The following is a 288,358-nucleotide window of genomic DNA, read 5'->3' on the forward strand; positions in this document are numbered from 1 at the left end:
TTTGCTTTTTTGACTGCTACAGCACACTGAGCTGACGATTTCAATGTATTATCCACTATGATGCCTAGATCTTTTTCCTGGGTGGTAACTCCTAATATGGAACCTAACAATATGTAACTACAGCAAGGGTTATTTTTCCCTATATGCATCATCTTGCACTTGTCCACACTAAATTTCATCTGCCATTTGGATGCCCAATCTTCCAGTCTTGCAAGATCCTCCAGCAATTTATCACAATCTGCTTGTGATTTGACTACTCTGAATAATTTTATATCATCTGCAAATTTGATTACCTCGCTCGTCATATTCCTTTCCAGATCATTTACATATATATTGAAAAGCACCGATCCAAGTACAGATCCCCGAGGCACTCCACTTTTATCCTTTTCCACTGAGAAAATTGACCATTTAATCCTACTCTGTATTTCCTGTCTTTTAACCAGTTTGTAATCCATGAAAAGACAACTTTATCTCATGACTTTTTAGTTTTCTTAGAAGCTTCTCATGAGGGACTTTGTCAAATACCTTCTAAAAATCCAAATACAGTACATCTACTGGTTTAACTTTATCCACATGTTTATTAACCCCTTCAAAAAAATGAAGCAGATTTGTGAGGCAAGACTTCACTTGGGTAAATCCTTGCTGTGTTCCATTAAACCATGTCTTTCTATATGCTCTGTGATTTTGATCTATAGAATAGTTTCCACTATTTTCCTGGCACTGAAGTCAGGCTCACTGGTCTATAGTTTCCTGGATCACTCCTGGAGCCCTTTTTAAATATTGGGGTTACATTAGCCACCCTCTACTTTTCAGATACAATGGATGATTTTAATGGCAGATTAAACATTTAACTAATAGATCTGAAATTTCATTTTTTAGTTCCTTCAGAACCCTGGGGTGCATACCATCTGGTCCAGGTGATTTGCTGTTTTTTAGTTTCTCAATCTAGCCTACTACATCTTCCAGGTTCACAGGGATTTGGTTCAGTTCATCTGACTCATCACCGTTGAAAACCATCTCCGGAACCGTTATCTCCCCAACATCCTCATTAGTAAACACAGAAGCAAAGAATTTAGTCTTTCTGCAATGGCCTTATCTTTCCTAAGAGCCCCTTTAACCTCTCGGTCATCTAATGGCCCAACCGACTCCCTCACAGGTTTCTTGCTTCGGATATATTTTAAAAGGTTTTTATTATAAGTTTTTGCCCCTGGGGCCAACTTCATTTCAAATTCTCTTAGTCTGTCTTATCAATGTTTTACACTTAACTTGACAATGTTTATGTGTTTTCTTATTTTCTTCAGTTGGATCCTTCCAAGTTTTGAAGGATGCTTTTTTTGGCTAAAATTCTTTCACCTCACCTTTTTATGCCGGTAATCATTTTGCCTTCCTTCCATCTTTCTTAATGCATAGAATACATCTGGACGTGCCTTACCTACCAACAGTACACAGTTTGGACTTGTTGTTTACTAGACATGCTATGAAAATCTGCTTATGTTAAATAGTACATGCAACCACTGACTTGCCCTATTTTCAGTCTGTCAGTTGCCCACAGCTCAGTCATGAGAATCCAAAACAGGTCCCCAATTTCTCTATTGCTCACCTTCCAGCCAAGGCTCATGATAGAAACAGCCATGGAACCCAGGATGAGATGATGGCTGCATCATTGGGCATCAGTCCAAGTGGGTGGAAGGAGGAAGCAGCAGCAGCAGTGGAGGCAAAAATTGGCCCACAGGGGCCAGAATGAAAGTAGCATGGGCACAGACAATGCAATGCTCTAAGGTAGGGGTGGGGATAGGGATGGGAGGGAGAGACAGAGAGATGCTGAAGAAAGGAGGAGGTAGGAGGAAGAGAAAGAGAGGCCTGAGGGAGGGGGTTAATGTGTGTGTCAGAGAAAGAAGCTGTGGGATTAAGAGAGGAGAAGATAGAGAAGCTGAGGGTAAGATATGGAGGCTGGGTGATAAGAATGAGGCTGAGAGTGGCAGGAGACAGAGAGGCTGGGTGTGGACACCATTTGTGATTTTTCTCTAAGGGGTTACTTAATTCTCTTCCTCCTCCTTCATGTAGCATTCCATTAAATATTAAATCCTGTCATTTTTGGTGGGCATTTTATCTAGCGAATTATAAATTCAGTGAAAATATGATACTATACAGTGTACAACTGGCATAATTAAACAATTAATATCCAGGAGGGGGGATGGAAGGGAATGATAAATGTCCCACATGCCCCAGCAGGCACTCATGCATTCACAAAGGGATCAACTCAGCCTTGTGCCTGCCATGTGGTATCTGAGCCTGACAAACATGAGGAACTTTTACGTAAATAATACCTTTGTGGCCCCTAAACAGCGTCTGAGATTCAGGGAGACAGCTTAGAATGTTTCCCCCTCGCTCAAGGGGCAATAGTTGTTATTAACCAAGTGGCTTTTACAGCTGCCCAGCACAGTTTAAATTTCAGGAACATTTTCCAATAAAGCAACTGTTTTAGCAGTTAGAAAAATGTTTGTGAAACACGAGCTCGTACATACAGTGAGAGGAGTCTAAACAAGGTAAATCATTTATTAAATGTTCTGCATACAAAAATTGGAAGGAAACTGCTAGTACACTACAGTTCAACTGATACATCTGGGCTGCAGACCAAATCAGGCTGGCATTCTTAACAGGGCAAAGAATATAGGTAAGAGTCACAGTTGGTAATAAATATTAACAGTCTATTTTTTCATCTCTGAATTCCAGTATTGTGGGCATGCAATTAAAGCAGATTTCTATCAGCACTTGGATTTAGAAAGATATATATTTATTATCTGTATACACATATGTAATAATATACCATAACATCCATCTTGTTCAGCTGATATAGCAGTATCGGTAGATAGGACAACCCATGGCTATGTTGATCCTGGCACATGTGTTTCATGCAGTTTGCATATTCATTTGTTCTTCTTGAACAGGAGCAGCATGTGGCCTCCCTTCCAGTGAATTCCTTATTAATCCTTGTAACCCCGGATCCTGTACATCACTGCACGTACCATTTGCTGTACGTATAGTTACGGACGCCTAGAAGAATGCCACAGGATACACTTGAGAGTTCCTTAAGAAATGCTCACTTTCCTATCTGTTAGCAAGCAAATGCAAAATTGCTTTAAAATGCTGTTGGAAGTAGCAAATTATTCCAGTTTTTCCCCCTCCGCGAAGTGAAACCTGACAGAGTCTATTTAAGTGGCATGTAAATCAAAGGAGAACTGGCATACATTTCTGCTGTTCAGCATACATGGAAATTTAAGAATTTGCAATGCAGATATAAAAATGGAGTCAGTGTTCAATGGGACTGAGCACCAAGCAGGATATGATTGGGAAGAACACTATCAGGTTAGCGGGCCAGGACACTAACAGGAACGGCATGTCAGAAATATTCACTGTAAATGAAGGAGGGAAATACAAATGGGTAAGGAGGAGAGACAGAGAGAGAAGGCAGAAGGGAGGCAAGAAGAGGAAAAATCGAAGGGGAAATAAAGTGGATAAAAGAGGAATATATAAGACAAGGTTAGGCAAAAGGAACGAGTTCTGGTTTTTGCATATAAACCAGTGGGCAAGTCCCAGCACAAACATCACAATGCAGATCCCGGCACAGGTTTTTGCCTTTTTTTTTTTTTCCAGGAACACTGAAAGGTTTTACGTGTAATCATGCTGTTGCTTCCAGTAACAGTGATGGCAGAGCGTGCAGTCATCCTGGCACCGACATGAATCGCTTTAGATGCTATTTCCCCCCTTCTACAGTCACCCTCCCCCCCACCATTTCATTTGTGGTTCTGTCTTATCCCAGCAGTCTCAGACATGAGGCCGATGCCACACGACAACTCATCATCCCGATCTGGCCCCTGTCCATGCCACTCGCCACCAGTTTTTGTTTTCTTCATCAGCGCTTCCAATTATTTATCCGCTCTTTTCCTTGATCTACCCTCGCTGTGCATTTTGTGCACCGGATGAACTGAATTAACTTGGGGAGCGATTTTGTCCATTCTGTTGCATGTCATTTGAAGCTAGCCTATAACTCATGCGGCTACAATTACAGTACGTACACATTTCACATTGTCGTAAGAGATCAAACAGTCTCCGTAAACACCGCACCCAGGATACGCTTCGTCTTTCTCTGAGAAAATCTAAATACCAACAACAATAACAAAAAAATCGGAAGAATTCACTTTTGTAATGTATAACAGTGCTAAGTCGAGGTATTATTGTTTTGTTCACACAATATTCCTGTTCGGTAAAATTCTGTTTCCCAGTTAGTTCTGTTGCATTTCCTTTTTCCTTTCTTAGTTTTGATAAGGAACTGTTTTCGGCCCGCAGGCACGTGTAAAACAAGTTGTACAGGCAAACACTGTTCAGCATGTTCTATTAAGACAGGATGCAGTGGTCCTAGTTTCTTCCAGTTAGACATAATTAAAACAAATCTCAAACAGCCATCAGCAGCAAGAGGAGATTTTTTTTTTTCTCACACATACTCTAGGTCGGTATATTGCCCAGTCTTGTCGGTTCTGCGCTAGCACCTGGTGGTGGTGTTGTTGTAACGCTGAGTGGGACGCCACCCACCTTCCGTCCCTCTTCATGTAAAGTACCGGCACTGTGTGGAGTCGATGTAACAGTAGGTCGTACACCGCAAATACCCATAGGACCTAAATCAGAGACAGAGAGAGCGTGTGTCAGAGGGGGAAGTGGGAGGCGCAAAGAGGGAAGGTTTAACAGCGCTCCGTGGAGGACCTTTCAAGGAATCCAAGGCTCCAGGCAGCCCCGTTGCTTCCGGGCGTGCTGCAGTATGAATTACACCTCCTACTCAATTACCAGCATTCAGACTTCATTAGTCTGACGAATTATCAGCATTATTCTCCGGGCAGTGTGAGGCTTCTACAGATAAGTCCCTTAAAGAGAGGTGATATAAGTATTTTCCATCTCTACTGGGGATAGAATAAGAAGTAATGGGCTTAAATAACAGCAGCAGGAGAAATTTAGGTTAGACTTTCCTTCAGCAATGGAACAAGTTATCTACAGAGGTGGTGGAACCCTCCATCCCTGAAGGTTTTGACACATATCTGTTTAGGTAGAGTGGATCCAGTCTGAAGGCCTGGAGAGGTCCCTTCTAGCCCCATTTTTCTTCTTCTTCTTCTTCTTTTTAACTTCTGCTTTTTTGAACTTCCAGCTCAATCGGAAACATGGCTGGGATCTTGGACCATGAGCCTTCATTCACAACTACCCAGGAGTTTTCCCCTAATTTATATTCTGTGCTCCTCCCCCCAATCTACCTTGTCTGGACATTGCAGCTACAGTTTTGGGCAAAGGGCCATGCACTAGGGCTCCTAGCAGAACCATTCAATCATGGGCCCTGAATCTGGCAACTAGGTATAATCTTTAAGTAATGACCATACCTCCCTCCCCTGGGACCTGTGAATACTGCCTCCACACAGTCCCCCATTCCCAACCCTAGCCCACCTGGAGAGCAGAAGGTCCAACTTGGGGATCAAACCTTCCGCAAGGCAGCCCATAGCACTGTCACTGTGCCACCTGACCAGCCATGGTGATGGCAGCTGTCTTCCTTCCCTGCCGAGGCCTAAGCACACAAATTCTGAGGTATGCTTGGACTAGACGAACCCTGATAGAAGGATGAGGGAGAGGGGAGAGTGGCAACTGAAGGGATGCACATGCACACCCTTCACATTCTATAGCCTGCGCCACTGGGACAGCTCCAGTGTTTCCTGGTTGTATTTGTTTTACAAAGCAAATAGGTGCTGCAAAAATATAACCAAAAAAAAAATCTATAATCGCCTACTCCATGTTTTTCATGTAGTCCACAAACAGTGACTAAACAATAAGATATCCAGTTGCAAATTATATTTTCTGAACCTAGACAAACTAATGTCTGTTTGCAACTAATATAACTTGGAGCCTGCCTCCTTTATGTGATCCCAAATTTTGAGGATGTGAAAGGTGCAGAGGAGGGGTTGGTCTTGTTGGATCTGACCCTTTTCTCGTGCAAACCTATCACATGCCAGGAAATGGCAAAAAAAAAAAAAAAGAAAAAAGATACTAAGCTCAATGTTTTTGAAATCAAAGGAAGAAGCCTATTTTTTCATTGTCAGCCAATGAGCAAAGTTTGTATAGGCCTTTTTCCTATGATGTATATTTTTTACAACCTTAGACCATAACTTTAAAACAAGTGTGTGTGTGTGTGTGTGTGTGTGTGTGTGTGTGCACCCATATACGCACAATTATGGGTGCGAGCACACATGCACTAGAATTTAAATCATTTGTGCACGTGCATGTGATTTTTATGTAAAATATGCCTAGGCGCGTATGTGTGCTCCTAATTTTAATCAGTTACATGAGAAAATGTAATTTGCATATTTTCCTTAAGGACTTGACTTTTAAACGTGCAAGTGAGCACATTTTATAACATGCATACGTGAAGGAAATTCCCAGTCTTACCAATTAGTCTACCAGTTTGCCCAGTCTATCTCTAGGTCACCCAGACCCCTCTGGATCTTCAGCCTGCACTCCCCCAGTTTACCCAGACCCCTAACCCAGTCAGTTTTTGGCTATAAAGAGCTTTATTCTCACTTACACCTGATAAAGAGCAGAAGTCAATATGTGCAGGTAACAACCCTATGTGCACTGCGTTTGCAGGTAATAAAAATGAGAAATTACTACTTACCTGATAATTTCCCTTTCTTTAGGACAGTCAGATGAATCCAGAACAAGTGGGTTATGCACCTCTACCAGCCTTTGGAGACGGAGCAAACTGACGTTATAGTATATATACTCCTGCAGCGATATCAGCCTGCCAGTATTTTCTTCAAAAGTAACTGTGGACAGACTAACAAAACGATTAAAGACAGATAACCATTTCAAAACTCGGCCAACAAGCAACACTGAACTTAGGCAAGCATGTATTAACACTAGTCTAGGGACTGGACTAACACTTACCAGTAATCCCTGTAACACATGGCCATGCAGGAGGACCACAATACAATCATTCGGTAGCCAAGGGAGGGAAGCTGGATTCATCTGACTGTCCTAAAGAAAAGGAAATTTTCAAGTAAGTAGTAATTTCTCATTTCTTAGCGTCTAATCAGATGACTCCAGAACAAGTGGGATGTACCAAAGCTACTCCCGAATAGGGCGGGAGGCTGCCCTCGGTCCAGTCAAAACCGCACGTGCAAAGGCTGCATCCTCCTGGGCCTGCACATCCAGACGATAATACCTGGAAAAAGTGTGTAAAGAGGACCATGTCGCAGCTCGGCAAATGTCAACGGGAGACAATTTCACTTCTGCCTATGACACTGCCTGAGCCCTAGTGGAATGAGCCCTGACCTGACTAGGTAACAGCTTCCCAGCATCAACGTATGCAGCCGTGACTACCTCCTTAATCCAGTGAGCTATTGTAGCCCGCGAGGCTGGCTCTCCCTGCCTAGTACCACCATGAAGGGCAAACAGGCGATCCGTCTTCCGTAAGGATACCTGACAATATGCCTCTTGACATCCAAGGGTCACAACAGACGAAAGTTCTCTACATCTCTCTCTCTATCCAGAGATAGCAGGGAGATGGACTGATTCAAGTGAAAGCCAGTGACTGTCTTCGGTAAAAAAGAAGGAACTGTACGCAGTTGTACTGTCCCTGGAGTCACCCGGAGGAATGGCTCCTGGCAAAACAAAGCCTGCAGCTCAGAAAATCTAAGCATAGAACAAATTGCCACAAGAAATACTGCTTTCAAGGTCAGCAACCACAAGGACAGGTTATACATCTGCCTAAACGTAGGGCCCGCTAAAAATTCCAACACCAAATTAAGAGTCCATAAGGGTACCAGAAACCGCAAAGGAGGACAAAGATATTTCACTCCTTTCAAGAAACAGGCCACATCAAGATGAGCCGACAAGGAACCACCATTCACTTGACCCCTGAAATAGGCAAGAACCGCTACTTGTATCTTTAAGGAATTGAGAGCCAAGCCTTTATTCAAGCCTTCCTACAAAAATTCCAAAATGAGCAGGATCTTAATTGAACAAGGAAGAGTACCTCGATCTTCACACCAGGCCTCAAACACTCACCAAACTCGCACATGGGCCAAGGAAGTGGAGAACTTTCTAGTTCTTAGCAAGGTGGAAATCACTGCCACCGAGTGTCCATGCTTCATCAAGCGAGCCCTTTCAAGGGCCATACTGTAAGACAAAATCGAGTCGGATGTTCGTGAAGAACAGGACCCTGCTGCAACAGATCCCTGTATGCTGGAAGTCGACCACGGTCTCCTGGGCCAAACTGGAGCAACCAAGAGCACCATTCCTCTGTGGTGCTCGATCCTTTGGACTATTCTGTCTAACACAGGCCGAGGAAAGGCATACAGTAACTTGTCTTCCGGCCACTCCTGCACCAAGATATCGATCCCCAAGGACTTTGGATCTCTCCTACGACTGAGAATTGCAGAACTTTCACATTGCAAGAAGTTGCCAGCAGATCTAGGAACAGGAGACCCCAGCGATCCAGAATCAGCTGAAATGCCTCATCAGACAATGCCCATTCTCCTGGGTCCAGACTCTCCCTGCTGAGAAAGTCTGTTCTTCCATTGTCTTTTCCTGCTATGTGCAAGGCTGAGATCATCTGGAGATGCCCTTCTGCCCATTCCATAAGTTGATCTATTTCCTGTGACACTTGCTGGATCTTGGTTCCCCCCTACCAATTGATATAAGCCACAGTAATTGCATTGTCTGACATTATCCGGACTGATCACTCCTGCAGCCTGTCGCTGAACCGCAAACATGCCACTCGGACTACCCTGGCTTCCAGTCGATTGATATTCCAGAGAAACTCTTCTGCATTCTAGGACCCTTGGACCGTCAGCTCCCGACAGTGAGCTCCCCAACCAAGGAGGCTCGCATCTGTTTTCAGTACTAGCCAGACCGGTGGTGCTAGGTAAACTCCCTTCTTTAGATAATTCATCTGCAGCCACCACTGCATTTGGGAGGAGACCTTCATCAGCAGGTGGAAGCCAAATTGAATAATCCTGAGACTGCGGGTTCCACTGAGACAGCAGGGTGCACTGAAGAGGACGCATATGTGCCTCGCCCGTGTATCACTTCCAGGGTTGCTGCCATTAAGCCAAGTACTTGCAGGTAGGACCATATGGTCGGGCACAAAGTGTTCATCAAGAGGCGGAACTGTGTCAGCAACTTCTGAATTTGAGCTTCCAGCAGGAAAATCTTGCCCTGCTTCATGTCAAATCGATCCTTGAGGTATTCCAAAGACTGAGCAGGCTGAAAGCTGCTCTTGGCCAGGTTCACCACCCAGCTGAGCTCCTGCAACAGGGAAATCACCTTGTGAGTCACCAGGTGGCTCTCTTCCAGCGATTTGGCTTGAAACAGCTAGTCATCCAAATACGCCCTAAGGTGGCACAAAGGTTTAAAAGCGCATCTTTAATCAGCTATCTCTGAGAGGTGAAGAAGCACCTGGTGGCTCATTGGACTAGGAATATGATTCTAACTTTGGGTGCAAGAGGTCCTGGATTCAAATCCCAGATAAGCCCTTCACTTTACATAGCTGCAGCCTCTGTGGTGGTGCCTCAAATCTCCACTGGGTGAAGAGAGTGGTAGATCAGGCACTAGTCAAGCTTTGCCTCACAAATCTCCTACATTTTTTTGAAGGGGTGAATAAACATGTGGACAAAGGTGAATCAGTAGATGTGGTATATTTGGATTTCCAGAAGGCATTCAACAAAGTCCCACATGAGAGGCTTCTAAGAAACTAAAAAGTCATGGGATGGGAGGCAATGTCCTTTTGTGGATTGCAAGTTGGTTAAAAGACAGGAAACAGACAGTAGGATTAATTGGTCAGTTTTCACAATGGAAAAAGGTAAACAGTGGAGTGCCTCAGGGATTTGTACTTGGACCGGTGCTTTATATATTTATAAATGATCTGGAAGGGGGTACAACGAGTGAGGTGATCAAATTTGCGGATGACACAAAATTATGCAGAATAGTTAATTCTCAAGTGGATTGTGAGGAATTGCAAGAGGACCTTGTGAGACTGGAAGATTGGGCTTCCAAATGGCAGATGAAGTTTAACGTGGACAAGTGCAAAGTGATGCATATAGGGAAAAATAACCCTTGCTTAGTTACACAATGTTAGGTTCTATCTTAGGAGTTACCACCCAGGAAAGAGATCTAGGCGTCATAGTGGATAATACATTGAAATCGTCGGCCCAGTGTGCTGAGGCGATCAAAAAAGCAAACAGAATATTAGGAATTATTAGGAAGGGAATGGAAAATAAAACGGAGGATGTCATAATGCCTCTGTATCGCTCCATGGTAAAACCACACCTTGGATAGTGTGTGCAGTTCTGGTCACCGCATCTCAAAAAGGATATAGCTACACTGGAGAAAGTGCAGAGAAGGGTGACCATAATGATTTGGGGCATGGAACGGCTGCCCTTTGAGGAAAGGCTAAAAAAGTTAGGACTGTTCATTTTGGTGAAGAGATGACTAAGGGGGGATATGATAAAAGTCTATAAAATCATGAAAGGACGTGAACAAGTTAATGTAAATCGGTTATTTACTCTCTCAGATAATAGAAGGACCAGGGGGCAATCCATGAAGTTAGCAAGTAGCTCATTTAAAACAAATCGAAGAAAATTCTTTTTCACTCAGCACATAGTTAAACTCTGGAATTCACTGCCAGGGGATGTGATTTCAGCAGTTAGTGTTACTGGGTTTAAAAAAGGTTTGGATAAATTCCTAGCGATTGAATCCAGAAACTGTTATTACAGTAATTAATAACCAATAGTAGCTTGTGATCTATCTAATGTTTGGGTACCAGTGCCTGCTTCTTCTGCGGGGAGGGCCGGGGAGACTCCATGAACACGTCCCTAGGAACACTGCGAAACTCCAGCACATATCCTTCTCGTATCACCTCCAAGACCCATTGATACGATGTGATCTCGACCCACCTCTGATAGAAGAGTGCCTCAGGGATCTGTACTTGGACCAGTGCTTTTCAATATATATATAAATGATCTGGAAAGAAATACAATGAGTGAGGTTATCAAATTTGCAGATGATACAAAATTATTCAGAGTAGTTAAATCACAAGCAGACTGTGATACATTGCAGGAGGACCTTGCAAGACTTGAAGATTGGGCATCCAAATGGCAGATGAAATTTAATGTGGACAAGTGCAAGGTGTTGCATATAGGGAAAAATAACCCTTGCTGTAGTTACACGTTGTTAGGTTCCATATTAGGAGCTACCACCCAGGAAAAAGATCTAGGCATCATAGTGGATAATACTTTAAAATCGTCAGCTCAGTGTGCTGCAGCAGTCAAAAAAGCAAACAGAATGTTAGGAATTATTAGGAAGGGAATGGTTAATAAAACGGAAAATGTCATAATGCCTCTATATCGCTCCATGGTGAGACCACACCTTGAATACTGTGTACAATTCTGGTCGCCGCATCTCAAAAAAGATATAGTTGTGATGGAGAAGGTACAGAGAAGGGCAACCAAAATGATAAAGGGGATGGAACAGCTTCCCTATGAGGAAAGGCTGAAAAGATTAGGGCTGTTCAGCTTGGAGAAGAGACGGCTGAGGGGGGATATGATAGAGGTCTTTAAGATCATGAGAGGTCTTGAACGAGTAGATGTGACTCGGTTATATACACTTTTGAATAATAGAAGGACTAGGGTGCATTCCATGAAGTTAGCAAGTAGCACATTTAAGACTAATTGGAGAAAATTCTTTTTCACTCAACGCACAATAAAGCTCTGGAATTTGTTGCCAGAGGATGTGGTTAGTGCAGTTAGTGTAGCTGGGCTCAAAAAAGGTTTGGATAAGTTCTTGGAGGAGAAGTCCATTAACTGCTATTAATCAAGTTTACTTAGGGAATAGCCACTGCTATTAATTGCATCAGTAGCATGGGATCTTCTTAGTGTTTGGGTAATTGCCAGGTTCTTGTGGCCTGGTTTGGTCTCTGTTGGAAACAGGATGCTGGGCTTGATGGACCCTTGGTCTGACCCAACATGGCAATTTCTTATGTTCTTATCTCCTGTTCCCAAGGATGGGTCGGCAAACCTTCATTGTGAAGAACTGGAGGTTCCACTACCCGATCCTGAGCCCCTTCTGAGTTGTTTGGGATGAAAAGACTGATACCTACCAAGGGGTCGAGTCCTCTGAAAGGTCGCGCCATTATAGGGTCGAAAACGTTTGGATCCTCTAGCACGACCTCTCATGTTAAAGGAGCGCGGCATCTTCTTCTTATCCTCTGGTAAACAAGGAACTCATTATTCGCCCCATTTACTGGCCAGTTTCTCCAACTCGCTCCCAAATAAAAGTGAGCCTTTAAAGTGCAATTTGGTGAGGTTAGTCTTGGAGGTCACATTGGACGACCAATTTCTCAGCCATAACTGATGCCTGGCCGCTACTATCAAAGCCACCCCTCTGGCCAAAGTGCGACCAAATCACAACCTGCATCTGCCTAGAAGGCAGCAGCTGGTTCTATATTTACCCTGGAGTTCACCACAGAATCATCGATGTCTTGGGAGAGAAGCAAACAAGAGTGAGCCACCAAGGAACAACAAGAAGCGATTTGCAAGGTCATTGACACTGCTTCAAATGCTTTCTTAAAGTTAGTCTGAATCCTTTTGTCATGACTATCCTTCAAGGCCGCTCCTCCTTCCACAGGAATAGTGGTCCGCTTGGAGACCGCATACACAAGTGCATCTACTTTTGGAAAACGTAAACTCTCTTACCATTGGATCCAGAGGGTACAGGCCTTTTAAACCTGAATCCCTTTGAAACTAGCCTCTGGGGTGTCTCACTCAAGATCAATCAATTCTTGAATGGCCGCTATCACAGGGAAAAAACAAGAGGCTTTACGCAAGGAAATCAAAATGGGATTTTTCTTTGGCTCAGACATGGAATCTGACCCAGGAATCCAAAGTATTTTCAAGGTCTGGGAAATCAGAGCTGGCAGTTCATCTCTATGAAAGAAGCATAACATAGTCTTAAATGGTTCTAGTCCAGGAGGAATTTCACCATCCTCAAAAGAGAAAAACTGTTGCACAATTGCAGCTATCTGGTTTAGGGGGACGTCATCATCTTTACCATCTGGATCTCTATTGAGCAGTTCTGTTGCCATTCTAGGAGTACTCCTGCACTTAACATCAGGTCCAGGCAAGGTTCCTACTTGTGACTCTGCCTTGGGCATATTGGACAGGGCTGAGGTCTGCATCTTATGAAAAGATTGCAATCTCTGGAAAAATTCTACCCATGAAAATGTAGAAGTATCCATACCAGGAGGTACCTGAGGCATACTCACTGAGCCATCATCCCCTGCTGATGAACCAGTTAGGGGAGTTCCAAAATCAGGTACCCCCTGATTCATCTCTATCCAGACCTACATCGGCTGGGATGAATCAGGCTTAGTGAAATCAGAGTAAGATAATTCTCGCTGAGCCTCCAAACAGCGCTGGCACAAGTTAGCAGGCACTCCTGGCTGAGATGCCTGAATATGACAGGCAGTGCAAAGAGAAAGATGCTTAGGTTTCTTAGGTATAAGAACATAAGAACATGCCATAATGGGTCAGACCAAGGGTCCATCAAGCCCAGCACCCTGTTTCCAACAGTGGCCAATCCAGGCCATAAGAACCTGGCAAGTACCCAAAAACTAAGTCTATTCCATGTTACCTTTGCTAGTAATAGCGGTGATTATTATCTAAGTCAACTTAATTAATAGCAGGCAATGGACTTCTCCTCCAAGAACTTATCCAATCCTTTTTTAAACACAGCTATACTAACTGCACTAACCACTAACCATAACAAATTCCAGAGTTTAATTGTGCGTTGAGTGAAAAAGAACTTTCTCCGATTAGTTTTAAATGTGCCACATGCTAACTTCATGGAGTGCCCCCTAGTTTTTCTATTATCCGAAAGATTAAATAACCGATTCACATCTACCCGTTCTAGACCTCTCATGATTTTAAACACCTCTATCATATCCCCCCTCAGCCATCTCTTCTCCAAGCTGAAAAGTCCTAACCTCTTTAGTCTTTCCTCATAGGGGAGCTGTTCCATTCCCTTTATCATTTTGGTCACCCTTCTCTGTACCTTCTACATCGCAATTATATCTTTTTTGAGATGCGGCGACCAGAATTGTACACAGTATTCAAGGTGCGGTCTCACCATGGAGCGATACAGAGGCATTATGACATTTTCCGTTTTATTCACCATTCCCTTTCCAATAATTCCCAACATTCTGTTTGCTTTTTTGACTGCCGCAGCACACTGAACCAATGATTTCAATGTGTTATCCACTATGATGCCTAGATCTCTTTCTTGGGTAATAGCACCTAATATGGAACCTAACATTGTGTAGCTATAGCATGGCTTATTTTTCCCTATATGCATCACCTCGCACTTGTCCACATTAAATTTCATCTGCCATTTTGATGCCCAATTTTCCAACCTCACAAGGTCTTCCTGCAATTTATCACAATCTGCTTGTGATTTAACTACTCTGAACAATTTTGTATCATCTGCAAATTTGATTACCTCACTTGTCGTATTTCTTTCCAAATCATTTATAAATATATTGAAAAGTAAGGGTCCCAATAAAGATACCTGAGGCACTCCACTACCCACTTCCTTACACTGAGAAAATTGTCCATTTAATCCTACTCTCTGCTTCCTGTCTTTTACCCAGTTTGTAATCCACGAAAGGACATCGCCACCTATCCCATGACTTTTCATTTTTCCTAGAAGCCTCTCATGAGGAACTTTGTCAAATGCCTTCTGAAAATCCAAGTACACTACATCTACAGGTTCACCTTTATCCACATGTTTATTAACTCCTTCAAAAAGGTGAAGCAGATTTGTGAGGCAAGACTTGCCTTGGGTAAAGCCATGCTGACTTTGTTCCATTAAACCATGTCTTTCTATATGTTCTGTGATTTTGATGTTTAGAATACTTTCCACTATTTTTCCTGGCACTGAAGTCAGGCTAACCGGTCTGTAGTTTCCCGGATCACCCCTGGAGCCCTTTTTAAATATGGGGGTTACATTAGCTATCCTCCAGTCTTCAGGTACAATGGATGATTTTAATGACAGGTTACAAATTTTTACTAATAGGTCTGAAATTTCATTTTTTAGTTCCTTCAGAACTCTGGGGTGTATACCATCCGATCCAGGTGATTTACTACTCTTAAGTTTGTCATTCAGGTCTACCACATTTTCTAGGTTCATCATGATTTGGTTCAGTCCATCTGAATCATTACCCATGAAAACCTTCTCCAGTATGGGTACCTCTCCAACATCCTCTTCAGTAAACACCGAAGAAAAGAAATCATTTAATATTTCCGCGATGGCCTTATCTTCTCTAAGTGCCCCTTTAACCCCTCGATCATCTAACGGTCCAACTGACTCCCTCACAGGCATTCTGCTTTGGATATATTTAAAAATGTTTTTACTGTGAGTTTTTGCCTCTACGGCCAACTTCTTTTCAAATTCTCTCTTAGTCTGTCTTATCAATATCTTACTTTTAACTTGCCAACATTTATGCATTATCCTATTTTCTTCTGTTGGATCCTTCTTCCAATTTTTGAATGAAGATCTTTTGGCTAAAATAGCTTCTTTCACATCCCCTTTTAACCATGCCGGTAATCGTTTTGCCTTTTTTCCACCTTTCTTAATGTGTGGAATACATCTAGATTGTGCTTCTAGGATGGTATTTTTTTAACAATGACCATGCCTCTTGCACACTTTTTACTTTTGTAGCTGCTCCTTTCAGTTATTTTCTAACTATTTTTCTCATTTTATCAAAGTTTCCCTTTTGAAAGTTTAGCATGAGAGCAGTGGATTTGCTTACTGTCCCCCTTCCAGTCATTAAATGAAATTTGATTATATTATGATCACTATTGCCAAGCGGCCCCACCACCGTTACCTCTCTCACCAAATCCTGTTCTCCACTGAGAATTAGATATAAAATTGTTCCCTCTCTCATCAGTTCCTGAACCAATTGCTCCATAAAGCTATCATTTATTCAATTCAGGAACTTTATCTCTCTAGCGTGTCCCGATGATACATTTACCCAGTCAATATTGGGGTAATTGAAGTCTCAAAGTACACTGGTGCAGGATAAATTGTATCACCACCAAATATTCCAAAAGAACTTTTATTGCAGTTCAAAGCAGAATCAGGTGAAACAATGTTGAAATGGCAACTCCATAAATTAAAGAACACATAGTTTAGAGCGATCCCCCGACACGGACCGTGTTTCGCTAGGCTGCATCGGGAGGGACCAGCATGTACATTAAAGTCTAGAATATAAACAAATTAATATACAGTCATTTCATAAGGTGGTGAAAAATGGCCAAACAATTTCCAAGAGCAAACATACATACCTTCTCAGATATACAATGGAGCGCAAGCGCCCTCAAAACTGACAGCCATTTAAAGCTAAGGAAAGGCGCGAAAGCTGACACTCTCGCTTGAAATTTGGCTGCAGCAATCAACTCTGACAGCTCTCGCGAGAGTGTCACCCTGCCAGATTCCCCACATCCCATAACCTACCACGGAGTGGGATGAATGTTGGAACGGCACAACGAGCAGGAGACAGAGGGGAAGGAGGAAGCCCTACACAAAAAATCCTCTTTCTTTGTCTCTGTATTTTCTTTTTTTTTTTATAAACTTACCTGAGCTCAGCCTTACCTGGCTGAGTACAAAGATGGTCTCTGGCTGTAGGGGGAAAGGGCATGTGCCTTCACCGCCTCACTCAGCTTCCTGCACCCAATGCCTTTTAGCTGTTTAAACAGCTAAGTCCAAGCCAGCTGAAAACCAGCTACCGGACAAAGGCACACGCCTGAGGGAACATGGAAATCCCCTCCGGAATTCTCAACTGGGGGAGAGACCATTTGGTATCCCTGCAGGAGAGCGGGGCAAATTCATTTTCCTTATTTCTCCTTTTCAAATTAAGCAATCCCCAGTGGGGAGATGCACATCCACCATCTGCTGGAGATGGAGAATACTGGCAGGCCAACATCACTGCAGGGGAATATATGTGTGAATTGAACTAAAGAAAAAACATAGCTCCAATTTAGACACTTTTTTTCCTGACTTCTCTCTTGGTTGCTGCTTAAAATTTGGGCTGGCTGGCTAGGTGGAAAATATATTTGCTAGCTATTATTTTAAAGTCCAAATCTGTGATTCACTGGGGTACCCAGAGTACTGGTTTCTCCTAGATAGCTGGGGGAGGGGTGAAACTGTTGCACAACTGGAATTGTCTGATTTGGGGGCAGACTTTCTAAGCACATGCTGACCTGGATGGGACACCGACCAGAGGCATTTTATCAGAGTTATTTATTTATTATTATTTATTTATTTCTGCAATGGATAAGCTTAAAAATACATAATAAGCTAATTTTCTTCTAATTTTTCCTATATAAATTGCTTTTTTCACTGTGGATAGAGATTGTTCTTGTGTGGCAGGTAGGGTTGCCAACTTTCCGGTTTTGAACTGAACAGTCCAGTTTTCTGTTCACCTATACAGTGTCCGGTCAGAAGTACCGACACTAAAAATCTGTCTCCTGCGGCAGGCAGCTCCTTTCCCTTACAGCTCTGCACCACTTCCTGTTTACAGTCGGAGGAGGGGACTAAGCCAGAATGAACAGCAGAATGGAGCTGCAGCCCTGCCCTCTCTCCTCTCCCCGTGCTGTGATTGGTTGCTGTAGGGAGTGGGGGTGGGACCTCATCTGAGCACACTCTCTTTAGCAATTGCTCTGCAGCTCTTCCCCCACCTCCTCTCTCTTCTGTGATTGGAAGCCGTGGGGAGAGGGGATGGGAACACAGCTCAATCTCTCCCTCCTCTCGGCTGCTCAGAGAGGCACAGAGGAGGCAACAAAGATGGGATGGAAGAGAAAAATAAGAGGATGCACGGAATGGAGAAGGGGGAGGTATAGGCTGGGGGGGGGGTAGGGAGGGAGTTGCACAGGCTGGATTAGAGAGTCAGAGGTGCCACATGAAAGGAAGGGGAGAGAGGGGGCACAGGGAATGAAGGAGGGAAAGAGACAGAGGAGGACACAGGGACTGGAGGGACAGATGCAGAGGATGGCACAGGGGATGGAGTAGGGAGAGAGTCATAGGGCACAGGAGAGGTTGGAGGAAGAGAGTAGGGGCACAGGAGCTAAGGATGAAAAGACAAGAGGGCACAGAAGATAAGGGGAGAGAGAGGGGGCATGGGCCTGGAGGAGACAGGAAAAGAGACAAGGAAGGGCACAGGAGACAGGAGTGAGTGAGACAAGGGGCAGTGGGAGGGGAAAGAGAGACAGTTGAGGTACAAGGAATGAGGGAAAAGAGAGAAGACAGGAGCAGGGGACAAATATATGCAAAGTTTTGATAATTTCGGAAAGGAATGGGGCACCCCCTCTTCCCAGTCCTCAAGAGTCCAGTCATGGTCTATACAAATGTTGGTAACCCTAGTGGCAGATTTGGTGTTTTTTCAGTAGAGGTTTTAGTTTTATGCTTTCTTGTAAGATGTATGTGTGAATTGAACTAAAGAAAAAAAATAGCTCCAATTTAGACACTTTTTTTCTGACTTCTTTCTTGGTTGCTGCTTACATTTTGGGCTGGCTGGCTAGGTGGAAAATATATTTGCTAGCTATTATTTTAAAGTCCAAATCTGTGATTCACTGGGGTATCTCCTAGATAGTTGGGGGAGGGGTGAAACTGTTGCACAACTGGAGCTGTCTGGTATGGGGGCAGACTTTCTAAGCACAAGCTGACCTGGATGGGACACTGACCAGAGCCATTTTACCAGAGTTCTTCAATGGATAAGCTTAAAAATACATAATCTTACTGTTTAGTAATCTCAACTGTTTAGTTCCCACCCACCCCTGGGTTTACTTTTCTTAGATAGTCTTCCTTCCACTCCTAGTTAAATAGCTTCAATTACATCTTCTTCCATTACAAAGTTGTTCCTTACAGCTCAGATAATAATAACTTAAACTTAAATTGCTTGTAAAATTGATTTCAAATTCTACCTGTTCTTTACTAGCTAACGGGAATACGTTTAGTTGTTACTTCAAATACCTAATAAAAATCCTTGCTAGAGCCTACATTTTTCCTTACATTATTCATTTGATTTAAGAAAATAGTGATAATTTAACAAAATGTCTTTCATTCAGTGCAACAATTGTGGAGCTTATGTCTCAAGGCCTATCATTTGGAGAAACAAAGGTTGTCCTTTTTGCCTTCAGCTGTCTGCAATTAAAATGGAGCTCATTCATCTAAGGGAGAAATTGTCTAGGTTCCAATTAAACTCCTCTTCCTTGAACCATTCAGTATCACACCCATCTTCCACAGAGGTTGCAGTAACCCAGGAAAAAATGGTTTACAGTGGGCTCCGGTAGAACAAGACATGTAACATACACCCACCTTCCCCAACTTTACAGCATCCTGTGCATCAACCCCTATTCTCACAGAGATGTCATACATCTAGGTCTCAAAAACTTAGGAATAACTGGATAAAAGCGGACTCTGGCGGAATAAGGCCTGTGATGAAAAGACACCCACTCTCCCCACTGTTACCCCTACATAATGCTTTTTCTCCATTGGAAAATGAAGAAACTCCAGCAATAGATACTGAAGTGATTTCTAAAAGTGAAGTCACCCAATGCACCCAGAAGCCCTGCAACAAATTCAAATGTCATAAAAGAAAGCTGCTTCTGCTGGGAGACTTGATCATTAGAGGAACCAATTTGGGAGCACTTTTTGATGATGACTCAAGAGTTAAATGCATTTTAGGATCCTCAGGTAGTAGAAATGCAAACCAGATAGTCCAAGTCATTGAAAAGAAAGTAGGAATTTTGATATCAGTGTTATTGTCCATCTGGTGACCAATGACCTCAATAGAAATGCTATCCAAGAAGTACAAAAAGATTTCCAAAATCTAGACAAGATGATAAGACACACTGCAAAGTCTATTGCCTTTTTGGAAGTATTACCTTTTCATCGAAAGGGAAATGAGTAGCTATGCCATATAAATAATTTCAATTCCTGGCTCAAAACTTGGGGGTAGATTTTCAGAGCCCTGCTCGCCTAAATCCGCCCAAAACCGGGCGGATTTAGGCGAGCAGGGCCCTGCGCGCCGGGAAGCCTATTTTACATAGGCCTCCCGGCGCGCGCAGAGCCCCGGGACTCGCGTACGTCCCGGGGTTTTCGGAGGGGGGCGTGTCGGGGGCGTGTCGGGGGGGGCGGGGCCCGGTCGACGCGGCGTTTCGGGGGCGTGTCGGCCGCGTTTTGGGGGCGGGTACGGGGCGTGGCTACGGCCCGGGGGCGTGGCCGCGCCCTCCGTACCCGCCCCCAGGTCGCGGCCCGGCGCGCAGCAGGCCCGCTGGCGCGCGGGGGATTTACGTCTCCCTCCGGGAGGCGTAAATCCCCCGACAACGGTAAGGGGGGGGTGTAGACAGGGCCGGGTGGGTGGGTTAGGTAGGGGAAGGGAGGGTAAGGTGAGGGGAGGGCAAAGGAAAGTTCCCTCCGAGGCCGCTCCGATTTCGGAGCGGCCTTGGAGGGAACGGGGGGAGGCAGCGCGGCTCGGCGCGCGCAGGCTATACAAAATCGATAGCCTTGCGCGCGCCGATCCCGGATTTTAGTGGATACGCGCGGCTCCGCGCGTATCTACTAAAATCCAGCGTACTTTTGCTTGAGTCTGATGCGCAAGCAAAAGTAGGCTGTTCGCGCGCCTCTTAAAATCTACCCCTTGGTGTACAGAAAGTGGTTTTGGATACATTGGAGGCTGGGGTCATGTGTAAAAGGCTATATGGTAAGGATGGCCTACATTTCTCTGTAGCAGGAAGGAAGATGCTAAGTGAGAAATTCAGATCATATATTATCAGACATTTAAACTAAAGAATGGAGGTGACAGGAGATGGCCAATGAAATTGACATGTCACCCCCAAGCAATACAGGACGTAGGAGGAGAAAATAAAATCAATCAGCACGAAAAAAGCAGAAAAGGTGACTACAAATGTTTATAGTTTGGGCAATAAAATCCCAGGCCTGCAGGCCCTAATGGTGGAGGCGGACTTGGACATTGTTGCTGTTACTGAGACATGGTTATTGGATTCTCGTGATTGGGATACAGTCATACCGGACTATAATTTGTTAAGAGAGGCCAGAAAAGGGGGAGGAGTAGCTCCCTATGTCAAAAACAATATCCAAGCAAATGAACTGTAAGGAAAGTGGGGTAGAGAAGAAGCATTATTGGCTGCCCTAAAAAAAAGATGATGGTGCATCCATTTTACTGGTGTGGTTTACAGGCCTCTGACTCAAATGGACGAACTGGACAGAGATCTAGTCGAAGACATCCAAAATGTGGGAAGGAAAGGAGAAGTGCTGATTTTTGGAGACTTTATAATGTGCCAGACGTAGACTGGAGAATCCCTTCTGCGGAATCTAACAGAAGTAGAGAGATAGTGGATGCCCTGCAAGGGGCTCTATTCAAAAAAATGATAATGGAACCCAGGAGGGAGGGTGTTATATTCAACCTAGTGCTCACTAACGGTGAGAATGTCTCTAATGTCCGAGAGGGTGCTCACCTCAGCACCAGTGATCATCAAACGGTATGTTTTGACATCTCAAATAAGACACGGAGAAGTCACACGAAGACCCAAGTTTTGCATTTCAAAACTACAGACTTTGTTGAAATGAGGATGTACCTGGAGGTAGAATTAGAAGACTGGGAGAAAATGGGAGAGGTGGAACAACAGTGGGCCAAACTAAAAGGGCAATTACAAAAGCAACAAATCAATATGTTAGAAAAGTAAACAAAAGTAAGAGAAATAAGAAACTGATCTGGTTCTCAAGGGAGGTGGCTGACATAATAAAAGTAAAAAGAACAGCGTTCAAGAAATATAAAGGATCCCAGAAAGTGGAACAAAGGGAAGAATATCTGGTGAAACTGAGGGAGGCAAAGAAAGTAATCAAGAAAACAAAAAGTCAGGTGGAAGAAAGGATTGCCAAAAAGGTAAAGCAAGGTGACAAACATTTTTCAGATACATCAGGGAAATGAGAAAGGTCTGAAGTGGTATAGTGAAATTTAAAGGTGACAAGGATCAAAGTATGGCACGAGACGAAGAAATAGCGGAAATATTAAACAAATACTTCAGTTCGGTGTTCACTAAAGAAGACCCAGGAGAAGGATCATTGCTAGTTAACAAGACTGTGGATGAGGGTGGAATAGATGAAAATCCATTTACAGAAGAAAATGTATGGGAAGAGCTGGGGAAACTGAAAGTGGACACAGTCATGGGGCCTGATGAGGTTCATCCCAGGATACTGAGGGAGCTCAGAGATGTGCTGGCGGGTTCGCTGTGTGACCTGTTCAATAGATCCCTGGAAACGGGAGTGGTGCCAAGTGATTGGAGAAGAGTGGTGTGATCCCGCTTCACAAGAGTGGGAGCAGAGAGGAGGCTGGAAACTACAGGCCAGTTAGACTCACCTCGGAGGTGGGAAAATTAATGGAGACTCTGCTGAAGGAAAGGATAGTGAACTATCTACAGGCAGCAGGATTGCTGGACCCAAGGCAGCATGGATTCACCAGGGGAAGGTCCTGTCAGACAAACCTGATTGATTTTTTTGATTGGGTGACTAAAGAATTGGATTAAGAAAGAGCACTTGATGTGATCTACTTGGATTTGAGCAAACCTTTTGATACGGTCCCGCATAGAAGGCTTGTGAATAAAATGAGAAGCTTGGGAATGAGCACAAAGGTGGTGACATAGATTACAAATTGGTTGATAGATAGAAGACAGCATGTGATAATGAATAGAATCTACTCTGAAGAGAGAATGGTGTTAAGCGGAGTGACATTGCAGAAGCGACTGAAGGTAAAGTTTATCTATTTGCGGATGATACTAAGATCTGCAACAGAGTGGACATGCCGGAAGGAGTAGAGAGAATGAAACACGATTTAAGGAGGCTTGAACAGTGGTTGAAGATATGGAGGCTGGGATTCAATGCCAAGAAATGCAGAGTCATGCATCTAGGGTGTGGTAATTCAAAAGAGTTGTACGTGATGGGGGATGAAGGCTGTTGTGCACGGAGCAAGAGAGGGACCTTGGGGTGATAGTGTCTAGCGATCTGAAGATGGCGAAGCAATGTGACAAGGCGATAGCTAAAGCCAGAAGAATGCTAGGCTGCATAGAGAGCGGAATAACCAGTAAGAAAAAGGAGGTCATAATCCCCTTGTACAGATCCTTGGTGAGGCCTCACCTGGGGTATTGTGTTCAGTTCTAGAGACCGTATCTCAAAAGGGGCAGAGACAAGATGGAGGCGGTCCAGACAAGGGCAACAAAAATGGTGGGGGGTCTCCATCAATTGACTTATGGGGAGAGATTGAAGATCTTAAATATGTATACCCTGGAAGACAGGAGGTGCGGGGGGATATGATACAGACCTTCAGATACCTGAAAGGTTTTAATGATGCACAATCGAAAAACCTTTTCTGTTGGAAAGAAATCAGTAGAACTAGGGGACATGTAATCAAACTCCAGGGAGGATGAATCAGAACCAACGTCAGGAAATATTTCTTCACAGTGGTGGATGCCTGGAATGCCCTTGCAGAGGAGGTGGTGAAGACTAAATCAGTGAAAGATTTCAAAGGGGCATTGGATAAACACTGTGGATCACTAAAGGCTGGAGGATGTGAATGAAGAAAAGAGTGCATGGGGGTAACTTGCTGGTGTGGCGCTTACTACCCTTAACCAATAAGCCTGATACTTCTGATGCAACTCCAACATTGCTCTCTGCTTCAATGGCAGGGAGGAAAGAGGAAAAGGGGAATTAGATAGACTATAGAAAAGAAGAAAAGAATACATGGGGGTAATTTGCTGGTATGATGGTTACTATCCTTAACCAATAAGCCTTCATACTGTTGATACAACTCCATCATTCTCCCTGCTTCAATGGCAAGAGTTGATGGGAATTGGACTCAAATAGCAACCAACAAGGCCCCTGGCTTGATGGTCTGGGAGGCTGGTAGGGGGTGAATTGTATGGCACGGCAGATGCTGCCATAAGCTTGTTGGGCATACTGGACGGACCATTTGGTCTTTTTCTGCCATCATATCTATGTTTCGATATACTATGATGCTAGTTTGTTCCGTCTCCATCTGCTGGTAGAGGTGCATAACCCACTTGTTCTGGATTCATCTGACTGGACACTAAGAAATCAGAATTTATACGCATAAATATTGGCCCTGCACTGGAATGCCCCTGACCCGCCCCTATTTCACCCCTTTTTTACTCGATCAAAGATATTCACACTTCAATACTTACGTGAGTATGTGCAAGCTTTATAAAATAGCCCTAGTGGGTGTGAGAACTATTTGCATGTGCATCTGTGACCCAAGCACCTTAATTGTCTTCCTCTCTATCTGGCTCTGTCTTCTGCCTGATCTTTCTTTTTCTCTATTTTTTTCTACTCTCATCCCCATCATGGACCCTTCTCTGTCCTTGCAGTTTAGCTCTTTATCTTCCTTTCTGATCTTTCCCTATCACTCCTTCCTCCTCCTATTCAACAGTATATACTGTTCCCCCTCCTAACGCTGTCCAGTCTACTTTAACCCCATCCACTGACCTCCCAAGCATGTCTTCTGTCTCCTCTTCAGAAACCATCCTATTCTCCTTCAGACTTCCTGTTCCTCCCTTCCATCCCCAAATCACTGCTTTTTCTTCCTTTCCTTTCCTTCTTTTTCACGTTATCTTCTATCTTATTTCATTCTCTAGTACCTCTCCCTGATCCCAGCTCCCCCATTCCCTCTCCCTTATAGGTTTAGTCCATTGCTTTGGCCCTTCCTGTTTGCATTTTTAGCCTGGATTCCCACAGGGAAACTGGCCTTCTAAGAACATTGGGGCGGATTTTAAAAGGGTTACGCGTGTATATTACACGCGTAACCCCGAAAACCCGCTCTTGCGCGCCGAGTCTATTTTGCATAGGCCCGGCGACATGCACAAGCCCCGGGACGCGTGTAAGTCCCGGGGCTTGAAAAAATGGGCAGGAAATGGCGGTACAGGGGTGGGGCATGGGCGTGGCCAGAGGCCTCTCCATTGCTGCTGGGCCCGGGGATCGCGCGCCGGCACTTGGCCAGCGTGCGCAACCTACGCCTGCCCAGAGGCAGGTGTAAATAAAAAAATTAAGTTAGGGGGGGATTTAGGTAGGGCTGGGGGGCGGGTTAGATAAGGGAAGGGAGGGGAAGGTGGGCGGGGCGGAAGGAAAGTTCCCTTCGAGGCCGCTCCGATTTCGGTGCGGCCTCAGAGGGAACGGGGAAAGCCATCGGGGGCTCCCCTAGGGCTTGGCATGCGCAAGGTGCACAAGTGTGCACCCCCTTGCGCGCGCTGACCCCAGATTTTATAACATGCGCGCGGCTGCGCGCACATGTTATAAAATCAGGCGTAGATTTGTGCACACCGGATTGAGCGCACAAATTTACGCCCGAGCGTATGTACGAATATCTGGCCCATTATGTCTGTGTGTCTCTCTCCTCTAAGTGTCTGTCTTTCCTCCATATTACTTTTTGAACCATTTATTCAATTTCATTCACATGTGTGTCACAGACAGTGAGCGCTCTGTGACCCAGTGATGACATCAAGCAGTTTAAAGCTGCCCTGCCATTGGTTAGTGCCTGTGGTCACCAGCTGACTCCATTTCTTGCCTAGTTTTCTATAGGGATAAGCCATTTCTAATATTTAATTATGTGTTTATTATGTAGAAATTCACGTTATTACTGTTTTGGTTGGCCTTCACTGGATCCCAGTTACATAGTGAGCGCAATTCAAATTATAAATAATTATTCATAAATTACTGTATTGCAGTACTTCATGTAGTTTGAAAAATGTGTTAAGGCCATATGTTCCTGTTAGGACATTCTTCTGGAATGCAAATGCTTGCCCAACCCCCCCCCCCCCCCCCCACTGTGTAGTTTTAGACTGAAAACTATACTTGTCAGGTTTTTCTCCTATATAGGCCTGAACCTGTGGAATGCACTCCCAGTTGAGCTGTGGGAGGAGCAGGATATGAAATGTGTTAGAAAGAAGGTCAAGGCTTTCTATTTTAATGAGGCTTATAAATGATTTATTTTATCTCGAATGTTTTTCATGTGTTTTATATTATATTGTATTTCTTTTATTGTAGTATTTATTACAAATGTGATTTGTGATCTGCCATGAACTATATTTTGAGGTTTGTGCGGAATATAAATTTTGTGTAAATAAATAAACATAACATCCATTGTCATAATGACATGTCTGGCATCACAGTTGGGGGGCGCTTTGCCTGAGGAGCTTCAGCTTCTGCTTGACTTGGCATGGAGGGAACCAGAGGCTTCACTCTGGGAGGAGGAACGGCTCTGACATTTCATAGATCTTCAAAGTTCCTCCATCTCCAGGCCCTGTGCCTCTGGGATCTTGGAGACTTCCAAACCATAGCCACAGCAGCTAACTGAATCATGGTTGGGACCGAGGCATCTGTAGCATATATTGTGGCTGTCGGTGATGGACATCTTGCAACTACAGATACAGTCCTTGAAGCCAGTGGAGGTGGCTTTCTTGGCGCAGGATATCTTTTGTTATTAGTACATATATATTTTTTTTTTTTGATCTGTAACCCACCACCCTGGGAATTACCAGCTAGAATAGGTTAGCAAATGGGGGGAGGATCCATTCAAATGTAGTCCCTCCTTTTGAGGGGCTTGGGAATGGCCATCCCTCTAGAAGGCTTTATAACAGCTCTCTCCTGAGAGTCTTGAGGCAGTTTGCTGCATAACTCTAATGATGGTGAATATATTCACAATAAGAAACCTTTTATATCTGTCAATCTTGTGTAGAAAGAAAGGAAATATCTCCAATTCCATACAGATCGATGGTTGTGAGCCTTCTACTGTTTACCGAGATTCATGAGAGTTCCCCTGATGCAGGCATGTTTTTTTCTGTGCCGAAACGCTGCAGTGTCAGGACTCAAAGCTGGGACCCACTATTTTCACTGATGCAATGGATTGAAACTGGGTTCTTCTAAAGCAGTTTTGGCCAGATCTGTGGGCTTGGGGCCACTCTTGGATTAATGGGATGTCTACTGCATTATCACTACGCAGGTCTCATGCATATTGACATTATTTATGATTGGATTGTTCCACTTTGTTCATAATTGGAGATATTTCCTTTCTTTCTATACAAGATTGACAGATATAAAAGGTTTCTTATTATGTATATTCGCCATCATAAGAGTTATGCAGCAGAGTTGATATCTTTGGACATCAAATTTTGACATCCTTGGACATCTGAAGTCTTATTACAGTGAGAACACCAACAACGTACAGCCACGTGGTGGGATTGTTATCCACAGAAGCCATAAGATCTTGAAGCAATTGGTTTCTGGATGGTCTTACTTTCATCAAAAACAATTTTTAGGATTGTGTTTTTGCCACATTGAACTGTTTCTTTTTAGGTTCAGAGACCCTAGGTGTTTCGGTCATACTGACATTTGGCTTAATTTTTATGTTTTTTGTGTGTTGGTCTTTGTGTTTTGTTTTTGTACAAGTTTGTTGTACATCAGAGGTTTGTTGCCTTTCAATGATAAGGTGTCATTCTGATAGGTTTAGAGGTGGTTTTGATATGATTAGGAGATGTTGAATTTTTAGTAGCTTTGATGATCAATAAATAATAGATTTTGATTGAAGTTGACATTAGTCGATAAAATAAAATGTTTTTGTAACTAACAAAATTGTTGACTGTTCTAAGAGTTTCTTCAGTTTTCCTTTCTTGATAGAACAGGTCTTGCGGCCTCTTTTGTATTAACATATTTATTGTGCCATCCGCAACTATTTAATTCAGTAAACTTAAGTTTGGACACTAATCCAGTGCTACCAGTGTATTCATTTGGCATGCAGCATTCACAGAGAAGAGAAGTGACCACTCTCCCAGGGATAAGTAGAAGGATGTCAGATACCTCTGGCACTAAGCCTTGGAAGGACACCTTTCCCCCACAACCAAAAGGAGCCACACCCTGGGGAAGGGGCAACACAGAAGAGCTAGTCAGTGTCCCTGCCCCAAAGAACTTACAAATAAGTTTATGATTCCACCCATGCAGGACATGCACACCGGGGTGAGGTTACAAATAAATCTAGAAAATGCTGTTTGAAGGGCTGCCGAGACAGCAAGGCGACTTGAAAAATGAGTTAGCTGAAGCAAGAACATCAGAAAATTGAAAAAAGGACAAAAGACGTAGAGAAAGAGGGTACACATCCGTGCGGAAGCTTGGACAAAAAAAACCCTGAAGGTTCACAGGCCAGCATGTGTGGGGGAACTTTCGTCCATGCTCAGTAGTAAATAACTTTACTGAACTAGATAGATGGGTCTGTTTGGCATTGGCGGATGACATCGCTTATGTGTCATGACGAATTCATCCCTGCTTTCAACATTTGTTTAAAGGTTTTTTTTGGTTTTCTTTTTTAAGAGTTTTGTCTTGAGTTCTTAAGTGTGAGTGAGACTTCTGCAGCTGCTGGCTCACTGGTTTTCAAAAGAGCCCTGATGCCATTTTGTTCATGGCAAGCTGGTGGGCACAGGGACCCAAATGTCAGGATGTCTATAGATTTTCTACTGGCATTACGAGTGCCAGCTTATAGGGTGGTTACATGCTTAATATTCATGAGATTTATTTGCATATTCTGACTCTGTGGTATGGTTAATTTACATATTTTACTTTTTCTGAACACCAGACTGGTTTGTGGCCCTTGAAGACAGGTGTTTGAGACCCTGGGCTTAAAGAAGGCATTTTAAATGTTAAAACTTGTTTTGCTGTTTTAAAGATTTGGTAAACCTAATTACAATGAGATTTCTCTAGTAGTAAGTAACAAATGGAGCTAAAATTTAGCACAGCTTCAATTGCTGGGCCATCAGGAGGATCACTGTCTGTCTAATTGTTCAGTGGATGGGCAGACAAGGTAGACTATGAAGTCTTTTTCTGCCTTCACATTTCTTTAGACAAGACGGCCACTGGTTCTTAGTCTTAGACACATTACCTTGTACATAATCACATTAAGCTCAGGTTTAGTTTTCAAGCAAAAGAAGTATACATACCCTGGAAGATAAGTTCTGCACGACTGAAATCCAAAATCACTTCCATCGCACTCTTCTACCCCTTCCTGCCGATAGCCGTCCCCACAGTAGGCATGTTTGCACTCTGAGAAGAGACAGGACACGGCAAACGTGATGCTTTTTCCCTTGTTACAGCAAAGGATGTGTCTTGTCCTCAAATCAAACTTTTTTTTTTTTTTTTACTATTTTTTTGTGCTGCAGGAATACAAAAGGCTTTGGCTAGAGACTGACTGATAACTGAAAGGAGCTACAGAGCGAATAACGTGCCAGGCTTGGGGCAAGTGCCCTTTTTCCTTTGACTGCCGACATTACTATTAAAATGAATCCATGCAAGTCTCTTCCCTCCACCACCCCCTCCCTCTTTCCTCACCAACCCACGCACGCAGAAGTGCAGCAAACGCATGGGATGCTTGCCAGCTTGTCACAGTCTGGGAAAGAAACAGCTCCCCACTGCCATTTCTCTTTTGCCTGTATCGTTGCTGTTGGGAGGTGGCTGAAATGTACGTACGAAGGCAAAACAATTTTTTGTACTTTGAAAATTTTAAGAAAATGAAAACAAGAAAAGGGGGAAAAGATGCTCACTTTAATTGTCTGTTAAAAAAAAATGAAGAGCCCCCCCCCTCTTTTTTTGTTGTTGTGATTTTGTATTTCATCTATGATGAACATTTCTCCAGTTGGGCATTACCACAAGTATCTAAATCAGGGTGTTGCTTCTGTGCGGATTCTGAACAAGACGTCAGACAGACGTCACATGACTACATGGAAAGCATGAATTCAGCATGAGCAGCTGAAAAAATAAAAAAAAACAAACCAAAAACAAAACAGGTACTGTGGCCATAGTAAAAGGTACCCGTCTTTTATGCCCTTAAATGGAACAATTTCCTTATGAAATCTACTGGTTTGGATGAGGGTTCAGGTCCCCTGTCTGCCATGTCTAGCTGGGGCAGGATTTGGAGGAGAGGTGGTATGCTTGGGCTTAGAGGAGGGAAAGAATGGGGGGGGGGGGCCTACAGCTACTGTTGGCCAAGGGGTGAGTGCCAAGAGTGCAGCTCGGAAGCTGCACCCCCTCCAGCCCTAAGGATGGCGAGAGTCCTCTGAGCTCACCCAGGCTTGCCATTCAAGGAAAGGAGACAGAGACCACTGAGTGAGAAAATGGGGAAAAAGACCAAAACAAAACAAAAAAAAAAAATCCCTCTACATTAGTTAAGAAAACCCATAAGACCTTTAGCTAAGCCCAAAGGAGGAAGCAACAGAGCCAAAAAGAGAGGAAAATAGACACTATCCTGAGAAAAGGGACATTGAGAACCTGATTTTCAAAAGCACTAACTCACATAAAACACGGCCTTTGAAAATTGCCAGGAGGGAGGAGTTACACATGTGTTTATATGCACTAGAAAGAAGACCTTCCTGGGGCAGAGCTAGGGGCAAGGAGAGCATTTACGTGCACGCTTCTGGTTTTCAAAAGCACGTGCATGCACATTTGCACTTACTCCCAGGGAGATGTGAATGTGCACTCGTGTGTCCCGCTGGCTCCTACATGTTCCTGCTAATTTTCAAAGTGGACTTACACAAGTGGACTTTGAAATATTTAGGATAAAGTCTATGGGAACGCAGACCTTAGCCCTCCAAAAGCTCTGGAATATTACCCTCTTAAATATTATTTGAATTATTTTCAAATGACTGTGGGGAGTTTTGTATAATCCTGGTCTTGTTTTGTTTTATCATATTGTGTGTACGGCACACGTTATACAGTACATATATCTTGGCATTCTCCCTTCTCCTGAGATCTTATCAGGGTGCAAACAAAGATGCCACATGAACATCCTGTGATTTGCACATGTTGCTGTCAAACTGCACCATCTTTTTCCAAAGTGTCAGAAAGAGTGTAATATGAAGATCACAGAATCATGGCTAAATCTCATTCAAACATATTGGCTTCAGCAAAACTAGGAGAACATGACTACTCTCTGAATAATTACGCACAGCATAACACAGCTTTGCCAGAAAATGAATAAGCACCAGCAGTCTGTGACAATAACAACAAAAAAACCTAAAAAATTAAAAAATCTGCACAATTACTCAGTTTGAAGATATTCTGAATCATTTGCCCAAGGACTAAAATTCCTGCAAAATAAAAACTATTTAAAAAAATTAAACTTACATATAAAGTACAGGGGAGTTTTACCCAGTCCTTGTACCTGAACCTCAGTTTGCTTCTCTACTCCCCTCTATGGATGAAGCTCTTGCTTTCTGCTGCCGGTGCTGCTGATGCCGGCTTCTCCGGGATCGCCTGAGATTGAATACAGACTCACACTTTACTGAAGTTAGGGTTTTGCAAAGAGCAGGATGTAAGGGGGTCACCCAAATGTCTCCTTACTTTTTGACTTCAGCTTCTCCACAGATACTGGTAGACGAGGAAAGAGAAGAGACAGGAGGAGTGGAGCAGTGCGTCTGACGCTCCCCAGTGGGAGGAGTCTTTCTGCTGCGAACGATTTAACAGAACTCATGAGCCCTTTGGTTCTGGGGTCTTCTTCGGGGAAGAGAAGCTCCTTCCTTCCTGCCTCCTGTCCTGAGAGGGTGGCTGGTGGGCAGGTACTTCTCATCTGTCTAACTAAAGATTTCTTCTGTGTCTTGGAGAGAGAGAGTATTCTGACTGTGGGGAGTCGGAGGGAAGACGGCCTTGCAAGGAGAAGGTCCTACATCGCTGGTGCTTAAAGAGAAGCGTCAGCACCAGGAATTTCTGAAACGTATCAGCAGGCATTTCAGGTCCTCCTTGGAAGGAGTACCATCCAGTTTGCAGGTGCCGCTGGGGAAGAAGGCTTTACAGGAAGCCTAAGGGCCTTGAAATCATTTCTCTCTTCCCTCCACCCCCCACCCTCGTCAGGAGAAGAGAACCCGGGAGCATGGGGGATCTGAATGTGAGCCTGAGCCTTGCTAGCTAGAGGGACAGGAGTTACAAGGAGGACTTGATGTAACTTGTTGGATCCCAACCTGCCTTCTGCCAGGATGACAAGGGTGAAGAAGACCTCGCTGGATTCTGGCCTTGGGAACATGTTTAATTCTTATCAGCTTCCTCGGTTTCAGGCACAGCAGGATCTTCCACTGAGGGCCAGAGTATGATTTATAGGCTCTCAAAACTGGGACTAACTAAAGCCTCAAGCTAGTTTGCATACAGGAAGCAGCAAATGTTGTATTATTCCTCTTGTGCTCAGTCAGGAGTCAGCCCTGCAAAAACTAACTTCACTTTGGATAAACACCAAAGGCTCCAGTCAGCATTTAGAGATTTTTTTGTTCACATAGCTCAGGATCCAGAAGAGATTCCCCCTTTCTAGAAGGATTCGGCCTTTGGGCTGTGGGAGTCATTGGTCTACATGCCAGCAAGCACAGTAGGTGCCTAGATGATCTTCAACATTAAGATCTGTGAAGCAGAGAGAGTCTCCAGCACGTGCCAGCTCCCAGATCCCACCTCAGTGACTCTAATTCCCTCTGGGTTTATGAGGCATCTGACAAGTTCATGTGTGCACTGTGTAGAACTTCAAAAGTACACTTGACAGAATAGTAGTACCCTGTATCACATATTTCTTTGCAGTTTGTGGTACCTATTATTGGACACACATACAAATATTCCAAAGATATGCCTTGCATCATTTACAAATGTTATTAAGTTTTTATTTTTTTTAAATTCATTAACTAGTCCCTTGTAATTCCCTTGAACCCCCTGGAAAGAAGCATGTTGGCAAAAAAAAAACTAGTAATGAGTTAATGACCTCCCACACTGAGTGGTCCCTATTAGCTAGGTCGCCAATAGCATCATACAGGGAAAAGAGGTGCATTCTGACATGATGAGAGACCTCATGAAGATGATGCATGAAAGGGAAGTTCTGTTTGTAGGTAGCTTCGGTGTACCAGATGTAGAGTAGACCCTACCTGCTGCAGCATCAGCTAGGAATGAAAAACATCTGGATACTCTGCAAGGGGCATTTCTCAGACAGCTGGAAGAGCTTGTTCGAGGAAAAGCTTACTTATACTGGGTCTGGAACTGAGGAGAGGAGACAGTGTCACTCTGACTTTATGTAGAAGACCATCTAGGGTCTAGTGATCACCGTACAGTTTGGCTCAATATTAAGATTCTGAACTGGACAAAATACTAGGACAATGGTTCCAGACTTCAGGAAGACTGACTTCAATTGCGTGGAAAAATCTTACTTGGGAATCCAGGACCTGAGAGGCACAGAGGAATGGACAATAATAGAGTACAGTGAAAGCAACACATTTCTGTACAAGGAAAGTTAGCAAGAGGAAGAAAATAAGAGACTTATATGATTCTCTAAGGAGGTATGATACAGCAAAAAGAGTAGCATTCAGAAAACATACAACACCCCCCCCCTCCAGAAATGATAAAACAAAGAGACTAGCATTCCGAAAATAAAAATAAAAAACCCCAAAAAAAACCACAGAAGGAGGAAGACAAGCAAAATTATAAAATCAAAGGCCCAAACAGAAGAGAAAATTGCTCAGTCAATAGAAGGAGAAAATACAATTTCTTTAGCTAGATAAGGGCGAGATAAAAATGTCTTTAGATATAGCAATGGGAGTTCACAATCCAAAGTGGGAAATGTATAGACAAAAGGAGACAATGGGGCTAGTGAGAAGGGGAACCAAAGGAAGACACAAATATTACAAGTTATTTTAGTCTGTATAACAGAAACGGGAATGGGATGAGCCTAGGGCTGAATACATAGACATAAATGATTATGAAATAGTCATAATCCTCTTTACAGAGGTGGATGTACAAATAAGAGGAGATTGTAAGGATTGACTGCCAAGTGCTCCTCTGGCCTGCAGGTGGCACTAGGAGCCACTTGAACTGTCTGTCTAGTCCTCCCAGCTATGTACTCCTCACTTTCCCCAGCAGCCGTCTTGTTTCCAGTATAGGACTGTCCTTTACTGAGGCAGTCTCAGCAGTTAGTTGCCAGAGGTTGGTTCTACCTTCCAATCCTCACATTCTGGCTCTGTTCCTGTATCCAGAAGACTGCATTAACTTCAGGGCTCCTATGTATTCCCCTACCTGGTCTCCTGAATTTCTGGTTCGTTCCTGTTCCTTACGTTGTTCCAGAACTTTTGTTCCCTGTTCATGCCAGGGTCTAACCCCGCTTTTCATGCCTTATTGGCCACCAGCACCAGAGGGCTCAACTCAAAGGGAAGGTGGCTGGCCTAGGCGGAAGTCTCTATCTGTGGTGGCCTGCTTTTGACTTCCCTGGCACTCAGCCGCTCGTTCCTGGGGCAACTCACAGACAACAACTGTAGCACAAGATAAGGCAATGGAATCTGATGGAGTAAACCCCAGAACACTCAAAGAGCTAAGGAAAATGCTCATTGCATCCTTTACAGCTCTGTTCAGTTTGTCCTTAAAGACCGGAGAGGTTCAAAGGTCTGCAGGAAAGATAACGTAATCCCAATCCATAAAAGTGGGAAGAAGGAGGATGCAAGTAATTATAGACCTGTCAGTCTAATATAAGCAGCGGGCAACGCTAGGAAACAGTACTAAAGAAAAGAAAAGTATACTATCTTAAAGTGAATAGATTATATGACTCTACACAACATTTGTTTACAAAGGGGAGAACTTGTCAAACTTGCTAACTGGGTAAGGAACTGATTGAAAAACTGAACTCGGAGAGCAGTAGTCAATGAAGCCCATGCTGGTGAAGATGAGGTAACCAGTGGGGCCCCATCCAGGCCCAGTGTAAGCAGATGACTGAAAACTGTAATGGGTTATACACACCTGAATGAGGTGTGAATAAAGAAAGGGACCCGAAGAATTTTGAATATTGTTCTCAAGCTTGGTAGCTGTGCTTCAGTGCCAAAACGGCACACAATTATGGATTCGGGAAGTAGAAATCAAGTAGCTACTTATCGGTTAGTCATGAACTGGAAACTGCCAAGCAGAGGAGAAGGACTTAGAAGTAATCATGATAACACAAATAATGACCAGTTGGCTCATCCAGTCTGCCCAGATATTCTGGCTTGCACCACTGAGGATATATCCCACTTGCTAACTATAGAATCTTGACCACTTGCAGGACGTTAGTCCTTATCAAGGTCAGTTTTTCTTCTCTTCCTCTTTGGGTGTCTACAATCCTGGAGAGATGTGCATACAAGTTACCCTGCTTCAGGGTATTGCTAGGTTCTTCAAAGATCCAGGGCACAGGCCCCTAGGCAGGGTGACCAACTTTTCCATGGACACTATCAGCACACTCCACCAAAGGCATTGCTAGGTACTTAAAACTCTCCACCCTCAGATTTTGATAATTAAGCCCCCCTTCCCCAAAAGGATCATATAAAAAAAGAGTGTAACAGTTCCTGATAGCCAACACACTACAAGAACCAAGGGACAAGGGGTAATCATTTATTTGTTTATTCCTTCTGGTTGACTCTATCAGTAATGTGTTGCCAATTTCAACTTGAGGGGCTCACCAGCTTTGTTCCATTTGGTGGTCTGCGCTTTTATTAGTTTCCACAAAATTATTTAACTTTCCACCATCTCTCTTCGGATAATAAAATAAATTGTGCATAGAACAATAAATAAAACTGAAAATTACATTCCAGTCATGGGATTCTGAAAACTTTTAAGAATTATCTAAAAATATAGTATAAAAGTTTTTGAAACTATATAGGCCCAAACACAGAACCTAATGTCTCAATAACTCAGGTACAATGTTTTTGGATACTATTTACATAGATCCAATAAAAGCTATCACAGCCTGCCAAGAATACAGTTTACCCCAGAAGCCAAATCTGCCATATCAAAATACTCTCAGGACTCAAACAGCAACAGCCGTATCTATGAAAAGTCAACACTGCAATTACACCAGACCCTAGAAGGCCAGTACACCTCCTATTGGAAACGGACAAGTCAGACTGCTCTAAAAGACTCCAACACAGAAACTACACACACTAGCAAAATCCCTAAGCTTGATTACACATGCAGAACGCAGACAACCCCTCACCATATACAAAATAAAGAACCACAAATTAGAAATGGAAACATTCACATAAAAACGAAACTGGAAATCCAAAGAAGCCAGACTCTGTAGTGCCACAGTAGAGAAACAAACATCTCTACTCCCCAACACTGTTGCCCCCTGCCCCTCCCCCTGTCATTTACAGATGCTGCAAATCCTAGGCCTGGACAGATGGGGCTGTGTGTGTAAAAATGTGCGAAAACCACACAATTTCAGTTTTATGCACGCTTTGGGGCAGTTATGCGCGTTTTCCCCACACAAAGGCCCACCTGCAAAAATATTTCGCAAGCTAGTAAGTACATTGGCTCCATTGATAGCATGGAAGCAGTTCAGGGAATGGCTACCAAACTGATACAGGGCCTGTAAAACAAATCCTACTCAGAGGTGCTTAAGGAACTCAAATTGCTCTCGCTGGAAGACAGACGAGAAAGAGGAGATACAACAGAAACATTAAAGTATCTAGTTGCCTTCAAAAAGTGGAAGGAGATTATTTCCATTAAAAAGGGGAATTTGTGAGGTCACACACTGAAGTTGAAAGAAATAAAGTTCTGAGAAAATACAGTACTTCTTTACTGAGAGGATGATAGATGTCTAGATTAAGCTAACGGGCCGATACAGTAAAAATCGCAGGAGAGCAGGCGAGCGCCCACTCTCCCGGCGTGCGCACAGGCCACTCTCCTGTGCGTGCGATACAGTAAGTTAATTTATTTAAATTAGGGCTGGCGGTAAAAAGAGGCGCTAGGGGCAACTAGCGCATCCCTAGCGCCTCTTTTCGGACAGGAGCGGCGGCTGTCAGAGGGTTTGACAGCCGATGCTCAATTTTGCCGGCGTCTGTTCTCAAACCCGCTGACAGCCACAAGTTCGGAAACCGGACGCCGGCAAAATTGAGCATCCGGTTTTCAACCCACGAGCCGCGGGCCTATTTCAAATTTTTTTTTACTTTTTTTTAACTTTCGGGACCTCCGACTTAATATCGCCATGCTTTTCTGTGCACTTTCCCGGAGTCGGCACTTTCTGAATCTCGTGGGAATACCTAATAGGGCCATCAACATGCATTTGCATGTTGCGGGCACTATTAGTTTTGGGGGGGTTGGATGCGCGTTTTGGACGCGCTATTACCCCTTACTTAATAAGGGCATCAGTGTGAGCAGTGTGTCAGCTCTATGCACATTGTGCACTTAGTGTTTAGCGTGCATCCCTGCGTGCACAATTATTTAGTGTGCGTGACAATGCTTTGTTCGGCCCATGTGTAGCGTGCCTTGTCAAGCTTGTTCCTTAGCACCTGTTTTTTTGTGTGCATAATTTTTTCTGTACAAGCTGCTTGCATGCACTTTTACTGTCACTGATGGCACCAGTAACCAAGAAGCCTAAGTGCCTTGCTCTTTCTGTTGCCTGTCATATTAGGGCTTCTTAGCCTGACCTGTCCTCCAACATGTATCAGCACTGTGCAGATGTTCAGGGACAGTTGTCTTCCTTGGATTTCGCTAAGCCTAGATCCTCCCATTTGGTGATGATCTGGTTCCGGTTTTGACTGGAAGTTCGCCAGATCTTGGTGCTTCCTTGACTGGCAACTCCGCAGGAGTTGACAGTTCTGTTGGGCCTTCTCCAGTGCCTTCTGGGCTTGACCTGGATCTGGCTGTGTTTTTCTTGGGTCGAGTTTTTTCAGGGTTTACTGGGCTTTGTTCAGACTCAGGCTTCAACTTTGCCCTCTACTGTCAGGTCGGATCCTCAGTTGGTAGCCCCTCCCTCTTCCACTCTTACTGTTAAGCGCTAAGGCACGTCTCATTTTGCCACAGGTTTCCCTGACAGGGACCTAGATGGCATGGATAATGAGGCCGATCCTGGTTCCTTGGAAGATGGGGAAATTCCTTCTGGTTAGGAGCCATATTGGAATATGTTATGGTTTTTTCATAAAGATGAGTTGCTGGCCCTGATTTCCCACACTTTGCAGATGCTGAGAGTGCCTGGGGCAGATCCTGTGTCAGAGCAGAAGAAGAATACCATTTTGGTTTTCTTGCGCAAAGCTTCTTGCTTTTTTCCTGCTATGGATGCTGTCCAGGAGCGATTGATCTTGCATGGGACGTCCTGGAAGCAAGTTTTAAAGGTGGCTGGGCATTGCAGGATTTTTACCTTCTGGTTCTAGTTGCAAGAGAGCGTTTGCATTTTCCCAAGGTGGATGCGCTGATTTGTGCCATCTCTAAGGGGTAGATTTTCAAAGGATTACGTGTGTAATCCCCGAAAACCTACCCCAACCCCCCCTGCGTGCGCCGAGCCTATCTTGCATAGGCTCGGCGGCGCGTGCAAGCTCCGGGATGCGCGTAAGTCCCGGAGCTTTCCTGAGAGGGGCGTGTCGGGGGCGTGTCGTGGCGGCACGTCATCCAGGGGCGTTCCGGGGGCTGTGGCCGCGGCCTCCGGACCAGCCCCTGGACCGGAACATGGCGCGCCGGCAGCCGGCCCATGTGCGAGCGAGTTACGCCTGCCTCGAGCAGGTGTAACTTCAGGAATAAAGGTGGGGAGGTTTAGATAGGGCTGGGGGGGTGGGTTAGGTAGGGGAAGGGAGGGAACGGAGGCTGGCTGCGCCGCTCGGTGTGCGCAGGCTGCCAATTTTGCTCAGCCTTATGCGCACCGATCCCGGATTTTAACAGATATGCGCGGCTATGCTCGTATCTATTGAAATCCCGCGTACTCTTGCTTGCGCCTGGTGCGCGAACAAAAGTACGCATGTGCGTAATTTTGTAAAATCTACCCCTAAGTGAATGACTATTCCCCTAGAGGGAGGAGTGGCCTTGAAGAATGTGCATTATAGACAGATTGAATCTATCCTTAAGCAGGCCTTTGATGCAGTGGCAATGAAATTACAGATTGCTTCCTTTTGCACTCTTGTGATCCTTTCTTGTCTACTTCTCTCTCAGGAGGTAGATGATTCTGGGATCAGTCCCAGAGCAGTTTTGGAACCTGCTTCTGCTTTTTTAGCAGATGCGAGTTGTGATTTGGTCTGTACTTCGGCCAGAGGAGTGACTTCGTTGGTGGCAGCCAGACATCAGCTGTGGTTGCGGAATTGGTCAGCTGACCCCACATCCATAGCTAATCTTACAAAGATGCCATTTAAAGGCTCGCTTTTGTTTGGGAGCGAGTCGGAAAACTTGGCCAGTAAGTGGGGCAAGTCTCCACTTCCCCAATTGCTGGTGGATAAGAAGAAGGTGCAATGCCCCTTTTCTCTGAGGGGTCATATCAGAGGTTCCCAGTGCTTTCGTCCCTACAGGAACTCCCTATTTCGGAGGTCTTGGCCTTTTGGTAGTTCTCAGTCCTTTTGCTCCCGGCACTCCAAGAGAGATGCGGGCTCAAGTTCAGGCACATCCTGTGTTTCCCAATGAAGATTTGCCAACCCACCTTTGGGGCAAGGGGATGGGGGCTGCCTATCTTTCTTTTATCAGAGATGGGTCAAGATCACATTGGATCAATGGGTCATGGACGTGATACAAGATGGTTATGTGCTTGAATTTCACAACACTCCTCAGGACATGTTCATGGTGCCTCCTTGCCACTCCCTGCAGAAGAAGCAGGCAGTGGAGTTTATGTTTCTACGGCTCCTCAGGCTGAGGGCTGTGGTTTCCATACCTGCGTCTCAGGAAAATACAGGGCATTATTCCATTTATTTTGTATTGCCCAAGAAGGCAGGTTCCTTTCGTCCCACCTTGGATCTCAAGGGTGTCAACCATCATCTGTGGGTGATTCATTGTCATATGGAAACCTTGCATTTTCTGATAATGACCGTGCAATCAGGACCCTGGATCTGTCCAAGGCCTACCTTCATATTCCCATCCAGTTGGAGCACCAACGTTTCCTGTGCTTTGCAGTGCTGGGTCGCCATTATCAGTTTCGGGCACTGCCCTTTGATCTGGCCACCACTCCCAGAATGTTTTCCAAGGTTATGGTAGTCATGGCAATGTTATTGCAAAAAGATGGACTCCTGATGCACCCATATCTGGACGACTGGCTGATTCGAGCCAAGTCATTGGAAGAAAGCATCTTGGTGACCAACAAAGTGATCTCCTTGCTGCAAGAGCTCAGTTGGGTGATAAACCTGGCCAAGGGCAGTTTCCATTCTTCTCAGTCATTGGAGTATCTGGGTGTACAGTTCGACACGAGACTGGGCAAGGTTTTTCTGCCAGACGCATGGATCCAGAAATTGATGTTCCTAGTGTGTCAGTTGATGAATGATACACCTGACTGTGTGGAGCTATCTTCAGGTGCTCGGTTTGATGGCAGCAACCATGGATGTAGTGCCAGGGGCAAGGGCACATATGTGTCCTCTTCAGTGCTCACTGCTTTCTCATTGGAAACCACAGTCTCAGGACTATTCGGTTTGCCTCCATTTGCCAATGAACAGCTGTTCTCGCCTCCAGCAGTGGTTGCAGGGGGCTCATATGAGAAGGGTGTGTCCTTATCTGCCCCGACCTCATTGGTTCTCACGACAGATATGAGTCTTCTGGGTTGGGGAACGCACTGTCAGGAACTGGCGGCACAGGGCTGTTGGATGGCCGAAGAGGCCCTCTGGAACATTAATTTCCTGGAAGCCCGGGCGGTCAGGTTGGTGTGCTTGTAGTTCAGCCACAGACTACAGGGTCAAGCGGTCCGAGTGATGTCAGACAATGCAATGATGGTAGCCTACATCAATCACCAGGGAGTCACCAGGAGCCAACAAGTGTTGTATGGAATGGGTGGAAGTACATCTACAGATGATTTTGGCCTCCCACATCGCAGGAAAGGATAACATACGATCAGACTTTCTCAGCAGGGAGTGACTGGACCTCAGAGAATGGGGATTGCCCACCGAGTAGTTTCAGCTGATAGTAGATTGCTGGGGCCTCCCATCCCTCGACCTACTGGTGACTTCTCGCAATGCAAAGGTGCCTTGCTTCTTCAGTCGCAGGAGAGAGCTGTGGTCCCTGGACATTGATGCTCTCGTTCAGTCCTTGCTGGAAGACAAGCTGCTCTATGCCTTTCCTCCGTGGCCCTTGGTGGGCAGGATCATTCGCAGGATCGAAGTCCACAGGAGGCTAGTACTCTTGGTGGTTCCAGATTGGTCCAGACGTCCGTGGTATGCGGATCTAAGGAGGCTTCTGACAGAAACCCCGCTTTGTCTTCTGCTGCACATGGATCTGTTGCAGCAGGGGCTGGTCCTTCACGAGAATCCGGCTCGAATCTGTCTTATGGTTTGGCCCTTGAGAGGGCTCGCCTGTTGAAACGTGGTTATTCTTCTGCAGTGATTGCCACCTTACTCCGTGCTTGGAAGTTCTCCACTTGTCTGACGTATGTGCAGGTTTGAAGAATGTTTAAGGCTTGGTGCGAGGAGCACAGTGTTCTTCCTCATTTGGTTAAGATCCCATTTCTTTTGGATTTTTTACAGGAGGGCTTAAATAAAAGATTGAATCTTATTTCCTTGAAAATTCAAGTAGTGGCTCTTACATGTTTCACAGGCACAGTGAATGGTGTCTTCTTGTCGTCCCTTCCTGATGTGGCCATGGTGTCTTCTTGTCGTCCCTTCCTGATGTGGCCATTTCTTGAAAGGGTAAAGCACCTTCGGCCTTTCTTGTGGTTGCCGGTTCCATGGTAGAGTCTTAACTTGGTGCTGGATTTTTTAGTGGGCCCTATGTTTCAACTGCTGCACAATCTTTCCTTCCGGTTATTGACCCTGAAGACAGTGTTCCTGGTAGCTATATGTTCTACACGTCGTGTTTTGGAGTTGCAGGCATTGTCTTGCCGGGAGCCGTTCCTTTGTGTGATTCCAGGGGCATTGCAGCTGCATACCATTCTGTCCTTCTTGCCTAAGGTGGTTTCAGAGTTTCATCTGAATCAGTCTATTTCTTTGCTGTCTCTGGATAAAGTCAGAGACGCGGAGGAGTTTCGCCTTTTGGTTCCTTGGATATCAAGAGACTTGTCATGCGGTATCTGGAGGTTTCTGAACCTTTTTGAAAGTCAGATCGCCTGTTTGTCCTTCATAGTGGAAGAAAGCATGGTGTACCTGCTTTGCGGGCTATCATAGCTCACTGGATTAAGGAGGTGGTCATGGCCACATATGTGGATGCTGAGAAGCCATTGTCTGCTCAGGTTAAGATTCATTCCACTAGGGCTCAGACAGTGTCATGGGCGGAGGTTCGTTTGTTGTCTCCTGTCAAGATCTGCCATGCTGCAATGTGGTCCTCCTTACATACTTTTTCCAGGTTTTATTGTCTGGATGTGCAGGCCTGGGAGGATGCAGCCTTTGCACGTGTGGTGTTGACTGGACCGCAGGCAGCCTCCTGCCCTGTTTGGGATTAGCTTGAGTATATCCCACTGGTCCTGAGACCATCTATCTACACACTAGGAAATGGAGAAATTACTTACCTGATAATTTTATTTTCTTTGGTGTAGACAGATGGACTCAGTTTCCCATCCTTGGCTGCCACTTGATTGTTCATAGTCCTTCTGTAGGGATACAGATCCCATGGGATTACTGATGAGTGTTCCTCCAGTCCCTAGATTAGGGTACGTATGTTTTTACTCAAGTTCAGTCTTTATTGTTGGTACAGTTATGGTTGACTGTTTTTAATCAAGTTTTTGCTAGTCTGTCCACAGCTGCTTTTTGAAGAGAATACTGACGGGCTGAAGTCACTGCAGGGCTATATATACTGTGAGTTCAGCTTGCTCTGTCTCCATCTGCTGGCAGGGGAGCATAACCCACTATCCTGAGTCCATCTGTCTACACTAAGGAAAACAAAATTATCAGGTGAATAATTCTCCAATACCCAGTGAAGCTGCTTTCGAGTATTATAGTGTTTTGCCTTATTGGTTTTGGGAAGCAGTTTTAGCCCACCCTTCCTGCCCAGGAGTGGGGAAAGAGGAGAATCCCCTGCAGTGCTGCTTTTGGGACTTTCAACCAGGAAGATCCAGTTAACATCTAAGGAGAAGTGCAAAGAATTTCATCTCAAAACCCCCACAGGAGTTTCTACACCTGGAACAGTAAGGACTTGGAGAATTGGAGATTTTTGAAGAACATCTTTTACATCAGGTAGATTTTTACCTTGGGAAGGGAGAACCATTGCCTGCTAGGGTACTCCATTTCCTCCTGGGAGCCCTGCATCTTTTACCTTGGAATGAAGCTTAACCTAGTGCTATCCACCCCTGTGGGACACGTTTTAAAAAATATTCTGCCATTCACAACTGGTCAGCCACTTTAAAGCAGATTATATTCAGGTGCCATAGGTATGTCCCTGTCTCCAGAGGGTTTACAATCTAAGGGCCCTATTTTGCTAAGCATTTTTCCCGAGGAAACACAGACGGTAACTTTCAAACCCGTGCGCAGGCGTCCATGTGCGTGCGGTTGGCAGTACGCGCACATGGATGTGAAGATTTTATAACATGCGCGCGCTGAAGCATGCATGTTATAAAATCCGCTATAAGCATGCATGTGCATGCACGATTTTATATCGGTGTGTGCACGAGTGCCCAATTGTGCGTGTAAGTTGGGGGGAATTTCAGTAGATGCGCGCAGCGATGCGATAGGCCCTATTCCCTGTTCTCACCCAGTCTGCTCCAGTAAAGGAGCGGACTGGGAGGGAACTTCTTAACCCCCCTACTTAACCTGCCTCCCTTTTCCCCTATTAGCCCTGACCCCTAAAACCCCGTTAACTACCCTTCTTTTTTTTTGTTTTACTAATTACCTGCTCTCCGGTGCAGTAGCAGGTTTCGTGGGGCGGTGGGATCCCGGCGTGCACTTCAGTGGGACATTGCCTAATGGTGTTGACCAGGCCCACCCATGTCCCACCCAGAACCTGCCCACAGCCTGCCCTTTTATCAGTCCTTCCAATGTGCATACTGGGAGATACACTTGTGGCTGTGGGCCAGCAAAAATCTGTGCAGCACGCACACATCCCAGCCACACACGTTGTCTCCCCAATTCTGCACGCACAGGGCTTTTAAAATTCAGCCTAAAGTGGGAGAAAAGCTTTACTAAATAGCATTCTAAGTTTGTACCTGAGGCAATGAGGATGAACTCACCTAAGGTCACAAGGAGCTGCCGTGGGATTTAGAACCATGGCTTTCCTGGTTCACAGGCTGCTGGCCTAACCACCAGGCTACTTCGTCACTCAGTACACCCTTATACAGAGAAGCAGACTGGAGATTTTGGGCTGTAACGGATGTAACTAAGAAGAAGTGTCTTTGGTGCCAGCTGATAACCATGGCAGATGTATCACAGTAAACTTTTATTTTGGAACACGCTACCCAAGTGTCCCACTTGGCTATTTGGAACTGGTATAAGTCCAAAGAGACAGAGTACCCCAGGTGAAGAGAGTTTCCCTCCATGCCTTGGGCCCTGGAGGTTAAATCCACCCCCCTTTTTGAGAATCCACACAATGGGGCTGTAGGAATGGTTTAAAGACTTATCTCTGCGACCAAGTGCGATGCCTGCCTTCCCAGTTAAATATCGGAAAAGGGGCAATATGTGTAAATGACCTTAATCTCTCCCACACTTAACCTCTATCCATAAAGAGCAATAGTCTCAATTTGTTCATGCAGGAGGAGTTGCATAAGGAAGTTTATGCCTTTAAGGCTTGATGATGTCACCAGTGACACATACGAGTTATAAAAGATGAGATTTGCAGTAAGTGTGGGCTCCTTTTTGTTTGTCTTTTGGGTTTTAGCTGTTTGCTGTTACCCTTGCTCATTGGTACTGAAGCCAGTGAAACAGAAGCCAGTTTTCCATGGTTGCGGTAAACCTTCTACTCTACTCCTAAGCTTAAGACTTAGCTTTCTTCTGAGGAGCCGATGGGAGGAACATGGGAAGTCAAGTAAAATGACTGGAGCTGGTGGATGTCTCATTATTTATTTCAGCTTCTGGACTAAGCAAATCATCTGCTGTTACAAATGACTTTACTGAATTTTTCCAGATGAACTGTTAACTCTCAGGAGACTTAATTGCTGCTGTATCTTTATTTTTGCTGCCTGTCTGTATACTTTGCTGTTTAACCTGTGGTTTGATTTATTTGGAAGTACCCAAACGTTTGCATTTAAACACATTTTGACAAGTTGGAACCAACAATTCATTTTAGACTGAGCTCTCTTTCCCAGGGTTTGGATTCACATGCGGCGAAGGCTGCCAGCCAGTTGGGTGTTTGTGAGCAGAAACCACACACTTGGGAGGGGGGGGGGGAGGAGGAGGAGGGGTGGTTTTAACTATTCATCCACAGATGGGAAAGCCTCTCTGTTCAGTAAAGAGATCGCCTTTGGAGCGCAGTCCACTACAACTATTCCGACAGCCAGAAAAGAAGTTTGGCAATACCTGGCTACATTTTATGTACCTCAGACTGGGGTTATAGATGGAACATTGGCGGGCCATAAAGGGAAGAAGACTAACCGATGTGGAAGAGCTATCATTGCATCAAGCTTCCAAGAAGTGGGAGGTAGAGATCAACCAACAAAGAGATAGTGGCAAGGCTCTGCTGTATATTCTTAGGCAGTGGAAACTGAGTGGGCCAAATGGCCTTTATCTGCTGATATCTACCTTGCTACCATATTACTTACTGCAGGAACAATTCTGATGCCATTTCACACAGGTAATTTGTGACACTGCTACAAGCATGGTTGCCCCCAGGGGCTCAAGGACGACGCTAAAATCATATTAAACAACCCCCCCCCCGGCTTACAATCACGTTTGTACGTGTTACAAGATGAATGTTACTACTTGCTGTGTGTATTTATGAAATATCAAGCTGTACACAGAAGTTATAACACCCCCCGCTCCTGTTTAAAGAACAATGGAAACACAGTTAGATTTTAATAGAGGTACATGAATGAGACTTACTTATACAGCTGTCAGTCACAATTTTATTGCCGTCGTCACACTCTTCCCCATCCTGGAGAAAGCCATCGCCACAAGTGATGCTACTGTCCTCTATGGGATAATTCATGGGAAGGAAAGGAGTAAGCTACCAACAAGACAAAAATTACCATGAGCGAATTAAACAGAATCATTCTAAGGCAACAGCTAATGATTTAAAAAGCTGGGCTGCACGTTGGGTCCAGGCATGAAGTTCAGCATGCGCTAGGGCAGTCTTTAGAACTAGGTCATTCTCTAATAGAGGCTAGCGTGGCAATGAAAAGCAGTTGCAAGGTCTTCCAAGTTGAAAACTGCTGTAAGGTGTAGGTGTCTCTATGACGCTACAATTCCAAAATGCGCTTGTATCCCGTTTAAGGCATGCAAGAAATTCAAATAAGTTTTGTTAATACAGAAACCTCTCAGAACACTTTTTTTTCATTTTTCTATGGATATATGTGTGGGAATATCTATCTACAGTATTTATCTATCTATCTATATATACAGCTGGATGTAGATATACATATTAGAAGAAACATTATTTCTGTTCCTTAATATTGTGGTCTGACAGATCTTTAAAAGTTATTACTGCACAGGTGGGTGCTGTTAGTGACATGGATGTCTCATATCTGATACATTAATTCATATGAATCCATAATGCAATTCTTTGACTAAATGTCTTTTGTCATCCTATAAGTACATCCTTGATCATCTGTGTTCCTCAAGCATGAGGAACAGGGCACTTCTTTCTAGCTACTATCGTCTGATTAATGCACTGGGCAATGCACAGGGCAGAGAGAGAGAGAGGAGAGGGGGATATGTAGAAACATTCAAATATTTAACAGACTTCAATAAAACACAAAATAGCATTTTGTGTAAAAAATAAATTAAAGGACAAGGGTCCATGCTATGAAACTGGAGGGAAGGAGAGAGCTTCAGAGGAAATATGAGGAAATGCATCTTTATTGAGAGGATGGTGGATGCTGGAATACTAGCAGTAATCAAAGCTGTGATACAATTTAAACAAACGAGGGAGAGATCCCAAAAACACTGGTAAGATCAGGTGAGGGAGTGGCTGGTAACAGAAAGGAGAAATCTGTGCTTTGGACTAGGTATGGAAACTCACATGGTCATCTACCAGGAATGGAACAGGGTCAAAAAGAGATGACAAAGCCACCTTAACAAAAAAGGCAGCTACACAACTATTTCAAACTCCCATGAAAAGGAGGTAAAATGTACACTCAGTGGCTTCAGCCCAAGGGTACGGTCCCAGATTATAACTGGGAGGAGGTGACAGGTTTTCCCACCAAGGGCGGCAGGCTGATTTGGTTAGACTGTACTTCCCAGCTGAAGGAAAATGGAGAAGGAACAATCTCCCGCAAATGGTCAAACTTGCAAGGATGACATATGACAACTTGGCGATGTTGTTAGCAAGGTAGGGGCAACTGGGCAGACAGGGTGGGCTGAGTTGTCCTTACTCGTCAACATCTTCTATGGTACTCCTTTCAGTAGTATTAAGTAGCAGAAGTGTTGCTTGGATAGTGCAGAGTAAAAGGACTCTTCAGCAGTAGTACTTTATTTTTTTAACCTCTATAAACCATATCTCATAGAAACTGTCAGAGTTATGATCCCTTAGGCTGTGGCATGGTTGATACAGTCTAGTAGGCAAACCTACTAGGCCCACACTGACAGCTGGCAGACACGCTCTTACAGGGTCTAGAGCAGGAGCTTCACATGTACCAGCTTCGTTCCCTGCAGGTTGAGCCCTTGGGTTCCAGGGGCCGGCAGGGTTTAAGCAAGAATCCTTTAAGGAGTAGTCGAGGAGAATCCAGATTCAGGCTGGCAGCAAGAAGACAGGGTCCAGGTACAGGCCGAGGTCGAGACAGGCAGTGAGTAAAGAAGAGTCAGGGTCCGTAGCAGAGGTCAGCACCAGGAGTCAGGCAGGATGCACAGGATAGGTGAGGACATAGAGGACCAAGATAAGGCAGGAAGGACAAGACAAGGCAATGGAGATGGAGATGAGGACGAGGCAGGAGCAAAACAAGGAGGCAAAAACCGGAGACAAGGCAGGGCACAAGGACCAGCAGGACAATAAGGCACAACAGAAAGCAACATGCACTGCAGTCTAGGCAGGAGGACCTGTTTCTGAGGCAAGAATTTGACACTGTGTTCCCATTTAAATAGCACGGCAGGGCCAACGTTATTAAAAGGCGCCATGCTGGAGTTCCTGCCACAGGGCCTTTATCTATGGCACAGAGGTGCGCTTGCACACCTAAGCAGCAGAGTCAAGGAGCAGCATGGATGGTGTTCTGGAAGCTTGGTGTCGGTGTCTGCAGCATTGGGTTGAGTGTGGCTGGTTGCAAGCATCCCTACAACCGGCCAAAATGTTACAGAAACATAGAAACATGACGGCAAAAAAATATCATATGGCCCATCTAGTCTCCCCATCTGCCCAATTAATTTAGCATTATAATTAGCATCACTTCCTCAGGGATCCCCTGTATTTATCAAATGCTTTGTTGAATTCAGATACTGTTTTTATCTCTACTACTGGGAGGCAGTTCCATGCATCCATCACACTCTCTGTGAAGAAAGATTTCCTAAGATTACCTCCTCTTCTCCCTCTCTTCCCATACTGAATGGTTAGGCCCAGATAACATCAGGGTCCCTACTTGGTCCCAAGGGCTGAAAGGAAGTTGCATTTGAGACGCTCCCTCAGCACTGCTCTTTATGGGCATCAGGGGCCATCACAGTAGCAGCAGTTGCCCTTCCAGATCAAGCGTGTCACCTCCTCAGCTTTTCCGACCCCCAGCTGAAGCTGATGACGGCAGATTCAAATCAATGTCTGCACTGCAGGGCACAGCTCCATGGCCTGATCCATGAAGCCAGCTCTAACAGCAGCAATATTAGTGAACTATAAATAATGTATTGGGGGAGGGGGCACAAGGAGGTCGCTTGCACATAGGTTTGGGTTGAGAGGTTTTGCCTGAAAACCTTCAGCTTGCTTAATGCTGTTTGCAGGATAATGGGCTTCCCTGACTCACTATGGATTACACCAGCCTGGATAGCACAGAGGCCTATGTACTAAGCTTCATAATTTTTTTGCGCAGAAGTCAAGATTTCCTACGCATAACTTTTCTATGGGACTCAAAAATCTTGGAGAGCAGTCAAGCAGGGTCTGGTAGCAGGTCAAGTTCAGGGCAGGCAGTGATCAAGCAGTGTTGGAGTCTGGGCAGAGGTCAGGGTAGGCAGCATTCAGGCAGTGTCAGATGACAGGCCAGGAGCAAGCACAAGAGATCAGTCCAAGAGGAAGCAAGGGTCAAGCAAGGAGAAGAGACAGGAAGGAGCATGGCAGGGCAGGAGCAGGGGGACACAGACGGAAGCAGGAACATAGGAGGCACACGCAGGATCAGGAACGAGGCACAAACAGGATCAGGAACAAGAGAGTAACAACACACACTACAGAGCAGGAAAACCTGTTACTGAGGCACTGGCTGGTTGCAAGGGACTTCCTTACATACTCATGCAGGATGTGATGTCATCAGCCAGCGCCACAGGATGTCCCAGCAGGAGGACCTATAAAAGAAGTCCATAGCTACAGAAAGTTCAGCCATGTTCTTTGGATGCAGCATGATGCTGGAGGCTATGTCAGAGGTGCTTCCGAATAGAAGTGAGGGGTATTACATTTAAATTCACTTTAAATCAATTTGAGCCAGATATCAAAACATTGGATAGCTGGGTAAGTAGGACTTGTCCAGCTGTCTAGCAGCCACTGAATATCCAGTTATGTTCAGTAACTGCTAGATAGCTGGATAAGTCACATATCTGGCTAGCCAGCTAACTTTGTGGTGGGCATCGTCCCAATCCACCATAGTGGGTGGATTGGGACGATGCTACTTAGTAGTGATTTTGAGACTTAGCCGGATAAGTTAACCAGCCAGGTCTAGACCTGTTATTGTACTCGTTTGTACATGGATATTTAGCAGCATAGCCATGCTGCTGAATATTCTAGTAATTTAGCCGGATAAGCTATATCTGGCTAAGTTACTTAGCTAGCTTGCCTTTAAATGTCTACCTCTTTGTGTCTATCATATGCATAAATAAACAGCTATGCCAAGTACTGCTTTTTATCATGATTTTGTATTTTAGGCTTTACAGATTTAAAAATCATTGACAGGCTTTCTGTCTACACCTCTAACAAAACCCTAAAGCCAGTAACTTTATTGGGAATTCTGCACAGTTTCCAGGGCTTAGGGAGTGAGGTTAAGTTTCCCCTGGAAAGGGAGAGAATATAAGTTACATCATAGACTGATTTCCTTTTATTCTCTCTACTTTAACATCCCTGTAACTTTTTCATGATCAGGAGTCCCAAACTTAGGCGGGTCAACTCAAAATAGATCAGTTCTTAAATCCACTGTTAACCATAATATTGTTATCCATATATCTGCCATAACAGAAATGAACTATGAATAAGAGAAAAGCCTAAGGCCTGAAAAAATTAACACTGTCAAAATATGGTGAAATTAGAGTCCTTTTCTCTTTCTTAGCATTTAAAAACATTTTTTTTTTACAAATGATTTAATGCAAAGAAATCATATAAAAGAAAAAAAGTAAGAACAAATAAGAAGAAAAAGTACCCATATTTCACGACAAATCCACATCTTATAGGGAAGGAGGGAATAAGAGGTAAAAGAACTATATCCAATACAACCAAGCCCTATTATGTTAATAGAACCCCAAACCACCCTTAACATGCATATCCATTCCAAAAAAAAAGAAGAATCTGACCTTCCCAAAAAGGAGAAAGATAATCATTTGGCTAAAGAAGGTAAAAAAATATGAACTAATTCCCTTGATAGCGTACAATACACTGACAAGGAAACTTTTGAAAAAAAAGATGCTCCCAAACCAATAACTTGCTATCTCAATTGAAGGAAAGATTTCTTCCTAAGCTGAGTTGCACAAACAACATCTGGAAATATTTGAATTTTTTGATCACTAAAAAAATGTCTTTAAATTTGAAATACTGTTTGAGGGAGTAATATGCAGTAAAGTTGAATAGTTGGTTTAGATGGGCAGACTAGATAGATCATGTGGTGTTCTTCTGCTGTCATGTTTTTATGAGAACTAAATCCTTATCCAATTCTGAGCAAAAAGTGACCTCAAGTCTGTCTCTCATCAGAAGAACATCCTAAAGTGTCTCAAGGAAGGTAGAAAGATCTAAACTCTCAATGGTAACGATGGCCTCCAGTATTGTTTCCTCTTCATTAATCCTTCACTTCATCACAGGAACATAGTATATCTTCTATAGAACAATATCCATCTAATGAGAAATGTTTAAAATATCTCTGGAGCATTTCTTGAAGACCAGCCTTGCAGATGTCTTCAAGAGAGAATTCTTGAGATGAGCAACAGAAGAACCCATAGCTCTCACTTGATGAACTTTTACAGAGTCAGTGACCTGCAATCCTGCTAAGGTGTAGCAATGTTGAATGCACTCAGCTATCCAGCTGGACAAAGTATGCTTGATGACTAATACATCTAGTCTATTAGGATCCTATGATACAAAGAACTGAGACGACTGGTGATGTGGGTGAGTTTGTTTTAGTCTATGGTATAAAGGGTTTTTTTTCTTTATATGCATGAGATCTTTGAAAAAAGGAAGGCAATACAATTGATTAATTGATATGAGAAACAGAGATAATCTTTGGCAGAAACATCAGGTGAGTGCTGAGTACCACCTTGTTGTGGAAGAAGTGCATGTACGGTGGCAGTTAATAAGAGCCTGGAGTTCACTGACTCTTCTAACTACAAGGAACATTACTTTCCATGTTAAGAAATTTAGTGAAGCTGACTCTAAAGGCTTGAAAAGAAGCTTCATCAGTTGAGAAAGGACAACATTTAAGTCTCTTAGAACTGGTGGTTTTTGGATCAGAAACTTGACCTGCAATAGACTTTTCATAAATCTAGATATCAGTGGATGAGTAGAAATTGGTTTGAGATGTACTCTCACTGAAGATGTGGCAACACATGAATTGGAAAGTTGGAGCAAGTAAGCAGTTGTCTGGGATCGTAGCAGAACATTTCCAAAGTGCTTTGCTGTACCAGTGGCAATATCTGTTCCATATGAAGGCATACTTTCTTCTAGTCAATGAATTTCTGGACAAGACTAATATGTCTTCAATTTCCCTAGGCAAGCTTAGATGTCACAATTACTGAGCACTCAACATTCAAGCTGTTAGGTTGAGGACTGTGAGGTTGGGATGATAAAGTGTCCTTATGTCTTCAGACAACAACATAGAGTCTATCTCTAGTGGTATGGGATGACTGCTGGAAAGTTGTATGAGCTAAGCAAATCAAATCTGTCTGGGCCACACTGGAACAATGAGGATCAGATGAGCACGATCCTGAAGAATTTACTATGCTGTTTAAGCAATCAATGGTACCAGCAGAAAAGCGTACATAAGGCTTAGGCCCCAGTCAAGCAAGAAAGAATCTTGAGTCAGTCGTTAATTGCTGGGCAGAACTGAGCATAACTGATTTAGCTTTCTGTTCTGCTCCATGACGAACAGAATCAAAGATGGAAGACCCCATAAGTCGAACAGTCTGTCAGATATTTACTGTTGTAGTGACTACTCATGTGGGTGAGTGCTTGTCATACCAATTGAGGAGTGAGCTCTTGGACCGCTGTTAATTTGGTACAATTTATTTTGTGCACACACAAAATAGCTGAATCACCATGGCTGAAGACTTCTGCCTAGTAAGACACCTCCCCCTTGGGTTGAGCCTGCAGGTTCTGGTGGCCAGCAGGACTTATGGGCTGAGCTGAGGTCAAGGCAAAGCTAAAGTCCGGTCAAGGGTCAAGGCAGGCTGAGAGAAAGGAGAGGCTAAGACCAGTTTGGGGTTTTGGCAGGCTGAGAGAAAGGAGAGGCTAAGACCAGTTTGGGGTTTTGGCAGGCAGAGAGCCAGGCAGAGTCGAAGTCTGGCCCAGGATAGAGGCAGGCTGAGAGCGAAACACTGGCAACTAGCACTGCTGAAGGCTAGCAGGAAGCCTGTTGTGAAAGCACTGAATGGTAGTTCTGAGCTTCCTTTATAGTAGGGAGGAAGTGATGTCATCAGAGCATGTTCCAAACAGCAAGGCCTACAAAAGGAGCTCAGGAACTTCAGGAAATTGAGCCATGTTCCTGGGATGCTGCATGATGCCGGAGACTATGCTGGAGGCACTTCAGACTAGAGGTGAGGGGCATAACAATGCCCCTCCTCTTAAGCTCCCTCCCCAGGCCCCTAGGCTTAGGCTTATGGGGAAACAATCTGTGGAATTTCCTGGTTAGTTGAAGGACATGAACGTTTTTTTACTAGCTTCCATGAGTTCTCTGGACCATATCTCTTCCATGAAACCAATTAATGGAATATTCCTCATATTCTCTTAGCATCCAAGATCTCATATACTTTTAATTGGCATCAGAGGAAATTGTCATAGTGTAAGTGGTTGTCTGTGCCTTCATTTAAGGATCACCAGCTTCAACAAAAAGACATGAAAGGCATTGGGGCGGATTTTAAGAGCCCTGCTCGCCTAAATCCGCCCAAATCCGGGCGGATTTAGGCAAGCAGGGCCCTGCGCGCCGGTGAGCCTATTTTACATAGGCCTACCGGCGCGCGCAGAGCCCCGGGACTCGCGTAAGTCCCGGGGTTTTCGGAGGGGGGCGTGTCGGGGGGCGGGGCCGAGCGCCGTGCCGTTTTTGGGGCGTGTCGGCAGCGTTTTGGGGGCGGGCCCGGGGGTGTGGTTACAGCCCGGGGCAGTCCGGGGGCGTGGCCGCGCCCTCCGTACCCGCCCCCAGGTTGCGTCCCAGTGCGCTAGCGGCCCGCTGGCGCGCGGGGATTTACGCCTCCCTCTGGGAGGCGTAAATCCCCCAACAAAGGTAAGGATGGGGTTTAGACAGGGCCGGGCGGGTGGGTTAGGGAGGGGAAGGGAGGGGAAGGTGAGGGGAGGGCAAAAGAAAGTTCCCTCCGAGGCCGCTCCGATTTCGGAGCGGCCTCGGAGGGAACGGAGGTAGGCTGCGCGGCTCGGCGCGCGCCGGCTATACAGAATTCATAGCCTTGCGCGCGCCGATCCCGGATTTTAGTGGATACGCGCGGCTCCGCGCGTATCTACTAAAATCCAGCGTACTTTTGCTTGCGCCTGATGCGCCAGCAAAAGTAGGCCAAATCGCGCGGTTTGAAAATCTACCCCATTGTGAATATGCAAGGTAGAAGGTAGTTTCAGTAGGTATGTGACAGGTCCTATTTGTCTCAAAATGGGATATGGGCCAATGAATCTTGGGGCGAACTTCATAGAGCGAAGCTTCAAGTGGAGATTCTACATACTCAACCAAACCAGTGTTCCTAGTGAAAGTGAGAGTGTGGGATGTCTTCTTTTGTCTGCTATTTTTTTTGTAGACTTTGGCTGTTTTAAGAAGCAGTTGATAGGGGCGGTACCAAGATGGCTGCACGTTGAGGGTGGTGCTCCGCTGGTCTCCCTCTGCCTCTTTATTCCTCTTCTATTTTCTAACTGAGTTTACCTTTTGGTATGGGTAAGAGGAAAGGAAGGGCCATAAAATTCCCCAATGCTTCGGAAGGTTCGTCTCAGATTGGCCCGATGGACCACCATATCATCTGGAGCCAAGATTCCAGTCACTCTGTTGAGGCGTCCTTGGGCAGTCTGCTGAGAAGTGCTCTTTCATCTGCTACCCCAGACCCAGAGTCTTCTTTTACTCTGGAGCAGCATTTTCCTCCTCCTTAACCTGGCCCCCCTGCTTGGGTAGCTGACGTGACCGCTTCATTGTCTCCATCGTGCCCCGATGATTTCATCCAGCCAGCAGTTTCGGCGTCAGGAGGGGTCTGCTTAGATGAAATAAGCCATGGTGAAAATTGCCAGTTTGGTAAAGGAGTTGAACTCCTGCCTTCTATTTCTTCACTTTCATCGGGACTGGGGCTAGTGGATCTGCATTTACTGTGGTAACAGTTGTTCCTCTTGCTAAACCCCCTAATGTTACTTTAGATATTATTTGGGAAGCTATTGCTAATTTGTCTAACCAGGTATCCCAGTTTGTTTCTCAACAGTGTGATTTCTCTAATTCTCTTCTTGCTTCTCAATCTCAGCTTACCGAGATTAAATCACAAGTGGATAATTTAGAGTCTCAGGGGGCTGATTTGCAAAAATCTGTTGAAACTCTTTCTACTGGACACTTGTTTCTGTGAAATAAGATGGAAAACCTTGAAAATAATTTGCGTCGTTGGAATATTAGGATTATAAATTTTCCTAAAAACAATTTGTTATCCTGGTTGAGATACTTCGCAAATACTTTATGGACATTTTATTCATCAAAGAAAATTTGTTTCCTCCTATTTCCAAGGCTTACTATCTTCCAGATTTCGAAGTTTCAAGATCGAATGATAATTCCCCAGAGGTTGGTCTAGTTGATTCCTCTATCTTTCATCTTTCCTTGAAAATTCCACGGAAGAAGTACCTATGCTTTCTACTTTATTGGTCACTTTTGCTTTGGACTCAGACCAGGATTTCATTTTGAAAATGTTTTTCCACAAGAGAGATGTTTCATTTTTAGGTTTAAAGATTCAAATGTTCCTAGATGTATCCAAAGTAACTCAATCTAAAAGGAAGTGATTTTTACTTATGTGCCCTGCTGTAACTAGTTTGGGAGCCTTTTATTGGTTGTATTTTCCTTGTAAATGCGTAGTTAAATTTCAAGGGGGTAAAATATGTTTTTTTCGATCCCTCCCAGTTAAATGTTTTTCTTAATGATAGAATTAGACAGGACAGACAGGACTCAGTTCTGCCTGTATCCAATCCATAGCTTTTGATTTGCACTTTATTTGGTCTCTTGCCTTTGGCTTAGTTTAGTATTTCTTGTGTATTTTGCTTTAATATTTCTTCTCTTAATTTCTAATGATACCTCCCCCATTTTTGGTCTGACAGTGTACTATTGAGATCACATATTTCTATTATTTTGAATTCCTTTTTTTGTTTCAATTTGATCTCTTATGTACCATTGCTTGTCAAGTTGCATTAACTTGTTATTTGATTTAAAATGATAAATAAAGTGTTAAAAAAAGACCCAGTTGATGGGTCTTGTCCCAAAGTTCAAAGAGGTTCACCGCAGTTTGATCAATCATGATGGTTAGAAGTAGAGGAAGAGGAACTTTCAGGTGCCTACTGTAGACAATGAAGAAAAGTTTTGCCCTGGATGATTTTCAAGCATGATTATTATAACCAAACTTGGCTATGGATGAAGAAGGAGCATCTTGAGGTAGAGTGTGGCTTAGGAAACCGTTGACAGAGAGAGAGAGATTATACTGCTACATTCTGATCTTTTATTTGAGTAACCATTTCCTTGAGCTTGTCACCAAACAAGGTAGGTCTACCAGCTTCTCATGGATATCTTCAAGTATACTCCTTACTCTAAGCCACGCAATTTGTTAAGCCCTGATTGAAACTGAGTCAAATGACTCATATACAAATTGGAGAAGGTGATGGAAGTCACCTTCTGCACCCAAAAATGGTTAGGGATAGCAGGTACCAGTGTCTATAGGCTGTAGTAAAGACTTTAGTTTCTACAGGCAGTTGTGCAAGTACTGCACCAGTTACAATTGATGGATAGCAATATGAGTTGTATGCATGACGCTTTAGAAGACTTTCTTGCCAAAACTGTCGAGCAGCTTATGGTCCTTCCCTGGAGGTGAGTTAAAGTGAATCCTTGAGTTTTTTTTCACTTTTTTTTATAGCAGATTCTACTATTGCAGACTGATGTGGAAGTTGAATGATGCTTAACCCCGGAGTTTGCTGGATCCTGTATTTCAGTTAATGCTTCCTAGCCATAGGGATACCAGAATTGATGTTTCCAACATTCTCATTTGTAATAAGTTGAAGATGTTGTGGACTCGAAGAGCCACTGGTTCTGATGGGGTATCCAGTATCTGAAGAAGATTGAGGAGTAGCAAGTGGGGGTTCTTGTTTTTATGGACATGGACACCAAGAGTCGCTCCTATCTTTTCCACAAATTTGGAATAAATCAGGTCTTCCAGAGGAGAGGTATGGTCAGGGGGCTCCATAAGTGGTTCTGAAGGTATACCTGTAGAGTCTTCTTCAGTCGCTACTGGTATGGGGTCACTTATCCAGGACTCCAGTGATGAAGAGGGTGAACCAGGAGGTTATTCTGCTTGTCCTCAGGAGATATTCCCTAGCCCACTACCTCTGACTGACTGGACTCTGCTGCAAAAGAACGAGATGATGAAGAACCCCAAATTACAGGTTCTAATGATGTGTTCAGGCCAATAGATGAGACTGGGACTCTGGTCTGAGGAATCACTGCAGCAATAGTGGATAAGAGAAGTTGGAAAGTTCCTTCTGACTCCTTGGACAGCGAGTTAAAAAAAACTCTTCACAAACCCCGTAATTTGGTCAAGCGATTGCTGTGCCCTCTGATCTAGTGTGGGTGGTGGAACATCCTCTTCACAGACCAGGATAGGTTCCTGCATCTGAACAGGAGGTCCATTGGAGGATACCGAATCCAGTATCTCCAAAACTTCAAATAGTAACCTGGATGGCATGAAAGCTCTCGTTATTGGAGGGAGCAGAGGGTAGTATCATTCCTTCCCCTGCAGATCTAAGATGGGTTGCATATAGTTGTGCTGGTAGTGCAGCCTGGAGAGCTTGTTGCGTCAATGGTTTTGATGAAGTGGAATGCCTGGACCTTTTTGAAGAAAGTGATTGCATTGATGGCTCTTTGGAGAGGCGCATCAAGGAAGCTGGTGCAACTCGAAAATGCTGTAGCAAGGCAAGCATGAGTGCTTTGAGATTGCAGCATGAGTCCATGTACTGTACATCCTAGGGTCATGTCTGTGCAAGGAAATGCTGAGGAGTATTGTTGAAATGCGGGCTGCACGCAATGCAGACATCGGTGCATCATGCGTTGAAATGCATCAAGGGCACAGATGCAACTTGAGTCAAGAGCACTGATGCAACCTGTGTCAGGTGCTTCAGAGCAGCACATAGTGTCAATACATCATGCATTGTGTGCGTTGATGCACTGTGCGCCGATGATGGTCATTGCATTAGCATTTCGAGCACTTGTGCTTTGCCAACACAGGATCTGATAGAGCCAAGGATCAATGCCACTCCTTCTTCAATGTAGGGAGGCTCACAGTACTCCACCTCGAGGCTGTGGCCTGAGTCAATGGGGGACTTTTTGAGGAACTCATGCTGAACTCTTTTCCTGGCGAGGCAGATGATGCTGCACTGTATGAGGAGGATCTGCTGTGACTTCAGAGAGATTTACGCAGCTCCTCAATCTTAATGGCCCTGGAATGCAGGGATGCCCATCCACAATGGTAACAATTACTTTGGTTGTATTCTGGACCAAGGATTCGATAGCAGAGCTGAAGACCATTTGTGAAGGATACTGCTTTGCCAAAAATGCAGTTTTTAAATCCGCTCCTTGTAAACTTTCTCTTCCCCTACATGTTCTGAGGAGACAAGGCCGTTGAAAGAAAGACATTCTTCTTTAATTATTTATTCTGTATGTAGCACTGTGAAGTGCTGTTGTGGGTTCTGCAGAGGCAGCAAGGCAACCAGAATCAAGAATTTGTAAGAAAAATATCAAATTTTAAATGTTATAGAAAAATGTGTGAGGAGAAACTGAGTACATGTCTATGTCTGTGTTTGTGCTCAGACAAAAAATGACTGAAGATGCTCATGAGGCAATGCCCACCTGGGAACTCCCACACATGCTCAGAAGAATTCAAAATTCCACTAGCTTGGAGAGACAAGTCAGTTCGGTGCACCAGATGATATCACCACACATATCATGACTAATTCAGTCTGCTTATGGATGGAAAAAACCCCAAAATAAAACACATTTAAAAGCAAATTAATCTTGTGATCACTCTGAGGGCATTTTTAAACTGCCCACAGAAATGCAAGGGACCAGGGTACTTTTTTCCCTGTGGGCTTTGTACCAATTTTCAAAGGAAAAACTTTCCTAAGAAAACGTATCTGCACAGCTCTGCATCAGCTTTTTTTTGTGCAGACCCTTTTTCTGGATAAATTTACACATGCATGTTTGAAAATGTAAACATTTGCAAGTGAGGGCAAATCCCTTTCTAACCCCACCTCGGGATGCCTCCCCTTACTGCGGGACAAGTTATGTGTGCACTGGCATTATGTACAGAATTTTACCCACACAATGAGCAATTTTTAAAAACCTCATTCCCATAAATGGCCACTTACCTGCAAACATGGGTTATGAAATGTTTCCTTCCTATCTGCTACAGAATTCAGCAAATGCAATTTTCTTTTTTCTCTTTTGCCGATTTTGGGCAGAAGGAGGCATCATTTACATGGAATCTTCTACTGTGCTCCCCCTACCCTGCCCTGTCCTGTCCCACCCATCTCTCTGAAGTCCACAACCCAAATTTGGGCAGTCTGCAGCTGGCGTCCCTCTGACCCCTGCCCAAGGGAAAGTATGAGAAATAGCTAAAGGAGAGAAAAGAGAGAGAGAGAGAAGGAGCACGAGACATGGGCTGGGAAGCAGGGGCAGAAACAGCATTCAGCACCACTATCCTATGGGTGCTGGGAAGCAGTAGGGTGGGGACAGTAAGGCCTGTATTGGCTCCCTCAATGGGCGAGTAAGCCACAAATGGAGAGAGAGAGGGGCTAGGGAGGCCTTCTTCCTGTCTAGCTTCATCATTTTTCCCCTTGGACTGGAGCACTAGGGGGATGCTGGGTGGCCAGCAGAGCTTATCCCTCTGTCTGCTGAAGAAGAGAAGAGGCAGGATGGCCTTGGCGGACCCTATGCTAAAGTGCTGGCCACTGAATAAAAAAGAAGGGTGGGGGTGTGTGTGCTGGGGAAGCCTGGCTGGAAACCAGCCTGCAGTGCCAGGAGGTGCAGAAGAGAAGAGACGGTGAGCCCATGCTGCGGCACAAGTCATCAAAGTGTCTGATCTGGGTCGACACCGAGTGAGCATTTTCAAAATTCGTGATGAGATTCTAGTGAATCTCATGCATTACAAGACCGGCAAAACCGGCCCACAAATTTTGAAAATACTCTTGTGATGCTGGCTGGCTCATCCTGCCTAAACAAGAGGCTCACGTGCTGGCTGTGGAGTAGATCACAGCATGGTTTGAATGTGGGAACTCCAGGGTTTTGGAGATAGGCTAATGCTTTAGACAGCAGCGCTGTCTCTCAGCTCTGTCTGGAGAGAAAGGAAGAATTGCATTTCTGAGCAGTGATAACAGAAAGGACCACTGAGTGCAACTCGTAGGAAGAATGACTTCATCGTATGTCAGTACATTACAGCCGTGTAACATAATAGTTGTAACAGCTACAGTAACAGTAGGATGGCACCAGCTTAATCCCATTCCATAAGCACCAACCCTTCCCCTCAGTGTCTGTCCCTGCAGCAGGCATCAAGAAGTGATGAAATAAAATGCAGATCTCATGTTATTCCTCATCAGGCTATAAACTGTATTGCACTATTTTCTTCTTAACATTTCCATTTGTCCTGCAACTGCATTTTCATCCTTAAACTAGCAATGCAATGTTGGGAATGAGGCTGTCTGAATGTCACAGGATTGTTCATATTTATTCCTCACTCTCTGCAAAAACCTTGCACAAATGCTGGGTAGCTAGTAATGCAATGAAATTAGACCTTAGGGCAGTGGTTTTCAATTTGGTCCTTGGACCCCTCTCTCTCTCTCTCCTATCCCCTCCCCCTGCCAACAACCGTTCTGGTTTTCAGGATGTCCATAATGAATATGCATGTGATAAATTTGCATATGTCAACCTGGGTCTCAGACCCGGTATATGCCAATATATTTCATACATATTTACTATGCAGAGCCAGAAAATGATATCAGCTTGTGGTGGGGGTGGGCAGAGAAGCCTGAAGACCAAGGCATTGCTTTAGGATTTGCTTTCTGTAATTTGCCCCCACCTCATCCTCTCCCTATTAAATGTATTCTCCCCTTGATTTTCTTAACCCAGCAGCTTTGATCAGGAAAGGGATGGGATCTTCATGGCTTCAGAAGAAATGTGAAACAGATGTATCCCGTTACCTGAATAGGAAGCCACCCCACAGTGTCCTTGAAATACAGGGACCGCTGATCTTTGCGAAATGCCAAAGCATTTTCAGTGTCCAGGTTGTCCAGTTCATCCTGGTTATCCACCACGAAAATCTGCAGAGCACGAAGCAAGCAAAGCTTCATCAGCACAGGATGAAGGCTGCGTTCACGTTGTTAGGAAATTTATAAGCAGGTTGGAAATGAAATGCATTTCTTTTTTTAATAGGGATGCACATTCGGTGGCCATTTGTTCATTCATTTCACCGTTACGTGTGCACCTCAAGGTACATGTGTAACAGCAAAACAAATGAACGAATGGCTGTTGAATGCACATCCCTATTTCTTAAAATTGTATGCAAATTTAGTATTGGGAAGGATGGGGGATTAAACTGCTTTTTAGTATGCATGCATCTGCCAACTTTTACAACTCCTTGTAGGGACCAGAAGGATTGTGTGAGGCAGCAGAAAGTTGTCAAATGGGACACACTCTTCCTCTATATCAGCTCTCTCCCTCACAGTCATTCTTAGGTCACCCTGATTGGTGCAGGAGGAAAATGAGAGACAGGGAATTGTAAACGTATTTGTGGGTGATACCCGCTTAATGTAAGTGAGTTATAACACACTGAGCCTTGTACAGTTTTTGAGGTAGTTGTTGTAAGGGTCAATAAACAAGTTGTATTGACCAGCTTTCTGTATCTGTGACTAGCTTTTGAGCGCTATGTGAAGTGACAATGCAGTTACACTGGATTTAAATAGTACAGACTCAGCCAGGCATGGGGCTGTACTATGATATGTACTTCTGATATGCTAGGAAGTACCAGGCTACTTAGTAAAGGGATGGGATGTGGGGTTAGGAGCCTGACAGAGATGACAGAGACATTGAAATGTTAGAGTTCCAATGGGCCTATGTACAATGGGTGAGAAACTTAATGTCTTGTAACGTGAGCTGCAGCTTCCTGGAGTATACAGTCTCATGTCTGTATACTCCAGGGGAGTATACAGGGGAGGAGGAATAGCCTAGTAGTTAGAGCAGTGGACTATGAACCAGGAGACCAGGGTTTGAGTCCTGCTGTCGCTCCTTGTGAACTTGGGCAAGTCACTTTACCCTCTATTGACTCAGGTATAAATTTAGATTGGGGATAGAAAAATACCTACAGTACCTGAATGTAAACCAGTGTGATATCTCAATTGAGATTGAATGTCAGTATATAAAAATAATAAATAAATAAAATGTCAATCTGATTCCATACACCTTAAACCCAGTGTAACTGTGATGTTTTTTCCCTTGACTCGATATAGAGAGAAGATAACTCTCAAAAACTGGTCACAGATGTATAGAGTTAGTCCAATAAAAATGCCTGCAACATGTTTGCCAACCTTTATCTTTACATGTTCAAGCAGACTTAACACAACAACCAGGGATGGATCTGACGGTATCGGTTTAGTACCGGTGCAAGGCCACGCCCCTTCCTCCCCTGGGCAAACCTCCAAGGTTCGCCTGGTGCCCCCAGAACCTTGGCTCCGGTGGTGATTCACAAAGCGTGCGACTTACAGGCCCTGCTCTCCACATGGAAGCCCAAAGGGAGTGGAGCATTTGAGCGCACGCTTAGCCCCTGCGCTCACTGCGCTTTGAGGACTGCTGCTGGAGTAGAGGTCCAGGGGGGAGGAGCAGCGGCAGAAGTAGTGGGGGAGAGGCACCACCCCAAAATCTGCGACAGGATTGCAGGTTGGCGGGGGGGGGGGGGGGCAAGAAAATTGCCATCCCCCAAATTTTGCCACCTTAGGCGCAGGCTTAGTACGTAAATCCAGGACCGAGAACAAGCACAATAATTTGGCACAGTTAACTCCTCCAGCAGCAGACACATTTACTGCCACCCGGTTTTGTTTGTTACAAGGAAGGACTACCATGCCCGGTCTGAGTCATTCTCGTTCAAAGCCACCATACTGGATCAGTGTGTGCCCTTCAGCACCCCTCATCAAAAGAAATCTAAGGAAGGAAACTCAGGCATCTCAGGATCTTGGTCTAATGCCTCTCTCTTCCAATTTAAAGAATAAATAGGCCTTCAGTGGTAAGCAGAGAGAGGCATTAGAGTGGTTAGACACTAGTGCAGGCATGAATGCGGACGACTGTACCCCACTCTGAACGTAGGTAATTAAGCGCTTTTAAACAAAATAAATCAATCAGTGGTTGAAGTGTGATCCACAAGCTCTCCTCTTACCACAGGAACCTTTGCGTAGTTGTGTGCATACAAGGGCTCTTCATAAGATGGGTTGGTTACAGTTTGGGAGGGTCTGCAGTAGCATTTCCCTGGAGGTCCTGGGATCCCTCGCTCTCCCTTTGGTCCAACCATTAAATGCCCTGTAAACAAAATATCAGCTGTGATGTCATTTAGGGATCAAGGACACAAATCCGGTATTCCAATGGCAACCTGTAAAACAATTACACAGGGCTACGTGAGCCCACACCAATTGTATTCATCTAGCAGATGTTGGAATTTGAGCCACATCATCATCATCATTGTTTATTTAATGACTTTCTAGTTTTAATTATAGCTTAAAAATGGCCAAAGAAAGAAATGTTGAGAAAAGTAAATAAGTACGATGGGGGTCCATATTCAGCTGCTGAGCGGCTAGATAAATTAGCTGGTTACACCTATCCGGCTAATTTAACCGGGATATTCAGCGGTACAGTAGTGCCGCTGAATATATCCAGCTATCTTAAAAGTTAGCTGGATAGGTGTATTTGGCTAACTTTAGATCTGCCTGCAGCGAGGCCAGAGTTAGCCGGTTAGGTTCACCTGCTAACTCCGAATGTTGGAGTTAGCTGGTTAACTTAACTAGCTAACCCCGCACCTCCCCGAAATGCTTACTGCCCACCCCTAGGAACGCCCCTGACTTACCAAATAGTGCGGCTAAGCCATTTAGATGGATAACTTTTTACTTATCCATCTAAATGGCTTTTGAATGTCTACCCCGATGTGTCTAAGAAAATTATTTTCTGTGCAACATAATTATAATAAAATAAATCTAACAAAAATACAGTTAGTATTATTGCAGTGTCGTCATGTAAAGGTCAAGATACTGTATTACATGCATATATTATTATTGTTGATATTATTATTATAGTTATAATTATTAGCAACATTATTGTCTCCTCCCTCAGTGAATCAGACACTACAGCCAGAGGATTTCTCATTCCACACGCTCTAATACATTTTTTAACCCAGCAGAGGAATGGGGAGACAAAGCAAGATGTTTCCTCCCACTCCCTACCTGCCCCATGTACATAACTGTACCCCGCATGCCTTTCTGCTATCCTATAATGTAAATCAAGCTTTCCTTTTTTAACAAACATCAGTTGAAAAGCCAGTGAATACAGCAGATGCCACTTCTGACACAGTCTCAGACAGCTTGGAAGGGACTTGATCGATCATTTTACATGAAGCTAAGCAGCTGATGATATTAAAGCTATTTTTCCCCTACCTGATCCTGAAGAACTAGGTGGACCAGATGGTCCAGGCCGACCAGGGGGACCCATAACTCCAGGGGCACCAGTGTCACCTTTTTCTCCCTATAAAAAAGATATCTTAATTGGTAAAAATGAAAAATTGCATGTAATCCTCCCTTAACAAGGAGTCATACTTTCACATAGTGCTGAGCTCTGACACACTTGTTGCAATGGTGGTGGGATAATCTGCAGGACCCTAAAACGAATCATGCTTAGCAAGTAAGTGGTCCACACTCTAAAGGTGTAATTTTCAAAAAGATTTACATGCTTAAAACTGGGTTTTACATATGTAAATTAACCTTTACCTGTATAAGTGGGCTTTTGAAAATTGCTAAAATATATGCTATTGAATTGTCAATAGATTTACCGGCATTAAGTGCACTTTATGTGGTTAAATGGGTTTTGAAAACTGCTACGATAGCATGTTACATTTATGTGTTTAACTTCTTTGAAAATTCACCTATGTTGGGTTCCAAAAGAAAAATAGCTATTACTTAAAAAATTAAAAGTTCAGAATATAAAAGATACAGAGCACAAGAATAAAAACAGGAAAAATTTCTTGAATTAAAAAAAATCATAAAAAAGTAACTTTAGTTCCTTATGCTTCTTAAGTCATCTTACAAACATAACTTATTCTCAAAAAGGCATCTGACCTCCATAATAATGTTAGAGAATTGTCCTTTCATAGCAAAGTTATTCACAGATGGTTGGCTTGATGAGAAACAATCTTCTCCCTGTAGTCTAAGGGCTAGATCTCCCTGGCTCAATCCCATGTCACTTGCAGAAGGGACTCCCTCTCCTACAGATCAAAGCACTTGTGCTTCCTCTCCCCAGGCGTTCTCCAAGATGTCCCTCAATTCTGTACTCCAGAACTCCTCCCAATGAATAGTGCCCACCTCAGAGCATACCAAGAGAACATGAAGGCATGGACTGGACATAGAGATCAAGAACTGAATGACAAAGGTAAGCATTCTATGTGAGAAACTCTCATGAAATGGAACTAGAAACTGCTGTAAATTGGTTTGTAGCAAATAAATTCCTAAACATCTTCAAGGGATTTGAAGGGAAATGCTTTTTTTGTTTTTTTTACCATTTTTTATTTTTTATTTGTTTTATAGGCTTTTTTTTTTTTTCCATTTTTTGTTTCTATTTGTTTTGGGGAAAAAATGCATGCTACTTGCAAACAGTGAACCCAAATGTTTTCAGGATTTTTGGGAGACTGTGCATTCATTTCTGGGTAAAATGAACCAAAATGAAAATGCCTGTTTTGGTTCATATCATCATTTGTTTTAAAACAAATGTACATCCCTAACACATATACATCTTGTTACTGTTACTGATAAATTAATATGAGATGCTTGTATTTCACAGCCAAAGTCACTATAACTATTTTCCAGAGCATAAATAAACTGTTGAGTATAATTCTAGCACCTATAAAATAAAATCTTTCTTTATTAGTAGCTGGACCATCCAGGGTCTGACATCCTAAACTTTGGAGAAAGAAATGAGAATCTGATTTAATTGATAATGTGATAAACTTTAACCTGGCAAAGACTCAGTTACACACTGCCCTACAGGTTTCAGACAGCTATTAATTCCTGCTACAACATGTGAAATAACAGGGCAGGTCTCTAGGGAGTATCATTATCTGGTATAGAAGGGAGCCAGCAGAATTCATTATGCCTATTTAAAAAGGAAAAATACAATTGTGGGTTCAAATATCAAAAGATCTACTCCTGATGCCCCAAATTATATGCCTCTGTGCCCTGATTTTCCCTATTTTGACCCTGAATGTTCTACATGCATCAAATCTGAAACAGCTACTTTCCAAAGCAAAGGTAAAATCATAATATAAGGGGACTTATATGCATGGACAAGAAAGGAAATAGACTTTATTTCCAACCAGTGGAACAAGAACATACAGCAATGTACCAATCCAGAAAGCTCAAGTAAAACTATTTGATTTGATTCTACGTTATTATTATCTTATTTGATATATTGTCAGTTACAGAGCATCCCATTGGTTGACAGCTTCACTAAATTTCAGATAGTTAAATTCCATGTGAATGTTAGTACATTCCAGACAATGGGTGGTTGGTAATTGAAGGTAGACAATCGTGTTCCTCGAGTCTCATACAGATGGTGGGGGGGATATACAATAATTCCTGTTTGGAGGGCCACAAGGACCTAGCAGGGTTATATGGAATAAGAAGTTAAGCAAGGGAGACTGGATAATCCTTGCAATAGGCCCGAAAAGCCAGACATAGTATTTTGAATTTGATCCTTGACAAAATTGGCAACAATGCAGATTCTGCAGAACAAGAGAAATAAGAGTCATATTTCCCTAGGCCAAAGTTCACCTTTGCAGCTCTGTTCAGCAGAAGCTGCAGTCACCTCAACTGGCACAGTGACATTCTGGCCACTTTCCCAAGACAGCAATCAATAAACATTAGGGATGTGCATGTGTTAAAAAACAAATGCTAAAAATGAAATGAATGAGGCCATTTTCAGTTTGTTTTTAATGGAACGAAACAAAAATAGTCTCTTTCAAAAATACCCACAAATTTTGGGGTATGTTTTATTAGTTGCAAAATTTAACCAAAAAATTGATTTTCTCGAGACCCTCCAACCCACCTCCTGCCCTATAAAATCCATTCTAGGGCCTAGGCCTGCCCGGCTGGGCTGACCTGGGTCGAGCCAGGGCCTCCCCAGGGCTCTCTGACCCCTACGTCCACCCCTAAAATGAAGCCCAGGGCCAGGGGGCCTACCCAGTAGGGCCTCTCTGGGCCCAGTAGGGTCTCCCCAGGCCTCTCACCCAAAAACATGTCAGAGCTGGGGACTGCCCTCCATGACCCTGATAAAAGAATACTAAGGAAAAGAATGAAGCACACTCTTTCCTGCTCTGGTGCCTAGATTTTCAAAAATGGTGGCAGTCGCCTGGAGGATGGCGTCGAAGTGACGTCAGTTTGGCGCCTGTCTCCAGTTAGGCCGGCACCACTGTTATGTACATATGTTTGGCCATACACACGTAATGGTGCTGACCAGACGAGAGACAGGCGCCAAAGTCATGTCACTTTGGCGCCAACTTCCAGGCAGCCTACACCATTTTTAAAGATCCAGGAGCCAGGGTAGGGAGAGTGGGCTCCGCTCCTTCCCTGAGTATTCTTTTATCAGGGCATATAGGGGAGGGCAAAGGAAAGAGATCCATGGCCCTGGCATATGTTTACGGAGGGAAGAGGCCCAGGGAGGTCCCGGGCTCAATTTTAGGATTAGGAGTAGGGTTGGAGAGGTCCTGTCTGGGCCGGGGTCCTGTTATATTTTACAGGGTGGGAGGGGTATGGTTGGAGAGCCTCGGAAGCCCTTTTTTTTTTAGGCTTTTGGGGGGGGGGGGGGAGGGGTTAATGGCTTTTTCGGTTTGGGAAACAAACCCAATAGAAAAAAATATTAAACAAACTGAAAAATAAAAATAAAAAACACAAACCAAACCAAACATTTTGGGGCTGCCCATCCCTAATAAACATAGGACACCATTAACTTGGGGGGGGGGGGGGGTGTGGAATCAGTTGAAAGTGGATATAAACCGTGATTGATTATTGATTTGTTAAGAAATGTTATGTTGTTTTATTAAAACTGAAATATTGTTGTACACTTGCCTTGAGCGGTTTTAAATAAAAGGTGGTGATGATGATGATAATAACCGAAATATAGCAGGATAATCCAAACAATTACTGGGAGTCCAACTAGGATCCCTTAATCACAGGGGGGTTCTCTTTAAGAAAATGTTCTAATTGTAGTGGATCGTAACATTTAACTTCATGTTACAGGGATATTTCAGAAAGCAATTTACCCCATTTCCCAATACATGAATGCAATTGCAGGAAGGACTGGGTACTCCTGGTGCAATCTGGAAACAGTCTATCCTTTTGACTGAAGAGAAGGGAATCTTTATTCTGAAAAAGTGTTCTAAACGCCCAGCTGCAAAGCTAGGGTGAGCAGTCGATGGCATGCAGAGATGTCTCCCCTTCTGCTGTTTCTAATATAGCTGATAAATCCAGATTTATATTTAATTCAGTTATATCCGTGCTGCTCTTCTCATTGCTAAAAACACATCTGGCTTTTGGCAAACAATAAATCCTACATGTAGGTGGTAAAGATTCAGATGGCACCTTCAGGCCCTCTACTAAGTGTATCTTAAACATTTCATGAGGAAAATTGAGCTAAGATCTTAGAAAGTTCCTTCCAATATTCTTAAGAAATTTCATTTTCAGTTTTTATTGTTCTTTATTTTTCCCGGGAATTTATCAGGGTTTATTATGATAAGAACAAAAACAGGAGAAAAATCAGTTGAAAAAAAATGGCTCATTATTTTTCCGGGTTTATTTTGGTGGACAGAAGTCAGGATAATAAAAAAAACCACTATCAGATTCTCCCACCTACCCACTCAGCAGCATCCCCATCTCTATCCCCATCCCTTGCCTAACATGCCCCTCCCTCTCTCTCTCCACCCACCCCATCAAGAATCTCCCCCCCCCCCCACACACACACACTTCAACAGCATTCATCCTTACTGGTGGTGGCTCCAGGCCTCTTGCTCTCTGTCTTGGCAGCTCGCTTACTGAATTTCCCTAACTCTGCAACATTGCATTGTTGCATTTATGCAGGGCTGGGGAGCCCGCTGCAAAGTGCTTCGGGTGGACGGGGACTCCTTGAAAAGCGTTCAGGATACCAGACAGCAGGCACTTTGGCTGGAAGCGGGACTTGAAACATGGCACGGGCAGCACTGGAGGCTGGGACTTGATACACAGCATGCACTTTGGCCTACGCTGGCTTTCAGCAGTGGCCGAAGGTCTTGAAACGTTGCATCTGCAGCAGATTTTTAATCAGCCTAAAATTAGGGTGAATATCAGTTTAAACCAATTATCACCTTTGGAAAAATCAAAAGATATCCGGGTAATTAGTACTGTGCATTTAAAATAAAAGAATAAGTATTAAAGGACCTATGGCCTGATTTTCAACTTTCCTACAACCTGCCAGGCCATTCACCCCATATCCCACAATCCTCTTTTAAATTTAATTAAAAAGACTCTTCTTCTATTTTGAGTCTGCCCACTAACATCGGAGAAAATCCATATCTTATGACCTTATCTTAACCCTATTTATGGACATCCAAATGGTAGATGAAATGTAATGTGGACAAGTGCAAGGTGTTGCATATAGGGAAAAATAACCCTTGCTGCAGTTACACAATGTTAGGTTCCATATTAGGAATTACTATCCAGGAAAAAGATCTAGGTATCATAGTGGATAATATTTTAAAATCGTCGGCTCAGTGTGCTGTAGCAGTCAAAAAAGCAAACAGAATGTTAGGAATTATTAGGAAGGGAATGGTAATAAAACGGAAAATGTCATAATGCCTCTGTATCGCTCCATGGTGAGTCCGCACCTTGAATACTGTGTACAATTCTGGTCGCCGCATCTCAAAAAAGATATAGTTACGAAGGAGAAGGTACAGAGAAGGGCAACCAAAATGATAAAGAGGATGGAACAGCTCCCCTATGAGGAAAGGCTGAAGAGGTTAGGGCTGTTCAGCTTGGAGAAGAGACGGCTAAGGGGGGATATGATAGAGGTCTTTAAGATCATGAGAGGTCTTGAATGAGTAGATGTGAATCAGCTATTTATACTTTCGGATAATAGAAGGACTAAGGGGCATTCCATGAAGTTAGCAAGTAGCACATTTAAGACTAATCAGAGAAAGTTCTTTTTCACTCAACGCACAATTAAGCTCTGGAATTTGTTGCTAGAGGATGTGGTTAGTGTAGCTGGGTTCAAAAAAGGTTTGGATAAGTTCTTGGAGGAGAAGTCCATTAACTGCTATTAATCAAGTTTACTTAGAGAATTGCCACTGCTATTAATTGCATCAGTACATGGGATCTTCTTGGTGTTTGTGTAATTGCTAGGTTCTTGTGGCTTGGTTTGGCCTCTGTTGGAAACAGGATGCTGGGCTTGATGGACCCTTGGTCTGACCCAGCATGGCAATTTCTTATGTTCTTATGACCCTTGAAAAGGGCATCCTTAGTGCTAAAAAATAACCTCATAATCACGTTTTTATCTATTTCAGAAGGACAATGAAATTAAATGTGCCCGCTCATGAATCACATTTCTAAACTGTTCTAGAAAGCTAGTTAAATTAAAAGTATCAGAAGAAACTAGATCAGACTTATCATCATCCTCTTCAATTTTTTAATGTTGGTGGCACTTGGTGCTTTGTGGCCGTGGTGTGAGACTGAGCCAGGGTGGGGGCCTGCTAATTTTGAAACAAAATGAAAAAGCCTCAATGCATTTCATTGGCATTTTTGTTTTGCTTTGAAATGATGCGCAAACAGGCAGTTCGTTGCGTTTTTCATGTCTTTCAGTATGGATGCACCCTCCAGGATTTACTGACTGACATTCATATTCATGTATTTATTTACTAGCTCGGCTCACTTTCTTCTGCCCTTCAGTCTCACTCAGAACCTGCCCCACCCCGCTCACTGACATTTCTGATGTGGGCCTCAGAAGCTCAAATGCCTTTTTTGTGGTCACTATGGGGGATTTCCCCCTTATTAGACCCAATTTTCTTCCACCCTGACAGTCCGCCATGGAATGCCACAGACCACAACTGCCTTCTGAGCCCAACACATGTATGCCCTGAATCCCACCTGCAGGCCCTGGTGTTGGGCAAGGGTTGGGATTCCCACTTCTCTCAGTATCCATCTCCTTCCCCAAGGCAATCACCGTTTTTCTTGTTTTTTTGCAACATGCAGCATCCTTCACTAAATCAAAACCGTAAGTAAAACTGGACGTGATCCCTTCTGCTCCTATTTTTGTTTGATCTGTGGGATTCCTTTTCTACCAGGAACTGTGAGCAGAAGACATGTTCGAGAAGCAAATCCAGATATCCCACGTGGTAAACCCACAGCACTTCCACCGGGCCAACAGAACATCGTGATGTTTCCTATGAGAGCAGAAGAGGGGCTGGTGATAATGCACTGTTTGGCCATTCAGTTGACCCAGTTTATCAAATGTAGCAAGGTCTTCTATAAACATTGCCATAGTTCCCAACCATGGAATCGGAGCTGCCAAGTTAAAAAATATGTATATTACAGATAAAACCAAAACATACAAGCCCAAAAAACAAAACCACCACCACCACAAACGCAGATGACATCTTCCTGAAACACCAGACCATGTTCCCTAATCGACATACACAAAGTTGCTCACCATCCTGGCTGAACCACATTCAGAATCCCTGTTTTAATAGAAAAAAAACATGGATTGATCAATCACCCAAACAACGGACTACTCCTGGAATATGATGATCAATCCCCAGGAAAAGACAGGTCTAATTTCCAAGGTGAGTCTGTTCCACAAGGAGGGAGCCACTACAGAGAATGCCTTTGCTCTGACACATGTTCTCATTATTTTTCACATTCATTTCTCACTTTAATTGAATGGTGAAAGCAAGTTATAGCATTATAAAAACCTATGACGATTTCTATCACAGCCGTACAATATAGTAAAAAGGAATAGACAACAAAAGTCAACTCAGCATACAAAACATTCAACTATAACCATATATAAATTACACATGGATGAATCCATACCATTTCCTACATCCCCTCATTTAAAATGTACCACAGTCATGCATGCAATCATACCACAAATCACTATCCTCCTCCTCAGACATCCTCACCAATATAAACACCTAATTCATCCAAAAGCATTCACAAGCACCTAAAGTGTAAGCACATACCTACCATCCTTAACCATCTTCCACACAGTACCAAATTTAAAACCCACCTCATACACACACAGAATTTCTAACAGTTCTAGCCCTCTCCTTTTCCATAATTGCTACATCCTTCACAGCTTAGTAAGAACCTGCATCACTAGCAGTGAACTAAAAACATCCCCCAAAACTTTTATTTAAGCCCCACACTCCATATATTAACAATAAGGACCCAAATCATTATCTGATATATAATGGAATACTTTGTTATAGTACAATATATCAGATCTTAATTAAAGCATGCGCTGATTAAATCATGACAATGATTTACACTGGAACATGATGTGCTTCTCTCTATTTTCATTCGAGCAGGTTTATCCTAAGGATGAAACACAATCTCCTGCACAGAAGGGAATGAGCTTCTTAAACAGAGCCCTTTCCGAGTTCCATTTTCCCATCCTCAATCATTATGACTTAGGGAATGCAACCCTGTCAATGTGTAGATCTGGCACGAGCTACTTAGCATCAATTTGCATTACCAAAATCTCCAGGTATTTTATCTTAGTCTGGGAGCTGGGAGGCTGTGAATCTCCACAGCTGCCGGGAGCAGGCTAGAAGGGAAGAGACTGATGCTGAGATCATCACGATGGGTCTCGGAATGGAAGAGGAAGTGACACCTTCTTAATTTAGCTGCTTTGCTGGGGGCTTCAGGGTATCAGCTGGATGTGTACAGACATGAAACACCAACGTGTAAGTGAAAAGTATTCTGCCATTTTACCAGTTTTGGATGTAAATTTGGCACAAATTGCCCCCCCCCCCCCCCCCCCCCCCCCCACAAAAAAATGAAGTGAATTTAACAGATGAATTAAAAAAAAAAAAGAAGAAATATTCTAGATTACTTCCTGGAGCTGGCTGATGGCATTAATGTTGTAAGATATTGTATTTCTTTATAGACAGTGATTGCATTTTTATTTAAACATGGAAAACAAGTTAGGATCACCTAAGTCTTTTTTATCCCTCCCTACCCCACCCCATCACATCCTCTCTCATTGTTCATAGTGTGGTCTTTTATGTTCCTTCTAAGATTCAAATTATGCTTTCCCATGCGAAAACAATTTCACCAAAGTGCGGTCCAGAGCAGTCATGGCCGTAGGATGCTTTGCTGGTGCTGTACCTCCGACTCTGCTCCACCCGCTCCAGTGGGCTGTGAAAACTCCCACTGGAGCGGCATCCATGGCACAGAGAAAGTGTGTCTACAGGGGGGAGGGCAGGAAGTGCTTGTCTCTTGCACGCTGCTGCTTCCACCTCCTCTTGCTACCTTTGAATTCCCCTTGAGTGCCTGGGCCCGAGAGGCCGTGGGAGGAGGTAGGAGCAGCAGCATGAAAGACACAAGGGATTCCAGCCTGCTCTGCAGCATTGCCAGTGTGGTACTGTGCTATAGGAGGGGGGAGGGGGGAAAGGGAGGCAGGGAGGAGGGAAAGCAAGTGGAAAAGGGGAGGAGAGACTACCAGCAAGGGAAAGGAAATGAAAAAAAGAGAAAGAGCCTAAGGCGAGGTAGAGATAGAGAGAGAGCAAAGGATGGTAAGGAGTTAGGGATGAGGCAGCAAAAGAGAGGAAGCGATAAGGGTCAAAGTGGCTGGGAGGAAGGACTGACAGGAGGTTTTCACTATTAAAACAATCCCCTAGAGCAAAGCTGATCAGTGAGATTATTATTACGTTGCTTCAATACTATACTCTCGATGACTTTTAGGCCTGTAGTTTGATATGATAGCTGGATCGAGGGACTTTTTTTTCAACACAGGGCGAACCAAGGCCACCTTTAATTCTGTTGGAAATGACCCCTCAGACAGGAAAAGGTTCACAAGCTTAGTATGAAAGCCATCGATACCAATTTGTAATATTTTCAAAACAATGGTTGGACATGGATTTAGAGAGCAGGTGGAGGTGTACCTTGTACTAATAAAAACACGGAAACATAGAAACATGACAGCAGAAAAAGACCATATGGCCCATCCTGTCTACCCATCCTTCTATTGCTTTGGCTTGTTCCATTTGCAGAACTAGCAGTGTATAACATTCGTTCAATCCCTTTTCTAATAATATCCAGTCATCAGAGTGAAGCTTTTGCACTCTTCCAACACTTGTCCTAGGGGGCTTGCATGGATTCTCCACATCATCTCTTTTTAGTTTCTTGGGGATTACTAGATCTATAGGTCGAGACCCTTTCCCACTCCCTCAGCAATCCTCATTCCCAAAAGAAAGCTTTAGCTCATTCAGCCATAGCTAAATTCCAGTCTGGCCAGCCATCTCTTAATGCACACTGCAATTCTGCATCATCTGTTGTCGAACCACAGATAATTTCAAGAAGGGATTTTCCCATGGGGTGATGGCTAATTACTTCTTCAACAAAGGCCTGGATCTCATCTTACAGGTTTGGATCTCCAGGTGTCTCTCTTGGACCCTGGGAGGAAGCATCAGCAACAAACAATCTGCACTACAGCATATAATTTGAGCACACATAAGAACACAGAATTTGCCAAACTGGGTCAGACCAAGGGTCCATCAAGCCCAATATTCTGTTTCCAACAGTGGCCAATCCAGGTGACAAGTAGTTGGCAGGATCCCAAACGTTCTATAGATTCCATGCTGCTTATCCAAGTCACCTGATAATGACTTATGGACTTTTCTTCCAGGTATTTTTCCAAACCTTTTTTAAACCCAACTACACAAACAACTTTTACCACATCCTCCGGTAATGAATTCCCGAGCTTAACTGTGCATTGAGTGAAACAACATTTTCTCCTATTTGTTCTAAATATACTATCTAGTAACTTCATTGCATGTCCCCTAGTCTTTGTACTTTCTGAAAATTAAACAACCAATTTGTGTTACTGCACCCCATTCATGATTTTATAGACCTCTATCATATCCCCCCTCAGCTGTTTCTTCTCTAAGCTGAAAAGCTCTAACTTCTTCAGTCTTTCCTCAGAGGGGACCTGTTCCATTCCTTTATCATTTTGATTGCCTTTTCTGTACCTTTTCTAATTCTGCTACATCTTTTAGAGATGCAGTGACCAGAATTGCATGCAGTACTCTAGATGCAGTCACACCATGAAGGGATACAGAGATATTATATTTTCTCTTTTATTCTCCGTTCCTTTCCTAACATTTGCTAGCATGTTTTCTTGGCCACCACAATGCTCTTCACCAAGGATTTCAAAACATTGCTGATGATGACGCCTAGATTCCTTTCCTGGGTGGTGACTCCTAATATGGGATCTAACATTGTGTATCTACAGTTTAGATTATTATTCCCTATATGCATCACTTTGTACCTGTCCACATTAAATTTCATCTGCCATTTGGCTGCACCATCTCCAGTCTCACAGTTTCTCACAGTCTGAGATTTAAAAACTTTGAATAATTTAGTGTCATCTGCAAATCTGATAACCTCACTTATCACTCCCTTTTCCAGATCATTTATAAATATGTTATAAGGCACCAATCCCAGTACAGATCCCTAGGGCACTCCTCTGTTTACCTTTCCCCATAGAGAAAACTGACAAGTCATAAAAGCAGATCAAATTACTCACCATCAAATTAAAAAAAAAAATCCCTTAATGAAATCTTAAAAATATATCTTCCTCAATAATCAGAAAATTTTCTCTGATGTGACTCTATATAAATCGCAATAGAAAAAAAAACTCATGACAATATACAGTAACAAGCCTCAATCTCACCTCTCAGGGTGAGCCAGACAGGAATGTAACAAATGCTGAGACATTCTTATAACTCAGTGGTATCATTAAGATGCCAGTGATCCTTTTGCATACAAGTATTAGTACCTTTTCATTTCTACAAAAATACATTTTGAAAACACACTTTTTTAGTGAATTTTGTGCTTATGAAAGATGCTATGGCAAAGCAAAGTCCTCCATTTATCCACAGAACAGGGTATACAGTACCACTGGAGGCTTCTTCTACAATGTACCTCAACCCTGCTGTTGACAGACCACTTTCTAAGGGTAAGAGGCTATGATAGCCTCCAAGCAATCTTTGGCCTCTCTGCTGCGCTTGCCATCAATAGTGTTAATTAATGCCAGAATGATTTTATGATTTGGACACTTGTCCACTTGGAACTGGTTTGGGACAACTAACCTTTCACACTGGTCCCTAAAAGATGTATGGCTGGTAATAAAGTTTGGGCTCTACTGACCTGAGCCAGATTTGAACCACTAACCCTGAGGTGAAAGGATTCATAATTTTGTACCATTTTCCTTGAACCATCTAGGTTCAAGGAAAATGGTACAGCTCTCATTTATCCTGCATATAAATATATTTATATATTATAAACTGCTCTGTGCTAAAGCATTCTGTCTGCAAAATTCATGATCTCACCTGCTATCAAATGCAGACAAATTATACAATCACATTAACTTACTGGCAGCTCATAATTACATTCAAGATGCATCATGCTGTGCTGGCTTGCCTCTGCAGAACAACTGGGGGGTTGCCTGCAAGGCAGCAGTACATTCATTCAGCCCACTGTTGGAATACCTGCAGTCAGACTGCTCTCTTAAGTCTATGTCAGACAAAGTCCACCCCGTTTGCTTGTAAATAAAGTCTATTTCAATCCACTAAACATTAGCCTGTAGCAAAGTCCCATCTCTTTGTCATGCTGCTGTCATTGTGTCTGGACTTCTGAAGATAGAATAAAGTATCAAAAATGTTTGAGTGATGCCATTGCCACCATGTAAACTGCTGTATTTGGAGAATGTTGTGTATAATTAAAAAAAATATATATCAAAATGTTTTAGAACGAGAGTCACCGTCATTTGCAGATTCAGACCAATCCCTCATTCAAGTCCTGAAAAGAGAGGTAGATAGGGCAGGCTTAATACTTTTGGCCGGTGCATACAAGATGTTTACCATCTATGTGGCTTTTACACAGCTCAGCCTGTGAAGAGGGGAAGGAATAAGTGGTCACCAAAGAAAACCCAACGTCTGCTACCCACAAAAAGCTATTCCTGAAGCTGACCAGGGATGTGTGAGCTAGCTGCACGTCCCAGCATGGGTCAGCTTGTCCTGTCTTAGTTTTGTTTGGTTTTTTTTGGTCTGCTTTTTCAATTCACCCGTAGCCTGCTTCAATTTGAAATCTGAAATGTTATAAGCAATTCAGATTTTCCAAGCTTGATGCTCTTGTGTTCAAAATTTGAAACGTGCCAGTTAGCATGTGAAGTGCTTTGTGTTAGTAGTATGCAAACACAAACGTCTCAGCTGTCCGAGGAGGACTGGGAGAGAAAGATTACTCTTAATCCAATGCAGCACTCACATCTCAATTTGCAGCTACTGCCATGGTGAATAACATTTGTAGCCCTGTGCCAAAATCTTCCAGGAGGAGTTTGGCAGCCTGCACAAAGAAATGACACTGGCCTGACAACCATGGCTCACTTCTCCTGCTCTGTCCGCCAGCAGATAAGCCTTGAAATAATGAAGACAAGCTGGCGGATGTCATGAGAAAATGGTTTGTGTGCACCCTTTGCCCCTTATTAGATTAAGAAAAATAAAATTATGAAATTTATAGACATTTAGTTACTGACTGTTTATCTAAAACAATGTTTTCTAGAAATGATAAATTAAAGAGAATTTGCATTTGATGTTCTGTGATGACTTTGCAACAACTTGACTTTCTAGTCTCTTTTAACAGAGTATCTTTGATGCATTGCTAGTTAAATAAAATGCTAAATGGTAAAACAGGAGTCAGCAAATAGCTGTATATGCAGTCCTGACTGGTTTTGGGAAGTTTCTACTGAGAGCAACATTTGACTGTCGCAGTCATAGTTCAATTAAAAAAAAAATTACTGGTAGCTCAGTGGCAGTGCCATGTGCCACGATGCAGAAGCGACTTGTGTTTCATTCCTGGGTCTGGTCTTTAATTCCTCACATTTATCGTGGCCAGGGATGCTGCGGAGGCGGCAGTCACAGCCCCTGTGAGAAGAGATTCTTATCCATTGTTCGACGGTGATCCCTACCGACCAGACTCACGCTGCATACATACCAGGTTCCAGAGACAGCCCCCCTCCTGAGGACTGTCTCTGTGACAGACGGGTAACAGAGGGAAGAAAGGCGGTAAAAAAGAAAGCAATGTAATAAGCAGGGCTAAGCTCACCACAGCTTTTTACTCTGGTTTTTCTATGCTAACATTTCCTAGGTATGTAATAAGCCTTATCACATATTATCCTGCAGTGCAAGGAGGCACTAAGGAGGAGGCTGCCTAACCCATTTTCTTTTACCGTGGGAAATTTAACACTTTCTCAGAGGCAAACATTAACTTTCCCAGTGGTAGACAGGAGGGCATGGGAAAAAAAAGTCGGACCGATTCCAGTTGGGCCGGGTCAGGCCTGGCTGGGCTTGGGTTGGTCCGGGCCAGGCTCAGGTCGGGTCGGGATTCAGTCGTGCTGGGCTTGGAGCAGGTCAGACTTGTATCGGGTCTGGCTGGGCTGGCGTAGTGAGGTCCTCCCTCCCTTCCCTTCCCAAACCCTCCCTCTCACTCACCTTAAAAAAAAAAAAAGAGGGGTTCCAGAACCTCCTCCTATCCATGGAGCCCATGTAATAGCAGCAGCTTAGGCCAGTCCAAAACTCCCTCACCCCCAGGCAATCCCATCCGGAGAGGTCTTACCTCCTGCGGGCAAGGCTGCTCGCTCACGGGTGCCGGATTGGTCCCTCCACTGTCAGCTGACAACGAACGGTCCAATCCCCTTTCAGAATTCTAAAAAGTATAGTCTTCTGTACAGCATGCTTTTGTTTAACCCATAGGGCATGTGTATGCCATTAGTTTACTGCATCTCACGAGGACCCTGTTTTGTTTGTTGTTTTGTTTTTTTTTTATCATCGGCGCTAAGCAAAACCCATGCTAAAATTTAAATCCAGTTTTAGCATGGGTTTTTTTTAATTATATTGGCCCCAAAATGAGAAAAAAACCCTGAGAAGCTGTGAATGAAAGCTTTAGTCAGACAAGCTCTGACTGTGCTAGAAGCCCCGAGAAAGTAGGAGGAAGCTGGCAGGATGAAGAAAGAGAGCAAGTGCTGAAAATACTCCTGAAGGTTAGAGAGAAAGGAGAATGGAAGAAAGCTAGCAGGGTTTCCTGCAGTAACACTCAATCAGACGTATAACGCAGCAGACATAGACAGTGAACATGAATTTGCTACATTGCATCAGACAGGGTAAAAGTTCACGGTTGTTCTGGTGGGACTCTCATGGGAGATATTTCTCAGGCTGGGCAAACCGCAGTTACTAATTTAATGAAATGACAGCTCCATTTGCTAAACACATAGAAACCTAATATTGGCTCACTGCAAATAGGGAAGTCTTAATTTAGGACAGTGGAGGAAGAGTAGCACTGGCAGGCGAGAAAACAAGCCAGATAGAGATGGGGATTGCCCTCCTGTAATTACATGCCAAGGTCTCGGGGGGAGCAGGGAACAAATTATGTCACAGGGAGCTTGGCTAATCAACATTTCCATTCAGCTTTCAGTAAATCAAGCATAAACTACACTTTGTCTGGTGGAAATCCGTAGCTCACGGGACAACAATGCTCTCAGCTGTTGGCGTCGGGGATCATAATGCATTATTTGGGCTCAGAGGGAGGCGAGTGGAATTTTTCACTTTAGCCCCTCCGATCCAGCCTCCAGTATAACATCCATCTATGGTACTGGTCTAATAAAATAATAGAGATTTAACACAATACAAAGTCGTCCGGACTAAAAGCCAGCCACAGTCACATGTTCTAACCCCCCACGCGGCCTCACACGTTCTGGCATAAACGCAGAGTGCAAAGTCTGCACACGGCCATTCTTACCTGTTTGCCTCGCTTCCCTGGCCGTCCGGTGGGCCCTCTGTGCCCTGGGATCCCAGGCTCTCCCTTTGGACCCATTTCCCCCTTGAAAGGGAAAAAGACGGGCAACAAGATGAACATTTCTATTTATAACGAGATTTTCTAATGACCCGCGGTGCTGTCCAGACAGACGCTTTGCGGCGATGTTCGCACCCTAACGGCAGGACATAAGAATATACAGACTGTAAAGGCACACAAACCGGCAGGAGGGAGTTAAAAGGGAAGCAAAAAAAAAAAGAAATGGAAAATCCCTCTCTGAAAATATTAGAAGTGAAACAGAAATGTCCACTGATATTTGATTATTGTGCAGCTGAAATCCAAGGCCACCCATACAGGTTTAAGTTTAAAATTAAGTTAAACTCATTGAGTCATCCCTCTCAGTTTATGACTGGTCAGATTACGGAAGATTACTTTACCTTCTGCCCCAGCATTCCAGGAAGGCCCATAAACCCCTGCAAAATAAAACAAAAACAGTCAAATTGTGCTTAAGAATCTCAGGCGGAAGGCGTTCAGCTGACAAACATTAGCCGGTGTCTTTTTACTCAAAGACTCACACAAACAGAATGAATGAACTGCACATTCATTGGAGCTGCATTCCCAGCAGAGGGCCATGGCCTACCTGGGGTTCTAACTGGGATATACCAAGGTAGCCCACAAAGGCACATTTCAGAATGAAAAAGTCAATTTTCGGTTTGATACAAACTGGAAAAAATAAAAATCAACTTAACCAAAGGAATCCAGATGTTTTTTGCTTCGTTTGAAAAGCAACACAAAAGCAGCCGCTGAAACAGAGGCTCTTCAGCTTGCATTTACCCCTTCTGTGGAGTCGTCAGTGTAGAAAGGGGCAGAAGAGATTCCCAGTCACTCAGGTTATCACCAATTCCCGGTTGCCCAGTGGCACTGGACGACCCTGAGGCTGATGCCATTTTGTTGTAGAGCCGTACAAATATTCAAAATGGCATCAGCCTGAGGGTCGGTGCCATGGTGAAAAATGGCGGCTGCTGGAGCCAGAGCCTAGACGGCCTCCACTGAACCACTAGGGGCTTATTTGTGAGTAAGAGGGGATCCGGGGCTGGGGGTCCCTGCCTCCAGAGGCTGGAGCTTTTAATGAAGGGGAGGGATTGGGGGCGGGACCTGGCACAGACTTTTAAACTTTTAAAAAATTTTTGAACAGCAGCCACCTTCAAGGGTGGTGGGGGAGTGGGGGTGGGGAAAAAAGGGGTCTACGCACACCCCCAGGGTTTTTTTTTAATGACTTTGGGGGAGGGGAGGGGCTTACACCAGATCCCGTCTTGACTTCAACATTTCCATGTAACAATGTTTCTGACAGTTGATACTGTTAGCTGGAAGTATTTCAAGATTTTCTGTAGTCTATCCCTGTTTTGTAGGGAATTATCTTCATTTTCAAATGCTCAGATAGCCGCTGCTTAGAGGAGCTCATGCTTGTTGAAAGTAGTAAGAGGGAAGAGTAGGCTGGTGGTTAGAGTGATGGGCTGAGAATCAGGGAGGCCAGGCTTCACATCCCACTGCTGCTCCTTCTGACCTCGGGCAAGTTGCTTCTCCCTCCATTGCCTTTTTACAGACTTAAGGCTCTAGGTGCTAAAGGTTTTCTCCCATTTCTTCTCTATGGGAAAAATGCTTAGTAAATTGGGCCCTCAGACTGTAAGCCCTCTGGGGGCAGGGAAAATGCTTCCTGTACTTTCTTCTCTTCTACCAATTCCTGACTCCGTGCTTTCCTCTTCGCTCCACCGTATGCTTGGAACAGACTTCCGGAGCTGGTGCGCCAAGCTCCCTCTCTTACCTTATTTCAATCCAGGCTAAAAACCCACCTTTTTGAGGCTGCTTTTAAATCTTCACCCCTGATGATCCTCCTTACGGCCTCATTAATTTTTAATCATTTTCTTAATAAAAGAAATTCCCAAAGTCTCTTTAGCCCTGTATGTTTGTCTCGATTAGATTGTAAGCTCTACCGAGAAGGGACTCATTTGTATTTTTATAGCACTATGTACATTGAGCAGCACTATAGAAGTGACAAGTAGTAGTAATTTAACTCGCATTGAACTATCAATAAATAGGTATGAGCTAAATACACAAACAATAAATAAATGGGGACTGGCAAACATAAAACTGTACAACATGGCATGCAACTTACAATATGTAGGTTGACTGGCTTATGAATACTAAGTTTTACAGTTCGATTGACTGGGAAAGTACCTTAGTTATGCCTCTGAACTTGCAATATATCCTTCATAGCACACGTCATAGATTACCTGAACATTCACAGCACGGTATGATTATAACCCCCATTATGAAAATGTGGAAGCGGTTTAATAAAAAACTAAATTCAGATTATTGACTGTCTCATTTCCTGCCAATTGTCAGTAATGCTGACTTCACGCTTGGGTATCTGACTAAGGCATTTCGAGAATGGCATGCCAGGGGGATAGACCTGGTTTTTCATGTTCTCACTGAAGAAGGGAATATAAGAACGTTTCATAATCTTTGTGAAAAATATAATATTTCACAATCGCAAAGTTTTGCCTGCAGTGACTGAAACATTACCTACAGTCACTGAATGCTGTAGCACTACAAGGAGAAGATAGGGAAACGTTGTTGGACTTATTTGATACAGAAGATCCCGACCGGCACTCTATATCTTTTTTGTACAAATGCTTGCACTCAAAACAGGAGTCAGTGGGCTATCGCTACCCCTCGGTAATACGAGGGTGGAAGGCTGAACTGGGAGTGGATCTATTTGACCAGTATATATCTGCGTGTCTTTCAAGGGCTTCTAGGATCACTCCGAATATATCATTGAGGGAAACCCAATTTAAATTCCTTTTAGTAGGGTATGGTTCCCGGGTCCAGGCATTTCGTAGTGCATTAACAGATTCTAGTATGTGTGTCAGGTGCTGTCAGGAGATGGGGACATTAGGTCATAGTTTCTGGCAGTGTTCACGTATACAATTTTTCTGGAAAGGGGTACAAAACTATATTGGTAATGTAACTGGGGTGGCCATAGCGTGCACAATGCAACCTTTCCTATTTGAAGATTTGAAAGGGTAGAAATTTATGTCTAGATACGTTAAACTCTGGAGTAGAAAGGTCTTCCTGTTGGCTAAAAAATGCATCTTGCATAATTGGTTGTTGCGAGAGTCACCTGGAATTGGACAACTTTGTAATTTAATACCTAGTACATGTGTGTGGGGAAAATACATAGAACTCACGGACATGACAAGGAAGCATAAAATATTTTGTTAATTTGGGACTCTTACTTACAGTCTCTGTCTCCGCGAGCCAGAATTTTGATTTTAAACAATACATCTACTTCTAATTGTCAAGAGTAATATGGGGGAGATGTGTTTAGATACACCCTGATGCTTTGTTCTGAAGGAAAGGGAATGGGGGGATAACTGCTTGTTTGATGGAAACAATTGTTGATTACCTGGGAGGGGGGGTGCAGATTATACCCCCCCCCTCCCAGGTATCTTGTATTGTATTCAACTGTTATTGTTTAATAGAAAAGATTTAAACATAAATAAATAAACATATTAAATCTCATCAGACACTGAAATCCAGAATCTACTCATCAGGAAAACAACAGTTGATGAAGTAGTTTCTTTCTGAATAAGATAAACGATCTAATTTATGCAACACTTGTAAAAGATTTCAAAAGAAATTACCTGGTCTCCTTTAAGGCCTAAGTCCCCTCTTTCTCCTTTGAATCCCTGGTTAAAATGAGAGTGAAAGCACAAAGGCAATTATCACTTCAGTAGGAGACCCACGCTTAGGCCAGGGCACCAAAACATTTCACAATTACTTTATATGGAGCCATCTCTGCCAAGAACAGTCGCTTCTTTAGCAGTGAAGGGCAGACTGAAGACTGGAGGACAGAAAGGGATTTATGAAAAGGGACAAAAGATGGGAACTTGTTTAAGGCTGAACACCATGAAAGATGTAGAGGGGATATGCAATTTAAACCTGTTTCATGGTTTAATACCCTAACTGCTCAGCTACTGCCAATTTGGTTAATACCATTTTCAAGAAAGATTACTTACTGACATTCTGTCTACAGAGGTAGTAGAAGGAGGAAAACAGTTCTTTCTGATAGCAAAACCATACTCCCTACTCCCTACCAAAAAGAGACCAAATTGTTGTAAGTGTCCACTATAGTGACCCACATTATGCTTAACTACTTTCCAGGACATGTTGAAGTGAAAACAGCATTGCTGATGGAGGTGTCGGTACCCAGCAATTATTCTGTAGGACGCATAGAGAAAGCAAAGATCCTTAAGTACCAAGAGATGAATCAGAAACCAAGAAAATGTAGCAGAAAGATACAGAAATAGTCCCAATCATATTAGTCTGATTAAGAAGAATTTTCAAGCACATCTTGATATGTTGCCAGAAGGAGGCTCTCTTTGGTACAATGCAAGTACTAAGAAGGGCATTATCAGTAAATTTGAGAGATTGAGATAATCTCCAATATGTCATGGCTTACGAATGAGGTTCATTCCTGACAAGGTATGTGCAAAATAAACCCATTTGGAGAAACTGCCCAGTAGATGTCCTTTTTCAGTATACACTGCTCACTTTCTTGAGGTTACATATTTCTGACCCAATGAAGTAATATGGTAAGAAAATTGAAACATAGCGTTAACACTTCCACAAATAAGAACACTTCCACAAATAAGAAAATAGGATAAAACATAAGCATGGTCATGTTAAGTGTAAAACATTGATAAGACAGGCGAAGAGAGAATTTGAAATGAAGTTGGCTATAGAGGCAAAAACTCATAATAAAAACTTTTTAAAATATATCAGAAGCAAGAAACCTGTGAGGGAGTCGGTTGGACCTTGAGATGACCAAGGGGTTAAAGGGGCTCTTAGGGAAGATAAGGCCATTGCAGAAAGACTAAATGAATTCTTTGCTTCCGTGTTTACTAATGAGGATGTTGGGGAGATACCAGTTCCGGAGATGGTTTTCAGGGGTGATGAGTCAGACGAACTGAACGAAATCACTGTGAACCTAGAAGATGTAGTAGGCCAAACTAAGAGTAGCAAATCACATGGACCGGATGGTATGCATCCTAGGGTACTGAAGGAACTAAAAAATGACATTTCTGATCTATTACTTAAAATTTGTAACCTATCATTAAAATCATCCATTGTACCTGAAGACTGGAGGGTGGCTAATGTAACCCCAATATTTAAAAAAGGCTCCAGGGGTGATCTGGGTAACTATAGACCAGTGAGCCTGACTTCAGTGCTGGGGAAAATAGTGGAAACTATTCTCAAGATCAAAATCATAGAGCATATAGAAAGACATGGTTTAACGGAACACAGTCAACATGGATTTACCCAAGGGAAGTCTTGCCTAACAAATCTGTTTCATTTTTTTGAAGGGGTTAATAAACATGTGGATAAAGGTGAACCGATAGATGTAATGTATTTGGATTTTCAGAAGGCGTTTGAAAAAGTCCCTCATGAAAGTCTTCTACGAAAACTAAAAAGTCATGGGATAGGAGGCGTTGTCCTTTCGTGGATTAAAAGACAGGAAACAGAGAGATGGTCAATTTTCTCAGTGGAAAAGGGTAAACAGTGGAGTGCCTCAGGGATCTATACTTGGACCGGTGCTTTTCAATATATATATATATATATATGTATATATAAATGATCTGGAAAGGAATACGACGAGTGAGTTAATCAAATTTGCAGATGATACAAAATTATTCAGAGTAGTTAAATCACAAGCAGATTGTGATACATTACAAGAGGACCTTGCAAGACTTGAAGATTTGGCATCCAAATGGCAGATGAAATTTAATGTGGACAAGTGCAAGGTGTTGCATATAGGGAAAAATAACCCTTGCTGTAGTTACACGATCTTAGGTTCCATCATAGTGGATAATACTTTAAAATTGTTGGCTCAGTGTGCTGCAGCAGTTAAAAAAGCAAGGGAATGGTTAATAAAACGGAAAATGTCATAATGCCTCTATATCGCTCCATGGTGAGACCGCACCTTGAATACTGTATACAATTCTGGTCGCCACATCTCAAAAAAGATATAGTTGCGATGGAGAAGGTACAGAGAAGGGCAACCAAAATGATAAAGGGGATGGAACAGCTCCCCTATGAGGAAAGGCTGAATAGGTTAGGCCTGTTCAGCTTGGAGAAGAGACGGCTGAGGGGGGATATGATAGAGGTCTTGATCATGAGAGGTCTTGAACGAGTAGATGTGAATCGGTTATTTATACTTTCGAATAATAGAAGGACTAGGGGGCATTCCATGAAGTTAGAAAGTAGCACATTTAAGACTAATCGGAGAAAATTCTTTTTCACTCAATGCACAATAAAGCTCTGGAATTTGTTGCCAGACGATGTGGTTAGTGCAGTTAGTGTAGCTGGGTTCAAAAAAGGTTTGGATAAGTTCTTGGAGGAGAAGTCCATTAACGGCTATTAATCAAGTTTACTTAGGGAATAGCCATTGCTATTAATTGCATCAGTAGCATGGTATCTTCTTAGTGTTTGGGTAATTGCCAGGTTCTTGTGGCCTGGTTTGGCCTCTGTTGGAAACAGGATGCTGGGCTTGATGGCCCTTGATCTGATCCAGTATGGCATTTTCTTATGTTCTTAACACTGAACTAATAACTGATATTTTGATTGATCTGATTGTTTGAATCTGAGTGGTCATATTAGCATTTTAGCAACCAAAGATTTTCTTGACGAAGCCCTTATATGTGACCAATGTGAATTCACTCAAAGAATGCCTAAAGTAGTAATTTTCAAAACATCATCAATCATAATAGCTGTAATCAACAAATATGTATTTTAAGTTACTCAACCAAATAGAAACACTATGCAAAGAAACCAAGAAAGAAAATCGTCCAGAGACAGTACCATCCCTCACGGCTGAAAATGCTGAGGTCAATATTCAAAGGGTTTGTCCAACTAGTTTTTGGAGTTAGCCAGACAAAACAGATTATTTATTTGATTTATATTCCACCTTTCAGGCACTTCAGAGCAAATGTCATTCAGGTACTGTAGATATTTTGAATATTTTCTCCCTCTCCCTGACTACATTTTGCCTGGGTAACTCAGGGTCCGCACACAACTGACCCTGGTATAAAGAGGTGGCTTTTCTGAGGGAGTGACATTCAATTCAGTGCTGCCCGTGGACAAAGCTAGCTGAGTAAACCCTATCCTAATGCTATCCAGGTAGTCGTGTTCCATGGAACACGTAGCCGGGTAAGTTCTGCTGAATATCTAATTAAAGTTATCAAGGTAGCTTTCCCTGCACAACTTTATAGCATGGAAGTAACTGTGACCGGCAGCCAAACTAGTTTATAAGCCCAAACAGGTAAAAAAGCAGTCATGCTGGAAGCATCTCATCTACCTCAACAGCATCATCTACCCAAAAGATTCCTGGACTCTGGAGTATCATCAGCCATGAGTGCTAAGGAATTACTTCGAGGAAAAGGCAGTCATTTCCAGTTGTACTAAACTGAAGCAAAAGAATAAGCCAGCTCTGAAATCAAAGAAGCAGAATGTGCTGCATGCAGAGATGTACATTACATCAGTATAGTGACTGGGGCTGTCATAGCTCTCTTACGGTGACTAGCAGTCTGCCAATTTATACTGAAGTGTGAGTCATTTTATAAGCATTATTTGGATGATTTGATTGGCAGATGGTTTTTGGCAGATGCATAATAAACTTGCATAGATAATTGCAACAGAGTATCCAACGGGCGGATACAGTACAGTGCGCTCCGATGCCATAAAGTTGTGCAGGGAAAGCTCCGAAGGAGCGCACTGTTCGCCGGCATTTGGACGCGCGTTTTCGATGTGCTAGCTTTACCTCTTATACAGTAAGGGGTAATAGTGCGCCCAAAATGCGCGTCCAACCCCCCCGAACCTAATAGCGCCCGCAACATGCAAATGCATGTTGATGGCCCTATTAGGTATTGCCGCGCGATTCAGCAAGTAAAATGTGCAGCCAAGCCGCACATTTTACTTTTAGAAATTAGCGCCTACCCAAAGGTAGGCGCTAATTTCTCCAGGCACCGGGAAAGCAGTAAAAACTGCTTTTCTGTGCACCCTCCGACTTAATATCATGGAGATATTAAGTTGGAGGTCCTGAAAGTTTAAAAAAGTAAAAAAAATAAATAAATAAATTTGAAATAAGCCTGCAGCTCGCGGGTTGAGAACTGGATGCTCAATTTTGCTGGTGTCCGGTTTCTGAACCAGTGGCTATCTGCCGCTCCTGTCCGAAAACAGGCACTAGGGACACGCTAGTGTCCCTAGCGCCTCTTTTTACCGCTGGGCCTAATTTAAATAAATTTTTTTACTGTATCGCGCGCACAGGAGAGTGTCCTGTGCGCGCGCTAGGAGAGCGGGTGCTCGCCCGCTCTTCCGCGTTTTTTACTGTATCGGCCCACAGGTAATTTATGTTAAAAGGAAGGCTAAACGCTTTCTTCAGCTGCCATGTGGGGCAAAGAAGTACCAGGGGTCGGCTGGCACCATTTTGAGAAATGGCATTGGCAGGGCAGGAGCAAACGGGGTTTTCTCCTGTTTCTTGAAGACCACCCCTACTATGGAGTAAGCTTGGGGAGGAGTTGGGGCACCCCAATTCAAATGTTTTGCATTTTTTTTGGGGGGGGGGGGGAAGGGGGTAGGTCTTACTGAGCCTCTTTTCTTTGACATTTACACTCCATGAGGGGTTGCAAATCAGAGTGGGAGGGTCCACTAGGACCACAAAGGATTTGCTACTAGCGGAGTGAGGAGATATAATGGGCCCAATTGCCCCTTTAGAACATAAGAACATAAGAATTGTCATGCTGGGTCAGTCCAGGATCCATCAAGATCAGCATCCTGTCTCTGACAGTGGCCAATCCAGGTCACAAGTACCTGACAGATCTCAAAAGGTAGATCTAATTACTCATTCCCAGGCATAACAGTGAACAAAATGGGGCTACCAATGAAAAAAAATGTTTTGTGTATTGTTATGACTGGGAACATTTTATGTGAAAATTTGCTATGGATGAAAATGAACTCATTTGTATCTGTAGCAAAATTTTGCAAAATAGAAGATAACTTGTGAGAAATACCATGGGTTAATACATCAGTCTACTGGTGACTACAACCTGGCTTTCAGTACTTATATTTAGCGTGTTCTCCGCTACAATTCTCAACTCTTTACGTTGGGTGCAAGCAGAAAGCAATATCCCAATGTGCATTTTGCATGTTCATTTGAGTATATTAAATATATCAACTTGTCTACAATCAATCTCAATCCTAACTGAATGTTTTCTATATTCTGTAATATTTAGTAACATTCTTTTTTATTCATACTATTTGATATGTGCAACTGATGTGTAGTCACCTCAGCTTTATTTGCTACAACAATCCACTTATTGGTGTAAAGCCCTCTAAGGCATTGTTTCTCAACCCAGTCCTCAGGGACTGCCTGGTCAGTCTGGTTTTCAGGGTACTCCTAATGAATATATATGCATACATTGCCTCCAATGTATGCAGATCTGGTGGTCCCTGAGGACCGGGCTGAGAATCACTGCTTCAAAGTTTACCAGACAGGAGCTATTGTTAAAATGTACAGCTTTCCTGTAATGGGAGATGTAGGTAGGTGGGAGTTTAGTACAGTGACTGAAGGTGGGGGCTTTCCCTCAAAGGGCTGGGCTGGGAGTATGATATAAAAGTGCTTCTTACGAGGCACAGAGGTGAGAGTCTGGAGTCTGAGGAAGTAAGTGGAGAAGAAAGAGTGAGGAGCTCTGATAGAGTGGGAGAAGGGAATCCATTCTGGTACTGTTGGGACCCACTGGGAAGATAAGAATCCCTTCAGTCTATGAGGACACCTATTCTGCCTAAGGAAGCCCCAGTTTGAGAGGCATTAAGGCGAAGACGTCTGGTCTCTGTTACAATTTTCCTTCCTGGGGAGTCCAAAGAGAGAGATGGGGGGTTCAGCAGGAGATTGTGGGGAAGCATTGAGAATTGGTCTGAGCTGAAGAGTTTTGAGAAGAAATATGAACAACAATTGTGGGATTTTGAGATAAGATGAAGAACTGTGGGAGTACTGAGAACTGTGAACTGTATTTGTTGACGATCTTGTTTTTTATTCTGAACTTTTGACTTTTGGTCCATTTTGGGTTTCCCACAGATAAAGTCCTTCTTTAGTTTATAACACCATCTTTGGACATGGTCTGGATTTTTTTTTTTGGTGTGAGTCTCCCCTTGGGCCACAAGCACTTGCTCTTCTTCAGGGGAAAGAACCCTGTGCCGGGACTGCAGAAAGCCTTTCCCACCCCTGCAGTGCCTAAAGGTGGTCCCCAGTGAGGGTGGGGATGCATCGGTAAATACAGTTATGCTGCATGATACATGTCAGCAGCACAACTGGTATGAATAAGCCTGCTGCTCATGAAATGAATCTAGATTGTAAGTACAATAAATGCAAAATGCTTAACTCTCTATATAAAACCTCTTGTAGCTTGGTTCTGTCTAAGCCATAGCTTTTCAGCCTTGATTCCCAGCTCCATGAATCATGAGTCCCAGTCCCACATTCCAATATATTGGGCTACTGTAGAGATTGGTAACTCCAGTCCTTGAGTGCTGCAAACAGGTCTAGTTTTCAGGATATCTGCATAAAATGGAGGCAATGCATGTAAATATATCTCATGCATATTGCAGATATCCTGAAAACTAGATCTGTTTGCAGCACTCGAGGACAGAGTTGCCTACCTCCGGACTCCTGGATAGGATTGTTTGAAAGGCAGGCGGAAATAAATGGACACTTTTAGCCAAACTGCAGGACAGTTGGGTCATGCAAGGCACTCTCTCAGCTGAAATATAAATCAAGACTCAGCATCAGAGTAATAAAATCCATGGGTCTAATTTGCCAAGGATTTCAGCCAAAGGTATAGAATAAAAGAAAGCACTTGGTAAGCCAGGCTTTATCTGAACTGTGATTGGCTGGGTTGCATGATACCAAACAATTTATAGGAATATTCTTTGCAAAAGATATTGTTCATCTGATAGAGAATATTAAAGGATTACTCTCACCTTTTCTCCTTTAGCTCCAGGAAATCCCTACAAAAATAGTGGACAGATTATGTATTTGCATTATTTTCAAGCTATTCCTCTATTTATATAAGAAAACAGAGTACTTCACAACCATTCAACCAACAGTCACATCTGAGAAGCGGAATACAGTAGGAATTTATAGGAATATCTGGGATGAGGTTGATGAAGGCAGAAATGAATCTTTCAAATGAAGAAGAGGTGATAATCTAATTCTCTTTGGAATACACTGAAGACATAATATATGCAAATGTATCTAAAACATACAGGCAATATAGACAGGTTTGGGACATGGTAACCACTATGAAGGCAATTCAAATCACAATCAGTACGCAGCTACGCAAAGAAAGTGATTATCAGCAAAGTCAGAAAGGCAGTACAGTCTGCACCAGAGTATTCTGGATACTGGCACTGGTGCGCATTTGAAAGGCCCTCATCATAATTGGTCAATATAAATAGCTCTAAGCAGGCTTTTATTTTGGACTAGATCCTTTTGCTGCCTCTGGGCTCTAGGCTTTTCTTCATGAAGGGGAGGAAAACAACTTGGGTATGCAGAGAAAGGGAAGAGAAATACTGTCTTGTTAAAAGCAAAGTAAGACAGGCAGACTAGGCTGCTTGTGACTACAACAAATAGGTTTGTCTAGGGGAAATGTTTGGGGTGCTGGTTGAGATTTGGTTGGCTTCAGAAAGTCTGAAATGTTTCTGTCTGATGCACTGCCCTATATGTGTTTCTGTAAGTATGGTGCCAGGATGAGCATCCCTTTGTACAAGGGAGACCTCCCTTGACAGCATCAACCGTGGCATACTATCTCAGATCTTCTCTGGCACCCTCTTCAGCCATAGCCTTGTGAGCGATTCTGCCCTCCTCTGTGGGACTGGCTGCTGAGTAATCACCTCGCCCCTCCAGGCCTGTGGATGGACCTTACCCTTCCCCAGATGTATTTGTCCTGACAGCATTGCTGCCAGGGGTAATGAGGCTTAGCGACCTTATGAATTAAGTCCAGGTCCTCCCATTGAAAGGGCACTTGAGCCCCCGGCTCTTCAGAGTAGTGGCTATGCAAACCAATTGTATGCTGATCCAAAAGGGCCTTGAAACTCAGGCAATCTCACCCAATAATCATGGGGTAAGATAACCAGGGAAGTAGTCCGACCATCATCCCTTAACTGGCCGGGGTCTTCAGGTGTACTCGTCTGGTGGGATATTGTTGTTGGTCCCCATGAACACATGCCAAGGACACCACTTTTTTACATACCACTGGGAGCCATTCTACTACTCCTTTTCATGTGCTGGCCCTCGCGCTAATCAAACCACGGCACCTAGCACTTCCTCTATGCTGATCTCGTGCATCGTGAGATCAGCAAGAAAATGTGCCAGCCGCACATCTTCTGGAGAAGAAGGAGAATGGGCTTCTTCTTTCTTTGACCGCCAATGAGATGGGGGTCCACCGGCGGCCTCATGGTTCGAATCCTCTTCTGGGCTGTCAGTGAGATGAGGTCCACTGGCAGCCTCATGAGCTGATTCCTCTTCCAGGCCACCGATGAGATGAAGTTCACTGGCAACATCTCCTTGCTCCTGATGCCACCCCACCGGGTTTGCTGCCCTGTGCAATTGCATGGTTTGCACACCTGGTGGCGCCGGGCCTGCCCTGATTTTAGATAAAGATGATAAAAACTCAGCCATGTTGAAGGCAGCACTAATGTTAATGATTCTGCTTTGATATCCTATCTGATATACTTTATTGGTTCATTTACAGAGTCACCTTCAGGTATTGACAGGTTCGCCTATGAAACATAACATCTCTCCCATCTTGTTTAATCTACACTGGTTTCCCATTAAATTCCGTGTGAAATATAAAGTATTATCTTTAATTCACTCTCTAATATACAATCCGGAATCAACTTGGCTCTGTACTACATTACGACTATATAAACCTGCTAGACATCTCATATCGGCTAATAAACACCTGCTTGATGTTCCTTCAGTTAGGCTGGCGAGACTAAACATAACCAGAGAAAGAGCTTTTTCGGTGGCAGGCCCTTTATTGTGGAACTCGCTTCCCAACTCCTTAAGGCAAATTACCAACCATAAAGAATTTAAGAAGGCAGTAAAAACGCATCTATTCAAGATAGCTTTTGGAGAACAAGATGGAAAGAATAGTTAACTCCTAAGAGTCACACCATCTGTCTGTTAGTTATCAAACTAAGGTGCATATTTTTAAGTATGCAAAATATTTGTGATATTTCATTTTATTTTATTTTAAATTTCTGACTTTACCTGTTTTGCGTAAAATAGTATAGTTACTTTTTAGAATTAGGGTTCATAAATATATACTGTATTTTTTTTCTCATCTATATTTTTTTCTTTTTTTTTAATTATACAGTATTTGTTTTAGTCATTTTATGTTTAGCTATTCATATTTTTCTTTTGATTTTACTATTATGTTGGAACTTTGTGAACCGTTTTGGTCAAACTTTGTTTGTGAAAGACGGTATAGAAATATTTTTAAATAAATAAATAAAAGTGCCCTCTTCATGTCTTGTCAAAATCTGAATTCCAGTATCTGCTTTATTGCTGGGGAAAACAGGATTATTTGCACTATGTACAGAGTTTTATTGGAATAACCTAAGAATTATGCAATACTATTGCTATTCAGAGGTTTCTGAGACCAAACAGACCCCTTCGGATCTTTATAGCACCACCAGCGCTTACTGAATTTTAGTGTCTTTATTGCTCATTTTTCCAGAAGTGAGAAGTTACAGTGGAAGTTTTCCTGCTGTTGGTGGATGAAGTCAGAATTGAATCTTTTAAAGAACAAGTCAACATACACCTCTAGTTTGGAGGTTACAACACTGGGCAGAGTCAAATCTGATGATTTCTTAAGGGTGTCATGTTAGACTGATCTTAATGTGTATGAAGCAGGGAGTTATGTGGTCTCAAAAGCTCATACACAACAACTTACTATAGCTCCTATGTTAGTTCAATTAGAATTATCAGAACCTGCCAAGAACCTAGTCAGAATATGACAACAGATCAAGTTTCTCCCTCCTAAGTTTTCCTTTACTCCAGTGCACTTCGGAGTTCGATTATAACCTTTTTTCTCTCTTGGCTCTTCCAGAGTTTTCAGGTATTAGCATGTACATATTTGTACAGTATTCTACTGACCACAACTGAAAGACAACACAATGTATCAGAATATTTTCTGAGTGCAGCTCCTATAGTCTGGAGTTGGACTGGCCATACGAGCAGCAGCTGTCTAAAGAGCATTAGGCAGAAAGCAATGTATGAAAATACAACACCTGGATTAACAAACCTTGGGGCCCATTGGTCCTCTTGTACCTGGCAATCCCATCAATCCCAGATCTCCTTGTTCACCCTGAGAAGTGCAACACAGACAAGGATTGTGGGTTTCTAAAATGTCACAATTAGCAGCTAACTTTCCTTCACAACAGACTAAACTAATACAATATATACTATAATAGCTTTAATAAAATATTGAATTTCATCAAATGAAAAGGTAATTCATATTCTTCTGTCTTCTTTTATGATGAGGAGTTCGAGTGGCCTTGATAAAACTGGCACAATTTTTGTTGGTTCCATAAAAGGTTTCACAAGCTATAAAAGCTTCTTTATAACAAATACATTGATTTTTTTAAATTTAATGTCAGGTAAATCTGCCTCTCAGTTTTTCTTCAAATAGTGTTGATTTACCTATAAAAAAATCTGCCAGGTATCTTTGCATTAATTATGGCCAGTTTCATCTTTGCAGTGTGGCCCTCTGTTGGCTGCTAGATACGGAGTATGGTTATCATGAGGACGTTTCTAAGTGGTGAGGGTCTTGGAGATGTGCTTGGGGTATGAGCTCAAGGAGCTGGAGCTGCTGAAGGAGCTGTGGGCAGAGACTCTTAAGAGTCGGACATCTGCAGACTGAGGCTGAGGCTTCCAGCTTGGGTTGGTGTCTAGAGTGGTTCTGGGTTTGAGAAGATCTGAGAGTTGGAAGTGCTGAAGAAGCCAGAGAAGGTTTCCAAGCAGAGAGAGTCCCTCAGGCAGCTGGGATCTTTTCTCCTGCCTTGGAAAGCCCGCAGCTGGGGACAGAGATTTTATAGGAAGAGAGCAGTTTCCAGAGCTGCACTTGGAGAGTTGGTAGGGTGGGATTGGAAAAGCCCCCCTGAAAGTGGTCAGCTTTGAAGTGGATAGGACTGTCAGTAACCTTTGTGATTGGAAGTGAAAAGCTGGATTTTCATTTCATTTTGACTTCAGGAATAAATTCTGCCTTTCTTTATGGAACACCACCTTGATGTGGGCCTCTGTTTTTTTTTCCTGGTTGAGTGCAAGTCTTAGAGCCTTGCTGTTCCCCACTGGGCTGTATCCTGGTGCTCCGAGGCTGCAGAAAGGTTTTCCCCAACCTTGCAGCTGCCGAAGGTGACTCCCCACTGAAGTGTGGGTTACAACAGTTTTTCAAAAGTAGAAAACTCTTCTAAAATCAGTGATGGGGGCCCAAAGGTATGCCTGCCAAAAAATAGTATTCTTGCTAAACTGAACTTGCAATTGAGAGGCAAAAATCCTGAAAATGAAGTTCCACTGGCGATGGCACTCACCAGCTAGGAACTGTAGCTATTTGACACTTTATGACAATTCAGCTCAGTGCTGTGCCATATTGTTGCTCGGTTTAAACGGTTGGCGCCAGGTCTTCTAACATTGGCAGACACTACCTGGCTTATTTCCAGGGTGGGATTAAAGTTGCAGATGGCCAAGAATAATTTCAAGCTGTTGATCCTCTCCTCCTTTATTCTTGATACTGCATCCCACAAGTATAATCCTAAACTCCCAATGGTGACTGACAAACAGGGGATTCATACCAAATCAGATATTACCCTGCTGAGGCTGAAAATTCAGCTGTTTTGGGGGGTTTTTTCCACATCTTTTCTATTTCATCAGTCCCTCTTTCTCCACCCCCCCGCACCCCTTCTTTTATTTTCGGCATGTTACAACTCTGAAAACAAACACCACTCACACCATTGTAAGGAAACCTGTAATTTACTTGTATATTTGGGCAACATCTTCTCTACCTCATTCTGCACTGACCGGATGAAGGGAGGAGAGCTCTAGAAAGCTAGTCACAAATATATTAAGTTAATCCAATTAAAAGGTATCAACTCCAACTTGTGAGCTGATCTTTACCTCTAAGAATCCAAGTGACCTAGTATGTCAAATACACTTTAGACCACACAATCCAAACTGAATGTTTTATTCCTAAAGACTGACACCCTACTGAACACACCATTTCAAATATATGAGAGCAGGTCAACATTAACTCTTAACTGGCAATTAGAAGCACCATGGGATCTGTGATTTGCTCTTTTACAATGCAGTCCAGGTTATTGCTTTGAATACTACCTGTCACCTTTCCTAATGTTTCTGTTTAACTGTGTACCTCCTCATCTTCCTTCTGTAGTTAAAACATCTCTACTTTAAAAGGAAGAGACAGTCGATGCATATCCCCTTCAGTATCTTTACTTCCATATTGACAAATATGATTTATCAATCTACTTGGCACAGTTTCTCCACCATGGTCCTAGCAGGGAAATGGTTACACAATTTTTTATCTGACTTTCTAAATCAGTGGTGCTCAGACCCCCTACCTGCACCCCCACCCAAGGATATTCCTACAGAATATGCATCTAATATATCTGCTAGGGATGTGCATTAGTTTAAAACTAAATAGACAAATGAAATAAATAGGCACCGATTCATTTCTTTTGTGGGGCCCCTGAAACAAACTGAAAGGGCTCCATAAATTAAACAGATCCTATTTGTTCCATCCGTTTGAAATAGGATGATTTCTATAAGCCAATCAATACAGTCAATGGACTCGTAGAAATCATAGGGAGAGCAACAGGGGCATGGGTACAGTTAAACATTGATAGTGTAGAGCAGGCAGTCAGCAGGGAAGGGGAGGTTGGGCATCTTGTCAAGGAGATGAGCGGACTGACATATCACAGAGAAGCATTTTCCTAGTCTGTGGACCGGGTACAGTGACGCCTGATCTTGAAGACGGAGGATGTCAGAGATGTGCTCTGCAGTGCTTCTCAAGACATTGTCTGTGTGAAAGCAAAGCTCTGAGCTCTCGCTGAGTTCTTGGTAAAGTTTTTTTGCTGTGGCATTTGTGTAATCTCACTGTGCCAGCCCATCAACAGCCCATCACACAAGAGAGGAAAGCAAAGCAATGAGGCAACTCTGTATCACAAGATCTGTGTCTCACTGTAGATTTGTGTTGCTTCGCTTGCTGTTCTGTTTCTCCTTTCTGGTGAATGAAGCCTTATGTACACTTGAGATTAGTCATTTATTCTCTGTTTGCCTGGCAGCGGGCACAGTGTGGGCAGTGGGCATTAGGCAGTACTGGGCACAAGCAAGCAGTGAGCGCAGGGCAGAGAGTGCAGCATAACAGGCTGTATTGTGAAACCTGTCTGTGTCAGAGAAATATGGCAGACAGAGTAGACAGTGTGACACAGCCCACAGTTTGCTTAGTAGCAGGCACAGTATGGGCAGTGGGCATTACAATACCACTACAAAATATTAAATTTTTGTTTTAATCTTTACATCCACAGTGACATAAAAACAATCATGTCAGTGACAGGGAAAGGCAGAGCAGATGAAGTAAATTTAAATTTGTCCAAAATTGGGCAGGTTGGCATTGGCACTGGCAGTGCCAGGAAGAACTCAAAAAGTAGTCCTGCACCGAAACTGAAAAGGGATTTTTTGTTTTGTTATATTGTTATACTGTTTGATATACTGATATTTTTGCCCCAAAAAAGCCCTCATTCTGAAGGAGAAAAAACTGGCACAAGACAAAAGATGCTCAAGCATAACCACTTCATTGTGAGAATACTCAGAGTAGTGCCAGGGATTTCATGCAAAACCAAAAATCAGAAAATGGAACAGCATGAGGGCAGCTCAATGACGTAGGAAATGGTCTCTAAATAAAGCAGCCCTCACTACTTTCCTGGAAAACCACCCCACGATCATTAGAGAAACTACTGTGAAGTACTAATTGTGATAAGAACCTTTACATTCTGCAAAACCATTTTACAAGAAAATCTAGATTCCATCCTGCACCTTGGGGGTCTTTGTGCCACTCAGCCTTGCTTCCATTCCCAGACCTTTCTTACACCTTGGAATTTCCTTTGCCATTAACTGTAGAAAACAATGTAAAAATAACACCCACCACTTTTCTCCGAGATCTTGGTTTTATAATCGACACTGAGCTTAATTTTAAAAAACATATAGCAACAAAGGTAAAAGAAGGATATTATAAACTTTTGACCCTACATAAATTAAAACCATTATTGGAAAAGAATGATTTTAGAACCGTGCTACAATCGCTGATTTTGTCTAACATAGACTACTGTAATACACTGTTCCTTGGACTTCCCACCACTACAATTCGACCACTACAAGTGATGCAAAATACAGCTGCAAGAATTTTGATAGGATGATCATATAACCCCAACGCTATCATTACACTGGTTGCTGATTTCATATCGTGCCGGGTATAAAACTGCATGCATACTGCACAAACTCCTGTACACAGAACAGAGAGAATGGCTCAATACGACAATTCGAGTACATGTACCAAAAAGAAATTTAAGGTCAGCCAATAAAGGCTTACTGACAATCCCTAACATAAAATTTGCACATCTAATTGAAGTCAAAGATAGAGTAGTGTCAATCGCGGGTCCGGAACTGTAGAACTCACTACCAGTAGAATTGCGAATTCAGGCAGATATAAAGAAATTCAAGGCAGAATTAAAAACCTGGCTTTTCAAGTGTGCTTTTATGGATAGCAAATAGATTTTTAGGACTGTTTTAGGAAGTGCTGCTATTTATATTGATTTTATCATAGAGTAATTTAAGTAGTCATTGTATTAATTATTGTATGTACTTAGTATAGTTTTTTAGCATTAGAATTTTAGTACTTATTTGTTATTTTACTATGCTGATTTATATTTATTAACATATGTATTTTTGTTTTATGTTTATTTATTGTAAACTGACATGATGGAACCCCGATATGTCGGTATATAAAGAATAATAAACTATAAACTAAACTATTTGCCTTGCTGTCATATCTGTTACGATTTAGTGAATCCTTGATGATTAACAGTCTTACCTTTAGGCCAAAGGGAAGGATCTCAGGAGGTAGGAATGGTGATGTCCACCCAGACAGTGAAAGACCACAGGACTTAGTCCAAATCCAGTCCGGGTCGAGGTAGACAGCAAAGCAAGAGTAATCCAAGTCCGGTCCGGGTCGAGGCAGGCAGCGAGGCAAGAGTAATCCAAGTCCAGTCAGGGTCAAGGCAAGCAGCGCGGCAAGAGTAATCCAAGTCCGGTCCGGGTCGAGGCAGACAGCGAGGCAAGAATATCCAAGTCCAGTCCGGGTCGAGGCAGGAAGCAAGGCAAGAGAATAAATGGGGAGGCAAACCAAGTCAGGCTGTGAAACAACAGAATCCGAGAAGAGCACCAGCAAAAGATAGCCTGTAGCTGAGGCGAGGTTATGCTGAAGTCGGGGCTTTAAGTACTGAAGTTCTCCCACGCAATTTGCTGGACTTCCGGGGATGACGCACTTAAAGGGGGCGGAGCCTTAGCCCGAGGCGCGTAGTGTGATGCTGCCTGTCGGTGACGCCGCGCGCTGGAAGCGCCAAGAGCCCGAGACCCTGCTGATCGTGAGTGGTAACAGTACCTCCCCCACAAGGCTCTCTCCTCCGGTTCCCCAGACCAGGTTTATGAGGAAATCTTTGGTGAAATTGTCGAAGTAAATGAGATGCTTGGATATTCTCATGTGGCTCCCAAGAATTCTCCTCAGGACCAAAATTTTTCCATGCAATTAAATATTGTTTTCTTCCTCAGTTTCCTGGATGCCAATATTTCTTTAATCTCATATTGTGTGTCGTCTTGTATCAAAGAGGGACTCATTTTCTTGATTCTCTTGGAGGACCAGGACAATATTGCCGGTTTAAGTAAAGAGCTGTGAAACACATTATGGATACGAAGAGTGGGAGGCAACTGGAGTTTGAAGGCGACTTCATTAATCTGTTTATTCACCGGAAATGGTCCAACGTACTTAGGGGCAAATTTTAGAGATGGGGTATGTAACTTGAGGTTCTTAGTGCTTAACCACCCCAAATCTCCTGGTTGAAGGGAAGGTCCCTTTCTCCTCCTTTTGTCAGCCTGTTTCTTGATTTTACTGGAAGTTCGCAGCAGCAGTTTTCGAGTCTCCCCCCAGAGTTTGGTCATAGATTGCACCGTTTTGTCTACGGCCGGACAGGATGAGGGTATAGCAATGGGAAGGGGAATCCGCGGATGTCTCCCAAAGACTAAAAAGAAAGGTGAGGTTCCACTTGCTTGGGTAACATGGTTATTATGTGATAGTTCAGCCCAAGGTAACAGGGATGCCCAATCATCATGTCTTTGATTCACATAGCATCGTAAGAAGGTTTTAAGAGACTGGTTGGTGCGTTCAGTTAATCCGTTGGACTGAGGATGATAAGCTGATGAAAATTCTAACTTAATCTGAAATTTCTTGCACAATCCTCTCCAAAATCTTTCCGTAAATTGCACTCCTCTTTCTGACACAATACTAGAGGGTAGCCCATGGATACGGAAAATGTGTTGTACGAAGAGTTGGGCCAATTCTGAGGCAGAGGGTAGTCCAGGGAGTGGGATAAAATGGGCCATTCTAGAAAATCGGTCAATAACCACCCAAATCACAGTATTCCCCTCAGACGGAGGAAGGTCGGTTATAAAGTCTGTGGCAATCTGTGACCAGGGTATCTTTGGAATAGACAGAGGTTGCAGTAGTCCAGTCATCCATTGTCGCAGAACCTTTTGGGCAGCGCATGTAGAACAGGAGTTCACGTAGCTCTTCACATCAGATCTCCATCATGGCCACCAATAAGAATGTGAGACAAGGTCTCTAGTTCTGTTAATCCCAGGATGTCCCACATACTGGGAGTTGTGAGCCCATTGAAGAACATTTTGTCGAAGTCGCTTTGGTACTACTATTTTCCCCACCGGAACCATAAAAGTGGCTGCCACCATTATCCTGGCTGGGTCAATTATATGGCGACATGGTTCCAGAGTATCCTCTGGAATGAAACTTCGAGACAATGCATCTGCTCTAACATTCTTCTTAGCGGCCCGAAAATGTATCTTGAAGTCAAACTGACTAAAAAACAATGCCGAGCGAGCTTTTCTGGGATTTAAAAGTTGAGCCTGTGATAGGTAGGTGAGATTCTTGTGATCCATATAGATCTTGACAGTATATTTGGCCCCCTCTAGAAGATGTCTCCATTCCTCCAATGCCGCCTTGATTGCCAATAATTCTCTTTCTCCTATGGCATAATTCCTCTCCACTGGAGAAAAGTTTTTGGAAAAATAGGCACATGTGAGTAATGTTCCAGAGTCCGAGGGTTGTAATAGAATAGCTCCAACCTCTACGGCTGAGGCATCAACCTCCACAATGAAAGGCTTTGCTGGATCAGGTCGTATAAGGCATGGAGTTTTGGTAAATTCCTGTTTTAGCTGTTGAAACGCCTGGATGGCTTCCACGGGCCAGTTATGAATTGGGGCTTTTTTCTTTGTTAAGGCAGTAAGGGGGGCTACCAATGTGGAGTAGTCAGAAATGAATTGGCGATAATAGTTGGAAAACCCGAAAAATCTTTGTAAGGCCTTCAGTCCTGTGGGTTGAGTCCAATCCAAAATGGCTTTAAGTTTCTCTGGATCCATGCGTAGGCCTTCTTTTGAAACAATATACCCCAGGAAAGGTAGCTCCTCCTGATGGAAAAGACATTTGTCCAATTTAACAAATAATTTGTTGTCTCGAAGGCATTGTAATACTTGCTTGACATGATGCTGGTGTTGTTGTTGATCTTTAGAAAAAATTAGGATGTCGTCCAGATAAACAATGACATGGGAATATAGCAGATCATGAAAAATGTCATTAATCATGTTCTGAAAGACTGCCGGAGCATTACATAGGCTAAACGGCATGACCCGATACTCATAGTGTCCATCATGCATGTTAAAGGCTGTTTTCCATTATCCTGTTCCCGAATTCGGACTAAATTATAGGCTCCTCGCAGATCGAGCTTAGTGAAAATTTGGGCTCCTTTTAGACGATCAAAAAGTTCTGAAATTAAAGGAATTGGATACCGGTTTTTCTTAGTTATGGCATTTAGTCCTCTATAGTCGATACACGGCCTTAATGAGCCATCTTTCTTTTTGCCAAAAAAAAATCCTGCTCCCGCCGGGGAGGAGGAAGATTTAATGAATCCTCTTGCCAGATTTTCTTGGATATATTGTGTCATGGCTCTCGATTCTGGTTCTGATAAGGTATAAACTCTCCCCCTGAGGGGCTCTTTACCTGGCAGTAATTTGATTTTATAATCATAGGAACGATGTGGTGGAAGGTTTTTGGCTTGTTGTTTGCTAAAAACATCAATAAATTCTACGTAGTGCTTGGGTAAGGCAGCTGGGATCTTCGTGGAATCAGAAGTGATAATGTTGGGTGGATGAACGATCGTTAAACAGTTGCGTTGTCAGTGAGAGCTCCATTTAGCTAGTTGCAAGTTCCCCCAGTCTAAGTGGGGCTGGTGTTGTTTCAACCAGGGTAGTCCTAAAATAATCTGGTTGACCGAAGAAGGCAGAACGAATAATTGGATGGTATCGTGATGAAGTAATCCCGTAGTCATGTTGACGGGTTGAGTTATGGTGGTAATCCTTTCTCCAATGGGTTGTCCAGAAACGGATGAGATTACCAAAGGAGTTTTGAGAGTCTCGGTGGGAATATGGAATCTGTTGACCAATTGCTCCTCGATGAAGTTGCCTGCAGCTCCGGCGTCTACAAAGGCCTGACATTGAAGGGTCTCTTGTCCAAATTTTAAGGCTACAGAAATCAGAATCTGTGGAGAAGGGCTGAATGGACCCAAGGAGGCCTCTCCCACCAAGCCTAGGCCCGAGAGTTTCCTGACTTATTTGGACATTTGTTAGCGAAGTGTCCCAGTCCCGCACAGTATAAACAGAGATTGTTCAGTCTACGCCACTGCTGTTCCTGAGGAGTTATGTGACATCGGTCGATTTGCATAGGTTCCTCGGATGCTGCTGGAGCCTCCAAAACCCAAGGGTTCGTAAGAGGTTGCTGAAAGGTTGGCGCCAGGCGAATTGGTCGTCGCAGCATGCCTCTCTCTCAAGAGAGTTCCTGAACTCGTAGATCCAATCGAATGGCCAGACGAATTAATTCCTCCAAACTGTCAGGTATATCACGGCCTGCCAGTTGATCTTTAATGATTTCAGAAAGTCCTTGTCAAAAAATGGCCGTGAGGCTTTCCTCTCCCCAACGTAATTCAGCGGCTAATGTACGAAATTGAACCACGTATTTCCCCACTGAGCGAGACCCCTGTCTTATTTGAAGTAATTCTGCTGATGCTAAAGCAGAACAGCCGGGTTCATCAAAGATTAGCCGAAAGTCTCTCAAGAATTGAGTTAAATTGTCCAAAAGTGGGTCCTCTCGCTCCCAAAATGGAGAGGCCCAGGCCAAGGCTGGTCCCTCCAATAAATAAAGGTGACCTTGGTTCTATCCGTAGTGAATACTGTCCGCTGGCGAGAGAAGTACATATGGCACTGGTTGATAAACTCCCGGCATAGCTGTGGTTTCCCGTTGAATCGTAGTGGGGGAGTTAGACGTACTATGGGGGGAGGGGTTGGAGCGGCCGGGTTCGAGACTAACAATGCATCCATTCTTGCCAACAGTCTTTCCAGTACTCCTGTGACTTGATTAAGCTCCCCCTGCTGCTGCTGGATGCGGGAAGCTAACCCGGGAATGGCCTGTAGTGCTGTTAAACCCACGGGATCCATGGCCTCAGCTGTTACGATTTAGTGAATCCTTGATGGTTAACAGTCTTACCTTTCGGCCAAAGGGAAGGATCTCAGGCGGTAGGAATGGTGATGTCCACCCAGACAGTGAAAGACAACAGGACTTAGTCCAAATCCAGTCCGGGTCAAGGTAGACAGCAAAGCAAGAGTAATCCAAGTCCGGTCCGGGTCAAAGCAGCAGCAAAGCAAGAGTAATCCAAGTCCGGTCCGGGTCAAGGCAGGCAGCAAGGAAAGAGTAATCCAAGTCAGGTCCGGGTTGAGGCAAGCAGCGAGGCAAGAGTAATCCAAGTCCGGTCTGGGTCGAGGCAGGCAGCAAGGCAAGAGTATCCAAGTCCGGTCCGGGTCGAGGCAGGCAGCAAGGCAAGGGTATCCAAGTCCGGTCTGGGTCGAGGCAGGCAGCAAGGCAAGAGAATAAACGGGGAGGCAAACCAAGTCAGGCTGCGAAACAACAGAATCCGAGAAGAGCACCAGCACAAGATAGCCTGTAGCTGAGGCGAGGTTATGCTGAAGTCGGGGCTTTAAGAGGAATGGAACAACTCCCCTATGAGGAAAGACTAAAGAGGTTAGGACTTTTCAGCTTGGAGAAGAGACGACTGAGGGGGGATATGATAGAGGTGTTTAAAATCATGAGAGGTCTAGAACGGGTAGTTGTGAATCGGTTATTTACTCTTTCGGATAGTAGAAAGACTAGGGGGCACTCCATGAAGTTAGCATGGGGCACATTTAAAACTAATCGGAGAAAGTTCTTTTTTACTCAACGCACAATTAAACTCTGGAATTTGTTGCCAGAGGATGTGGTTAGTGCAGTAAATATAGCTGTGTTTAAAAAAGGATTGGATAAGTTCTTGGAGGAGAAGTCCATTACCTGCTATTAAGTTCACTTAGAGAATAGCCACTGCCATTAGCAATGGTAACATGGAATAGACTTAGTTTTTGGGTACTTGCCAGGTTCGTATGACTTGGATTGGCCACTGTTGGAAACAGGATGCTGGGCTTGATGGACCCTTGGTCTGACTCAGTATGGCATTTTCTTATGTTCTTAAGTACTGAAGTTCTCCCGCGCAATTTGCCGGACTTCCGGGGATGACGCGCTTAAAGGGGGTGGAACCTCAGCCCGAGGCGCGTAGTGTGATGCCGCTGTCTGTCGGTGACGCAGCGCGCTGGAAACGCCGAGAGCCCGGGACCCTGCTGATCGTGAGTGGTAACAATATCCCAGAGCTAACAACTTGCCAGTCTGGGGGAGCTGCTTTCCACCTCTCATAGTGCTCTGGAACCTTGAAGCCATTCTTTATGCTGCTTGGTCCCTTTATCAGTAAAAACTCCAAGACAGTGCCTGTCTTGGAGTTTTTACTGCCAACTTTTCTGCTTTGTTCCTTCTTCATGCTGCCTTAGGATGCTAATGCCATGTTCAGTGCCAGTTTACCACCTGAGATGCCATCAAGGGTTCCTGGCACTGTTTCTGGTGCCCTCTGTTGGAGTTCTGGGGTGTTCTTCCCACTTTTTCTGCTTCTTTGCTCCTCTTACAGTGTCTTGGTGAAATCCTGCCCAGGCTGGTATCCCTTTGCCCCTTTACAAGTTGATCGGGTATTCATGCCACGTTTATTGTCGCTTTCCATTCTCTTCAATCTTTCTAAGTACCTCGGAGTTCTTTCCCCCTTCTGTTGATTTCTTCCAACAAATTTTAAACAATTGATTTAAAAAAAACCTATTCTGGAGCCCAAAATAGGCTAAAAATGACCTGTAATGCTTCCCCCATTGACTTTAATAGCAAACGTAAATGAATCCAACTAAAAAACAAATTTTCTTTTCATTTTGAAACTAAATAAAAACGAATTAGGGTCCCCACGGAACAAATTTTAAAACAAAACACAATTTTTCTAGCTGCATATGCTTATCTGCATTCATTGCATGCAAATATATCTCATGCATAGTCATTAGGAATATCCTGAAAACTAGCATGACTGATTTAAACCTATTTGTTTCTGTACATGGTTTTTCACTGCCTAACATTGTCCTCAAAATTTACAACAAAGGGCATTAATTATAAATATAAAAAGCTGAGTTCAAAGCTTGCCTCTTTCTCTACTCCAACTTCCTGAAATTCAGGTTTTGTAGAAAGAAAAATTATTTTCCTTCTGGCTGTCACGTCTACATAGGGGTAGATTTTTAAAATCAGCGCGATCGCGTACTTTTGTTTGCGCAGCAGGCGCAAACAAAAGTATGCTGGATTTTATAAGATACGCGCATAGCCGCGCATATCCTCTAAAATCCTGGATCGGCGCGCGCAAGGCTGCCGATTTTGGGCAGCCGGTGCGCGCCGAGCCGTGCAGCCTTCCTCCGTTCCCTCCGAGGCCGCTCCGAAATCGGAGCGGCCTTGGAGGGAACTCTTTTTCGCCCTCCCCTCACCTTCCCCTCCCTTCCTCTACCTAACCCACCCCCCCGGCCCTATCTAAACCCCCCCCCCTTACCTTTGTTCGTAGATTTACGCCTATGAGAAGCAGACGTAAATCTACGCGCGCCAGCGGACTGCTGGTGCGCCGTCCTCCGACCTGGGGGCTGGTCCGGAGGCCTGGACCACGCCCCCGGGCCGGCGCCATGCCCCTGGTCCCGCCCCTGAAACACAGCATCATCGGGTCCCGCCCCCCCCCCCCGACACGCCCCCGACATGCCACCTTCCAAAAACCCCGGGACCTACGCGCGTCCCGGGGCTCTGCGCGCGCTGGCAGCCTATGGAAAATAGGCGAGCAAGGCTTTTAAAATCCGCCCGATAGTGAATGGAGAAAGGATGGACAAATTAGCAGGGCTATGTGGGTTCCAAAAGTCCATCCAATTTGTGCTTTCCCTAACAACTGAAGCTTTAATTTCATCTGTAAAAAAAATGGAAATAAAATAATCAGATGCACATCAGTGCATCTGGAGGAAGCAAGTGAGGGACAAGCTATAATCAGAAAACAAAAGATGTAGAAGTAAACAAAAAGTAACAAGAAAAAGTAAAGCTCTCTTATTTTAAGGAAGCGCATGCATTGGCTCTGTACACATTGTAAAGTAAAATATTACAGACCAGAAAGCAGGAAAAATAAATACCATAAAATCAAAAGCCCTAATTGGAATTGAATCCAATCAAATCCTCTACTTACACTTTCTCCATCTCTACAAAAGTAGTTTAGGGCCAGTAGGAAATCATGGTTTATCTGTACTCAGTCATCTGTACAAATGGAAGACTGGAAACCCTAGTTACTCCATATTTCTAACTATGAAAAATGAGAGTAATTTTCAGAGGTCACAGGTACCTGCAGGCCTGCAAGCCAATTTTCAAAGGGAAACTCCCCATGGGGGTATCCCCTTTTCATCCTGATGCCACTAGTGCAGCAAGGCTATTTTTACTCTGCATACTTTGCAGAGTATGAGGGGTATAGAACTTGCCAGAGTCGCAGAATTAAATTTTGGAGCATAGTTCAGCCAGCTCACCCTGGCGCCACCCCTTTTACCCATGGGTAAAAGTGTACATTCTGTGGATATGTTCACTTATTAGGCTATATCAACCACACCACTGCCTAAGGGCTCACATCCGTGACAGTTTGCTAAGGCCATCCCCAGTTCAGGCCATCTCAGAGGTAGTACTCCAAGACCAATTAAACAACATGACTGGCAACCTGTAAGGCCTAGTGGCTCGAATGGAGTCCATGTGGCTTCCCGCTCCTGCACTGGCACCTCCCCAGTAGCTCTGATTTGGCAAGCTGCCACCATACTGTACCTCCCACCACTGCCCAGATATGAAGGCGATCCCAAAGACTGCAGGGATTTCATCAAGCAGTGCAGAATGCACATTGAACTTCAGGTGGCCAGTTTCCCCTCAGACTGCACCAAAGTAGCCTTCATACTGTCTTTGCTGGGCAGCCCTGTGCTAGCCTGGGCATCATCTCTCTGGGAGCGGAATGAACCCATGATGGAGAATCTGGATAACTTCCTCCACCAGTTTCATCTGATCTTTGATGAGTCTGTTGTGAGCATGGGAGAGCGGTCGCTTGTTCGGGACAGAGTGTGTGCCCTTGGACCACAGTACGAGCCCAGAGGAAAACTCAAGGCAGGCACCATGGAGTGGAGATTAGAACATTTGCCTTTGCTTCCAGAACCAACTGACTCTTACAATCACCCTTGCCTCAGGTACAAACTTTGATTATGAGCCCTCTGGGGGCAGGAAAAATACCTACTGTACCTGGATGTACATATTTTGAGCTACAATGAAAAGCTAAATACACTAAATAAATAAATAAACCCGAAAACATCAAGACTGGGCAAGCTTTGTGTCTCATCACTGAAGTGGGGAACACTTGGATTTGATTCCCGGGCCCGGTTTCAGCTCCCTGAGAAAACCAGGCCTGGGGATGCTGCAGAGACCACTTGCACGGGGAGAGGAACTCTCAGCCATAGCTCAACAGTGACACCTACTGGCTGAAGTTAGGTGTTCCAAATGCAACCATGGTCTGTGGCTCCTGCCACAGATTGTCAGTACAATGGCTGAGTTATGTGGGTGTTATAAAATAGGGGGAAAATTCCCAGGTAATTATGAATGAAGGTTCATAGAAACATGATGCAGAAAAAGATAATATGGTCCATCTAGTCTGCCCATCTGACCAATTTATATAGACCTTACAATTCCCATCACTCCCTCAAAGTACACCTGTATTTATCCCATGCTTTCTTGAATTTGTTTTTGCCTCTACCACCTCCACTGGGAGGCTGTTCCACTACCCTCTCTGCAAAGAAATATTTCCTAAGATTACTTCTGAGTCAGGAGCTAAGATGGTGGCATAGCGAGGATATGTGGAGGAGTTGTTCTGTTTTTGCCTGTTAGTAACCCGAGTTTTTTTTTAGCTCAAAATGCCTCCTAAATGTAAGGGAAAGGTCCGGGTTTACCCCTCGGAGCCCTTCCCTTCTCCTATTCAGCAACTGGAAATTACTCGGTTCATGTCCTCACCAGCGTTTAATCCAGGAGCTGAAGAGCCTGATGTGCGGGGCGACTTGGGAGAGCCACACACACCGGCAGAGGAGGAGTCCCTGAGTCCAGACCTTCGGCAGCCATCAGCGCAGAGCTTGAGCGTCGAGAATCCCTCTGGGGCTCTGGGGATGATCTCATTTCCGGGTCTGGAACAGAGGGAGTCTCTCTTTGCAGCTCACCACAGGAGTCAGGTTCTTCGGTGTTTCCCTCTGCTGAGGTGACCGGTATGGGTCTTATGGGTCCTGACCTGGATGTCAGGGAGACTAATATGGACCCTGCAATGGGGATATCAACGACCACAATTGGAAATATCGTCAGTGGTGAGTCCTTTAAGATTCCTTCTCGTTCAGTGGTGGTAACATTGGATGTCCTGTGGGATTTTGTGGCTGGTTTCGGTGCTACACTAAAAACTTTGAATGTAAAGATGGATCATTCTGTTTTTAAATTCCAACAGAACTTTTTGGAAATACAAACTCAGGTTAACTTGATGTCAACTAGAGTATCTGCTATTGAAGAAAAGGAAAAGAAAGTTCAGGAATTTAATGTAGCCACAGTGAAAGATCGAGAGGCTCTGGCTAGACGTATAGAACATTTGGAGAACAATGCTAGACATCTTAATCTGCGTTTTCTCAACTTCCCAAGAGTGGTTGGGGAAATCCCTTTTACACCACTGAAGACATTTTTGCAAGAAGCCTTGGGATTCACAAGTGAAAATTTACCATCAATAAAACTCTTGTTTTTTTCTCCCTAAATCTAAAGCGTCTAGAACTGCAGTAAATACCTTATTTCAAAAAGATCTGTCTAATTTTCTTGAGAATTCTGTAATGGAGGTCATTGATAGAGGAATGTTATTAGTCTCCTTTATTTCATCATTTGATTTAAACATAGTAATGAAAAATTACTTCAAAAAGTATCCTGTTAATTATTGTGCCTTACCAGAAAATGTTTTCCTGATTTAGCTTCAACTACTCAAATTCGGCGAAAAGGATTTTTAACTATTCGCCAAGATGTCGTTGCCTTAGGCTTTTCTTTTTTAATTTGTTTTCCTTGCAAATGTAAAATTAGAAAAGGAGATGAGTGCTTTATCTTTTTCTCTCCAGAACAGTTCAAATTATTTGTTGAGGCGAGGAAACCAATCACTTATTCCCCTGGTGCCTCCATGAAGATATAGTAGCGCTGGATGTCTATGTTATGCCTTTTCTTTATGAATATATTTTTCCTTTATAGATCTCCCTTTTAATTGCTTTCACTTCTCCCCCAATTTCTCATTATATTTTTGCTGGGTAGTGGATTTGATATTGTACCTTGAAAAATGTTCTTGACTTACTCAGATGTAAATTGTGAGTGTCCACGTTTTTCTGTTACAAACTATTGTTATGTTTGTAGAGTAAAAATTCTATAAATAAAGAGTTAAAAAAAAGATTACTCCTCAGTGTATCCCCTTTCACTTTCAACCCATTCCATTGATAAAGGCCTGCCTGTTGTGCATGGAAGCTTTGAGATATTTAAATGTCTCTATTATACCTTCCCTATCTTGCCTTTCCTCTAGGGTATACATGTTTAGATCTTTAAGTCTATCCCTATATGCTTTAGAACGAAGATCACTGATCATTTTAGTAGCCACCTTCTGGACTGACTCCATTCTGATTAGATCCTTATGAAGGTGTGGTCTCCAGAATTTTACACAATATTCCAAATGAGGTCTCATCAGGGACTTATACAGGGGCAATATTGCCTCCCTTTTTCTACTGACCAATCCTCCCCCGTGCAGCTAAGCATCTTTCTGGCTTTTGCTGTCGCTTTAGCCATCTGTTTGGCCACCTTAAAATCATCAGATACACCGCCAGATCCCACTCTTCTTCTGTGCTTGGAAGAAATTTGTCTCCAGTACTGTACCTCTCCCTTGAGTTTTTGCAGCCTAAATGCATTACTCTGCATTATTTAGCATTAAATCTTAGCTGCCAGTCTCTAGATTATTCCTCGTGCTTCACTAGATTCTTCCTCATGTTTTTCATATCTTTCTGGCTGTCTACCCTGTTGCAGATATTAGTATCATTGGCAAAAAGGCAAACCTTTCTGACAATCTTTCTAAAAATGTTGAAAAGAACTAGCCCCAGAACTAAACCCTGAGGCATACTAGTAGTAATGCCCTCTCCTCAGAGTAAACTCCATTACCCTTTGTCGCCTCCCACTCAGCCAGTTTCTAACCCAGTCAGTCACTCTAGGTTCCATACCAAGAGCGATCATTTTATTTATAAGCCTCCTATGCAGAACTGTGTCAAAGGTTTGACTGAAATCCAAATACACTATTTCTAGCACTCTCCCTTGATCCAACTCTCTGGCCACCCAGTCAAAGAAACTGATCAGATTTGTCAGGCAAGATTTACCTTTAGTAAAACCATGCCGCTTCAGATTTTGCAATCCACTGGATTCCAGTGGATTGCACTAACTTCTGTTTTAGCAACAATGCCATTAATTTGTTCTTCACAGAGGTCAGACTAGCTGGCCTATAGCTCCTAGCTTCCTCATTACTTCTGCTTTTTGTTGCAATGATAGTGGACCCTTGGCACGAGGTGGGGCTGGCGCTACCCGCAGGGCGAGCCCTATGGGTCCCCACCATCGGGTGGCAGAGCAGGCTAGGAGACGGAGGCCGACTGGAGCTTCGCCAATACCAGCCCACGTTCCCCTTAGGTTGAGCCCTCGTGTGCCGGGGCCGGCTGGACTTGGGCGGGCCTCTGTGAGATGACCCCCAGTTGATGCAGACAAGGGTACGCCAGAGACCACCAGAGGTATTGGAAGGCCGAGGATGGTCCGGATGAGGCAGGGTTCCAAAGACCAAGATGCCAACAGGAACAAAGGAGAACAGGGGACGTCCAGGTGAAGATAGGCCGAAGCCTTATAGGCCAGGTCCATAGGAGACAAGGAAAGTCCAAGGCAAGCTGGGGTCAGGACAGGGGGCAGGAATGCATGGGATTTACACGCGTAGGAGGCTTTGAGAAAGGAGCGGGGAGGGGGCGGAGAGGGGGTGGGGTGGTCTGGGGGGCAGGGCTAGAGGCCCCCAGCATAGCGGCCATTGTGCCCATTGTGCCAGGGGATCGCGTGCCAGCAGGGCTCAAGAGGTAAGAAAAATTTTTTGGGGGGGCCTAGGAAGGATAGATTAGGAGGTACAGACGTTCCCTCCCAGGCCGATCCTAAATTGGAACAGCCTGGGAGGGAACGGGGGAAGGCCGCAGGTATCAGCGCTTGCAAGTTGCACTAATGTGTCTCCCCTTGCGTGTCCTGACCTCCGATTTTATAACATGTGCACACCTGCGTGTGCATGATATAAAATTGGGCGTCCATGTGTGCGTGCACATCTTAAAATCTACCCCTAAGCATCCTATTGAATATTGGCCTCTAAGTTTAGTTAGTTCTTCAGGAACACAGTATACTAAAAATCGATTGAATTTTACCTCACTTCCAGTCTTATTTGTGTTTGTTTTATGTGGTTCTGCTCAAGCCCTTGCACGCTGAACACCAAACAGAAATATTTGTTAAGCAATTTTGGTGCTGCAGCCCAAAAGAGGCTGGTTCCAATGGAACTGGAAGCTCCAAGGAATAGAGGGAAACTGCCTGGACAAAAGAAAAATAATTAAAAAGCCAAGAATCAAGGAAAAATTAAGAAAATGGGACTGGAGAAAAACTTTTTGATCTTCAAGAAACTTCATGCTCCCATGATCTTTGTTGATAATAATGTCACAATGTGATGTGTTGCAGGCGACATATTTAAATATCAAGCAGAGGAAGAACATGTGTTTGGATGTTGCAGACCTGTTTCAAAAAAATGTTTTCTCCTATCTTGTGTCTATGAGAAAATCTTTGATAAATTAGTCCCTAAACATTATGGGGCAGATTTTCAAAGGGGTACGCGTATAAGATACGTGCGTAACCCCCGAAAACCTGCCCCAAGCTCCCCCTGTGCGTGCCGAGCCTATCTTGCATAGGCTCGGCGGAGCGCATAAGCCCCGGGACGCGCGTATGTCCCGGGGCTTCGAATAAGGGGCTGGCCGGGGGAGTGGCCGGGGGTGTGAGGTGGGCCGGGGGCATGGTGGCGGTCCGTGGGTGGTCCGTGGGTGGGGACGGAGGCATGACGGTGGTCCGGGGTGGGGCTGAGTGCTCCGGCACAGCCGCCTGTGCCGGGGCAGGGTGCTGGTAGCGTGCGCAATTTACAGAGGCAGGCGTAACTCCACGAAATAAGGTAGGGGGGGATTTAGTTAGGGCTGGAGGGTGGGTTAGATAGGGGAAGGGAGGGAAAGGTTGGGGGGACCAAAAAAAAGTTCCCTCCAAGGCCGCTCCGATTGTGCATCCCCCTGCGCGCACCAACCCTGGAGTTTATAACATGCGCAGATTTGTTCGCGCCGGGTTGCGCGAACAAATCTGCGCCCTTGCGTAAGTTTAAAGGTTTGCCCCTATTGGTACAGCTTCCTGTTAAGAAAGGAAATGACCTGACAAGGAATTTAAGAGTATTTTGAAAATTCACAAAATGTAACAGTGCTGCTAGTGGCAGGAATGCCCCTCAATGGTACAAACCTGGTGCAACCTACCCAAAACAATTACAAACTTATAGGGTCATTTATCAAATCACATTATGGAGTTTTCGCCATATGTTTGTTTTATTTGTGCATCGCCTATGTACTGTCTTAGGTGATTTATAAATCCAATAAAGATATACAACTTAATTTCTAATACTTAATGTCTCTCTTTTCTTTTTATCTTAGAACCAGTTCTTTCAAAAAATTACAGCTGAGAATATATCAGATAAGTACAATATTTCCTACTTATCTTTTCCATTAAACATTAAATGAGCTCTTAAATACCACTATATCTTATATAAATATTGAGTCTTTGCACCTCCTTTATGTTTTTTAGGTAAACAAGATACTTGGAATGTAACCATGGTAAGTATAATATTTTTCTGAGTTTCTTTTTCTGCTTTGTTTTCTTTTCTTTCTGGTTTTTACTCCGATGTCTTTTTGTGTCTCTTTATATTTACTTGTCTTTTATTCTATTCCTTTTCTGCTCTGATGTGTTTTTCTCTTTTCTATGTGACATTAAGATGGTGTGTGCACACACTTATCTGTCAGTTTCTTCTTCCTATCTTCTTCATTTCTCTTTAGAATAATACTTGTTCAGGTGTCTTCTTCTTTTGATACTACTCTATACTATAACAAACACAAAAAGAGAAACTACTTCCCTAGCACCGTTCTCTTTTCCGCCAACTAGAATCACTGAGTTCCCTAAGGTGTTATATCCCTGACATCTTGTTGTAAACTGAAACTTAACTAAAGAGAAAATAAATGATAATTATAATTTCCCTAACTATAGGCAACGGCAGGTCCCTACAGGTGGTTTAATACAATTCACTCTCACAAACACTCAAGATTCTATTGCCACGATGAGTATTTCTTTGTGCAAATGTTCCCTTTATTCACCCTGAATAAATGCTTGTTGCGAAGGGCTCTGACTTTCTAGGAATATTTAACTTTAACTATTTAGTTTAACTTATAAGTAACCTTTATTAGCAGTATCCCTTATCCTGGAAGTACACTTTATAGCAGGGTTATTCTAAAATAATGTTTCTTTTCTCCTTCCGATGTTTCTTGGTACAATCACTGCTCTCATTCATGCAGCAGCCTATCTTAACTGACACTAGAATTTGTGAGTCAGCAACTTATTAACTATCTCTTGTTTCTACCTTACCTTGACTGGCACTCATAATGAAATATTCAATTATATTCATTCATACACTCATTCACTTTCTTTCCCCACTGTCCTTGTCAGTATTATTATGTTTTTTGTAACTTTCTGGGTCTTGGTGACAAGCTACAGCAACGAGCTTCTGCTCTCGGCAATTCTCACCAGGCTTTTTTTTTCTACATTCTAAACTGCCTCTGTAAAAAACAACCAAAAAACATTTCAATATTCCTCCCTGGTGATGTCACTGGGCTGATAGCACCTAAACAAACAAAAGGGAAAACCAATTATTAACTTGCATTAAGTTGCTCACTTGCAGCCACTTTAGATGTACAGTCACTCTGACAGCATATAAATCAACCAAATTTTTCAAAAAACTTTTTTTAAGAGTTCAATACACGCCACTAGGCGATTAAATCTTCGAATGTGATACAGACACCTTCCATGCGAGTTAGACGGTCTGTGAGTGCCTTAAACGCGGCTCAACTACGGCCGAAGTTTCGCTGATAACAGCTGATAACAGCTTCATCAGCGAAACTTCGGCCGTAGTTGAGCCGCGTTTAAGGCACTCACAGACCGTCTAACTCGCATGGAAGGTGTCTGTATCACATTCGATGATTTAATCGCCTAGTGGCGTGTATTGAACTCTTAAAAAAAGTTTTTTGAAAAATTTGGTTGATTTATATGCTGTCAGAGTGACTGTACATCTAAAGTGGTTGCAAGTGATTGAGAAGACCGAGCGCTCTCTAGGCTTCAGGAGAGACGCTGACTGGCTTGCTGATGCAGTTCACTTTTCCTTATTAATATTTTTCAACCAATCAGTTGTCTCAGATAAAACAATATATAAAGTATAAAAAATATATGAAGCATATAAAAATTTAAAAATTAAAAAATGTTTTCCTAAAAAAAATAGCAAGTGAGCAACTTAATGCAAGTTAATAATTGGTTTTCCCTTTTGTTTGTTTGATTTCCTTGATGGGATAACTTCGTTCTTTTGTTTGTCCTGATAGCACCTAAGCCATTTTAGTCCATTTTAGTTCCTTAGGTTACAGCTTTCCTTCTATGAATTCTGAGGTGTTTGGAATGTTGGGCAGTGCTACTAATCCCTTACTCCTCCCCACTGTATCAGTCTCCAGTCCTCCCATGGATCCCAGACAGGTCCCAGGTACTTTTCACTTTTATTTATAAATTTTGAGCACCCCCTTTACAAAAAAAAAAAAGTTACATGCTACTGAAAATGTGGACAGTGGAAAAAAGATTTTTGTGCATGCTATCCCTGTTAAATTATATTTTAACAAGATAATACATTTTCTTTATTTTCTAATACAATCCTTGCACATCACCCTTTTTCTCTATTGTTTCCTACTTCCGTACCAACGAAACATGCAGTCTACCACTGATCTCCCCTTCATCCTTCAGAAAGAACTCTCCCTCTTAAATGCCAACACAGTACAGGGGATTTAGTGCTGGATCCCTTCTCTTGCCTGTTTTGTAGACACAGAACAATAACTTGCTGTATAATTCCTTACCTTGGGTCCTGCTGGTCCAGGTAAGCCAATCGGGCCTGGCATTCCAGGGACCCCCAGCGGGCCTGATCTGCCCTTAAAAGATAATGAAAACAAAATCATAGGAATGGGTTTAGTACCCAGGATTCTAACCCTTAGCATGGAGCTATGCACAGAAATACTAATTGCAGTACACTACTGTTCTATCATCCCAGATGGGAAAGCTAAAGAAGTATAACGTGCAGAATGAAATGGAAGCTCTCAAGTTGCATTATGTGTTTGTTAGTGGAAATGTCTAGTGACTATTCCTTTAAAAAAATACCCTAACTGAATCACAATCCAACATCATCTTCATTCAGTCACTGCCGATTATTGTAAATAATTATGCCTCGTTCTGTTAAATTTCTCTAGCTCCTTCTTCCTCTCCCAGTCTTGAACAGCCTTGTTTTATTGTAACTTCATGGTTTCTTTTCACTCGTTCCATGTTCATGTTCATCCACACCCCTTGTTAATTGTAAACCAGCTTGATGTGATTTTTATCATGAATGCCGGTATAGAAAAACTCGAAATAAATAAATAAAATAAATAAAGATTATTCAATTAATCAACTTGCCTGTTTCTTGACTCCATTACTTTCTATTTTGGTTTTATTCTTTTGACTTTATCCTATTACTTATTTCCAATATTTGTAAAGCTTTTAGCAGGGGTAGGCCACATCACTCCTGGTGTGCCACAACCCAGGTCTGGTTTTCAAGATATCCACAATGAATACGTATGAGATATATTTGCATGCACTACCTCCATTGTATGCACATATATATCATATTTATGGCTCTCCAAGACCCGGAGCTGCCTACCACTGACCTATAGGCATATCTGCTGCTTCCCAGAGTACCATCTTCAGCTCTCTGTGCTATATTCATGCTTTAGATTTATCAGGGCGATACCTTCATGGGTCAATCTAGCAGAGCCCTCTTGTACTGGGACTTGCAATTCCAAGGGTGGCTGTGTAAGAGGAGCTTTCTCCCACCCTATACATTAGTATTTCTTTGGGAATAGAATATAAATAAGAATGAAAATGATGATATGGCTTGTTTTAACAGGCAACTTCATTATCTAAAGCAAAAAAAACAACAACAAAACAAAAGGTCTCCAGTTTTCATTGAAATCTACTAACATGCAATATCAATAATAATGCCAATATCATTTCAATAATAAAAACATAATAGCAGCATTTTTACTTTCTATAATTCCTTTCATCTATATAGCCCTGCAATGCCCTTTGGGAGAGATTTTCACAAACCAGTTCAACAGGTGAGACGCTCTAGTAGTTTGTGGCCAATAATCCAACCACCCATACAGTATGTGGCTAAAACTATCTGGATAAGGTCACACCAGCTTCTGGCTCACCTAGATACACCGGTGTAATGAACACACAGGTACTTCCGAAAATTAACATGTGCCCGGACCTAAACATGCCCTCAGGAACATCGATTTTTCCATGCGGCAAAAAGTATGTACGTTCTGAAATACACACAGGCTTTTTAGATGCTATACGGGAAGGGGCAGGGGATAATTTACAATTAGATGGCCTTATCTGCATGACTCCAAAGTTACAAACCCAACTAAGCCTTTGAAAATCAATCCCTTTAGAAATAAGTACAGTGATTGCATGCATACAGCCACCGCTAGAGTGGAAGCTTTAGTTGCATATTTCTGGCACCAGAATTAAATGAAAGCTCTAAAAGGGTGAGGGGAGAAGGAATGGCCTTATTATTTATTGCTAAATCTCCCCTCCCCCCCCCCCCCCCTTTATAGTTGGGTAAACAGGTAGAGAGAAGAATCATTTTTTTCATAGACAAGCAGCTGTGTGCTGAAGTGGGCATTGGTTATAAAGGCAATCAAGGAATCAATTTAAATTAAATTAAACTAGCTGAAACCTGTGGCATTTCCCCCAGAGGTCCCTATTTACTTTCCTCCTCCCCACTCCTCCCCCAGCATTCCCGCGCTTCCTTCTCTTATCCTCAGCTTGTGCTCAGTCTGTACCCGGCGTGCTCTGATCCCCGTCCCCGGGCCCACCCCAGTGAACTCACACTCCCTGGGCCAGCCCAGTCCCAGAACTCTCTCCCCCACCCCCACCCAGCCTAGTCCAGTCACACTCCTGACCACCCTCCCTAACCCGACTCCAGCTCACTGCTCACCCCTGCTCCCCAGCCCAATCCCAGCACACCCCGATCCCCCTAACCACAGCACTCCCTTCTACCTCCCCAGATACTGTACATAAAGAAGCAGATGGAAGCAATTGTTATCACGGAGCTAAGACTAAAGGGTTTTTAATCCAGCTTACCTTTCTCCCAGGCCTGCCAATCTCTCCCTGATAAAGTAAAGGACATTCTGTATTAGAAATACAGGCAAGGAATGATGCGCAGAGGGTTACAGCAATTTAAAATGGAAGCAGAGTCCCATTCAGCTTCACTTTGTAGCCTTGCCTGGTTAAGAGTCAGAATCAGATTTAGTACATGTGCTGGAGCGGGCCCGGGGTGAGGACCTCGCAGCCTCTTGTTAAATGATTTTATGAAAACAAAGTGTGTCTCACAAAGCGGAGCACAACTGGTGAGAGAGCCTTGATAAGAAACAGACAGTGCGTCACTAGTGAGAAGAATATCTTTAGTGTGGGAAGTGTGGCAAGGTTCATCACACTCGAGGCTGGGCCGGTGGCTCATTGGTAGTGCAATGCATTGACCTGTGTAAGGTCCCAGCTCCAATTCCCAAGTCAGCCAAGGCTAAGGATGCTGGGAAGGTGGTGTTTATCATAGTCTCCAGTGGGGGAAGGAGAGAGAAAGGAGATGCATGGTCCTTGCTCAGGGGTGACAATTAGGACCCATGATTGCAGGGATCTGGAACAAGTCTTGGTGCATGGCCACCGGCTGAGGATTGTCACTGTAGAGACTAAACTAGGTACCTAGGAAGGTAGGGGATCAGGGTCAGTGTTAGGCATGCTGGGGATCCTGGCAGAAACTAAGGATGGGCACAGCCAGACACCTGGAAGTTCTGCCTTGGTGATATCACTCAGCTTTGCAAAGGAGGCCTCCTATGGTGCGGGGGCCTCAGCCAGTTGCCCTGTTTGCCTCCTCACCTCCCCACCCAAAAAAACCCCCAGCTCTGAAGGAGAGGGGGGGGATATAAAAATAAAAAAGAATCCCAGTCCTGGTTCCAAGAGAGCTGGAGGCCCAAGAGAACAAGAGGAAACTTCTGGGTCATAAAAAGAAACAAAGAAATAGAGCACTCGCAGCAAAGCTTGTAAGGGGTCCATTGACTGGTGACTGTGGCACTTTTTCTGTTACTCAACTCTATTATTCTCTATTATTACTCTATTACTCAACTCTATTATTCTCTATTATTCTCTATTATTACTCTATTATTCTCTATTATTCAACCTTGTCTGTGACTTCTGTGGAGCCATTAGGACTCCTCTTGTACTAGTAACTTCTAACACATATTGAGAGCCAAATTCAGAAACTCAGAAGTTATCTGGCTAAATGAATATTTGGGCACTTAGCCTGCTACATTTTAGCAGGCTATCTTAGTATTCAGTTAAAATTTAGCTGGATAACTTAGGAGTATTCCAGGGGTGTTTCGGGGAGGAGTTGCATTAGCCGGCTCAGTCTGATATTCAGAATTAGCTGGATAAGTTATCTGGCTAAGTCTGGTTGGGCCATAGACCTGTCCTAAAGTTAGCTGGCTATATTCAATAATGCGGCTGCATTGAATATACCTCCAAAGTTAGTTGGAGAAGATTATTTGGCTAACTTTGTTATCCAGACAGTGACTGAATATGGTCCTCATTATAGGTGACTCTCAAGAGCACTCTGTGTTTGACCAGGGAGTGGATGGGGCTCATAAGGAAGTGCAGCACAGATGAAACCTGGAAGTGGATCTGTATTCCAGGGAGATTAATAACACAACTGAAGCAGGCCTGGAGTTTGGCATAGGCAATGTAGGTAAACTGCCAAGAGTGCCGAATTCTGAAGGTGCAGTGCTGCCATCCGGCCCTGTTGACGGCTCTGATCTTCAGCCCAGCGCCCGCGGCTGCAGCTCCATAAGAAAACGTCAACACAGGGCCTGGGAGTTGGCATGTGCTTATAGGTCCTACAGTGGCTCTGACCCTCTCATAGAACAGGGCTGGTTTACAGGCCATGTGCTGACATAAATTTTTTTTCTGCTGCTGTGAACAATGGCTGAGGAGAGGGAGAGGCCTAGACAGAGGAATGGGTGGAAGACCTCGGCAGGGGCACTCCAGGAGAGCCCTCCCCCCACTCACAAGCAGTGCTTAGGGGGCGCTGAAATTGTCCCAAATAGCCAGACAGGTGTGCATGCCCACTGATGTAAAAGGAGAAGAAAACAACACTTACTTTTTCTCCCTTTGGTCCCATTATACCTGGAAATCCTGGTGGGCCCTAGGAAGAAAATGAAAGCAAGCAACTGTAACAGATTATCTTTTAAAACCAGGGCATAAAAATGTTGTATCCTTCTATCCATAATCAACAGCAGTAGCTTGTCGGTTGTAAAAGCACAGCAGGCTTTTGGAAGACCTTTTCGATTTTAAAGAGAATGGATTACCTTACGCCTAGAGCAGTTGCTGTGGTGGATGCATCTGACTTCAAAAACAGACTCCCAGTCTCATAAAATGATCTGGGGGTGAGCAGGCCACCGTAGCCTGGCTGAGCTGCCCTTGTACATAACTCGGCACGTACATGGGGGAAAACAACAGGTTTCCATTACGGATGAAAAAAGGCAGGACGCCGGTCCGGGGGCAGTCCCGAGTCCTCCGGCACAGTGGCTGGCCGGCTCGCGCAAGATACGCCTGCAAGAGGCAGGCATAAAAAAGAAAATAAGGTGGGGGGGGGGGATTTAGGTAGGACTGGGGGGTGGGTTACATAGAGGAAGGGAGGGGAAGGTGGGGGGGGGACCAAAAGAAAAGTTCCCTCCAAGACCCTCCAAGGCCGCGCACGCATGTTATAAAATCAGGTGTACATTTGTGCGCACTGGGTAGCGCGCACAAATGTACCCTGCTCACGTAAGATTTAAAATCTGGCCCATAATATGCAGAGACAGATACATTTTTTAGAAAATTGATCAGACGCATCTAACAACATTTTACAAAATCTCCATTTTATTATGCAAATTCACATTATCCTTAGCCAATATTGCTTCATCCATTTCAAGTTTATTTATTTGCACTTCTTGAGAGACAAATTAAGTCCAGTTCAACTATCTGGTTCTTCAATTCACAAGAGTCAGAAGCCACTATCTGAAACTGGAAGGATAATTGTCCAGAAACAGAAAGCTGTAGAACAGCTATAACTTACTCTAGACAGTCATAAAGTTATATCTTTCAAGGCATTTTAAACAACCCCTGTCCATCTGTACTCCTTGCAAATGTTCAGGTAAAACTATTCCAGACTACATAACAAGACGCTCACCAGCGCCAGCTCCTTTCGGCTGCAACTGTCCAGCTGTAACTGACTCTGCCAGTTCCTCTGTTGAGCTACATAAGCAACCCAGATCATCCGCAGATCCAGAGACTAGCCCAGTTCTCTCTCCCCTTGCTGAAAGGTGCTATGAGACGTCAATACCGCGCACCCACATGGAAGAGCAGTTGACCTCTCTCTAAGCCAGCGCCACTGGAGGGAACTGCCACTCGGGAGACAAATTCACCTCCACAGGGGAGGATGACCGACTTTCCCATTCTTTTACATCTCAGATGACAACAGTGTCCATCGGGCTGGAGAGCCAACAGTGGAGCAGGTTCAGAGGGAAATCCTGACTTCCTCTTTCACTTTACCATGGACGGCAAATACACCAAAACGACATATGCAGCCACAGCTACGCTGCAATCTGAGGCTCCTCCCAAGTAACTTCTTTGTTAGTGCAGTTAGTGTAGCTGTGTTTAAAAAAGGTTTGGATAAGTTCCTGGAGGAGAAGTCCATTACCTGCTATTAAGTTCACTTAGAAAATAGCCACTGCTATTACTAGCAACAGTAACATGGAATAGACTTAGTTTTGGGTACTTGCCAGGTTCTTATGGCCTGGTTTGGCCTCTGTTTTAAGAGACTTCACAATATAAAGTAAATCAACAACATCTTTTAAGAGACTTCACAATATAATGTAAATCAACAACATCTTTTAAGAGACTTCACAATATAATGTAAATATTTAATCCTTAACTGCTCAGTTATCATGCTCTAATTCTTTCCTCAGTTATATCAACCTTGTTGTAATGTAACTTTATGACCTCTTTTCACTTGTTAATGTTCCGTTTTTCGTTTTACACCCCCCTGTTTTCTGTAAACCAGCATGATGTGATTTTTAATCACGAATGCCGGTATAGAAAAACTCTAAATAAATAAATAAATAAATAAATAAATAAATAATGCATTCTAGTAAAATTAATCTTTTGTAAAAAAGAACATATTTTCTTTCCTACAAATAGAAAGACTGAAAATACTTGCACATACATTAGATGAGTGACAGCAGACACCCAAATGGGTTGAATTAGCACAAGTTTAAAACCTGTGAGCAATAGCACCAATGGTTAAAGTTAGACAACTAGTGCTACTACTAACAAGTTACTAACTTGTGCTAATTCCACTCCTTTATTAGGTCAGAAAGAATGTTCTTGACGTGTTCTTAAAATAGGAATTCCAATAAATGAAATCCAGTGAATAGTTTCATTAGAATAATAATGTTTGGATTTTAGCCCACCTTTCCAAATAATGCTCAAGGTAGCTTAAATCATTATTAGTAATTCCAGTATTATAAGTCCCTTTCTAAAGAGCGTATACTCTAAGTTGGTAACTTTCAAGCTGGTGCACAGGCACTCTTTGACGTGTGTGCATTGGCGCACGCGCCCAGATACGTGGCCATTTTATAACTTGCGCGCGTATGTGTGCGCATGTTATAAATTAGCCAGATCATGCGCATATGTGCATGCAGTTTTTAATTGCGTGTAAATTTATTTATTTATTTATTTATTTAAACGCGCTTCTAGCGCGTGTAAGTCAGGGAATTTTAAAAGGGACATTTGCCCACGCCATTGCTGTTTTCACCAATTCATCCACCATTTCACCAAGTTAACAGCTAAGTCCTCCAAACCCCCCTACTTTAATAGCCTTTGCTCCCCCCAGTTAACCCAGACTTTTTAAACCCCTGAGAAATGTCTCTTTCGGTTTATTTTTTAACTTACAACTCATCCCTTGCAAAAGTAAAATTACATGCCACTGGACCTTGGTGCTTGCACATCTCTTGGCCATGCCCCAAAATGCCCATGCTCAACCCAGACCATACCCACACCCCACTCCTTTTTGAAACGTTTTGAGATAAGCGTGCAGTGGGAGATATGTGTATCTGGGTGGCTTTTAAAATTCGGTCACTGCGCACCAGCCCAACTTGTGTGCACATCTCCCAACTGATGCACACGCCAGATTTTTAAAATTCACCATTAAGTGGGTAAGAAAATAAGAAATTGCCATGCTTCCATCAAGCCCAGCATCCTGTTTCCAACAGTGGCCAAACCAGGCCACAAGAACCTGACAAGTACCCAAACACTAAGAAGATCCCATGCCACTGATGCAATTAATAGCAGTGGCTATTCTCTAAGTAAACTTGATTAATAGCAGTTAATGGACTTCTCCTCCAAGAACTTATCCAATCCTTTTTTGAACCCAGCTAAACTAACTGCACTAACCACATCCTCTGGCAACAAATTCCAGAGCTTTATTGTGCGTTGGAGTGAAAAAGAATTTTCTCCGATTAGTTTTAAATGTGCTACTTGCTAACTTCATGGTACCTGAGGCAAATAAAGATATAGGGGTAGATTTTAGTACGTGCACGCACGTGTCCATGTGCGTACACGTACTAGTATTTGGAATTGGCCACGTCTTCAATGTATCTGTTTTTGCAGAATCCAGATATCTCATCCTTGGTCGCGATGTGACCTAAGTAGCTCACTTCAGGACGCATTAGTTTGCTCTTTGATATCTTTAGCTTAAACTCACTGTCTCATTTTCTAGAACATCAGGTCTAACCTTTTCACATGCGAGATGCCTTTAGAAAACACCAAGATGTCATCCAGGAAGAGTAGGAGAATCTCAAAGATGTAATCACTCAGCACCAATTCTATCAAGCAATGAAACATTGCTGGGGCATTTGTTAGGACAAATAGCATTCAAGTCTACTCATATAAGCCAAAAGGGTTGGTGAAAGCAGTTTTTGGCTGGTCTGCTGGATCCATGGGAACCTGTAAATATCCTGAAGTTAAATCCAGTGAAGAAAAGAGAGCAGCTCAATGCATCCAGCAGCTCATCAGTGTGGGCAAGGGATAGGCATCTTTAACTGTGACTTGGTTCAGTTTATGATAGTTAGCGAGGCCCATGGACTATGGCTCTCTTTCCTGATTCCTTTAACAACTAAGCTCTTTATATGCTATTTGAACTCATCATAGATGTGCAGGGAAACTCGCTGGTGCTTCTGCTTTATAAGTGCAATGGTTACGGTATTTATGGTATGCTGAATAGCTGACATGTATCCGAGGTCTGTGTCACTTGAGGAGAATACAGTTTGGTGCTTCTGCAATAGTTTCTTAAGGATGTGACTCTGTTCGTTTGTGAAATCCTCCCATATGACTTCCATGGGTATCTCTACCTGATGATGCTCAGCGTCTTCCTGATCAGAGAGAACAGCCTGGCATCTCTGTATCTTAACTACACCATCATGGTCCTGGAAGGTAACAGGTATTATTGTTGGGCAGACCTTTTCTGGAATGATCACCTCTGCTACCTGATTCTTGGCGGAAGATACATGGCCTGGGATTCAGTATTCAAAATTCTCACGGATACTTCACCTTGTGTAGATTTTGCTAACAGATTTGCTACCAGGATTGCAGATGGCAAGGAAACTGACTTAGACTGTGTGACCACTATTGGGCCATGGTGCATTTTCTGCAATCATGCACGTTTTCCTTGTACAATTGTCTCGGTTAGAGGTGGCAACATGAGGTTCTGGTTGCCAACTGGTTTTACAAATCCCACTTGACCAGGCATCTGCTGTCGGATACTGGACCATATCTTATGAATTCCATTTTTCTTTGAGGAGTCAGAGGTCAAAGTACTCAATTCCTGAAACAGGCTATCTAAATGTTGCAGAATATTCATTCACAGGATTCCAAGAATATAATCACTTTCTGTCTCAACCGGCCAATTACTGTCTTCTATAATGAATACACTGGCAACATTTGACCCAAGCAGGTGACATCTGCTAGTACAGGTAAGTTAATTCAATTTACGGCAATTAGTTTGATCCAGGTGGCATCTTCCAATGCAGCACCTTCAGATTGCTTCTGGAAATAGGAAGCTGTAATGGTTGTTACATCTGATCCAGTATCGATATAGCAACAGGTTTTGATGCCTCCGATCAGAATATCCAGCACTGGGATTTTACCAAAGGCGGATACCTTTGTGCTATCATAGATGCTGACAACCGAAGTTTGTAGGCGTATCCCAGGTGTATCCCAGTCTCTCACTCTGACTCTGTCTAGAGACATGACCTGGCACCTGACATTTATAGCAAATCAACTCTCCCCTATTATTCTTCAGCAGGAGCCTGCGATAGCTCAACTCTCTGTCAGAGTAGCGAGTAGGTGCTGGCCCTCTGGACAGCTGGTACTGCACCCAAGCAATCACACCTTGTTGCTGTTTACTAATGTCTTTCAGTCGTTGCCCAAACATTTCCTGCTGGATACTTAATCTCTCATTTACTTTGTTGATTCAGTCTAGGCCACTGGCTTCTGAGCTGGTCTCAGTATTGGATAACCTTACTGTCCCCTTGTTATTGTTTGTAAGGTTTTGGACACTGTGGCAGATGACCACGCCCATGGGGGAAAGTCCCGTGAGGGGCCACAGGTCAGGCTCAGCTTTAGGACACACAACACAGAATTATCTTTTATTAAACAGAGTTGAGAAGCCAACAGAGGTGGCAGTAGTGAGTAGAGATGAAGCCCGGCTGGGCTTGTAGTCCCTCAGGACACTGGAACAATGATCCCTCAATAGCTGTACTGTAGTGGAGAGAAATGAGATAGTGAGTACAGTGGAGCATACACAGGGTTCTGGTATAGAGCCTTGTTGGTAGATTACTCACACAGTGGTTTCTCCTGGAAGGTAACACAGAAGCTGGAATAGAGGCCGGCCCTCGAGGAGTGAGTATCTGATTCCAGGGAACCGCTCTGAGAGAATATAGATGGTAACTCACTGATGGTGTAGGCAGCGGTTTCTTCCAAGCAGAAGTGAGCTCAGGCAGCGAGTCAGGGAACATGGGCCCTCGAGGAGCGAGTACCAGTTCCAGACAGTGACCTGAAAGAAAAGAGAGAAGCCCCTGAGGAGCGGGTTCCCCGATAGAGTAAGTCCAATTAAGGAGAGGCAGAGTAGCTAGGTACGGAGAGCGAATCCCATCCGTAAGGAATCCCTTGCTAACTCGACTAGCTAGCAAACAGAGTAGGCTTTCGTATCCGGGATGCGTGAAGTCATCACAGGGGGAAGCCCTGAGGTTCGCGCCAAAGAAGCAATAAGAAGCAGGGCCACACGGCTCGTGCACCCTATGGCAGCTGAACAACATGGCAGGATGCAGCGCCCAAGCTGGACCGGGGACGCCGGAGAGGACGGCAGGCAGACGCCGTGGCAGCCAGATGTCCATCAACCGCGGGAGGAGTCGCCAAAGAGGTAAGGAGGGCAGAGTGAAGACGTCGGGCAGTGACAGTCGTAACACCCCTCAGCTCAGCATTTTGTAAGGACGCAAACAGGTGGCATCTTGTCACCTGGTGGAAGGAAAACTTCATCCTCCACAGCCCAAAACACAGCAGTCTGTAGCAACTCAGTGAATGTTAAAGTTGGCTGCTCCATGAGTCTTTTCCACATCTCTCTTCTCAGGCTTCCATCTTTCATGCCCATGACAAATCATTCTTTCAACATCCCCTCAGGATCTGCCAAACAATTAGGATCTCGATTCAGGGCTCAATTCAATTTCTCTTGTAGCCTGTATCCATACATTCTCAGCTTCTCTCTGGCTTCCTGCTTCTTGTTGCAGAATTCTTGCAGCTGTACGCTTATGGATACTTCTCCATATATTGTTTTCAGTTAGGTAAATAAATTGGTCAAGGTTCTAAGTTGTGCATTTCTAGTTTGACCAATCAGATGGTCTCTTGCAATCTCCAGTTGATCCTCCTCTGGAATATTTGCAGGGCAGTCTCTGTTCTCTCTATCCAGTCTTCGACCGATAGATCTCAGGGTTTACTTGGCATGCCTGCAAAATCAGGGATGATCTTATCCCATTGAATATACATTGCTGTGCTTCTAGAACCTTCCATTTGTCTTTCTTGTTGATCTCGAAGAGCCTATAGCTCTGCCACTTGTGCTGCCAACTGCGCTTCTAATGCTTTCATTCTGGCTGGACGCTAAAGTGAAGCTGTACTTTGTGGGGAGGCAGGCACCACCTGGGGACCACAGGTGCAAAGGGAGACCTATAGACACCCTTGTAATAAGGTAGCTCCTGCTGGATGCCTCAGTAAAAAGGACATATCCTACCAACTGCCTCTATAGTAAGGACAGATCCTACTGGGGACCTATCTACTAAGGACAGATCCTGCTGGGAACCTCTCTAATAAGGATGGATGCTGATGGGGACCTCTCTACTAAGGACAGATCCTGCCGATTGTGTCAAATCTAACCGCACCCCCGTGGTAGAGACCTTTTCCCACTGTCATGGCTGAGGCTGGTGGGGTGTTAAAGGTCCTCTTCCCTACTGGATCTCCTACACAAAAATGGGGTCCAGAACCCACCCAACAAAGTCTCCCAGGGGTAGAGAGGGGAAGCAGGGTGAAATTTAGGATAATCATCTTGAGGGAGGATGCTTCTTGGTATAACTCAGAAATAAACAAATCTTGATGAACAATTTTAACAAGTTTATTTTTACCAGAAAGAAAGGCTTAGAAGCAATCTTGTGTTAAATAATAAAAGTATTCAAGTTCTTTAGCATGTACCATTGGAACAATACTTAAAAAAACTTTTGTTAACTATAGACAATTAGAGAACAATTAGAAATTGTATATACTTTCCAAATGTTCTTTTACAGTAGCAGTGCAAAAACAGTATTAATAACAATTCTATTCTCTTGTTTACGAGAACTTATGCTGGATTCATCTCCAAGTCACATAAGTAATACTTTTATTCTTTTGTGTGTTGGCTTTGCTCTGGGGCTGATGCAATATCATAAACAGTAAAACGGGCACTCAATAATGAGTGCCCGTTTTCCTAATGCATGCAAAGCTACCTCTCCTGTGCACCCGATGTAATAATTAAATGAGCTGGTGCTGTAAAAAGTGCGCTAGGGACAAATTGTGTGTTTCTAGCACTCAAAAACATCAGGTGCCCAGGAGAGGTGGCTGTGCACCCACAACAGCATCGGGCGCCCAGATCAGCACCAGCAACTGACCTGACCAAACCTTCCCCCCTCACTAAGGTCTAGCCCGATGGGTCAGATCCGGAGGTCCTCTACCTGAAATGGCGGATTCTGAGGTCCGTGTGGTAAAACAGCCCTTGCCAGACCCCAAATCCCTCCTCCAAGGCAGAGACACCTGCTGGAGACCCTCCCCCAACAGGACTGTTCCCAATTGGTCCTTTTAACTAACACGAATCCTCTTTCAGGACAGCCTTCTGAAAGAGGATTCGTCCTTTAATGGACATGTGACTGAATGGACCAATTGGCAGTAGGTGAAGAAGTGAGTACATTAATATTAAGTGCCCGACACTGTCTCTCCCTAGACCTGTTTCTGCAGCAGCCCAGGTAACTTTTATTTACATTTTTTAACCTGTTCACATTACTGTCATCTGCAAAAAGGCAACATTTTCCTTCTAATTCTTCCACAATATCTCTCACAAAAATATTGGACAGACCAGGCCTCAGAACTGATCCTTGAGGCACTCTACTTATGACTCTTTTCTCCTCCGAGTAGGTTCCATTTACCACCACTTGCTGACATCTGTCTGTCAATCAATTTGACATCCATTCCACCACCTTGGGTCCTACTACCAGGTTTTTCATTTTGTTCACAAGCCCCTTATATGGGACTGTATCAAAAGCTTTGCTGAAATCCAGGTATATCACATCAAGTGCTCATCCATGATCTAATTCTCCAGTCACCCAATCAAAAAAAAAAAATCAATCATATTCATCTGACAGGACTTGATAAAAACCATGTTGCCTTGGATACAGCAACCCATTGGATTGTAGATAGTTAACTAGCCTTTCTTTCAGCGGCATCTCCATTAATTTTCCCATCACCGATGTAAAGCTAACCAGCCTATAGTTTCCACACTCCTCCCTGTTACCATTTTTGTGAAGCAGAACCACAACCATGCTTTTCCAATCTTGTAGCATGCTACAAGATTGGATCCATCAGTAGACCCACCAGGACATCTGTGAATTCCTTAAGAATCCTGGGATGCAACTCATCCATCCCCATGGCCTTGTCCACTTTCAGGTTTGCTAGTTCCATTCAAACCCTCTCCTCTGTAAATTGGGTTGTATTGGGATTTGAACCCTGGTTTCTCTGGAGCAGTTTTCAGGCCATTCCTCCAACCACTAGGCCACTTCTTCTCCAATTTGTGCATAAACATTTTAGTTCATTCATGCAAAATAAGAACTAAGATAAACCAATGGAAAATAAACTTTGAACTAGGTTGATGACTTTAAGCAGAGTTTATGGAATTTGAATTAAAAATAAATGGCAATGTTGAAAGTACTAACCTGAGGACCTGGAGGCCCTTGTGGGCCTGGTGGGCCTGGTATACATAAAGGTATCGCAGGCTTGAGTTCTAGATACAAATGCTTCAAATCTAGGTCTTCCAGCTTCAAGACAAAATAACATACACAACATATTAATGGAATTCCTAAAAAAGGAGCTGTAGACGTTACATGAAGACTCTAGAGCAATCAGTACAGTTTCACAATCTGAACAATGACAAGGATATGGTGTCAGTCTATGGCACAGGTAGGAAACTCTAGTCCTCAAGTGCCACAAGTAAGTCTGGTTTTCAGGATAGTCGCAATGAATATGTATGCGGTATATTCATTCCTGGGAACTTTTGAGTTGTGGTCGCCCTGAGATTGCTGTTTATTAGCGGTGGGTGCAGGAAAGGGGCAGGGAAAGTAATAAGGCATATTAGCTTTCTCTCTTTCACCTCCTCCTCCCCAACCACTAAGCTCTACTTTCTCTCTCTTCTCCTCTCCCACTATTGCCATTTTTCCCCTCTCCAGGGATGATCCCAGCATTCTTCCCCTTCTTCTCTCCCTGACAATAGCATGCTCTTTGCTTCTACTCCCCTTTAAGTCTTGTGTACCCTCATTGTACCTTCAGCTGAGTGAGTCCCAAGTCCTGTAATCACAACTGCAGATTGATCTTTGTGTGTTGCAGCTTCTCTCTAGTATCTCCCCACATGCTGCCTGCAGCGCCTGCTCCAGAATCACCCCTCGCTTCATGTTCCCTTCAGGCTTACTGAGGAAGGGGAGTGGCTAGAGCTGTAAACAGAAAGGCCTGGAGCTTGTTAGTGTTTCACCAGAGACAGGCAATTGATAAAAATTCCCTGAGTGACCAGAGGAAATCTAGAGAGTTCCCAGCCTCCACTATATGCAAATATACAGTATTTCATGCATATTCATTTTGGATGTCCTAAAACAAGACCTGTTTGTGGAACTCAGGACCAGCGTTGCCTACCCCTGGTCTATGAGTTATAATGATGTTCAAGTACAAGCACATAAGCCATCCCTCACCTCATCATACTACTTTTCAAGAGTATAATCACAGCAATGAACCAGCATTATCTTTTATTCAGCAGCCTCCAGCCCCAGAACTCCAAACTATTATTAAGCCTATGTTTTCTGCAAAAACATTGGTGCTATGGCTTCCAAAATATCCTCCTTAGTGTAATACTGAGAACAGCATTAAAATAATTGTTAGCTGGGTGAAAGCCCCAGTGACACCCTTAATGTATTTAAGACAGGAATAAGGCACGCAGGTGGAGCTTGAAGAGAATGGCCTGCAGAAAATGCATTAGCAGCTCGGTCACCGGTAACTTGCTCACGTACGTTTAACGGCACACATATACAGCACTGTAACTAGGACTTTCATCTTCAGGGGGAGGTCTTTGTGAGGTTCTTAATGCAAAATGGCAGCATTGCAGAGTCAATGATGCAAAGAAAATTACAGTAGTTGCCTTTGAAGAACCTGGAAGGTATTGTACGCTACAGTTTTCAATCAGTATTAGTTTTAGTACACACAGCTTGCCATCTCAAGTTTACATATTTAAGATTTGATGAAATAACACTGCACTGCCACCGCCCTAAGGAGGATGAAAAAAAGAAAAAGAGAAGAATTGGTGAGGCCAATATTCCAAAGGCCGTTTAGTGGACAAGTTATCCGGCTAAGGAAAGCAGTGTATCTTGTCCTGGATATTCAGTGGGATAAACATCCCACTGAATATCCCCAATTAAAGTTATCCAGTAATCTTAGCCGGATAGCTTTATAGATAACCGGATATTCTTTTGAATATCACCGGTCCTGTATAGTTATTCAGCTATGGTTAGCTGGATAATTTCATATTTAACCAGCTATATTCAAAAGAATATAGCTGGTTAAGTGGCAATCATGTTTAAAAAAACAAAACAAACCAAAACATTGTTGTTCTTCACAGGCCTCTCTCCCACCCAAGCTCCAAAGGCTCGGCCCTGCAGGGCCAAACCTGCCGCCCCATCCCCCAAAGTGCCCCATCAAAAAGAAAAATGAGGACGTGGAGTCAGGGCTGGTCTCTCTCTCCCCTCCCTGCTCCCAGAGTCCATTTATTTTAGGACACAATGTTCTCTCAATGGCCCCCTCTCCTACTGCCCACCCCCCAACTTTCCCCTTCCAACCCCCTTCCCCCAATACCTTAAACTGTCATTTTTATTCAGACCGGATCGCGGTAGTGTCCTACCACGATCCGGGCCTGGTGCTTCTGCTTTTGCTGGGCTATTGCAATGGAAGCGTACATTCCCGCTGCAGCAGCCCTAGTCTGTACCACAGTAGGACACCACCACAAACTAGGAGGAAGGAAAATGTCAGTTTAAGGTACGGTGGGGGGGGGGGGGGGGAGAGGGGACTGGAGCTGTAAGCGAAAGGGAAAGGGTTGGCGTGAGTGATGGAGGGCTGGGGGGGGAGGAGCATGGAGAGAACATTATGTCCTAAATAATCAAGCAGGTTGCAGAGAGTTAGTGTGGAGTAAATACGGGTCACACAAAAGAGCACACAGCAGGGAGAAGGGTGTGAACCCTGTCAGTAGTGCTGTCCCGAGTAGAATAAAATAACAATGCAAAGGTTTTCTCAGGACAACAGCTTTATATAGTGAACTTCTAAGGAGTATCAAAAGTACGGTCCCCCTAAAATAATCAAGAACAGGGAGAAAGGCTGGGAGAAGGGAAGAGGCCAGCCCCGACTCCCAGTCCTAATATATATTTTTTTCTACATTGAGATGGGACGCTTTGAGGAGGGGGCCAGCAGGGCTGAACCTCTGGAGTTTGGGGGAAGGGAGGCAGGGAACTGGTTTAGGCCTGAAGGCTGGTGATGTGATTTTGTTTTTAAAACCGGATCATCGCTTAACCAGTTTATGTTCTTTTGAATGTGGACGGTTAAATATAAAGTTATCCAGCCACATAAAGCTGGATAACTTTTGACCTGCTCTGAAGCAGCAGTAATAGCTGAAAATCGTCTAAGTTAGTTGCGTAACATTGTCACACCCTAGAACACCCTTTTTTTAATCTGGCTAAATAATAGCCGAATAATGACTTACCCTGCTATAACTTAATCGCATAAGTGGCTGAATATCCCAAAACTCACCATTTAGACGGCTAACTTTAAGTTAGCCATCTAAACGGCTTCTGAATATTGACCCCTGTGTTTGTAAGGGCAGCGTATACTCCCATCACACCATAGCATTATTTTAGTATGTGCTATTTAAATTGGAGGTGGGCAACTAGTGCACTGTGTGCAGCCTCAGCACTCCTGCCATGGCAGGTTACTATGGGTGAAGCCTGGCGCTGACTGGGGACAGAGTAAATCAGTGCTGCTCGCTATGCTTTCAAGAGTCCCCTCTCCCCTTTACTGAGTGTGCTGCTTACATTTTCCCTTGTGCGGGGTGAACCGAACTTGTGCGTTGGGCGGCTTATTACATGAGGTCCTGCAAATCTTTTAATGTCCGTTTCCCTTGTAGTCTTACATTAACATTGGCTAGGAGCGAGGCAGTGTGAACTTGCAAACTCTGCACTCCATCATTGCCCTTCTTGTGAGCTGCCACTCCTTTCACTGGGTTTGGAAACGCTTTCCTCAAACCCCAGGAGGCTTTGTGCTTATTGATATTTGTGGTCTGACGGCATGAAGCGTAAGTTTGATTTCACATTTTCATAACACTATCAGAATTCTTTGAAGATGAGAATAAATGTGTGGATAAGGGTGTGCCTGCTGATGTAGTCTATCTGGATTTTCAGAAGGCATTTGATAAAAGTCCCTCATGAGAGACTTCTCGGGAAATTGAAAGGTCATAGGGTAGGAGGCAATGTTCTTATTTGTGTATTGGTAACTGGTTAAATGATAGGAAACAGAGAGTAGGACTGAATGATCAGCTTTCTCAGTGGAGAGAGGTGAATAGTGGAGTGCCCCAGGGATCTGTACTGGATCTGGTGATATTTAACGAATTCATTTATGTCTGGAAAAGGGAGCAATGAATGATAAAATCTGCACATGAGACAAAATTATTCAAAGTTGTTAAAACACAAGCAGACTTTCAGAATCTGCAGGAGGACCTTCTGAGAATGGGAGAACTGGGCACCTAAATGGCAGATGAAATTTAACATGAACAAATGCAAAGTGATGCACATAGGGAAGAATACGCCTAACTATATGAACACACTGCTGGCTGGGTTCAAAATGTATCTCAAGAATTCCCTAGTGAAGGTGTTAAGGTGTGACTGGCACTAAGTTTGTTTTCTTAGGAGGCCTTAAACTAAGCATCTCCCCTACAGGAGTGAGCCAGCCCCCTGCTATTGAACTGGGATGCTTTCTTGGAAAGCTTCTTCCAAATTTTTGATGACCCCCCCCCCACCATGCCTGCACAGCTGAGATGGAGCTTCTGCAATTAGAGCAGGGTCTGGGCTGGTATTCACCTATATTGGCAGATAAGGTGGTCATATTTAGGTCAGGGACCCAGGCCTGGATTTGTCAATAAGCAGACTAGGCCTGTGCCTAGGGCAGCAGAAGTCTGGGGGGGGGGGGAGCAGCATGACCAGTCACTGCTTTTCAGCTGTGCCGAATCTCACTCAGCAGAGATCAGCTCTCTCTCCTGATCCAGGCCCTCCCCTCTAGGCAGCATGCAGGGAACAGGAGAGCCTGCAGCAGGCAGCAAGGGGGGATCACTTTGGGAACATTAGGAGGGCCTGAGTAGAGAAAACTGGAGGGTGGGAAGAGAGGCTGGAGGATGAGAGGGGGCATTGGCTGTGTGTAAGAGAGAGGGGAACAAGAGTAGAGGGCAATGTTCATGTGTGTAAGAGAGGAGTGCTTCGTGCTGTGTGTGTGTGTGTCATATTGGGTAGGATGTTAGAGAGGGCATGCAAGGAGGAGCAGGACGAGAGAATGGTAGGGATACCTCCCTCCTCCGCTCTCCACCCACTGCAATTCAAATCCTCCCTCCCCTGCTCTTGGATTCCAACCACCAGATCCTGGAACCTCCTCCTCCCTTCCTACTTCTCCCTACTTCCCAGATCCTGCAGCCTACTCCCCAACCCTTCCTCCTCTCCTCTCCCCTTCCTCAATCCAAGCGCTTCTCTCTCTCTCTCTCTCTCTTCTTTCTCCTCATCTCCATCCCAGATTCCTAAGCTTCCCCTTCTCCCATCCTCTCCATCCCCAAATTTTGTTTTCCTTCTCACTCTCTTCCCCCTTTTCTCCTCATCCCATTCCTGATCCTCTTCCCTTCCTCTCCCCATCCCTAAGGTCTCTTCCCTGTACTGATACTTGAGATCACGTTTGTTCACCCAATAAAAATAAAATTATACATACTCTTAATTATAGTGTAAAACAATTTTTATAATGTAGCGTAAAAGATGGAAATGTTTGCCAGTTTACTTCAGAATGTATTTTTTGCCACAGGATCTACCCCTGAGCTGCCACAGGAAACTAGGGGGGAACTGTGCCTTAGACCTTCTGCTCCCTGTTGTCCAACCTCAGGAGGTGGAAGGAGGGAAGGGAGGTGGCGGGGGGCGACAGCACCAGCAGTGCCTAGGGGATGCCAAAATCCTAAATCCATCATTGCAGGGACCTTGTGATGAGAGGCAGTTAAATGCAGGTGATGCTTAAGGAGCAGAAGGATGGGGATGCAGAGAAGATGATCATTTGAAATCGAGAAATGGAAGATTGCAGGTCTTGTATTTTAAAACACTTGAGACATAAGAATTAGAATAAATACATTGGCACTGATTCATACAGTTTGAGACTGGGAAGCAGAGAACCCTCCTGTCTTCCTCCAATGTCTTTGCAATCTTGCAGGGCCCCAGAGTGCAAAGCTTGGGAAGGGGCTGCCACCAGCACCCGAGCTCGCCTTCAAGAGCGCGCGCCAACTGGTGTAGTGAAAGCAGAGAAGGTGCAGGTGGATTGTGCTTGCACACACAGCCCCCCCCCCTCCCCGAGAAAAGAGAGCGCCACGGGAACAAGGAAAGGAGATCAGGTGCCCCTCCCCCCAAACCCAGAGGAGAGCAGTGGTTGATTTCCTCCCCTGACAGTGGAGAGTGGGGTGCACGGGCTAACAGGGCCTCATCTCCGTCCATCGAGGAGGTAAAGGACAGTGGGCTGGTTGGGACCAGGGCCCATGAGCCTGAATGACTGGGACCTTCTGCAGTTGTTGCTGCTTCTCCCCTTTGCTTGTGCTACAACCTTTCAGGGAGAAGACGAGGAGGAGAGTTGCTAGAGCCCGGAGCAGCTTAAGTGAGGGTAGCTTCTTCCTCTTTTCTTGGGGGAAGGGAGGGAGTTGGTTACCACCATGGTTCACGCTAAGCTGAGCGTGTGAACGAGTGCTCATTACATTTCCCAGCATCGCTCACAGGTTCACTCCTTGGAGGGAACATTTCTTACCACCAGGGATGGTGGGGGGGGGGGGGGGGCAGCTTAAGGATCACTAGGGATTGGGAGGGGTTCTCAAGGACCATGCGGTGCATGATATGGGGGGGGGGGGGTGGCTAGTGTTGGAAGATCTCTGGGGGAAAGAGAGGAAGGAGGTAGAAACAAAGTGGGAAACTGAAGGTTAAGCACTGAGGGGGGAGGGCCTGAGGACCGCTGTGGGACTGGCATGAGACTGGGAGGATCAAGGACCACAAGAAACATAATATTGGGGGGAGGGAGTTGGGGATTGAAGACAACCAAGGGAGATAGGAGGGGGTTAAGGACAGTGGAGGACCTTGGGGATTGAGCACTGGTGGGAAGTGGGAGTGGATTGAGGACCACTGGGAGGATGCAGGATGAGGCTAGGGGGATTGAGGGCTACTTTGTGTATCATATGGCAGGGAGGGCCACTGCAGGACACAAGAGGGGGGTTAGTGGGAAAGAGGACCCCAGGGGGTTGATAGGAAACAGGGGGCCAGAGGGATTAAGCACTTGATGGTGCTTGAGTATCTTCAAGCATGTAGGAGACCACTGGCAGTATCAAGGGTGAAGCTCAGGGAGGAGGGCACTGGGGATGGGGGCCCAGTGGGAAAGAAGCTAAGCTGTTAGAGGAAAAGGAGACAGGTTGGCTGGGAACTGATAACTGCTGGAGGAAGGGGAGGATACCTGGGAACTGAGCACTGGAGGTAGGGGGGTGGGTGAGGTGGTTTTGACACAAAAATGACTGCCTGCTCCAGGTGCTGAAAAGCCTGGTTACGGCAACGCGACCTTGCAACCCTTCTTCTCAGATCACTACATTGGCTCCCCATCCACTTCTGCACACAATTCAAGCTTCTCTTATTCACCTCCAAGGGCCTTCATTCTGCAGCTCCCCATTACCTCTCCTTTTTTATTGCCCTCTGAACCACTCCTGTCAATCTCCCTCATTCGTTTCCTCCTTCTCTGCCTGCTCTCTTTTTCCGCTAACGCTCACAGTCTCTCTTCTCACAGCTGCTGGCGGATTTCCCTCGTGTACTGCACTTCGCAGGACGCGGTGTCTTTCCTCATGAGATGAAAAGTCTTCAGAGGGATAGCTGTGTTAGTCTGGTGTAGCAAAAATTGACAAGAGGCGGGTGGCACCTTACATAGACTACCAGGCTTTCGAGGACAGAGTTCAGAATCCACTTCATCAGATGCATCTGATGAAGTGGATTCTGTCCTCGAAAATCGGTTAAGTCTATATAAGGTGCCACCTGCTTCTTGTCATTTCTCCTCATGAGTGGCACTGAATCAGGCTTCAACAGCCGTCTTCATGTGTTGCAAAAGTCTAAAATACAAAAAGCCCTTGCTTAAGGGAAGTCCAAACAGATGGTGCAAGATCAAAAAGAAATGCAGCAGGAGCCTTGCACTTGGCACCAAGGCTTCAACAGCGGAAGAATTCATTCTGAAACTTTCACTGGGTCACTGCAGGACAGGGAAATTCCAGTACCCCTAATGGTGATCTGTTGGCAATGTTAGTCTTCCCCTCTCCTGCAGTGAATCAGTGAAAATGTTACGAATTTGGAATTATACTTTTTTATTTTAAAGTTTTTGGCTGCCCAGAGCAGGGCTTCTACTGTTCTCTTGCTGCGCCTTGTAGGCTGCAACAGCTCCTCTTATGCACAGCCTCATGCCGGCCCTCATTAGCCTATTTGATTATACAACAGCACATAGGCCTCAGTGACTCCTGTCAACTGTGCAAGATGCTGGCCCCCCCCCCCGTGACTCCCCTTGGACCAGCAGACACTCCTGTCAAAGGGAACAAGAAGCGAGCTGACAGACTCCTCGCTCTTGCAGCCAGCCCCACAGAGACCAAGGGACCTGCCAGAGGCCCGCAGGTGGATGAGCAACCTCAAAACCTCCATTTCAAACCTGCCATATTTCCAGGGCACAGCTAAGATAACACAAGAGGTCATTTGTAACCCCCTGCTTAGAGAGCAGGATTCAGTTATTTAACGTATGAACCTTCCTTAGCTCACATTGATGTAGATGTACTAAACAGCAAAAAACATTGCCAAGTCTGCTTTGCAGGCAAAAAAGGCAGTGGTGTGTGTGTGTGTGTGTGTTGTTTCTGATAGCATGCACTATTTGCAATGTTGGCAGACAAAGCAGACTTTGAGAAATTTTCTGCTTTCACAAATAGTGACACTTGCAAAATTGAATTTAAATTAATGAGTGAAAGTGATGCAAAATTATGCAAAGCAGCTGATTAACTATTAGCGCATAGTAAAACTATTCTTGAAAATTGCTTTACAGGTCAGATTTCACAAAAGAAAATAATCAGACATCAGTGAGGTGTAGCTGTTTTGTTTTTCTTCTCTGCCAATATTTTCTGTGGCAAAACCACCCTTGCTTTTTTCTACCAGGCTTATTTGCATATAAGTCCTGATTAAAAAAATAAATAAATAATGCATGATATTTCTCAAATTGTGCACTGCAGTTTAGCATGGCTTAGTACATCGGACTCTCAGGGAGAAGTCTGCGGACAAAGTTGCTTGTAAAGTGCGTGAATAGTGCTAGAGATCCAGGAAAGAAAAAAAAAATACTTTAAAAAAATACTTACAAAATTCCTGCGGTCTCTGAAGAAAGGAGGCGGCGGAAACAGTGGTGGAGGTGGAGGAGTTAAGAAGCAGCAGCTTTGTTTCTTCTGCTCAAAGGAAGGAAACACTGTCCAAGATAAACAGGCATTAACCAGAGGGTTACACAGTGAAAAGCTCCAATGAGTCTGCAGCAAGGGATATCCCAGCAGAAATGCTCTTAACATCTATAGCACTGCCTCAAACATGCAAGGTAATCGTTTTCGGAAGTACATTTATTACAATACGAGAGACTGGTCCTCCCATAACACAGGCATTGACTGTCCTCAGGAGTGTTGCTCTATGGAAGAGAGATAATAGAACTATGCTCTATGCTCTATGAGGTAATAGAACTATGAGGTAATAGAACTATGCTCTATGAACGTGATTAGAAATTCTGCCCATGGTCAGACTGGGGTTTTCATAGGGGTAAAAAAAAAAAAAAAATTCCACCATTTTATTCTCTCCTTTCATAGGAAAAAGGGTTTATATTTCAGTGTGTGACATGGCACATCTTATGCTCTTAATTAATGGATCTATGATTTGAAGAAGGACAGGTCCAAACCCCATTTTCATCCTGTTCACCCCTGTTCAGCTTCCCATGCAGCCTCTGCTTTAGCTTTGAATAGCAATTGGCCTAACCAAATAGCGATGTGTATCAGCCTCCTTGCAAGCCTCAGAATGAAGGAATTGACCCCCATGTCCGTTTTTTTCAATGTTAAAATACATTGGAGCCCATCACCCGGTGCCAGGACCCTCCTTCCCCATCTTCAAGATACAGATGCAGGACGCACTATCATGGTGCGCCCAGACAAGGATCAGAGGACATCATAGTATGATGGCATCCAAGATCACTTCTACACCATAACAGATCGATTTTAAAACGAGCACACACGTATCGGCGTGCAAGCCAAGATATGCCGCAATTTTAAATCATGCACGCACTTGCGTTTGTATGTTTTAAAATACCACCTCCCGCACGTAAGTATGCGCCTAATCTTAAGCGTTTGCTCGAGAAAATGTACTTGGTGTATCTTTCCTGGGGCTTTGCCGGCTTTTACGCGCGTATGTGGGTGGATTTTAAAGACCCCCTCTCGTTCTTCATCCTGCACGCGCCCCCCCCCCCCCCACCAGTTGACCCAGACCCCTCACCCTGTCCTGTAGGCCCTAAAACTCGAGATCTCCAGACTTGCTCCTCATTTGGAGCAGCAGTAAAGTTACGACAATAACAATCCGACGCGTGCCGCGGTCTCCGGTTTTAAAGGAGGGAGTTATGCGTGCAACTGTTGGCCCCGTCCCAGAAGGCCCTTGATCCGCACCCGTACCTCGCCCCTTTTCTGCCCTCTTACTATTGACACACGCATGGGTACACACATGCGTACTTTGTGGGTTTTTTAAAAATCCCGGCGGCCCATTTTTGCACTTTTAAAATCGACCTGTAAGAGTTCAGAGTTCGAAAACAGCCAAGTGTCCAATACACATACTCTCTCCGCGGGAAAACGGAAGGGGCTATAATAAGGATGTGGGAAAATTTCCTGCGGCCCAAAAAACATCAAACTAACAACGGAAAAATGAGAAACAGTAAAACGATTCAGCTAACAACGAATAAAGCTGGCAAGTGATTAAAAATGGCCAAAAACCTAACGATGTGGAGAATGCAGCTGCCTCAGATGATGGTAATGAAACGTTTGTCTGGACGAGACGGCAAACCACAATGTTGGGAAACGTTTGTAACGTCAGCAACTTTATATTAATACCCTGCCATCTAAACCCCACAGTGCTAATCCAACTAAAGATAAAATAAGATAATCCCTTGGACTTCATGATTAATAGTGACAGTTTATATTTTAAACAGACAGTTTCCAAGTTCTTATATATTCATGGTATTGTTTAGCATTTACATTGTTAAGAACCGTCCAGATTTTGTGGTATGTTTGAGAGGTTACCTTTTTCTCAAGAGTGAAGGAAGGGGGATGGTAGAGGGGAAGGAGGGAGGAAATGTGTTAGCCTTTACAGCTCTTGCTATCAAATAATGAATTTTAGTATTATTTTAGATAGAACCTTGAAGAAGAGAGGGGACGACGACGATATATCAGTTGAGATGAACTGCATAACTGTTATATATTTTACTTGTTGTGGAAATAAATATTAATATCACGTGCTGTATTTATCACCTGCTCGCTGCAAGTTGTAACAGTTGATGTTATACTCAAATGACAGCTCAATGGCTGAACATGAAAAGTGGTCACAAGCCAAACCCAGGCACAGATGAAAAATACAGAATACTCAGGCAGAACCAGATGGCTGTCTCTGATTACAAAAGCGATTGAGCACGCTGACTGAATGATAAGACTGACCGAACGTGAGCCATAATCTACTACGGTACTGAGGAGTGGTGGTGACTATAGCAACAAGAAAACATGCACGGTGTAGATGGAATGGTCTTTGGACAGTACTTGGCAATCATGAGCTACCAAATTGGTCTGAATAAGAGATGCATGCAGCAAATTATTAATGAGGAATGTCAATGTGAGACCATGTGTACCTTCATACGATGCTAAGACAAATTATTTCGCTATCGTGTCTATGAGCCATTGATTAGGACTTCAAAAATCATTAGGTACCAGGTCTCTTATGACTCTATGTTACTCGATGTCCACTTTCACGTGATACTTAATGTCCACTTCCAGATTGAAAAATTATTGAAAAGTTATTGCATAATAACTGGCCAAAAAATAAAAGCCTTTAATGACACTTATCTTGCATATTTTTGTAGTCGGTGATCTAGGACCTGCATCTTCTAAGAGGAGTTGCCTAGTGGTTAGAGCAGCGGGCTATAACCCAGGGAAACCAGCGTTCAAATCCCACTCTCGCTCCTTGTGACCTTGGACAAGCCCCTGTAGTACCTGAATGTAATCTCTTTTGATGTACACTTTGAAATGCCGAAAAGCGGAATATAAATAAATAAATAAATAAATACCGATTAAGAACCTCTGCAGGCTAGGGATGCAAAAACGTTGTCACATTACAGACAGTTTTATTGGCTGCGCCATTATCCATGTGGAAGACTGTCTAAAGCAATACAAAGGCCAACCAGCAGGTGTTCTGTTTACCTTGTCCTGGCCCATGTCAAGAACACAATGCCAGAGAAGTTAGAAATAGGCCTTACTGCAGCTGAGATCCAAAACACTGACATTTCTGATCTGCCATTGGGTTCAATCTTCTCCAGTTTGATAGTAATTGCCACTTTAATTTGCTATCCATTCTGAATTTTCCAACTGAAGTAAAATATGACTGCTGGTTTGCAGCTTTTGATGGAGATGGCGAGGGGTGAGAGTCATACTTTTCACTGCTTCATCCTTCAATCTTATTATATTATAAATTCCCACAGGCTGAAAAAGTACAGATTCCGTTCCAACATTCAGGCCGATGCTGTACCATGCACTGGCTGCAGCGTACGGTTTAACCCACGATTGAACCCGCGTTTTGGATGCGGGTCCATATCCCCTGATGCAAAACAGAGGTTAGTGCATCCAAAACACGGGTCCAATCGTGCGCCTAGGTAATAGCGCTCATAATATGCAAAAGCCCTGGAACAAGCCCAGAGGCGCACAGTTTTACTCTCAAAAATCAATATGGAGCTGGTGTTAAGTCTTGAGGAGCCCAAAAAGTGTACAGTAAAGCAGAAAATACTGCTTTTCTGTACTTCGTCCGACTTAATATCATGGCAATATTGAGTGTCCGTCTTCCTAAGGGGCTGATAGCCACCTCTCCCGGGCGCCTGCTGTCGAGGAGGCGCTAGGGGCGCACAATTTTCCCCTAGCGCCTCCTTTTTACTGCGGCAGCCCATTTGCATTTAGCCTTGGAGAGCTGGATCGGCGCATGTTAAGGGAGCGGGCACTCAATCATGAGCACCCCATTAACGTACGCTGATATTGCATTGGCCCGATTGTCAAATCAAGGTGTTTTTATCATTTCCGGGTGTGATCATGTCTACAGAGTTGTTCATATTAATTCAGTTTCCAGGCTTTCTTTGGGGATTACAAACAGGGGTGCCACTTAATGCTTACTATGACAGTAACTTTCAAATAGATGTGCGGATGCCCATATACACATATGTCGGCGCATGTGGCCATTTTATAACATGCACAAATGCACGAATGTTACAAAATAATCTAGGTGCACATGTGTGTGCTCCTAGAAATTTAATTAAGTTGGCTTATGGATGTGCAACTACCTGTATTTTAAAATAGACACACATCCAGCCAAGGACCAGTTTTACCAGTTCATCCACCAGTTTGCCCCTGGTTATACAGCCTGCACTTACGTCAAAAGCATCAAGGCTATTGATTAAGGGTAGCAATCCCCATGTCTTCTATTAAGGATAGTAACTGCTGCTCTGGTGCAGGTTACCCCCATGCACCCTCTTTTTCATTTCCGGCCTCTAGCCTTTAGGGATCCACAGTGTTTATCCCATGCCCCTTTGAATTTGTTGACTCTTTCCTTCTTTACCACTTCCTCTGGAAGGGCATTCCAAGCATCCACCACCCTCTCCATGAAGAAATATTTTCTGACATTGGTTCTAAGTCTTCCTCCCTGGAATTTCATTTCGTGACTCCTAGTTCTACTGTTTCCTTTCTGACAGAAAAGGTTCAGGGTAGTGCATCATTTAAACCTTTCAGGTATCTGAAGGTCTGTCTCATATCTCCCCTGCAACTCTTCTCTTCCAGGGTAACATATTTAAATCCTTCAGCTTCTCCTCATTTGTCTTCCGATACAGACTTCACACCATTTTGGTCACCCTTCTCTGGCCGTCTCCATCTGTCTCTATCCTTTTTGAGATACGATCTCCAGAACTGAACACAATATTCCAGGTGAGGCCTCACCAAGGACCTGTACAAGGGGATTATCACCTCCCTTTTTCCTGCTAGTATTTCCTCTCCCTATGCAGCCCAGCATTCTTCCGGCTTTTGCTATCGCCTTGTTACATTGCCTTGCCCTCTTCAGATCGCCAAATACCATTACCCCAAGGTCTCTCTTTTGGTCCATGCACATCAGTGTTTCACTCCCCATCAAATACATCTCTTTTGGATTACCACACCCTAGATGCATTAATCTGCACAGGAACACTTATAAAGCCCCATAAATCACAGAAGTTCAGTTCTATAACAAATACACATAATAATGCAACAGTAAAAACAAAATGACATTGCAAAACTAAAAGTACTATAAAGCAATATCATTATCAAATTAATTAACTATAAAGTCAAAGGACTAGTCCAATGTGCAAGGAGATTCCTCTTATACGTTTCATAAAACCTAGAAAACCTAACCTTCTCTGTTACCTCCTATTCAGCACCAACATGAGTTAAGGCAGATCTACCCACACCACCCTGCTCATCAGCTTAAGTTAAGTAATGGCTACATATTGCCTTTGTTTAGGTCAACCTTCAGCTTGTATAATGTAAATTAATGGTATCAGGCTAATTTAGGGTAGACAAATGTTCACCATACTAAACATAGCTATCTTAAAAGTGAATTTGAAAAGCTGGACATGCACAGAAATCAGGAGATGTGCGCCAATCTAGCACTAGAGCATGTCCACCCTATTTTATAAAGCAGGCAAATGCGTACACAAGGGCCAATGTGTGAACGTCTTGTATCAGAAGTAAAAGGTGCTTAGAGTGGATGTTCTGGGGAGGGGCCAAGCAATGTGCACGCAAGTACCTATGCACACGGGCATGCACCAGGTCAAGTGCCACATAACTAGATTTCTGCTATGAAGGAGGTATAAGGCAACTGTGAGGAGGTATAAGGCATCTGTGAGGGGTTTGAGGGGTCTGTGGTAACTGAGAATCAACAAATTTAAAGGGGCATGGGATAAACACTGTGGATCCCTAAAGGCTAGAGGCCGGAAATGAAAAAGAGGAGTTCCCACTCAGGGATTGCAAAGGCAAATTACCTCTCTCTCCAACAACAATAAACAATGGGGGTAACCTTCACCAGAGCAGCAGTTACTATCCTTAATAGAAGACATGGGGATTGCTACCCTTAATCAATAGCCTTGATGCTTTTGACGTAAGTGCAACATTGCTCCCAGCTTTGATGGTGGGGGTGGGGGGAGAATAAAGGGGACTTGGATACAGACAACAACCAACATGGGCCCTGACCTTTACAGTCTGGGATACTGACACGCAGACATAAGAGGAAAAGCTCAGAACGGCTTCTATGGCCAAGTCCCAAAGCAAAGAACGTCAAGCAGCATTGTCTGAATTATCAAGAAAGCTCCTCACTCAGTAAAAATGTTGCTAGCAATAATGTATTGGTTTGACAGCTGCTTGATTTTGATTGATTGTAAATATTACTACCCTTATCATAATGCTTGGGGGGGGACTGCACTGAGCGGCAGTTACTATCCTTGAGAGAAAAACGGGGATATCCTACACGGAGCAGCAGATACTACCATAAGAAGCTTGTAGGGCAGACTGGATGGTTCATCTGGTCTTTTACTGCTGCCATTACTATGTTACTATATTATGGTTGGTGTTTTTTAATTCTATTTGTAATCCACCTTGAATGTTATTTTCCCTTAGAAAAACAGAATATACATTTGAAAATTAAATTGTAATCACCTCCTCTCTCCCCTTCTCTGGGGGTCACCTTCCCAGCCCTGGTGACAGGGCTGATGGAAGCACTAGAACTAGGCGACCACCTAGTGCACCACAGATTTGGGGGTGGCCCAGCAGCCACCTACTGCTTCCATCGGACCTGCTCAGAATTGTGAAAAAAAAACCTGGTCCCGACACTGGTGGCAGCTACAGGACCTAGGCGATTGGACCTCCTTCCAGCCCTCGGGGACTGAAAGAGGAAATGTGTTGTGGGCCCACGTGTGCATGAAAAGGTTGCCCAATCATCACAGCTAGAAGGAATGAGCCCAGAAGAAAAGACTGAGAGAGTCACACATTGGAGCATCAGTTGGGCAGCATCGACAGGGCCATGTGAGAGAAGAGAAGCAGCATGGGCTGGGCCACGTGGCAGAAGAGAGGTAGCATCGGCCACCCATAGAGCTGAAGACAGGCAGCATTGGACAGGCTATGCAGCTGAAAAGAAGAGCAGCAACAGATGGACTGTGTGGGCAAGAACAGGAGCTGTGTCTGCTCAACAAGGAAGAGAGTGGAGGCCTCCTGATGACGAAGAAGTCCAAGAAGAAAGCTGCTGCTGCTGCCTGCACCTAGGAGGGAGAGAAAATGAAGAGTGTATGTGTGTGACCATGTGTGAGTGCAAGTGTGTGTGAGAACATATAGGAAGAGAGAGCATATGTGTGTGAGAGAGCATGAGGGGAAGAAAGAGAACGTGTGTGTGTGTGTGTGTGTGTGTGTGTGTGTTTGTGTGTGCAAAAGCATGTGGGGGATAGAAAACATGTGAGGGAGCAAGCATGTGTGTATTTGCAAGAGCATTTAGGGAAAAAAGAGTATGTGTGTGTGTGTGAGAGAGAGCATGTGAGGAAGACAAAGCGTGTTTGGGTGACAGTCTGTGGGGGCAGAGAGCATGTGTGTGTGTGAGAGAGAGAGAGAACACGAGGGGAAGAAGAAAATTGTGTGTGTGTGAGTGTGAGAGCATGTGAGGAGAGAAAAGGGGTGTGTATGTGTGTATGAGAGCATGTGGGGGAGAGAGGTGGTGTGTGAGAGAGCATGTAGGAAAGAGAGCATGTGTATGTGAGAGCATATAGGGGAGAGACAGCATGTGTGTGTGTGTATGAGAGAGCGTGTGGAGAAGAGAATAAGTGTGTGTATGAATATGTGTGAGTAAGTGAGTGTGCATGTGTTGGGGTCTGTGTGAGGGAGAGGAAGTTTGTGTATCGCAGCCATCAACTTCTCCCACTAATCCATGACAAGCTCAGACTGAAAATCTAAAGTTCCCAGATATGGAGAGCAGGAGATTTTTTATCCTTATTTTTAATTATTGGGTGGTGATTGGATGCGTCTGCTGTTTTGCAATATTTTATTTGTGTTTGGGAAAGCTTTCAAAATTTGTATGAGTCTTTAAGTGCTGGATATTCTATACATCAGCTGTTTTGAAATTATTTTATTAGTATGATTTTACTATTATGATTAATAATTTATATATCTTGATTTTATTGTTTGATGATTCATGAGGAATGGTGATATTTCTGTTTTTCCATTGTTGCGGTGTATACACGTATTGGCATGTTGCGATTTAAAATTCAGTTTTTGCCTGAACATTTCTACTTATACTTTATGGTAGCTTTATGCTGTATTTGGTGAGGGTCTGTGTTCTGAAATGAAGCATTCTGTTAGCATGTGGTTTCTCTTAGGGATCTGTAGTAGTTTGGCCTGTTCTGTTTTCTTGATAGGAGGTGTACTGATGTTTTAGAGTTTGGTGTAATATTTGTGGTATTCTTTTTCATAGGTGGGGTTGTTACTATTTGAGTGTTGGCAGATAGTACTGTCTTGCCACATCAAACACATTACAATAGGTCTAATGCCATATGAGTCCCAAGTTGCAGAGTTTTCTGGTTGGCACCACAGCGGTGCATGTAACTATCACAACAATGTGTATATTATTTTCACTTCAGAATGTCATTTTTTATGTAAAATCTGTTGTTATAAATATATAATTTTAAATTGTGTATCGGGAAGTGTGTGTGTGTGTGTGTGGGTGGGGAGGGCGCCAGGCTGTAAGGTTTGCCTAGGTTGCCTAATATCCTTGCACCGGCCCTGCCTGGAGAGCACTGGATTTGCTCAACCAGAGTGGGGAAAAAAGGTTTCTGGGTCCCATGGAGTGGAGACAGGAAACACCTGCAAGGCCACTGAGCAGAGGTTACCTCCAAAAATAAAACACACTGTCCACACTATGTTGTGCTCCAAACAAGAAAAGAGTTTACTTAGAGGAAAAAACCCAGTGAAGTTTCAGCAGTTAAAAAGCAAAGTCTGAACCAATCCACTGCCATTCTCCTTCTCCAAAAATCTTCAAAACGCTTTCACAATGCAAAGCCAATCGGTTTCAGCACCTCTGCTCCTCTCACTGGTGCTCTGTTGTTCAGTCCAGCAAGGAGACGACGAGAAGGCAGAGTCTCTCTTGAAATTTCTCTAATTTTCACACCTCCCTGAGCAGCCCAAGTCCATTCTCCCACTTTCCTCTGGAGGCGAGAAAGTCCTGGTTCTCCCCTGTCTTCCTGCACAAATATTTCAAGGGAAGGGCTACATCGAGCATTTCAAAGCACCAAGAGGGCTGATGGGGGGGGGGGGGGGGGGGGGGGGGGGCAGGTGGAAGGTGACCCCTCGGATTGTGTGGACTGGGAAAGGGGGAGAGCAGCAGGCAGGATCCTCATAAACATCACTAATAACATTTCTAGATTTCTCCAAAGTTGGCAACTGTACCACAGTCCCGGGAACACTTCACCCTGCATCTGCCCCATGTGTGTGTGTGTGGGGGGAGTCACTTTCCCTCTCACACACTCCTCCCCTCCTCCTCCTCTCTCTTTCACCTCCTTCCCATGACTCACTCTTACACTCCCTCTCCCCATCTCCTTTCATACCTTCCTCATTACTTCTTCCCCTTTTCTCAACTCATTGTTCACTCTCACTCCATCCCTTCCCTCTCTCGTCTTGCATCTCCCTTCCTTCTTATTCTCACCTCCCTTTTCACCTCCTATCCAATTCATCCTGTTTCTTCTGACTCCCCCTCCCCACCTTCCACCTCCCTCCCACTCTTCCCTCTCATTTATCCCCTTCCTTCTCATTCCATCTCCTCCCACCCCTTCTCTTAACTCATCCCCTCCCTTCACTCGCCTCCTTTCTTTTCCTCACCCCTTCTCTTTCCTTCCCTTCTTTCACTATTCACTTTTCTACCTTCATTCATTCCTCTCTCCCTCTAGTTCACCCCTTCTTTCTTCTCACTCAGTTCTCTTTTTGTTTTTCTCATCCCCCATCCACTCACCTTGATCTTCCAGTGCCTCATCTTTGTGGTAGCTAGAAGGGCCTGGCCTCCCAGTTAGTGCTTGCTTTCACTGCCACAGTTTCACAAGCAGGCGCCTGGCTTCTCTGCAGGCTCCTGCTTCTAGTGCAGCAGCTCCACTGTTGTTGGCGGTGCCTGCCCCCCCCCCCCCCCCCCCCCACACACACACCTGAGGGGGAAAACCCTCCACAGAACAAAAAACTTCAGGGGACTGATAAAAAGGAAAAAGTTTGGCAGGCTGCAAAATTGAGTTCCTCGGACCAGATTCAGCCCGTGGGCCAAAGTTTGGGGACTCCTGCCATAGAGGAATATTTATCCTTCCTAGAAATACTCCTGGCAGTCCAGGTGAGGACACACAGCTCCTGGTTGCCCCTTCCTTTCTTCCAGTTTCTTCACATAACTCTCAGGTCTTTCAGCTTCAAAACCCCGTCAGACTTCTGCTACACAGACTCTTCAGTAGTGTTCATGGGAACACTAACTCCAATTCCTTAACTCCATAATAACTCCTAAATAACGCCTTCCTGTGCCTCGTGGGAGACATTTTTATATACCCCTCTCTGACTTATCCTCTTTGGGGGAAATGAATCCACCATTACTCACCAGAAACATAGTCACCTCTCAGACCTCCCACTGCTAGAAGGCTCCCAATGTTAACCAATACACTCAATTTGACCTATGGTAGGGCCTAAGCTGTCTTACAAAATTAAAATAGATACAGCATTCAATATTTCTTGACTAAAACCTAATGAGATATAGGCATCATAAAAATACCCTGCAGGTAGTAGTAGTTTTCCAATTTCTGTTTTAACTCTGAAACGGGTCCATTGATGAAGATCATAATTTGGTCATTCCCAAATGAGAATATCAACACTGTGCAATATAGAAGGCCTACCTATGACACTTGTTTGTTTCCAAGGCCTGCCAATCTCAACACCTCCCACAGGCCCCATATTTGCTGATAGAGCTGAAAAATACAGAACTGGATCAACTGTTCTAGGTGATGTTCGAAAACCAGAATAACCAATAATCAACTATGCTTCACAGATGTACCTACCAAATACACTCCTAGTGTCAACCTGAGAAAGAACAGGGTACTCCTGTATAATGACAGCTGTTCCTTACTCCTAAATACCTCTGTTAAGATTACAAGGATCTGGAATGTCTTTGGTCTATTTAAAATTAATATCTTTGTACTGAACAAAGTGGCTAGCATGAAAGTCTTTAGTTTCAGCACTGTTACAGAACAGCGATATAAATTTCAAATATGATCTATGAACAGATGAAAATTCATAAAACTTGGCAAGATGAAATTCCTCCAGAACGTCAACTTTGGGTTGCAGGTAATCAAGACACATGGACAATCGGTAGCTGAGGCATTAATAATAAGGGATTGCACAGTGATTTAAAATGACATGGAAAGGACCAATGACATTTGTTGCTACATTTTGTGTCGTTTTCCATCTGATTTAATATGTGCTAAGATGCAGAAATGAAATGAAAAAATAATAAAGAAAACGAAACAGAAAACAAAAGGTTTTTCCAGGCACACCCCTAATAATCTTACGCTGACAGGGAGAGAGGATAGGGTAGAAGTGAGGGAGACTCGGTACAAAGGGAAAGAATGAGACAGAGACAGGAAGCTGAGGGACACCATGACCCAGACATGTGACCAAGGCTCAACTAAGGCTGCTGGATCACCACACCAAGTTCTAAAGTGAGGTCACCTGTTCTGTAGGCAGAGTATCAGGTGCAGAAACAACCAAACTAGTTTCTGGGGCAAAGACATTGGGAGGGCAATTTTCAGAGTGAGTGATTTGGATTAGGAGGCCTTTACCCAGGTAGATTGCCCTGGCTGAAACTTGCCCCACCCATAGCCCCCAGCAGTAGCTAAAAATATGTGAGGGCTTCCTTTACAGAGAAGGTGGTAGATGCATGAACAGCCTCCCAGTGCAGGTGGTGGAGACAAGGCCAGCATCTGACTTCAAGAAGGCATGAGACAAGCCACAGGGGATCTCTGAAGGAATGATAGAGATTGTAGAGCTGAGTGGTTGTATGGATGGGCAGACGAGATGGACTGTGTGGTTTTCCTTTATCTGCTGTCATGTTCTATGCTTCTGTGTTTCACAGTGTACATACTTTTAGCTGCAGTTCCCAGGATGTATAGACTGGGGGGAGTAAGCAGTGTGCACATATTTGGATTTTCAAATGTAAATGTGCTTATTTTACTCCCAATCGGCTGCCTGCACAAACAGCAGGCGTAAATTATAAAATGTGTACAAAAGTGCATGCATGCATAGCGAGCTATTGAATATTGCTCCCTATGGGCCTGATTTTCTAAGGCATTTCTCCCATTCTATGTATATGGGAAAAAAGCTTACAAGTAAATTTTGAAATGAACGCGCATGCACCCATTAACGCTCATATTAAGCACGTGAGCGAAAATACGCTCAATTTCATAACATGCATGCAAGTACATGCGTATCATTTAAAATATCCCTACCGTTCGTATCTGTGAAGCCTTTATGTGCATACTCACAAGTGACAAGAGAGAGAAAGAGAGAGAGAGAATCTGACACTCTATATATCTCCCATTGTAAGAGGGGCACTTTGAACTCAGGGTGGGTTTTGGGGGGGGACAATGTTACAAGGGTCTACAGATCCTTGCGCCCTAGGGGGACCAATGTAACGTCGCCCGCCTTCAAAACCCATCCTGAGTTGAAAATGCCCTGTTACTGTGGGAGATATATAGAGTGTCAGATTGTCCCTCTCTCTCTCTCTCTCCGCCCCTCCCCCCCTTTGCTCAGGATTCCTCTGGCCCAAATTCTCCAGACTTACGCCTCATAAGGAACAGTAGTAAAGTTACGCAGGCATTCCCCACCCTTTTATTCTTGGCGCTCACACAGGTATTATGTGTGTACTTTCCGGCTTCTTAAAATTCATGTTGCTCGCGCGCGGCCCATTTACCTCTTAGTATATTGGGTCCTATATGCCAGTGATCTTTTTAACATTAAATACAAGAAATCTCCACTGGACGGCAGAATGCTGAAACCATTGGAAAGTTTGCTAACACCAGCAACTTCACATTACTCCCAGCTAAGAGTTTAAATAATAAAGCAATTGTTAGTAATAAAATACTGATGCTTCCCTTTTACATATTTAATTTTACTAAAGGAGAAAAATGGATCCCATGTATTCCATGAAAGATTTATTTCTTAAAAAACTAAAGTAAACAAGATCTAAAGATAAGTGTCATGCCTTGGAGCAGCATCCCAAAGACTGAGAGGAGGGAATGAATGAAAGGGATGAAGTGGAAGCAACCACAATATCTTTCAAGTGCATAAAGGGTCTGGCTTGCCCAGTCCTTTTATTATTAGTTTTGATCCCCACCCAGTTTGTAAAGGCAGCTGTGAGCAAGTGTCAGCAGCTAGAGTTCCCCACATGCCATGGTCCTGTCAATCACAATCCAGGGAAACCAATGACTCTTACGGAGTTAAGACAAGCCCACCGGGCATTTGGATAATATATGAGAGCAATTGGATAATATATTCCATGTAACGCAATATGTCAGAAGCAATGCAGTCTAAAATTCTGTACAAAGCAGATGCAGTAAAGCAGGGGTTGAAATAACAAGTCTACCGACTTTTTTTTTTTTTAAAGCGGGGGTCTGCCCAGCATTGTTCATTATCACACAAATCTGAAAATTCTCTTCCATTTATTTAAAAATAATCCCCATCCCATTAGTCAGCTTCTCCCATCTTAGCTAACCTGTGACAAACTTGTTTTCTGCGGAACTTGACAGAAAAAAAAATGTATTAGACACATCTATGTGAGTTCTGCATCCAGCCAATCACCAAGGAAAAGGAACTGTAATTACCCTTTTTCCAAGGTCTGTGATCATCACCTGCTAATGCAGTGAATTACAATAAAGCTCCCTGATTGACCCCACGCTGTAACTAGTGCCTAAGACTTGTCAGAAAATACTCTGAACATTTTAGAAGGGCTAGGAATGAAATACTCAGTATCCCAATGATACAGTTATAACCAATACCTTGAATTCATGTCATTTTGCAATCATACAAAATTGTGAATAATACAGGGAGGGTGATTTTATAAAAGTCTGTGTCAGGCTAAAGTCTGCATGCAGAAAGTCCCTGCAGTCTTTAACTTGAATTTTCAAACCAGACTATGCGCTTAAGTTTGCTTTAAAAATAAGCGGGGATGCACGGCACTCTGGTGGTATATGCCACACATGTGCACCTGCAACCAAACAGATACAAATGTGCACATATAGATTTATGCGCAAGTTTTTGAAAATTGAAAGTATGCATCTAAATGGTTACCCTGCCCCAACTCTGCCTCTCTGTAACGGCCTTTTCTAGTGTACATGTTGCGATTCCTCCCGCCGGAGGCTGCTGCAGTCCTCGGACTTTACTGAGCGGCAGGAACCACCACCGACGTTCCTTCACGGCTCGGTGGCTGCCCTTCTTCTTCGGCACAGCGGGGCCATGCCGGTGTCCCAGAGCGGCAGGAGCCGCTGATATCATCGTCCTTCCGCGGCTTGGAGGCCACAGTCCCCGGACTCACCTGCGGCAGGGAAGCCGCTTCCAGCGTCCTCTTCGCGGCTCAGATACCGTCTCCTTGGTCGCGGCCTGTTCCTTCGGCCCAGCCCTGCTCCTCCTGCTCTCAGCAACAGCATGGCCACTGTCCAAGGTACTGCACCTTCTGCTGGATATGCCCCGGGCCCCACCTGAACTCCTCCCAGGGCGTCTCCTTATGTTCAGCCCTACTTACGGGCCTTGCTTCCACTTCATCCTCGCCTTCGCAAGGAGCCAGTTCAGGAGTTGTACTGCTCCTGGATCCTGTTCCAGCTCTCCGGTCCCAGGAGTTTCCGATGACGTCCTCCTCCTCCTCCTCCTCTTCAAGGCATTCCGTTCCTCGTCGTCCTTGTCTTCAATGTTCCATCCTCCAAGTCCTCCAAGTCCTGATGTTCAAGTCCTGATGTTCAAATCCTGATGTTCCGTGAGTCCAGTCCTGATATTCAAGTCCTGATGTTCCGTGAGTCAAGTCCTAATCTTCTCATCCTGATGTTCCGTGAGTTCAGTCCTGATGTTCTGTGTTTCAAGCCCTAAAGTTCCAAGCCCTGAAGTTATATGTTCCAGTCTTGATGTTCCTTGATCCAAGTCCAGGTCCTGAACAACCCGTGCCTCCGGAGGTTCCTTGCTTTTAATTCGAGTCCCGATTTCCAAGTTTCAAGTTTTAATCCTCATCTGTATCCTGTTCCGACTCCAGAGGATCCAAGGGGTTACTTCATTCCTGTGCTATGAGATGTCCGGAACTTGTCCCGCTTCCCTCATGGTCCGCGACCAGCCCCGGGCTGTGTAGGGCGCCTGAGGGCCTTGCTCATCCTCCCATGTCCTCATTTCATGTTCCTTGTCTGTGTCTCTAGTGTGGTCCACGACCGGCCACAGACTGTGTAGGGCACCTGAGGAACTTTGCTTGTTTTTCGTCTGAGTCTACATCCCAAGTCTCCACGTCTGAGTCTTCTACTCTAGAGCCTCCATCCGCCTTTGTCTCCTGTCCGGCCTGCCACCTTTGCCGTTCCCAGCGGCAGGTCTGAAAGGGCGTGGAGTGGTCAGAGGCCAACCACTCAGACACCAACCTTGCATGATTGGCCTCACCAAGGCTGTGCAGGTCAGCGGAGGCCTGGGCTTCCGGTCCTAGCCCAGATGGGACTTTGTCTCACCTGCCTCGGCGCTTCCTTGAAGCTCCTCTCCTGGTTCGACGGGGCCCAAGGGCACACTTCTCCTGGGGATCGGGAGCACTCCCTAGCGTTCCCTCCTACGGATCCCCAACAGTACATAAACGCATACAGAAAATTGTTTTGCATCTATTTTTTTTAACTCTTTATTATTTTTTCTAAATACACAATTCAAATAAAATGATTGAAGCTGGCATTAAATGACATAACCAAATAATCACAAAACAAATAATCACAAAACAATAACCAAACAAAATTAAGAAATATTATTAATGGCCATTCAATTACAATCCATTAAGAGGGGGAGTGATAAAGAAAGCAAAAGGCAAAATAAATTATTACAACTATATACCTAATTGATTCCTTAAACAGAATTTATAAATTGACCCCTCTATTTTGCAGAAATCCTTCTAACTGTTCTGGGTCATAAAATATATACTTAATATTCCCAAGAATAACACAAATTTTACAGAGGAACCTCAAGAAGAAACTTGACTGAGTGCTAATATCCTGTTTTGTTTTGTTTTGTTTTTGCAAGAATAATTTATAACTTGAATGAGCAACTTTGGACATGTCAGGAAAAATAACCAACTTCCTTCCAAGAAATATTTTGTCTTTCAATCTAAAAAAGGATTAAGTGTCCATTCCTTCTCAGATTCTGACGCAAAGGAAACTAGAAGTGTAGCATTAAGAAAATCTCCATCAAGAGATACTTGTGGGGGAATAGACCAACCATCCGATGAAGTAGAAACCAACTCCCTAGTGTCCTTCATAGGCAAGTGGTAAGCTTTGACTATTAAAGGATTAAAGGTACTTTTGTAGAAGAGACTTTTTAATAATTCAAGAAAAACTCTCTTAAGCACACGAATAGAGAGAACTAAAGAAGATTTAGGAAAGTCAGAAAACATAGATTACATCAACACAAATAATTTTCCATATTTTCTATCTTACAATGTAAAGTCTCACTGTCATGAATCAAAGACAATGAAGTATTCTGCAGGATGGTAATTTGATCTTCCAAATTTCCCATGTTCCTTTCACATTCTTATAATTGTAAAGATTGATTATTCAATTGAGAATGCAGCTGTTCAAATAGCCCAAACGTTTTATCAATTCTAGCAGTTAGGGATTTCTCCACAGCTGTTACCGCAGTCCATACTGTCTCTAGGGTGATGAGGGATGACTTATTTGGGGGTAGATACAGAGGGGCCAATATTGAGCTGCTGAGCGGCTTGGCTAGTGAACCTATCCAGCTAACTGGCAGGGTTTATTCTGCACCAGCAGTATGACCAGAGCTAGCCGCATAAGTTAAGCGGTTAAATCCAAATATCAGAGTTAGCTGCATAACTTATGCAGTTAAATTGTTGCTTAATGTATGCAGTTAAATTCTAGCCGCATAACCTGTTACTATGCACCTAGAATTTAACCGCATACAGCATTTAATATCGCCATTTTGCATTTAGATGAATAACTTTTTGGTTATCCTTTTAAATGGCTTTTGGATATTGACCTTAGAGTGACAATCCTAGAGATCCAGGTATACACTTAATAGAGGAAGCAACTGTGTCTAAATTGTCTACCCCCTCAGAACCCAGTCTGAGTAAGTTTATCATTAGCCATTGCAGACACATGAGCTTTCCCCTCCAGAACTGGACCTCCCTCACCACAAAGGGATGGTGGAAGTCTAGTGTTAGGGCTGAGAGAAGTGGATAAATCAACAGGAAGGAAAGCAAACCCTCAAGTCCCCCAGAATCTAAAACTTGCTGTTGGGGAGCACTAGGGAGTGATCCCAAATCCGGAGAGGTTGGTGTGCCCTTGGACCACAGCGTGACTGCAGAGAGCTCCGTAGAAGCGCCGAGGCAGGCGAGACGTGTCCAAGCACAGGCGGACATGCTGAAGACCAGGGACTCTCACCTCCGCCGAACCTGATGCATCAGAAGAGACCCAGCAACGCAATGCTGGTCTCTGGGGTAGCCCTCTGGTCACTCGATAGCCCTTTCGGACCTGCCATACGGGAATGGCAAATGCGTCAGGATGGACAGAGGTTGAGGGCAGGTGATGGAACTGGAACAAGATGGGAACTCGAAGACTTGGACAAGACTTGAAGACTGAAGACACGATCAGATGATACTTGAAGACATGATCAGACAATACTTGAAGGCATGATCAGACGATACTTGAAGACAAGGTCAGACGAAGGTACTTGACAAGGCTGAGGCAAGGCTGAAGAGAAGAACATCAGGAACACTGATGAAGACACTTGATGAGTGGAAAGACATCAGCAGAATTAAAACTCAGCAGAAATAGGAATCCGGCCAAGACTCGTAGACAGAGCTTTGGTGACCCAGCATGATCGACACACCTGACAGACCAACCCGAACAAGCAAAGGCTTCAAACCTGGCAAGGAAGACGCACCAGAAGGTAATTCTGAAGTTGAACAGAGGGCGACAGCCCACTAGGAGGTAAATCCGGAACCAGGACATCCGAGAAGAAGGCTTCCCTGAAAAAGGAGTCAAAAGGTCTGAACGCTTGAAAGCGAAGGATCTGAAGATGAGGACGTCAGGAGAATCTGAAGACAAGGATATCTGGACATGAAGACGTCTGGAATGTCAGGACATCAGGACTTCAACCCCCAGGACACTCAGTCAAGAGCATCACGGAGGTGTTGAGAGAACTGGAGAACAAGACATCTGGACTTCGGACCCCCAGGTCACTCAAGCAAGAGCATCGAAGAGGCACCGAGAGGCAGAACAACTGGATGACGGTCTTCAGGAAAGACAGGACATCAGAGGGTGGACATCAGGAAGATTTGAAGGTGAGGACATCAGGAAGGTCGGACGACAAAGACATCTGAAGACAAGGACATAGGATCCGGCGAGAGACCAGGACATGGAATGAAGATGAGAACAAAGGATCAGAAACAACAAAAGAAGACAAGGGAATTCCCATGAAGAACAGAATGCCTAGGAGAAGCTGACATGATGACTAGCTCCTTGCAAAGGCAACGATGAACTGAAGACAGAGCCCTTTTGTAGGACTGAAGAGGAAACACCTTGATTTCATCACTAGGAGGGGCCGCAGGGCTACTCCCACCGCTGGTCCTTTAAATCCAGAGAAGAGTGCGGCCGCGCACCTAGGAGGCAGGACCAGGGACAGCGGCGTCCATGCCACAAAGCAGAGGCAGGAACAGCACTAGGCCATGAAGCAAGGCCCAGTGCAGGAAGCGGCCTCCTGCCGCAGGAACTTGCCATTGGTTGGAAAAAAAGAAATCAAGACTTGCCTAGAGATCCGAGGTAGAAGCATCAGTATTGGCTAGGATGACCCTGACAACTGCTTTCTGCTTTATCTCCATCAAGACCAAGTTAAAACAAGACTAGCAAACTCAGATGTAGGGGTGCATCCCTTTGGCTCACACTGATGACTGGACGCCGTAGATGCTCAGATCTTATACCACATAGGGAACTCCCATCTGACATCAGAGCAAAGCGACAAGTACTTCCACTGATGGAAGGGTGCAGGCACAGCATTTCCCTCAGGTAGGCTGGCCTGCAATGAAGACTCCCTCTTGCACATACTTTTATGCACACAATTCCACAGGCAATTTTCAAAAGCCCATACACAGATAAAACCAGGTATTAGGTGCATAAATCCTTTAAAAAATTCAGTCCTTAACGTTTTGTGTTATCAGCAGAAACCTGAGTTTAGAGACTTCTTTGGGGCAAAGCAGGATGGCAGATGCACTCTAAGTCCATCCATAGTGCTTTGTTTTTGCCACTGTTTTCTTTCTTTTATATATTTTTTCAGAATGTTGAAGAGGAGGAAAGGCAAACTTGAATATCTCCTTCTGAATCAGTGATGGCCTCCTCTCCTGAGCCCTTCAACCAATTCATGCACTGCAGGGAAAATCAGCTTGTCCCTCTGATGCTCAGCTGATTGGAGGGATGGTATTGGAAGATTTGCTGCCACACTGCTTGGCTTATCACTTCCTTGGAGTCTGGAAGTATGGAGGATGCCAGTAGAGCTCTCACGGGAAGCTCTAGTGTTACCAAGGAGCAGTCCCTGGACCGATGACATCACAGCGATGGTGGATCTGAGTGGCATGCATTTGGGGACTTTGGGAGAGAAACTATACTCAGAAGCCTGGAGTCGTTGGAGCTGGCATGTACCCCTAAGGGAGCCAGAGGAGCAGTAGGGACAGAGAAGACTGGACTACCCCAAGAAGGGAGTAGCTGCAGAGTTGGTCCAGGTACTTTTTTGCCTTTGTGAAATCCCATACGTTTATGCTGGAAGCAATTTGGTTTTGCCAAAGGTTTGGGGAGGAAAACTCAGTTTGTTCAAATTCAGAAACTTTCTGTTAAATTTCAGAATACTGATGGCATGCTTTTGGCTCAAGAGAAAGAACTGGAGTGCACTAAGAGATTGGCTATAAAAAAAAAAACAGAAGATAGCTCAGATTCAAATTAACGAGGCTACAATATATTTCATTTTAACCTGGTCAGCTTATGCTTTTCCTTAGTGGCAAATCAGCTTCTGGGAGACCCGATGCTTGCTCCTCCTGAAGCTTCAGATATTGATGGTTAACTCCTCCTGATATATCTAAATGACTAGCGTTAAGCCCGTAACAACGGGCTACATTTAAAAAAAAAATTTCGGTCCATTTCCTTCCAACTCAGCGAAGGAAAAAGAAAAGAAAAGAAGAGAGCAAAACGAGAGAGAAAGATAGCAGAGAAAAGAAAAGAGAGAGAAAGAAAGAGAAAAGGAAAAGAAAGAAGAAGAAAGAACGAGAAGAAAGAAAGAAAAGAAAGAGGAAGAAAAGAAAAGAAAATAAGAGAGAACCCTCACTCTCCCCCTCCCCACTCCTCCCTCCCCCCCCCCTCCCCTCACCTCATTCTCTCCACCCTCACTCTCTCCTCCCTCCCCTCACTCATTCTCTCCCTTCACTCTCTCCTCCCTCCCCTCAGTTACTCCCCCTCTCTCAATCACCTCCCCTTTCAGCTCATCCACAACCGGCAGACGGAAGATCTCCAGGGGGGGTCCCTCCCTCGTGCGCGCCGCCGCCACCACTGCTCCTCGCCGCTACTGCTCCTCACCACCGCCCGCTCCTGCTCCTCCCAGCGCCATTTTCTTTTCAGGCACGCTTCACTCTGACCGACATGCTCACATGCGCGGTAGAGCTGCTCTCTACTGCGCATTTGCGGGCCATCGGTCAGAGCCCATTTATAAGGTAGATTGTTAGAGAGGTATTCTGATGTGCTTGCTGTTATTTTGTAACTTTTTTGGAATTGTGCTTTCGTCTCCCCTTTTCCTGTGGATTTAATTTATTTTATTAGATTTGTTTTAATGCTATATTGGGTTTATTTATGTGGTTTATTATTTGTGCAAGGAATATTTCTTGGAATATATAAGAAATGCCATGCTGGGTCAAGCTAATGGTGCTTGGAGCCCAGCATCCTGATTCTGATAGCGGGCAGTCCAGGTCACCTGGAAGTACTCAGCAAATCCAAATCCAAAAGTTTATTTCATGTTGCTCTCTGCAAGAATTAAGAGGTGAAGAAACCAAAGTCTGTTTGGCTAGCAATTATTTATGGATCTGTCCTCCAGAAACGTGTCTTAGGATTCATTTTATTGGATCAACATAATTATCTAAAGAGGGTTATGTACATAAGGTTAAGGATATTATATCTATGCATCATAAACTGGAAAATTTGATAAACATATCTAAAGGCAAGAATTTGTATTTGATTAACTTTCATAAATTGGAATTGATTTCTAGGGGAGTGCAAGGAAAAAAATGTGTTTTCATTTTTTCACACAAATTTTGGTTCATGGAATGTTTGATTCATTTCATTTGTGTGGAAAAAAACAAATCAAACATTAAAAAAAAAAATGGACCAAAAAATGAAAATGGGGCCAAATGGGGACCCTCACCCACCCGGAAAATGGCAGGGCCAGGATAGCCCTGGTCCCCACTTACCCAGTCCAGTGGGGACCTGACGGCGAGGTCTAGTGCAGGCCGAAACCTTGGGCTTGTATAGGCCAAGGATGTGGTGACTAAACACAACCTCGGCCTAAGCAAAGCTGAGTCTTCAGCCGAGGCCCGGAACTGACACCGCAGCCAAGGCCCTAGACCCAGGCCGAAACCTCAGCTTTGCATAGGCTGAGACCGCAGTAGGTCACCGTGACCTCGGCTGAGGCCTATCCAATGCAGAGGCCTCAACACAGATCCATGCCTGATACCAGGGCCTGACCCAAAGGCCAGTTCCTGATGCCTGGGCCTTGGCCTAGACTGAGGCCAGGGCCCAGGCCCGACACCACAGCCCGATCTGGAGACCAGGTCTCAATGCCATGGCCTCAGCCCAGTCACAGGCATGATGCTGCAATCTGACCCGGAGGCTGGATCCCAATGCCTGGGCCTCAACACAGGGTAAGGCCCAGGCCTCAGAGCCCAGATCTTGGAGCACCTCTTCTTGGTCTTCTTTCTTCGGCGCTTGAAAGCCAATTGACACCATCTGCTGGGGTCGTGCCGGAGTTAATTAAATGCCGTACATCAAAATGGTGCCATTAGCTGGGATGAATGCACCAGAGTTAATTGGTCCGACCTCAATTGGCTTTCAAGCACTGAAGAAAGAAGACCAAGAAGAGGAGCTCCGTGGCCTGGGCCTGACCCTGGGCCAAGGCCCAGGCATTGACAGGTCTTGTTGTCAAGCTTGGGTCCAGGCCAAGGCCCTCGCATAGGGACCAAGCCTCTAGGTAATGTCGCGGCATCAGGCCCAGGCCCCAGCATCGGGTCTGGATCAAGGCCTCGGCATCGGGACCTGGCCTCCGAGCTGGGTCATGGTGTTGGGCCTTGGCCCAGACCCTGGCCTAGGCCAAGGCCCAAGCATCAGGACCCGATCTCTAGGCCTGGTTCTGGGCCAAGACCCCAGCATCAAGACCCAGTCTCTGGACCAGGTTGTGGCGTTGAGCTTGGGCCCAGGCATCAGGACCTGGCCTCTGGGCTTGGTCATGGCATCGAGTCTGGACCTGGCATAGGATAGATTAAGGGGTTTTTTTTCATTTTCAGAGGTCTTGGCTGAGGCCTAGTCTGAGGCTCCGGCGTTGCGCTCAGACATAGTCCATGATCCCTACTTTGGGCTTCGGCCTATGCCCTAAGCAAAGCTCCAGCTTCATGCCTAGGTTTGTTTCATTCGGGGAGCCCCAGATTCAGTTTGGGGTCCTGTGAATGAAATTAATTGGCCTTATTCTTTATGTTTTGCACTTTCATTTTAAACAAATGCACATCTTTATTGTTTTCAGCAAAGAAAATATTTTTAAAAATCTTCTTGAGAAATTTGTGATTCCCTCAGAATTCTCTGCCTCCCTTTTCAATAGCATTTTATGTGCCAGTCTTGAAGAAAAGTCTGAGAGGTGAGGAGCAGGTGATCTGTCTCCCATTTCATCAGATAGTTTGGATTTAACAACTTTTTGGGAGATATCTGGTGAAATGTATGTTAAATCTGCAACTTTAATTGTGAATTCAGTATTGGAACTGGATAGAGACTGAATTATGAAATTGTTTTTCAGGCATTGAGAAGAGATGTATTATAAAATGAAAGGTAAGAATTTTCCTGGCTGTGGCATGAATAACAAAAAACGAGGAAACAATTCTCACTTTTAAGACCAAGGATATTGCAGATTAGGGCCATGGTTTTTTTTGTTTTTTTTAAAGTATCCATTGAAATATTTAATTAAATATCATAATATTATTTATATTTCTTTTAACCTGGTCAGCTTATGCTTTTCCTTAGTGGTAAATCAGCTTCTGGGGAGACCCTGGTGCTTGCTCCTCCTGAAGCTTCAGATATTGACGGTTAACTCCTCCTTGATATATCTGGATCAATGTTAGAGAGGTGTTCTGATGTGCTTGCTGTTATTTTGTAACTATTTTGGAATTGTGCTCTCACCTCCCCTTTTGTTGTGGGTTTAATTTACTTTATTAGATTTGTTTTAATTCTATATTGGGTTTATTTATGTGATTTATTTTTTGTGCAAGGGATATTTCTTGGAATACATAAAAAATGCCATGCTGGGTCAAGCTAATGGTGCTTGGAGCCCAGCATCCTGCTTCTGATAGCGGGCAGTCCAGGTCACCTGGAAGTACTCAGCAAATCCAAATACAAAAGTTTATTTCATGTTGCTCTCTGCAAGAATTAAGAGGTGAAGAAACCAAAGTCTGTCTGGCTAGTAATTATTTATGGATCTGTCCTCCAGAAATGTGTCTCAGGATTTGTTTTATTGGATCAACATTATTATCCAAAGAGGGTTATGTATATAAGCTTTTGAATGATAAAGAAACTCATGTGGTCTCAAACACTTGTATCACATCATCTTTGTGTAAACTCAGATCTTTCATATTTTTTAATCTTTATATTTATTAATTTAACACTTTCTTAACTTGAAAAAGAAACCAGTTTCCAACAGAACCAATATGGCCTAGTGCTTGGCTGGATTATAAATCTGAATTAGACAGCATCTGTCAGTTTGTTTTAACTCTTTTCAACTTGCCCCAAATATCCCTGTGTGACTGTTCACACACTGCCTGATTTGGCAGAATCGAGGTTTAAGTACATTTTTTTCCTTTTAGCGGGAAAGATACTGCAAGAAGATGCAAAATGAATTTAAAAAAGAACAGCATCCAGGTAGAAATTTAAACAGAAAATTTAAACAGAAAAAATCCAGGCCTGTTCATGTTCCTAATACAACACTGACTTGTCACTATTTTTGCTAATTTGAAAAAAAGCATCCATTACAGGAGCTCTGACCCCCTGAAAGAGAATTAGTTTGGGGGTAACTCTTGGAAATATCACTATCTGGTCACTCACTATGGACTGCTAAATAAATAAAGGTATCATTATTTCAATCCTGGATGCTTTTGGACATTTGTCCGAGCATTGGTGACAAATTCCACATTTTACTAGTTGTCTGTCAGCTGCAGTATTCAAAACAGCTTCTCTGCCTGTCATGATGGCTAGATATTAGGGATCTGCATTCATTTTAAAACAAATGGTAGCCCAAACCAAAGTCAGCATTTTCATTTTGTTTTACCCCAAAATGAATGCACAGTCCCCCCAAAAATCCTGAAAATGTTCTGTTTCATTCATTTTGGAAAATAGCACACACTAGTTACAAATAGTGTGTGCTATATTCTGAAACAAATAAAAAAAGAAAAAACCATCAACAAAATGAAAAAAAAAATTATCTGAAAACAAATCAAAACAAAAAACTTTCCCTGCACATCCCTACGAACATTTTGCCAATCTCATATTTTAAGGATGACTATTCTCAGCTACTAATTCATCTCCCTCAGCAGTATTTGGGCACTACTTACAAAGACAAATTAGCACAAAAGTTGTTTTCTTGCTAAAGAAATATTAATTTTCCTTGATAAGGTTGAGACCCACAGCACACTGGGAGTATCTGCAGTATTTGCGGACTAAATGAGTTTTCTTTGATCCTTTTGATCCTGCCACTTCTCATTAGGACTAACTTGCAGAACACTCTGAGGTTTGCCTCACTTTGTGTAGATTTGTTCCCCTTGTTCTGCGTTTTTAGTGAGATTTTATATTTGCGCAGCTGCCTTGGATAGGTGCACTGAAGCCTTCTCTGACATACAAAAGGGCTCCATCCCTGCCTCCCTACCCTGCATCCCCAGCACTTGTCATAATAGAATGGGCTGTGTATTAATACATCCCACTCCTACAAGCCCCCTGCCACTGTCTACAACACAGCCATCCTACATATTGGCAAATTGTCCTCTAGGATAACCTCTATGCCTCCTGCTGCCACCACTCTGAAAAGGGACACATGCCAATATACAAAGAAGTAACTAAGCCATGTACACAAAAAATGGACACATTTGGAAGCCATGGAGGCTGTGTTTTAGTCTCATCAATACTGGAGGTTCTGCTTGTTTTTTTTGTGATTGGGACAAGTAAGCCCTCCAGATTGTGGATCTTTTTGTGGTTCTGTTGTTTATGATTACCAAAGAGCACAGGATGCTTGTCTACTGTACCTAGACAGCATACAGAGATGTGAACTTTTAAAATGTTGGTAATATGTCACCCTAATTGTGGTGCTAGACATAGATAAATATATAGACAAATTGCATGTTGATGCCATTGGCAATAGACGGGATGTCAAATTTAAATGTAATGACGGATCCAGCCAACAGTTCCTAACTGCAGTAGAGTGGCTAATAATTAGAACAGTAAGCTGAGAACCAGGGAAGCCAAGGTTCAAGTCCTGCTGTCTCTCCTTATGATCTTTGGCAGGTCACTTCACCCTTCATTGCCTCAGGTACAAGCTTAGGCTAGGATTCATCAAACTATCGCATGCGATAGGAAGAGGGGCATGTTTATGGTAATAGCCTATTTATCACACTTTATCTACAACCACTGTGGGGGAGAGAGAGAGAGAGAGAGTTTCCTCACTCCGAAGGTCATCAAATCTACACAAGAGTGTACTGCTCTGTTCGTATGTCTCACTCTGAATGTCAAAGTGGCCCCTAACCCCTACACTACTACTAGCTGCCTGTCCTGATCATTCTCTGGATGTCATCTCTGCCTCTAGCTACCCTGCCCGGTCTGCTTCCTGGACCTCATCTCCACTTCTAGCTGCATTGCCCTGTCCACTTCTGGAACTCCACCACCGCAATAAACTGCCTACCCCAACCTTGGCCCTGTAGGCCCAAGTCCTGCCAACATCCAGAACCCAAGGGCTCAAGTTGCGGAAGATGTGGCCGATACAGGTGAAGACTCCGGACTACTCAAACCTAACCTGTGGGTGTATCTGCTGCCACCTTCTCGGATCTGACTCATACCTCCACAGGCCAGGCTGTGTCAACCCAGCAGTGGTCCAAGGGCTCATATTCCCTGCTTTTGGCAAACCTTACACAGAAGCTAGAAACCACAGTTAGAGCGGAAAAACCTGATGGGAAGGGGGAATACATGAACAGTATAGAATTTATCTGGGAAAAATGTCTTTGCCAGGCAAAAATATCAGACAGGCTATCATAGAGACGAGAGCCACCATTGCAAAAAAGCCAGACCTGTACCAGATATGAGCTGTCATCGTAAAAAAACCAGACCTGTACTAGATAGTTTCAAAACTTGGCAATCCAGGTTCTTGTGAACTGGATTGGCCACCATTGGAAATCAGATTCTGGGCTTGATGAACTCTTGGTCTGACCAGCTATGGCGGTTCTTATGCCCTTATGAATACAACTGAACAACTAACCACAGATGCAGAACTAAGGAAAGTACTGTTGACCTTTTCTAAACAGGTCAGAACTCTAGCCAAATAGGATCTGACAGTGAAATCTGATAGAAGCAGGATGTCTGTGCCACCCAGTCAGCAACTTTAATATGGCAGCATATCAGTCATGTACAATTAGGTGTCTGTGAACATGCTAACCAATGGGATATACCAAGAAGCCAGACACCATCTATGATGATGAGCCAAGCATCATCATGATGCCATATGCAAAGCTATCAGCTCAGGAGCCCCAAGAGGAAGATTTCAAAAAGCAAAATGAAGTACTGAGAGCAGAAGGTGTTGCAGAGAGGGTACTGACAACACCCGGCTAAAAAAAACTCAATGGCCAAGAAATTTTGAGAGCTAGACTTCAGGTGAAATAAATCCCAGATGGTGGTTGGATATTTCTATTGAGGGAAGGCTATTCATCCTCATAAGATAGCAATGAAGACAGTGAGCTTTCTTAATAAACTTTGGGTGAATTCCTAACTTGTCTCCTGGTGGTCTATAGTTGGTAAAAGAACCAGAGCATGCAGCAGCCTCTGAGGTTTGCCCCGGAGATGAAGAGAAACACCCCCCCCCCATCGCTGTACGTGCTGTCATCTTTCCTGCTTCGCTTCTGCTGCTCTTTGGTTGTCTGAGCTGCCTCCTGATTGCCTTTTCCTCTCACTTTTTCAGCCATGCCTTGATTTGCTGCTGCTTTGCCTCTGGAAGTACTGGAAGGAGAAGGAAGTACCCCAAAGAGGGGGTTGGGACCTTCAAACCCCCTTCCCCTCAGTCCCACCCATCAAGAGGTACTGGGACCCTGCCACCCTTACCCTGGTTATAAAACTTTGGTGGGTCAACATAAATTGCATTTACCTAAAGTTGACTGCGGACACATGCTTATACACTAGAGAGAATGCTTGGGAAATATCCATATCCTCCAACTGAATACCAAGATCACTGCTCCATTTGGCAGCTGGCATACTCAAGTGTGGTGTCTTTATAATTTTATGAACGGAATAAACCCATACGGCTGTTTTATTGTATTAGGGGAAAGTATCAAAAAAGGTGTCTTCATCCTCAGAAAAATTGATATTTTCCACATGCCCTTTACCCAAATTTAAACAATAATACTTGCTTTGCAAATAAGCAAAATAATGACCATTTGGTATAGCCCAGCTCTCCTGCAGATCCTGAAATGACAATATTGTCTGGGTATCCGAATCAAATATCTGACCCACATTGTACAAATGCTGATCCACCCAATCAAAGAATCTCAGAGAACTCAATACTACTGGGAAGTCTTTATTTTCCTGTTAACGATAAAAACAGCAAAATCGCCACCAGCTTGCCTAATGCTCATCACCACCATTGCCATACTCTTAATTGTCCCATGACAAAAAGATACACTGGGCCCGCTACCTGCTAAACCACTAGACCCATGTAATATATTAACAGGATTATATGGTGCATATGCCTCTTTTAACAAGCTTCCGGGATAATATTTAGTTTCAACAATACGGATCAAAGATGCAACATTATAAATTCTAAGGTCAGGTATCACTAACCTCCTTTCCTTTTTTCCATTCTCAGTGTTTGATAACTCATTCTGGCTCTTTTACCATTCCACATAAAGGGACGTAAGCAAGGATTAGAACCTATGAATATCCCTTTGCTTAACCCACACAAGAAGCATCTGAATATAGTATAGCATTGTCACCAAGATAACCAATTTAATTACTGCACACCAACCCATTAAAGACAAGAGCAAATACTTTCACTTTCTTAAAAGCCTTTCAATTCTGTCTAATCCCTGTTCGATATTTAATTTATATAAGACATTCTCAGAGCGTGCCAGAGCAACCCTCAGGTATTTCAACTCCCTGTCAGCCCAAGCAAATGGAAATAGTTCCCTCCATTCAACTCTTAATGTTGCATCTATTGGAAATGCTTGTGATTTGGCATAATTTATATTCAGCCCAGAAAAGGTTCCAAGCAAGTTAATTACCTCCATTATTTGGTTTAAATTATTATCTGGGTTCCCCACAAATAGTAGCATGTCGTCCACAAACATACTCAATTTAGTTGTGTTTTTCATCACCTTTAAGCCTTCAGATGCCTCCATTTGCCATAGTTTATTCGCCAATGGCTCCAGAGATAGGATAAATAAGAGAGGACAACGGGCCGCCTTGCCACATGCCCCTACACAATGAAAATGTTCCGAACAGAATTCCATTTGCTAGTATCTGAGCAAAAGGCATTTTATAAAAATTTGACCCATTCCATGAACCCCTAACCAAAATTATACTTCTCAAGAACTCAAAATAGGTATGGCCATTCAACCCTGTTGAATGACTTTTCAGCATCCAGGCTAAGTAAGATACTCTGCCTAGAATCCTTTGCTGTTAAAAAAATGGCAGATAATGCCTTATCTACATTTGTGGAGGAGAGTCTTCCCTTTATAAAGCCCCTTTGATCTAGGGTTATCAATCCCTGCATCACCTCATTCAGTCACTGTGACAAGCACAGCTGACAATATTTTGATGTCCTGATTCAGAAGCAAGACTGGACGATACGATTCAGAATAACATTGTGTCCCTTCTCAAATTCTCCACAATTTCTGACTAAGTGAAGCATATTTTTTAATGGTAGTGAGATCGAGTCCCCCAATATTTTATAAAATTCTGGGCCAAACACATCTGTCCCGGGTGCTTTGGCTAGTTTAAGCTGTGAAATCACTCTCCTGATTTCTAAATCAGTAATGGGGTCATAATGTGCACTCTTATGTTCTTCAGTTAACTAGGGTAGTAGCAACTGGTGGGAAAAAAAAACAGCTTTTTATGCCTCAGAAATAGGGCCTGCTTTATATACTTTTTTAAAATAAAAGAATGTTTCCAAGATATCTTTAGTCTTTATACAGGCTTTACTCCCATTATAAAACCTAGTAATTACATGTTTGGCCTTTGCTTACCGTTCAAGATTAGCTAATAGCTTCCTTGATTTATTCCCCCATTGATATAATTTGTATAGTTAAATCTTTTTTATTTATTTTTCAAACAGCAATACACAACATGATGCTGGGTCGCTGATGGGCTCTTATCAGTATCCAGCTTAAACAATAATCAATACAGTGAGTCAAATATCCCATAGTCCCCTCCCTTCCCCCCCACCTCCTTCTACCCCTTTATTCAGTTCGGAGCAATGAGAGATCGATTGTCGAAAAGCTCAACTATTTCAAAACTGTTAACAGTCGTTCGTAATCGAATTTCGGGCTCGCAGAGACAATGATTGTAAGTAAGGGTCCGAAATGCATAAGAAATCTTTTCTTTTCTTGAAAGCATCTACATACTTTTCAAAGATAGAAAGTTTATTAATTTGATTCCTCCATAATTTTATCGTTGGGGGATCTGGTGTAAACCAAAACCGTAAAATACACTTTTTTGGTATTAAAAGTATTTTACGCACCCACAATTTGTAAAAATGATCAGTAATGATATCACCATGAAAAACATCAAAAAGAAGTACTTTAGCTTGAAAAAGTAACACTGTTCCAGTGGATGTGGAGACATAACTTATTATGGAGCGCCAAAAGTAAGCAATCTTCAAACATTCCCCAAAAATGGTGACCCAAGGTCCCTATTGCTGCATGACATTTATTACATTGATTTGTGTTAGAGATATTCATAATAAACACTCTGTGCTGCAAAATATAGCTCATCAAGAATTAATGCTGTGATTCCTGGAGATTTACATTACAAGTAAGTGATCTTATTCTTTTAAACATCCTGGCATACTGTTCTTGACCAAAAGTAATTCCCAATTTTTTTCCCAAGCATTAAGAATCACTGTATAAATTCTGGGCCCCATTGCTTCATCAACATACGATACCAGAAAGAAATAGTATGTCGAGAAGGATCAGAAACATCAAATAAATCTGAGAGCAATAGCCAATTTTCTCTTTCCTAGTCATTCAGCTGCAATAATTGTATGTAATACTTGGTCTGCAAATATGCATAAAAGTGCTTTTATTCTAGATTATATTCTGACATTAGTGTTTGAAAAGTCTGTATGTGTCCTTCTTCGTCAAAAAACTGCGAGATATTTTTCAAATCTTTGGTAGCCCACTGTGAAAAAACAAACAAATGAATCCCTGATATATAAAAAAAAAGCCTTATTTCCCCTTAAATGTAGAAAATGAGATATCTTGCTCCCTAACTGCAGCATAGAGACAAAATATCTCCATGTCTTGAACAATGGAATCACCAAAGGGCTATTTTTTATATGTGGAAGCAATATGGATAATGATATACCGGTATGTAAAATGTAACTGGGATGGAAAGGAGAGAGAGATTTCCTTGTTCTCTGTAAGACACTTGTATTAAGTCATTTTTAAGTTTTATGTAAACCGAAGTGATTAGTAACATTGTTACCAGAACCTCGGTATATAAAAAATGTTAAATAAATAAATAACATAAATAAATAACATAAATAAATAAAATATGCGTGTTCCATATCCGTGGGAGTATAATAGTACATCCCTGAAATTCAGTGCCCTGTAGGCCAAAGATTACAGACTATGTTATACAATTTCAGATGTTCTAAACCAACTCTTCCATTCTCCCATCTACCAATTAGTTTTAATAAAGCTAGTCTGGGCTTAGTTCCTTTCTAAAGATAGCGCCTCAAAATAGGGATCACAAAAAATTTTTTTCAAGCATTCACAGCTGTTTGCAAATACACTACTAGCACATTTAGGGCCGGATTTTAAAAGGGTTACACACATAAGTTATGTGCGTAACCCTTAAAAACCCCCCCTGTGCGCGCCGAGCCTTTTTTGCATAGGCTCGGCGGCGCGTGCAAAAGTCCTGGGGCTTGCAAAAAGGGGCAGTCGGGGGCGTGGCCAGGGGGCATGGTGTCAGCTTGAGGGCGTGGCCGAGGGCGTGGCCGAGTGCCCCGAAACAGCGGCCTGTGTCGGGGCCTGCAGTGGCAGCAGACAGCCGTCAGGCGTAACTTCGCAGATAAAGGTTAGTAGGGGGATTTAGGTAGGGCTGGGGGGTGGGTTAGATAGGGGAAGGGAGGGGAAGGTGGGGGGAGGCGGAAGGAAAGTTCCCTCCGAGGCCGCTCCGTATCTTATAAAATCTGGCGTACTTTTGTTTGCGCCTGGTGCGCACTTAAAAAACAAATGAAATCCAGAAATCCATCAATGAAACCCTTCAGTACTGGGAATCTTGTCTGACATCCATCAATTCCCTCCTCTCCAATTTACACCTAGCACTCAATGCCTCTAAAACTGAAATCCTTATCATAGCAAATCAACCAATCGATTCAATCCATCAAATGATTCAAAACGCCTCACAAACTCACACACTACCTCCCAGTGTCAGAGATCTAGGAGTCTCCCTAGACAATCAACTAAGCTTCAAATCCCACATTAATTCACTACTAAAAGGGGGCTTCTATAAACTTCAAATCCTCAAAAAACTGAAGCCCCTCCTCCACGCCCACGACTTCCGTACTGTGATGCAAACCACTATACTATCCAAACTCGACTATTGCAACTCCCTCCTCTTAGGCCTACCAGCATCCACCATTAAACCCCTCCAAATCCTCCAAAACACCATGGCAAGAATCTTAACAAACACCAGAAAAACAGACCATATCACTCCCATACTCCAGGACCTCCATTGGCTCCCCATCGCCTTCCGTTCCCAGTACAAAACACTCACCATCCTCCATAACACGCTATATAATAACAATTCACCCTGGCTTGAAAATATGCCAAAATTCCGTCAAGCTAATCGCCCCACGAGAAACTCCCTTGCTGGCACTCTCCAAATCCCCTCACTGAAAATTGGGCACCTTACCAATACCAGGGATAGAGCCTTCTCCATTGCGGGCCCCACCCTCTGGAATTCCCTCCCCGTCAAACTCCGCCTAGAACCATCCCTGAGCCACTTCAAAAAAGGAATCAAAACATGGCTCTTTAGACAGGCATACCCCAACTCCTCTCAATCCTAATTTTGTCCTACGAACCACCTTAGCTCACGCTCAGCCTTTATATCACCTCCCTGTCCTCCCACTCTCCTTCCCATCACCCCTCCTGCTTCCTTCCCTTGCACTCCTAGCCCCCTAATACCCCTCCCTCTCACCCCCTAGTAACCCCTCCCTCAAAGTACCCGTGCCTTACTGTACCCCTTTTTCACTTTACCCCACCCGCCCCTCTCCCCCTGCTCCCTCCCTACTTTCTCCCCCCCTCTAGCTTTTAACTATACATATGTGCACTTGCCTCCCCTTACTGTAAATAAGCCCACACATGTCAATTTCTCAAGTGTACATGCCTCGTTTAATTTGTATATAAGTTCCTTTGCATACTTAACCCTAACTTGAATGCAAAAGTTGTAATTCTGCTGTTAACTCTCTCTTCCTTGGTATTTTGTATTACCCAGTTAGCCCCTCCCTTGTTCTTTGTAATTTCCTTTCTCAGTTGACTGTAAACCGACATGATGTGTCCTACGAATGCAGGTATAAAAAAAGTGTTAAAATAAATAAATAAATAAATAAATGTAAGAAGCTAAACAAAATTAATGAAATAAAGAAACTTTTTTTTTTTTTTGCATGCTCACCCCTACTATTTTGTATAGAGTAGAGGGTGGGCAACTTAGGTCCTGGAATGTCACAGGCAAGTCTGGTTTTCAGGACATCCTCCATAAATATGCATGAATTATATTTGCATACAAAAGGAGGCAGAGCATGCAAATACATCTCATGCATATTCACAGTAAATATCCTTAAAATCAGAGCTGTTAGTGGCACCCCCAGGACCAGAGTAGCCTACTCCAGGTGTAGAGGCTGTAGGGAGACAAATAAAAACCTCTTTGCCACAATTTGCAACATGGAGGCCAAAACCTCAGAGTGAATCAAGCACCAAATGTAAAAAAAAAATCCAATCATAACAGAAAAGGAAAATCTTAATAATTTGATTTGATGTAACTTTGAACTGCATTGCCCTAAAAAGTTGCTTCAAACAACAATACTATAGGAAAACCTAACCTAAATGGTAACAGAGGGCCAGAATCTACACTGTGGCCAGAAAATCATAAGATTGCACCGTATATCCATCAGCAGAAGCGCCTCCCTTTGGATGGATTGCTTTAACCTAAAAGGCAGAAAACTCTGGGCTAAAGTGCTCATCCATAGTATATCTAGATACAGAGAGGATTTGCGAGAGGATTTGTCTTTGTACAGAGCCTTACAACTAAGGAATTATTCCTTTGATAATTAAATGGTTGTATTTTTTCATGTTGCATTACTACAATAAGAATTTTGTATACCAAGTAATTTGTTTCATTTGTCTTGCATTAGAATGTTATATATTTCTACTTTCATTGTTCGTTCTCTGAAAGCTCTCCCATGCAGTTTTGTAAACTTTATTTGTTTTTTATTTATGTTCTCTGATCTTTTTGATACCTTTTGATACTTTTTGATATTATTTGTGATATTTAATGAAAATTTGTTTTTTTATATGCTTTATCATTAGCGTTCCAATTTTGCATTGTTCTAATATCTATAGGTAATTATAGATATATAATTATTATATACATATATATATAGGAGCAGATTTTTAAATGTACGCGTGCGGCCTACATTTGTGCATGCCAGGCCCGATTTTATAACATGCGTGCGCAGCCGCACACGTTATAAAATCAGGGGTCGGCGCGTGCAAGGGGGTGCACCTTGCGCATGCCGAGCCCTCAGGGAGACCAGCTGGCTTTTCCCATTCCCTCCAAGGCCGCTCTGAAATCGGAGCAGCCTCAGAGGGAACTTTCCTTCCCCCCTCCCCACCTTCCCCTCCCTTCCCCTACCTGTCCCGCCCCCCAGCCCGAACCCCTCCCCCCCCCATACCTTTATTTCACAAGTTATGCCTGACTGCGGGCACGCGATCCCCTGGCCCAGTGGCCTTGCAGAGGCCTCTGGCCACGCCCCTGCCCCACCCCCGGACTGCCCATTTTTTCAAGCCCCGTGACTTACACGCGTCCCGGGGCTTTATGCCCGATGCCATGCCTTTTGAAAATAGGCCCAGCACCTGTAACCCCCCTATGCACGTAAACCCTCCTAGATTTACACGCATAGAGCTTTTAAAATCTGCCCCATAATATATATCACAAAATAATTTATATACATATATATGTATAATTACACAAAAATTATATATATAAATTATATATGTGACAGGGTTCCAAACTTGTGTTTCTGCTGCCATGAGCTTGCTCATTTTCCTGAATTTGGACAGGGGTAGAGTAGCTGGATTCTTTCAGACAAATCTGATCAATATCTTTGACTTGGTGACCAGAGAGTTGGATCAAGGGAGAGCTCTAGATGTAGTGTACTTGGGTTTCAGTAAGGCCTATGACACATTTTTACAAAGAAGGCATAAATACATTGAGCACCCTTGGTATGGGATCTAGAATGACTGACTGAGTTAGAAACCGGCTGAGATTGGGAGTGTTACTAGCAGTGTGCCTCCAGAGTTGTTCTTTTCAGCATTTTTGTGAGCAACACAGCAGAAGGATTGTCTTTTTGTGGATGATACCAAAATCTGCAACAAGGTAAACAGCCAGGAAGATGTGGGAAGCATGAGAAAGGATCTAGCACAGTTCAAGGAATGGTCTAGGGTCTGGTAGCTAAGATTTAATGCTAAACGACTAGAGGTGGAAGCAAAATGGCCTCCTTGTGGTGAGATGTGTGCAATACATGCTCCTTTAGTTTGGATTTTCTTGCTGCCTCTTTTTCATATGGACCACAAAAGGAAGGGGAATTGCAGGATCTTCCCTGTGGCCAGGTCATCCTCTCCTTTCTCGGGGCCGATGGATGCCCACATTGTTCGAGCTGTGACTATGGTGGGAGAGATGCCACCAGAGAGAACTGGAGGAGAATTGGAGCTCCTGTCCCTCCCAGGCTCAGAAGCATCTTTGAACCCAGACCTCAGAACACCGCAGAAAGACCTAGCCCTCGACCATATGCCGGCGCTGTGCCTGGTGCAGTCACCGACAGAAGGCATCATGGCTACCACGCCAGAATCAGAGAGCACAGAGGCTCACGTCAGAGACATGTTAACCGCTGGTTCCATCATGGGGGCTCCCATTATACAACAAGGACCCTTGGAAGCGTTTGGATGAGGCTTATCTGTTGCTGAAGAATCCTTTGCCTCTTTCAATGCGCGTAACCCTTTGAAAATCTACCCCATTGGGTTCAGGAATATAGAGAGCTGTCTTTTGACTGGTCAGAGAACCTCAGCAACATATCACACACTGTGAGCCAATGAGATCACCATTCCCTGAATCAGTGAGTCACAGAAGTTGTGCAGGCAGCCAGATTGTCTCTGCATGAACTCTATGCCTAGAGAAACAAACCAATTGAGTATGGTTCCCAGGTGCTGATGTCAAGGAGCAAGAACTGATGGGATGCTTGGGATAAGAAGTGATAAAAGGTTGTGAGTTTGGCACCAAAAAAACATTCTAGGACAGCACTAGGACTGTCCCTACTCCAGCTTTGGAAGGGAAGAGGCAGTCCAAAGGAACTGCCCTGGAGACGCAGTTCCCATACGCAATACATCTCAGCTGGAAGCGGTGCTGCAAGACCCTGGAGAGCCATTCGAACACAAAGGGGAGAGAGAGAGAGAGGAAAAACTCCTCTAGCCTTACTACATCTGGTTAGGTAGTATACAAGTCAGAGGGCTCTTGCTTGCAGACAATTGAGCCTGGAAAAGTGCCATGTCAGAGCATTCAAAGAGCGTGATCTTCATAAGGTGGTGAGATATCCAATGTACTGTGGGTTTACTTTTGTGATTCTTCACTACAAGGAAAGGTGAGTATTCATTGCAACACACAAGCAGTGCTGAGATTTACTGAGACAGAGAACTTTCCATATGGTACCTTTAAGCATTCAGTGGAACTGATACTGAACAAAGTAAACTGCACATTGACTATTACCAAGTCGATTAATACCTCGGCCCTGTAGGGTAATAGGGTAAAAGCCAGTGACCCTAAACAAGGAAGTGCATAATTGAACCTGGGCCTGCAGCCATGCACACAGACTGAACCAAAGTGCAGGCCTAAGCAACACAAAGATGGCATCTTCAGCCACATGATGATCTTGGCAACTTGATATGGGATTGTGAATCAGACAGAGGAGAAGAAACTGCAATTGTTCTTCCCTATCAGACATCTGTCTGCACCTTACAGTGTGCTAGAACACCGAAGATACAAGAAATGGGGCTGATTTTAAAAGCCCTACGCGAGTAAATCTTCGGGGGGGTTACGTGCGCCGGGCCTATTTTATAAAGGCCCGGTGACGCACATAAAGCCCCGGGACACGTCTAAGTCCTGGGGCTTTACTAAAGGAGCAGTCTGGGGGCGGGACAGGGTGGTACGGGGGCGGGGCCAGTGGCCTCCGGCACAGCGGTCATTTGCCACTGTGTCGGAGGATCATGTGCCAGCAGGCTGCCAGCATGCGCAAAAGGTATAATAAATATTTGGGGGGGGTTAGAGTAGGGCTAGGGGGGAAAAGGTTAGGGAAAGGGGTGGGAAGGTTAGTTTAGGGGGAAGGGAATGGGGGAAGCCTGCGGGCGTCGGCACGCACAGGGTGCACAATTGTGCACCCCCCTTTTGTGCACCGACCCTCGATTTTATAACATGCGCGCGCAAATCGGGCGTACATGTGTGTGCGACGGGTAGCTCGTGCATATGTACGCCCGCGTGTACATTTGAAAATCTACCCCAATGTGAGGATATCCTTGGTGAAAACTTTGTATCTAGCCATGAAACCAGCTATGAAAAGGTATTGTTCAGCAAATGTCTGCTGATGAACTTCATTACCTGCAGTGAGAATATTCATATGCATCTGGTCTTAGACAAATTTGTTTGCATCCCACCAATCCTGTGTCTATATGTAACCCCCTGGGTGGACGGATCCTTGAGCTGACACCCAGGCACATTTGGGAATAAAAGAGATGATGGACCCTTTTTGCACACATTCCCAATTATTCTCTCGGTTGCTTCACGGACAGCATTTACATTCTGAGTTCCAGGATTCCCAGTTGGGAAAGAACAATAGTTCTACTACCCGTTTGTAATACAAGCCCTTCTCTATTTTCTGTACACAGTACTGATAAGTATCACAGTCTTTTTCATCTAAAAAACACACTGAGGAGCAGGGTGGTTTCCAACTTCTTTTACTGATAGTTGATTAGATGACTGAAAAATATTTACAGCTTCAATTCAGATTTCAATTAAAGTCAATAAATATAAGACAGTAAGAAGGATAATAAACTTGTGACCTAACTTCTTTAGTAGTCTCTCATTTCTTTGAATGCACACTTTTTCAAGAATTCTTTCTCTTCCCAGTTACTACAAAATTCTCAAAATACTCAGATTTATCAGATTGAAGACAGTTAATCTTCCTTTAGTCTTCCCAATGTACATCCCAGCTTCTTCCCACTGTAGGTGGTGAAAATATAATCCCAATATTTTAACAGAACGTAGTCCCAGTTCTAATACATTTCCTAAACCTTATGAAGTACCAGATGGACACTTTACTCTCAATTGTATTCTATGGGGTAGATTTTAAAAGGTGCGTGCGCAACCCGGTGTGCACACATGTACGCCCGATTTTATAACATGTGTGCGCAGGCTTGCGCATGTTATAAAATCGGGGGTCAGCACGCGCAAGGGGGGTGCACAATTGTGCGCCTTATGTGCTCCGAGCCACGCTGCCTTCCCCCGTTCCCTCCCAGGCCGCTCCAAAATCGGAGCAGCCTGTGAGGGAACTTCCATTCCCCCTAACCTAAGCTTCCCACCCCTTCCCCTAACCTTTCCTCCCCTTGACCTACTCTAACCCCCCCCCCCCCAAATTCTTAACATACCTTTTGCGTTTGCCTGGAGGCAGGCAGAGTTGCGAGTGCCATCCTCCGACACAGCAGCAAATGGCTGCTGTGTCGGAGGCCTCTGGCCCCGCCCCCGGACCACCCCTTTAGTAAAGCCCCGGGACTTACACGCGTCCCGGGGCTTTACACACGTCACCGGGCCTTTTGAAAATAGGCCCAGCGCGCATAAGGCACTCTACGCACATAAATCCACTGGATTTCGTTTTCTTCCCTTTACTTCATTGTCAGGGATCCTCTCCTCCAGATTTAATCCTCCACACTTCAGGTTCTTGCAGGGTGAAATACACCATTCTCCCAATGGTTTGGTTACCAAGTCCTGGGTACCAAGGGCCATCAGCTCCAATCAGAACAAAAATAGTCTCTGAACCCAAAAGGGGAAAAATCAAGCAAGAGACAGGAAGTGTGGAATGAAACTTCCTTGCCTCAGAACAGAGGAGATAGTGCAAAAAGGCAGCTAATTGAAAGTTTAAATTCCCCTACATCAGGTCACTGTCAGGCCTATCCTCTGATAGCACATTGCAGGTCTTCCCTACCCCATGATCCAGCCTTGAACACAGGGATGCCCCAATCCACTGCAACAAAGGGGAATGGCTCTCACAGGGAATTCTGCAAAAATGGTTTAAAAGAGCTAAAAGTAATCAGAGAGGACGTCCAGCATGCAGGTTGACCTCAAGGGAAATCCCATTAGCTCCTCTCTTCAGTAAGTTACAAACAATAAAAGGCAGGAGGAAGTCAGCTTCTGCTTCAACAAATGCAAACTAAAATCCACAGGCGACAGAGGTCTCCTGTCTGATTCCCGCTAACTGCACATGATAGATGTCCTACTGAAGGAGATTTTTTTCTTACTTGTGCCAGACTGAACTTTTTTTTTTTTTTTTTATGAACCAGGCATATTAAATTGCATTTCTGATACAGGATTTTCCGACGGGGTGGTTTTGGGGCCAAGGTGGAGATACTATGGGCTGAAAGTGGGATGTGAAGATTCATCTATCCCTAATTCTTTTTTTCTTTTTTTTTTTCAAAATAATGGTTATTAACATTATTAACATTATCTGGATAGAGAAAAGGGGGTACAAAAAAACATAGGCAGCTGATCACATCTAGATCCAAGAAGGAGAGTCAATATCAAGTTCAAAAATACAGCATGATATCCAGATGCAGAAACTAAAAACGTTAACATCAATTCCGGATACATAGAAACAAAGCCCTAGCAACCCGCAGCTCCCATCCGGTCCTCACCTTCAACCAGACTGGGTAGGATTTCTCCTGTTCCAGCTTTCCCTCTCCCTTGGTGGCAGTCTTCTGTTTTATCTGAGGAGGGTGCTAGACTAGGTAAAACAGAAGAGCTGCTACCAAGAGAGCTGTTGCAGATATGTGTGTGTGTGTGTGTGTGTATGTGTGTGTGTGTATGTGTGTGTATGTGCGTGTGTGTGTGTGTGTGTGTGTGTGTGTAGGTGTGTGTGTAGGGGTGTATGTGTGTGTGTGTGTGTGTGTGTGTGTATCTATATATATGATACCCGTTAAGTACAGGTACTTTAAGGATAAGATCTGTTTCCTTTTTCTCTCTTTTTCAGATGTTACCCAGTCAGCTAGTGGAGACGGTGAACATTTTGCCGGCAGGCCCCCTTTGAGCAGCTGGCAGTGCTGCCAGGAAAGATGAGAGAAAGCAGAAGTTTGGCAGCTTCTTCAGGTGAAAGGATGTGCTTGCATGTGCGGCAGCCCAGACGGTAATACTGGTGTGCCTTCTGCCACCCACACATGCTCTTCTTCAGCATGATCTCCTCCCATCAGCTGACTTACCACAGCTCACAAAAATGTTCTGCTTAAGCAGGAAGGTGTTCTCTTGTGTTGTTTACTTTTGGTTCCTAGCTACCAGCCTGCGACCTCCTAACTTCTTTCAAGTATTTGTGACACACTGCCATGGAAAGACATGTGATTAAAAAAAAAAAAAGGGTCCTAAGGTTGCCAGTTTTCAAGCATAACTGGAGAAAGGCCAAAATGTATTTTTGCAACTCTAGGAAAGGCAAGTCATCACTCACGGATGGTCTGACTAGTAAATGTGATTAGCCTCCGGCTTTGCAGGTATGCCACTGGAACTCTTTCTGTATGCAAGAAGCTAAATCATTCTGCAAGACAGGTATAATGAGCTGCATTCCAGATGGCAGCACAAGTCCTCACTTAGTGTCCCCCACAGACAAGTTAGAAATGCATTCGAGTTCAGTTTCAAATGCATTTCCACTGGTAAGGAAATTAAAATGAGGACTGCTCCGCAGACATGAAGCTGAAAGTCATACAGAGGACTACTGAGGAAATTATAACCGGAACTCATCGGAAAATTGTTTGGGTTTTTTTGTTTGTTTTTTGTAGAGCGGCAAGAGCACCGCTTGCAAAATACACAATTTTTTTTAATCCCAGCTATAGATACGTTTGATATCTAACCACTATCTCTCAATAAGCCAAATCACAAAAGGACTCCATTTAACAATGATTGCCTCCATAGGTATTGAATGAGCAAAACACCCTTTCTGAATAGGGCCCAAAAATCACATGTGAATGGGATTTATTTTTATGGCAGCAAAACAAGTTAACTTGCTCAGGCTCTGTTTCTTCCTCTTTTTTTTTTTTTTCTAAAGAGGCAGACTAACATAAAGGATTATCAAAAATGTATTTCTTGATGACACCTGCTAATTAAGCTGTGGACCACTTTATCAGGCTATTAGTCGCAGACATTCACTATGACATTCAAACTATAGGGAGGTAAAAAGATCAACAGGGCAAAAAGGTCAGACGTAAATGTATCAAGATACTGAGCTATCTCTAATGCCCCCCTCACTAGCTCTCTCTAGTTGCATTATTTGAACTGGTCATCAGTAATGTACATCGTTGGACCAACTGAACAGGAAGAGAGCATTGTGGGGCTGGATCCTGGAAATAAACCCTGGTAGCAGGCAGCCACAAATGGAGACTCGTGGTGCCTCAGCTTTGGAAAGTCCTCATCCCCCATCAAAGATATGCGTAGAAAAAAATGTTGGTTTGTTTCGTTTGTTAATTCGATTGCTTTGGCTCGGTGCCTTATTTGGTTCTGTTTGGGGGACAAAAATGTATTTGTTTCCCACTCAAGTCAATGAGGGAAGCAACGCACAGCATTTTGGTTTTCTATCCCAGTTTAGTGAAATTTGCAGGCAGGCAGGCAGGTGGCATCGGCAGCAAAGGAAAGTGCACTCACAAGACACCAGGAGTAGGACAACAATGGCACCATCAGTAGTATGACTAGCTCAAGGCACATAAGACGGGCAAAGCAGCCCAGAGACATCAATGCCCAAAGCCACTGTGAGGGGAGGGAAAACAGCAGCAAGACTGGCAAGAACACCCCGAGGCATCAAAAGAGGGGCAAGGGGCATTAACTGCGGTGATATGAACAGCTCACGGCACCATGAGAGAGGGCATGCAGGACCAGAAGTGACAGGAATACCCCAAGGTATCAATGGAAGGTCAAAGAGACAACCCACTGTCATGAACACTCCCAGGCACACCAACAGTCGTATAGAGACCCCAGGGTACCGAAAGAGGGGCAAGGGGCACCAACAGCAATGGCATGAATAGCCCAAGACACCAATAGAGTTAAAGCAGCAGGAACAGTGAGAGTAACACCCCAAGGCACCATGAGAGTGATGTGAGGGCGATCCAGCTGCCGCGCCTCTCAGCCCATTGATCACTAAGGCTGATTCAGCTGAGATTGTTCGTATGGCTTTATATGAACTCAGGGACTTCTTATTGAGCAGCAGCAGCAGCAGCAATCAATTTAGCTTGTTTTTAGTAAGTCTCTTTTGTTAAGTATGTGTGCTTTAAACTGTACCTCACCCATTACTTTTACACTGACTGAGTAATAACTCTTTCAAGTAAAATAAATAAAGATATGGTAGGGTTTTGGGAGGGAGGATTCTCCTTCTTCCCAAACACCCTCGTGCTTGTCCCGCCAGACGACATGGGCTTGGTCACAGAGGGTGGCCTCCCCCGATAGAAGAAGTATTTTTCTTCAGTCATGGTTATATGATTGGCTGCACAGCCTCCAAAGCACCTTGAGAGGGGCAAAGCATCACGAACAGGGACCTGAAGCTAGAGAGAACTATGGAAACGATTGCTCTGTCTTCTGAGGCCCAAACTGAAGCAGACACAGAGCAGGATGCATTGATTATCTCATTAGTCATGAATGCAGCTTTCCATTCAATTAATTATATTTTATTGTTGAAATGTTTGCAGAACTTAGGATTTACTGGAACAGCACTAAAATGGTTTCACTTACACTGATTACATTGGGCTTTCAAGATATTTTGGAAGCAGACTGAATCCACTTTTAAGCCATTGCTTTTTGGTGTATCTCAAAGTTCTATGTTAGCCCCGTCTCTGTTTAATCTTTACTTGGTTCCTTTAGCTACTCTGATTCAAGCTTATGGTTTTAGCTGTCATTTGTATGCCGACGACATTCAGCTGGTTGCTTTTACTGAATGAGCTAAATCAGTTGACTGATCTGTAGTCAATAATTGCTTGTCAGCAATTGCTATGTGGTGAAACAACATAAATTGAAATTAAATCCATTTAAGGCAGAGGCTATTTGGATTAGCAGAACCAGTCATATTTTAAATACATTCCCAATTTTATCTGGGGTTTTAATACAGACCAAACATTTGAGTACAATATTGGGTATAAAGTTTCATTATAAATTGACAATGAACAACCAAATTTCCTCGATGGTGCAATCACGCTTTTTCTTTCTGAGATTATTATGTCAAATTAGATTCTTGGTAAGAAAGATTTGGAAGTACTAGTATACTCCTTTCTTTTGTCACTTAGATGACTGTAATTTCTTGTATTTTGGAAGCTCAGTCAGGCAGTTTAGACATCTCCAATTAATCCAGAGAATGACTGCAAAGCTTTAATTTGGAGCAAAAAAGAAATGACCAAGTTACTCCTCTAATTAAATTGCTTTGGTTCCCGGTCATTTATAAAATGAAATTCAAAGTCCTCATCCTTATGTACTGAACTTTTTATAGGGGTCATCCCTTTTAGTTAGCCAATTGTCTGCTACCATATCAGCCGACTCAACTTCTTCACACATTGCAGCAGAAGCTCTTGACAGTTCCTTCACCAACTAAAATACGGTTACAGCTAACATGAAAAACGGCATTTAGCTTTTATAGAACACCTTACCAATTTTTTTTAAACAAAGAAGTCAAGTACTTGAAATTTTGGAAAGATTTAAAGTCCTTCCTTTTCATTCAGGCATACAGAGATGTCACACTGCTATAAGATACTTTATTTCATTCTTGGTTTTATTTGGTCTTAATTAAGGAACAGTTCTTAACGTATGTTTTAATTTTTGTACTATTGGTGTTTTTGTTTGTACTGTATTCATTGAATATGCTGCATTTGGGAGTGTTTACTGTTTTATTGTACACCAATTTGATGATGCATATATTAATTAACTTTAACTTTTGGGCAGGGCCCTTACATAAAATTGAGAACAGCAAAATCACTATATACATATCATCAAAACTATATACAAAAGATAAGTACATAAATAGCCGAGTCAAAGTACAAAATCGATAGGCATACAACGTAATCCGAGAAATAAATCATAAGTCGCGTATCAGATTCTAGGAGAATCACTTATTTAATCAGTAAGGATTTATGTAATGGGAGGTGATGTGTGGTAAGCTTGCTGGAAGAGCCATGTTTTCAGTTTTTTTTTGAAAGTGGGTGTGTATGATTCCAGGCGTATATCAGGAGGCAGGGAGTTCCATATAGAGGGGCCGGCTAGGGAGAAAGCTCTGTTTATAGTGGACGATAATTTGAAAGATTTGATAGGTTGTGCACGTAGGGTTCCTTGGAGGGCAGTACGTGTGGGTCTATTCGAGGTGCGGGGGAGGAGTGGGGGGTTAATCCAATTCAGTTTAGAGTTCAACAGACTTTTGTGGATGATGGAACAGGCTTTATAGAGAATTCGAGAGTGTATAGGGAGCCAATGAAGTTCGATAAGTGTAGGGGTGATGTGATCTCTTTTTTTCGTGTTTGATAGTATCCTGGCGGCAGCGTTTTGTAGTAGTTGTAGGGGTTTGATATGGGTAGCGGGGATGCCTAGAAAAAGTGCATTACAATAGTCTACCTTAGATAAAATGATAGACTGTAGTACAGTGCGGAAATCAGAAAAGTGTAGCAGTGGTTTGAGTTTTTTTATGGTTTGGAGCTTAAAGAAGCATTCCTTAATGCAAGTTTAATTTAAATTTAAAAAATAATAATGATGATGATCAAGTTGATCCTCAGATTGGGTATAAGGTAAAAGATTAATGGAACCATCAGGAAGCTGGAAGATGAACTTACAATCTCTGGCAGGGAGAAGCCAGAGGAAATCTCTGAAAGTGGTTTGTAACGGTATTGATGGAGTTCCCCTGTGGTATCAATGGGGGAAGGGGCTGAAGGAGGTGGGCATGAAAATTGATTTTGCCTTTGCTGTACCTGTGCTGAGGTAAAAACAACCCAATGGAACAAGACAGCCTAATTCCAGTCTCCCTTCCATTGCTGATGTCACTCTCCACTGACTCTGCCTTCTTCTATCGCTGCACCAGTTTAAGCTTCTTCTTGAAGGACCCTGCCTATGGTTTCTCTCTGCTACAAAAAAAATCTCTGTCTTGGGCAGGGGAGTCCTGGCCTTCTCACCACTATCTTGAGTTCCTCATTGTCAGTCTGTGCAGGTGCCAGATGGGATAGGCTGGATGGGAAAAAGCTTGACCTTGATTGATCCTGATTCTTCCTTGTCCCTTCCCACCCAGCTCCATTCTGTCTGGCTTCAGTGCCTTGCCTTGAGGAGAAAAATAACCTGCAATTTTGCTATAGATTTGAATAGGATCCTAAAATGAATGCAAATGAAAATGTTTGTTATTTTGGGGGGGCACTGTCCATCTGTTTTGTTTTAAACACAAAAATAAAAAAGCTCCGTTTTATTTTTGATTACACATTCATTTTAAATGAATGTACATCCCTATCCCCCACCTCTCCATCATAAATACCATTAAGTAGGGACGGAGTAGGTACCAAATAGGCTCAGATATAGAAAGAGAATCAGGCCAAAACACCCATTCACCCCTCACCTTGAAAAAAGTACAAGGTTATGTAGCCAAGACAGCACACTGCTGGATTGGGCTGTGAAGCCTGTTTTTCCAGGTGCATTTTGCCTGGCTGCATGCTGGAACCTCTCATGGGCATCAAATGGCTAAATGCACCACAAGGCTGCAGTGTGGCGTGTATGTGGTATGGATGGAGGCTAGCCACGCCCTCCCACAAATGTTTTCTATGTTAAGGAGAATTTGAAGAGTATATTCCATTATGATGTTGATAGGCAAAACAAATGATAGTCATTTAAAAGAATAATTTTACACATTGTAAAGACCTCTTTATGAGGAAATCATGTCTGTCCATCCGTCTATGGCCTTGTATTACAGGAAGTTCTCAATTTAAGGCATTTTGAGTTACAATTCAGAGTTACATTTTTTAAATTGACACCCAGCAGCATCATAAAAATATAAATGCAAAATGCAGTATAAATCCTTACTACAGCCTGACCCTCCCCCTCTCTCATTAGGGAGCTGAAACAGACTGCATCACAAATTAAAAAATTAATGTCCAAATTTCACCCCCTCACAAAATATAAATACAGAATACAACAATATAAATCCCTACCATGCCTCCCTCTCCCCCACTTTCACTAGGGAGCTTGAGGGCACAGTATGCCAATAGATCTGTGGCCATGACCTCAATGGGCTCTGCAAGGTATTACTTGACCAAAATTTCTGTAGAGGTCTCTTCTGGGGGGTGTTGATGGAGGTGTCTGCTGCCAACTCCTGCAGTTAATGCATTTCAGGAGAGCCCATCCAGCTATATTTAATGCAAAGGTTGGGGAACTAACAAAATGGTTTTTTTAAATACCTATTCAATATGTAAAAAGTGTAGAAAAGTAAGAAACTAAAATATTTCAAAGAACAGCCCTTAAAACCAAAGAATTAAACCAACCCCGGAAGGTATGGGTAGGGGGGAGAGAAGGACAAGGGGAAAATGGAATGGCCTGAATAGGGAAATAAGCAAAGCCACAGACACAAACATTCCTTCAAAAAAATAACTTAAAAAAATTATAGAATTAAAGTGAAAACAAGGAAATGGGTAATACTATCCACAGACACAAACACTCCTTCAAAAAATACTTTAAAAAATTATAGAATTAAAGTGAAAACAAGGAAATGGGTAATACTAATTTGGGGAAAGTAAATTACTAAGAAAAATAATAGACACACAAAAAATACATGGTTGCTGAACCAGCTTTTAAGAGAAGATTAGGCATAATTTGTGGCTCCTGACTGAGGCCCATGATTACCTTTATGGAAGGCTTCCAGCAATTTTTTATATTATTTATTTTAATGCCTATTTTTATTTTGTCCTTTTTTTTTTTTTTTGTTGTGGTGGTATATTGAATTCTTTTTCTGATTTTGTCTGGTGCTGATGTATTGCATTGTATTGTTAACCATCTTGATTAGTTTAGAAAGGCAATATATTAAAGTTCAATAAATAATAATCATAATCATTCTCACAGTACTAAAGCAATCTTTTTCTGTGTATGCTTCAAAGCTCATACCCGCTAAAGACAAAACCCAGGGGAAGCCTTGGATATTTTGTCTGCATCTTAGGTTAAAAAAAAAAGCAGTTTAGGATTGGCAGGTTCAGCTGTTTGGCGGGAGAGAACCAGAGGAATAGCACATGCCAGGAGCAGAGGCCACAGCTGTGAGAAGCCAGGTCCAGTGAGCCTGGAAGTAGTGTCGATGGCAGAAGTGCTGCCGCCACAGAAACCAGCCTTTTGGGATCCTGCCGTCTGGAACTGGGGTGGTGAGCTGCTGTTGTTGCTATTGTTTGTTCGCCTGTGTAAAATAGAACCAGGAGCATCTTGCCAAAGAGACTGTCCAACCACATTACTAGTCTGAGCAGCCCACTGAGGCATGCCCAAAACACCAAAGAGGCCAAGCCATGTCTGTACAGGCCTACAATGTCTGTGCCAAGAATGCCTAAAATCTAAGGGTAGCTGTGTCAGCTTGTGGCTTGAAGCTCACAGGCACCAAAATGGGCCTGCCCCCTCCAGGCGTCTTTGAGGGAGATGGATCCCGCAGAGGGCTCACCCTGGGTAGGGAGGGGGAAAATCAGACAGGAGGAGAGAGCACTTCTTACCTGCATCTGCCTTCCCCCTTTGCCAGTTTCAAAATGAAGTCTTAACATGCAAGCCCTCATAGTTTCATCAAACACACTGGCCTGGTGACACATTACCATACAGTAAACTTGCCACACCATGCAATAAACCCTGCTTTTCACAGAGAGAGTGACAGAGACACACAGACAGACAGACTACCGTATTTACAAGGCCCTTATAATACTTAAGTATTTATATCTCTATAGGAGGGCCACCTGATGGGTCGAGGTGAGGTGTTAGTGGTGGTTTAGGGTTTAGGGGTCAATTTGACATGCAGAGTGAGATGTACAAACAGCACAGTACACCTTGGTGAAAATTTGATGTCATTTGGAGTGAGGAAAGTCTCACAAAGATGAAAATTCTACTATGTTCTCTCACCCTAGTTTGATGGACTCTATAACAGGGTACCATCAAGCTAGGGTGAGAGAACATAGTACAAAATTTCACCTTTTAGTTCAAATCTGTTTATTGAAATCCAGCAAAAGAAACACACAGTAACATATTCATATCATAACATAGCATTCTCTTAATCCCAAACATTGCCAACCTAAACAGTAACAGATTACTTGTTCAATAAGCATTCTTAAGCCTCCCCTGATAAATCCATTATTTGTGAACTAGCTGAATGTCGTACTCTTGTACACCCAGCTAGTATGAAAATTATTCTATTCCCCCTCTTATATCCCCACCACAGCTCCCCTCCCCTCCCTCCTCCCCTTTCCCCATACACAAATCATGTTGCTATCTATTTTAAAGAGAATTCAGAACAAGACTTCTAGCCCGATAGGAAAGAGAATAAATATAACGTCCACAAATATTTAAGAATTTGCATCTAGCATGATATGAAGAATGTGCCGCCAAAGATTCCATAGACATCATGGAATGAATTGCATTGCACCATTGTCAGAGGGAAGGTTTGTCTTCTCCTTGCCATATCAGCAAAATAGAACACTTTCCTTGGGCCAGAAACTTTCTTACCAGCAAACCATCCTCTATTTTTTTGAGGTCAGTAGCTAGCCTCATTTCAAATAGAATTATAATCAGCTCATAATGGGATAGAGCTTATCATTAGGTTATTAATGTATATTAAGATTCGTTTCCAAAGATCTTGTATGTGAGGGTACCCCCAAAAGCAATGAGTTAGAGAACCCTGCCCCAATAAACATTTCTTACAAGTTGTAAGCGGGGCTAGATGTATTGTAAATGCTATAACGGGGGAGATGAATGCTCTTTGCAAGAATTTAAATTGCATTTCTCTAATGGAGCTGTTGGGCGAAAGGCCGGGAAGGCTTTGAAAATATGCTGGAAGTGGATTATTGTCGATATCCCCTTCCTCCCTCCAATGCTCCCATAAAGAAGTAACCCAGTCTGCTGTAAATAATTTCCCTAGGGCTTTATATAATAAAGATAAAGAAAGTTTTTGTCTCTCAACACAAAAGAAATCCTCTATTTTCTCTGCAATAGATATATGAAGACCCATCGAGGAAAGGGAGTGAATGTAAGTAAGGGAATATATCTTGGGAGCAAAGGCCATATCTCGTTTGTAATATTTGAAAATACAGAATGTTTCCCTCCCCTGATAAGACGTGTTGAAGGTGTGTAATACCTTTTCTCCACCAAAAGAGAAAATTTCGGGAAGAAGAACCAGGTTGGAAATCAGCATTGCCTTGCATGGGCAACAAAGAAGTATAAGTGGTTGGAATATCCCGCCTCTTCACAAGGGATTGCCATGCCCAATGTATGGGGGATAATAAAACATGGTGTGCTAAGTGCGTGGGGAGACTCGTTGTCGGAGATTGTAAGACAAGTCCCAAATCTAGAGAGGCTGTGAGCAGTTTATCACCATCGTTGTCTGTGAAAGTCGAGCTTTCATATAACCAGTCTCTGGTCACCCTCAGTAAGCTTGACAAATTATAAGTTTCAATATCGGGAAGGTCCATGCCCTCCTCTTTCCAGTTCTTTTTTTAACTTTGCCAATGCTACTCTAGGCTTCTTCCCTGCCCATAGAAATTTAAATAACATTTTGCTAGACGAACAGGGAGCATTTGCAGAACATACAGCCACTTAGGAAAGAGCACCATTTTAAAGAGGCTTGCTCTTCCTCCTAAGGACAGAGCGAGGGGATGCCACAAAGTCAATTTATCTTTGGTACCAGTGAGTCATGGCCGTATATTGAGATTATAAATACTCTCATAATCCTTTAAGAGCGGGAGTAGGTGCATAAGGGATCTAAATACTAACAGATCATCTGCAAAGGCAGCATATTTAAAGATCGATGTTCCCACCTTGAGGCCTTGAATATTTGTATGGTTTTGTATGGCCCACAATAGGGGTTCCAAAGCTAAAAGAAAGAGGAGTGGAGATAGGGGACACACCTGAAGGGTCCATAAGAACATGCCATACTGGATCAGACTAAGGGTCCATCAAGCCCAGCATCCTGTCTCCAACAGTGGCCAATCCCTCTGTGAAGCACAAAATCTTCAGCCAGCTCTCCATTGACTGTTACAGATGCTATAGGATTAGCATACAGCAATCTTATCCCATTCATAAAGAGGCCCATCATGCCCATACGTTCTAGTATAGTAAAAAGGTACTCCCATTCCACTCTATCAAATGTCTTTTCAGCATCGAAACTATCATAAACTGTTGGTTGATATATGTACAGTGTGCTATAGCTGTCAATAGCCCTCGTACATTTTTAACTGTATACCAACCCCTAACAAATCCTGCTTGGCCTGGACCTATATATTCTGGAAGAATGAAGGCTAGTCTAATAATTTCATCCTTTTGAGACTTTCCTCACTCCAAATGATGTCAAATCTTCACCAGGGTGTACTGTGCTGTTCATATGTCTAACGCTACATGTCAAACTGGCCCCTAAATCCTAAACCACCACTAACAGCTCACCTCGACCTGTCAGGTGGCCCTCCTATAGAGATATAAATAGGTGTGCACAGGGAGGCCCTCCCTAGAAGCTCTCTCTCTCTCTCTCTCACTCCACTCTCCCCTCTCTCCCTCACCCCCCACCCCCAGCCCAGAAATGGCCAAAATGCAATTCCAAACATGTATTGCAAATTGCATTATGGCCATTTTGGACATATCGCACAGCTTAATGCCAGGGAAAAAGGTGTAGTTATTTCCAGCATTAAAACCGTGGAATAGCATGTGCTATGCAATTGCACGGTGCGATATTGCCTCTAATTTAACTAATTCCCGCCCAAAACTCCTCCCTGATCCTGCCCCCCCCCCCTGAAAATTTGTGTTCACACTGTGCGCTACAGCGTTTTTTGCATGCGATAATGCATTATTGCATGTGTTAATGCCATAATGCCCTTTGAAGCATGACTCCCTAAGGTTGGCATAGGAGGAGGCAGATACAGGTCAGAAACACAGCTCTCCTCCTGCCAACAGAAAGGGGGAGAAAATCAAACTTGTTGGGGGAGAAGAGAGTGGCCGGATAGTCTCAAAGGTAGGAAGGAGCCCCAGTTCAGCAGATTTGTTCTGGCCCACAAACCCTTCAGGATCAGCCCTAGTCCTGTAACACAAGGTTGCAGGCTGACTAAATCCCCAAGCTCACTGCATTCTGTTCAAGACATGCCACTAAAGCTGGAGCCCTGATGTTCATGTGGGAGAGCGCAGGGAGGATAGGGTTGCCAACTGTCCGGATTTTCTCTGGACGGTACAGAATTTTAAGGCAGTGTCCGGAAGCCAGATGGAGGGTTAAAATGCCCGGAAATTGTCCAAATTTGATCCCTCCAGACCAGCGCAGGGGCACATCTACTAACTAGGCTGAAGGATCTGTGATTTCACTCCACAGCCTAAGGTGGCACTACACTATGAGAAACTGCCTGAGAGCTTCCCCTTTCCCTCCTGCAGCAACAGCACATGCCCCGAGTTTCCTTCTTCAGCCCTCCACCCATGGTGCACAATTAAAGGCCCGAGCAAGGCCGCCGGCATCTCTCCTCCCACCTACGGCACATTGGGGCCATCGATATCTCCCCTCCTACCCACCGCGCAACACAGAAAGGCCCCAAGAGGCCGTTGACACCTCTCCTCCTGCCTGTGGTGAATAAAGAAAGGTCCTGCGAGGCCGTCGATGCTTCCTCTCCTGCCCACAGTGAGCAAAGGCCCAGCAGAGCTATTGACACCCCCTCCTGCTGACTGTGGGGCATAAGGAAAGGCCCAATGGGGTGTCAGCTGAGGCTCCAGCGTGAGAGTGCCAATGAGTGAGATAGAGGGCGAGAGCACCAGTGAGTGAGAGACAGCGTGTGTGTGTGTGTGTGTGTGTGTGTGTGTATGTGAGAGGGAAAATCTGAGACAGCTTGTGTGTGTATGTGTGTATGTAAGAGAGGAAAAATCTGAGACAGCTTGTGTGTGTGTATGTGAGAGGGAAAATCTGAGACAGCTTGTGTGTGTGTGTGTGTGTGTGTGTGTGTGTGTGTGTGTGTGTGTGTGAGAGAGAGTGAGGGAAAATCTGAGACAGCTTGTGTGTTTCTGTGAAAGGGAGAGAGTGCCAGTGAATGAAAGCTTTGGTTCCAAGTGTCTTTTTTGCAAGGCTTTCCAGTTTGCACCACATGTGTAAATGGAGAGGCTAAGTGGTGCCGCTGAATATCTGGCTACAATCAGCGGGTGCCACTTAGCCAAATAAGTGACTTCTCCGGTTAAATTTTTAGCCAGCTAAGTCAGGGGCAGAGAATGGGTGGATTAGGGAGGAGGCAAGTTAGCTGGATAAGTTAACCGGCTAACTTGATATTTATTGTTAGACGATTTATCTGGCTAGCTCTGGTCGGGCCACAGGGCTGTCTAAGATAATCGGGTATATTCAGCGACAGTACTAGTTAACCAGATAAATATATCCATCTAACTAGCAGAACCACATGACAGCTGAATGGATCTCATAATATACATATTGTGATATTTTTACCTCAGAAGACTATATTTTAAATCTATTATAACTGCATCATTTTTAATTGTTTGTGGGGAGGGGTCACACAAAGCTGTAAGTTTTGCCTAGTGAACCTAATACCCTTGCACCAGCTCTGGGATAGCAATGATAGGTAAAGAAGTGTGATAGCATATAAAAAAGACAAGATGTGAGGGGCAGAGTTGGTGTTGGGTTGTATGTTTAAAATAAATAGTTGTGTGGAAGGGAATAGGTAAAAAATTGACTCCACGGGTCCAAATGTTCAGAATTTTCACAGCTGGGTTGGAAACCCTAAGGTAGGGAGGCAGACGGAGGGAACGAGATCCACTGGGTGGGGAAGGGGAATTCAGATTGTAGGTCTGTACTGGAGAAAGGGTGTGCAATCAGACTGAAGGTCCAGGAATCAGGGGAAAGAGCATGGCACCAACTCTAGGGGTGGTAAAAGCTAAAATCCATCGCTGGGTAGAGAGATATGAAGGCAAAGAGGCAGGCATGAAATTTAACTTTAATTGAAATATGGTCTATGTGAAACAAGTTTATGATCTGTGTTCACTTCTCAGTGGAGTAATGCACACGTCGCTGAAAAGAGCCATCACAGTTTGGCAGTGCTGGTACTGCTGTGGCAGTGTCCGCAGAAAGATAAAAGATCTCAGAGCCATGGCCATTTCAGAGCCTCTCTCATCCTTAGAAGGGTAAAACTTGGTAAACATTTGAAAGTGCCTGTAGCTTATATTATCCGAGTAAAACGTAATCCACAGAGAGTGGGGGAGTAGCCTAGTGGTCACAGCAGCAGGCTGAGAGCCAGGGAAACCAGCATTCAGATCCCGCTGACACTCCTTGTGACCTTCAGCAAGTCAATTCACCCTCCATTGCCTCAGGGTCAAACTTAGGGGTAGATTTTAATAGCTGCGCATGCGAGTCCATGTGCGCAAGCTGATTTTATAACATGCACACGCCAGCACGCACATGTTATAAAATCAATGGGCCGCACGCACATGTGCGCCAGATTTTGTAGTCCGAGCACGCATGGAGGGGGGGGGGGGGGAGGATTTTTTCAAACCTCGCGCGGCGACGCATTTTGGCCTTCCCCAGTTCCCTACCCTCTACCCTATCCTCCCTTCCCCTTCCCCTCTCCTCCCCAGCCCCTAAATCTAATTTTTTTTTTTTACCTTTGTTGCTGCCGAGCTGAAGTAAGTTGCACGCGCCAGCAGCCGGCCGGTGCGCGAGGCTCCGGGACAGCGAACAATGACAATGGCACTGTCTCAGCCCATCCTCCACCCTGCCCTGCCCTCTTCCCGCCGGTATGTGCTCAAGTGCTAGGCCTCTTTGAAGATTTGCCCGGCACACATAAGGCCCGGCCACGCGCGTAAAGGCCAAAATGTACACGTGCCGGGCATTTAAAATCTGCCCGTTAGATTGTGAGCCTGCTGAGGCTAGGGAAATACCTAGAGTAACTGAATGTAATCCGCTCTGAAGTGACTGAAAGGTGGAATATTAATCAAATAAATAATTAATCTCTCACCCCCACAATACATAAGAATTTGACTAAATAGGGTGAAAAACTGATTCCCCTCAGCTCCCATGTCTCTGAATTTAAGCATCCATTTCCCTCTACTACAGATCAATGTACTAACGCATGGGATTTCCCACAGGTAAGCGACTTCATTCCCTTAAAGGTTTTCTGTGCATCAAATAAGTTATGTAGAAAACTTTCATGTCAACCTAAGCTCCTGAGCCAGCCTCACTGTGGTGTAGTTATCTTTTTTTTTTTTGTGAAAACTGGCATACAAAGACTTTTCAGCACGCTGGTTTTCTAGTAAGTCATAAATAATGAGCTGCCTTGCATATTTTTGCATTGCAGCAGTTCATTATTTAAAAATTCAAATAAACGCTTGCATGTGGTCCACTATGCGCAAAAGCTTATTACGGAGATTGGCTGAAACTTGCAAATTTGTTCCCAAGCAAGATTACGTGCGAAAAAATGCATTTTTGTCTTCTGGGGCATTTTCACAGGTTCCTATCCATGTAACCCCTCTTGCAAAAAAAAAAAAAAAAGTCACAAGTTTGTGCATGAGCCTCTGAGATTCTAAGATTTGAAGGACTAATCAAACAAAATCTCTGCAGGGAGGTCATGCCAGCCAGTATGGGTTAGTACGCATTTATTTTCCACTCTCGTCATTTTTTGCTGGCTATATACTGTATATAAAATACATACATACACGAGTGGAAAATAAATGCTTACTCACCCATATATGTTTATTTATTTGTATTTATTTATTTATTTATTTAGATTTATATTCCGCTTTTTGCACTTTTTTCAGCGCTTCAAAGTGGATTATTATATACGGTATATATATAGCCAGCAAAAAAGGATATAAATACGATTTATGTGTTAGGTACTCACAACAGTAGCATCTTTATCCTTTTTTACTTTTTATATTGTTCTTTTTAGATTTTGCTACCACTACCTGTAAGTTTTATAAAGTTAGCATGGGAATACAACCAGAAAAAAAAATCAAGAAATCATAGGCACATGTACAATCCAGATTACATGCTGCATAGGACAAGCTAAATTTCAGACTGAACTCCTTTTGAGGTGTTTCCCATGTTCTACCGAGTGCGTTCGTTTAGTCCCAAACTAGGGTCTAATGCTGGTGGTCCCAGCACTTTTAAAGTCCAAACTGCTGCTGAGACAGACACCCGTTTCAAAATTAGCTGTCATCTTTAATGCCAGCAATTTATGCCCGTGCCTTGGAAGCGTCAGGAATTCACGAATAAATAAGGAACCCTAAGCACCTTATTTTTTTTCTAGGGGTGGGAGATATATTCTACCCCATCTTTACATCGCAGAACTCTGCTTCTAGCCACTATTCATCCACCAAGCCTTCTTGCTCTACTGTCTTTTTTGTATCTGGCAAAAAAAAATGACAAAAAAACAATAATAATCTGCCTGAAATGGGGTGGGGGAGGGGGTTTGTTTGGGTCAGTTTTTAGGCATCTGTTTTGCTGCGTGCCCCACGTTCTCTGTAGCAAGGTGACCGGATTGCTAAAAGCTCCCCTCCCCTTTGTGCGCACTTGCTCAAGGAAAAGTCTCTTTCATTCAGCAGAAACTTAGCCTTCCCTTTCGCCCCTGCACTGCAGCAGCAGCAGCAGCAGCGGCTTCTCCTTTGCTTTGCTCGGGTCAGCCCCGCGGCCCGATGATGTTTACTTTCCGAGCATCCAGCTGGGGGTCCTGTGGCACAGGAGGAGGTCAGGGACTTATTAATAGAAACAGTTTTACATTGTGGCCTCTTTCTCTCCGCAGCCCACCTTCTTCCCCCCTGACCAAAATAGAAAGAGCCCTGCAGACGTGCAAGGACGGCACTCATTGGCAAGCGGGCTTTTATGTTTTGGTGGGGGGCGGGGAAGGCGGGGGGGAAACCCGAAATAAGAAGAGCAATACTAATAATAAAGATTGATGTGAGCCAGCCTGTAGTCGCTACTTTTACAGCGCAATATTTGCACTGTCTTGTAACTGCCAGATTACTGCTTCACACCCACTTCCAAACGAAGCAAAACCAAAACAAAACAAACGAAAAAGAAAATCCGAACGAAAACATTTTTTTTTTTTTTTGCAGCAAGTGGCCGAGAAGCAGGTGAAAGATCCCGAGGGAGCCGTGCACAGGCGGAAGCAGTGCCACCACTTACCTCCGGGGACAGGGAAGACACTCGGGTCGAGGTAGGAAGCCTGAGCGTGGGCGAAGCAGAGGAAAAGCTGGAGGTCAAATCCCAGAGCGATGAGACGGAGGACGACCATGCTGGCTGCGCCGCGGCGAATCCCAAGGCAGAGGCGCAGCTCGTGCTCCCGGGAGCTCCCTCCACTGCCTCCTTTGGAGCTCGCGCGCTCGCGCCCCCCTCTCCCTCTCCCTCCCTGCGTCCCTCCCTCCCTCCCTCTGCCTTTTGGAAGCAAGAATGCCAACCATTTCCCATTAACTCTTCTCCTTATTCCAGACAGGGTTATATTTAACACGGGCGTCAGATCAGGTGCCCCCATCGTAGATATTAGCTACTAAATGATGGCAGGGGTAGGGGGCTGGGAAACTCTTTTACCTTCAAAACGACCCATTGGACTTATTGTAAGATGATTGCTGGGTGACTTTTCAGAGGCGGTAATAAGAAGAAAAGCAACCGATAGGCTGTGGTTGAGCTTTGATGTAGCATCGTGTTGTAGGGCGTAATGGAGGTATGGATGCATTATAGTATGCATGTATATGTATATACACATCTATACCTCCATTATCCAGGGCACACAGTTATACATCCAAGCTCAGTCACAGGTACAGAAAGGATCTGCGATAAATGAATAATATTGTTTACTTGGGAGTCAGAATTATGACTCCAGGAAATAAAATGTTTGGCATATAAATGCTTTAATTTTCAAAGTGGTTTTACTGAGCTTTACTGTCTGTAAATGTAAATGGGCTTATAAATCAACCAAACCAGAACTGGCTGGAACTGATGCACTTTCTTGCCAAGTTCCTCTTTTAATGAAAAAATGTGCACACTATTATTATTTGTAAGACTGGTGCAGCAACTCAATGCCTTGATCACCAATAGGCTGGGTTTTTCCGTTTCATTTTATTTGATAACCTCTGTTATCTAGAAGTTTCATTTGAATGACATTCATTTGTTTTTATATATATATAAAACAGTTTATACAGTTATGTATAGATGATCTTATCTGCTTTGATAGACATACAGATTAAAGCACAGGCAGGCCAATGCAATACCGTGTGCTGCCTGCAGCGCACAGCTCAACACGTGATTGGAAGTGCCTTTTGGATGCGCATCCATAACCCCTGATGCAAAATGAGGGTTAGCGTATCCAAAACGCACGTCCAATCGTACGCGTAGGTAATAGTGCTCATGACATGTAAATGCATGGTGATGAGGCTATTATCTATTCCCCTCAATGCCAAAAAAAAAAAAGTGCACCTGATGCACACATTTTTACTCCCCAAAATTAACGCTTGCCCTGAGCAGGCATTGATTTTGGAGGAGCCCAAAAAGCGTACAGAAAAGCAGTATTGTCTGCTTAATATCATGATGATATTGAGTTGGAGGAATAAAAAATTAGAAATGTCCCAAAAAAACCTTTTTTTAAAAAGGGTGCCAGCGGTTAGGTTAGGAAAAGGGACACTTTAAAATTGAGCGTCCGTTTTCCTAACTGGCTGACAGCCACCTCACCCGGGCACCTGCTAGAGGTGTGTAATTTCCCCTAGTGCCTCCTTTTTACCACAGCACCTGATTTAAATATTAAATCGGGCACCCAGGAAGGGTGCACATTAAGGGATCATGAGTACCCCTTTAACGCATGCCGATATTGCATCGGCCTGCGGGTTGTGAAATTGAAGACCCTATTTGAAATATCCTGTCCACCACTGTTAACTTTGTGCAAGCAAGCAGTTCAATTACATGCCCTGTGCTCAAACTCCAGGGTAAGCTCTGAGGGGCAGGAACATTGTAAGTGTGTGCTTTATGTCATACAGGATTGAATATGATGGCACTATATAAATAGATCTTATCAGTTGTTTGCTTTAAACTACATATTGACATTATCACAGCAATTTTGGTCAAATGCAAAACCATGGTTAAAGAAACATCAGAATCATATTTCATGCATAGCACAATGTTCAAGCACTGTTCAGAAATAAACTAGATAAATCCAACCTAAATAAAACCTACAGACTTTAAAGTTTGATTCACCCATATTGGAAACTTTAAGTATGGTTGGTTGTATGATATTTGTCAGCTTCAGTGACTGCAAATATTTCTGTCTCACCTGCAAAATAAACTTGCTGAGTGGTGGGGAAGTGGGATCTCAGAAATTGTATGCAGGTGGGGTTTATATGGAATTTTAGGATAGTCCAAGTTAGCAGACATAGAATACATTCATTTTCTTATTTCAGTCTTTCCTCTAATCATTATCCTTTCTCCGATATGTTTTTCTTTTACCTGCCCTCCTTGCATAAGGGAGAGGAGCAGCAGATGCATTGACTACAATGTCAGCATTACCCTCCTTCTCTTCCCCCACTACATGGCCCAGCAATCCCTTTCCCCTCCTTCCCAGTGCCAGTGCAAGGATATCCAGCCACCCTAGGCGTGATCTCTCTTTCTCTCTCTCTCCCCGACCTTCCAAATCAGTGATCTCACCTACCTCTGCATCACACCGTGCAACTCCTCCCCTTTTCAAACATGGGATCCTCATGTCAACCTATGGCACCTTGCCTCATTCCGGTGCTCTAGGCAGCCACCTAGTCCACCTATGTCCCGCTGGCCCTGGTCCTTCCCCTGTATCCCCCTCTCCCCCCTTCACCCTGTGCCCTGAATCCTCTTATCCGGCCTGTACAAGGCCATGGGGGCTGGATGAGATACACCCCAGGATACTGAGAGAGCTCAGAGATGTGTTGGCAGGTCCACTGAATGATCTGTTCAATAGATCCCTGGAAATGGGAATGGTGCCATGGGACTGGAAAAGAGTGGTCGTAATCCCACTTCAAAAGAGTGGTACAGAGAGGAGGCCGGAAACTGTAGGCTGGTTAGCCTCACCTCAGTGGTGGGAAAATTAATGGAGGAATGGATAGTGAACTACCTACAATCCAGTGGGTTACTGGATGCAAGGCAGCATGGATTCACCAGATTTAGGTCCTGTCAGACAAATCTGATTGATTTTTTTGATTGGGTGACTAGAGAATTGGATCAAGGAAGAGTGCTTGATGTGATCTACTTGAATTTCAGCAAAGCTTTTGATTTGTGTCACATAGGAGACTTGTGAATAAAATGAGAAGGTTGGGAGTGAGCGCCAAGGTGGTAGTTTGGATTACAAACTAGTTGACTGTAGGAGACTGTTATGACCGTGGGTCGCAAAAACGGCTGCGACCACTGTTACTTACATCATGTGCTGCCGCCCTCTCTTCTTTGGGTGAACTCGCGGCTGTGGCTAGCCGTTCCCAACGCATGTCACCCTGTCCAGGGACTCCTCATGGAGGCAGGGACGCTGCTGACCTCTATGTCTCCTCCGGGCCTTCCTAGGCGCACACGCGTGCTACTCAGCCCACCTTTAAGGACGCTAGGGCGGGAACCTCAGGGGTGTCGCTTCCTGATGACATCAGGAAGCGACACCCCGGGCACTACCCGGGCCTGGCTCTAATTGACTTGGCAATGAGTTCCCTCATTGCTGATTCCTGCTGCAGTCTCCTCGGACCTGTGGTTCTCGTCTCCTGTACTTCCTGGTGTGAGACACTCACCCGCTCCTTGGGGGCTCGCTCCTGTCTCTGGCTTCCTGCTCCTCGGGAGGACCCTGCTCCTCTGAAGCCCTGCCTGCCGGCTTCCCCGCTCCTCGGGGTTGTTCCTGGAACTACACTGCTTCTTGGAGACTCAGCGTTAGTGTACCCTGCTCCGCGGGCCATTGCCTTTCTACTTCAGTGACTGTACCACAATCCCCCCTCCTCGGGGCAAAGCCTTGTGTACTTCAGTGACTGTTCCGCGCTACCCCGCTCCTTGGGGCAGCGCCTTGTGTACTTCAGTGACAGTGCCGCGCTTCCCCGCTCCTCGGGGCAGCGCCCTGATTCACTTCAGAGACTGTACTCACTTCCTCGCTCCTCGGGGTAGTGCATACGTGCATTGCCAGAGACTCCATTGGACTTCCCCGCTCCTCGGGTAAGTCTACGTCATTTCTCCTGTGCCGGCTCACCATGTGGCTCCGCCCCTCGGGGTTGTTCCCTATTCACGCCTCCATACTCTGCCTCGCACCCCCCGCTTCTCGGGGCCTGCTCTGCGCTCCACCACAGTGAGTTCCTGCTCCGGCACTTGCACCCACATCCCAGCCTCTCTCTCTCCGTACTCTCTGGGCTGTGTCATCTGCTGCTACAGACCTCGCCTCCCGATGGTGAGGCCCAGTCGGGCTCCTCCCCGTGGGCGGTACCAACCTCGGGGAGGAGCCTCTCACCTCGGGCCAAGGGCCCACTAACGCACGGATCCTAACAGAGACCGAGTGAAATGGTAAATGGAACCTACTCTGAAAGAGAACCATATCAAGTGGAGTGCCGTAGAGATCAGTGTTGGGACTTGTTCTGTTCAATATCTTTGTGAGTGACATTGCGGAAGGGATAGAAGGTAAAATTTGCCTATTTGCGGATGATGCTAAGATCTGCAATAAAGTGGACATGCCTGAAGGAGTAGAGAGAATGAAAAGTGATTTAAGAAAGCTGGAAGAGTAATCAAAGATTTTGCAGCAGTGATTCAATGCCAAGAAGTGCAGAGTCATGCTATCTGGGGTACGGTAATCCAAAAGAGCCGTTTGTGATAGGGGATGTAAGACTAATGTGCATGGACCAGGAGAGAGATCTCGGGGTAATAGTGTTTGGAGATCTGAAGATGGCAAAACAAAGTGACAAGGCAATAGCTAAAGTCAGAAGAATGCTGGGCTGCATAGAGAGGAATAACCAGTAAGAAAAAGGAGATGATAAAGCCCTTGTACAGGTCCTTGGTGAGGCCTTATTTGGAGTACGGTGTTCAGTTCTGGAGTCTGTATCTGAAGGGGGATAAAGACAGGATGGGAGTTGGTCCAGAGAAGAGTGACCAAAATGGTATGGGGTCTATATCAGAAGACCTATGAGGAGAGGCTGAAGGATCTGAATATGTATACCCTGGAGGAGAGGAGGTTCAGGGGAGATATGATACAGACCTTCAGATACCTGAAAAGTTTTAATAATGTACAATTGTCAAACCTTTTCCATTGGAAAGAAATCATTATACTAGGGGTCATGAAATGAAACTTCAGGGAGGACGACTCAGAACCAATGTCAGGAAATATTTCTTCATGGAGAGGTTTGTGAATGAATGCCTGTAATGCCCTTCTGGAGGAGGTGAGGAAGACGAAAACAGTGAAAGAATTCAAAGGGGCATGAGATAAACACTGTGGATCCCTAAAAACTAGAGGATGGAAATAAAGAAAAGAGTGCATGGGGGTAACTTGCTGTTGTGACGGTTACTACCCTTAACCAATAAGTCTGCATACTGTCAATGCAATTCCATCAGTGCTTTCTGCTTCAACAGCAGGGGAAAAGGGGAATGTAATTCAGAGAGTAACCAAAGAGGGCCCTGATTTTTATGGTTTGGGAAACTGATAAGAATGGGGGCAACCTGCACGGTGTGGCAGATGCTACAATAAGCTTGCTGGGCCGACTGGATGGACCATTTGATCCTTTTTTGCCCTCATTTCTATGTTTCTATTTATTTATAAATTTCTGTATCGCTTATCATTTCTAAGCAATTAACAAAGGCACATTCATAAATTAATTAATGTATATACTCGTGTATAAGTCAATCTTATGTATAAGTCGAGAGTATTTTTTGGGCCCCAAAATCAAGATTTATCTGTCACCCGTGGATAAGTCGAGAGTAAAACCTAGGGGGCTTATGAAATGGTGAAATCATACTAAGAAACAAACCATTAACTTAAGAAAATTGCCTTAAAGCAGAATAAAGTGTCTCATAAGAAACATAATTTAAAAACTTAAGACAATGTCCCTGCTGAATGAATTCTTGCCTTCCTCCCCCATGGCTGTCCCCATTGTTTGAATCCTTCTATTTTATTCAAATCCTTCCAAGTCTAATTCTTCATCGTCGGAATGTCCGAATAAATTATGGAACTGTTCTTTGGTGATGCCATCAGTGTAAATGTTATCTTCACTGTCTCCATCTGTTGAATCATCATCCAATACTGATTTGTCTTTGTCATCTTCTGATCCATTCATAGCATTGCTAATGCTGCATTTCAGGAATGACTTCTTGACCATTTCTGGTGGAATTGACTCCCAGGAATCCTTCACCCATTTCGCTACCAAATCAATGTCTGGTTTCATCAGGTTCCCTCCTTTAGTTAACTTTGCTTGACCAGAACACATCCATTGTTGCCACATATGCCGCAATTCATCCTTGAACGGCTTGTTGAGACAGAGATCTAACAGCTGGAATCACTGCTAACGTGATCGCCATTTCCTTTGCATTGTCCTTCACATCCTCTGTTATATGTGCGCGAACATATCCCACAGCATTAGTGACAGTCGTTTCTGAGCCCTGTCCCTGGTCGCCTACCCCACACATTGCACAGCCACCAATTTGTTCCCTCTTCATCCAGCTAGCCTTTAGGATGAACCTGAACAGCTATGCCTGCTGGAAATTTTAGGTTTTTTGGCATCATTTTCCTCTTGAAAATTACCACCGGATGCAGTTTTGTGCCATCTGACAGGCAAGACAGGCCCACCATGAAATGGGTCTTTTCATGACCGGTTGTTTTTACAAGTACGGTCTTCTCATCAACCCCAGCTACAGTGGGATTTCAGGCATATCAAATGTCATCGGCGTTTCATCCATATTACCAATGTTATTCATATCGAAATGATTCTTTATTCTCTGCTGAATAATGAATTTGTCGAACGGACAGATCTTTTCATCAAGCTCTTTAGGCAGTTTCTGTGAAATCTTCGTGCGCTGACGAAGGCACAATCCATATCGGTTCATGAACCGCGAACATCAACCAGACGATGCTGTGAATTCTTTCAGACCTTCAGTTGCTAATTATTTTTCTTCTTTTGCTATTTGAAGGGCACAAATCCCAATGCTCAAGCGAATCACAATGTAGCCATTCTGTCTGCATTCCATTACGCAGCCATTCAAATCCTTTTCCATTCCTTCAAAAGGCACAATTTTGAAACGTAAGGCTTTCTTTGACGTTGGCATTTCAAGCAGCTTTTCTTCATTTTTTTTAGCCAATCTCTGACGAGTTTTTCACTAATGTCAAATTCTCTTACAGCTCCACTGTTATTGGCTTCCTTTGCATGTTCTATAACCTTCAGTTTCAGCGATGCGGTGTAAGATGCTCTCTTTTTCTTCTCAATGCTCATTTTCCTGAGGGTAAGATGTCATTATTCTAATGGCTGGCCCTGCTGTCTGAATCTTTCCCTCCCTTCCTCATGCCTGAATCCTTCCCACCCTTCCCCATGGCTGGCCCTGCTGTCTGAATCTTCTCCTTCTTCCCCCATGGCTGCCCCTCCTGTTTGAATCCTTCCCACTCCCAATTCCTTAACTCATCCACTGCTATCTGGATAACGCAGGCACTTGCTCAGGAACGTCCTTCCTCCTCCCCTGCGGTCTCCCAGTATAGCAGTAGGACAGCTTTTCCCCCACAATTCCTCCGGAGCCATCGCTGCTGCTATGAGGATGACGAGGAACTTGCAGTCCCTCAGCCACATCCTCCTTCCTCCCCTGTGGGGTCCCAGTGGCGTGCTTTGAACCACGTGGCTCTAAGCGCACCAATCAGACCCCGGCTTGGGAGGGGGGGAGGATGTGCCTGCACAACTGCAAGAGCCGTCATACTGACACTATGGATAAGAAGGCTGCAATGTTAAGGACCGTTTTTGAAGGTAACATTTTTTTACTTATATGCGAGTAAGAACATAAGAACATGCCATACTGGGTCAGGCCAAAGGTCCATCATGCCCAGTATCCTGTTTCCAACAGTGGCCAATTCAAGTCACAAGTAACTGGCAAGTACCCAAACATTAGATAAATCACAAGATACTATTGCTTATTAATTACCGTAATAGCAGTTTATGGATTTTTCCTCTAGGAACTAATCCAAACCTTTTTAAAACCCAGTTACACTAACTGCTGTATGTTACGGTTGGACAATAGCCAGCTGTGGTGAACACAAACTCAGGATAGGGAGAACAGGAGTCACAGCAGAGTCTCTGATAATGGCTGGAAGGAGTCTGGTGCAGGCTGGAAAGAGTCCCTGGAGCTGGGTGCTGGCTGGAGGGAGTCTCTGGAACTGGATAGCAGAGTCTCTGATAATGGCTAGACAGGAGTCTCTGGTGATGGGAGCTGGCTGGAAGGAGTCTCTGGAACAAGGTGCGTGAGGGTAAGGGTGAGCTTCGGGAACCACTGGAACAGCATGGGGGTATGCGTGGTTATGAGTGCAGGTAAGCGTGGTCTGAACACCGGAACTGAGTGCAGGTATGGGTGGAATCAGGATAGCATGCAGGTAAGTGTGGGACTGAATGTAGGTAAGTGTGAGCTGGAATGAGAGAAAACCAGGGAGAGCAGGACAAACAATGACTGGACTAGACAAACCAAGACAAGACTTACACTGAACAGAAAACACAAAAGCCCAAAGGCAGCAAAGCAAGGAAGCAGGGGGAAATAGGATGGCAACAGGTAAGGAATCAGGAACCGGGGGAACAACGAAGCAGGCAAGGCAGAAGACTACAGGACAAGAAGAGCAAGGGCCCAAGGCCACGGAGCAAGACAGGTAGCGAGAAGCCCGGAAGCGCACAGAGAGTAACAGGAGGCTAGAGCAGGAAGCCCAAGGGAACTCGATGCCGAAGCACCGTGGCATGGGCTAGGCGGGGTTAAATAGGGAGTTCAGGACATGGAGGAGATAGTTTGGACAGACTGGGCCAGCCAAGAGAGCGTGCTCATGAGGGGCCTCTGGTGGTGATGAGGCTGCACAGCAGCCATAGTCATAACACTGTAACCACATCCTCTGGCAATGAATTCCAGAGCTTAACTATGCACTGCATGAAAAAGAAGTTTCCTCGATTTGTTTTAAATGAGCTACTTTCTAACTTCATGGAGTGCTCCCTGGTCCTTCTTGTTATTGCTCACCCCGCCAGGAGGGCGGAGTTAGCAATCTATTAGGTTCCAGCTCCTCTAGAAGGAGGAGTTAGCAAACTGTTGTGGCTCAACCTGCCAGGAGGGTGGAGTTAGCAGTCTGTATCGACCAGCTCCTCCGAGGGGAGGAGTTGGCAGTCTGATACGGCTAACCCCGCCAGGAGGGCAGAGTTGGCAACCTGGTATGTGCTGGTTCCTGTAGAATGAAAGAGCTAGCACTCTGTTATAATTCTGCTTTGGAGTTGAGTAATCTGAGACAGATCCGCTAGGGAGTTAGCACTTAATATAATCTCTGTACTGAAGTAGCAATCTGTTATGGATCTGTTCCCTTGAAGAAGGAGTAAAAGTGATGATACTCTGTAGGCAGAAATAGTGAACTAATGTGGGTTGGCTCCCACAGAGTGGTAGATGATATAATACCGCTCTATTAGTGTAAGGAATGAACACTTAGTAGAAATGGTGAATCCCTGGGCCGATGGCAGATGACAACGCCCCCAAGAGGAGATCCTGAGAGGAACCACCGGCAAGGCTGGAGTACTGAGACAAACACAGATAGTTCTTTATTAGACTGGAAGTAGAACCACCAGAGGTGGCAGTAGTGAGCAGATGTGCTCGGCAGGGCTGAAGTCCTTCAGATACTGGAATAGCGATCTCTGAGTTGCTGAGCTGTAGAGAGAGACTATAGGTAGTGAGTAGACATGGTATGCCTGATACATAACCAGTAGTGGAAGATACACTCTCAATGGTAGAGGTCTGTAAGGTCCTCCTTTACAACAGAGAGTCTTCAGTATTCAGGATACAAAGCCACAGGCGAGTACTGGTTCTTGTAAGCAGTCTGAAATAGTAACTCACAATAACTGTGTATGAGATGGCTTCTGGAATAGAAGAGAGTTGAGGAGAGTTGAGGAACATAGGCCCTCGTGGAGCGAGTACTGGTTCCAATCTGCAATCTGTAATAGCAATCCATAAGATGTATGTGATATCTTCTGAGAAAGAAGAGAGTTTGTGAAGGGTTTTAGGAACATGGGCCCTTGTGGAGCGAGTACCGGTTCCTATCTGCAATCTGCAATAACTCACGATCTCTGTACCTGCGATAACGTCTTAGACAGAAAGAAGTCTTTGGGATTAGGAGCGTAGGCCCTCGTGGAGTGAGTACCGGTTCCTATCTGAATAGATCTCACAGTGTTCACGTCTGCGATCGCTTCCAGGCAATAGGAGTCTTTTGAGTCTTCAGGAACGTAGGCCCTCGTGGAGTGAGTACTGGATCCCGTCCTGTATCTGAAATCAAGAAGAAAGAGAGCAGGGCCCCCGAGGAGCAGGTACCCCTAGGTAAGTTTGTAGAGGCAGAGCAGCGGAGAAAGATTCCTCCTTGCTAACTCGATTCGTAGTTGCAAGCAAAGACCTTTTATGTTGGAAGCAGATGATGTCACTATGGGAGGACGCCCCCTAGGTTCGCGCCCTTGCTGGTACAAGTCTAGAGGCGCACGCGCGCGCCTTTACATCATCAGGAAAATGGTGGATACGTAGCGTCAAGCCAGCCCGGGGACTCTGGGACACAGAGTCAGAGAGAAGCCGTGGCAGCATCTGTCCGTCAGAGCCGAAGGGAGTCGCCACAAAGGTAGAGAGGGTGGAGCGAGGGTGAGAATAGGCACGAATGCAACACTTCTATTATCTGAGAGAGTAAATAACCAATTTATATTAACTTGTTCAAGTCCTTTGAACAAGTCCTTTGAACAAGTTGTTCAAGTCCTTTGTAGACTTTTCAAGTCCTTTGTAGACTTCTATCATATCCCCCCTCAGTCTTCAAACTGAACAGCCCTAACTTCTTTAGCCTTTCCTCATAAGGCAGCCATTTCATGCCCCTTATCATTTTGGTCACCCTTAAGAACATAAGAACATAAGAAATTGCCATGCTGGGTCAGAACAAGGGTCAATCAAGCCCAGCATCCTGTTTCCAAGAGAGGCCAAACCAGGCCACAAGAACCTGGCAATTACCCAAACACCAAGAAGATCCCATGCTACTGATGCAATTAACAGCAGTGGCTATTCCCTAAGTAAACTTGATTAATAGCCGTTAGTGGACTTCTCCTCCAAAAACTTATCCAAACCTTTTTTGAACCCAACTACACTAACTGCACTAACCACATCCTCTGGCAACAAATTCCAGAGCTTTATTGTGCGTTGAGTGAAAAAGAATTTTCTCCGATTAGTCTTAAATGTGCTACTTGCTAACTTAATGGAATGCCCCCTAGTCCTTCTATTATTCGAAAGTGTAAGTTAAGGCGGGGCATGTTAGTCTTGCGCCACCGTGGGTAACAGGAGATGAGCGTTCGGAAAGCGGGAGGAGTATTGCAAGGGGGGAGGGATTAGTGAGAGCCTGGAGGCGGCACCCAATGGCAGGGGAGCATTTTGAAATGCTCCTTTGGGATTGGATGCTGCCATAAATGTTCACCGTTGAGCCAAGGTTCGCACCTCAGACGGCCCGGGCAGGCTGAGACAGCGCGGCATTTCTGTTTCCCTCCCTTCCTCCCTAGGGTGCTATATATGTATAATTATATGCAGTGTTTAATATGTTGGTTTTGAATTTTGTTGCAGAAGGTGGCGGTAAACCTGAGCCCAATGTTGTTAAATATTGTTTATTTACTGTAAAGGGGCATTCGGGGGGGGGGGGGGGGAATCTCATGTAGTTTGGGGGCTGCTACACGAGATGGCCTATGAGCAAGAGGGGGGCTGACTCTCAAGGCCGTGTGCTTACCTTCGCTGGGACGAGGCGAGGTAAGACGAGACATTGGACAATGATTAGCCCTACCACTGGGGGCGTGGAGGGGGCTAGGGGTCTTTTGGAGGGGTGGGGCTTATGGGTGTCATTTGGATCATTGTTAAAAGTTTACGGCTTGGGTTCGAGTTATAAATAAACTGCGGCCTTTAATAACCCAAGAATAAAGTGTACTGTCATTTGTGAAGGGTGGGGGTTGGTTACCAGGGTATGTGGTAAGAGTGTCTCAGATCTCTATGCTAATAACCGATTCACATCTACTCGTTCAAGACCTCTCATGATTTTAAACACCTCTATCATATCCCCTCTCAGCCATCTCTTCTCCAAGCTGAACAGCCCTAACCTCTTCAGCCTTTCCTCACAGGGGAGCTGTTCCATCCCCTCCCTTCTCTGCACTTTCTCCAGTGCAGCTATATCCTTTTTGAGATGTGGTGACCAGAATTGCACACAGTATTCAAGGTAACAAAAAAAATCATAAATAAAAAATAAACAACCAAACAAATACAATGCAAATAAACATAAAAACATAAAACATAAATTCTAATGTCCGACTAGCTCTTTATTATTGCTAGAGAATTGTGACCTACTAAAGGCTATCTGTTAAATATATGTGCTGAAAGTCTGCTCAAATAGGAATGCCTTTACCATTTTTCTAAAGGTTGTTAATTCCACTTTGGTCTTTATTTGTACCGGAAGAGCGTTCCAGAGGGTTGGTCCCTAAGTGTAAAACGGGCATTTTCTTGACTCATTTAGGTGAACTTGCTTGAATGAAGGGATATCTAAAAGCAATTGAGAAGCTGAATACAAGGTTCACACTAGGCAATATACCATAGTTTTAAAGCTGCATTTATGTAATGTGGGGTAATGCTTTTGATTCCTTTAAACACTAGTGTTAGTATCTTAAATATTATTCTTGAAGAAATGGGTAACCAATTATGTTTAACCAGATAAGGTATGATGTGGTGAAAAGTTGGAATTTGCTCAATAATTCTTAAAACTGAATTCTGAATACATTGCAGGGCTCACAAGATGTTTTGAGGTAGGCCTAAGAAGAGCGAGTTACAGTAATCCACTGCTGACATCACAAGGGAATGAATGACTGTTTTCAAGTCATTCATTCTAGGAACTTATCCAAACCTTTTTTAAATGCAGCTATACTAATAGCTTTCACTACATTCTCTGGCAATGAATCCAGAGCTTAATTAAGCATTGAAAAAAAATGTTTTCTTTTTTTTTTTTTTTTACTCAGTGCATAATTAAGCCCTAAGTCTTCCTATTTCTTTCTTTACCCCCTGCCCCCAGTACTTTGCTGGCATGCCCCTCTCACTCTCACCTGCCCCTGGTCCAGCAGATGGCGTCCCTTCCCCCCCAACCCCTGCCCAAAAGCAGCAGCCCCCTCCCACAGCCCCCTCTGCTCTCCATCTTTCTGTTTCTCCTCAGACTGTAATGCTGTATAGGGATGTGTAGGGGAGAAAAATTCGTTTTCATTTTCAGATGGTTTATTTCCATGAATTTAAATTTGTGGACTGTTTGATTTTTTTCATTTGTGAGAAAAAAATAAAACAATAAAAAAACAAAAAACATCCAAAACACAAAAACGAGGCTCCTGGGGCATCTCGCCTGCCTGGCCAGAAAAATGCTGAGGCCAGGATCCCTCCTGGCTCCAACTTACCCAGTCCGTGGGGATTTGCTAGTGAAACCTAAGCCCAGGCCAAAGCTTCGGACTTGAGTATGCTGAGGGAGCCGTATGTCGCTACAACCTCAGCCTATGCAAGGCCGACACCACAGACAGATCCAGGCCTGAAGCCTGGCCTCAGTCTAGACCGGAGCCCGGACCCAGACCAGATGCTGCAATCTGACCTGGAGGCCAAGTCCCAAAGCCGGGGCCTCAGTCTAGCCTGGCGTTTGAGCCCAGGCCCGATGCTGTGACCCAGCCAGGAGGCCAGATTCCGATGCCAGGGCCTAGGCCTGAGCCCAGACCCAGGCCTGATGCTGTGACTTGGCCCAGAGGCCGGAATCTGATGTGGGGCCTAGACCAGAGTCTGGATCCAGGCCCAACACCATGACCAGGCCCAACTCCATGACCTGGCCTGGAGGCCAGGTCCCAAAGCCTGGGTTTCAGCCCAGAGTAAGGCTTTAGGCCTCAGAGTACCTCTTCTTCATCTTCTTTCTTCAGTGCTTTAAAGCCAATTAATGCTATCTGCTGGGGTCATGCCAGAGTTAATTAACTCCTGTACATTCACCCCAGCGGAAGGTGCCGTTTTGATGTACAGCATTGTACGGCATTCCTGTTCATCAAAATGGTGTTGTCTGACAGGACCTTCTCATGGTGAATCCATGTTGCCTCAGGTCCAGCAACCTACTGGATTGTAGCTAGTTCACTATCTTTTCCTTCAGCAGAGTCTCCATTAATTTTCCCAACACTGAGGTGAAGCTAACTGGCCTGCTATCACTTGTGTGAAGTGGAACCACAACCACTGTTCTCCAGTCTTGCGGCACCACTTCTGTTTTCAGGGTTCTATTAAAGTCTTTCAGCGTGCCCGCCAGCACATCTCTGAGATCCCTTAATATCCTGGGATGTACCTTATCTGGCCCCATGTCCTTCTCCACTTTCAGTTTTTCTTGCACTTCCCATATATTCTTGTTACATTTGGGGGTCTGCAGGCTGCTGCCTCAGACTGCCGTGCTCACCTCCTGGCTGGTCCAGACAAGTTCCCCAAAACGTGGCAGGATACTGTCAGCACACGTGGCAGGACACTGTCGGTTTCGGAGCAATATGCCTCTCCCTAGGCATGTGCATGCGATGACGTTGAATCTCTTAAAAAAGGTGTGGCAGGAAAGTCCCCTCAACCCCTAGTGATGAATCAACAGCCCTGCCTTATATAAATGCGGCTCCCCAAGCACAACTCACCTCAGCAACAGGTCTAGCTACAATTTGTAGTGTGTGTTGCTTTCCAATGTCTTGTCTTCATTCCAGCCTTGTCTTCAGTGCTTCATCCAACTTGTCTTCAGCCTCGTCTTCAGTTCTTCGTCCAGCTTTTCTCCAGCCTTGTCTTCAGTTCTTTGCCCACCTTATCTTCAGCCTCCATCCTCGTTGCCTGCTTGTTCTTGCCCTTACCTGCCTGTCTCTGCCTATCCATCTCTTCTCTCTTCCCTCAGATACCCAGCCCTGACCATTGCCTGCACCTTGGATACTCCTGACCACTGTCTGCCTCGACCATTGACTGCACCTCGGATGCGCCTGACCATTATCTGCCCATGACCCTAGCTAACCCCAGACCTTCCCTTCTGTCTACAACAGAGACCTTACCTAAGTCCTGCTAGCCCCTGCATCCAAAGGCTCAACCCGAGGGGAACGAGGGTTGGTATTGGCGAAGGCCCTGATTAGTCTTTGCTGTGCATGAGGGCACCTGCTGACGGAAAGGACCTGCAGAGCTCCTCCCTGCAGGTGGTACCAACCTTGCCTTGGCCCAAGGGTCCACAGATACAACAATTCTATTCTGTAAATTGAGTTTTTTCTACCCCACCCCCATCTACGGTCTTGTTTAAAAGTAATATTCCTTCTGCAGGGTCTTCTTTAGTGAACATGGAACTGAAGTGTTTGCTTAATATTTCTGTTCTTTCTTCTCCTCTCTACATATTGTTCCATTTCACCTTTCAATTTCGCCTTATCACTTATACGTGTTCCATTATATCTCTTGTAATATACTGGCCAAGGAGTTTGTTGAAACTGATGAGGGTCACTCCAGCTTCACATAGAATACAAAGCTAGCCAAGATTAAGCTGATGATTTTGCAGCTACTCAAATCGGCTAGTAGTAGGGCCTTGTGGCTTATCTGCAGTGCATGCAGCATGGTTCACTAGGGTGCTTCACCCTTTTGACCCATGTTGGAGCAGCATCAAGCAGGCTATCATGATTTAGCTACTTTAATGCACCTACATCTGGCTTCACCTCAGCTTAGGACAAAATGGAGAGGCAGCTCAGTCATTGCACTTTCTTTGAAAGTCTGGCATTATGTGTGCAAGGTTTTGGATGTTCAAAGGGCTGAGGGGTCTTCCATGGTTTTAATGTTTATTTTATTTATTTTAAGACTTTGATTACCTGCTATCTCCCATTGATCGAGGCAGGTTACAAATAAAAACATCCATAAAATAATATATTTATAAAGCACAAATCCATGACTAAAGCATCATATTACAAGTGCAAGACATATAAATAATATAATACCATGAATGCTGGAGTGGAGTACTTATTGCAACAAACCGGAAGACAAATAAGAGACGCATTTCTCTTATCTGAAGGTCTCTCTGAAAAGAGGCATCTTCAATTTTTTTTTTAATTGTATCAAGTAACTAGTTAGCTATAGACCTTCGTGGAAGTGAGTTCCACAAGGTAGGTCCTGCTACCAAAGAAGCCCAGTCATGCGTTTCAGTTAGGTGGGCAAGTATAGGTGATGGCATTTCAAATAGGCCATTAGCAGTGGAGTGGAGAGAGCAGGTTGGTTTATAAATTATCCAAACTGAAGTAATCCAGGGAGTCTCTGGATTATTGATTAATTTATGCACCAGAATCAGAGCTTTATATTTAACTCTTCATTAGATGGATAACCAATGGTGGGCGTAGAGGAAGGATGAGATGTGCTCAAGCATGGGAGTCCCAGCAAGGATGTGTGCAGCTGGGTTTGCATCAGCTGCAGCACCCTCAAGACTCTGGCCAACAAACCAAGAAACAGTTACAGTAATCAATCAATGAAAATATCAGTACTCGTAGGACAGATTGAAAATCATCTAGATTTAATTAATGGTTTCAACCTCGCAGCATCCTTAATTTCAAGAAAGTAGCTGAGACTTCATCTCTGACATGAGCGTGCATAAAGAATGAAGCATCTACAGTAACTCCCTAGTTTCTAGCCTGCATTTTGATGGGGAATGGAAAAAAATCCCAGAATCCCTTGTGGTGTTATGCCTTAAGAAGACCTGGGTTAAAAGCCTGAACCAGGCTCCTTAAGGTAGAATGAGGGTGTTGTCAGTACATTTCATTACAAGGTAATAATTTTGAACTTCTTTGTTTAGCCTGAATTGTAACTGAATTACTTTTGGATATAAGGGCAGTTGGAGTACAAACTGCCTTAGCTGGGATTATCTCCAATTTGGTAATAGTAGGAACCAGGATATAGGAATTGTTCAATGTAAGGCATTCCCTGGGTTGTAATTTGCTAGTTCTTTCCTCCATAACGATCTGCTGCACTGAGATGCTCTGTTCTGAGGTTGAGATTTTTCTGCAACAGAAATAACATGGACTGGTGCAGCAATAAACTGGGTTATGATTTAATTCATTTCTGGCTGGCCTTGGAATCTCTGCACAACCAATTTAATGCCCTCAGGATTTGGGGTTAGTAGTTTAGGATCATTTTTACTGCATTACAGCCCAAACAGGTATCAGTGAATGAAGCGTTTTTAAACTTGCCCTAATTACACACTCACATCTCAGGGTTAGGGAAATGACAACAGTAACACTTTGAGAAAGGGGGTGGGTTCTGAGTTTGGCAACTAGGGCATACCCGATAAAGGGCAGCATCAGGGATGGTTTAGGTACTGAGGCTGGGGAACATTCACTAGTAACAACTAGTGGAGGTAATTTCTTCCTGGACCCACCAGACTTGCCAGTCTCCATATTTGCAGGGTCTGCTATGCCAGGGCAGAGTTCTGTGGCTTGGAAGCTGATTTGAAATCATCACAGCTAAGACACATCTTACCTTCCACTGGGTTCAAAACTCTGCACATCTCCACCTGGCAGGATTGATGAAAAGACACCTGACACATTCAAGAATTGATGGTAGATTTGAGTACTGGCATTTCTCACAGATCCAGTGGATATTATTTATTTATTTTTATTTTTTTTTATATATATACCGACATTTGATCTCAATCGAGATATCACACCGCTTTACATTCAGGTACTGTAGGTATTTCTTTATCCGCAGAGGGCTTACAATCTAAGTTTTTGTACCTGAGGCAATGGAGGATAAAGTGACTTGCCCAAGGTCACAATCCAGAGTGGTCTGTATGGCTTCTTCATTCTGTCACAGTCAGGCAAGCTAGGATAAGAACATAAGAACATAAGAAAATGCCATACTGGGTCAGACCAAGGATCCATCAAGCCCAGCATCCTGTTTCCAACAGCGGCCAATCCAGACCATAAGAACCTGGCGCCGAGCCGCGCAGCCTGCCTCCGTCCCTCCGAGGCCGCTCCAATTTCGGAGCGGCCTCGGAGAGACCTTTCCTTCGCCCTCTCTTCCCCTATCTAACCCACACCCCCCCCGGCCCTATCTAAACCCCCCCTTACCTTTGTCGGCAAAGTTACGCCTGCTTTCAGCAGGCGTAACTTTGCGCGCATCGGCCGGCTGCCCCACTCCGTGGTCCGGTCCCGGGGGCTGTTCCGGAGGCCGCGGCCATGCCCACGGAATGCCCCCGGGCCGAAACCACGCCCATGTCGCCGCCCCGAAATGCCGCGCCCCGCCCCCTAAACGCCACGTCATCCCGCCACGCCCCCGCCACACCCCTAACAGGAAGCCCCGGAACTTACGCGCGTCCTGGGGCTCTGCGCGCGCCGGTGGCCTATGCAAAATAGGCCACCGGCGCGCACAGGGGTTTTAAAATCCACCCCTAAGTGAACTTAATAGCAGGTAATGGACTTCTCCTCCAAGAACTTATCCAATCCTTTTTTAAACACAGCTATACTAACTGCACTAACCACATCCTCTGGCAACAAATTCCAGAGTTTACTTGTGCATTGAGTAAAAAAGAACTTTCTCCGATTAGTTTTAAATGTGCCCCATGCTAACTTCATGGAGTGCCCCCTAGTCTTTCTACTATCCGAAAGAATAAATAACAGATTCACATCTACCCATTCTAGACCTCTCATGATTTTAAACATCTCTATCATATCCCCCCTCAGCCGTCTCTTCTCCAAGCTGAAAAGTCCTAACCTCTTTAGTCTTTCCTCATAGGGGAGCTGTTCCATTCCCCTTATCATTTTGGTAGCCCTTCTCTGTACCTTCTCCATCGCAATTATATCTTTTTTGAGATGCGACGACCAGAATTGTACACAGTATTCAAGGTGCGGTCTCACCATGGAGCGATACAGAGGCATTATGTCATTTTCCGTTTTATTCACCATTCCCTTTCTAATAATTCCCAACATTCTGTTTGCTTTTTTGACTGCCGCAGCACACTGAACCAAAGATTTCAATGTATTATTCACTATGACACCTAGATCTCTTTCTTGGGTTTTAGCACCTAATATGAAACCCAACATTGTATAATTATAGCATGGGTTATTTTTCCCTATATGCATCACCTTGCACTTATCCACATTAAATTTCATCTGCCATTTGGATGCCCAATTTTCCAGTCTCACAAGGTCTTCCTGCAATTTATAACAATCTGCTTGTGATTTAACTACTCTGAACAATTTTGTGTCATCTGCAAATTTGATTATCTCACTCGTCGTATTTCCAGATCATTTATAAATATATTGAAAAGTAAGGGTCCCAATTCAGATCCCTGAGGCACTCCACTGTCCACTCCCTTCCACTGAGAAAATTGTCCATTTAATCCTACTCTCTGTTTCCTGTCTTTTAGCCAGTTTGCAATCAACGAAAGGACATCGCCACCTATCCCATGACTTTTTACTTTTCCTAGAAGCCTCTCATGAGGAACTTTATCAAACGCCTTCTGAAAATCCAAGTATACTACATCTTCCGGTTCACCTTTATCCACATGTTTATTAACTCCTTCAAAAAAGTGAAGCAGATTTATGAGGCAAGACTTGCCCTGGGTAAAGCCATGCTGACTTTGTTCTATTAAACCATGTGTTTCTATATGTTTTGTGATTTTGATGTTTAGAACACTTTCCACTATTTGTCCTGGCACTGAAGTCAGGCTAAACGGTCTGTAGTTTCCCAGATCACCCCTGGAGCCCTTTTTAAATATTGGGGTTACATTTGCTATCCTCCAGTCTTCAGGTACAATGGATGATTTTAATGATAGGTTACAAATTTTTACTAATAGGTCAGGGATTACCCCTACAGAGGCAGGGCCAGACTCTGGGGCAAGGCTGGACTGGTCTTCTGCCTCACCAGTTGCACCCTCCACAGGTTGATCACTTGAGTTCTGGTGGCCAGCAGGACTAAGCTGGAACATGGCACAGGCTGGGACCTGGAACACAGCACAGGATGGGCTGGAGCACAGCTGGTAGTGAGGGCTAGTAGAGGTTGGAGCTGGATACAGGCAGGGCTGGAGGCAAGACTGGTACTGAGGGCAGGCAGAAGCTAAATACAGGTAGAGCTGAAGACAGGCAAACAAGGGCTTGAAGAAAGAGAAAGGCCTGGACTGGAAACAGGGACCGGACTGGGTAGGACAAGACCAGACAGGACAAAATAGGACTAGACAAGGATTGGACAAGGACAAGACAGGACTGGACATGGACAGGATTAGAACAAGCATCAATAAACAAGAAGACCCAAATGGCACAAGGCTGACCTAGGCAAACCTAGAAAGCCTGAAGGAGTCAAAGGAAGCACAGGGAGGCCCAGGAGACCACTGAACAAGGCAGGGATAAGGCTGCAGAGCAAGGCAGGGAGGCCTGGAAGACCACATTGTGTGGCAGGAAGCCAAGGTAGGCCACAGGGCAAGGCAGGAAAGCAAGGCAAGGAAGGCCAGGTCAAGGAGCCAAGGTGACAATGAAGAGGCAAGGAGTGTATGGAGAGGCTGGGCTAAATAGGCCTGGAATTGCCACATTATGAGGTCATTAGGTAGGTGGCTAGAGAGACTGTGAGCGAGGCTTCCTGATGGTCTCTGCTGGCGGGGGGGGGGGGGGGGGCTATATAGCAGGCATAATCATGACATTGACAGAAGACAAACAAAATGTCAACAATTGAAATGTTAATGGCCAGGATGAAGTCACAGGAAAGAAAAACTGAATATGAAGAAAGGCTAAAGAGGTTAGGACTCTGCAGTTTGGAGAAGAGACAGCTGAGTGGAAATATGATAGAGGACGATGAAATAATGAGTGGACTAGAATGAGTAAACGATAATCAGTTGTTTACTCTTTTGAAACGTAAAAAAGACCAGGGGATACACAAAGAAGATACTAGGAAATACATTTAAAACTAATAAGAGAAATATTTTTTTACTCAATGCATAATTAAGCTCTGGAATTTGTTGCCAGAGGATGTGATAAAAGCTATTAGTGTAGCTGAGTTAAAAAAAGGTTTGGACAAGTTCCTGGAGGCAAAATCCTTTAATCGTTATTAAGGTAGAGTTGCAGACATCCACTGCTTATTCTTGGTATGAACAGCTTGAAATCTATCTACCCCTTGGGATCCTGCCAGGTTCTTGTGACCTGGATTGGCCACTGTTGGAAACAGGATGCTGGGCTTGATGGACCCTTGGTCTGACCCAGTACGGCATGTTCTTATGTTCTTATCACCTGCATGCTCGGCCATCCTTTCCCACTCCCCCCCCCACCGCCCGACCTATCCCTGTCCCCTCTCCCCCCCTGCCACCCTACTTTCCCTTTGCCACCCGGCCGCCACCAAACCTCGTAGGTATGCCTCTTAACCCCAGTACACCTCCAGTATACCCTTTAAATAAGCTATACCCTAGGGAATACCGTCGCCCATTTAATTTGGCCGGTTTTTTCAATGCTCCCTTAGTGCTACTTAAGTTAATGGTACCTGTACATATTTTCAACTGTACATAGTTCCCTCTATTTTATTCTATTCTATTTTATTTTGTTTTTTACTTCATCTATCTATCTGCCTCTTCCCATTCCCCCCCTTCCCCTCCCTCCCTCCCCTTGTCCCGACTCCTCTGCCTATCCTCCCCTACCTCTCCTTCCCCTATCCTCCCTTATTTTATTACTCCCTTGGTTCATTGTATTATTGTTATTGTTATTGCTATTAATGTTATATTGTTTTATTGTATTTCCCGCCTGAGTTCATTGTAAACCGGCATGATGTGCTTCACGAATGTCGGTAAATAAAAGTTAATAAATAAAATAAATAAATATATGCATCTCCCAGGGTGGCTAACAATTTACAAAGTGGGATTAAATAAATGTTGTAGAGTGCTGCAGATGATGTTGAGCCCTTTGGTACACCCGTGTTAATCTGCTGGCAAGATGAAAAGTTGTTTCCGATCCTCATTCACTATGAATGATTATTAGGAAAAGAAGTGAACCAGACCTTAATCTCCCTTGTCTTGTAAGGCATAGCAAATCCCAGGCCTGGCTCACCTTCACAGTTCATTTCCTATGCTCGTACATCCACTCTGCAGAGTGTCTTTGGCTAAAATCCCATGCTGATTACCTACTACGGTAACCCTTCAGAGGCTCGTGAGGGTTAACTAGAATTACAAGTGAAAAATACATGAAATTATAAAACAGAGGTGGAAGGCCATAGTAAATTATAATGAGAGGTGAAAAACCTTCAGCAAGGCATAAAAATGTCTCAACTCTGAAGTGTATCCAATCACTATGACATCTTAGTCTAAATTTTAGATTGTGTGTTCATGTATATTCCATAAATATAGTTGCCGTAGCTGCGATTTTATGTAAGAATATAGTCACCATTTCATTATTCAGAGTGTACAAAACCTGATCTATGAGCTAGATAATATGGAGTTCTAATTCATGGGCAGCTGGGTTAATAGCCACGTAAATTGAATAACTAATTAAGCTTTGTAGTCACCATCATAGGAAATTGTGGAAGTTAGAGATGTTAGAATAGAGGATGAAGAGATGGTGAGAAGACACTTGTATTACATGAAGCGGTAAAAAAGCAGATTCTCTGACTGTATTTGTATCTTATCTATTGCAGTGAAGCTGGATATTAGCTGGACCAGCATACACATTAATATATACTAAGCACAGCTGGGTAACTAATAACATTCCTTACTTACTGGAAAATGGATTTTGGTAATAGGGAACCAGATGCTGTCTCACTCACACATATGATATATATATATGTGTGTGACTGCATGGGTGCCTGCCTAGGGTCTGTGTGTGTGAGAATGAATGTGTGCATGCCTGGGGGATGGCAGGGAGTGGTGTGAAAAATGAATAGGAGCCTGCCTGGGGGTCAATTTCTGTGTGTATGTGAGGGAGCCAGTGAGTGTGAGAGCATGAGTGTGTATGAGAAAATCCAAGGGAGTAAGAGTTTGTGTGTGGAGGGGGAGAGAGTGTCTTAGAGCCTGAGAGTGTGTCAGTGTCAATGAGAGCGAGAGGTTATGGTGGATATAAGAGCATGAATGTGTATGTATGTGACAGTGTATGTGTGAGAGAGAATGGACATGTGAGTATGTGTGAGAGAGAGAGGATAACCTCCTAATCCTCGACAATATCAGGATGAATGGAAATCAAGAGCTCCCACAGAAGGGGACAGCAGGGACTTTTTAAAATCCTTATTAATTTTAATTATTGAATATTATTTGATGTCTGCTCTTTTTTAAATATTTTATTGGTGTTATATACAAATTTTTGAAAATTTCCCTGAATTAAATTACTGGAGGTTCTATTCATCAGCAGTTTTGAAATATATATTTTTAGTATGATTTTCCTATTGTGATGTTTTATAGTTCTTAATTTTATTGTTTGATGATTTATGAGGAATGATGGTATTTTCTGTTTTTCCATTGCTGCATTACATACAATCTAACTTGTTGTGATTTCCAGTTCAGTTTGTCTGTGCATTTCTGTGTATATTTTATGGTCCCTTTATTCTGTATTTGGTGACTCACCAAATTGTATGTGTAATTGGGTATCCATGGGCCAGTATGGAGAAAAATCCCCCGGGCCACTATTTTCCCACAATCCGCCCCTGGAAAAAAAAATATATAAATAGAAGCTCCTGGGCACCCCCTACAGCCCGGCATCTAGGGCTTATGACCTCTCCTTGCTACACCACTGCTGTTATCCTCCCTGCCACCTTGGGTTTATCTTCTATTCCTCTCTTTCTTTATCTGCACACATCTGAAACTTTACTAAACTGGTAATTTCTTTCTGTATAATAATATCTTCAAATCCATCTTTTCCTTTCTGAACACATCTCCAAGACTCTTAGTCACTCTCACATCACCTCTCACTTAAACTACTACAACTTCCTTCTTAGAGATCTCACTCTGAACCATCTATGTTCACTACATTCTATCCAAAATTCAGCTGTATGAATTATCTTCCTCCAGTGCTATTGCAACCAAGTAACCCCTCTTATCAAATTACTATATTGGCTCCCCATCTGCTTTTACATACAATTCATTCTTCTCTTATTCACCTGCAAATGCCTTCACTCTGCAGCTCATTACTCTCCTCTTGTATCTCTCCCTACACCCGTCCTTATGACTTGAATTCATCAGACAATTTGCTGCTATTTTCTCCTCCACTGCCCACTCCTGATGCTATACTTTCTACCTTATTGTACTGTATGTGTGTAACAGAGTTCCTGAGTTAATATAACAAGTCCCCCTATGACCATATTCAAGTCTTGCCTTATCTTTTTGAGATTCTTTTAGTGTAAATCTTGAAATCTGTCTGTTTCTGATCATAAGATAGGAGTTGGCAACTTCAGTCCTTGAGTGCCACAAACAGGTCTCTTTTCGGGTTATCTACAATGAATATGCATGAAATATATTTGCATAAATTGGAAGCAGTGCATGCATATTCATTGTGGATATCCTGATAACCAGACCTGTTTATGGCATTCCAGGACCAGAGTTGACTACCCCATCCTAACATTTTAAATTTTAACCATGTTTACTATAATAAATACATTTATCAAAACCTCGTATTTGTCCTGTCTGTGTGTCTTGAATGGATTGTAAGCTCCATAGAACAGGTACTTTGTCTTATGAGGACAATTTTCAAAGCCATGTACTTGGGTAACTAGTGATTTACATGCATAATTTGACTGTCTGAAAACTACTTCCTTCTTTGATGGCGTGCTGCCAGTGTTCTGACCCTAGGAACAGGAGCAGGCTGGACACAGATGAAGCAGGCTTGAGCAAGGACAAATTCGGGAGTCTTTTGCCTGCACCAGTCACTTTCCCCGTGGGTTCAGTCCTCAGGTGCTGGTGGCCAGCAGGATCAGGAACTGGAACACTCACACCAGGGAACTAGAAGGTGCTCACATGAGCAGGCTGAGCTGTTGTAGGACCAGGGAACAGAAAAGTGCCCACTAAACAAAACAGGGCTAGGAAACACAATATAACTGGGAACACACAAGAGAACAAAGAGAAGGTAAAACTACACAGGAGCACCAAACAAACAAAGCAGGAGCTCAGAATATGCAGGCCCACACTGAGACCAAAAAATGGACTACAAGACTATAGTCACGAGCAAGGTACAGACCAGGACTAGGACCCCAAGCTCTCACAACATATTGAACTTAAACATCAGCAGAATCCACCTGGATCAAGAAGGCCACAGCAGGACATGTAAGCCATAGAGCTGGGAGGCTTAGCAGAATGTCGAGCAATAGAGCATAAGGCTGGGAAGACTGAGCAGGCAGCACAAAAGGCCCACTGAGACCCTCTGGTGGCAGGCAGAAAGAACTGCTCAACAAGCCCTCTCTCCCTCAATGAGCTCGATATTTAAAGTGTGTTCAGCGCGTTCAGTGGTCGATATTCTGTTATATTTAGTGGCTGCTAGATAGCCAGATAAGTTTCTTATCTGGCTATTTTTTACCTGGAAAAAAAGTGGTTGGGCAATGGGCGGATTGGGGTGGTGCTACCTAGCCGGATAAGTTATCTGGCTAAGTAGCGATCTTCAGGCTCAGACAGATAACTTATCCACCTAAGTTAGACCTGTTGAATAGCAGGTCTAAACTTAAATGGATAAGACTTATCCATCTAAGTTGCAATCTATATGGGGATATTCATCAACATTGCCATACTGCTGAATATCCCATCTAAGTTAGCCAGATATGTCTATCTGGCTAATTTAGATAGGGATGGAAAATAACATATGTAGATGACATTTTTAACTCTGTGCACATTATCTTTTAATGAACAAATTTCTCATACAAAAGGAGGTGCAAAATCTGCCTTGTCCTTGTAGTGCGATTCGGAATTCAGCAGTGGTGCCAAGAGGAAGTGGTACTACTTTCTGATGGCAAAGTCTTGAGTGTTTGTTGGTATGGTAAGTTTGGGTTCCAGTGGGTGGGATAGGGGCTGAAGGGTCAAATTAAAATGGGGAATCTTGTTGGAGATAAAAGGGAGGGTTCAGGAATTTTGAAGGCCTAATGGATATTTGGGTTGAGAAAGCCTTGGATGCCCATGTTGCTTGGGAGTAAGGGGAGCTAAGTGTGTCTTTACTTGGAAGAGAGGACCCAACCTCCTCCACTATATTAAATATTAACTTGCCAGCTTTTAACATCACCTTGTAGCAGATGCTAAATTTTCCACAATTTCAGTAAATTTTGCATTTGTTTGTAAATAGAATAATAGCAGCTACTGAGTTAATTATCAATCTAGTATATTTTGTATGCACATACATGCATATTTTTAGCACATATACACACACATGCCTGATTGATTGTGTGTTACATCAATAGTGAATTGGTCACTATTTATTCTACACACTAAAAAGCTTTAGCTTACATACTGCTAGCATCCTTCAATGAATTGGCTCCCTAGTTAAGTGTCATCAAAAAAGCAGTAATATGACCACACATGAGAGAAAATGAAAGCATCAAGACAATGGAGGTAGATAGAGAAAAGGAGGACTATATTTAGAGAGGCATCAACAGTTAGCAGTGAGGAATCAGGGGGAAAGTTGCTGTCAGGATCCTAATGGAATGGTCAGCAAGATAAAGAAAAACCACTAAACCAGATACAACTGAGGATGAAAGTTTGATAAGGAGAATTGCACAATTCATGTTATATATGGCAGACAAGTCTAGAAGAACAAGTATAGAGAGGGAGCCAGCAAGTTGAGAAGTTTGGATTTGGAGATGGTTCAGCAGGTGTTGCAGACAGATTTAGTAGAAAAGAGTAAGTGAAAGACAGATTGAAAAGGATCAGGAGCAGAACTGGATACCATAACATCCAGAATCGGTAGTGTATATCTCAGTTCAGGACCATGGACAGAAATGGAAGCGGAGAAAATGGATGGAAGTTGTACTGAGAGAATGCAGGTCCAGGAAAAACTTTTTAAGGATTAGAGAAATGGTAGTTAATTTAAACAGTGAAAAAAAGATTCCCAGAGGAGAGCTATGAGTTAAACAAAGTAAGAATAGATAGAAGTGCAGTGAGATGTTAAGGAAGATAGAAATAGGTATAGATTCAGCAGCAGAAATTAACATAACATAGTAATGACAGCAGAAAAGGGCCAAATGATCCATCTAGTTTGTCCAGCAAGATTCTTAAGGTAGTAACTGCCACTCTGAGCAGTTATCCTCAAGCCTTAAGATAATCCATAAAATATTTCTGCTAATTTCCTTGCAAGTGTTATGTTAAATGCAAAGATGTCACATATACTTTTCTTGCCCTCTCAGTTAACTCAGTTTCTAAGTGATAAGACTGTCCATCAAAGTGAATCTTTGACTGCTGCTGCCTTCTATATGATTCCCTCCATAGGCTGTGCTAGTTTTTGAAGTACTGATATTAACTTCTTTTTTTCATGTTTCCTGGAATGGTGTAATTGGATCTCTCTCTATTGTGTACTTGGGATAGGATGTGGATATTTTTATATTCTGATGAATTTCATTTGTTTTTATAGACTTGTATAATCACATTCTTTCATTTTTCTGTATCTAGATTATTCTTAGATATTGAAATTGAAATTGCATAAACAAAAAGTTTAAAAAAATGTTCTACTAGCAATATTTTTACTGGGTGATGAGCCTCCTTGAAAATTCAGACAGTGCTGCTTGACATGCTTTGCTTATGGACTGGCTGGCCATAGAAGCAGTCCTGTGCTTTTTCCATTCTGTCTGCATATCAATACCCCAGACCGAAGAAGTTGAGGTCCTCATTGATTGTTGTCTAAATCCAATTCCCTCCACCACCACCCCCCCCCCCCCCCCCCATCATCAAAATGGGGAGCAATGTTGCAGTTTCATTAAGAGAATCAAGGCTTTTTGATTAAGGGTGGTTATCTCCATGCCTTCTGCTAAGGGTAGTAACCACCTTACCACATCACCCCCATGCACGCTTTTCTTCATTTCCACCCTCTAGCCTTTAGAGATCTATAGTATTTATCCGATGCCCATTTGCATTCTTTCACTGTCTTCATCTTCACCACCTCCTCTGGAAGGGCATTCCAGGTATCCACCACCCTCTCCATGAAGAAATATTTCCTGATGTTGGTTCTAAGACATCCCCCCTGGAGTTTCTTTTCATGACTCCTAGTTCTATTGATTTCTTTCCAACTGAAAAGGTTCAAAGTTCGTAGATCATTAAAACCTTTCAGGTATCTGAATGTCTGTATTATATCTCCCCTGCACCTCCACTCTTCCAGGATATACATATTCAGATCCTTCAGCCTTTCCTTAAAAGTCCTCTGAAACAAACTCTATACCATTTTGGTCACCCTTCTCTAGACTACCTCTATCCTGTTTTCATCCTTTTTGAGATATGGGCTCTGGAACTGACCACAGCACTCCTAGTGAGGCCTCACCAAGGACCTGTACAAGGGGATTATCACCTTCTTTTTCTTACTGGGTATTCCTCTCTCTTTGCAGCCCCATATGCTTCTGACTTTCGCTATCGCCTTGTCACATTGCTTCGCCATCTTTAGATCATCAGACACTACTACCCCAAGATCCCTCTCTTGGTCCCTGCGCACCATTCTTATATCCCCTACCACATACAGCTCTTTTGGATTACCACATGCCAGATGCATGACTCTGCACGTCTTGGCATTGAAACCCAGCTGCCAAATCTTCGAACACTTGTCAAGCTTTCTTAAATCACTTTTCATTCTCTCTACTCCTTCAGGCATGTGCACTCTGTTCCAGATCTTAGTATCTTCCATAAATAGACAAAGTTTACCTTCTATCCCTTCTGTAATGTTGCTCACAAAGATATTGAACAGAACTGGTTCCAATACCAATTCCTGTGGCACTCCACTTAACACAGTTCTCTCTTCAGAGTTGGTTCCATAGAAAAATTGGTTCTTACCTGCTAATTTTCATTCCTGTAATACTGTTACGGTCCCGGGCCTGTAATACTGTTACGGTGCTGGACCGTGAGGTGAGTGGAGGTCCTGGGCCGTGCCCCGGGACCTCCACTCACCTCATGGTCCAGCATGGCCATGGGAATCCCTCTTAGGCCATCCAGGCCCGGAACGCGGCCTGCTGTGGTGTTCTCCCTTCGAGGGAGACGCCATCGACGATCTGCTGCTGGCCCTACCCCCTAGGCGCGCGCAAGCGCTGGGGCTCAGGATTTAAAGGGGCCAGCGCGGGAAACGAAGGACAGCCTCCACGATGACATCAGACGCTGCCGGGTTATTTAAACCCAGTAGCCATAGCTAGACCTCGCCTTGCAACGAGGTTCACTCTTCGGAGTAGCTAGTTGTGCTTCCTGCTTCCCAGTTCCTGTTTGTTCCCGACGTCTGACTTCTGGCTCCTGCCCTTGCGTGTTCTTGACTCCGGCTTCTGCACCTATTCCTGGTTTTGGCTTCCGACTTCTGGCTCCTGACCTTGCTTCGTTCATCGACTCTGGCTTCTGCTCCTGTTTCTGGTTTTGGCTTCCGACATCTGACTTCTGGCTCCTGACCTTGCTTCGTTCATCGACTCCGGCTTCTGCTCCTGTTCCTGGTTTTGGCTTCCGACTTCTGGCTCCTGACCTTGCTTCGTTCATCGACTCTGGCTTCTGCTCCTGTTTCTGGTTTTGGCTTCCAACATCTGACTTCTGGCTCCTGACCTGGCTTTGTTCTCCGACTCCGGCTTCAGCTTTCTCCATTCCGCAGGTATCCGGTTCTTCACTCGCCTGGAGGTTTCGCCTAAGTCTCAGCAGCTCGGGTCCTCACAGGTTCCTCCCGGGGGGGCAGCGGGCTTCCAAGGGTGAAGTCTCTTCTGACCTCCTGGGCTCCACCTAGTTGTTGGACTACCTCATCGGACTGCTCTTCTGGTCCTTGGTCACATAGGATCACACCTAAGACCAAGGGGCCCGGATCCCTACGGGCTCCTTCTGAAGGGACCTCGGGCTTCCAGTGGTGAAGCCTTCTCCGGATTCCTCCTCCAGTGCCACCTCCCGACTTTGACGTCCACTGTGGGTCCTCCACGGTGCTTCAGCATCACTCTCAGCCGGCCCAAGGGTCCACGTCCATAACAAGTACCACGGATCAGTCCAGACTCCTGGGTTTTGCCTCCCCTCCAGCAGATGGAGACAGAGAAAGTTTTGACTGACTCTGCCCTATATCCTGAGGTGCCACCTGCAGTCCATCAATATTAATCTGTATCAAAGCAGTATGTCCCATAAAAATCAACTACCAACAAAACTAACAGTTCCTACTCTCCACCCGGGCTAGGAATGCACACATCCTGCTCACCAACCCCAAGTGGAAGCAGAACCCACGATAACATTCGGTAACTTGCAAAAAATTTGGAAAACTGTAAACACTTATCTGCAGATTGCATTAAAAAAACAGTGAACGAGCAGACTCTCTGTTACCTCTATGCAGAAATGGGCAGGACTCTGGACTGATCCGTGGTACTATAGGAATGAAAATTAGCAGGTAAGAACCAATTTTCCTTTCCCTGTACATACCCGGAATAGTCCAGACTCCTGGGATGTACCAGAGCTCTCTTACTTGGGGTGGGACCCTGAGAGTCCCGCTTGGATTATTCCTTCTCCAAAGCCTGCTGAGCCTGGGGCCTGGACATCCAACCTGTAATGCCCAGCAAATGTATGCAAAGACTTCCAAGTCGCCGCCCTACAAATCTCCTGTAGCGAAACTTGTTGACACTCCACCCATGATGTCGCTTGTGAGGAGTAGAATGAGCTCTCAAACCGACCGGAAGCGGCCAACCAGAAAGAAGATACGCTGACCCAATAGCCTCTTTCAATCAATGAGCAATAGTGGCTCTAGATGCTTTATGCCCTCTTCTGGGACCAGAGCACAAACAGATGATCCGACATACGGAAACCTTTAGTTACCTCCAAATAGCGCAACATAACATGGCGTATGTCTAACTTCCTTAGCTCCCTAGAGCAGGGATCAGAATGATCCAACTCTGGAAATGCCGGAAGCTCCACCGACTGATTCAAATGAAAGGAGGAGACTACCTTTGGAAGAAAAGAAGGAATAGTCCTCAAGGAAACTCCCGCTTCAGTAAACCCTAAAAAGGGTTTCCTGCAGGATAATGCTTGAAGCTCTGACACTCGGCACACAGAAGAAATAGCCACAAGGAATACCACGTTTAACGTGAGATCCTTCAAAGTTGCCCTCTTTAGAGGCTCAAAAGGCACAGCACATAGGGCTTTGAGAACCAGGTTCAGACTCCATAAAGGGTAAGGATTCCTGATCGGGGGAGGTAAATGCTTTGCTCCCCGGAGAAAACGCACCACGTCAGGATGTGCCGCTAATGACACGCTGTTTGACTTACCACGGAAACAACCAAGGGCTGCTACCTGCACCCGTAGGGAACTGCACGACAAACCTTTAGCCAGGCCGGCTTGCAAAAAGGACAAAATATCTGACACCAAGGCTCGAGTAGAGTCTACCTTATGCTCCACGCATCAAGATTCAAAAATTCCCCACACCCTGACATAGGCCAGGGAGGTAGAAGTCTTCCGCGAATGCAAAAGAGTCACCACTACAGCATCTGAATAATCTTTGTTCTTTAGACTGTGCCTTTCAAAAGTCATGACGCTAGACAAAAGCGATCTACCTCTTCCAAACAAATGGTACCCTGACGGAGGAGGTTTGGGAGATCCCGAAACCTCTAGGGGTTGTCCACCGCCAGAATGACCAGATCTGCAAACCACGGACATCTTGGCCACTCCGGTGCCACTAGAATGACCTCCATCGGGTGAGCATCTCAGCACTCTGCTGATCAGAGGCCAGGGCGGAAAAACATATAGAAGAACGTCCTTTGGCCAGGGAAGCACTAGGGCATCCACTCCTTCCACTCCCCATTGTCGTCTCCGACTGAAAAAGTGAGGGGCCTTGGAATTCCAAAAGGTTGCCATAAGGTCCATTGCCGGCCTTGACCACTTGTCACATATCCGCTGAAAGGCTTCTTCGAATAACTCCCACTCCACGGGGTCGAGACGGTGACGACTGAGAAAGTCATCTTGAATGTTGTCGACTCCGGCAATGTGAGAGGTGGCTATGCTGACTAGATGTTGCTCCGCCCAGAGTATCAGCTGCTGCGCCTCGAGCGCCACCAGTTGGCTTTTGGTTCCTCCCTGTTGATTGATATAAGCCACTGCAGTCGCATTTTCGGACAGGATCCGGACTGACTTCCCCTGCAGGAAGGCCTGGAGAGCCTGCAAAGCCAAATGCCCAGCTCTGGTCTCCAAGCAATTGATTGACCACTGGGTCTCCGACATAGACCATTGACCTTGAACCGATGTTCCTTGACAAACTGCTCCACAGCCGGAGAGACTGGCATCCGTGGTGACCACCTTCCAGTTAGGAACTTCCAGGGACACACCACATCTCAAGTTGTTCGACAGTAGCCACCAATACAGACTGGACCGAGCCGCATCTGTAAGGGGAAGGGGAAGGTGATATTGTTTGGAAACCGGGTTCCAGCAGGAAAGTAATGTTGACTGTAGCGGTCTCATATGAGCAAAGGCACAAGGAACCAACTCCAGGGTGGAAGTCATCGAGCCGAGGACCCTCAAATAATCCCATACTCTTGGAGTATGATTGGACAAAAAGTCTTGAACCTGCCCCTGCAACTTGAGAATGCATTTTTCAGGAAGAAAAACCCTCCCTGATGTGTGTCAAACAGGGTTCCGAGGAACTCTAGTGACTGGGAGGGAGTCAGGTGGCTCTTGTCGAGATTGATCACCCAACCCAGTGATCACAAGAGAGAAAGCACTCGGTGTACCGTCAAATGGCAAAGAGACTCAGACTTCGCTCGAATTAGCCAGTCATCCAGATACTTGTGGACCAAAAGACCCTCCTTCCAGTGCTGCGCCACCACCACAATCATCACCTTGGTAAATGTCCTGGGAGCCATGGCGAGTCTGAATGGTAGAGCTCGAAACTGAAAATGCTGTCCCAGGATGCAGAATCTCAGGAACCTCTGGTGATCGGACCGGATGCCGATGTGCAAGTATGTCTCAGTCAAATCCAGCGATGCAAGGAATTCTCCCTTGTGTACCAAAGCAATAACCGATCTGAGGGTCTCCATGCGACACCTCAGGACTCAAAGACAGTGGTTGACTCTCTTGAGGTCTAGAATGGGCCAAAACGTACCTTCCTTTTTTGGCACAACGAAGTAAATGGAGTAACGACCCCTTCACTACTCTACTAGAGGGACTGGAACTATGGCCCCAAAATCGTGTAGGCACTGCAATGTGTCCCGTACTGCTCGACGCTTCTGTTCATAGGAGCATGGGGAGATGAGAAATCGATCTCACAGTCAACGAACAAAATCTAAAACGTAACCTTGTCTTATCACATTGAGGACCCACTGGTCTGACGACCACTTGGTCCATTACCCGTAAAACGGAGACAGCCTGCCTCCCACCACCGGAACCGAGGAATGGACAGGCCTCGCTTCATTGGGAAGATTTAACTCCTCCTGCTGACTAGGGGATCCCAGGTCTTCTAAATTGACATATATGAAAGGACTGGGACCAAGACTGTTGTCTGCCCGAAGGTTGGCTCGAAGTGGGGCCCAATGGTCGAGAAGAGCAGAACCTCCAATTTGCCCTAAAGTGAGAACAAGAGGGAAAAGAGCCTTGAGCTCTAGGGCGATCCTCCGGCAACTTGTTCTCCCCTAAGGACTGTATCATATCTTCCAAGTCCTTACCAAAAAGAAGCTTGCCCTTAAAAGGTAGAGAGCCAAGTTGCACCTTAGAGGATACATCCGCCGACCAGTTCCTCAACCAGAAACTGCCAACACTATGGACCGAACCGAAGTCCGCAGCAGGTCGTATAAGGCATCAGCACTGTAGGCCACCGTCGCCTCTAAGTGCCCGGCCTGCACCACCTCCTCCTCCGAGAGGGAAGGATTGCTTTGCAAGAGCTATACCCATCGAAGTCCAGGCCGCAGGGCAAAGCTGCTGCATATGACAGCCTGCACTCCCAGGGCTGAAACTTCAAAAATCCTCTTCAGCTGTACTTTAAGCTTCTGGTCCTGAAGATCCTTAAGGGCCATGGCTCCCGTCACCGGAATGGTAATCTTTTTTGGTGACTGCAGACACAGTGGCATCTACCTTTGGGGTCCTCAAGATATCCAAAGCATCTTCTGGCAATGGATACAGTTTGTCCATTACTTTACTGACCTTCAGACCCAAGTCCTGGGTGTCCCATTCACGGAACAACAGGACGGTGACAGAAAGATGAAAGGGAAAAGACGTGGTCAGACCCCTCAGGCCCACCATAACAGGATCAATATCCCCCATCCGGGAGTCCTTCTGCGGGGCTTCAATACCCAATTCCTTTAGAATCGCAGGAATAAGGGGAATCAGCTCATCCCTACGAAAAAGACGGACCACCTTGGGATCATCCTCGTCCACCACTTGAGGATTAGGACAGCACTCCAAATCCTGATCATCCCCAAGATCCGCCCTCAGCGGGGGTTTGTCATGGGGTCCCTGGTCCTCCGGATTGGACTACTCAGAGGTAGCGTCAGCTTGAGAATGAGATGCGCTGGACCTAAGGGGACACTTGCCCCATGGACCCGACCCCTGCTCCAGGGGTCTCAAATGTTTGGAAATATGGGTACCAGGCAGTGCCGTGGAACCACCCCCCGGCCATCTCTTATGTGCTTTTCTTGTCTTATAGGCTTTATGCAGCAGCAGAATAAAATCAGATGAGAAGGAGGAGGAGGAGTCTGAGGCCTCCTCAAGGCCGTTCTCCTCGGTGCCTGCTGCTCCTGTCAGCGTCCCTCCCCCCCCCCAGAGGCTGCCTGTTGCGGGGACAAGGGAGGGGGAGGGTCCGAGCCTCCCTGCTCTGCAAGTCATCAAGGTTCCTGGCTGGGTTTCATCCTGTGGTCCGTGTTCCTGTTTTGGTTCTTCGTCCCGTTCTGCTTCCCCTCTCCGTTGGATTGATTCTTGGCTCCTGACCTTTGGACTGGCTTTTGTGTTTCCCGTGGCTTGTCCCTGGTACAGCTTTTGACCCTTCTTGTAGGGGTGTGCATTTGTTTTCACCATATTGGCGATCCGCAACGTATATTGCACTATTCGTAGTATTCGTGGGGAAGCGAAATGTATCGCGATTCCCCACGAATACACGAATCTTCGCCGAATTATATGGCCACCTAAATAAAATAAAATAAAATAAAAATTTAAACAAACCCCCGCCACCCTCCTGAACCCCCCCAAGACTTGCCAAAACTCCCTGGTGGTCCAGCTGGGGGTCCGGGAGCCATCCCCTGCACTCACACCCTCGGTGCTGGTTTCATCATGGCGCCGATAGCCTTTGTCACAGGGGCTACCGGTGCCATTGGTCAGCCCCTGTCACATGGCCATCGGCGCCATCTTGTGCTCCTACCATGTGACAGGGGCTGACCAATGGCACCGGTAGCCCCTGTGACATAGTATGGGCAAAGGCTATCTGCGCCATTTTGAGTACTGGCATCGGACGGCCGGAGTGCAGGAGGTCACTCTGGGACCCCCGTTGGACCCCAAGGGACTTTTGGCCAGCTTGGGGGGGGCTCTCCTAACCCCCACAAGACTTGCCAAAAGTCCAGCGGGGGTCCGGGAGAGACCTCTTGCACGCCGGCCGGCCGATGCCAGTACTCAAAATGGCGCCGATCGCCTTTGCCCTCACTATGTCACAGGTACTGAGGGTCGGCCCCTGTGACATAGTGAGGGCAAAGGCGATCGGCACCATTTTGAATACTGGCAGCAGATTGCCTTTGCCCTCACTATGTCACAGGGGCCGACCGTCGGTACCTGTGACATAGTGAGGGCAAAGGCATTCGGCGCCATTTTGAGTACTGACATCGGCCGGCCGGCATGCAGGAGGTCGCTCCTGGACCCCCGCTGGACTTTTGGCAAGTCTTGAGGGGGTCAGGAGGCCCCCTCCAAGCTGGCCAAAAGTCCCTGGGGGTCTAATGGGGGTCCCGGAGCGACCTCCTGCCCTCCAGTCGCCTGATGCCAGTACTCAAAATGGTGCCGATAGCCTTTGCCCATACTATGTCACAGGGGCTACTGGTGCCATTGGTCAGCCCCTGTCACATGGTAGGAGCACAAGATGGCGCTGATGACCATGTGACAGGGGCTGACCAATGGCACCAGTAGCCCCTGTGACAAAGGCTAACGGCGCCATGATGAAACCGGCACCGAGGGTATGAAAGTGCAGGGGATGGCTCCTGGACTCCCCGCTGGACCACCAGGGAGTTTTGGTAAGTCTTGGGGGGGTCAGGAGGGTGGGGGGTTGTAGTTAATTTTAATTTTAGCTGGGACACGAATAGAAATCGCCGTATTAACTCATCGGGGCGCCATACAGCCGAATGCAACGTATCTGCTCCCCGATGAATCTGAATCACAAATGCAACATATGGCGTCCCTCTGCACATCCCTACCTTCTTGTATATTGTACCCTCGGACCAGCTCTTGACTACTCTGCGACTCGTCTTTCAAGATTACTACAACCTGCAGGAGGCACCTGCATCCAGACCTATCCTCAGTCTTCAAGGGAGTCTCCTAATTCCCAGCGGCCGGTTCCCTACAGGCTCCTCCTGGGGGGATCATGAGCTTCTAGGGTGAAGTCTTCTTTCAACATTTACAGCGTTCAGCCTCGCCCTTCGACAGTAGAGACCTAAGAGGGTTGATTCCCTTTTGGGTAGCACTGACTCTACCCCGGAACAGGGGTCCACCTTCTGATTCATAACAGCAGAAGAACAGTTAGGGAGCTTATAATACAGAAAAGTGTGAGAGACTAGACAGAACAGAGTTAGTAAACTTGGAATTCTGGTACCTGGTATAGGCCAATGTAGCCTTCACATTACCAGGAACAACTTCCTGGTTGCCAACAACCCTTTTCAAGGTTGAAGGCTCAATCAGGTTCTTTGAAGATGTGGTTATTATCCCTAGCATAAGGCTTATTCTGTCCAGTATCTCAGGTGTCCCCGTGCTGACGTTTTAGCTTATTGACCTGAGCAGTCCCCAGTTCAAACCCCACCAGTTGCCAGCTCTGACACCAGGTTATAAAAGAAGTTTAATGGATTAGGGAAGCAGTAGAGAACATCAATGACAAGTTGAGATGGAAGTGAACATTGGATCAGATGATATTCAAAGTAAGAGTAGAAGTAGAAGTAGAGGTAAGAACCAGGAAGTAGAGGAAAGGAGACCAACACCCCCTCCCCCAATACCTGAAGACCTTGAGGATGCGGAGAAAAAAAAAAGATAGACAGCGAGAGGGCAGCAGTGGAGGTAGTATATGAGAGAATCCAGATTTCTGTAACAGCTCATAGAGATAGATTAGAATATGCAAATAAATATAGAAGAACAGTAGCACAGAGCAATGATAAGTGTGGACACCATGGTGAATGGACTAGAATGATTAGTTGAGATGGAAACTAGGTTATCAAAGTTATGGCCAACTCAATGATCATGGGGGTAGTAGGTAAGGAGAAAAGAGGATGGGGTGAAAGATAGTATCAGGGTGTACCCTGCTAATTTTTCCTCAATGGAATTCCCTAATGTTTTTGAAACCGCTAATCTCACCCCTTTTATGTTTCGTCACATGCTTTGGTTTAGGATCTTTCTTTGAAAGAGATTTCTTCTTGATAGCATTCTGTTCTGCTCGGATTTTCCCTGATTCAGATTTAATCATTAGAACATTAGAACATGCCATACTGGGTCAGACCAAGGGTCCATCAAGCCCAGCATCCTGTTTCCAACATTGGCCAATCCAGGCCATAAGAACCTGGCAAGTACCCAAAAACTAAGTCTATTCCATGTTACCGTTGCTAGTAATAGTGGTGGTTATTATTTAAATCAACTTAATTAATAGCAGGTAATGGACTTCTCCTTCAAGAACTTATCCAAACCTTTTTTAAACACAGCTATACTAACTGCACTAACCACATCTTCTGGCAACAAATTCCAAAGTTTAATTGTACGTTGAGTGAAAAAGAACTTTTTCCGATTAGTTTTAAATGTGCCACATGCTAACTTCATGGAGTGCCCCCTAGTCTTTCTATTATCCGAAAGAGTAAAAAACCGATTCACATCTACCCATTCTAGACCTCTCTTGATTTTAAACACCTCTATCATATCCCCCCTCAGCCGTCTCTTCTCCAAGCTGAAAAGTCCTAACCTCTTTAGTCTTTCCTCATAGGGGAGCTGTTCCATTCCCTTTATCATTTTGGTCGCCCTTCTCTGTACCTTCTCCATCGCAATTATATCTTTTTTGAGATGCGGTGACCAGAATTGTACACAGTATTCAAGGTGCGGTCTCACCATGGAGCGATACAGAGGCATTATGACATTTTCCATTTTATTCACCATTCCCTTTCTAATAATTCCCAACATTCTGTTTGCTTTTTTGACTGCCTCACAAGGTGAGGCTGGAAAATTGGGCTGGAAAATTGGAGTCCCTTTTCCTAGGGATTTACATCAACTTTTCCACCTTTACTTTCTTTCTACCAAAAGTATTGTTAGTGCTTCCACTTAATTGTTTGTTTGTTCGGTTTTTTTTTTTTTTGCCAGCCTTCTCTGTTGATAAGTGTGAGAACAGTTGCAAATCCCTGAGAGTTTTTGATTGCTTGCTTTCTTCTGAGGGCTGCGTAATGGGGTGGTGAAGCTTTATGAAGCACAGTGCAGCTTTATGAAGCACAGTGCAGCTTTATGGCACAGTGCATCAGGGATTCGATTTCATCAGTGTATTAGCTCATGGGCCGGCATGCCCCCGAGATCATCTTGCTCTTTCTACAGTCTAGTCTTCTTCCTGGCAGAAGCAACTCCTTCAGTGCTAGGTGGATATTTGCAAGGCAGCTACTTGGTTGTTAGTGTATCTATTAGGTGCCTTTGCTAAGAAAGAAGCTGCCTTTGCTGCTGTGTTCTCAATGTGGCCCTTACTTCTTCCTTCCCAACGTGGTTGGGCTTTAACACTTCCCATTTGCGTGGATTGGTGTAGAAGGTTGAAATAGAAGGAGAAATTTTCCTACCTGTTAATTTGTTTTCCATGAATTCTGTTGCATCAGTTCAGGACTATCCTGTGAAGTTGGGCTATACTATGAGAGAGAGGTCTTGTGGTCAGTTGACTGTATTGTATATATTTATTAGAAAATGGGTTTCTCCCTTCTCAATATTCAGTGCTGTCTTTATGATACATTTCTGTTTTTCCACAGGATATGGACAAGTCAGGTGCTAAAGGAGGATCTTCTCTATAAACGTTTGGAGGTTTTTAAATGAATGTTTTTTCAAGTGCTTTGTCATAGGAATATTGGCTCTCTCTGTGCTGCGGCAAACCCAAGTACTGATGATTATGTCACACAGAAAAGCTGTATGCTCTGCCTCCATCTGCTCGTAGGGGGATACAACCCATTTGTCTAGACTGGTGCAGCAGGATTCACAGAAAGGAAATTAACAGGGAAGAAAATTCCTCCATAATTATTTTTTTTTGTCTCACTTCATGTGTACCTGATTTAGCCTTGCAATAAGTAGCATGGAATCTGCAGTAATGTAATCTGTGACAGTATTATCAGATAAACAATGCACAGTCTCTCTTCCTTCCTCTCTACCAACCTTGCAGTATTATTATTGCAGGAATGTTTCTACAATGAGTGTCCAGTGGCTTTTATCTGAGCCTTAGAATGCTTAAATGTACTCAAATAGAGATATCTATCTTCTTTATATGATTTCAGCTGTATTTGTTGCAGTTCTTTTGTGTTTTGGCATGGATGAAATAAATGACTGCTGGCTTTGAAGCAGCATTCTTAGTAAAGCATATCCTTAGATGATCCAGCTGACTGTTTAAAAGAAGCAAAAGGCTTGATATTCATAAGATTTATGTAGTTAGAATTATTTTTTTCCCTTCATAAGTCTAACCAGTTAAAAATTCCCCTCCCACCCCCACTGTCTATTTAGCTAAAAATCCATCTGCACAAAATCTCAGTGTGCACAGATGTAGCTGGACAAAAAAGAGGCCAGCTTGGGACAGGCCTGGGTAGTGGGTGTTTTCATATTTAGTAATGTCAGTTATTAATATTCAACACTAATGTTGTTAAATTTTTCCTTCCTACGTGCAGCCACAACATGGCTGCCTTAAATCTAACCTTGCAACTTCAGCTAATTAGCTATTGCTGACTATCCGGACAAAGATAACTGCTCTTTGAAAAGCTATGCCAAAAGTTCTGAAGATGCCTCCACAGTGTTTTGTAACAGAGCCAAGAAAAAGGTAACTTTATACTTACCAGGCTATTTCCTTCTCACAGATAGTAAGGCGTGCCACTGCTCTTCAGTTTATACTCTGGTCTCCTTGCTTTCCATGCAGTGATGTCTATAAACCAGTAAGACCACAGGAACTAGAAGCAGGCTTCGGGGGCTCTTTATCTATGCCTCTCCTGAAACTGTTGCTCTGGAAGGGGGATTACTCTCGGGATTGGAAACGTTTATTTCATGTGCACAAATATTTCCAGCTAAGTAGGCTGCCCAGTTTGATTCCAAGCAATCTAATTTGGATGGGATTAATGCCTGAGAAAGACCCTGGTTCAGTGCATACCTGTTCCAGAAATATGTGGTTTCCACTTTCTGTATTCCAAAACTCTGTGAAGAAAGACTGAACCAAACATATCTCTTGTTGTGAGATGTAAGGACTGGATGGCTCAGGGAATTGTCACAGTGTTAATTAAAGATACTTTCATCTGAGTCAACAGTTCAAATCCAGACCAGGTTGGTAGTGACAAAAAGTTATTTATCATCTGAAAGTTGTTAGATGACCCATGTGAAATGAGCTGGTGGTGTCAGCTCCCCCCACCAAAAAAAAAGACAGTTGGTAGTGTCCAAATAATTAAAACCACCATCACATTCACTATGTGCCTCACCATTGGTGGCAGTCTCAGCAGAGGCCAAAAATTTGTACAGACCTGGAAACTGAATTACCCTTTGAGGTAGTTCCAGAACAGCATTAAGGCACATGATTTGTTGGAAAGCTTGCACTGTTGCTGCTGTTTTCTGTGCAGTCACTGGTCTGTGAATAAATGGAGGACTCTGATGTCAAGTTCCATCAGTCTGGAACCTTTCCAGGGCTGGTGAAAGGGTATTAGGTGCTCTAGGTGAACCTTTCAGCTTTGTGTACCCTCCTTCCAAACACAAAATTAAAATTATTAATTTATAATAAGATTTGAAATGAAAAAGACAAAGTACTGTCTTTGAGGTAAAAATATTGCTTACAGCAACATGTATATTACATTTACATGTACTGCTGTTGTGACAACTATAAAACCCTGCAAAGAAAGCAAAAAATAAAATTGGAACCCATATGGGATTGGGTCTATTTGTAATGCATATTAGGTGAGGGCTTAGCTCTCAAAAAGCCATGAGTAAATGGAATTATAATTACAATCTGCTAAATCTAAAAAGCACTAACCACCAACATTCAAACAGTAACAACCCTACCTATGAGGATGCAAAATTGCAAATATTACACAGGCCCTACAACACCAATACATTTCTAGAACAGCCAGGCTGCTATAGATCCCTACACAGAAACTACATGATTGTAGAATACTTCACCTCAGTCACACATGCAGAACATAGAAAGACCCTCATCAAATATAGAATAATGAGACCATAAATAATAAATAGAAAAATGCAGAAAAAATCTGAACTGTAAACAGCAACAAGCCAGACTCTTTATGCAATGCAACAATGGAAAAACAAGCATCATAAGAACATAAGAAAATGCCATACTGGGTCAGACCAAGGGTCCATCAAGCCCAGCATCCTGTTTCCAACAGTGGCCAATCCAGGCCATAAGAACCTGGCAAGTACTCAAAAACTAAGTCTATTCCATGTTACCATTGCTAATGGCAGTGGCTATTCTCTAAGGGGCAGATTTTAAAAAGCATTTACATGCGTAAATCTGGGTTTTACGCATGTAAATGCACTTTACTCGAGTAAGTGGGCTTTTGAAAATTGCTACAATATATGCCATTGAATCGTCCATAGGATTTATTCGCATAAGTGCACTTTACGTGAGTAAATGGCTTTTGAAAATTGCTACAATAGTAGTTACATTTATGCGCGTAACTCCTTTGAAAATTACCCCCCTAAGTGAACTTAATAGCAGGTAATGGACTTCTCCTCCAAGAACTTATCCAATCCTTTTTTAAACACAGCTATACTAACTGCACTAACTGCACTAACCACCATACCTCATAAAATATCAAACAATAAAATTAAGAAATATGAATCAATAATAAAACCATATTAATAAAAAAGAATACATATTTCAAAACAGCTGACAAATAATCATCCAATTATTATGTAGCAAGCGACCATAAACCAGGTTCCTATCCCCATGAGCTTATCATGTGTTGGAGCCTTACAATGTGGACCAAGTTGTATCTGAATCTGAGTGATGTGTTTCAGACCTGTGAAAAAGTGTTTTTCAACCCTGTAGAAATTGCAAGCTGCCATAGCCAAGGTGAAAGAATATAAAAAGCTAAAACTCCTGTGGGCTCTCCTATGAATGACAAATGTTCTACAAGAAACAGCATCCAGCACTCACACTATTAACAAGTTGGGAAAAGGGCTGTACTGTTTAGCCTGCACAGAGAACAGCACTACATAGCTAGCAGAGGAAGAAGCCAAAGGAATGCCGGGAGACCATTTAAGGAAGAAAAGGTGCAATTTGGCAGGCTCTGACTTTGTGTGAGGGGCGGGGATAGCCAGGACTGGAGCCAGGAGCCAAGAAGAGAGGAGTGTGTCTGGCAACTCTGCAATCAGTTCTTCTCCTGAAGAACTGATTATCAAGAGGGAGAGACAGAAGTCTGTGCTTTGAGGAAAAAGAGAGACAGCTGTTCTTGCTTCATAGCCGAGCTACATGTAAAATCCCAACAAGGAACAGAGGAGCCAGGAGCTGAGAGACTAAGAGACTGTGAGACTTCCTTTCCAGAGATATCCAGGCCCAGGAGCACATGGTTGGATCACCCTCCTAAGAGATTGAGTTAAGTAATCTAAATTTTGCACAGAGAGTATCTTAGCAGAGGAGGGAAAAGGTTTATTTACTTGCCTTTTGTCACAAATTCAGTATATCTTCTTAACTGCTTCAGCCTTTCAGCCAAAGTCAAGTATAAACCCTTGCCACAGTCACACAAGATAGGGCAGGGAAAGAGAATCTGATGGACCATGGTCTTTCTGTAAGAGACTGAAACCAGCCATGCTTTCTGTTTAGTATCAAGTTATCAATTTGGGGAAGCTCCCCAGGAGAGCGAGACCTTTCACACACTGCAGTGTTCATCTATTTGGTTTGTCATCTAGCCAGCTCCACCATAAAGTGGGACTTCTTCATGTTCTTGATTTTCTTTTTCCACACAATTTTGTGTTGGGATAGGGTGTACCCTTTACAAACTGGTGACATTGGGGTGGATCTTTACCCTTTTTGAGTACTCAGAGGTAAAGACAATTTTTGAAAGTTATGTACTTCACTGCTTTTCACCCCAACCTTTCCCTATTAGTGATCCTTTTTTTTTTTTTTTTTTTACTATCCATATGAATATGTTGGTTGCCCTGGCTAACAGGCTCTACCCAGTGTTATTTTTGTATTAATTGATTTAAAATAAGAAAACTGCAAGTTTATATTATACTTCACTATTACTTTTCCCATTTAATGTTCTAGTTGGATTTACTGTCTACTTACATACATACTAGTCAAAAGGTTAATTACTGTTTTATTCTGGTGTGATGATTTTATTTGATCTGTGGTGCCACAAGTGAGAGATTGTTTGGGAAGGGCACAGAATTGTGGTATTGGGGTGACCAGGACTCCGTCTCATCCCCCACTCAGGCTACAAACCCGAAGATTAATCATATTAGTAAATATAATTTCTCATGTGATAATCCCCACCCCAAGCAAAGGGTTAATTCATAGTGTGGACCAAGGGGGGGGGGGGGGGCACAATTAAAAACTCATGTAAAATTTGTTTAAAATTTCCCTAACACCAATAAAATATTTCAAAACAGCAGACACAAATAACACCCAACAATTAAAACTCATTAAGAATTTAAAAATCCCCCGCTCTCCATATCTGGGAACGTTTGGCTTCCAATCACTTTATGATTGTTGTAGATTAGTATAGGAGTGAGGGGGTATGCACACGTTTTCTCCTTTCTCTCTCATATACCCACACTCTCTAGCACACATGTTAATTCTGATATAAACGCTCACTCACACATGTGCACACACTCTCACACACACACGCTCACTCTCAGACTTTCACTCTCGCACACATACTCACTCTCAGACTTTCACTCACACATACACGCTCACTCTCAGACTTTCACTCTCACTCAAACATACTCACTCTCTCTTCCTAACACACTCACTCACTCTTCTCCTGAACATGCAAAGCAGCAGCAGCTTCCTCCTTTAGCCATCCCGACTGACAGGACCCCCCTTCCTTCTCCTGGCTCCATGGACCCCACTGCCACTACTTCTGCTCCTTCCAACTGCCCACAGGGGGGAAATGCTGCTCCTTTCTTCAAGCCCTTCTGGCCCTCCACAGCGTTTGCACCTTCTTCCTACTCAATACTTTCTCAATAGCCAGACCTCAACTCTGGAACTCCCTTCCGTCCAGCCTCAGAACTCAAAGCAACACCATTCTGATCAAAAAATTACTCAAAACATGGTTCTTCAAACAAGCTTACAAAGATGGGATTGGATAAACCAACATATATGACAACTCCAGCAGTTCCCCCACTCCCCACCCTCCTACCATAGTCACCACCTTCTCCCTCCCACCTCCCCCTTCACAATCTCTCTTAACTCCCCTCCAGAATACCCTTCCACTTAGTACCCCCTCAGAACTACGTGTTAACTAATGTTTCTAGCATCCTCTCTTGACATACTATTGTATATATTTCTCTCTCCTTATTAAGGTTTTTTCCCTAGCTTATCTCCAACCCTTGCGCTTAAGTTGATCCTCCGAATTCAATGTATCTCTTTGCTATACATTTTTACATGTTAACGTTGCTATTTTGATTGTTAATGTATTTCGTTGTTATAATATAAACCGGAATGAAGGCCTTCACCAATACTTTGGTATCTAAAAGCCTATAAAAATAAATAAATAAATAAATAAAGCTGGACTTCTTCTCCCAGGCCACTCGGGTGAGAAGAACAAGGAAATGTAATTCCGTGGTCCTGCCATTGCTGTGCTGCTCCCCCAACCCAGTGCTTCTCTAGGCAACCACCTAGGCTTCCATCAGCCCTGAACCCTTTCTTGAGCACTAATATTCTCTTGAAAAATGTTAAACAGTCAAACAATAAAGACATGACATTCACTCTCAGTATATTGGTACTAATGGTCAGCTCTGGAAGACAGGGTATTAAGTGCCAGTAAATGCCCTTTCCTGGGGTTATTATTGCTCTTTTAGTCTTTTTCATTACCATTTGCTTTCATTTCAGAAAAACACTGTCAGGGACTTTAATGGAAGAATATTGATATAGGTTTGTAGCACTGTAAGAACTGAATGCAAAGTCTAAATATAAACACATTAAAAAAAAAAACAAAACCCAGCAGACTGCCAGCCCTTCATCTCACTGCTTTAGCCACAGCTCCAAACTCCTAGAGTGAGAGAAGGTCAATTATTGATCAGTCTCTGCTCCGCCAATTGAATTTATGAAGCTGTGGGCTTTAGCTCATGATTAATGACAATCCAGTTAAACAGAAGGCCGCATCTCCTCTCATCCACTTACTGTCTGGCAACTCTTTCATCTGAAGGCCAAAGGAGCTGGTAAATGAAATAAATGTGCAAACGCATCATGAAGCTGAAATCCCTGTGCAAGCACACGTTTAATTACAGGAGAGAGCTAATCAAGAGCGGTCCTTCCAGTTCATCTGGATGAAGGGCCTGGAGCAAAATCAATGAAGCTGTACGATATAAATCCAGTAATTTAATCTGCATTTACAGGGGGCTTGCAAACACAGTCCAGCTAACACAGGCACACCAATTTGCTTCTATAATTTGAAAAATTATACTGAACTTCATAGCAATTTTATTTTCCCTTCATTCAATTTTCTTCTGTTCACATAGCACAAATTACTGGTAACTCCAACCTACTAATTATGGAGGTTTTGAACATACACTAAAGTGGTACCCCTATATTTGACCTTGTATAAAAGGTCACTTTCCCAGATAGAGGGAATATGACAGCAGAGAAGGATATTAAGGCTTGGCTATTACTGTTTTTTGCCATCATCTTTCATTATCAAAAGATCTTCATATTTCTTTTAAGCAGGTTTGTTATAGTCAAAAATAGATCAACTCACAAACACAGTTCCTTCCTAATTTGTGTTCTTGTCAAGGCTTCAGTGTTGCCAGGTCAGTGTCTCAGTGGTCATTTGGCCTCCTTAGGCTTCATTCTTATTGAGATGTCCAACAATTCAAAATGTTTTCATGAGCAGTTAATCTGGGACAAAAAAAAAAATCCTGTTCCGATTTGATCCATGTTTCTTGTTAAATACAATAGTCAGTGTGTGGGAACAAGCAGTGATTCCCACAGGCCTGGATACAAACAAGACCAACTCCAGCTTTCTTAAAACAGTACTCTTTATTATAACTTCATAAGAACATAAGAAATTGCCATGCTGGGTCAGACCAAGGGTCCATCAAGCCCAGCATCCTGTTTCCAACAGAGGCCAAACCAGGCCACAAGAACCTGGCAATTACCCAAACACCAAGAAGATCCCATGCTACTGATGCAATTAATAGCAGTGGCAATTCCCTAAGTAAACTTGATTAATAGCAGTTAATGGACTTCTCCTTCAAGAACTTATCCAAACCTTTTTTGAACCCAGCTACACTAACTGCACTAACCACATCCTCTGGCAACAAATTCCAGAGCTTAATTGTGTGTTGAGTGAAAAATAATTGTTCTCCAATTTGTTTTAAATGTGCTACTTGTTAACTTCATGGAATGCCCCCTAGTCCTTCTATTATCCAAAAGTATAAATAACCGATTCACATCTACTCGTTCAAGACTTCTTATGATCTTAAAGACCTCTATTATATCCCCCCTCAGCCATCTCTTCTCCAAGCTCAATAGGCCTAACCTCTTCAGCCTTTCCTCATAGGTGAGCTGTTCCATCCCCTTTATCATTTTGGTTGCCCTTCTCTGTACCTTCTCCATCGCAACTATATTTTTTTTTTAGATGTGGCGACCAGAATTGTACACAGTATTCAAGGTGCGGTCTCACCATGGAGAGATATAGAGGCATTATGACATTTTCCGTTTTACTAACCATTCCCTTTCTAATAATTCCTAACATTCTGTTTGCTTTTTTGACTGCTGCAGCACACTGAGCTGACGATTTTAAAGTATTATCCACTATGATGCCTAGATCTTTTTCCTGGGTGGTAGTTCCTAATATGGAACCTAACATCATGTAACTACAGCAAGGGTTATTTTTCCCTATATGCAACACCTTGCACTTGTCCACATTAAATTTCATCTACCATTTGGATGCCCAATCTTCCAGTCTTGCAAGGTCCTCCTGTAATGTATCACAATCTGCTTTTGATTTAACTACTCTGAATAATTTTGTATTGTCCGCAAATTTGATAACTTCACTTATTGTATTCCTTTCCAGATCATTTATATATATATTGAAAAGCACCGGTCCAAGTACAGATCCCTGAGGCACTCCACTGTTTACCCTTTTCCACTGAGAAAATTGACCATTTAATCCTATCCTCTGTTTCCTGTCTTTAAACGTTTGTAATCCACACAAGGACATCGCCTCCTATCCCATGACTTTTTAGTTTTCTTAGAAGCCTCTCATGAGGCTTCTAAGAAAACATGCACAACCGCAGACTGTCTTCTTTACTTACAGTGTGTTGCTTCATCTCAGCTCAAGCTTTGGACAGTGTTATGCACAGGAGCTGCCTTCCTCCCAGAGACCTCACATACCCCTCCCCTCAGTTTGGACCTGTAGGGCCAAGCATACCTACTCCCTCTTGGATCCCATCCAGGTCAGTCCAAGACCTCCCAGTCCCTTTCTCTTAGAGTTATCCTCGACTGCATCACGATCACCACCATCGCATATTGCACAACCCCAGTCCTTTAATTAAGTCCTTTGCTGGCTCTGGGTTTGAATTCCACCCCGATGGAGCTATAGGGAGTGACTGGGAAACCATCAGTGCTGGCTCCTCTGTATCCTCAGTAGCTGGAGTCTCCACCATGCTTTTCTCCAGGCTCACCATGGCATCTCTCGCTTTCCTTTCCATGCCCTCTCTTCTCTGGGCTTCTCTTCTTCCTAGGCAGACTGTGTTGCTCTCCTCGGGGCTCTCTGTGAACCCTCTCTCAGGGTTCTTCACAGCCCCCTTCTCTGAGCTTCTCACAGGAGTTATTTCTGGACTCCAGGTAGTGTTTGGGCACCCTACAGGGTCTTCACCAGGACCCCCTGTAGTGCTACTCAGCTGCTGGGTCTCCACTGAGTCCTCTGCGGTAGCTTCCTCAGCTCCCCGGCCACGTAAGCTTTTCTCTAAAGAGGAATCAACAAGAGCCTGGCTTGCTTCCAAGTTCTTTTCCCCCTGAACTAAAGCAAGCTGGTGCTGTATGAGGCTCTCCTGTAGCATCCTCTGCCGTTCCAGGGAATGGCAGGGGACACAACACTACTTGCCAAACTTCTTCAGTCGTGCTCTCAGACTGCTTCATTCTGGGGCCGCACACCTTCCCTGCAGAGGGGCTTGCTCGCTGGAAGAGGGCCCCCGTCCTGCTTCCTTTCACCACACTTACAGCCCACTCTGGCAGATTCCCCGGGGCCACGCCCTGCTCAGCACAGCCCTGCTGCACCGGTGTTTCACTTTTCTTTTCAAAGCAAAAAGTAAAAAAAAAAAAAGCCTGTTTGACCAGCAATAACTTGCTCACTGTTAAATTCCTGCCAATCTCCAAGCAGGGCTTCTCCTTTTAGCCGGTTCGACCCTAAAACTTCCTGGCTGTCCCTGCAACCAGACCCACGCACCGTTTCCTCTCTACCTGAAACTTTAAACTTTGGGATTTTCTTCAGTGCAGCCCCTGCCGCACCGTTTCCCAAACGACGGCGCTTTGTGCACTTCGTATGCCCTGTACTTAGTTTTAGAGCCACAGGCCCCCTGGGTTCTGTACAGCGTTTAAAACCACAGGTCCTCTTCACAACTGTCTGCACTCCATACAGACACTTTCTTGGAGGCTGTTTTTTTTTTTTTTTTTGGTGTGGGGGGGGGGGGGGGGGGAGGGGGAGGGTTTCTGTGCACTGCTTACAAAAAAATCCCATGCATGAGACCATATGTTGAAACGAGTGGTGATTCCCACAGACCTGGAGACAAACTAGACTGACTCCAGCCTTCTTAAAACAGTTCTCTTTATTATACCTTCACACATGCACGAACATAGACTGTCTTCTTCTCAGACAGTGTACACGCTTTACTTACAACGTGTTACTTCATCTCAGCTCAGGGTTTGGACAATGTTACGCACGGGAGTCTGGTCATGCCCCTCAGGATCCCAGCTCTTATTCCCCAGTCTCTGGCTATGCCCTCTGAGCCCCACCTGCCCTGCAGGATTCCACCCATAGAGCAAACTCTCCTTAGTGGATTTAAGGTGGACCAAGCCTGACCCTGCACAGGCAAATAGAGGAACACTAGGGGGCACTGTCTCACGCAGTGATAGAAGAATGGGCAGGGCTCTGAAGTATGATATCACCAACCCGGATAAGGGCAGTCACATATACGTTATTTTATACTTTAATAGTGCCTTTAAGAACATAAGAACGTAAGAAAATGCCATACTGGGTCAGACCAAGGGTCCATCAAGCCCAGCATCCTGTTTCCAACAGTGGCCAATCCAGGCCATAAGAACCTGGCAAGTGCCCAAAATCTAAGTCTATTCCATATAAACATTGCTAATGGCAGTGGCTATTCTCTAAGTGAACTTAATAGCAGGTAATGGACTTCTCCTCCAAGAACTTATCCAATCCTTTTTTAAACACAGCTATACTAACTGAAACAAATTTAACCCAAGAAGATGGTTTACATCAAGCAGTAAATACAATAGTCAAAATAACTTCTGTAAATAGCAATACAGCAGTAAAATACAGTACACAATAATACAGCATAAAAAGTATAAAAAGGTGTATATTAATAATCTAGAACTGAGATTCAAAAATCACTCTTCTCTTCTCTCGATTGCAGAGCAATATTAATATTTGAAAACAATAATAGTTAATAGGGTAAAGTATTTTTCTTCCTGTTGAAATATGTTCATCCTTTCTATTTATCACTGTTGAATTTAGCTTAAATAAGGGATCAGTTTAAATGGTTTCCCCCATTGTGTGGCAACAGCAATAAGACATTCTGCCAGATACTTCCATAGGAAGGACAATTTGCAAAGTCATTGATCTGGGCAAATAACTATTTACCCCGGTAAAATAGCTTGGCTCAATGCACCTCCCCCAGCTGAAAGCATGCTCAGACTTCCACTGCACGTCCGTACAGCCAGACTGCGGGGGGAGATGTTCCCAGTCAGGGGCAGAACATAGCTGCTATTTTACCCCTTTTAGCTGCCCATGCAATGTAAGGAGAGGCTTTTAGTGCACTGGCCTCCTGCTGATTTTCAAAGAGAAGGTGTCTGCTTACTCTCCCTTCGAAAATTAGTGCAAAGTACAACTTCTACCACTGCAGAAGTCACAGGGCCCGTGTCGCTGCCCCAGCAGCTCTATTCAGCCAGCAAATGTGTCCTACATTCAGCAGGTCTTATCCCAGATGGGCTTTTCATCACATTTTAAACCGCTCCGCTTGTTTTTTCACAGCCCCCATATCTTCTGGCATGTGGAAGAGGTAATTAGTGTAGATGGAAAGAGGTGATGTCAGAAGACTGACTGCAGGGTCAGTTAAACTGGGCTTCTCGAGATATATTTTACAGCATGAGACATTTTCTTGAACTAAGTAGCTGCACGTGATGTGCATGTGCTCTATGTGGAAAATCACGATAATTCCTTCCCCCCCCCCCCCTTCCAAGATTTAATCATTGTATTATCATTTTGGACTCAAGGTATGCACAGTTCCAAAAAAAATATTGAAGCCTTATAAAATGTCTGTATGATTTAGGTGGGTCCATTAGCCACCACTGGCTTTGTTCCAACTTCAAAGCATTATTATGAAATACTTGTATGTTTTAAAAAACATAACTAAGAGCCTTCTGTCGTAGTCCTGAGCTCACGGATGGGCTTGAGTCCCAAGCAGTTAAACCGAAAGCATCATGGAGAAGATGAATGATTACTAAGTCAAAGGCTCAATCACAAATGTACCATCACGTTCAAATCAAGCCTTTTCTAGATGATTTACACTATCTAAAACAAAACTATTTCATTGCATTGTTGCATAAAAGGGAACTTATTTCACTTTTCAGTCTTGTTATGACCCCCTTTGAAACTGCCTTTTGGTTTCAGAACTGAGGACAGGAAATGGCTATAGGAGGCATAGACAAGATTTCACAGAAAGTAATATAGAAGTTTAATCCTTAAAGGAGTGATACCAAGGGTTAAGAACATAAGAGATTGCCATGCTGGGTCAGACCAAGGGTCCATCAAGCCCAGCATCCTGTTTCCAACAGAGACCAAACCAGGCCACAAGAACCTGGCAATTATCCAAACAGGATGAAAGCTTTCGCTGCTATATATGCTCCAGTTTGCTCTGGTATTGTTGCATATTGCAAGTAATACTTCAGTCCCCCTCTGCCCCCATGACTGACATTTAAAACTGATTATGCAAGGGTGTTCAGGCAGCCTTTGCAAAATCCATATCAACTAAGTCTGTATCTCCAGGAACACTTCTGGACTATTCTTTTTAACCTTACATAGCATTTGGTAGCTCACTGGAAACATTGTAGAGGCACCTCTCACATCCTCTAGATGGGAAACATTGTAGAGGCACCTCTCACATCCTCTAGTAGTAGCTGCCAACAATGGCAGCTACTAGAGAGAATGTGGTACAGGTATAAAGAATGCCTCTCTGATGCCAGATTAATTTAATTAAATAGGTGTGGGGGAGCATTTAAGGGAAAATAATTTGGTTACTTTGAATGAAGGCCTGTGGTACAGCATCTTTGGTCACATCCCTGTCATCATAAATGCAGGAAGTGAGGTTGAGGCATGTTCTGATCTAGCTATTGTATTAATGAGACATAATACAGCAGTTAAACTTTTCAACATAAAAAAATTAACAATCCTGCAACGATTTCTAATGCAATATGTGAGTAGTAAAGTGGTAACATCAGTCAAATTTAAGCTGTGTAATTCAAGATTGATCTTATGTGTTGGAGGCTTGTGGTCTATACTTATAAAGAGGCTTGAACTAGTAATGGGTAAACTCTAGTGTTTGAGCATTCATACATTCATCTCCATATGCTATTGACTGTGGGAACACTAAAGCCATGTTACCTTTGTTGGCCCTACTTAGTAAGGGGCCAGGGCACAAGAAAGTTTATGGCTACAGACAGTATTAAAAGTGAAGGAAAGCGACTTCCAGTGATGCGGTGAGCCGAGCAGACGTGTGGTGCTGAGGCTCCGGGTGCCACCCCCAGTTTTTTGAATCTGTAACTCTGAATTTTTTTTACTGCAACTGGGAAGAAACCTACTATAATGGAGCAGGAGCTTCGCTAGACAGTTCTGTGGCTTAATATGTCCACTAGAGCAACGAAAAAAAGACAAAGAGAAGTTCAAGAGGGCAGTGCCGGAGCAAGAAATGGCAGCAGCTGCACCTTCAGACCTGGCCAGATGGGATGCTGCAGCCATTATCTGCAAGGTCTCCAATAGCAGGGGCTATTGTAACTGTGGAAGGTAAACTGAATAAATTGAATACCTCAGTTATTGCCATAGATGCTAAATTGTCGGACTTTGCCAAACGCTTCACTGATATTGAAGTGGGAATGCACGACACTGTTGTAAAAGTGCAGGTGTTAGACCAGCAAATGGTGGGCCTCGAATATGCGGTTTAAGTGGTGCAAGTAAAAATCAATGAGTCAGAGAACCACAGTCGCTGCAACAACTTAAAGATTTTGGAAATTACAGAAAATATACCTGAATCTAAATGAATGGACTTAATGTACACCTGACTTGTTGTGACCCGCTGCTCGCGGGCCCCCTCCCACGAGCAGACTTACCGCGACTCTGCCCTTCTTCACCCGACGTGGCAGGATGCCAGGAAAGATTCCACATTTATGTGGTGCATATCTTCCCCTCTCATAGAGTCTGAGGATTTTAAACATTATTTACAGGACAAATGGGTAGACTTTGCTCATAACAATGCTCTGCACTTGGCCACTCCTCAGTTATATTGGGAGACTACTAAAATGGTTATGTGGGGAGAAATTATTTCTTACGCTATCCACAAGAAGCAGCAATTGTTTTGATTGGGTAAACAATTGGATGGGGCATGCAAAAAATTGTTTAGGAACTTGACAGATGTTAATAAGTCTGCTTTTTTTTGTTTTACAGAATCAGGTTGTTGCTCTGATCCATCAGAGAATGATGCATTCTTTGCTGTATCAGAATCACAAATTCTTTTGTTTTGGGAATAAAATAGGGAAGAGTATGGCCAGGTTGATTAAAACCTTGGAGGGTTCTTGCTTTATCCTGAGTTTATAGGATGAGCAGGGGACTTCTCACCAGTCCAATAAGGAAATATGTGAGATTCTAAGAAGATTTTATCAACCTTATTGCATATAAGATCAAAGTTTGGTTTCATGGGATTCTTTTTGTGTCAATGTTGTTCTTCCTAGGTTGGTGAAGAAAATGTGGTGAAGTTGTCTCAGCCCATTCAGGGGGGAAGAAATTCTTACAGTTATTAAAGAACTTAAATGCTATAAGGCTACAGGACCAGATGGCTTTACAGCTGAATTCTTTAAAATCCTCCAATTATACTGTGACATGTTGCAGAAGGGAGATCTCCCTTGCTCTATGTGAGAAGCTGTTATAGTTGTTCTTCCCAAAAAGGGGCAGGATCTCACAATGCCGGCTGCCTACCGACCAATTTCTTTATTCAACACCGATGTTAAAATATATGCAAAGGTACTGGGAAATTGGTTGCCAGACATAATTCCGTGGTTAGTCTCCCCTGAACAGGTGGGCTTTGTGCAAGGGTGAACAGCAGCAACGAATGTTCGACATATGTTGGCCAGTATAGTTAGCAGTGGGCAGGTGGATACTAGCCCTATCTTGATCAGCTTTGATACTGAAAAGGCATTTGATCACTTACCCTGGACATTCCTCTTTACAGTGTTGGAAAGATACGATTTCCCGGTCAAATTCTTAGATATACTGCACATTTTATAAAATACTCTGATGGCTGTGGTTATGGCCAATGGAGTGTTGTCAGAATATTTTTCTCTGGAACGGGGTACTTGGCAAGGGTGCCTTTTTGTTCATTTTGTGTATGGAGCCTTTAGTGCATTTTACTTAAAGGTATTACTTACAGAGATAGGGAAGTGAAGCTGGCGTTGTTTGCAGATGATCTATTAGTGGCACTGGAGCGCCCACTAGACTCACTATCATGGTTAATGTCTTTGTTACAAGAATTTGCAGGATTTTCTGGTTTGAAAATTAACAAGTCCAGTGAGCTGTGTCGCAATTGGCAAGGGGAATTTCCTTTGGGTGGGCAAGAGACGAGATAATGTATCTGGGCTCAGATACCTAGATCTTTCTAAGACTTACCAGGTAAATATTAACCCTTGGTGGACAGTACAAGCGTTTGTTAGATAGCTGACAGTTTTCTACCATTGTCTTGGTATGGCAGGATCCAATTGGTTAAAATGACTATTTTACCAAGAATGGCTATTTGTACTACAAATACTGCCATTTTGGCAAAAATGTGCATGTGTTCTACTGTTATTAATGCATGCATTATCATGTGCATTAATGCCATAATGCATTTTGATGAATGACCATATTAGATTGTGAACCCTCTAGGGACAGGGAAATGCCTGTAATCTGCTTTGAAATGGCTGAAAGGTGGCATATAAACAGGGCCAGTGGAACCACTAGGCGAACTAGGCCTGTACCTAGGGCGCCGAGATTTAGAGGGCGCCGCGGCAGGTGGCAGAATTTCGAAAGGGCAAAAGTACCCTTTCAAAATTCTGCCAGCCCCCGCCTCACCGTGTCACCCTCCTGACACCCCCCTTGTGGTCCAGAACAGGGCCCAGGAGCAATCTGCCGCTCCCGGGGCCTCGGCTTCCACTAAGCAAAATGGCGCCAGTGGCCTTTAGCCCCTACCATGTGACAGGGGGCCAACCAATGGCATCGGTAGCCCCTGTCACATGGTAGGGGCTAAAGGCCACCAGCGCCATTTTGGTTAGTGGCAGCCGAGGCCCCGGGAGCGGCAGATCGCTCCCGGGCCCCCACCTGGACCACCAGGTATTTTGTAAGTTTTCTTTTGTGTGTGTGGGGGGGGGGGGGGGGGGGGGGAGTCGGTGCTGCGGCTGGCTGAAGGTGCCTAGGGCGCCCAATCCCCTTGCACCAGCCCTGCATATAAATAAATAAAATAGGGTTCCAAGAGTGTGGCAAGGCTGCCAGCTCCCTAGAAAAAATGCCAATGATAATATATCTGCCACTCCCTTGAGACCCTGACTCCTGCCCTCTCCCCCCCCCCACTCCCCAGCATTACAAATCACAAAAGGACCAGAATCCGTGGGGGAGCCTCCCCCTGCCCTGGCCCTCATGGTGATTTCACCTGCACCACACCATATGGGATGGGGGCGTCATTTCATCCCTCACCTCGGGCAGCAGATTGCCTTGAGCCACCCCTGCATGCCCATACACATATTACTGGGTACATTTGTGCATAATGTATAGCCTGAGTATATCAGGAACGATTGTACGCATCATTTTAAAACATATACACAAGTATGAATGCAATACCTAACGCTGCTCAAACCAAGTCCACAAGAATGCTCTTCACGTGGTGGGTGAAAGTTTGTGCATACAGACCACATGTGCATACTGATACCCACATAATGAACCCGCCCCTAACAGGGCCTGCAAGAGGGAAATGTCATAATAACATTAGAACCATTGATACGATGATTTTAATATCAGTTGCTCACACCTGCTTCTTTTGCAAATATCAGAAGACTTCATCCTAATGATTTCCTCAGTTGGTGAGAAGGAGCTACTTGAATGATATGACACAGCTTCCACCTCTGTTGCCATGCTGGACATTACTGTCACCTTCAGATGCCATTAAACACATAGGGGCTGAACTATGACCCAGCAGCTCTGCTGATTCTCTTGGATGAGATTATCACCTTTGCTGGTTCAGAAGCAAAGCTGTAGAGCAGAGGTAGGCACCTCCGGTCCTGAAGTGCTACAAGCATGTCAGGACATCCACAATGAGAATCTGCATGAGGTATATTTGCATACAGAGGAGGCAGGATATTCTGAAAACCAGACCGTTTGGGGCACTCCAGGTACGGAGTGCCTACTCCGGGTTTTAGAGGAGCAACTAAGGTCTGTGGTAATTGAAGTAGGTCAAAAAGATAGACAGAAATGCAAAGCAGTTTTTATTTACTATCAATTCTTAAAGCCAAGGAATCATATTGCACCCCCTAAATTTAGACTGATGATTGTACTCTTAAAATCTTGTCATGCAGACATGTGGTATCCAATAAAATAATATATTTAGATTAAATACTGTTTACCCAATGGAGACATATGCTACTTGAATGAGTTAAGATATAAATAATACAGCATTTCTATCTAGAAGAGAATTATACTTCAGTGTAAACAGAATTTGACCCAAAACATTTCTCTGCGTATGTTTCAATGAATTGGATAGTCTTTATATATAAATATATACACATGTATATAAAGTGTATAGATCTATATAGCAGCATTAGTGTGAATGCAACCACTTTCCTATTGCTCTTTGGAGAACTGCATTTTAAATACTGTTGGGTTGGGGGTTTTTTTCACTTTCTTTCACATTTTAAATGGTGTTTCTCTCTGTAATTTTCATTTTAAGCACAAACTGTTTGCTTAGTGATAGCAGAGGCCAGATTTTAGATTTTTATTATCCATAGGCAGGAGGAGGAGGAGGAGGAGATAGGAGAGTGTATCACAGTCCTAATGCAAGTGGAAGGAGGATCCTCATTGTCCCAGCTTCTCGGAGCCTTCAAAACCTGGCTGTGTTGCTATGTGCCTCAATCCAGGCCTGAACACAGCAAATAGGGCAAGTAAGGTCAGTTTTTCCTTATTTCATTGCAGCAATTTAGCAAGCTGATCACAGTGGTGAGATTTTTCAGCAGTCTTGCATCTAAAATACTTTAATTAAAGCAGCCTCCTAGCCTTCAAGAAAGGGAGAAAGGAATAAGATATTTCAAAATCCTTCTGGACAAAAAGTATGATATAACCATGGGAAGGCACTCCCACTGGATAGAGGTGAACACTTAATATCATGTAAGAATTTAAAGCAGGTTTGGATAACGTCATGATTTGAGTATGGAAGTAAATTCTAACAGTGTGGCCCTGTTGGCATGCTGGCCAGATGATGAGATTGACTAGATATACTCTAGAGCAGGGGTGTCCAACTCTGGTCCTTGAGAACCACAAACCATTCTGATTTTCAGGATATTCCCAGTGAATATGCATGAGATAAATGTGCATACTATTGAGAGAGCATGCATCTGTCACGCACATCCATTGGGAATATCCTGAAATTCCAAACAATTTGTGGCCTTTGGGGACCAGAGCTGAATACCCCAAATCTAGATTTTGTTATGCTTTTCAACATATTATGGAATGCGAGAAATAATTATGCAGAAGAGGTCCTTGTCTGTCTGTCCCGGGGCGAAATAATTCTCCAACGAAGGGATGAAACGGAATCAGATTTGACTTCACTAAAAGAAAATAGGAATATCTTGAATGTTTTCAAACCCAGAAAGATCAAGTCAGTATAGTCAGCCAGTGAACCTTCTCAAATAAATCAGTGCAGTTAGAGGCTATTGAATGCTGACAAGTGCTATTCCAAAAGCATCCCCTCCAGTAGCTTGGGCCCAAAGCAAGAAAAGTAGATAGAACAAAGAGAGAGAGAGAGAAAAAAAACCCTGAAGCAGGTGGTATAGGATAGCATACCTCTCACAATAAATACCACTCTCACAACATAACACCCACCTCCCCCATACAATTCCCCACCCTTCCATGCACCCTTCATGTCCCCCACAATTTACTACACACAGCCTCCTACACACACACACACACACACACACACTCTTCCACATGCTCACATCACCATACAAAGTACCCTTCTCATACCTTCCATACATCCTCCCACACACAAACACCCCTTCGCTTGCACATCCCCTATACATGCCCCATGTATATCAATCACTCACATATCCCCCACACCTTTCCCCATACACACACACACCACAGACCTGACACACATACACAGACCACCCCACACACCCACACCCACACTCAACACAACTCCATACTGTAATCTTTCTTGTCATAATACTGTGATCATGTTTATAGAAAAAATGAGTATCAATAAGACTCTCTTCGAAATTTCTGTAGTGTGGAGACAGTGAAATGTAAATCTCACAATAAATATCTGTACTACCACATTTTAAATACCGTAATAATTGATCACCTCAAGTGAGAAAAAAATTACTTTTCCAAATACCAGACCTCATAAAACGGCATAATTAGTAATGCTAATTTAGCATATATTGAGTCTGCCGACGTTATAATCATAGGTCTCTGATAACCAAATTTTTCTTTTGTTTTCTTTGCTTCCGTGAGAAAAATGTTCTAAATCATGCGAATAAAATAGTCTCTTAAATAAACACAACTATTATCTGTGCATTTTTTTCATTTTGCCATATTTGACCAGCACTTAGCTTAATTCTAGTGGTGAAGAAACACCATATTTCTTCATAGGAGGCTAGTGTGGAAAAAGCCCGACACTGGATCCGTGTTTCGGCGCGTGCCTTCGTCGGGGGCCGAAATAGATGATATTGGAGCGGCTGGAGATGACGGCGTCTGCCGGTGTTACGTTTCTTCCACTTTTTTTCTCACTTGAGGTGATCAATTATTACGGTATTTAAAATGTGGTAGTACAGATATTTATTGTGAGATTTATAGAAAAATGAGACATATCCCTAATGCAGAATATTGATAATAATGATTAATAGCCACAGAAATTACATGAAATAATTAATATATAAGATTTTCCCCTTCCTAGTGTAATCAGCCAGCAGCCATGAAATGTTTCTTTTGAGGAAAGGTCCCTGGAATCCATCTGGAATATTAAATGAAAAAAAAGTGAGAAAAGCATGCAGAAGCTTGACTTTGAAATGTTTTCCAGCCTAAGCCATGCATCAGTCAGATAGTTAAGCTCTGTGAGGCTGGGGTTAGGGGACTTGGAGGGGATTGTACATTCCCCATCCACCACCCCCATACCTGTGGAGTAGGGATAGCAGGTTTTAAGATATTAAGGGGAGTGGTTATTCTGGATTGGAGTACTCTCAATCTTCCACGAGTATGTTGCTACACTTCAAGCAGGAGACAGCATGAGTAAATAACTTTTGCTTTGATCAAGTTCTAATGTTCTAGTCATATTGTAAATCTCTCCCCTATTGTGGGAGGGGCCACAAAAATAACTCCACCTCTCAGCTGTGTGTTTAGGGACAGACTCAAGTAATGCGTCCACACAACTAAAGGATCTCCCAGGGATGGGGAGGAGGGGCTGGAGCAGAAAATAGGACAATAAGTGATAACATAAAACTCACCCTATGCAGCTACAGCAAGTATTGCCTATAAAATCAGTACATGCACAGAAACACAGCACATTAGGATTCTTATGCTGTATAGCAAACACAGACAAATGGCATTACAGTAACAAAAGAAAGAGGATTTTATTAACATGGGAAAGTGAGAAAAATCAGGCTAAAAGATATAAAAGAAAAGTCACTAGCTCTACTCTGTATCTCAGATCAGTTCACTTGCAAATTACTTTACACTCTCACTTAAATTCTGACCAGAATAATAACATCAGTTCTCAGTTAAGTCTCACATGAGTTCTGTTTTTCTTTTCTTTACACAAGTTGCTCCACTGTGCTTGATGAAGCCATACAGATGCTTGAGATCCTGTGGCTGCAAGGTCCACTTGCTTCAGGATATTGGAAGTCCTGGTTCTCACACGATTCGACTGCAGGAGGTCGTTCCGGACCCCCGCTGGACTTTTGGCAAGTCTTGTGGGGTCAGGAGGCCCCCCCAAGCTGGCCAAAAGTCCCTGGGGGTCCAGCGGGGGTCCGGGAGCGATCTCCTACGCTCCTGACGTTGGGGGACAAAAAAACAAAATGGCGCCGGCGCTACCTTTGACCTGTCATATGACAGGTCAAAGGTAGCGCCGGCGCCATTTCTACAACGCACGGAGGTCCGAGAGTAAAAGATCACACCGGGACCCTTCCTCTGGACCCCAGGTAATTTAAGGCATTTTGGGGGGGTTCGGGAGGGTGGGGGATTTATTTTAAAGGGTCAGGGTGGGTTTTAGGGTTGTTTTAGTGTGCCGGTTTTCCCGCCCTCCCCTTCCCCTCCCCCTTCCCCCGATTTACGATTTTTTGATGATAAATCAGGGGAATTGTTATTGTATCGCGGCTCTAACGATTTTTGACGATTTAAAATATATCGGACGATATTTTAAATCGTCAAAAAACGATTCACATCCCTAGTAGCCACCTCACTATGCCTTTTGATGTCTAATGCCAGCGGGGTTCCCACAACCCACTAGCAGGAAAATACTCAGCACTGTGAGATGACATGCAGGTGAGGTTCTCACTCCCCACCAGCATTAAAGAAAGCACCGTAGCAGCACTGGAGAAGACGTACTGGCAGGGTTTCCACTCCTCACCACCAACAGGAAGAACCAGCAGGCTGCCAGCATTTCTTCTGCAGTCAGTATCCAGAAAAGAGGGCCTCTTGGTGCTGCCGGCATTTGCCCTGCAGCCACCAGCAGAAAGGGCCTTGCTGTACCATTGGAATTTTTTTGTTTTGAAATATTTTTCTGGTGTTTAGTAATTTTTTAAACATTTTTGTGTGCCCGCCCCCTGACTCCTCCAAAACCACCATGGTGACCGAAGGCAGTGGGAAGGCCTACCTGGCCTCGCTGAGATGCCTTTCCACCATTGGGGTAGAGAGAGGGTCGCACTGAGTGCGCCCCCCGAAATGAGATGAGAAGCGAGCTGCAGCACCAAGGAGACCAGCCCGCCCACCAACTCCTCTAAAGTCACTTCAGTGATGCTGAAGATGCTTGCGCCATGAGACGCATGCACGAAGGAATTCAACAAAGAATCTAAAACTACAATCATGGAGCAGGTGTGCTTCCTTGAACCCATACTAAGACGGGGTCTGAATGGACTACTAAGGAGTACCTCAAGTATGAAGCAAAGAAGAATCACAAACTTAATCTACCCAAAGATAAGTACTAATACTTCCAATATCTCAGCATATCTAATGTTTATTCTGCTCCTTTGAATGTTCAGTCTATGTAAAAAAAAAATCCCTTTGATTAATGACTTGCTAGAAGATTTACAACGAAATAAAGTCTGCATTACTGAAACCTGGCTGACTAACAAAGATAACATACTGCTAAACCAAACTGTCCATCCTAACTATGAGGTATTTATCTTCCCTAGACATAAACATAAAGGTGGAGGTTTTATTAGTAATCTGTAAAAAAAACTTAAGCTACTACCATACAAAGTAGAGATTGACCATCTCTTTGAAGTGGCAATTCTAAAATCTCATCAGCTAAGCATAGGTCTGGTCTACTGTCCACCTGGTTTACTTAAAAAACCTGCTCACCATTGATTGAATTATTCACTAAAATGTTCCCAACACCAGAATCTACACTAAATGTAGGAGACTTTAATCTCCAGGTGGACAAAACACCAAGAACCTTAGCCTGTGAAATGTTTTTAGAAGCAATGGAAGCCCTGGGATGGTCACAATTCATCTCAGAAGCCATTCATAATGCGGGCCACATTCTAGACCTAATATTTGCTAATAAAAATAATTGCCAAATCAAAACCTCTCATACGATATTGTCATGGTCTGATCACCAATTAATAAAAGAAGATAGAGCTAGGGATGTGCAGCAGGGACAGATTCGTCGGGGCCCAAATCCGTTGCATCTGATCTCGGGGTCCCCCGATCCGTTCATATGTCAAAAATACATTCGTTCCCCCCCCCCAAAAAAACCCCATCCCAACCCTTTAAAGTTATTTATCTACAACCCCCCACCCTCCTGACCCCCCCCCCCCCAAAAGACTTTCCAAAAGTACCTGGTGGTCCAGCGGGGTTCTTGGAGTGACCTGCACTTGGGCGGTCAGCTGCCAGTATTCAAAATGGCACCGATAGCCCCTGTGACATAGTAAGGGCAAAGGCTATCGGCGCCATTTTGAATACTGGCAGCCGACGACCCGAGTGCAGGAGATCGCTCCAGGACCCCCGCTGGACCACCAGGGACTTTTGGCAAGTCTTGGGGGGGGGGGTCAGGAGTCATAGTAAGGGCAAAGGCTATCGGCGCCATTTTGAATACTGGCAGCCGACGACCCGAGTGCAGGAGATCGCTCCAGGACCCGCGCTGGACCACCAGGACTTTTGGCAAGTCTTGGGGGGGGTCAGGAGGGCGGGGGGCCTATTCGTTGGTGATCCGTTGTATTCGTAGGGTTCTCCATATGTCTCGGAACCCCACGAATACAACAAATATGGCATATACGTTGCAGATTCACAATACGTCGAAAACAAATGCACACCTGTAGATATAGCCTTCACCAGCCAAACCCATATTAGCGCAGATAATAAACTTAGATTCACCTTCAGGAGAAAAGCAGAGATGGAAGGACTTGCTGAAGCAATTGAAAATAAGATCCATGATCTAAATCAAAACAATTACACATTGGCATTTGATTCATGGGATAAGATAGTTAACGACATAGCTGAAGACCTTAGTCCTGTCCAGATAACAATTATTAACAAAGAAAGGAATAACTCAAAAATAAGAAGCTCTGGTACAATAATGAATTGAGAAACACTAAACAGAACCTTAGAAAATTAGAGAAACAATGGTGGAAATGCCCATCTGCTGAATCCCTAGGAAAATATAAATCTTTCCTTACAAAATACTGTGCACTAACCAACAAAGCAAAAAAAGATTAATATGCAAAACAAATTCACGGGGTTATATTTAATTCAAAACTGATATTTGAGACTGTTAAAAAGTTAATTAAAGACCCATCATTTGATGCCTCGAGAAACTACAACTTCACAAAGGTCTCATGCAATGAATATCCCACCGCACTCATAGACAAAATCAACAAGTTGAAAAAACAATTCACTATTAACTCCCCAAAAAATGCACCAGAAGACTTAAATGACAAAGGTAAGTAGTCTGCTTTTGAAAGAGGCCCGAAATAATAAATCAGTAAAATCATTGCTAAAGTTAAACCTGCTACTCATCCATGTGAACCAATACCAGCTAGTTCCTTGAAACAAGTACACTATGTAATCATTCTGACAATCACAATCTTAATTAATCATTTACTATCAGAAGGAACTATACCACATTGATTAAAACAAGCAGTGATAAAGCCTATCCTAAAAAATAAGTCCAGTAGAACTGATGATTGGGACAACTATCGTCCATTATCCAACCTGCCATTTCTAGCAAAAGTTCTTGAGGAAGTAGTGTAATCCCAACTCTCTACCCAAATCATTTTGGATTTAGGAAACATCACTCAACTGAGACTCTACTCCTCTCATTAACGGGCTTAATTTTGCAAGGGCTTGACGCAGACGAATCATACTGTCTAGAGCTAATTGACTTAACAGCAGCATTTGATACTGTGGATCATACCCTATTATGCCATCAGATGAGAAATATAGGGATCGATGGACAGTTCTCAATTGGTTCACTTCATTTTTATCTAACAGAACATTCCAAGTCAAATTCGGCAACCATATATCAGACATTTTCCAGTGTGATACAGGTGTCCTTCAAGGCTCAGCCCTCTCGGTAACACTATTCAACATTTACATGCTGCCACTATGTAAATTACTGACGAATCTAGGAATAACTTTCTTCTTATATACTGACAAATTACAGCTTTACATCCCGCTTGCCAGATCATTTGAAGATACAATGTTGATACTCTCTACATATATGAAAGCAATACAACAAGAACTATTGCAACTTAAACTGACATTAAACCCCAAAAAACAGAAATCATTTGGCTGAGTAGAAACCCAGCATAATTTAAACCACCTGCCCTAGACCTAGATAATTTTCAAATTAACCTGTCAAATCAAGTACGGGATTTAGGGGTACAGCTAGCTGAGGACCTCACAATGAAAATGCACATTAAGACAGGTTACACCATGTGGATACTAAAGTCAGTTGAAACCATTATTAACTCTTGCAGGACTTCTGCACTGTATTACAAATTCTAATCTTCTCAAACCTTGTCTACTTCTAGGTATTCCAGCAAGTCACTTAAAACCACTACAACCACTACAAAATGCTGCAGCAAGACTATTATTAGGATCCAGGAGATAGAATCACATTACACCTACACTGATGTGCAATCCAGAAAGTACTTTAAAGTATTAACGATAATATTCAACATTATTCACTCCAATAACACCGGCTTATTAGGAGTGACATTACAACCGCCCAATCCTCAGAGAATACCAGGATCCCAAAATAAAGGTCTGCTGTCTATTCCCACAATAAGGTGCATATGTCTCATGCAAACAAGAGATCGAGTGTTCTCAATTGCAGAGCCAAAGCTCTGGAGCTCTCTGCCCGAGGCTTTACATATTTTACCAGACAGAAAGAAATGTAAACGTGAATTAAAAACATGGATATTCAAAAATGCTTACAATTTAACATAAAGCATCAGAATAGACAGAACTACAAAAATAAGAAGGACAAATGATAATAATCAAACTATGGAAAAAAAAAAACCAACCCAAAAATAAACAAGAGAATACAAGTCTCTCAAAACAACTCACTAAGAAATGAAAATCATTTAATGTCAACCGCCAACCCTTAGCCTTATGCACAAGACAAATTAAAATACACTAGGAAAATTTCACTTGAGAATGCCTGACAATGAATACCACCCCTGTAACCAATTGCTATTTGTTTGTTTGTTGAGTTATAACTATGAATGTCACTTTGTTAACTGTTGTGATCTATACATGGAACGATGGTATATAAAATGTCTAAATAAATAAATAAATATTGGATGTTCTGCTCATCAGCTGATTTGACATTCGTTTAATTAGAATAGTTAATATTTTATATTTCTTGATTGTATTCAATGTTTGTATTGCGTACGGAGCGTGGCTTCATGTGATTTCCAGGTCAGTTTTTGTCTGCACCTTTCTATTTAAATTTTATGGTCTCTATTCTGTATTGGGTGAGGGTCTGTCGGTGTTCTGCATGTGTGACTGAGGGCAGGTAATCTGCTAGCGTGTAGTTTCTGTGTAGGGAGTAACAACAGCCTGGGTTTAATCTGTTTTCCTAATAGTAGGTGTATTGGTGTTTAGAGCCTGGTAAAATGTTTGCAGTATGGCTTTTTCATACGTAGAGTTGTTACTGTTTGAGTGCTGGAAGTTAGTACATGGAAGGCTTACTATATTGGAATTGTAATTCAGGTTAATCATGGCTTTTTGTGGATCAAGTCCACCACAATTGGTGCACTTTATATGAAAAGGGCAGTTTAATAAGCCTATTAAACTACTATTATTGAAAGTGTCTTTTTTTGCAGTACATGTAAATATACAGTAATATACATGCTGTTGTAAGTGGTATTTTTACTTGAAGATTGTACTTTGAATGTCCCTTTTCATATACAATCTCCCTTTTTAGGTTGGGGAAATTTTTAATACATTTCAAAATGGAAATAAATAAATGTTTAATTCTGTGGAGCAGGAGGGAAGGGGGAACGAAAGGCTATAAAGTTTGTCTAGGGCATCTAATATCCTTGCACCGGCCCTAAGAGAGTGTGCCACACAGTTAAACTCCCACCATTCACTAGCCTCCTCCATCTCTAGGGGGCAGATGCTGGGAAAGGGTGGAAGGCAGGTGATCAAGAGTAAAGTGGTTAGAGCAGCTGATTGTGACCCAGGGAAACCAGAGTTCAAATCCCACTGCTGTTCCTCATGACCTTGGCCAAGTCACTTCACCCTAGATGCAACAAAGATTTAGATTCATCATTTTCTTATAAATTTCACCCACAATAAAAAAGAGGCATGGTAAGGGTAATTTTTGAGATACCACAATGTGCGCTATTTTACCACATTGCATAGATATTTTACTCCACAACAACATCCGAGCACAGCTAGCACTCTAAATACATATCACACACCAAAAAGAGTGCTAGAGTTAAGGTTACACAGTCCAAGATTCCAAGAAATTTCAAATCCAGGGAAATTCTTTATTTGAAATCGGCAACTCCACTGTATATGACAACCATATTCTCAAAAGAGGAGGGTCCCCCGACATGGACCCGTGTTTCGCCAAGGCTGTGTCGGGAGGGTATCCGTGCCATTGGCTGGACCCTGTCACATGGTAGGAGCACTGGATGGCCCACGCCATCTTGTGCTCCTACCATGTGACAGGGGCTTGACCAATGGCACCGGTAACCCCTGTGACATAGTAAGGGCAAAGGCTATTGGCGCCATTTTGATTACTGGCAGCCGATGGCCCGAGTGCAGGAGATCGCTCCCGGACTCCCGCTGGACCACCAGGGGGGTCGGGAGGGTGGGGGAAGCTAAGGGATTAGTTTTAAAGGGTCGGGGTGGGTTTAGGGGTTATTTTTGTGTGCCGTTTTTCCCGCCCTCCCCCAAAACAATAAGAGAACCCCCATGATCAATATAATGGGGTTTTCCTATCATTTTGGGGGAGCCCCCGATTTCTGATGATTTTGAAAATATCGTCCGATATTTTCAATCATCCAAAGCCCGATTCACATCCCTACTGCATAACACCACGAAAAAAGGTGTCGTTATTTCCAGCGTTAAAGCGTGTGTTACGCTTTTGCATGCAACATTAAGCAGTCCTCCCTTTTGACTAAATTGGCTTATGCATCTCATAGATGCATTATTTATCGCATGGTAATATGCCTAGGCCCTAATGCATTTTGATGAATGACCCTCTTAGATTGTGAGCCCACTGGGGATAGGGTCATATCTACAGTACCTGAATGTAATCCACTTTGAATTGGCAGAAAGGTGGAATATAAATAAAATAGGGTTTCCAGGAGTGTGGCAGGGTTGCCAGTTTCCTGGCGAGAGTGTCAGAGATAATATAACTGTCACTCCTTTGGGAACCCTGACCCCTGCCCTTCTCCAGCATTATAAATCACCTAAAGGTCCAAACTCCAAGAGGGACCCCCTTCCCCCTGGCCCTCTTGTTGATTTCACCTGCGTTGCAGAATGGGAGGGGCACCATTTCATCCCTCGCCTGGAGCAGCAGATTGCCTTGAGCCGCCCCTGGCTCCAGATTTGTCTCCCTCCTCCTCACTGTACCAAGCTGAGTCTATAGTCCTGACATCACAGAAAGCTGCAGGCTGAGCTTGGTCCTGCTCCAGCTCCTCCCCTCCTGTTTCTGCCACCTGCTCCTTGCTGACACAGGAGGGAAGGGGTGAGGCTATGGCTGACAGAGCAGAAAACAATTGCTATGCTCCCTTTCAAGGATTTGGTAAGCTCCTTTGAGTAATGGCATGAGGGAGAACCCCAAAGGGGAGCCTCTTTGGAGTCAATATAAGGAAGTGTTCAGAATGGGAATGATTCTTCTTTTGTCTCTTTTCAGTGTATTTTTAATATAAGTGAATCCCAGAAATTTAGAAAATAAAAGTTTGTTATTAAAGATACCTTTTTGTGTGAAGCTCTCCTTTATTCCAACGTGAGGATTCGAGAGAGGCATCTATCAGTCCATGAAGAAGATGGGGTGCATGCAGTCAGAGAGGAAATAAGTGGGTGCTGGCTTTTGCCCTGCCCAGTTTGAGAAACACAGTCCTTCCCTTTGTGCCAGGGTCACTACCTCATCTGCTTGACCATTTTTATTTTTCTGACCACACAGAGCTTGGTGCTTAGTTTACAAGCAGGCATCAGACACAATCTTATTTTATGTGCCCCAGAAAGGGGTTTATATAAGAATGGTAACAACTTTTCTCATTCTGCTGTTGACAGAATTCATGGACATCTCTTCCAGTTTCACAGTCAAAAAAGTTTAGGGTTAACTGTATTACTCTGTCTCTGAACAATAGTTCCTTCCTGTAATTCAATCACAGAAGCAGACACCCTTTGGCTTGATCTCCTTCTTTTTTGATCTCTCAGTGCTTCCCTGAGCTGGCTCTCTCAGATAAGCAAAAGGCATTTCTACCCACTCCTCCTGATCAGTTTTCTCTGCTTCATCCTGATGGGGCAGTCTGAACAGTGCATCAGCATTTATATTCTTCCAACTGGACTGGAATTTTACAGAGGAGTCAAAATTAGACAGGCAGGATCTAAGAACATAACATATGCCATGCTGAGTCAAACTAACGTCCAGCCTGCCCAGCAGCCTGTCTTTGACAGTGGCCAATTCAGGTCACAAGTACCTGGTAGATCCCAAACAGTAGATCTATTTCATGTTACTCACTCCCAGATACACCTGGCCGGGACCAGTGATAAAATATTAGGTGCCTTAGGGAACCATTGGTATTGCAGACTTACCTACTGGCAGCGACTCCTGTGCTTTTCAGTTGCTGGCAGGATAGGCTCTGCTGGTGGATCAGGCCTTCTCCTAAGAATTTGACACCCTCCAAGTTTGTGGCGCTCTAGGCAATCTCCTAGTTTGCCTGATGGAAGCACCGGCCCTGTACCTGGCTAATAACTGTTTATGAATTTTGCCTCCAAGATCTTGTCCGACCCTCTTTTATACCCCACTGTGCTGGTCATCTTGCAATGTCCTCTGACAACGAATTCCACAGCGTGATTGTGCTTTGCGTGAAAAAATGCTGTCTACAATTTGTTTTAAATCTGCTGGTTGTTAGTTTCATGGAATGGCCCTTTGTTTTAGTGTTATATGAAAAGATAAATAACCATCCTTTATTTACTCATTCCACCCCACTCATGATTTTATTAACTTCTCTCTCAGTCATCTCTTTTCCAAGCTGAAGAACCCAACCCTGTTTAGTTTTGGGTTGTTTTTTTTATCATAATGGAGCCATTCCATCCCCTTTATCATTGGCCTTCTCTGTGCCTTTTCTAGTGCTGTCATGTCTTTTTTGAGATGGGGTAACCAGAACTGAGCACAGTACTCAAGCTGTGGTCACACAATGGATTGATAAGAGAAGCATGATGATATTCTCCAATGCTCTCCAAATAATTCCTAACATTCTGTTTGTCTTTTAAGCTGCCGCCACCCCACTGCTCCATGACTCTGAGTAGGATACCAATGAGTTGATATCGCTGAAGACCACAGACTCATTGCTGGTGAGAAAATCCCTAAACATCTCAGTCATGGCCCGAACAAGGCAAAAATGAGTTAGTTTTCAGCACTATATACTGTCAGCAGTATCTCCAGAACTGATTTCATCTGCCGCTGAGGCCAATTGAATCCCCCGCCCCACCAGTGACGAAATTGGTGCGGGGGTAAAAGGGCCCAGGATGACACTGGAGTGCCAGCTTTTCTGCCGCCCTACCCTCCTACAAGCCTGCCTGACTGACTGTGCTGACCCAAGAGGTTTCTATCCATCTCCAGAATAAATTTCATTTGCTGCTGAGGCTGCCTGAAGCCCCACCCCTAGTGATGTCATTGATGTGGAGGTTTAAATAGCCCAGGGTGGTGCTGGAGCACACTAAGGATTGCACATGAATTGTGATAAAGGAGCTGCTCCTCTTATGCATGAATTTGTGCCTCAGACACTCAACAAGGATTTTTTTTTTCATTTTTTTACATTACAGGCTGTGATGATTTTGTTGGGCAAAGCAGATATGAAGATTTATTCTAATGTTAGATGCTGGCCATAGTCTTTCAATCCCTCTAATTTAAGGGCTATGCCTTTCAATGCAATAAAGCTTTTCTGCATTCTCTAACAGAAAAATCATGTGGATAAACACTCAGTCGATATAGAAAAAGATTCCAATGAGTTTCGATCTCTTAAAATATCAAACATTGGACTTTTTATGTATAACTGAGACTTCATTGACAGATATGGATGTGGGTTTGGTGAACTGAATTTGTCCACCTGCGTACCAAACTATTTTTCAGCAACAGACGACTAAACATGGAAGGTGGACTTTTAGTTGCCTGTAAAGAAGCCTTAAAAATGGTGCATGTTGATATCTGTTCAGAAGCACCCAATGAAATGCTTGTGGTATCCTCAGCATCATTCAGTATTTCTTTAATCTGTTTTCCAGCAGGTCTTATCTCCCTGAACTTTTGACCAGTTATTGAATGTTTGTTTGCTGCGAAAGTTCAGTTAAATTCAATGATTATCCTGGGTGATTTTAACGTTCATGTTCAACCACCTTTTTATTATGAGCAATTTTTAGAAACTATGTCGGCACTAGGCTGGGGACAGTTGGGCTTTGCCCCACTCATAAGGCTGGCCACACACTGGATTTAATATTTACCAGCTGTTCAATCTTTTCCTATTGAGTTCCTAGCCTATCTGCCAATGCTGTTAGTGTCAATGCTGTAGCATGGTCGGATCATTATCTATTGACTTTCAGCTGTTCCTATGCTATTGTTAATAGCTGTCATGTTAATGATTTTCATTATGTGCACAAGAGCGAACATACTGAGATTGACCAGCTGCAGACCCAGATTATTCCATCTTTCAGTGGCTTGAATTAGATGGCTATTACCTCTTCAACAAATGATTGGCTTAACACATTACTACATATTGTTAATGAACTGAATCCTTCCAAACAAGTTATTCAATGGCACAAAAATATCATCATTCCATGGTACACTCCCACTTCAAGGGAGGCCAAGTGGAATGACATTGCATCGAAGGGCAGTCAATCAAATTGAATAAATAATAAAATAAATAGTAAGTGCCAGTAATAGTGAATTGAGCACTGCTGTCAGAAATCCTTTCTTCACCTGTTCTAGAAGCAAACATGCAGGTTGCAATTGAATAGGTACAGAGCTGTTATGGACATAGCAAAAAAAAAAAAAAAAGACTACGCTTCAGCTAAGATACACCAAGCTGGTACTAATCCATGTGAATTGTTTTGAATGGTAGAACATTTGATTCTTACTATTGTTTCCATACTAGTGAATGAAAGCTTGCTTATCCCATCCTTCAGTGAGGAATTTGCACAAAAAAACTTTCAAAATAAAATTTCAAATATCTGTGTGCAGTCGTCCCCCCGCCCCCAACTCATACTTCCCACTGCTGGTCTCCCAGAATCTGGAGACAAAATCGATTAAGTTCAGCTTGGTCCTCTAAGCGGGAAATAGTACAAAATATTGCAGCAATGAATTCCTCTTCATGCCTCTTAAATCTGTGCTCAGTGGTGTTGTTAAAGGCATTTAGGGAGGAGATTTCTCCATTCCTGGTCAATTCTGTTAATTTCTTCTTAACGGAAGGCCACCTTACAGCTAGCTTAAAACAACTTCGTTTGGCCTCTGCTGAAAAAAATCATTAGAGCCCTCAAGCTTTGCTAGTTATTCACAAATTTCCTCTCCACCATTCCTAGTTATTGAGAGCATGACTTTATAACAATGACTTCATGGATGATTGTTCTACTCTTGAACCATTTCAGCTCGGCTTCCATAAATCATTCAGTATGGAAACTCTGTTGTTATCGAGCCTTTATTCTGTCAGGCGAGGTTTTGATTTCACCCCCGTTCTCAGTGATTTGCACTGGAGCAGTGAACTGTGTATAAAATTGGGATGATTACTTTTAAGTTAATTAATTCTAGTTCTTGTCCATGGTCTAATGGACTCCTGAAATTATATGAACCCTCTCAACAGTTGAGATCCTCTCAATGGGGACTGCTTGATGTGCCCTCAGCCAGAGCTGCTCGCCTCACAGTTACAAGAGAATCTGCCTTTTTGGTAGCAGCGCCTCCGTTTTGGAATACATTACCAATGGAACTAAGAATGTCCAACTGTTTAAAGAAGTTTCAACTCCTTCTGAAAAACATTATGTTAAAACAAACTTTTGGATAAGAATATCAACATTGGTCCTCCTGCGAAGGAGCATCTATGCAGTGAATTATGGTTTTGTTTATGATGTAAATATGTTTTTGATAAGTTTTTTTTTTTTTTTTTATTTATGCCAATTATTTTACAAACAAACAGCAATCTCAACTTGCCATTTCTACAGGTGCAAGCAAACAGTTTACAAACTTAAGAATCTTGGTTGTGAATTTTACACTTCATAGTAATTAATATAATAAGCCTTATAGTCAAACCTAAATACTTATTATAAGAAAACAAACCCTGTTATAAAGCAACAAAAGAGCCCAAGATAACACATTTACGAGCAAATTTAAGGAAATAGAACTAGGAAATATGTGGTACAACACTTTCATTTCTGAGACTTGGAATCAGTGCAGGTAATTTGGCATCAAGGAATTTCCTTAACTCAATTGGGTCTAAAAACACATACCTTTGTTGCTGGTGTTTCACAACACATTTACATGGGTAATATATTGTACTCTGTGCACCTATAGATCTTAATTCCTGATTCATCTGAAGGAAATTCCTTCTACGAATTTGGGTATTTCTCGTGATGTCGGGGAAGGTCCAAACCTTTTGACCCAGGAAGGTTTTGTCTCTATTTTTTAAGGACAATCTTAGTATCTTATCCCTCTCTGAGCTATTTATAAATTTCACACATAGGGTCCCTCTAAATTCTACCTGCTCTGTCATAGATTGTTCTAAGAAAGCAGTAAGGTTATTTGCGATGGAGAAGGTACAGAGAAGGGCTACCAAAATGATAAGGGGAATGGAACAACTCCCCTATGAGGAAAGACTAAAGAGGTTAGGACTTTTCAGCTTGGAGAAGAGACGACTGAGGGGGGATATGATAGAGGTGTTTAAAATCATGAGAGGTCTAGAACGGGTAGATGTGAATCGGTTATTTACTCTTTCGGATAGTAGAAAGACTAGGGGACACTCCATGAAGTTAGCATGGGGCACATTTAAAACTAATCGGAGAAAGTTCTTTTTTACTCAACGTACAATTAAACTCTGGAATTTTTTGCCAGAGAATGTGGTTCGTGCAGTTAGTATAGCTGTGTTTAAAAAAGGATTGGATAAGTTCTTGGAGGAGAAGTCCATTACCTGCTATTAAGTTCACTTAGAGAATAGCCACTGCCATTAGCAATGGTTACATGGAATAGACTTAGTTTTTGGGTACTTGCCAGGTTCTTATGGCCTGGATTGGCCACTGTTGGAAACAGGATGCTGGGCTTGATGGACCCTTGGTCTGACCCAGTATGGCATTTTCTTATGTTCTTATGTTCTTATTTATATCATTTTGTGCTCTTATATTTTGCTGAGCTACTTCCAATGTTTCATTCTTCCTTTTTCCCAATGAGATAAAGAAAATTTTTTCTATGGATGGTAGCTCAGCAATATCAAGCATTAGATTTTCCATCATAAATTTTTTATACTGTTCATATGGTGATATGAGTTTAATACTGGGGAAATTGAGAACTCTTAAGTTGTTATATCTGATTGTATTTTCAATCATCTCAATTTTCTTGTTGTTTACCAATTCCCCCTGGATCAACCCCGTTTGGACCTTTTCAATTTGCTCACATCGATTTTCAAATCTTACAATCTTTTCTCCATGTAAAGACATTTCTGGTTCAACTTTCATTATCCGATTCTGTATGTCAACTACTATATTATTCAAAGACAAAATCACTGATTTCAAATCGGTTAAAGTAGACCAGACATTTTCTAAGGTTATAGGCTGTGATTGGGACACCTTTGAGTTATTAGGTAAATTCACTGTTCCAGGAGAGCATGTTTCATTCCTCTCATTTGAGGTCATTGTTCTCCCCTCATGTCCCGATGGTGTAGATGTTAGAGGGAATTCATCCTTTCCATTGGAATTCCCTCTAATTTTAGGCCTTGCCCCTAATTTCTCCAGATTTCCTCCGAAAGTAGCAGCTTCCTCTAACAACTTTGGTTGATTTTGCTCTACCAAAACTGAAGAATGAGCAAGGGTTGGTGACATAGGAGCCTCAGGCTCTCCGGGGCTTAAAGTGATGTTAAAGTCCAGTGGGATATGTGATTGCTCAACACTTAATCCCATATCTGGAAGCCCTCCCGGAGTCAATGTACCAGTTCATGTGAAAAACGAACCTATAGTAAGCTGAGGTGGGATAGGAGTAATTGGGGTCGGGGGTTCCCCTCTGACTCTCCCCTTCCTCTTTGTGTGCGGCATCAGTCAAAAACAAATATATCTGCGGCCCCTTTTTCCACAAATTTAAGAGTTACCTTGGACTCTCACTTGGCAATCAGACTGGCTCCGGAGTCCTCTGTCGCTTCTCCGTCCTTCTCCGGACTAAGCCGGACAAAGCCGCGCGCGCCTAAGGGGCGCGCGCGGCTTTGGCAGCACGCCGGCGACTCAGGCGCGCCAAGTGGCGCCGATTATATGGGTGCAGGCCCCTCCCGATGACGTCCGAGGGACCAGGAAACGGAGCGCAGCTGTAGCTCTGGAACCAGGTAGGACTCCGCTCACAGAATGACTGCGGTTTTCCTCCACAGTACCGCCGATTATATGGGCGCAGGCCCCTCCCGATGACGTCCGAGGGACCAGGAAACGGAGCGCAGCTGTAGCTCTGGAACCAGGTAGGACTCCGCTCACAGAATGACTGTGGTTTTCCTCCGCAGTACCGCCGATTATATGGGCGCAGGCCCCTCCCGATGACGTCCGAGGGACCAGGAAACGGAGCGCAGCTGTAGCTCTGGAACCAGGTAGGACTCCGCTCACAGAATGACTGCCGTTTTTGATAAGTTTTGTATTATCTACATGTCAGCTGTGTAAAGAATCATGCAGAAGAGCTCTTTAGTATGTTACTGTTTTAAATTTGATGTATCTTTATGGTTATTTTATTACCCACCTTGAACATGGTCTAGAGCAGGCTATACATTTTTTTTAATAAATATTTTTTTTTAGCCTTTCTTGGTCGTGAGCTAGTACTGCCTCGAGTCCATCAAAGATTGCATTTTTGTGTAGTCAGAATGGTTTGGTTTCAGGGGCCGATTGGCCTATTGGGGGATCGGGCATCCCCCGGTGGACCGATCGCTCCAGTCATGTGGTCTGCCGTGTACGGCCGTGACAGAGCCGCGCTCGGCAGACCACATGATGTGTCCTGGGCCGGCCTGGGCGACAAATACCAGGGCCGGTCCGACGTCGTGAATCCGCCGCTGTTTGGTATAATCAGGATCAGGGCTTAATTTGTAGACGAAAAGGAAGTGGGGTGAGATGGGTGCAGCCAGGGTCAAGTGTGACCTGGTCAAGAGGGCGGGACCAGGGCTAGGTGTGAACTCTCTCACACATAAACACGTACACAAATCAAAGTCATGTGGTTGCCCTTGTCTCATGGTAAGCAACTCCAACACTCCCTGTTCTTCTTTGCTGGAGGACATAAATAATCCATGCTGGCTCTGTTCTGTTTCCTCAGGGAAGCCAGAACTGATATACACTACTGACTCTGCTCCGCTTTCTTGGGTCCCAGAAATAAGGTGGTAGAACACCGTTCTGGGTTGCTCTGCCAGAAATTAAGCCCTCAGTAATGGACACAAAAAGAGGTTGAATTAGCACAAGTTTGAAAGTAGTGAGCGGTCGTGCCATTCACCAAGGCCAGGGTTGAAGCTTTGACAACTGGCACTAATTCTTACAAGTTTCAAACTGGTGCTAATTCAAACCTTTTTTTTTTCTTTTTTTTTACTCTGTTCATTACTCTGCAGTATCTGCTTCAGTATCACCCCTTCCCTTTCTGTTCCCTGCAATATAGAAGAGGTAGGGGAGGGGGGAACAAGAGGAGAGGGGCTGGATTAGGGAGCAAAGTGGCATCTTTCTTCTCTGTGTGTTCCAGGCTCAACCCCTCTTCTTCTCTTCCCTTCAGGCTGCCTGAAGGGGAGGGGCTGGAGCAGAACACCCCTGCCGCTCTGCCTGTTAAGCCTGCAAAGAAGTGCCAGAACTGTGATCCAGGCCATTCCCTCACAAATTAAGCCCTGATCAGTATATGCGAGTAAGGAAACATATGTTAGCTTCTCCTCAACATTGGTAAAAGCTTGTTCACATTCATCTGTCCAATATATTGTAATATTTGTTAATGTTGATTTGTCATGCAATAGATCCAGGAAGGTTTGAACCACCATTACTGCTTAACAAATTTCTACAAATATCCAGTAAATCATACGAGGTGATACACATCTTTTTACTTCAATTTTTGCAGGGTTGGACATAATACACTACACTGAGACTACAAGGCCCAGGTAAGCAGCATGAGTCTAACACAAGAAGCACTTTGCTGGCTCTATTTTAACGCTGTATTGCCCCAACTGAAAGAAAACCATCTTCAAATGTTCCATATCCTGTTCAGACTTTGCAGAGTAGATTACCATATCATCTCTATAGAGTAGAACAGACTCATGATGGAGACAGCCAAGGCAATACTGCATCAATATTTGGAAATTTGTTGGAATATTTTCATAAACCAAAAGGCATTCTCTGCTAAATACCATTGTTTCCAAATCTCCCTTGGCCATGGACAGCTGTTATTGTCTATTTGCCAAATCAAAAGTGGAAAGCTATGTTGATGCCTCTGAAGTTCTTCCATTTTGAGGGCAGTTTTTAAAGAAATTTGTCTGGGTAACTAAGTAATTATCAGGTAAATTCCCTAGACTGAAAATTACCCTCTTTCAGGTGATAAATCTAAACACAGAATTTCACAAGGCAGCTAAACTGAGTAGCAGGACAAAGGGGCGGAGCTAGAGGGAGGGGGCGGTTAGAGGAGGCAAAGCATGCACAGATATTTCATTTTTAAATCCCTGCACATACATTACTACCTTGCATACTTTGCAAGACAGGCACAAAGTCTATGGGTACTTTTTTACCTGCAATTCCTGCTGGCCTAATTATTCAAAGTGAAACTGTGTAATGCATTAAAATGGGTCCTAAGAAACGTTAACATGAGCCCTCGCATGCAAAGGAAGGAATGTCATGTGCAAATCGGGGATTAGCAAGCTCATGCTAAACAGTAGAGTATGCTCACTCTATGCTAAGACTGGTATTAACTTATTAATATGGCCTTATCATGTGCCAAGAGCAAGCTAAATCGAGCATACTCAGGTCTCTTTTTTTCTTGTTTCCTCCTGCTGACTTCAAAGGGTTTAGAACTAAACCTAATATGGGACTTGTTAGTGCAGAGGGAAGAAGTTTAAGAAGCACTACACTCTAGCTGACGATATAAAAGGAGAACAGAGTCCCAGGAGAGAAGTAAATGAACACGACTGCATGTTTACACCCTCTATCTTGTGTGTCAGTAAGGACCTTCAAGAAGTGAAAGAGGACATGGTTGGAGACAGATGGCACCATGCAAGGGTGAGACCCAGGGAAGAATCTGGCCGCATTGACTCAGAAGGGCATCAACTTGTGACCATTCCCCCATGTACACCTACCCTGTAGTATAGGCATTGCAATGGCTGCTCTATACAATGTTACTGATCCAGATCTCACTCATATGAGCACTGCATTCAAAGAGAATTGGGCAGCTCCAAAAAGCTATGGCTTTTCGGTCTCCAGCCTCTGAATGTCTACAGTGGTCCGTGGCCATAAATACAATATCATTGACAGCACAGTCTTATCTTCTGGGAACTTATTGCTTGGAAATACATTTGCCTTGGATTTGTGTTTGAATTCTTTAAGTGTCTGTCAATCTGTCTCCTCTCTCCTCATCTCCTATCCAGCTGTTGCTCTCTGAAAGCTTTATTTCTATAGCTGAGGAAGGGGAAAGACTGGAGATCCACTGGTTAGTCATTTGCCCCGGAGGAAATCATCTGCATGGAAGGGCCCCCCCCCCCCCTGCTTCTGTGAATAGCCAGGGAATGGGGCTGGACCCCCATTAAAAAAAAGGCTGCCTGGACTGATGTTGAAATGCCAGCAGAGAAATAGAAAAGGAAGGCACAGCCTGCCAGCCAAACCCAGCTGCGAATTCTTCTGTTATCTTTTCATTTCTTACTTTGCAGATAAAGATTTTCTGCTTATCCCAAATCTTGAAGTGGACATAGAATACGCATAAAGAATTCTTATTTGCAAACAAGTGAAGTGATGCCAGAAGAATTAGTGGCTGGGTCAGTCTGGCAGGCTGCACTTTCCTTCTCCTCTTCCTTTGCTGGCATTTAAATGTCTGTCAATGATAGCCTTTTTCATGGAGGGCACAAAAGCAGGGGGCCTCTGCCGTGGGGAAAGTGACTAACCAGAGGGCTCCCTTAGTCTTTCCACCACCTCAACATACCCTCAAAATGCACACAGAAAGCTTTCACAGGGCATCAGCAGGACAGAGGAGACCTAGAGGAGAGGGAGAGAGAGAAGTGAAGACAACAGAGGAAAGGAGACACAGTGACAGAAACGAGAGCACTTCAAATTAAATCCACTTTTCTTTAGACAAGGCAAACATATTTCCAATCAATAAGTTCCTGTGTACAAAATGTTTTACTACTTAAGACCACTGAAGGTGTTTAGAGGCTGAAGAGCAATGTGAGAATATGGCTTGAGTGGGGTTCTGCTGGTTGGGTCTGAGGCTCCGACTGGCATTGCTTTCCCTGTGATAAAAAAAAAGATCATCAGCTGAGAAGTTTTGATTGGATTTGTTTTGACTTCTTGAATCCTTGTTGTATGAACTCCTACAGATAAGTGTTTTGCTTTTTAATATTAAGTTGCATGAGAATTCTCGTTTTTGCATGTTTTTGGTAGCACTCTTTTAGCATTTGAAAAACTCCTCAAAAAATACTATTTCAGTTATGGGGTAGATGATTATAAATGTAATGCGTTTCCCTGAGAGGCAACTATTTTTTTAATACGCCTTTGAGTTGTTTTATGATTGCTCACTAATAGAAAACTTAACTTTGCACTATTCACAGAACTTTGACCCACCTTTTTTGGATTGTAAACTATACTGACAGATGTGGATTACATGTCTGATCAAATGATAGGGATGGTGCATTATTCCAGGAAGCTGAATTACTTGCGCAAAGGCAATTGATCTTGTCATTTGATACTATAGATAGGATGTTCCTGGCTTTAAGTTAATAGGTGAGAGAGTAAGTTGGCCCACCAGAGTGGAGATCCAGATCTCTAAACCTTTCCGGGTGATTCCACAGTCAGACAGGGTTCCAGGATATCTGCAATGAATATGCATATGATATACTTGCATATATTGGAGACCCAGTGTATGCAAATTTAGCTTATTTGTGGATGCCCTAAAGACCCAACTGCCTGGGGCATCAATAGGAGAGATTTGGGACCCGCTGATTTAAAGTCTGTCCAGAACCCAGGTCACTTCTCAGTTTTTCTCTTGGAAGGATTCCTTTCTTCTCTTGTCTATTCTAAACAATGTAGTTTACTTCCCTTGTAGGAAATAACTTAAAAAATTTAAATTACTTTAATAGCACTATCACAGCAATGCTGTGATAGTGCTGATTTGATCTGATATACTGTAGTCCTCAGCCTCTTGTATTCTCTAATGTCTACTAGAGTGACTTGATCTGACTTGATACTATACAGTAAATTGACAGTAGCCAATGCAGCCAAAAACAATAATTCTGTCTGAATTGGAGTCTGGATCTTGTTGCCTGATGATCCGCAATTTTTTTTTTTTTTTTTACTAACCTGACAGATATCTTACTGAGATAAAATAAAGTTTAAGCATCTTGAGTGCTGCATATTTTATTACTTCTTGAACTATTTGACTTCGTAATCAAATGAATGCCATTCCAACGAATCAATATTTGTCCATGTAGTGACACTTTGTATTTGGTACAACACTAATCTTGGTGGAAGCGATGAAAGCAGAACCTGCTCTGCCTACGTTGAAAAAAAGATAAAAGATTCAGTGAACTCAAAGGGTTCAGGAGTGTCTGTGACAGGAATGATTTTAAAGCTTGCATCACACTTCTTGTTCAAAGGAAATGCAAACAAAAACCAAAAAAAACCCCAACAAAACATGCTACCTTATCTGTTGACTTGAAATCAATCAATTTCCCGTATGCATAGAAAATGTAGCACACTCCACTTATGTGGTCAAAATTAATTAGGATGGCTACTTAATTGAGGGCATCTCTCTGTCAACTAATTTAATTTGATGCATTTCAGTCAGGAGCTATTTAATTGGGAAACTACTTGCCAGCACCCTGCCTATAAGAGACGGCCTCTTGGATTCTTCTATGGCCTTTGCTCCGTAAGTCTCGGCTGTTGCCACTGTAATGTCATCTCCATGTCTGCAGTATCTCTGAGGTGTGTCTTTTTCTCACTGTTAAACTTCTGTCTAGGGCAGGGGTAGGCTATTTTGGCCCTCAAGTGCCACAAACGGGTCAGGTTTTCAGAATATCCATAATAAACATGCAAATAATGGAGGCAGTACATGCAAATATCTCATGCATATTCACTGTGGATATCCTGAAAACCCAGGTTGATTTGCGGCCCTCCAGGACTGGTTTCCTACCCCCCTTGTTTCTCAGTTGTCCTCTTCTATTTTCTCTGCCTTCCACTTTGAATGGTCCAGATGCTACAGCTCAGTTTTATATCATGTTTATTTCATAACTGTCTTCTTATGTACTGTCAATCACTTTCAAGATCTCAGTAGTGACCTAAATTACCCTGATTTTACTGAGCTCCCAGCTGGGGTTTGGCAAGTGTCTGGGGAGGGCGAGATTAAAGTTGCAGGTGGGTGGAAAGAATGGGGGGGGGGGGGGGGGGGGGGGTTCAATATTGTGGAGGGAGGCTGCCAGCTCTGGGTCACAAGGTCCCTCTTATTTCTAACGATCAGGATTAGGATAGGAGGTCCTGGGGAAGGATCAGGCACTAGCCTGCAATTAATTTAAAAGTAGTTTAGGGAAAGTGGAGGGATCAGGCCTGAAGGCTCAGGTTTTATTTCCAGTTACCCAGCTATATTCTGAATATATCCAGGTAGTATTAATTCTTGCACGTCTCGGCCATGCCACGCCCCCGCCCAAGCCTTGCCTACCTTCCTGCTCTGTGGCGCAAGGGGAGTGCTTCTGGCGCTGCCCTTTCCCCCGCGGTCCAATTGACGTCTGACTTCGTGGCAGTCAGACGTCAATTGGACGTCTGACTGCCACGAAGGCCCAAGGAGAGAGCGGCGGTGGAGCCACCGCCGCTCTCTCCTTGGGCCTTCTCTGCAGCGGTGCCCATGTCTCCTCCTGTCTGGGGTTCCCCTGGCACGCACGTGCGCGCCTCCCCTCTATTCAAAGGGCCAAGGCACCCGATGGCTGTTGGCCCTCCTGGATGACGTCATCTCATCAGGCCTATTTAAGGCAAGCTCCGACATTCAGAGTTTGCCTTTGCAACAAGGTTCTTCCCCCTAGTTGCCTCTGGTCCTTCTTTGCTTCGCTACCTCATCTGACCACTGACTGCATTGTCCTCTGCCTGTTCACTGACCACGTCTGACAGCCACCTGCATTGACCTCTGCCTGTTCACCGACCACATCTGACCGCCGCCTGCATTGACCTCTGCCTGTTCACCGACCACGTCTGACCGCCGCCTGCATTGACCTCTGCCTGTTCACCGACCACGTCTGACAGCCGCCTGCATTGTCCTCTGCCTGTTCACCGACCACGTCTGACAGCCGCTTGCATTGTCCTCTGCCTGTTCACCGACCACGTCTGACCGCCGCCTGCATTGACCTCTGCCTGTTCACCGACCACGTATGACCGCCGCCTGCATTGTCCTCTGCCTGTTCACCGACCACGTCTGACCGCTGCCTGCATTGTCCTCTGCCTGTTCACCGACCACGTCTGACCGCCGCCTGCATTGACCTCTGCCTGTTCACCGACCATGTCTGACAGCCGCCTGCATTGTCCTCTGCCTGTTCACCGACCACGTCTGACCGCCGCCTGCATTGACCTCTGCCTGTTCACCGACCACGTCTGACCGCCGCCTGCATTGTCCTCTGCCTGTTCACCGATCACGTCTGACCGCCGCCTGCATTGACCTCTGCCTGTTCACCGACCACGTCTGACAGCCGCCTGCATTGACCTCTGCCTGTTCACCGACCACATCTGACCGCTGCCTGCATTGACCTCTGCCTGTTCATTGACCACACACCATTGTTCATGGTGAGCACACCCGGAACTTTCTCTTAAGGAGATCCTGCAAGGCCCACTTAAGACCAGATGGCCTGGGTAACCAAGGGCTCAACCTGAGGGAACCCCGGGTTGCTATTGGTGAAGCTCCAGTTAAGCCTCTGTCTCCTCCTGTGCTCCGCCTCCTGGTGGCAGGCGCTCTCTGGGTCCGACCAGAGGGCCATACCAATCCTGCACCAGGCCAAGGGTCCACCTCCTGGCGCAACATTAATTTTGTCTGGCACATTTATTTGGCAATATTCAGAATATATCTGGTTTTAAAGTATCCAGGTATATTTATCCATATAAATTTATGTAAGCATATTCAATAGGAGACTTGTCCTGCTGCATATGCATGACAAATTATCTGGCTAATTTTAGCTAGATGCCTTATCCACTCATCCTTTTTTTGAATATTGATCTTTTAGAATGTTATTCTAACCTTATATTACACACAAGATTAATTCAAGCTCTGTTTCCTAGCACACAAACAATTATAAGCCTAAAATTACATTCAAACCTTAAATTGTATTCAGGATTAATTGAAGCTCTCAAATTACTTACCAGTACATACATAGACATAGACAGTAATAGTTTAACCCTGCAACAAATTCCTTTGTAGGATTTAAGCATTCTTTCCCAGCAATTCAAATTTACCCAGAAGCTGATGAAGCTTCTGTTGTCAGTACTACTTTAGGACTGATTCACCTGAATCAGGTGTAGGATTTCATGATTTAGAGGAGAGGATACTGAAAGTCTGATAACCGTGGAGTGTTTGGAGAACTGGGGTTACCACTGTGTTATCAGGTAAGCAGTCGCAGGTGGGTAGCATAGCTACACCAGGTTAAGGACTTACAGTATAGTGCTGTGGCCATGAGCAGCCACCCAGGAACAGCAGGTAGGTGACAGCATGAAAGATGCCCCCTGGACTTTCACCTTCTCACCCACCTCAACCCCCAGCAGCAGAACCTAAGGATCCAGAGAAGGGAACCCATAAGAAATCACATGTATGGAGGCACTCGAGAGCTACAGAGGATCAGCGCTTTGCTGAATAAGAGCCATGCCTTGATCAATACCTTAGAGACAATCAGGGGCTGATGGAGGGCTGGCTAGGCCTGGAGATACAGAGAGTGGAAGCAACATGATCAGAGCAACGGTTGATGGGGGCTACAAGGGGATCTGGTGATTAGTGCACTTGCTGCACCTGGCAGTAAGGGGCAGCCATGGGCCAGGGAGCAAGAAAGATGTCACCTTTGCCCTGCAGTATCTGCTAGAGGTATCCAGGAAACAGAAGGGCATTTTAAGCAAAGCAGGAAGGGTGAACAGCAGCTACAGAAGCAGCAGTGAGGGTGCTTCTGAGTCACCTTAGCCAGGATGTGGACACCTGGTGGAATTGCACCTGCCTCATGAGGCAGAGATTAGTGCAGCAACAGACACCTCTTCCTGAGTTGTCTGTGGACACTGACATAGATTTGGATCACCCACCTCGGATGTCAGGATTGGCTACATCTAATGCAGAGAGCACACTTCTTAAAGCCCTTCAAGGATGCTTCAGAGGCCCTGAGCTCAGCTGCCACCCTGAGCCAAGTCATCCTCACCATCAGTTCTGGAGGAGAAATTACAGGGTGATTTATGTTCTTATGCTTTGTTATTTCTTCAAAGTCTCACGATTTCGGTTCAATAAAGGTACTTTTATGATAATGTAAAATTGATATAAATAAAAACAAAGAGGGGAATAGGTAAGATAAAGATAGAAAGTAGAATTTACAAAGAGGAGAACTGACAAAAAGTCTTAAATAAGTTATTTTGCTTAATATTGTCAGAAGAGGAGAAGGCAATGCACCTAAGGCAGGAAATGGCATTAATGTACGTGAAATGATTACAAATCTATTTACAAGGAGTAGGTACTTGAAGCACTTACACAAATGAGAGCAGATAAGGCCATGGAACCTGTTGATGTATACTCTAAAATACTAAAATAGTTCGAGGACGTGCTTACTGTGCCTCTTTCAGCTCTGTTCAGCATATTCTTAAAGAAGGGGGAGATGCTGAGGACCTGCAGGAGGGTGACAACTACAGACCCATTAAACTAACTTCAGTAGTGGGCAGAACTATGGAAGCAACACTAGGAAGAAGACGGTGCGGCATCTTGAGACAAATGAATTACAGAACACAAAACATGGTTTCATTTCTTTCTTTCTTTCAGTTTTGTTTTGTTTTTTTTTTTGCTGTTTTGTGCGATTTCAGTCATATTGTTTCCCAAGCTACTTGGTTAATTTTCTTTTCAGTAAAGTTAATGAGGGGAAGCAATGCATCCTATTTTGGACCTTAGTATTGGAGTTCACCAGCCATATTTTATCAGACTTACAGGCAGGCATTAGCAACAGAAGCAGCAACACCCCAAGACACCATGAGTGGGGCAAAGTGACACAAAGTGTGACATGAACATTCTACTGCCACCGCAAGAAGGCAAAGTGACCAAACAGTGACACATACACCACACAGCTCCAAGGCAAGCCAGGGGCAAAGGAACATACACCAAAAGGCACCATAAAAGGTGCAAAGCAGCACCAACAGTGGCATAAAGACCCCAAAACACCAGAAGAGAAGCAAAGGACACCAACAACAAGGACATGAAAGCCCCAAGATATCCAAAAAGGGGAACACGGCACAGACATTAGCAGGAACACCCCAAGGCTCCCTGAGAGAGGCAATGCTGCATTAACAGATGCAGTAGCATAAATACCCTAAGGCACCAAAAGAGGGTCAAAGGGCTCCACCAAAAGTAGCATGAACACCTGAAGGCAGCGTTAAAGGGGCAGTACAGCACAAATAGTGGCATGAAAATCTCAAGGCATACAGTAAGGGGTAGGGCAGGAAGAAGAGTGGCATCAATACACCAAAGCACAGAGTAAGGGGTAAGGCAGACGAAGAGTGACTTCAAGTCCCCCCAGCCAGGGAGTGATGGAGCAAAAGAATAGCATCAACTGAGCAAGGCACTGAATCAAGAAAGAGGCAGGTCAGTTGAAGCAGGCCAGACAGCAGTGGCCCCAAGATCCCAAGACATCTAGAGATAGGTAGGGAAAGGAAATGTTTTTCTTTATTATTTATGTTTTTGTTTTGGAGGTGAAAACACTCTAGTGCAACCACAGGAGAGGTAAGGTAGAAGGAGCAGACTGGGCAGCAACAGAAACAATGGTGACAATTCAGCAAGGTACTGAAAGCAAAATGTTTGGGCGTTGGTTTAGTTTAGTTGTGCATTCAGTCCTCCTGCCCCTAAAGATGGAAATTCAGGGAAATCTAGCTGAGGGAGTAAGGAAGGTCAATTTTTCTGCAACCTCTGGTGCCAGCCAGACTCATGATGTCCCCTGCTATTGAGACTATCTATGGGTGGATAGAAAAGGAAATACTGGGCGACCTTAGCAAGGTCTAGCCCAAATGCAGCCTTTTGTATGCCATGGGGTCTGTCTCTGTGACTTTAATGGTCTCTGCAAGGTACCACCTGACTGTTGAAGCTATGCCCTATGTAATAAGAGCCCATACTACTGTAGCCATTTGGGGGTGATAGATAAAGGTGGGGGAGGAAATGGTAGCTTTCAGGGTTCAGCTGATTCTGACAGTATGGCAAGGGGAGCTCATTCTTTCTTCCACTGCATCTCCACTATCCCCTGCTTCTTGTGCTCACATCCCTTCACCCTAGCCACCAGCTTCTCCTTTCAGGAAGTTAGGGTGTTGGACAGAAGGCAGTATTCCTTTCACTTCTAACAATCCAGCTGCTTGAGGGGTTTGAGCTGATTTTGTAGTTGCAGCTGTAAGTAGTCTACAAGCACCAACACCTACTGTACCAGTCTTATCTCTCCCCAGCCATCTCTTCTCCAGGTTGAAGAGTCCTAACCGCTTTACCCTTTCTTCATAGGGGAATTGTTCCATCTCCTTTAATCATCTTGGTCGCCCTTCTCTGTACCTTTTCTAATTCTGCTATATCTTTCTTGAGACGTGGTAACCAGAGCTGCACACAATACTCAAGATGAGATCTCACCATGGAGTGATACAGAGACATTATGATATTCTCTGTTTTATTCTCCATTCCTTTCCTAATAATCCCTAGCATTCCATTTGCTTTCTTGGCTGCTGCTGCCCACTGAGCAGAGGATTTCATTGTATTTTCAATGATGACACCTAAATCCTTTTCCTGAGTGATGACTCCTAATGTGGAACCTTACATTAAGTAGCTATAATTTGGGATACTCTTCCCTAGGTGTATCACTTTGCACTCATTTACATTAAATTTAATTTATCATTTGCATACCCAGTCTCCCAGTTTTGCAATGTCCTCTTGCAATTTCTCACAATCCTCTTGTGATTTAAAAACTTTGAATACTTTTGTGTCATCTGCAAATTTGATTACCTCACTTGTTTCTATTTCCAGGTCATTTATAAATATATTAAAAAGCAATGGGCCCAGAACAAATCCCTGGGGAACTCCACTATTTACCCTTTTCCATTGGGAAAATGTATTATTCAGCCTTACTCTGTTTTCTATCTTTTAACCAGTTGGCAATCCACAATAGGACACTGCCCCCTATCCCATGACTTTTTAATTTTCTAAGAAGTCTCTCATGAAGGTCTTAGTCAAATGCTTTCTGGAAATCCAGATACACTGCATCAATTGGCTCCCCTTTATCCACATGTTTATTTATGCCCTCAAACAAATGTAGCAAATTTGTGAGGCAAGACTTCCCTTGGCTAAATCCATGTTGGCTTTGTCTCATTAAACTGTCCTTATCTATATGTTCAGCAATTTAGTTATTTATGATAGTTTCTACCATTTTCCCTGGCACAGACATCAGACTCACTGCTCTAATTTCTTGGCTTACCCTTTGATACCTTTTTAAAGTTTGGCATTACATTGGCAACCCTCCAGTCTTCAGGTAACATAGATGATGTTACTGATAGTTTACAAATTTCCAATTTCAGGTCTGCAATTTCATTTTTCAGTCCTTTCAGCACTCTGGGATATATACCATTGGTCCAGATGATTTGCTACTCTTTAGTTTGTCACTTTGCCCCAGGACATCTTTCAGGTTCACTGAGATTTATTTCAGTTTCTCTGAATCATCACCTTTAAATATCATTTCTATATTGGATATCTCTTACATCTTCTTCAGTGAATACCAAAGAATTAATTTAGCCTCTCTGCTATAGCTTTGTCATACCTAAGTGCTCCTTTTACCCCCTGATCATCTAATGGTCCAACTGACATCCTCACAGGCTTTTTACCTCAAATGTACCTGAAAAAAAATTTATTATGAGTTTTTGCTTCCACAGCATTTTGTTTCCTGCAGAACTTTTATCCTGTTGACTCAATGCTCTCTTTAACATAGAGTGGCACCCTTCCACCAATTTGATCCATCCTATCATTTTGATATAATTTGTACTCTGGTACCACAGTGTCCCATTGGTAGTGGAAGTCCATACTACTGCTGCTGCAAGTGCTCCCCATCTCTGATCTTGTAGCAGTTTTAATTGCGGAGTTGGAGCAATGGAGGAAATATGTGTTCCCGCTGCCTTTGCTGCTAGTGCTTGTCAGCTTTGTTAACCTCATGGAGCTTGTAGAGGGCGGCAGGAAAGGTCAGTGAAGAGAAATACACCACTGAAAAATGCTTTTAACATGCATTTTTTCAGTTTGTTTGAGCATTCTGCCTGTTCCTCTGTGCATTTTGCACTTTTTGAATGCTAATCTCTTTGCTTTTATCAGTTCTGATACCTTCTTAGAGCAGTACATTGATCTTGCCTCCTTTGTTAACCTTCCTTTCACAAAAATGCATTGCCATCTAACGGATCCCTTTTTTGCTGACCAAAGTTCATCTGTACCCTTCAGCTCTTGGATTCTGGATAGGTCCTTAACACTGTCACTCCTCATCTTGAAGCTAGAATCCATTTTAGTATGTGTCAGTTCAGGTTGAAGTTTAATATTGAACCACACCATACAATGATCATTAAACCAATGACACTATCTCCAGTTGTCAGTACCAGATCTAAAGTAGCCTCCCCACAAGTGGACTCTTCTGCTAGTTGACTTATTAATTCCGCTTGTAAGACATTCTGGACTTCTCCATGCCTAGCTGATGTTGCAGCATTAAGGCTCCAGTCCGGTCTAGTAGGATGATAAAGACAAAGCACTCAATAAAATATGGGCAGCTAGTTTTGAATATTTCAAAATAGCTTTATGAAACTGGCTTAAGTCAGAGACTCCTGAAGCTGCATGTACAGAATTATCAATTACTAATGATTTTGCGAGCTCTGAACAAGATGAATATGTGTACCTTGACTTTTTGGGTCATGCATAATTAAGGGTGTGATATCTTTAAAATGTGGTAAAAATATTGGGAAAAATGACTGTGGAGCAAACAACATTGTCAGAATTTTTTGCTTGCTTTTGTTCTATTGGCTTTCATTTTTCTTTCTCTAAATTACCTTTCCAGTGCGGCCCTGTGCTTTCTGCACTAATAACACTGCAGTGCTGCAGAAGGCAGCAGCTGCTCCTCTGGTGCCAAAAGCGGATTCTCAGCAGGTTATGGATGGCAGTTTGCAGTTACATGACCTGGAATCCATCTCACCAAATATAGAACCTCATTTAGTAAGTATTTTTTTCCCATAGACACAGAATGGAAGAAAAGCTTTTGTAAATTAGACTCATAGGGGTAGATTTTCAAAACAGCGCGCAGGCATACATGTGCATGCACACATGTATGCCCGATTTTATAACTTGCGCGTGCAAGTTATAAAATCGGGGGTCGGCGCGTGCAAGGTGCACAATTGTGCACTTTGCGTGCGCCGAGACGCGCTGCGTTCCGCCATTCCCTTCCCCTGTCCTTTCCCCCCTACCTTTTCCTTGATCTTTCTTTTATTTACAAACTTATTTCAGCCCTGGGGCTGAAGTAAGTTGCGCGCGCCGGTCAACTGCTGGCACGCGATCCCCAGCACAGCAGCAAATGGCCGCTGTGCCCGGAGCCTCTGGCCATGCCCCAGCCCCGGGACTTACACGCATCCCGGGGCTTTACATGCATCGCCGGGCCTTTTGAAAATAGGCCTGGCACGTGCAATCTTTTGAAAATCTGGCCCATAGTGAGCTGGCCCACCTGGATTCCCCTGAAGAACAGGTTCTGAAAAGAGCATTTCTACACTAGAAGGCAAGTAGCACATTACTGTACACTGCAGCTTGGTATGGGGAAAAAACATCACTTCTGCTTACTTCTTTTTGGATAATGAGAAAAGACAATCACGTTACAGGAATAGGCTCTTAGTCATGCCTCAAGTTTTATGATTATTCCATAGGTTCAAAATGAAGCAGAACCAGAAAAGTTATCTGTGGCTTCAATTTGGCATAAGTCCAGACGTAGGTAAATGAGAAAGTTCAGGAGACATTTTATGGTTGCAAATTTGCTCCCATGCACTGTTATTCCATCTATGTAGTTAGCCAGGACCCCATCCCAATTTAATATACAGTAATACTCCCAACATCACTTCCTGTCTGTGGCTAAATATGTTATTTATATTACAGATTTTTAAATGTTTTTATTGTTAACTGCTTAGAAATTATGATTTGCAGTATATACATTTTAAATAAGTAAATAAATAAATACTCTACAAACTCTTAAGACTTTTCCTAGCCCTGCACAAGTGCATACTGGAGAAATAAGTTCCTCTTGATGGTTGTCAGTTCCCTGAGGCTTAAATGTAAATTCCTCTCCCACATTTTCCCCTTCCCCATCTTCTTTTCCTATTCTCCCTCTCTATTCCCCTGCCCTATGTCATCCCATTTTTCTTTATCCTATTTTTGTCACTGTTCCCCCCTTTCCTTCCAGAATACTCACTCAAACTGTTCCTCCCCATTGACACCATTCATACTCCTTTCCTTGAGTATCCTTATTTCATACCTTATTTCTCTCCTTTTTCTTTCACTCACTCAATCTTCTCCCAATAGTGTTCCATAAAGCACCACTCCACACTGGCCCCCGCCCCCCAGCTACTCAATAGCAGCACCATTCATATTTTCCCATTTCCTTCTCTTCTCCGTTTGACGCCCCTCTTGACATTTTCCCCTTCCATCTGTTGTGGGCATGGACCCTTGGCCTGAGATGGAGTTAGCACAACCTGTAGGGAGGAGCCCTACAGGTCCCCTCCCTTGGCTGGTGGAGCTGGCAGTAGCTGAGGCCCAAGTGGAACTTCACCTATACCAGCCCTCGTTTCCCTTAGATTAAGCCCTCAGGTGCCGGGGCTGGCAGGTCTTAAGCAGGGGCCTCTGCAGACAAGCTAGAAGTCCGTGGCGACATTAGAGTCACAGGCCAAGGTCTGAGACAGGCTGTGTTCAGGGGTTAGGCAGTGGTCGGTGGTATGCAGAGTTCAGGTGTAGTCATTGGTCAGGCGATAGGCAGAGTTCTGGCATAGTTGAGTGTCAAGCAAGCCGAAGTCAGAACCAGAGATCCGTCCAAGGGAAGGTGGGACGGATAGACAGATAGGCAAGGAACAGCACAGACGGGCAGGTAAAGACACGAAGATGACTACTGATGAACACCTGAAGAACTGAAGACTGACCATAGACAAAGACCAGGAACTCAAGGGCAAGGACCAGGAGCAATAGGAAAGAAGACCAGGAACATTGAGGCAACTTGTTCTACAATACAGTAGTCAACCTATTGCTGAGGCAAGGAGGAGCTGCTGGGTTGGCCTTTTATAGGCACCTGCTGGAGATATCATCAAGCGCTGCTGGCCTTTTTCTGCCACAGGCCCTTTAAGACGAGTGGGGTCAGGCATGCGCGTGCCTTAGGAGGCAGCAGCAACAGCAGGCTTGAGAATGGAGGGCTGCTGTGTGTCCATTCAAGGGCCTGCCCCAGTGTCAGAGGAAGCAGGAGCATCAGAGACAGGCTGAACATCAAGTTGGGGCTTTCCCCAGCATCAGAGGGCATCGTGTCAGGCATAGGGCTGGCGGTAAGTGCAGCGGTCTGCCCCACATACCGCCAAATGCAACATCAGTGTGCCTTCTCCTGCATGGTACCCTCACTTTCACCTTCTGCCTGTCTTTCCCCTCCTTTACTCTATACATTTTACCCCAGATTAGACCCTTCCCATATAGTTTCTTCCAACATGTCCTGTTCTCCTATTGTGCTCCACCTTTCCTAGCCCAAATCTTTTACACTCACTACACCAAGGTCTTTCCTTTGGGTGGTGGTATATTGTCACCTGGCGTGAGGCTGGATATGCCATATGCTCCAGAATTGCATGTTACTTATACAAAGTTCACAAAGGTGTGTCAAATAAAGTAGGGCATCTATAGGCACAAGAGCCACGTGGAAGTAGAAAATGTTTTTATTCAGTCAACACAATAGGCAGGTAGGCAGACAAATCTTGCATATTAAAGCAGTGAGGCAGATTATTGTAATGCAGTTGTAGGGGTCCCCTTTACCTTTGTGGATTCATCCTTTGGTGTACTCATCCATAGTCTCAAAAG

At 43.9% G+C, this 288,358-nt stretch overlaps 1 protein-coding gene across 1 annotated transcript; it reads right to left on the minus strand.

Annotated features, from left to right (window-relative positions):
• Window positions 1–2,542: 2,542 nt before the first annotated feature.
• On the minus strand, window positions 2,543–196,518 carry COLQ (collagen like tail subunit of asymmetric acetylcholinesterase). The gene is made up of 17 exons (XM_029589208.1): window positions 196,312–196,518; window positions 139,450–139,553; window positions 130,442–130,543; window positions 121,000–121,044; window positions 118,935–118,961; window positions 116,612–116,683; window positions 94,734–94,796; window positions 91,405–91,431; window positions 84,018–84,062; window positions 80,751–80,786; window positions 80,299–80,379; window positions 64,648–64,735; window positions 63,384–63,523; window positions 61,159–61,278; window positions 46,038–46,161; window positions 29,154–29,256; window positions 2,543–4,673 (listed from the first exon to the last, which is right to left on the minus strand). Exons 1-17 carry the CDS (start codon window positions 196,418–196,420, stop codon window positions 4,604–4,606), a joined length of 1,356 nt encoding a protein of 451 aa, XP_029445068.1. The 5' UTR covers window positions 196,421–196,518; the 3' UTR covers window positions 2,543–4,603.
• Window positions 196,519–288,358: the final 91,840 nt, after the last annotated feature.

This window comes from Rhinatrema bivittatum, chromosome 2, assembly GCF_901001135.1.
Source record: "Rhinatrema bivittatum chromosome 2, aRhiBiv1.1, whole genome shotgun sequence".
In the NCBI taxonomy this organism is placed as follows: domain Eukaryota; kingdom Metazoa; phylum Chordata; class Amphibia; order Gymnophiona; family Rhinatrematidae; genus Rhinatrema; species Rhinatrema bivittatum.

Excerpts from the sequence above, each read along its gene's own strand:
- COLQ (XM_029589208.1), bottom strand. The coding sequence starts at position 196,420 with ATGGTCGTCCTCCGTCTCATCGCTCTGGGATTTGACCTCCAGCTTTTC. Across the intron at positions 116,684-118,934 it reads TTGGCAGGCCTGGGAGAAAG|GGCAGATCAGGCCCGCTGGG; the intron begins GTAAGCTGGATT and ends TTATCTTTTAAG. Across the intron at positions 4,674-29,153 it reads TGCAGAACTTATCTTCCAGG|GTCCTATGGGTATTTGCGGT; the intron begins GTATGTATACTT and ends TCTCTGATTTAG.